This window comes from Lichenostomus cassidix, chromosome 5 (assembly GCF_008360975.1).
Source record: "Lichenostomus cassidix isolate B80296 chromosome 5, HeHo_3.0, whole genome shotgun sequence".
NCBI classification, from domain to species: domain Eukaryota; kingdom Metazoa; phylum Chordata; class Aves; order Passeriformes; family Meliphagidae; genus Lichenostomus; species Lichenostomus cassidix.
In genome coordinates this window covers 34,641,192-34,907,983 of record NC_139486.1, presented here as the reverse complement: position 1 = coordinate 34,907,983, position 266,792 = coordinate 34,641,192, and the positions used below count along the sequence as shown (strand labels likewise).

The following is a 266,792-nucleotide window of genomic DNA, read 5'->3' as shown; positions in this document are numbered from 1 at the left end:
AGAGCAATAGGCTTTACAGATTTTGTTAAAGCAAATTAAATAAGACCTTACCGGGTGGATTAATTCTTCTCTCCTATTTTGTTTCAGGCAGTAGTTATGTTACAGTTTCTTTGTAGTTTCAAAGAGGTTTTAGCACATCTTTTATGGCAGCCATTATATATATATATTTTTTTTAAATGTCAGCTCAAAGCCCTTTGCTTATTTCACGGTATCAGTATCAGACTGCAGAGGCACTCTTGAATTCTTCAGCCTTTTTACAGAAGGATCCTTTGTTTTGTAAACATTCATTTAACTGTATGAAATTGGTGGCTAGCTTGACTAGCAAATTTGGGCATTTACAGGCAGTATGGACTCATGCCAGCTTTCAGCAGGAGCAAGTTGTGGGGTGCTGTTAATTTTACTAACCTTACTTCACCTGCAAAAAGAAAAAGGTTACTCTGTATCTTGTCATTGTGACCAGCAAACAGCAGGTCAAGTGATGCTTGCTCTCTTTTTTACTAAGTGCTACACATGGTGCCCTCACATACTATTTCATGGTACCCCTCTGTGATTTCTAGCTTGTCTTTATGGAAGTATGCTTTAAAAACTCCTAAACCTCTATTGTGTGTGCTGTGTTCCATATGGATTCAGCAGAAAAAGTGAACAGTTAGAAAAATGGTATTTCAGCCATGCAGCACCAAAACACACTAGGTCTGCAGAAAGATGGCTCTTCCTTCCACCTCCATCTCAGGGATTCTCAGGAAATTTTATCCTTTGAGAGTCAAGTATGAGGAACCTTGCTGCGCTGAGTCCTTCCTGCATACCCTTTAAGGAAACAGACACAGCGTAGGAGATGATGCCACATCTGCCAGCTTTATACAAGTGTGAGTGCTTTCTCTACAGGGAGAATTTTCCTGTGGGGATCTCAGCCCACGGAGGTTTCCATTGATCCATATTAACGTGTTTCGCAAAAATTGAACACATCAGACTGGAAAAATGCAGGTAATGTAACCTGGCAATTTCTGAGCTGTGACTTAAACAGTGTCAAGGCCAATGTATATTTCTACACCTACAAGGATCATCCAAGCTAAAAGAACAAAGACAACTTAATAGGAGCCATTCAGAGCCAGTGTGTATTGGCCTTGTTGAGCTCCACTTAATTCCTCCCTTTGTGCAAAGGGATTTCAGCTGTCTTTGCAAACATGAAATTTGTGCCAGCTCTAATGCTTTGTAAATTTTGCTTGGCTTACAACAAACTTCTTGATGACTTGTTATCACTGGGGGAAAACAGCCGTGGTGGTGAATTTCAGCCATGGAAGAATTTGTGTCCTGCATTTAGGAAAATCACAAAACCAAAAGAATTGAGAATTATTTTTTTCTTAATAAGCCAAAGACATCAGAAGAGCATTAGTAGCACTTCCTCTGCTCATTTTTATCAATACAGAACACTGTGGGAAAGCAAAATTCACAGTCTTTGTAAATCCACCTGTGAAATACTGGAAGACCCTGTTTGCTACAAGTACTGAAAAGAGATTTGTGCAAGACGCTTTGCTTCATGTTGTCTTACCTGGAGTCCCAAAATGGACCAAGAGCAATACAACTAATCAGAAGAAAGGGAACTCCTTTCCCTCAGTATCCATGTTCTTTCTCAAGTATAGTGGATGCATTCTTTTCTCTTCTGCCTTGGCAATCTCACATCTGAAAAAGTCAGAGCATTGGCCGAGTGAGGAAATTAGCACAGTCTCATACTTTCCTGTGTTAAAGAGAGGACTGTAGAGGGGATTTTAGGTTGTTCTATAACATCTATAAATTGCTAAGATCTCTCCACATCTTCTTTTAGTTCATCAGATCAGGTTTTTTATATCTGTCAATGTTTATTCTTTTCTGTCCTTTAGTCAAGAACAGTCTTCTGCATGGACTCCATCCATCTGATCTGAACTTGTAAAGTTTTCCTGAACATGGTAGAACCTCAACTTCTGCCATGTCAGGTATGTAAATATTTGAAAATTCACAGCACTAAGTGGCAGAAATGTATGAATTCCCATAGAATTCAGGTTCTCTCCAGCTGGTCTTTACCTGCTGGTCTGGAAAAGCTGCAAAAATAGTACTTATTTTGAATAAATCATAACATTCTTGACTTTTTTCTACTATGATATTGCAAAAATTTCCTTTGGACTTCTTCTGTTTGCAATAGGTTTTATGATGACTAATTACATAAGCTGTGATGGGAACTGCTGCACAGTGGGAATGAGGAACCTGAACTGTGGAGGAAGGCATGAAATGTGTTCAAAAAAAACCTTAAATCCAACAAGATGCAGTATGTGCCTTTCATAGCCCTGATCATACTGTTTGTATGTTATATCCCTCTCTCATCACTATTTATCTGTGTCTTATTAAATTATACATTTTTCACAGCAGAAACTATATCATCTTGTGGTTTTGAAAAAGCATTTACCATATGGAAGAAAACTGCAAACATCACCATGAACCATTTTTCTTTTCTGTGCTTGGATGATTTATCATACCCACCAACACAGTTCAAGTATTGAAACGCATGTCTCTGTGTTTCTGTATCTATCTATATATGTTCACTTTATGTACACATACATTTTTATATATAAAATCTTTTCTCTAATAGTTACGAAAAATGTTCAGGGTATTGATGATTTATCTAAATCAGATGGTAGCACTTTTCCTTCTTTGGCTAATTTACGTAGCTAAACATGACAGTGCATGTTCTGTTTTTGGCAGGGAAGTTAACATTTGACATGCTTTTGGTGAATATTCGGTTATTTAATTTTGTTTCTTCTTTTTTTTCCTATTAACAGCAGTTAAGCCTGAGCAGTCAAATATTTCTCACATTTGCATAAGAAAAGTTCTTAAACTCACTTTCAAATTCATGTGACAATTAATGTATTACTTTTCAATTATTGCTCCAGCTTGTTTGCTGCTGAGAAAGTACTGCATGGGAAAGAGATCTGACTGAGTTGAGGTCAGTTGTACAGCATTCACTAAAAGGAATGGGAGGCAGAAGGACTCAAAAAACAGTTATTAGCCTAGGAAACCTGATTTTTTTAGGCTCACAGCAGGCACAGTGAGAAAAGACACTTGGAGATTCAAAGCTGGAGCATAACCTGAGATGATCATAGCTGTGACAAGAAGAAACTTTCTTTCTCTCTACTGAGCACAAGACCATAAGAGGGTTTGCCTCACTGGAGTGCTGTCATCCTTTCCTAGGTTTGTGAATCTCCCTTCCCTACAAAGCAAGGAATCCAGTTTCCAGTTTTGCAAATCTCAGCAGTGTGAAATATGAGATGGATCCCAGGGCTCAGTTCTGGTCTCATCTTCCACTTCTCCAGCCAGAACAACTCCACTGGCAGCTCTCTCCTTGAAACGCAGTCCTTACTTCAATGCTCAGCCTGTTAAGCTATGACAATAAAGAGACTGATACAGCCCAATTCAATTAAAACACATTTCAAACTGTTCTGCTCTGCTAAACTAGAATGTGAGAACAAAACATTGCATAATGCATAATTCAAAATCATGCATAGAGCTTGTTTTAAAAAAGCATGAGTTTAATTATTTTTTTCCTTAATTATCTAAGAAATTGCTTTAAATCTGCATTGCCAATAACAACTCCACAAAGCTTTAAAAGATGATGTCGTACACACCATATCAGGATCTCAAAGTGCCTTATAAATGCTAATGAAACACTGAGTCCTCAACCTACCTTCAAGTAAATAACTGTGGCAGGCATGGTTGAAAATCTTCCATCTTCAATTGCTTGGGCTGAAATGGTTCAGAAAAAAAGCTGGGTTCTTATTTTCTTTTTTCTTTCTTTAAATATTTCAGCAAAATCAGTTTAACTGGCTTCAAGATTTGAGGAAAAAAAGGCTTTTGCCCATGTTAAATATATTCTTATAACTGAATATGCCCATGTTTTGAGACTATTGTTAAAAATGTATCAGAGAGATGGGCCTTGGTGACAAGGATGTGCTATTCTGTGAAAATCTGCCCAAATTTTGACAAGTTACAAATTCTGAAATTTTCAACTTGTTCCTACTTACATTCTTAGAGACTGAAGGCTAAATTCCCCAGAAGCTGATTCCAGTGATGCACATTCAGAATAGTACAGTTAATTTTAACTACATGTGTAAATTATTCAGGAGAAGGTGGGGGTCTGCTTCTTGTTATCAATTTGTAGCCAAGGATCAGACTGAAAACCACTGAGTCTGTCTCACCACTCAACATAGGCTCAGCTATACCTAACTTTACAAGTCCTTACAGACATTCAGTGCTGGAGATGCCATAGACACTCCAGGAAATTTATTCTACTATTTAGTGAAATATTATCTGTACAAGGTTTCATCCACATATTGAAGATTAATCTTTTGTTAAATCTGGAGGCTATTATTTCTTGTTCTCCGTCATGGATGTAGAAAGCAGCTTTCCACTCCTCTCTTTGGAGCACTGTTTCACATTTTTAAAGACTTTTACCCATTTTTCTGTGTCAGATCAGACACCATCACTTTTCTTTCCTTATTGCTTGTTTTTTCAATGCCTCACCATCCTGACTGCTCTCCTCTGGACCACCTCCAGCTGCTTCACATTTTTGTTGTGTCCAAAAGTGTACACACCGCTTTTGCTGACACCTCATCAGTGCTGAGCAGAGAACTCTGCACCTGCACAGACAGCCCAGGGCAGCATTCTCCTGTTTTGCAGTAGTCCAGCATTATTTCATCCTATTCAATTTGTGTTCTCAGAAGTCTGCTAAATATTTTCCTTAGAACTGCTTTGAGAAGAGTTCCTCACTGTCCTGTGTTTCTGCAGTTTCTCATTCCTGTCTAAATGTAGCTCTTATTCATACTGAATGTTCCCCACACTCTTCAGATCATACCTGCAATTCACCAAGATCACTCTATTTTAATCATCTCCTCTAACATACTTGCAGTCTCTTGCTGCTTGAAATTATCTGCAAAGTTCATGGCAATATTTTAACAGCTTCCTTTATCAGTGAGTTTCCAATAGTTGGAAATGATCTGGTTTTAACATAGCATCTAGATGCATCTCCACACTGAAAGCATTTTTGATCTAAGCCAGATTAAGGTTTTAAACAGCCTTAGGCAGGGAAAAATACCATGGGGGGATATAGAGGCCATGGGAATGTTCCATAGTCTTAAATCACCCAATGTCTATCCCACAAATTTACACAGAGAACACTTCTACAGCAACTGCTGAAAAATATCTAGAGACAGTGAAAAAGAATGGAGAGTAAAATACTCTTTTGACAAGTGTCATGCCATCTGGTTGTTGCAATACATGTAAAGACCACCCCTTCAGAAAAACTCCCCTGAGTGTCACAGGCTTTACTCAGTCTCTTCTTCCTTCAGTGCTTCTGCCTTAGTTTTAACAGGTACTGCAGATTCTGGAAATATATATGTATGTAGGCAATTAGCATCTTGCATTTCACACGATTTCATTTTTAAGAAGAAAATTGCAATGTTTCCTTTGTAAGAAATTAACATCCCTGCTTGAACTTGTGCTTTCACAGATCTGGGACATTGCATGTAGGTTGCTGTTTACTGCAATTAAAAGTCTCCAGAAATAAAGAACACAACTAATTTTGTGTTCCATCAGGATTCCTATTTCTCATTCTCTCTTTATTTGGGAAGCAGATCCAATGCTGTTCACAATAATTACTCCCTGCCTTTTATTTTTCAAAAGCAGGTAGTTCTGTTCTTAATTGTCTTAACTGAAGCTCAGTCTGAAGGACATCATTCATTCATTCATTCACTCATTCATTCATTCATTCTATATTGCCATGATACACCTTCTCTCTTCAGATGTTAGCTTGTTCATGGGCCCCCCACCCCCATTTCCCATCACCAAGGGTTGGCTCTGACCCTCCATACCTGGATAAAAGCATGGACTCCTATTCCTGACACTCCTATACATGTCAGGACTTCAGAAAGACCACAGGAGGGTAGCACAGCACCACCCTTTGCTTTCTGTTCATCAGACACCATAATAAATTCAAAGTTCAGAAAGTTCAGATAAAAGGGATCCCCTGAACACTTCTGTTGTTTTCTGTCTGTGAGTAGTGCCCAGTTTTTCAACCGTCATATTCTCCTACTTTCCACAACTGTGGCACCCATGTCCTGTAAGTAATTTCTTTCATAAAGTTAGCATGGAAAGATGCATTTATCTGAAAAGAAATGGGAAGACATGCATCATGTTTGCAGGAAAACTGCTAACTCTGCTGTTGATGGGGCAAGAAAATAGTACGTGTCTGAAGTCTGGCACCAGAAATGCTTGCACATTGATTTTATCTACTGTCCAGAAATTGTAACAACATTCCTAAACAGAGATTTGGGTCTAGGTTTGCAGAATTCATATGCTAAATTCATAATACATAGTTCATATATGAACAATGGCTCCTAAATACAGAGTAAATAAATGCAATAAATACATCATACAGAAATACAGTTCATAAACACAGAATTCATAGTTCCTATTCCCCCCCACCAAATTACTGTGTTCTGTCTGCAATGCTCATTTGTCCAGAACAATCCTGAAGAGGCTGTGGCAAGGAGACTAGAACCAAAGATTCGCGTTACCACTTGGACACTGAATGCCCTCCCTATCTGAGAGAGTCTGTTTCCTCAGAGAGTTGCTTCTGCTCCCTCTGGGAGCTTTCCTCGGGACAAAGTTGCCAATAAATGTCGCACTTGAACAAACGCTGTGTCTGTGAGTGTTTGTGCACCACTTTGTTGGGGATTGCAGGCAGAGGGTGCTGCAGCAGAGCTGCATTTTGCAGCAGAACTGAGGCTCTGGTGTGCTCTGGTTTCTCTGATGCTGTAAATAAGGCTCTCCCACGTGTCCATGCCCCTGTGCTGGGCAATTGGAAAAAATTGTCACCCCTCAGAGCTGTGCACAACAGATGAATTGTCCTGTACAGCATATGGAGCAGACAACCCTGGAGGAGAGCTGCATGGCCTGGGGATCCATGCTCAGAAATGTCTTGCAGCAGTGGCACTGGTTCTATTCCATGCCCTGCTCTTTGGGCTCTGCTGGTGCCTCAAGAAATGGAGCTGTCAGGATGTCAGCAGCAGTTAGAAGAAGAGCACCAGCAGTGAGATTGTAATCTGGGATTGGAAAATTCAGAGGACCTGAGAAACAGACAGGACCCAGGAAAAGCCTAGCAAAGATGAGCCACGCCCACCCCATCGCCTGTTTTAGAACCAGGGCCACCAAGAAAGCACCTCAGGAGTTAGCAATTGGAGATTCTTTAAGGAGAGGTGCCACAGCACCTGTTTGCCATACAGACAATTTCTCCAAGTTAGTTTGCTGCCCAGAAGGAGCTCATACACATGATGTCACTGAGAGGATGTGAAGCTTGCCAAACCCTTGAGGTTATCATCCACTCCGACTCTGCAATGCAGGGGCTGATGATACTGTGATGATGCAACTTAGAACCATCAACAGAGATCTTAGGGCCCAGAAAGAGAAGGTAAGTACAGGCTGTGCTGTCCCCTAACCTCCCAGTCAAATTGAACAGAGAATGCCTGGCTGCTTAGCTAGTAGTCAAGGTTTTGGCTTCCATGACTGCAGATGTACCTTAGAGCAGACGTTGGAAGTGGATGGCATTCACCTGACCTCATACTACAGGCAAAAAGAGGGGTGAATGTGGGACTCAACAAGGACAGGGTAATTCTTGTGGAGCAGCATCCTCCTCTCCGTGGTCTCCCTGGTGCAGCAGCCACTGAAGACCATGGTGGCTACAAAGATGATTTTTGCCCTTTGTTCCCTTTGCACTCTCAGGCCATGCAGGCCATTTCACGTGGGCTCTGAAACTCCCTGGCAGCTCTTGGGCAGAGACCAAGCAAGAGGCACCACTGCTGTGCCTCCTTGTGATCACTGGGGAGACAATGAAGATCCTGCTCATCCCAGACACTCTCTGGCGTCTTGGCACCGCAGAAATGAACATGTTGGACATGCAGAAGGCTGTGCTCTGTCAGCAGTGGGAGTTGCCCACTGGAAATCACCCTCCACACCTGCTCACCACCCCTGGGAAATGCCTCTTTGGAATTAAGGTCCTCTTGCAGTGGCACAGCAGAAACAGAAATCCTGCCATAGGGAAGCCCCATGCCACCACCAGGATATTCACCACTACCCACCCAGGGGTGTCACAAAGGCCCCAAGAGCACCCCCACAAGCACAGAGGTCAGCACCAAGAGAACCAGTCCCACCTCACAGCTGGAGATTTCCAGGAACAAAGTATTCATGGGTCATGTCACCCAATTGCATATTTGAAAAGGGTTCAGGGAGCAAGGCAATATGTTCTCTCCTACCACCAACTCTTCTCCCCTTGCTTTTGACAGAAAAATACCTGGATTGTAATCTGAGATGACATGTTGTTACAAATGAGGATTATAAAAGAATTCATATATAACTTGTCCCCAAAACTGGAACTGTAGAGAAGAAGGTAGGTAAGCGTCACCTGACCAAAATCCCCTTAACCTGCTGCTAGAATTTTGTATGGAATGTGCTCAGCAACTGTTTAAATGTCCAATTTATGCAAGGTGAGCTTGGTGCCAAACAGCACAGCGTGGAGCACTGGGGTCACCAGTGGTTTTGACCATCTCTGTTAAAAGCAGAACTGATAATTTAAACTGTCCTGTATCTTCTTCTAACTTGGTTTTAATAGAGAAAGCCTTTCAGAACATAATTAATGTTTATATATCCACTCTTGAGAGCAAATTAATCAGTTCCTCAGAAAGACCATTAAGTTTTTTGCCTCTGTGCATTGTAACCAATTATGAATGCAAGATTCACAGCTATTAGCTTCACCTAGAAATTCAGAAGTTGCCAATATATGAATTGCAATTTAATAAAGAAAGAACAAAAGATGGACAAATTAATTCAGTTGGAATAAGAAATGAATTTTGATGAAGTATTAAAAACAGCACAATTAGAAGTAGGACTGTCTAAGTCTCTCTCTTCTTGGAGTAATTTTCACCCCATTCAGACTGGCTACATATATTCATTTTATGCCACAGCAAAATCCCCATGACCCCAAAGTACAGATGGAATGTGCTTTTAACTGTACATTGCACACTTTGTACATCACAGAGAGCATAAGATGTGTCAGTTCTTGCTCTCTCTTTGGGGATTCTGTTGTCTTAGGAGTCCAAGTTACTAATAGTAACAATTGAAGCATTGAATCACGGAAAACATGTAGGAAAAAAAATCAATAGAGGTTGGAGTATCTGTCTCAAATAAGAGGAGATGTGCAAAGAAGAGTGTGCAGAGATGTGCCTTTCATTTTTTTCTTAAACTGAAGTCACAATGCCCAATGAGTGATGTCATAAAAAGCTCTACTTCTAATATTTGTTTCTCTGTTGAGACTTCCTGGTAACATAGCACAATACCAACACTGCAGGGCAGATGCTCTGTTTCCATATTCCACCTTTGCAATGAATTGATCTATGACTACTTCCAGTTTAGAATCACACTTCATGTTTTCACTACCTTCAAATATAAGTAACATGCTCTAAGTTGTATTTTTATGGAGTGTAACTGACTGATTAGTGCTTATTGAAGAGGGTTGTGCTTGCTTTCCAAGGTATCACCTTCACTTTTCTCTATAACATAGCTTGACAGTTTGGTATTGTAGTTTCCAGTTGTTTTCACTGTGGCGAACATCAGGATGTCTGGGTGTTTTCAAGTTTTCTACTCTTGGTAATAATGAACAGAGGCTCTATAAGCCACAGGACATAGATGTGAGGGATTGGTACTGACTCAGTTTCCTTACACATTCCTCTCTAGGTTTCTTTCTGTGTTTCTTTTCCCCATGTCTTTTGAATGCAAACCATGTATAAGGTCAAATCTTGGCAATAGAATAAATGTAGCCATTACAAAAATCCATCTGTCTTACAATGCTGGAGATCCATAGGTCAGCTGGACTAGTGGTTACACAAAATGGGACCAGTATAGTGGTATATTTATTCTTTACACCGTAGTAAAAAGCCAAATTCTTTTTGCTCAAAAACTGGGCCAGAGAGTGAGAGATGGGGGCTTGGAGAGGGAGAGAAAGTGGGAGAGAGATTAAACAGCCTCTGGTATCCACTGCCTATGGATGACAGTTTCAAAAATATTTCTAGGCATATATTTGGCAGGCAGTAGCCTGCAATTTCCTTCTAGATACACATAAACAGCAAAAGCACACAAACAGCCTCTTTTTATAAGAGTCATAATTATCTTAATTTTCATGCATGTACAAAGACAATTTACAAACTAGCTAAGGCATGGCTCTAATCACTGGCCCCTTCCTCCTTGCTCCACCCCAGGGCAACTTCCTGGAAAGCAGCTGGTGCTCATCAAACAGAAAGGCAAGGCTTAAGACCAAGCCTTTTGGCATGGCAAACTGGAGTGGTTCATGTTCTCCATGTCCTTTCACAGCACCTGCCATCCCAAAGTTCCAGACAAGGTCCTGGAGTCTGGACAGATCTAGGGGATGAGTTCCCAATGCTTTTAAAAATATGTGAATCCCTCTGTGTTCCAAGATTGATCCTCTGAAAGCCCTACAGTGACAGACCCAAGGAGATAAAAACTGATTGACAATTCCCTATATAGTACAGAGTCAGTTTGTCTCTGGGTTTGAAATCTAATTCCCAGGAGAAAAATACTTTTTCTTTGCCTGAAAATTTTATAGACATCCAAGAAAAAAGGAATTGAGGGATTTGAGGCAGAGTAGATGCAACCAGCTTGTGATGGCTCTGTGGTCCTGTGCCAGCTGTGCAGGTGTACACAGCCCCCCCTTCTCTCTGATCTGTGCTGGACCCCAAGCTCAGGGAGCTGAGGGAAGCAAAGAGGGGCAGGGGGTAAGGGGAGAGAAGATAGAGTAGCAAAGGAAGGGAAGAGTGAGGTGCACAGTCCTTTGGGAGGACGTCCTGGCCTGCGGGAGGTAGTAAAGTGGATGAAAAGCAGAGAGGAAGAGGCTCATTGGCACGGCCATGAAGCAGTGGCTCCAGGCTGGCAGAGGAAGCTCTGCAGCAGTGTAGGGCAGATCTTCTCTGCTCTCTGAGCTGCTGTTGCTGATTCTGCTTGCAACTTTATCAGAGGATAAAGAACAAAGTCAGGAGGAGAGGAGAAGGAAGCATGCAAGGAGCTGCCTCCTGCCACCATCTAACATCAAATGGCTGCAAGACATCAGCCTGGGAGCCCTTTGAAGTGTGACTGATTGTCATAAGCTACTAAAGGGGGAAAGCAGTTTTCATTTAAAACAAAAGAAAAAATTATCAAACTAATCTCACCACTGTAAATGCAAATCCATGAGTAGAAGCCAAGTCTTGCTGAATCCAGCAGAAGAATATGCAGAAAATACCTGAGTTGTATGGAAGGGGCAGGAAGAGGAACAGCAATGCTCTTCATGGCTTTTCTTCCAGTCCCAAGGTATTGCCAGGTGTCATGATCCTAGCCAATCATTTGTAATATAGGCAGCTCTGGATCACCTCTAGAGCAGTGCACATAAAACAGGGAGGCTCATTAAGAGTCAATCCCACTGCCCTTCTTAAAGTCTTCATACCACTCATGTTTCAGCAGAGCATGGATTCCAGGTAGGACTGGTAAGTGTGCCTTACCAGTTTGGATATTGATTTAACTTTTTTAATTGACCTCACATATTACTGCCACACACACAAAAAAATACCATGTAGTTGTAAACAGGCTGAACTCAATCAGTTTAACTTCACACAAATGACTGTCCACACAGTGAAACCTCAGATGTATGTACAAAAAGTACAGTTGCAATTAAAATGTGAGATAGTAACTCAGAAAGCAGACTGATAAGTAATACGTTCAGTGAATTAACTAACCTCCTAGCTACATGAATGAAGAGTAATTATAGGTATCATGAAACAGAGTCACACAGCGTAACTGCACTGTAATTATATTTGCTGTATGAGAGGGTGACCTCGGTATTACACTGATAAATGAGATGAAAAGCAGAAGAAAAATCCCAGCTCAGGATCCAAGCAGGTGGAACAAAGCCACAATGATACCTATTCAGCAGCTTTTACTGCCTTACTGTCTCCCTGCCAGAGGAACGTTCCACACATCTCTGGAGTGACAGCGCTGGTGTGTGTATCAGTACTGGGATTACATGCATGCTGCTCTGGCTTAGTATCATCCCTGGAATTGCTACCTGAGCTATTACCAGTGACAGGCAAACTCCATAACAGGAATAAACTGTCGGATGCACAAATTCTGCCTTTTCCCTGCAGTATAGTTGGTTCTATCAGGCTTAATGTTAAATGCACATTTACTGGGCTAATGTCAAGGCACTCTTCCCCTCCTGGTCATTTCTGCCTAAAGATAAAGAACTGGAAGGAAGAGAAGACATTGTTTTTGTTAGTTTATGATTGTTGGGTTTTATATATTGCTTTTGCATTAGCAAAGCTTTGCTGTTTATCTCTGACCTTTCCAGTACCCAGTCAGCTCAGAAAATGCATGGGAAACACTCCAATACACACTAAGAAGAAGAGAGATGGGAGGAAAGAATGCATGGGAATGTAGAGAACAGAGACAGGACAGGAGAAGGAAATTAAGGGAATCTGGTCAAGCACATCACAATAGGACTTAGAGATGCCCCCTCCAAACCCCACACAGTTCCAGTCACAGGCATGGCATGCTTCATGCCTTTATTCCTAAATGTGAAAGAAGCTGGTTGAACTTGTGTAACACTGCCATCCAGTGCTGCTGGTGTGCCCCAAGCTGCAGCCCCACCTCCGCACCCTGAGCTAGCCCATCCCAGAGTATGGCCACCATCACAGCAGGGCCCAGTTATCACCATCCTTAGGGCAATCTTCCAAGCTGTATTCCCTTACCTGGGCAGTCCTAGCCTACTGGGTGTGGAGAGGATTGGAGGGCACAGCTATCCTCAGTCACTGGGACCTCTGGAACATTGTAGATCACATAATCTCAAAAGGCGAACCCATCCACATATTTTCTCCCCTTTCTTCAGTCTTTTAACAGCTCTAGAAGGATGGTATCTTACTTGCTAAATATAATGATAAGTAGTTGCTTGCTTTTGGGCTTGAGAACTGTTTTGTAACTGGTATCCTTCTTCCGGCAAGGGGGATGTGGTTGTTCAGCCCACAAGGGAGACAGAAGCACAGACCAGCCATGAGGATGCTGGTTACATTTTGCTCTAATGGTCACGATAGTTAAATCTGAGGAGAAGCAGATTTTCTTTTATTTTTCTTAAATAAAAATTTCATGTCCCTCAAGCAGCCTGAAGGGATATTCTTTCACATTTTTCAGTGTTGCCCTGATTCTTTTTCTTTGCACTTGGCTAAAAACCTAGGACTAATATTTTGAGACCCATTTCAAGACCTATCTCATAATAAATACAATAGATTGATTAATACAATACCAAATAACTTACATGCAAATGCTTCAGCATGTGCAAAATTCAGTCTTTGTCCTTCTGTTGCTTCAAAACAGAGCTTTTCCTTTTTGCAATGCTGGTTCCAAACACTGTGCAAGTGTCTCCCAGGCCAGCTCACTCCCTTTAGTAGAGGAACAGTTTTCTTCTGGATTCATTTATCAACCTTCATCACAGAGACATCTGGAACTTGTTCACTACAAACTAAATTGGTAAATTTGCTACAAAATACCAAAATTACAAAAATAGCTTCTTTCAACTGAACAGTAGCAGAATGGACTGCAATGAATCACAAAAATAGATCTGTTGGCTTTTAAAAATGCTTCAGCAAGAAAGGTGCAGCTGAATTTGATAAAATACAGCCACTTTGCTAACTTGCATAGTCAGGAGAAACTCTGCCTTTCAAACCAGGTGAATTTGAAAGGAAATCTTTGATGTAACACAGAATAATTTCTGTATAAAGAAACAAGTCCTTCTTCTCTATTTTACTGTAGCTATATTTAGTTAATATTGACGATTTGAAAATTTAATGTAAGAATTGATAGTGGGGATGGTATTTTTATTCTTGATCTGCAGAGATACATCATTGGTAATTAAAGCAGAAACTGTACCTTAAGTCAAGTAGATAGCACACAGTATTTTCCACTTATTTATGCTTCAGGTTTTTCAATAAAATTTCTTGAATATTCAGAGTAATAACATTGTTTATGAAAAAAAGATAACTACTGATTGATGTAGATGGAAAAATGTAATAATTATTATATTCACCTCAGAAAGCAACCCCCAAATTTTGGTTTTGGTTGTATGCTGCTTCTGGGCATTAATTTTGGCTTAATCCATGGAAGAGTGTTAAACTCCAGAAACGTCTCAGGTAAAAGGTTTCAATCAAAACCTTTCAGGACATTCAGTTTACCATCTTCCCTCAGCCTCCAGGCTTTTCGTGATCTGCTTATGTTGCTTCCACCTGTTCTGATAATCTTCAGCCTTTACTTTCCATTTATGGTAAATACAGGGCCCCTCCTTTGGTGCTTGATAGCAAAGGAGCACAGCACTGAGCATCACCAGTGATGTAATTCCCACACCAGCCTCATCTTGGGTACGTAGATTATGGTCTCTGTGCTTCAGCAAACCAACACAGCCACTTTCAGATAAGGATAATGTATGCCAGAGCAAAAATGCTGTTCTGAGAATTATGAGCAATCTATTAGAAAAAAAAAATCATTATTATCATTACTTTCACTATGCCAGAGGGCTAATGTCCTAGTTTTCTTAGTTTCCAGCTTGACCGAGCCACTTGGGCACAGTGACCTCTGACACTTTGTAACTACAAGAAAACCAACATGGAAGATCAGCAGATCCTGAATACAAATGTGTATGGTAGCAAGCACAGGAATGACAAGGTGAAAATCCTCACTCACAGAGAGCTCATCTTTAAGGACCGAAATGGAAACTGTGCACTCATTTGTGTTGAAGAGGGTTGCTGATCCCTGCTAGTATCAGTCTATTATTGCACTGCTGTCAGTGTGGGCAGTGAAACCTGCTGGCTTGGCTCCTACCATTGCTGGCTTCCTTATCCCTACTTGTCTTAAATGTGAAGGTGGGCCCTTCTGATTTTAGGTTCCAAACATCAATACCTAGGCAGGACTTGATTAACAGGAGCAGTGCCTCTCCAAAAATCTGGTGTGTGAAACAGCTTAGCTGGACAATAAATGGTAGGAAGTCCCAAAGACTGACCTTAGGAAAAGGTCAAGTCAGGTATCTTCCCAGGGCAACATACATCTACAAGGGGGAGATCCTCCACGCTCATAGCAGCTGGAGGGTGCTGCTCCAGTGGCTTCTCAGGCAGAGGGTCACCAGGACTAAACAAGTTACCCCTGGCCTCTGTGGCTGCTCCTCCTGCTCTGCCCATCGTTGCACCTTTGCCAGAAAAATCAGTAGAATAAGTTATTCCTCTAAGACAGCAAAGCCAAGCCTTGTATCTCTTATAGGACCTAAGAGGTATTTCATCTGCATAAGTCCTCATTTAATAAGAAATTTACTAAAACCTCAGTTTTTTACCTCAGCCAATTGCTGGTTCGCCAAATGCATCATAAAAATGAGTTTTTCACAGACACTTTTTTTGCCATCTTCCAAGGACCGCTGATTGCTTTTCCCACCACTCAGCGTTCCCAGCACAGCACCATATTCCACAGCTATCTCCTGCAGGAATCTAGAGTTTAATACTCTATCTTTATATTAGCTTTTAAAGTCTTTTGGTGCCAGAAATGCTCCCAGTTCAATAATGCAATTACACTGAAAGACACAGGAATAAAGGAAAGCAACTAAGTTTCTGTGAACTGGAATCAATTTGCAGCAGATTTATTTATTTAAACTACTTGTAGTGCTTATCTTGTATCTCAACCCAGACTCATGGAGGGTCATGATGGGAAGTCCTGCTCATTTCCATCAGTTAGTTCTCTGAGGTCCAGGGAAGGAATGCTGCCCACAGGGCATCTTGGAGGACTTTGTCACATGTATTTCTAGATTAAACAGGCTCCAACTTTCAAACAAGAAGCCTGACAGAAGAGCATTGAGGGGAATTAGAGTCTTTGCTTTGCTCGGAAAATTAATGTAATATAATGCTGCCCCCATCCTGCACAGTTATGTAATCTAAATCTATAGAGATTTTTCCTTCATTCAAAATGCAAATCCTCAGAGCCCCCTCTTCAGATTTTGCCTGACTTTGGTGATGCTGTATCCCCATGACACCTAAGATCCCATCAGTAAAGGTCTCTGGTTGCCTAAATTTCTGCTTCTGGGCCTGCCCAAATATACTCAAGTCCTGACAGCATTGATCAACTCAATATTTCAGTCCTATAGGGATTCACAGATAAGGCATTCCCTTTCTAGCAGCTGTATCTGCTAACTGGGATCCCATGGGAATTTCAATGGCCCAGAGCTAGCAGAGAGCTGCAGGAAGGGGGTGGTGGGATGGTATAAACTACCACTGCTACAATAAGGAGGATGGGGGAAGAAAGAGGGACAAAGCATTTCCCAAGAGCTGACAGCCTGTGGTCTGTTTCTGTCACTCCTCAATGTATCAGCAAATCCTGGTAGGGATTTTTTTGCAAGAGGATTTCACTTAACCAGCGAATATGATGGGTAAGAGCTGGGCCAGCTACCTAGGTAATCAGTGCTTGGCATGAGCAGCATGAATGAAGGGAAGTGCCCACATCATTCAAAATTATACATGTGGCTCCTGCTCCTTTCTTGGCAGTTGCTGCTGACCACCTCAGAGAGTCTCTAACTGTGTGGTAGCTCTAATTAGGCACCTAAATATCCACTTAGCCAGGCTTTTCATTTCACTGGGCATCAGGGCACCTAAGAGCTAATCACTGCAGCACTAAAATTGAGTTTTCTGCATCACTCAGCCTCTACTGTGCAAGTGAGCCTTGCCTGGGAGTCCCATTTTTCCCCTTGGGTAATAAAAAGCTTGCAAAGCAGCAAATTAGCTCTCTAGATTTAATTACGCATATACACCAGTAATGGGAGTAATTGCACTGTCTCAGTCACATTGCACAGTGTACTTACTTGAAATCAAGATGAAGAAATACCACTGGAAGCTGTGGGAAGACAGACTGGATAAGAGGACACCAGGTGCAACAAGGCTACAAGATTGTCATCTCAGTTGCTCTGGAAATTAACAGCCACAACTCTCACCCTACAGATCACAGTTCTCTCTGTCACTCCCTTCTCATGAAGGGATACTATCAGTAGTCATCCCTCTGCAAGACATCCTCTTGTATGAAAGGTGAAGAGTTGCAGGAGGGAGTGTATCTCCTTACTGTATACTCACTAAGAGCCTCAACTTACCTGGCTGCTACGTGGAGCTGCCTGTAGAACAGGGACATGCACTGGGTATTTGTGGTCTTAAACTGAAACATCCCTGGGTTCATGTCTGCTTTGCTAATCCTGTGCCGCTGTGCAAAAGGAAACTCAAACATGAAGAGAAATATTACTCCTCATCCACCAAGTTGTTGTGAGACACAGCCCTCTTTCTGCACCTCACCTGGCAACATAATACTCAGCAATACAGGGCTCCAGACATCTATTCACTCAACAAATTAAGTTGAACTGAATGAGAGAGGCAAACCAGAAGTGTTTCCCACGGGCACTGTGTGGTGCTAGGAAGTACTGGACATGGTCTGTGTGTGTGACTAGCACAGGCTCAGAAAGGGAAGCTTGGATTAGTCTGAATTTGTGGGGAAACATCTCTGTTTGCTTCTTGAGGCAGAACTCAGATCGCAGTTTTGCCCCGTTTGCTGTCAAACCCTGCTGGTCCTCTGTGGTCTCTCCCAGAACAGTCAGCACTGCCACCCTGTTCCAAAATAGTCACTCACCTCCCACATCCTTCTCCTTTTTGAAGGCCTGAAGATGTTTTCATCTTCTTTGACACCATGCCAGGTGCTAATTCCTTGATCCCAGCAGTAGCCTTGGAGGTCTCCAAATGCAGTCGGTGTCCTCCAAGCTCACCTTCCTCCTGCCTGTAATTTTATACTTAGTAACTCAGAAAATAGCAAGTAATGGAAATTTGGCAGTTATCCTGTCATTTGCCTTCATCAGATACAGTCAAGTTTAAAGATCCAAAACAAATTACTGAAGAAACATGTGCTCAGATGACACAAAAAGATACTCAGGGAGGGATGTGTAATTGCACTTGGGAATGAAAAAGTAGACCATACACTCATGAAAAAACAATGCTACTGTCAGCTTGAGGTTTTATTTAAAACGAAAAGTGAAATACCAACATTTTAAGAGTTGACCTTTTTGCAGTATTGACACAACAGAAGAGAAATTCTCGTGCAGGTCACAAACCTCGGGGCCAACATGATCAAAGTCAGCCATTTGCAGTTTTGGCGTGTGTACATACAAAAATCTGTATGGTGATTTGGAAGAAAGACCAATCCTTTTGGTAAAAATGGTGCATCTGTCACAAAGCACAGGTAGGTCTCACAAAGTGAGGTGCTGATGGTAAGGATTGACTGATTTAAGGATCTAAAACATGTAGGAGAAATACTACCAATTCTAAGGACAGCAAGAAGATCACACACTTCAGCTGTGGAGTGTGTTGTGTATGGATGACAGAGTAATAACGTGACTTGATAGAAGCTGTTGAGTGCAAAAATGCTTTGCTATCTGATTTGCCATCATCTTTAATGTTTGGCTGACATTTGTCTTGCCAAAGAGAGTTCAAAATGAGTACATAGCAAACCTTCATCTGCAGTAAAGGGGAAAACTCTGAATAGGTATGTATGTGCTCAAAACCTATTTTCTGTAAGTATAAGCAGATATAAAGATTACATGACAAAAAAGAGTCAAAGCATTTATATTTGGAGTTCCAGTGAGTGACATCAACCCAAGAACAAAAAAGATCAAAGTGCTACTATGCACACACACATGCTGACTGGGAAAAAGCATGCCATATTTATAGTCAACAAACCTTCTAGGGCTGTGTATTTCAAGTTAAATGGTACGCTAGTGGATAAAACATGCTCCTGTCACTTTTTCCTGATATCTATCCTGTAAAGCCAGGATAAATGAATTATCTGCCTCACTCTAACTTAAATACCTTTGGCCAAGACGCTGGAACAGAGAGGATTTATGAAGAGTACAAAATCTGTTCTTCATTTACCTAAAACACATCCTTGCTGTAATAACTGTAGAATGAGATAAAGACATTCAGCAAACTGATCATGCAGAGTCTGGCATTTCTCTTTGGGCATTAAAGCAGAGACAAAAAAATGCATAAACAACCCAAGATCTAAACAATGGAAGGGACTTTCAGCACAGTTAATTAAAGCATTGAAGTAGTTATCTGCCAGTGTCCCACCCATCACCAAAGGAAGTACTGTCCTTCTTTGAAGGCTCAAAATTTTACAGAGCACAAATGCATTCTTTCCTCGTTCTCCTTCCCTCTCCCCCCTTCTACCCATTGCTGCAAAGATTCATTTTTCTTCTGAAAAACATGACATTTCACCATTCACTTTTATATATTTATTGGTGAATTAAGTGTTCTTTAGTATTCCTTAGCATTCCAACTTCCCCCATCATTTCACCAGAGTACATTACTCCTGATTGGTGAAGATTAGAAAAATGTTGTGGGTGTTTGTTGTTTTTTTTTTTTACCCTTGCTCAAATCAGTATGTTATAAACATTATCCTCAGCCAGCGAATCCTGTGATTCTTCCTCAACACAAGGAGCAAACACAGCCAGAACTTACTGGCATGCAGGAAGCTCCAGCTGAAGCAGTGGCAAACTTCTGCTGCTAACCTCGTTGAGGGTATATACATATATTTGAGGAGAGCCAATATACATATATGCATATGTATACATATGTGCAGGTACTCTCATATATATATATGTTTATGTGTATACACACACACACACACACACACACACAAACAGTGTAAAAAGAAGAGAGGGGAGACAGGTGAATTTGGAAAGTAATGGCTCTCCCTTCAGAGAATTATCTGAATAGCAAAACCACCATGGAAGAGCTCCATAAAGCTGAAGTGCTGGCCAGAGGGTGAAGCTGGTGGGGTCCACTCTGAAGCAAGTTTGCTGCAGACATAAGAAGCCATTATTTGAGAGCAAAGCAACACAAAGGATGAAATAATAGGGCAGAGACACGCAAAGCAGCCACATACTGCCCTCAGACTGCTTCCCTGCATTCCCCTGCTGAACTTGTTCATGACATTTAAGAGCTGCCACTACTACTGCCAGTGTTGGAAAGAGGGCAGAGCCTGCTCCCAGATAGCTGGGAAAAGTTAACTGCCCTTTAGGATTGCAGGGCTAAGCAGTGTATGGAGGGAAAAAAAGTCCAGCCATCTTTTTCCAGTTCAGGGAATACCTGTGAGCTTTTCTAAGAGGTGACCTAAAGATAATTTATTCTGCATTACATTTTTTTTAAGCATTAGTGCCCTATTAAAATGATTCACAGGTTGTTTTTCTTTTTTTGTTTGTTTTGTTTCTGTGTTATCCCAGCTGGTGGTGGAAAACAGGATGAAGGAGGGATTATAGGGCCTCTTTATATGTCTGACAAGAGACAGTTTATCTGCTCTAGGCTTACCCAAGAGTCCTGTCCAGCTTTCAGTTCTGCTGCCACCACAGGCACATCAAATATCCTTGACTTTTAGGGCCAGATTTCTTTTCCAAGGTGGGAAAGATGGCAATGGACAAAGAGAAATTTTATCCTCTCAGCTACATGCTGGCAGGCAGCTCCAGCCCACTGGCACTGAGCTGCTGCATGGTCAGCCCCAGGGTTGGCATTGCTCCCTGAGGTGTTGTGAAAAAGGACTGTGGTGCCATCCTGCAGCGAGAGGATGGGCCCATGGTGATTCTGGGCACCAGCCAGTCCTGCCACCTGCACCTTCTGCCCTGGGAGCCAAGTAATATCCTTACGCGAAGAAAAGTGCAGCTGGTGCGATAGCCAAACACTGCAGGTAGGGAGCAAATACAAGATCATCCTCTTTAAACAACATCAGACCTTGGAAACTACCTGCCTGATGCTAATGTGACATCCTGGGATGGAGAATTTCAGGTTTTTCTCTAGGTGAAACCAAAATCCAAGACCCAGATGTTGACCCCCAAGGGAGCCCAGACCTTCTCATACAGAGAGAATGTTACTCCATTGTTATTCCAGTGACAAAACCCAAAGGCATCATAGGTGTTATTAGCTTAAAGCTCCATATTTTACCTCAGATTGCTGAAGTGCTTTTTCAACACTTTACTGAACTATTGAGTGGCTTATTTATAGTTTAACCTCAGAACCACTTCAGATTTCAAATGAGTTTCAAAAAAACTTGAGGCGGGTCAAACCCATAAAACTCTATGTCTTGGAAATGGCTGCTCACAATTCTCAGAACAAATCCTTGGGTTTTCCACAGCTTTTCTCTAAATGGTGAGCAAAGATTGCAATTGTTTGATGCAGAATCTCTGGTATTCACCCTCCACCACCACTTTAACACATACCCTTGGAACACAGTTTTCAGAATGGATCCAGAGGGGTTCTAAAAGATAGCAAATATACTAAGCTGAAGTATTAACTTTCAGATATTTCAGATCACAACAGAAACATTAACACTCATATAAAACAAACCAGATGACAAAGCCAAGAAATAATTATACAAAAGTGGTGAGAGTGAAACAGGAAGGATGGAAAGACAGGTGCTAGTGTGAAGTTTAAGTTCTCTGCAGAGCTCAGTTTGCATTGTGTCCCAGGTTCTATGTTCAGATAGAGCCACGTGCACATCTTGGTGTGTCTACAAAGAGAAACAAAATCTCTGCTGTCAACCCCCAGTCACCAGCTATATTTATTTTGGGGCTTGGTGCAAACAGATTTTGTGAAGGAGCACTGAGGAAGGGAGCAAGATAAAGGCTATCACCTCCAAAATCTACGTACATTCAAGTGGGAGTTACTGTGGTAACAACATGAGCAATACAAGTCCTGTCAGTTCTTTTTACAAGTGTCCCTTAGCCTGATTCTCTACTTCACCTCCTCCTTACCCAGGCAATATTTAGCAATAATATGGTAGTTGTGGATCACAGAAGATCCACGCAGAAAATTTTCCATACAGGAGGAATACTCACTGATACAGCATAGGTTCATGGGGGATCATCCCTTGTTCCTACAGGGAGCTCCACTCAAGCAACAAAGCCAATGGGATGACACCGTGGATGACCTAACTTACATTTAAGAAATCAGCTATGACCATCATTGCTAACATTGCTCAGGAAAATTCAGCATCTCTAGTAATAAATATATGTATTGAATGTATTCCATTCACTCTGGTGAATGGAATCTCTAACTGCCTTCTGGTATTTTTATTAAGAGGTTACATCAATGGATGATATTCAGGAAAGAGTTCTAAGATTTTGGTAACACAAATAAGCAACAGCAAGATGAGCTGTGGAATGGGTAATAACTTGAACTGTAGATCATAACAAATTTGGATTACAGCCACAGTAGAATGTTACCGATAGAACATAAAAACAAACTGATACCTAATCTTTTTTACGGCAAATTAGTTCTTTTGCTGCAGCGGTTAGTGCGAGTTACAATGAGCAGAGAGTACAAATTATAAAGACAGCCTATGCCACAGTCCCTGTATTTTCAGAAAGCATCATTTCCATAAACTTTCTTGGCCAAACACAAATCTCTTTCAGGTCACACATTAAATAAGGGAATGTGTTGCACTTCTCTGATAAGTATAAAGAAGCCTAGTAAACTAAGAGTGCATATCAGAGTTCAAATGCCTGTATAAAGGAATTTCATACCAACTCTGAAAAGAGGATTAAAACAACCTAAACAACTTAACAACCTATGTTGTAAACATTTTCTAGGTTTCCCAGGTGATGTCATATCAGTCAGGAACGAGCTGGTGCCATGCCCCTAGGAGTCCCTGTGATGGAGCTGTGGCAGCTGCTGGTCCTGCAGGTGTGTGCATTGGGACATCTGTGTGTGACAGTGCCCAGCTCTCCTGGCTGTGTCAGGGAGAGCCAGCAGGAAGTCTCCAAGTTGGTTTAATTCAGAGCAAATAACTTGTCTCCCAGAATGGGAATGTGTTTGAAACGGTGCTGTGTCTGTGCCTTAATCCATCCCTTTCTGTTCCTCAGGGGAACAGGAAAATGTGGAATGATTCCCTGGCTTAGCCAGCAGCAAGTAAAATGCTCTTAAGCTGCTCAGCCCTGCCAGGAACATACATTAGCCACTGGCTCTGGCAGACACTGTAGTTCCCCCACCTCATGGGGGGAAAACTCTGCCAGGGGCTTTGGAAATTTTTGTGCTTTCTACAGTTACTGGATTGTGTAATGAATAGGCCTGCATTTATTGTCTGCCTTGCGATACTTTCAGACCTCTCCTTGAACACACAGCTTTCTGTTGCCTTTCCAAAAAGTAGAGCTGCTAAGCAAGGAAATTGGTGGGAAAGCTTCCTTAAGTACATCTAGTCCCCAGCAAACCACAGCAATCAGTCTAATAGAGAAATTTAACAGAATCTAAGTAATTTTGTTACACTAACTGCACATTACCAGGGTTACTCACAGTAATTCAACCATGCTGTAAGTCACCTCACCATAACACCCTGGATTTTCTGCCACCTGCCTTGCTCCTCAGTCATTAGCTGACATGAGGTTCAGACATTCTGTCCTTATCCCACTTGCCATGCGGCTCCAGAGGTGAGGAGCGGACACAGCAGGGAGGGAATGACATTAACAATGCAAATGTCCTAGAGAAAGCAGATTGGGAGTTACATTTATTCATTTCTCTGCTACACTAATACATATAAGTATAAATCTGACCTACTGTCAGCAGGCAAATGCTGCTTGAACACGTCAAACACCCTGAAAAGGAGAGAGCAGGGAAGAGGTTCTGGAGCCACATGTGGGGAGAAAGGACTAGCTGCAAACTGGTGTTGGCCCTTCAAACAGGATGCTGCCAGTCCTGCAGCTCAAGATGAGCACAGGTGAAGCCAGGCTGATGAAGCAACACCATGTCTAGCCCACAGCACACAAGATAAGCAGGGAATGGAAATCCTACACATGTCTAATGTTAATGAAACACAGTTTGCTTTTGCACAAAAGAGAAAAAACTGAGAACTTGGAGAATTAATTCCCTTAAGATTAACTTAATATGTATGTCACAGCCAAGGCACTTACAATTAAGTACAAGCTATTTACTACGTTTTTCTTACACTGCTGCAATTTCGTCTTTTTAATGGTTTTGCTATTGGAAAATGTTCCTACTACAGTTGATTGTTGTAAGTTGTCCTCATGAAGGAAAAAGATAGCCAAGTGTGCAAGGCAACAGGACTACAATGCCCCTAAGTTAAATGCATGCTTAAAGGGCTTGGCTGGATGGCTGAAGTGTTACCCAGTTTACTGGGTCTGAGCCTTGAGCACAGGAAAATTTCCCATTCATCCTTAAGGGGAGCTCAGCCACAGGGTCCTGTGACAGCATCTACAGCACAGTTCAAACTTCCCAACAGCAAGCAGTGTCAGGGTTGGATTATAAAACTGATTCATGCTTAGACCCTCAGGAAATCAACAAGTCTTTAAGAAATCAGCAATCACAGTATCAGAAGATTTCAGTTAGCACTGATGATCAAAGGAAACTTTACCTTATTTTTCCTTTTTTCCTCAGCATGGAGCAATCCTATACGAATTCTTTTTTAAAACTGGCAGATGTACGTGGAACTGGTTTCATCGATAGATGCTGTGATGTTTTTGCGCCCTGTTAAGGCATATGGTACAGTAGTTACCCCACTGATGCTCCTGGATGAGAAGATGGTGATGCAAGAATCAAGCATTGTCTCATGGTTATACTGCTTTTCCAGCTGGCAAGCACTACATGCCACTCTGCTGTGTGTGCCACTTGCATCTCTGGATATGGGGAAAGACGGATAAAATCAGGAAGGAATCTCCTGGAAGAGTTATCACAGAGTGGAAGCAGTGCCCACCATGACCAACCTGGGGCCTGTCCATGGGGCAGCTGGACTGCGAACAAAAACTTGAAGGGACTTCAATATTTGTTAAACCTTCAGAACTTCATTGTTCAAGCAAGACAGTATAGCAGAACCTGATGGACTAGACTGATCTTGCAACAGGGTGATTTTTCTATACCACACTGTTAATGCTAAATTTTTTTGTAAAATCTGGGTTGGTCTCTGCTATATAGCAACTGTTTTGCACATACTTAAGGATGCAACTCACTAAAAATAGGTACAGAATTAAGTTAACCCTATCACAGTGTAGTCAACCCCATTATTTGGCACCATGTGGCACAGCTACCCTGCCAAATTTAGTAGCTGTGGCAGGGAGGTGAGGTGGACTATGTACTGCTGACCTCCATACATGGTTACAAGTCCCCTTCCAACCTGCCTAATGATGAGAACTTAATCTGGAGTATGCACAGAAGGAAAAAACCTAAATGTGATTGTGCCATTTCAATGCACATAATTAGCTAATAAAGGTCAGTCTCATTAGATGCTTTTCAGGGAAGGATCCACTGAAGGAAATTAAACACAACAAAAGAATTTTAACATGCTGTCCTCCCTTGCCTGCACCACACACTTCAAAGTGGATTCAATGAGAAACCAAATTTCTTGAATACGTGATGAAAGTGTTGATACACAGGCATTCTGTGACAATAGAAATGCATTTCTAAACTGTCAGAAGATCATTCAGTATCATGCAGAAGGCCTCTGCTTACTCCCTCACAGGACATAGTGGCTGTCCTGGGTCCATAAAGGAAGCTTGCCCCTGAACTACATGTCCTAATTTCCTCTCTACTGCCTAGTACCCAGAATCCCATCTCCCTCCCTGTCCCAGGCAGTCAAGCTCCTACACAGCACCTTGATATGCCTTTTCTTTTGATTTCTGCATATTCTGCCTCCTTCAACTACGTGTCAACAGAAGCTGCTTGTTTTTATACAATATATGCTACTACTATATGCTAGCCTTTTTTTTCTGGTAAAAATCAGATTTGCTCTAGCTGGCCAGAAGCAGTTCTTCATTCAGTGTTGCCTTGCACCTGCTCTGCCTCTGCTTTCTCTGTTATTTTTTGGAACCTACCCTTTCAGGACAGGGATGCGCAGGCAGCAGACATTAAGCAGGGAACTGCTCCACCCAGTGGGTGCAAGCAGCAGACAACACACACAATTCCTTAGACAAGCATAGGAAACCTAGCGTGGAGGTGTTTGAGCACAGGATGCATACCCCTGTCCCTCGGGGACATCACATCCCATCATGCCCCATCTTCAGCTGCTCCCACTCCAAGTGACACGATGCAGTTGGGAAATCAGGTCTGAACCCACAGAAGAGCTGCACCCAGTACTGTGTTACTCGTAATGCTGGATGCTGGCTTTGGGCCTGTCTACAAAGGCTGGACAGTTGCATGGTCCCTGTCCTGGACATCATAGAGTCCCCAGGCTGATACCAGTGGGTCTGAAACCCTGGTCAGCTGGTTAGCTGAGAGGACATGGTGCACATAATCCTGGCAAGGGAATGAATGGGCTGCTACAGGTGTGGGCAGGCAGGACCCGTTACACCAAAAGTAGCACAGTGCAAATATATTTTTGCTAGTCTGACCCCCTGAAACCAGGCTGTGAATCAAGAAGTCCTTACTTTGAGTAGTGCAGCATATCAAAGCTTGTGTGCTGAACACACATTCCTGTAAAGCATAACCACAATATACTGATAGATGAGGGCCAGGAAAATCTGTTTCTGCCCACGCCCTGGCCCTTCCCTCTCATGCACTTGGCACCGGGCACAGCCAGGCAGGCTTTTGTATCAGTCAATACCAAGGGCTCAGCAAACAGATGATGTGAAGCTGGGGCAGAAGCACTCCTGCTCTGCTGATTCACCCAGGCAGGCAGTCCAGGCCAGTCGCATTATCATCAGCTCTGAAATGTTAACTGCCAAATCCCCTGGGGGGAGGATAATAACTCAAAGGAGGGACAAGGTCAGAGGATACGCAGTTTACAGAAATACTTTAAGGTTGAAACTAAGTACAGCACTATTTTGGGAGGAGGTAAGCCTGGGCAATAAACCACTGAACAATAGAGGTTACTGAAAATTAGCTGCAGGGCTGGATTTCTGCCTACCCCTTTTGGCAAGGGGGTAAACCTAAGGGAGGCTTTAAAAAGTGTGTTGTGTCACAAGCAGCCTTAGATGTAAAGTGAAGACTTCTGTGTTCCTCACATGAAACAGCCAGTTAAGGCTTGACCCTCAAGTACTCTTTGCAGGAGACTAGAATGACTCCAGGCCACCCTGTGCCAAGACAGCTCTTAGTTAATGATCTAATCCTTGTATTTTTAGGCAAGAGTCAGCAATATTATTCCATTTCCTGTGTTAAAGCAGAGTACTGTTACTATTATTATTTGATAGCTTTGTCCTGCAATGGCTGTGAGAGCATCACGAAAGTTCATCTGAATTGTACAAGGTGCTGCATAGATTTATAATTGATGGTGCCTCCTTAAAGCATCCCCAATGCCTTACACCAGGTGGTTCAGTTCAGTGCATAGCAAAGCATGGCAATCATTGTTCTCTGACCAGAAACAGACTGGAGCTCTTTGAGGCCTTGCTCCCTCATAGTGCATCGATGGTCTGTCAGGCAACTTCTGATATCAGGTAACTTCTCTGCTCCCCCAAGCTTCTGGAAGGATGCTGAACATACCATGGCAGAGATCTGGGGAAGAACTGGAGCCTGAGATCACTTCAGTGTTAGGGTTTCACAGAGAACAGGCTTCTTACCCCTGAGAGGACCTGGGCTAGAGGAGAAGGCTAAGATGTCAGGGGGACCCTCCCCAACCAGGCTGTGACTACAGCACTAAAATAAGCTTTTAAGCAGGGGCAGCATCTCTCCACTCCTCCTCTCCAAATTCACATCAGGCTTTAACAGTGCTTCTGACTTGGGCTAGCTGGCCTGGAATGGACCACTCACTCAGCTTACTGTGTTTTTGCATAATTAATATTCTATTCACCTTGACAATGTGGATAAAAGAGAAGCGCATTTATTTCAAATCTATGTTGTTAAGTTTTATGAAGCTGCTCCCTGGATGAACAAATAGTTGTAGGAAGGTGTAAAGATTCCCAATTGCAACTATACATGTATTTGTTCTCTGCTCTGCAACTCCATGCATTGCCAGCTATGCAATGACTGCCAAGTACTTGTGGGACTGATGAGGCATTTCAACCTAGCGTCAAATGCTGAGAATTCTGTAGAGCAGAGGAACACGACCTGTCAGAGTTGGCCAAAGAGGTCATTTTGATTTGAAGGATGAGCCCAGCAGGAAAATGAGATGATGTATCATCTTGAATGTCAATGTGATTTCTGGACCAGCCTCACTGACTGCATCACCTTTGGCCTCATGGTTCAGCTGATGTCAGCCCTTTGGTTCCTCATGGTTCAGCTGATGTCTCCCTGAGAAAAACAGCTAGAGAATCTGAAATAACTTGCATTTGATGAGCAGAGAGGAAGACATCTGTGTGTTTTTTAAATATCCTCTATCCTCCTTGCTGGGCTGCAGCACTTGCAAACATTATGTAGGATAAGGACCAGACTCACATCATTGTGGCAGTAGTGATGATGCAAAGTGCTGCAGCTCCCAGGAGGACCGGCAAGTCTCTGCATGAGTCGCTACTGATATTATACAGTCTCTTTCCTACAAGAGCATCAGCAGGACATCAGGGAATTGCATTTGCTCACAGAGTCCAAGAATTAGATTCTCAACACATTTCTTACAAGCAGAAGTATAATAAGAATGAAAGAAGAAAATCCATCGGAGAAAAATAGTAGCTTGGCAAGTTACCTGTTGGCATTCTTTCACCTCCTTTTTGAGGTCAGGAATGGAGTCAGTTTTTGGAAGTACTTCCAGTTTGGCTGAGCCACATTTTCTTTTAGCAGAAATGAGATAGTTGCAGAAGGATGAGCTTCCAGCAGCAAGTGAATTAAGTTTTGTGTTCCATTCTTGCTGATTGTTGCCAGGAAGGCTAGAGCTCATTACACTCAACTTCGTTACTAAATTGTTTGTCTTGCCTTTACTCCTTTTGCCCTGGGGGGACCACAGAGATAGAATGCTCTTCAGCCAAATCTATAAGGACAAATTTTTCAACACTCATCAAACTGCTTGTTCTTTTTCAGCTTGGTCAACTGAATACTGCTTATTGCTTCAGCTCTGAGCCTACTGTAGAAAAAGGGCTGAAAGAAAGGGATGGTGATGGCAACAGACATAGAGGGAAGAACAGACTGACCTTCAGGACATTGTTGGGGCACAGGCCTGCAGAGGATATACTGCCTCCTGTTGCCCTTTCTTTTAATTGATATACTCGATGTGGATGCAAATTTGTGGTCCCAGGCACGAGTGGCAGCCCCAAACTGCACCCAGCTGCTCCTTGGATCCAGTGAGCTGCCAGCTGCCCCTAGGAAAGAACCTCCTAATGTGGCAAAAGCTCTGTTTCATAAAACCTGTGAGCGAACCAGATGTTCATTTACAGATGAAGCATTCCAGCATTGTTTTTGTCCTTACCTTACTTACATAACTGGAAGCATGAAAAAAGTCAGCAATTTTCTTTTAGCTGATGAACACTTGGAGCAGCAATTTTACAGATTATGCTTATTGGTTAAACTGATTCCACCTCCACTTTACACCCAGCTAAACAACTGAAAACTTCATCCTGAGAAACACTAAGGTGCAGCTGGGGTATTTTCTGCTTCTGCTTTAAGATTAGCAACCACATCCATTAGCTCACAACAGCGGATGTAAAAAGCAGAAACTGCACATTTCTTATCACTTGACAGCTGATTCTACCCACTGAGAAGAAACTCTGCTGTCTACAGCCTTGATTCAGCACAGCAGGAGGAAAATGGCCTATGACAATCACACTACACATCTAAAACTCCTTACAACCTTAAAAAAGGTAGGAGGAGAGACAGGGACTGAACAGAGCTGCCACTTATAAAAAGTTAAAGGAGCATTCTTGAGACATGTGAGTTTTGCTAGAAAACCAGGATCTGCAACTCTTTTAAGCTCCAGCCTGCATCTGTGGAAGATGAGGAACAAGAGGAAAATAGGCGAATCATGCAATAAAATCATTACATGCTTTCTCTTACCAGGGAACTGCCACCAAACTGCTGCCAAACTACCAGCATGTCGTCTTCTTTCTCACGACAGCTATGTCATATCAATAGCATTTACTTGCTGAGACACACACAGTTACCCCTCAGAAACACGGCTGAAAATCAAAGATAAATCAGCCCCAGTTTCTTAAAGAAAATGCAATATTTATTCTGGAAATAACACGTGAACAAACAGATTAAAAATTATAATTGTAGGTTTGGGATCTTTTTCCCAGCAGGTAGCATTTAAGTCTGCAAAGGAGAGCAATTTATTGCAGTAAGCTGGGCTTCAAGGCAGTCCCCAAGTGTGGCTACACCACCTCTTTTCACCATTCCACAGTAGCTCCTGCACAGCGGTTTTTATTAGCAGAGAGCACTGCTCCTACACGACACCTTTTACCAGCGGATTTCAAAACACGTAACAAAGCCGAGCTCTTGTGCCCATTGTCCTCACTGGGAATGTGAGAGAGAGACGTGAAATGACTTGTCCAAGATTATTTTGTCCCTGAAGAGACGGCACACGCCGGGCCGGGCGCCGGGGTCTCTCCCGGGCAGCGAGCGCAGACCCCGCTGCTGCCAGCAGAGGGCGCTCCGGCCCTTCCAGCCCTCACGGCCCTTCCAGCCCTCACGGCCCTTCCAGCCCTCACGGCCCTTCCAGCCCTCACGGCCCTTCCAGCCCTCACGGCTCTTCCCAGCCCTCACCGGCCCTTCCCAGCCCTCACCGGCCCTTCCCAGCCCTCACCGGCCCTTCCCGGCCCTCACTGGCCTTTCCCGGCCCTCACGGCCTTTCCCGGCCCTCACGGCTCTTCCCAACCCTCACCGGCCCTTTCCAGCCCTCACCGGCCCTTTCCAGCCCTCACGGCTCTCCGCAGTCCTCACGGCCCTCCCCAGCCCTCATGGCTCTCCTCAGAGCAGGGAAGGTGTAAGAACCGCGCTCCCTTTTCTGTCTTTTTACTTCGTGGGAAAGGAAAAAGGCCTCCAAGTGGCTTACCAGGGTCTCTGTGCCCCTCAGCCAAGCAGCTGTGCATATCTTCCGTGCCGGCCGTCTCTTGCCGCTCCCGGAGCCGCTCTGCGCCCCACAGCGAAAGGACCCCCGCAGGTGCCGCCCCGGGGCAGCGACGCAAGGACTGCTTACCTGATCCCACCGGGAGTCTGCTGCCCACTCGAGTACTGCCTGTCTCACAGAGAACTTTCCAGGTCTGCATCCACACGTGCTTTTAGCTACCTGCGGCAGGGAGGAGGAGAGAGTGCCCCGCAGGGTCAGCTAGAAAAGCCTTCGGGGGTGCCTGAAACCTTGATGGTGGCTGAATCAGCAGCAACTAAAAGTACCCTGTTACGGAGCACCAGTCCCACTAAAATACATCTGTGAGATACACTAGACACGTTCTGTGTCTAGTGACATGCACTTACACAGAATATGGCCTGATTTCTTCAGGTCAAGGTCAAAGACCTTGATATGTTCACTGGACCAGAGGACTCCAGCTAGAAGTTCTAACCAAGCTGCCACAGGAAAAATATTTGTTACACATCCTCGACCCTATATGCAAATATTGCTTGGAAAAGGTCGGGCATTTCTCAGGTGTTACATTCTCCATCTTTCAAGTCATCTGTTGGTTTTTTTTCCTTTTCAGACCATGGTCAGAAAAACACGTTAAAGATGAGGCTAGTACTTCGTGGCTCCTACTCACCTCCCATTCATCATTACACAAGTTGGTGTTCTCAGCCATGTGTGATCCCTCCTACTGCATCAGGCTACTTCCCAGCTGCCTGCCACGCCACAATCTGCTCTTCTCCCAGTTCCTGTCTGCCATTGAAGGCAATATAACATTGCAATCTGACAGCCATGCAAGCTGCCAAAATCCTACCCAACATGAGCCAGCACATCCTGAATTCACTGCAGATCTTCCTATTAGCTTCATCCGGCATGAATCAGAAATCCTGTTCACTGCTGAAAATCCTTTCCAAATCAAGGGGCTTTTGCCACCATCCGAGCAGCTCCCAGCCATCACAAGGCTGTTTCCAGAACTGGATGCTTGGTAAGACCAGTGACTCTAATGGGCAATAGAATCCACCCTGTGACACTCCAAAATCCACTTGCATCTAACAATGTCCAAGAGCTTTGAGTACATCTGAAGAAATCATAGTAATGATGGGAGAAGTGACTAGGTCCAAATTATTATGAGGCCAAAGAGAATAAAAGAGTCCTGAAGCCAAGTTACTGGCTCTGTCTTGGCAATAGCTTACTGCTTTCTTCTACCTTTTTAAAAAACATGGAGGAAAGCTGCCATGCACAAACATTTTTTTTATTGTCTCTCAATATACAAAGTACCTGACACAGCAAAAAGAAACCTCTCCATGGAGACCATGCAGTCCTGAAGCACATTGTGGAAATAGCTGTCAGGCCTCATGAACAAAAAGTGAATTACAAAGTGCATTAGAGTATCATTGTATCAGCTAATAACCTATGAAGGGTTTCTGGTTTTATCAGAGACAGTAGTTACAAAAAAAATTCTTATTATGCCTAGCTCATCCTCAGGGAACACAGCCGGATTAGTCTCTCTGGGATAAGTGCAAGTGCTTTGTCTTACCCAGGCAAGAGAGAGCTGTGATTTGCATCTGCAAGGTTCTAAGGACAGAAATGCCAAAGGGCTCAGCTGGGTAAATGGCCCCTGTCCAGAGCTTTACACCATTACTGTAAACCTAAAGGTATAACAGTTCCTTGCTGATCAGCTGTCATTTGACTTCACTGTAACCCTCGTATACCTACCTGGTTTCAGACACATCCTTTTCCCCCCCCCCCATCACCTGGTAGTGTTCATCCTTTCTTTCCCTTCCTCTGCCAAGGGATTGTGAATATATCCACAAGATGCTTGCTCAGAGCAGTGACATCCACAAGAAAGGGAAATTCTCTGAAGAGCTAACCCAGGCATTGGCCAAAAATTTGAGGTGAAACTGGCTTGCAGCTTGTCAGACCACTGGAGGGTCTCAGACATGGTGAGGGGTTAACAGGGGTTAACAGGACAGCACACCAGCTGGGAGCTCTTCATGACCCCCAGCACATCCCCACCTATTCTTCTGCCTGCTGTCCTGTTCTTGATTCCAGGGATTATTTGCACTCAAGACAACTGTGTGTGCCTCAAACCTGCCTTTTCCCCATCCTGTTTTCTTTTATTGGGTTTTCCAACTTCTCCAAGTGCAGCATAGGATTTTGTAATCCTCCCTGTTTCTCTGGTCTCTCCTTCTGACTTACCTGCTGGATGTTAGGTCCCCATCCATTTCCCCATTTTAGGAGTTTGGGGCATGCACATCCCTGCATTGTTCCACTTCCAGTGGTTCTGTCTCCAACCTTTTTTCCCATATGCATCAAAGTGTCTGAAGACACTGCAAGAATGTTCAATAGTTTAGGTGTTCTCTGGGAGGACAAGGAGCAGGTAGATGATGGAGACTGGACTTCAGTTCGAAGAAGGTAGTTCTTTGCTACTGCTTTTCAGTTTTACATCTCTCACTCTCAATCATCCTCATGTGTGGGCTGCATGCAATTCTGTCAGTCATGTTCATTGCCATTGGTTCCACTTTCAACTGGAGAAACCCAATACTCACTGAAACAGCAATGGATAAAATAGAACCTAAAGGACAGTCATCAGGCTATAAATTCCCATCCCTGAGGCAATGCATATTTTAAGCCAAATGAAGGAGATCTATCAAAAAAAGCTGAGAGAAAATAAAAACTAAGCTAACAGTCTGGTAATTGGGATGCTTCCCTGGAAGAAGCAATATCAAATCCCCTTGGAGAGAGGAAGCAATGAAGCAGAGTCTTCCAGTGTCCTGGATGAACTCTCTACCCCCACTGGGGTGTCTGTAGAAGGGATGTAATACTGGTATTTTCACTGTCTCTGTCACTTTCCCCCTACCACGTTGTCTTCTTGCTGGAAACTCTTAGAAGCCTTTGAAGCAGCCATGAAGTGCATGGAAAAAAGACTCAGTGCATACAAGCACCTACCTGCTTATCCCACTGAAGGGCCATGAAGCAAGCTGCTTCCTCAAAGGTTCCCTAGGCATATAAACTCACAGGATAATGAGTGGATGAATAATTAAAGGACAGGAAATAAAAGGTGGAAATAAGAAGCAAACCTTCATGACAGAGGGAGTTCACCAGGGTAGTATTAGAGGGATGAGTGTTGAAGGCTGTGATGTTTGGTGAACTTAGTAAATTACCTAGCAAAGGAGTAAGTAATAAATGTGGCAAACCTCCTGGTGGCATGAGGATATGCTGAGTAAAACAGAAGCGTTATCTGTGAAGAGCTGCAAAAGAACCATATGCTACCAAGTGACAAGGTGAGAAGACAGCAGAAAGACTTCTACCTAAAAATTCAAAATAAAGGACATGAGAAAACCAGTGCTGACCTCATTATATCAAGATGGACTCTTGGGCCTATTCTTAAAAATAATGTTAGCTTAGTTTATGTTCCATAGCAGTTAGAAAATTGTTAGGGATACTTTGGGAGGGGGTAGTGAACATGAGGGAGAATGAGAAGATAACACAGCAGTGCATCTGCATCCCAAAGACTGTGCACTTCTGGTCCTACCATCTGCAGAAGGACTTAGCAGAAAGTAGAGGGCTTAGAGAAGAGCAGTGGGAAAGATTTAAAAGTAAGATTAAGGCCAGACTAAGATTGGAAAAGAAGGCTTTTATATACAATCCTGACTCCTCTGGTCAATAAGTCCACAGATGCCGAATGCTGAACACTGAACTAGGCTGGCTTCCATCTCATCCAATACTACCAACCCTTGAGCTCAGATGTGCCCCAGATGGGGAGTACTGCTTCAGATCAACTAGAATATTAGATCAAATCAATAAAAACATATTTTATTGGGATTTATTCATGTCCAGGTAAGGATAACAAAGATTTTTTTTCAGGTAAATAATAACTAATATATTGATATATCTGGTCTCAGAAATTAAACAAGAACTATCTCACAGCATAGATATGGCAGCAGCAGAAACTTTCAGTTGCCATCAGACAAGGTATTAAATATACAGATGGCTACAGACAGGCCAGAAGCATAACATCCTATATCTCTGTATTTTGATTTAAAAAAAAAAATAATCAGAAGCAGCCTGGCTTTGTCTGTGATATTACATCATTCCCTGAAAATGTGAAAACAAATCCATTAGAACATTTTTCCATGGCAGGAATGCAAACACACTATTAGGATTTAAGAAGGAGTTGCATGACTAGCTGATAAATACCTTTAGAAGGCACTGAATAGTTTGATTACCAAGGCCTTGTATGGACAAATAGTGGATTGCTGTACATCCCACAATTTGCCTGTCAGGTAGCTTCAGGTATGTGTTATCAGGCTAACACTGTAGAGAACTTGGTGGAAATTGGATGGCACTAAGATTAAGGTATCCTCAAAGGCTACCACTAATTTTAAATGCTTTGATCTGTAAGGTCGTAGCAGGAAGGAATTTTTGGTCATGCCTTACATCCAAGGCTTAGACTTCTCTGAATACACAGTAGAAGTTCCATAGTGAACAATGGTGCCCTGAAGATTGGGTGTGCAGAACTACTGAACAGGCACAGTGCCGATGCAGTGGGATAAAGAGCAGGTCAGTCAGCCTTTTCTGAACTCAGTCTGTAACCTTGGCCCAGTATCACTGGAGCACAGAGCTGCCCTGTGCTCCTGGCAGGCCTTCCAGGTTTGCTGCCATCAGGGCACCCCACCTGCTCCAGGTCCTTGGGGAGATCCCTGTTGGACTCCATGAGCCAGCCCTGTGGTGCCTTTGAAAAATCTAGGCACATTTTCTCATTTTTCAACCTTTTCTCAGGTCCCAAAAGACTCATTCTTCTGTTTTCTTCCCCAACCCAAAGAGATGCACTTCAGAAAGCATGGCCCCTTGCTTCAAACCTCCTGTTTAGAGCTGATTGTGGCTACAAAGCCTGTAAGTACAAAGCTATGTAAGGGGAAACTTTGCTGGTTTTCCCCCCTCATGTGAGGACAGAGGTGAAGTTCAGAAGCCAGGAGATATTCAACATTTAACCCACTTCAGTACCTTGTGAAACTGATCCTGCCTTTATCTGTGTATTTAGACATTGCCACTTGATCTTTTCAAATCTGTCCTGTATAAAACCACTAAAAATGGTCTATTTTAAAACAGACTAGACTGAAAGTATCCCCTAACATCCCACCCTCTCCCCAAAAAAACCCAAACCTCATGAAGCTTAAGCAAAATTTTCTGTTTTCCCACAGGCATGCTCCATGACTACTCTGCCACTTCCTGAGAAACTTCAGTAAGAGACTGGTGTGCACTTACATGCAGAGTTTCGTTCTGTCTCTCCCTTTTCTCATCATGAAATGCTTGGCATCTCTCACCAAGCAGCCCTGGTTTTTCCTGTTCTGCTGGCCCCTAGGTTGCAGAGAAAACACCTCAAGGACTCTTGTGCAGGACTGCTGCAGCTCCTCCAGTGACTGTTGCATGAAGAACCTGTCTGCCTTTTCTAGACCTCAGTCAGACAAGGATGTCTTTCCTTGCCAGCACCTTTCTCTGAGGCACTTCCTATCATTTCTGCCCACTCCAGCCAAAAAGACATCAGGATGCAGGTAACATACCTGAGACTGCAGGACTTAGGGAGAATATCTTACAGCAGATCAGAGACCCATACTAGATGCTGTGATTCCAATGACTCTCCCCTAGGTAAGCTATAACCCATATTTTGACTGTTTAATAAAGATGGCTCACTTAAAAACCAAACATGGATAAAAACTAGAGGGTTTTTAGTAGGGAACTGAGATATAACTGCAAAATCAGACCAAACAAATCAGTGTTGTGGAACTAATGCTAGTTTAAGTGTTGCTTTTAGGCCAGGGAAGCACTGAAAGAAGAATCCCAAAGAGGGAGACTCACATTTCCATGCCATAGGTGTAACATCATCAAATGTTCAGCAAGGAGGCCATTTCTTGTTTGGTGCTCAAACAGTTAGCAGAACACAGTGAAGCTCTCAGATATTTGCCCCCCATGAGGGACTTTCTACCTGACTAGATCAGTTAGAAAACTTTACACATGCCAAATTCTCCAGCTTCAACAGCTTTAATTATAGCAGAACACAAGCAAGCACAAAGAGGCAAATACTCAGTAGGCAAGAAGCCAGTATGTACTCCTCTCTGCCCCTTCTTTTTCCCCAGGCTGTGTGTTGAGCCTGACCTGAGGAAGAATATAAAGCAAAGGAGATCACACAACAATCTGCTAGTCAATAATGCTATTAGGACCTGCAGGTTTTGGTGACTGACTAGTCTACTTATGTGAAGCATAACATGGAAGAATGGCATTTATCAAATGCTTGTGCACAGCTTGAAAGCACCTAGCCTTTTCTAAAAAAATAAAGGTGCTGCAAAGAATGTTAAAAGCAAGTAGATGTGTACTTATCCCCCTATTAGGATCAAACGTGATGGGTCAGGGAGGAAACCAGAGAGTCAAGTGTCCCCAGTCCCCCATCCATGTTACATCTGCAGCAGAAACTGGCACAGCAGAGCTCTGGGCTGCTGCTCTGGGCGGAGCTGGACTGAGCCAGAAGCCTTGAGGGAGGAAGGGCCAGGCAAGCACACAGTGGCTGTTTTTGCTGTGCGTGGGCAGACACATCCCAAGCGTTATCTCTAGCACACTGCAATTTGGGCATGACATAGCTTGTTCCTTCCATACAGCGGAAGTTATCATCTAGCCTCCCAGCTCCAGCTAAGCAAACTCCTTTTGGATGTGAGATATAAAGAGATGCAAATGTACCTCGGCTCCTTTCACAAAATAAGTGAGCAGTCAAGCTCTTCAATTCAGCAAAGTGCTTCAATTGCTCGACTCAGTCTCGCCTTTCAGCTCAGCCACAGGCAGACATAGCTTCACTGCCAGGACCATTGGAGCAGCCCCTCTTGCTATACCAGATCCCAGGAAAAGCAGTCAGCAGCCACCAGACAAAGGGAACAAACTGCTGGGAGAGTGCAGGAGAGGTGGGAGGAAGTAAGAGGAAAGAACAGAAATTAACTTTAAAATGGCACTAGAACAAGTCCCTGGTTTTTTTTGCCCATGGTGTGAAATCTCTTTTTAGTTACTGGTTGGTGGCATTTGCCATTATCACAACATGAGGTTAGGAAACTACATTTAGTCCTAGTTCTTCAATACATCCTAGTTTCAATCTCTGACTTCTTTGCATGTCAATAGCTGATGGGCTTCTTCAGCTGCCAGGAGCATCCTCTGCCCGCAGCTGTGGCTCCCCAGCACGTGTGTCCTTCCCGCAGGCAGCACAGAGTGAAGGACAACCCAGGGCTCAGTCTAGGCTCTGATTAAAGCATGAATAAGCAGTACTGAGTATACAGAAATGAGAAGTCCCCAGAAACAAATCTGGACTATAGGAAGTTGATTAGTGGAGTGGAGCAAACAGTGCTCAGCACCCACTAAGCTGCAGGGTTCTCCTTTCTGCCAGGCTCACCAAAGGGAAAATAGCAGATGTGGATGCTCTGCTGCGAGCCCCAGGCAGGGGACTGGTTGTGGACTTTCAAGGAGGGTACAGACTCCTGTGTCATGAGCTTTTGGAGGAACGTAGGCAAAACACAGCCCACAGCTGCTGCTGAGGTGACACCTTTCTACTAATAACCCTAACAGAAACCTTTTCCTGATGAAGAAAGTAATGCATTGCCCAGAGAGACCATGCATCTCCATGCTCAGAGGTTTTTCTTCAAGACCCAGCTTCATAAAGTCCAGAGCAACTGGCTGGACAAGAGACTTCTTGAAGATCCTTCCAACCTCAGTTATCTTGTGACAGATCATAAATTCTGCAGCGCCCAGCCTTGTAGTTTGGTAAGGATATGCAGATTGCTGCAGCACCCTGGTTTTACTTCCCATAGGAGTTCTCTAGTTGTCCACACTTAGCTGTGCCACAAACAGCCCAGCCTGCTTTAAATCATTCAGACAAAACATCTGGGAAAAACACAAGCGGTTGTGATTCACTGAAATTACCTTCTAAAGGGAGACAGGTTCATCCATGCAAGCCTAGGAAAAGCCAGAGAGAGGGTCCTTTACATCACACTGGTGAAGGCCAGAGTCACTGTTGAAGAAAAGCCGAAGCAAGGTCCCAAGACCTTGCTTACTGAGTGGGACAAAAGCCCACAAGGTCTCCAGCAGCTCTGCCTCCCCAAAGCTGACTGTGACTGCTTAGGCTGCTGCTGTACACAGTGGGAGAGGACCTGCCTTTCCCAGACAGTGGCTGCAGCTGGTTTTCCTTACAGAAAGGGGGTGAAAACGGCTGCCATCAGCCGCAGCCTGCCTTGGGGCTCCAGCAAGTCCAACTCACACAAATTCCCAGCCCCCCTCCCCTCATGCCCAGCCAAAGCTGCTGGGTGAAGGGGATCTTAGTGCAGAGCTCTGAATATTTCTATGAGCTTCTTTTCCCCTAGTGTTGCTTTAAGAAGCCCAGCAAGTACTTCCTCACCACAGCCATTATCAGGAAGAGGTGAAGGCATCTGTACAAGTCCCATCACCTCATCACTCAGCTCTCATCCATTAGTAAACACCTCAGCATAGGCCATGTCTTGGCTCCAACTGAGGCAGTGGAGGGGGGGACAGTATCATCTCTCCTCCAGGGAATACAGCTTTGGATGCCATACCAGCGGATAAACTGCAACCTACTCTGCTCCCCTGCTGTAATGCAGCAAAGCAAGTTACTCACGTAGTGGACTTAACACCATGCTGAACTGTATGCCAGGAGAGAGCCAACGGCTTTAAAAGAGGATTTGTTAGCTGTCAGCCCAATGGAAGGCACTAAGAGACGAGAGAAGAATTACATAAAGGTTTAAAAGCAGACAAGTCAATCCTCCGAGGTTGTACTGGCTTTATGGGGACCTTTCCCTCAATAGGAAAAGCTAGGAAAAAGGCTCTCACAATACTTGTTCACTGAGTTGGAACACAGCCTCCCACAGAAACAATGGGCTATCGTAAAGTAGCCATGCTTTCAGAGGAGTAATGCAACCTGAATGTGTTGCATTTCAACCCATCTCTTCCCCCTTAACTCCATAACAAGGTCCCCCTGTCCCTTCCCACCTCCCTCTCCCCTCACAATCCCTGCTCCCAGGTGCCTCACAGCTCACCCCTTACCACATCCAGTTACTACCCTCTGACGTGTTACCCATGCCCAGCACCACTTCTGATAAGAGTATTACCCATCATGCAAGCTGTAGCCCCTCTGTGGTGACACCCCCACACCCTGATTAGGGGATTTTGAGAGAAGGCAGACTTCTGCTACTCTACCAGCCACATCCAGCTACCCAAAAAACTGTCACAGGGAGACAGCACCTTTGCGCTGGAATGTAGACAAGGAATACAAAATTGTTTCCAGGGGCATAAAACATTACTCTGTGGGAGAAACAGGTGAAACAGGAAGGTGGCCCCTATTTTCCACGCTGCTCCCACAGCCACCCACCTTCTGCTGAGGCCAGTCACAGCTCTGGCTGCAAGGAAATGCCTGCAAGTTGAAGCCTGCCCTAGTCTAGGTTCACCTTGTGCTGTGTGTGGTGGAGCATGGGAACCTTTGGCATGAATTCATTATGAATATGGACAGGGCAACTCCTTGACCTGAAGGAAACTTTCTCCTTCAACTCAATTACCAGGATCCAATTACAAATGGTAAGACAGCTTCTAGCTTTCTTTCCAAGATTCAACCTCAATTTTTCATCAGATGCTTCTATTTGCTCTTACTGCTTCAGAGCTCTCTTGGTCTAGTAACTTCACTGCTAGAAAGAGATGTATTTTCTTTCCCCACATGCCTTGTAGGGATTTATTCACTGAACTGGAACATGCTTTCCTGCAGACTGACCTAGTTCCACATTTTTGAGCTGTGTGGAATGCTGATCCAGTGGGCCAAAAAAAACATCTGTTCAAAACACTTACAAAGTCATACCCTAAGTGAACGATGGAGATCTGGAAAACAAAACAAAAGGATTACCTGCCCCACCCTCCCAAACCTAAAACCTGATGTTGCCTGCTCACAGGTTTGGCTCTGAGACGCTGAAAGCTGTGTGTGTCCTTTGGCAGATGTGTCAGGACAGTTTGGTTTTCACCTAAATTAGCCTCAGTCCAAGTAAGTTCCAAAATCCTGATAAATTATAAAAAAAACACTGTCTCTCCTTTACATCACTCTGGTGATGCCCAGAGTCACTGCTAAAGGTAGCAAACCCTTGTAAATGGGGGAAGAAAATCCATTTCTACAATAATACAAGTAAAAAGTCGAGAGATTAAGTCATTTTTACATATGAGCAATGGGCTTCAAAGGCATAAAAATTAGGAATCCAATAGAAAATGGAACTTTTGTATCAATAGATACTGAGAAAAGTGGTACAAGAAGAAAGTAGGAAGAAATGGACACTCTGGAAAGTCTTAACAAATCCAACAAAATCAGAAAATGGTTTAGAAGAACCTTTAAAATGAGTTTTATTGTCAGAATTTTACAAGTAGCCTTCAGTGGCATCATACAAGAAGAACTCTGTTGCAAAACTCTAATAAATAGTCTGCCCCAAGTCCCAAAATATTTTTTGAAATAAAATAAAACCAAACTTAAAAATAAGAGAATAAAAGCAAGACTTCAGGATGCTCAGAGATGTTAGCAATATTTCCCATTTACAAATAATATCAGGCATTATATAAATCTCCTTCATACAAGTCATTAAAAAACCCAAGACATTCTAAACCTTTACAAAAGCACTCCAGAAATAGTTCCAAAGAGATCCATTTCCATGACAAAACATTAGAGAAGAACTCCATGGGGATTAGCATCACAAATGAAGTTTGAGGTTGAAGTGTAGTGTGTACTTGGGTGCAGCAAGATTAAAGAGCGTGAAAAAGGGATTTCAAGAGAGCATGGAAGTCTGTGACAAGACTATGCAGATGATTTTAATCTGTGTATTTGAGAATGTGTTAAAGGGGAGTGAGAGGATGCTCTCAAAATTAACCCCCAAATACACTGCACTTTATGGAAGGCAATATTTACTAAGGTAGTAACTATATCCTCAGACGGGCATAGAAAAGGTTTCTCAGCACACTGCACAGTTCAATGCCTGTGCAGACTGCAGTGCTTAGAAGTTGTATTTTGACACCTAAAAGGTAGAGGTAACACGTTGTGGCAAGTTAGCTGTTCCTTCAAAGAACAAGAAATTAACTTTGCTGGCATGAAGCAGTTTGGGAAATCTCATGCTAGACAGTTTTTCTGGGGACTGAGGATTTCAGAGGTCCAATCCTGTACCAGTGCTTTGAAAAATACACATCTCTAATTTCCCCTTTACATATTCCTCTATCTTCCATAGCAAAGGATTTATAAGATCTCTCATGCAATGAAACACAACTTGAATAAACCAGAGAAACAGAATGGGACGGTAGGTATACAGTGATGGTTTGTGTGTTTTTTCATGGAGACTTTTCGGGGGGAAAAAAAAAATCTTAATCTCTTTACAACTTCAGCTTAAGTCTCCTGCATGTATGCAAGCAACAGACTCCCCCGGAAGGGAAGGGGGCTGTACTTAACTGAGCACTGCTGCTGGATTGTTTATGTCTCAGCCTGCCTGACATGGTATGAACTGCAGCATGCCTAGTTTTGCTGTTTGTAAAGGTAATTGTAGCCATTGTTTCCACAGGAAACAAAGGCCACCAGAAATGCTAATGCAGTAGATGTGTGATAATAAGCCTCACCCATGGCTCACCTCTCTAGTCTCTCTCTAAGCTGTGATGCTGGTTGTACTGAACCATACACTATGGACACGCGCTCTCTGCAATGTATGGGAAGGTAGCACTAGTAACCAAGCGCAAATTGCTAAGGAGACACCTAAAACATTGCATTACATCCCCTTGTCTGTGGCATACTTCAGAAAACAATGTTAGAAGAGCAGTAAAGTAAACATTTCTTTCTAATTTTCTAGATGTCATAATATTTGCCAAAGCTGCAAGGAAAAGCAGATTACCTGAAACAGAGAGAAAGGAGTTAATGGAAATGGAGGCAGATGGAACAGCAAGCCTGATCCTGGCCTCCAAATAATTTTGTACATAACAGATAAAGAGACAATGTGCAAAAAATAGACATTCACATTTTAGCAGTTAAACTTTTATTTTACCTTTTTAAAATTATTTACTTTGTTTTTTCTACAAAAGGCAGACATTGATTGTTGATCTGCAATTGTTCTGAGTGCGCGCAGAGATGCAAAAAAGGGTTATTGGAGGATGAAGAACAGGGAATTGCTCTGACTATACTTTCACATGTCATAATTAAGGTGGCATTAAAGCTTAAGTCCCAGTAATAATATTCATAACAAATAGTTTCCTTCCCCGTACACCATTCTCAGTTCATATCAATTGTGTTGAAAACCCATTCGGTGAATTTCTTCAGCTTTTCAGTTGCATTCTGGGATTCCTCCTGTAACCTCAAGTTGTCTTCCCGCAAATGTTGCACTTCAGCCTGAAGGCTGGCCTTGTCCTCTTTTTCCTTGGGAATAAGGAAAAATACAGATCTTAGTGGAAATTTTAGGTCATGCTTACTATCTACCTAGAGCTGGAAGAATCTCATAAGAGAGCATAAGTCTCACTCTTTTTAAAGGCTTTTATATGCAGTAACATATGGGTTTATATCCAAGGGACATTAGTGACATTTCCTTCCTCACGTTTTGCTTGCATGAACAGGATTTTTCTGTATTAAATTCTAGTACAGATGCTGGCTCCCCAGGTGGTCCAGTAAAATTTGGCATGACCTGTTCTGTATGTAGACGTGCTGATTAACTAGGTAAAGGGTAGGGAATCTTCCTGCTAACACTTTTCCAGCTAAGAGACTTCGTCTCACTACAGCAGATCCTTCTTGGACCAAGTAGGCATTAAAACAATACAGGAAGTTTCCACAGCAGAAATTACATGTTAAGATAACACTGTCAACTTTTCAACATCAGCAGAATACATTTATCTGGACTAACTTCAAGCCCTTTACAGTGTCACCTGAATTAGGAATGGAGGTACTGTGAATCACCCTCCTAATTTACGCAGAGGAATCAAACGCCTACAAATTGAGACACCCCATCCCAGCCATGCATAATTAGAAGCCTGAGAAAAGTAGCAAAGAAATGTCGTTTTCTCATACAAGGATGAGACTATCACAGGCTCTGGCATAGCAAAGCAGGATTACACGGTTATTAGCACCACCGAGCACTAAATATATGCCTTACAAATCCTTCTGCAGATGAAATGCTTACCTTCCTTAAATCTTCTTGCAGCATCTTCAGCAAACCTTCCAGTTGGTCCACTTTAGAGGCGAGAGTTGGAGGAGATTCTTTACTGTTGAAGCAGGGAACCAGAATAGGTATTGATATGATTTACTGTCTTCACATGGGGTAGCTAACAGCTTTGTCTATACCAAGTGGCTTTATGAAGGTATGCACTTGGGTACAGCAAGAATTCACAAAATGAACATTAATAAAGAGCACATGGAACACATGCACCACACTAAACATAAAAAATTTAACTTATGATTCACTGGGGCCATCCCATCACTTGACTTCTTTCTACTTGAACTCATTGTATATGTCTTGAATTACCATTGATTTGGACAGGTTCATGAACATCTCAGACAAGAAAAAGCCTGCAAAAATGTTCAACGGGACTTATAATTCTTCTCTTTTCAACTCCATCTTCATGAGAACTTGCAAAGAGTTCTTACCTAAAGCCTGGAGATGGCTACCAAATAAAGATAACCCTACTCTTTTCCTTGGTTTGTAGCTGAGGAAGCCTCCACATCTGGTGCATTTACTTACCCTGTATAAGGCTTTATCTGTGCAGTAAGCTGGTCCTCAGCCTGATCACCACTGGAAGCAGCGCTCACAGGTCTGTGATTTTCATCAGCAGCAGCAAAGAATGAAGCTCGCTGAACTGAGAAGGCAAACATACAAACAATGGCAGCAGCAATGATTATTTGTTCATGCACAGCACAACAGCTATGCTGCAGGATCTCAGCAATTTCAGTCTGTTTCAAGCAAGGTGATGCTATGACACACCAATGTCCACTTGACAGAAGCAAACTGGCAATGCAAGCATTTGCACCAGGTTTTCCACTGTACTGGATTCAAGAAGCAAGTACTGGCTCTGGCACAAGCAGCACTGCGCAGATCTTCCTGGGTATAATTGCATGACACCACCCAATAACTAAGCAACTATATTTAGCTTCCTTAACGCCGTAAAGAATCCCTTTATCTCGAGGAAAGAAAAGCTCACTGTGCACAATCTGGCCAATGTCATTTTTCAGAACCGGCAATTTTTTCCTTATGCTTTAGAAAACATTTTCAGATTGAAACATGAAACCTCTTTCCTGCCATGTGTATATATTTCTTGTCCTGTAACTGTTCAAATGTTTTAACACATCTCTAAATCACTATCACATGTGGTGTGACTGTAAACTACTGACTGCTCCTACCTCTGGATTCTCCTAGCACAAACAGCAACATAAAGACTTCTAGCTTAATAAATTAACCTTAGCAGCTGTTGGGCTCTCACTGGAAACAGAAAGAGTATTGCCTTTTTCTGTTTGGCAAATTTTTGTACTAAAGGTTGGTGCAAGCTCAGGGATCCAGGCAGTTTTTCTTTCAGCTGGTACAGATACCACTATTTGTAGCTTCAGGGGCTTGTGCTGAGGTTACCAATCAATGGTGTAGAAGAGGTGTCCAGGATCACAAATCACTTGGTATGTGTCAATCCCTACTGGCACCTGGCAGAGACTAGAGACTGGGATTATACTGTGACAACCAATGACCGATGGGATTATACTGAGATCTTTCTCCAAGTCAAATTTGAATGTATTTTTATAGCAGTGGGACATAGCTGCCAGCTAACAGTACTCCAGCTTTTCTTCATCTGAGCTGTCAGTTTGTTATCTTGACCACAGTGACTGTGTTCATTCACACTTCTAAAGAGAAAGGCAAGTGAGTCTGGGGCCTACCAAGTGAGGCATTCAGGTTAATGAGGACAGTCAAATAAATCTCACCAAAAACCAGGGGATCCTTCAAAGAGAAATTGCCAACCACAGGGAAATGTGTTAAAACCTGAGTTTCACCCATATGTGGTGATGAAAAAAACATCACTACAAATTCATCTCCTCTTGAGGACCATGGCTTACTTTGAATACTCTTCCCTAAGACTGCACAGCAGAGGTATGAGCCAAGCTGTTCCTACAGCTCCTGAGGCAACAATGCAGAGGACACGAGTACATCTTGAACTCCCACAGAGACATGCACTGTCTTAATGATATGTAAGGCTACTACCAGAGAACAGCCGAGAAATTGAGCTACTTCACAGCTTTTTCCAACCATGCTGAATAAGGTCTAGAAGATTCAGGATCAGTGAAAACACTTCCATGAAGGTGAGACAGCATTTATGCAGATATTAGGAATGGGCACTTCGGTTTAACACACCTAGAAGACTTCTCCATTGGACTCCAGTAAGGTAAATTCTCTTTGGTCTAAACTGCATTTAATTTTAGAGTTCAAATGTATCTAGGCAGTTTACAGTTCTCTTCAGTTTACTAAGTGCCATGGAAATGGAAAATGCCATAGGATGAAACAAAACTTATGTACAAATCTATGTCTTTGGGGTATGCAAAGGCAAGACTGGCAAAGAAAAAGTATATACCAACAAGGCATATTTCCCAAATTATCTTGGTAGCAAACTTCAGCTGCACTATATATACTTCTTGCTAGTGCAGTAATCAAGCAATCATTAGTGTGCTTTTCCCCTACTATGACTTTTTGTTTGCACTTTTGTGCTGGATGTCTTTTCCACACCAGCTGTGATGTCTGCAACTGCTTTATATGAAACGAAAAGCAGCCAAATTCACAGAGATTTGGCCCAACCATAGCACAGAAGAATTCCAGTATGAAGAAATGGTATCTGAGTATTACACACAAAGTTTCAGGCTCTTAAGACTTGAGTTGGCATTTTAAATGAGCTTAAACTTCAGACTAAGTAGAAAACTGAGAACAAGAAAAACAAAAGTCAGGATTAAAATAAACCCAACCAACCACAAAGCCCACAGTCCTTAATCAAGCATGCACAAAGACCAGCTTCCTAACCTAAGTATTATATTCTGAAAACTTACCTTCAAAAGCTTTGGCAGCATCTACCAAGTTTGACCAGTCCAGATCAGAGGCAGAATCAGGCAATGGCATAAGACCAGGGTCTGGCATGGGCTGCCGTCTTTGCTCCTGGATATCTGTGAGGGAGCTATCTGAGGCAGAAAACTCTCCTAGAGTGATGCAGAATAGATTATAAATTCCATAAAAACACCCCAAAATTGCTTTCTTAACAAATTGGATGCCCTACTCTTAACTCTTCTGGCATAGCACTTTGGAACCAAAATTCAGAAGAATGTTTGATAACTCCAGTTGACTAGACACAGCCCTTTACAAAGCATTTTTCTAAAACCAGGGCATTCAGCTCCTTTCTAACCTGCCTGAATCTGTGCAGCTGAGTGCTTCAAAAGCCAATCTCCAACTCCCCAGCACTGGGACTGGAGGCAATACTCTTCTAACCCAACAATTCCTGCCCCTGCACAAACTGAAGATAGTTTTAGAGGGCTCTGCCACTTACTGGGGCTTCTATAATCCCTGACACCTATTTGCTTCTGTAAAAAAAAAATAAAATACAAAAAACGAGCAACTGTGGGATTTTTCTTTCCTCTGTACAATCCTGTAAACCAATGGCAGCTGACTTAAGCTTACCAAGATGAGTCACACAAGAAAACCCTTAGAATTACTTTCAGAGCATTGCACATCTCTCAACAGTTTAATGAAACCTTCAGATCTTTACTAAAAATAGCCACACCCACCTGTAAATTGATACATGGCTCACTATGGAAAAAAAACACTGGCAAGCCTGAAAGATGGATATAAAATCCCAGTAATTTTTGTGCAAATTAAAACAATGAAAGTGAAACACTTAGATTTTCATCACTAATTAGGGCAGCACCAAACTGTCAACCAAGAATGATCTACTTTATTTCAGTTTACTGGCTGGACAATCAAAAAATGTGCAACGCCTGGTCACATGTGTGAGCTCAGAAGCAGCAACAACTTCCTTTCTCATGCCCTCCTGTCAGGATGTAAAGAAAAGTTTGGAAAACCTTGTAGGTAGTTTTAGAAGAGAGAGATGTATGGGGTGAGAAGATGGACAGGACCCCTGGGAGGAAGCTGCAGAGAAGATTATAGTCTGCTTGGATCAGAGAGAACAGAAAGACAGTGTGACAGGCAGGATACAATCCCAAAATGCTTTGAGTTGTTATTTCCCCTCCCCCCCCTTTTTTGGTTTTTGATAGTCTAATAACTATATAACTTCAATAACTAAAAATAACTTTGTAAGAACTTCAGCTAAATCACACTGCTGCCTGAGGAACAGTGACCAGAAAAGCTACACTGCATTCACTTCTTTGTTTAGAAATCTCAACTTTTTTTCCCTGTTTGTATTTACTTTTTATATGTCTGGATGTATTTACTTTTTGTAAGTGTAATTTCAGCTCCATATGAACACTGAGGATTCTTGTCTTATCTCTCAAAAGAGTAATTTTGGAAGTTGTTAACATGAAAATATTGCCAATCAGCAAAAAGATACACAGAATTAGATGAAAACCTAACTATTTGAAAAACTATTTGTTTTAAAAGTGTAAGCTGGATTGTTAAAGCAGATGAGTAAATATGAGCATTTTTAGCTGTTTTCCCTCTTTAAAAAAAATGGATGTGCTCTGGAATCTTTGAATTCAAAGAATTTTTAGTAACTGGGAGTCAACAAATACTTGTGGTACTAAATATCTAGCTTACTTAATCCTTTTCTCAGCAAAGTGTGTGTGGGAAGACAATTTGTGTGCCACTCAAATAGCTGGTCCTTTTATCACACAGCCCCTACATTTTCTAGAAAATCGAAAATCATGTTTTGTTGACAAAGGTAGAAAGGTTATGTGCCAGGAGGAGTTACCAGTGTGGTGTGGAAGAGAACATGACAGCGAAAGAATGTTTTGTACTTTTCTTTTTGGAAAATACAGGCATTTAAATGAAAAGAGACAAAGTGCTGCTTTCCACTTGTACTCAGAAGGCATCATTAATCTTCTGACCCCAAGCCCTCGGAAGCCAAATCCACCATCCAGTTATAAGCATAACCAAGTCTGGAAAGTTATTTTAGTACATATAAAAAACAGAAAGGAAGAGAGCTCAGTTTCCTAACTCTTATGCAAGAAACACGTTATACAGACACAACAGCTCGTGAAAATATCAGGTTCAACACTGACAATTGATGCCTGGTGGTAACAGACAGATGAAAAGAATTTAAAATAGATTTCTTCATCAGCCTTCACTGTCAAATGTATCCTGTGTAGCTAAATACAGATTGTGCTTAAGGCCCACTATAGAGAGTTGAATCTATTGATAGTCTTGCATTTTTCTCTTGAAACATACTAAAACATGAATAAATCAGAGCAGATATGTACTTCTTAAGAAACATCTGAGATCTACCTCTATTTCTGGAAAACACACTCAGTTATGAAGTACAGTGGGAACCTGTGAAAACTCCCCTTCTCACTAGCTGAGACATTCACATGCAGCAACACACAGCCCATCAAATAATCATACTGAGACTTTTCAGTAAACTAATGGGGCAAAGCTGTGTGTCTTCTTGACAGCACTTTACAAATAACTTTTTTCTAGTTAGCTGTGTGACTAAAGCAATTCAAGTGTTGTAAAATAGGGTAAGGGAATGAATTTAAAAACAGTTGGCACAATAAAAGCCATATCTGGTGCAACTGTATATTCAAATGTCCACTAGTATTTATCCACTTTTGGATCTTTATTTTCCTAATTGTATTTTGTTCCCATAATCCCACACTAAAGGAAGTGACAGCTGAAGTTCTGTCTGGTGGATAACCAGGCATACATTATTTGTCCATTTGTCCAGCTGATCTAGGTGACTCTTGGAAGAAATGGCAGAAACTTGCAGCCAGTGAGGCAAATTTCAAGGCAAATGCCTGACTAGTCATGCCATTTTACACCCACTGAAGCGAAGAAAAAAATTCCTGTCCTATTTTATATTTTCAGTCATGTGACTGGACTCTCCTCATTTTAGCTAAATCAAGACAGAACTACCCATCGTTGTAACAAACATTTTCCCCCAAGATGATTCACGAAGAATTCCTTTGCAAGTTGAAAAACGGGAAATACACCTACCATGTAATGATTTCATTCCCAAAGTATAGGATGGTCTCCGTAATGGCAGCGACTTTGGGAGAGAAGGGTAGGTGCTGGTGAATAGTACATCATTTGGCATGGCTTGGTCCAAGAGCGAGGCCCGTGAGGTGAAGAAGTGGTCCCTTTGACCACTGTAAATACTCTCATCTGACAAAGTCCTTTGCAAGGCACGCCTTGTGGTAGGAGTGCTGGGAAAGGGAGACTGACAGGACAGAGTGTGTGACTATACATTCATAAACACAAATAAAAAGAAATGAGAAAAAAAAAATCAATAATGAAACTTCTGGAATCATTTTTAAAAAGCTTTTTTTAAATAAGAAATCAAGTGTTAACATAGCATTTTTTCAGAGTGGACAGGAAAAAGAACTAAAGGAACTGGCTTTTAAGGAGATTTTAACTAGGTAACATATAGATCTTTTTTTTGCCTATCTCACATTCTAACTTTTAAATACCCTTCAAACTTCTCCTGAAGTGGAAATTTCATGCAACCCTTGCTGACTCCAGAGCTGACATGCAGCTGAGAAATGCGTACAAAAAGAGCCTGAATGCTGCACAAACCAGAGTTCTACTATTGCCCAGGGGAGGCTGCCTTCCTGCAGGCAGAGCACCAGCAAATGCCAGCTAATTAGAAGTCTCCTATTACTGAACAACTAGAACACTCACCACTGCTGTGGGTTTTCAGAAGTATTTGAATCAAAAGTAAGGAAATAGTCCCATGAGTAAGAGAACTTCTGTCTTACCCTGACCATCATCCCAGCTTCCTCCATGCTCCACACAGGATAAAGCAATGCTGGGGTAGCCTGGAGTTACACGCTCTCAGGCCAAAGCCAGAGAGCTGCTATCCATGACCATTCCCAGCAGCAGAGACTCTGATTTTCATGAAACCTGTAGCAACATAACTATCTCTAAGGCGTAACATTTCTTTACCATTTGGTTTAAATTTGGTCCAAAGGCTTCAATGGAAGAATTTTTACAGAGCCTCATTTGGTCTGTAAACGAGTTTAAACAAACAAACAAAAAAAAAAGAAAATACATTTTCCAAAAAGAGCAATTAAAAACAGAGTTGCTCATTTGCACATAAAAATAGTCCTTTCTTTTTGGAGAGTGGAAAAAAATGTTTGAACAGACAGTATTCTATTCCTGAGATCAAAATCCCACTGCAAGGTGGGAGAAGAGCATGGAAGCGGGACTATTGGTGGTGTACACAGGAAGACAATCTGGCAATCCCTTCACCGCTTACAAATTTTAATGTGAGAAGATTGCTGGACATGTTTGTTTTATGATTAAGAATCAGAATTAAGACTACTTCCAAAACCCTGCTAACATGAAAAGACATGGAAATAAAGAAGTCAACTTTCTATTTCTCATGCCCATTTTCTATTATCAAATCCTTCCTTCTGTGTTGCGTCCTTCGGGACTTGCCCATCATAGTATGAACCTGCATATACCATTAACACTACAGAAATGACAACTTGTGGTACACCGCTGTCAGTATGTCATATGGAAGACTGAACTGCTGGGTTTTTTTTTTCCTGATAATGGAAAGTTCTGGTACCAGAGTAGGGGAAGGAGAAAAAACCCCCGAAACTATTTGTCCAAGAAGATACAATGCCAAATTGTATGTAAGAAGATAAGGAAGGCTGGGGAGATAATACAAAGATGCATAAGACACACAAAATCACAAACTAAAACAAATTCTACTGGCAAACAAAGCCTTTGTCAGCCAATAGACAGAAAGGAGGAGGATTTTTGGTACAGAGAACTAATGCAGGCCACTATCATTCTTTTTCTTCTTTCCTTTTTTTTCCCTTTTAAAGGGTCAAAAAATTTTATGCTGTATGACTTTTTCTTTAAGATGAAATCCAAATCACACAGTGGGCAGAATTAACAGTTACTTTGAAAATGGAAAAGATGCAATTTATTGATATGACAGAACTTTTTCAACTTGCTGAAATTTATCAAAAGTGCAACCAGGAAGTAAAGATCAGACTAAGAACTGATTCACTAACACCAAAGCAGAAAAATAACAAACTTGGGAAGATACACATTTTTCATGGGCGTCAGGTCACCTCTTTAAACAGAATGGAGTATCTTGGAATCAGAACAATTCTCTTGCTCAAAACAACCAACAGGAGGTGTTCACATCACCCATGCCCCAATCCCCCTCAGAACTACCACACACCCAAGGAAAAGGTATCTTGCCAATGACAAAGTTTTTTTATCTCTGGCCTCAAAAGCAACATCTCAAATAACCTGCATATGGAACCTGCGCTTTCAAGCTTTAATAAGCCGCTTCAGGTCTTTACTAGCAAAAAAAGAAGTAACAGCTCTCTCTTCTGCATGGTTGCTGTGGAAACAGTTTGGGCTCTGGATGACAAGCACTGGCTGTACATGGAGACTAGAAATCAAGATATTCTCTTCCAAATTATGGATTCTAAAAATTAACTTATGCACTTATATGTTATTCAACATAATTTGAAACACATCAGGAAATGTTTCTAACTATTGCGCAAAAATATATGCTTAAGTTTAGGGATTCTTTTCGATAACAGGATTAGTGAAGTATAAAAGCATGCTTTTTGCAAGGAGTTTCAATAATGTCAGCAAGTCATACCTAGCGATGCAATCAGAGAAGAACAGTTAAAATATGTAAGACAACACTACAGGATTTTCCATAACCCAGCAGTACTAAATGTTCTTTCCAATTTGGCATACTAGCTGCTTTAAATCTGCACACAAATTTGTAATAATACTGCAGAGAGTGTAATAATGATACTTTTCACCAAATGTATTTCTCCAGTAATTGCTTACAAACAGATTATTTTCTGTCCATTATGAGAATTCAGGGAATACCTTGCATTTTATTTTCCTGTTATGGGTGGGAATATAAAAGATCCTTCTCTCTCTCTTTAAAATACCTTAAAATTCTTCTGGGATTCCGGTGTTGGGCTATCAAGATCTATCAATTTCTTCAGCTCTTCTTCGACAGTGGACTTGGATGCTCGTTTTGGGGATGCTCGCAGGTCTCTTGCCGACGCCCGCAGACGAGGGTGGGCCATTTCATTGCCATCACTCTGGTGACGTCTTAAATGAAATGGAACAGACACATTCAGGTCTCAAAGCCCTGGGGCAGGAGGCATGAATGAAACAAGAATTATAGCACCCTCAAGGTTTTAAAAGAAGAAAACTAAGTAGAGGGCACAGAGGATGGAAGAAGTCTCACTACTACAGCAGAGACTCACCTTAGTGGATACCTGTGGAAGCACTAAGCCTGTTTAAAAACATCAATCAGCAATACAATAAAATAATTCAAGGGTTAATGTAACACATTTTCCCAATAAGGGACCGAATCCATTAAAATGACTGTGCATGCTGTTCAAAGCTAAAAAAATGTGTCTTCAGTAAGCCCAAAAGCAGCAAATCACCAAGTTTCTTTAATATTTCAACTGGCTTTTTACAATGTAGTTATCACAAAGTTTCACCATTTACTTTTGACAGCAAGTTATTGGTATCATCAAGGGATACTGTGCCTGACTCAGTAACAGTCAAGAAGGTTTTAATAAATTCCTTTGAAATGGGCTTTCTGAACCACTTGCTTTTTAAGTCATACTTAACAATATTTTCACTAGTAAGTTGTTTCTCAATTTCCTTTTCCAAAGAGATGCTTGCATATTGTAATGCTGAGATATCTTGGCTTGCTTTAAGCTTTGAGCCAGTTAGACTGGATACTGGCAGCAATCTTAACATGGCAACGTGGAATGCCAGAGTTCATGCACAGTTAATGCACTATTACATGGATGAGAGGTTTAAGTAAAACTCAGGCTCTCCAATAAGAGGATTTTTAATATTTGCTTAAATAGTGTTTTGAGTCACCTTTAAGAAGTCCCAAGAAAAGATAAGCTTTAATAGGACTGAAATCCACAGAGCTCTCTAGAAATCATAAACCCCCCAACTTTTACAAGTTAACAGGGAATGAGATTAGCCAACTATCAAATATTTAAACCCTACTCCAGAAGACTAGATTAGAGATTAAGTTCTACAGAAGATGAAGCATTGTATTAAATAGTCTTGAGCTCTTCTCTACAGAGAACTGTCACAGATCAAAATTATTCTTTTACACTTAGAGCAAATGATCAAACAAAAGAACAAAAAAACCAGTCTTACTTTCTTGAATCCATAAACCCCACTGAGTTTATTGTCCCTTCTGGCTTTTTCCATCCGATCAGATACTTGCTAGTCGCACCCTGGCGAGGGTAGAAAGTCCTAGGACCAGACGAGGAGGAAGAGGAGGAGGAGAAAGAAGGCGCGAGCTGGGGAGAAGTAGCAGAATGAAGCTCTTCTTTAGGTGAGCTTCTGGCACTGGTGAAAACAACAGGGCTGGCAGAGTGTCGTGAGCTCATGGTACTAGAAGAACAACAATAAAGACAAAAACTGTCTCAAATGTGTATATATGGGCCTTGTTTAACTGATTTTGAAGCAGGATTCTGGGCACAAGAGGTTACCCTTCAACAGCAGATAGAGTAGCAAAACCAGTTTGCTCTTCTTAAGGGCCTTCCACCACTGTTTCATTAAAACCATCTCACATAGTAATGGAAAAATTTTGCAAGCAACCTCTAGGGATACAATATAACCACCCTTCAAAAAATGGGAAATCTACAGTTCATTGTCATCAGGCAACTTAAAAGTTATAAATGAGATTTTAGTTTAATTAGCAAAAAAGAATCCAAGTCCAATTTCTTGCAGGAGTTCCTGGCAGTAAAAGAAAGCACATTTTGAAGGAACTTAGCAGGAAACATCTCTTTAAAGACCCCACAGCAAACTAAAGAAACCCATACAGCTTTCAAAACAGGGATTCCTAGATTTTACCTGAAAAACAGTTTTTTACCATTTACAAGAAAAAAAAAATAAGTTGAGAAATTAGAACAGATATCTAATATATACCATCGTTTGTCAAAACAGAAAATGGAGCTGGGGATGACCAACTGCAGCTTATTGTTGGGAGAAGGAGAGAAGCTGTAGATGGAAGATACTCTCTAGTTATGCAGATATTCGAATCTGATGGAACTTGTATCCTATCAGGAGTGCTAGGCCTTAAATAATATTTACTATAACAACCTTAAAAGGTCAGTCATTTATAAATACAGTAACAGGAAAGCTTTGTGTACAGCTTTAATACTGAAATAGCATTATGTATCTGAAGACCAGTTTTCTACCAGCTCTCTCTACAGCTTATCCACATTTTCATCCCTGTCTCCAACACTGCAGTGAAGGAACTTGAAACAGATGGCCCCATGGTAAAGAACAGTTTCTGACTGAGAAATAAAAATTAGCTGTAAGGCTAAATAAAGTCACAGAACAAGCTCTTCTTCCTTAGCTCAGCTGAAAGTTCTTCATCAATCTTTTCATAACTTAATAAAACAATGCATTTTCACATCTATCTCTCTTACTGAAACAGAAAAAAGAATTCAAGGTTAAGTTCATGTTGCCACCTGGGAAAATAATACCACCTACATTTAGTCTCGAGCAGTCAGTTATCTAATCTATACCACTTGTCTGGCTCCTGCTGCAGTCAATGAAGAAATATCCTAAGGAGGTGATCCTCCTTGTCTTAAATTAGGTATCTCAGATATGCAGGGAGAATTAAAGCTTTGGAGTTTCTTCTCTTCCTTCATTGACAGATGGGGTCTAAAGAATCACCCTGAAATATGTTTCATTTTCATGTGGCTCAAGTTAAGCACCACGATTGCCAGCAATGAAGTGCTGTGAGTTTGACGAAGAGCCTGGGTGGACTTCCCACCTCAAACAGCACTATCTGCTGCAGCCTGTGCTGTGCAGACCTTCACATCAGGGGCAAGATGCACCTCTCCCCATGCATGTAGATCGAGTTACAATAATACAGATCTTGTATTAAGGAATTATATTTCTGCCTTCCCTCCATCTGTACATTTCAGAGGCCTATACAAAAGACAGCAGATTGAGAAAACACAGGAAGATATTTTGCTGTCCATCAATCCCATGTATTTGGTGCTGCACACCACAACCTTCATATTTGGAACAGGTACAAGTAAGCATAATTTACAGCAAGAAAGTAGAAAAAATTAAGAGCTAGGAGAATAGGCAGCAAATTTTATTTCATTCCCCCTTTGTCTCTTTCAATACTGAAAAAAAATACCTTACACATGCTGAGTAAACCAGCCCATCTGTGAGGTATCGCTACCACAGCACAAACTGCCATTTTTAATCCCTTCTAAATACACTCAAGAAGTGGAAAAGTCTTTTTGCTTCACTGTAGGGAAAAAGGAGAAAGGAATCTCTGACCACGTTTCAGAATTTTTTAATCTATCAGGTACTTCAAGAAGTGCTAGTTGTGACAAACCATTTGTTAACAAAAAACAGTAACTAGCTCCTAGATAGGCTAATGCTGTTGATCCTTAATGTTACTAGGGAAAGAAAGTAAAAACTGATGTTAATTATGCTTTACATAAGATTTATATAAGATGCATATGTATCTATAATAAAATATTATATAACATACTATAAATACACATTGTGTATTTTAAGTATTATTACTTGAATATTTATTATAATGTGTATCATATAGTAAACGCCAAGAGTGGCCTGGCAAATGCTAGTAAAATTAGCATACAAATTTAAATACAGTTTTCTTTAAGGTGCATTGCATATTTTGAGCTGTGGTTTTTACAACACAGTATTTTTGAGAGGATATTCTGCTTCAGGAACAACAGAACTGTGAATATGACTGAAGCTATTCACCCTACCAGTAAACACAGGCAGGCCAATAGGATATTGACAGGAAAAGAGACACAGTTGTTAACTGTGAGCATATTTGGATAAACTCTACAAAAAGTAAATCAGAGCTGGAGCACTATGGTAGCGATGGGAAGTTATGAGAATATCTGACACCAGGAAGCATGCAGAGAATTCATCGTACTGTAACAGATGCCTAGACCAGCTTAGCTTTATCTGGAAGAGATTCAGTCCTCATTCTCAAGACACAGAGATAGTCACTATTGGTCCCCTATCTCCCACCTCAGTTACTGAGACACCAAGGATTGAATTATGAAAACATTCAAATACTACATGATTATCTGCAAGAATTGCAGATGAGCCATTCATAAAAGCACTCTACAACAATGAAATAATATTTTAAGTATATTAAAATTATCAGAAGTAATGAAAAATGTATTTGATTACAAATAGTCAAAATTATCCTTTTAATTTTGGTAAGATGACCATAAGAAACTGTATACCTTAGGTGGAAATGAAAGTATGATTTCATTTTTTGGTAAGGAATTCATGCCATCAGCACATACGGCTTCATTTAATGACATTCAGCTATAATGATTCTGTATAATTACTGGCCTACATAATGCAGTTCTCCTGGGATGCTATGAGAAATCTGCACAATCATCAGGAAGGACTTTGGGAATGGGGGTGGAAAAGAAAAATAAAACCCAGCCAGAAGCTCTGCTGTAAAAGTTAATCACTATAATTTACATTTTGCCACCAGTTCTCAGGTACAAGTTCTTTTATGCACCACCAAATGATCTGAGCAGTAATTATCACTCCTGTCTTCTACAGACACAAGCACTCTAATCTATAGTTATTTTCTTTTGTCACAGAGATCTTTTTAGGGCCATATTCCTTTTCTTCTTGCTCTGAAACCTGACTTTAAAGACATTACAGACACTATGGCATCCACAGGCAAAAGATAAAGAAGTGAGAAGCAACAAAGGATAGCAATTTAGAAACTGATAGAGAAACACACCAATTAAGCTGTTCATTTCTCACGAAAAGTAGCCTGTTCAGTGTCTTTGTTACATCTCCCCTCCTTCACCTCCTTGAAACAGGCATCTTCATAATAATCTCCATAATCTGTGCTTGTCTTTTGGAAGTGCCAGTTGAACCAGCCTCCAGCTCCAAGCTGTTGTGCCTCCACAGAGGAAGCTATGACAAAGTTGGGAGCAAACAGCTGGGTGACCTAGGGTTCCACTGCTGTTCAGTGTGCAACCAGCAACCGAGGATGCCACAAGAAACAAAATCAAAGCTTTTTATCCCAGACTGTGCCTTTGATTTATTGTGAGGCAAACACATGCTCTAGTCTTCAAAAATAAGAAATAATAAAGCAGGAACATGAGTCAATCTGTTTTTAATCCACCACAACAAACGATGGATATGCAAGTATTGCTACATTTCCCAAGTATCATGCCCCATGTGTGTTCTACAAACTGCTACTACTCCTTTTTGGGAAGAGTTGCATTATTATCATCTGAGTTTTAAATGAAACTTGACAAAAAGAAACCTCAACTCTTTTCTACACAATAAAGCCCAGAAACCTTTATCTGGAAATTTCACTGACAGCCCCAAAACTACATGGACAGAATAATTTTAATACCATCAGAGAAACATTGCATCAATTAATCCAAACCAACTAGAGAAAACACCATGTTTCAAGATACAATATTATAATAAATAATGAGAAAACAACCTAGACTTCAGTTTGCAGTCAAGTTGCAAAGTATACACACGGAAGATAACGAGGAGAGCTGTCAGGGTGTGCCTGCCCTGCTAAGTGTTACTTTCTATAGAATTTCTCAAGCTTTTCTAGTGAACTAACTCTATTTGGTGTTAAAGAAGAAACCAGAATCTCAGATGTACAAAGATGCCATTCCCATTAGGCTTCAAAATAAAGCTTCCAAGAATTATGTAAATTTTCCAAGATTCTTTAAGTAGTTTCAGAAAAAATCCTTCCAAATGAAAATGCTACCGACTTTATTGCAATCAGCATTTTGTACAAGAATCTCAACATTTCGATGTTGCTGTTGAGCCGCTAGCAGAGAAGAAACCCGGATTCTCAGCGTCGCATAGAAAAAGAGAGCTTTATTATTTTGAATCCAACTTATATAGACTTTTCAGAGGTCACCCAGATTGGTCAGCCAGAAACCTCCTCCTAGGCCTGATTGGCCAGGCCTGAACTGTCCAAATCTCGAGACACTGTTCTAACAACATCCAAACTTTATCTTTGTTTATAAAACACAGAAGAAAGTTCTCATGGGAAAGACCTGTGCTAGCCACATTTCATGTCACTGCCAATTACATTCAGACAAGTACCGCAGGACACGTGGTAAATTCTGCTGAATTAAAAATTGCACATAAACATGCTTATCTTAAAAGGTGTAACACTGTAGACAAGCACCGTATAGATTTTTATCTTCAAGAAAGGGACACACACTAACATGCCCAAAATTTAAGTAAATCCCTCTGCAGAGTATTTTCTACAGACTTGCTCAAGTCCTTAATGGATGCACAGCTATTGGAAACACACCAGTCTCAAAGACCTGGCTGGGATTTTGATCAACCAAGTAGGAGCTTTGGTGCCAAAAATGGCCAATGAAGAGAGGCAGTAAGGCAGAGTAGGACCACAGTTACTGGATTACTTAGTCAGAATTACCATGACAAAGTACATAGAGACCATTACAGTCTCTATGATAACCTCTTATTTGCAGCTAGTGTATGAGGAGTTAGTGAACTGTTCTCAAACATCTAGTCTTGCACAGTAGCTTTGTTCAAGGCAATTACCAGAAATTGCTTTGGACTTCCAGTCTGCAAGTACTTTAGCTACACACTAAAAACAGAGGTGCCTGAAGAAGAAAAATACAATGGTCAGGCTCTAAAAGGCCAACAAAAATTATAATGATCCCACATCTTCCCTGAAAAAGCTGTTTTTTTACTTGTTGCTAGTACAACAGAGCAGGAATATTTTTCAAAACCACACTGCATACTTCTTGGAAAATGGGCTAGGAAAATGGTCCAAAGTATTTTCTGCTTCTTGCAACACTAATTAATTTGTAAGGTGGGTATCTTCCATTTGAGGTGCTCAAGCACATTACACACATACTTGATATTGCCTATTTTACAAGTGGTAGAACTGAGGGAGATAGGTATGGTGACCATAACATGTCATATCCACAAGCTTGCAAGCAGAACAAGGTTAAGATCTACATGCTAGCACTCCCAAGCAACTTGCCCTCAGTATTGACTATACCAACTGCAAGTAGATTTCAAAACAAAAAGAGTGGGGGAAAATTGCAAAACATCTGAAATAGGTACTTGGAAGACTAAAGATGAACCCTATATTAAACTATTCGTTAATAACACGGATTGATCTCCTTTATGATCCACACGTGAACTACAGTTGGTGCAATATATTCCCCATGGACAGATCAGACATGTCTGTCTTACAGGTAGTTTAGTAGCAGCAGTTTAGTACAGAATATGCCGTTAAAGGCTTTTAGTATTATAAACACTATCAGATGTGAAGACTAAGGTGGTGTTAATTTTCAAGCATTCTGCAAAGTAAAATCTTTAAAAACACTGATTAACCTAAGTAGAACCCTCTCTCTTCAACATCCACTTTTCACTTTTGATATGTTAGAGAGTGAAAATGGGAAAATGAGTATGGAGGGGTCAATCACACAAGAGGTGAAAATTACCTTGTATGTGAGACAGCATCACTTAGACTGTAAGCACTGTTCTCCCTTGTGAGAGGATTGGAGGCTGGCTGACTCTTGCTGTGAATATCCAGGCTCAGGGAAGATTCAGCTTTCCGGTCCATGTGGCTGTCCTTTTCTAATGTCCTGTCTGCAATGGAGACCACTTCGCTGGAGCTGTGCCACAGCGGGGCCACCTTCTCCTTGGTCAGCCCTGTGCGGGGAGATGTGGCAGCTCCCAGGGAGGCGGTGCTGCCGTGGCTGGGGCCGTAGGAAGTGGTGTCTATGCCACTATCAGCTGAAGTCCCTTGAAGGTAGTTGTAGCTGTTCAGCTCTGATTCCGTGCGCTCTCCGCTGTCATACCATTTCTCATCGCTGTGAGCGCTGGAGGCATTGCTGGAGAGTGTATTGCTGCTGGAATGGCTGGAATAGTGGCTGTCAGACTACAGAAGAAATAACAATTAAAAAAAAACCACACTTGTAGGTTTACTTCAAAATTATGGCAATGGATAAGAGGAAATAAAGGGTTACAAAAGCCACCACAGCACAATGGGAGCTATTTTACCTGCAGGTACTGGATGGATCCATTGAAGAGACAAATAAACTCTAAAAATTTAATTCCAACACAATGCACATCCTCTGTTCTGAGTGCACATTAAAAAAAAAATCTTTTCATATAGATTTGGAAGCCAGGAAAAGCCAGAGTCGTTTGTATTTTGTCCCAAAATACCTTATGGCGGTCCCTTTCAAGCACAGTACTGCTCAGCCCAGACCAATAAAATTGGCTGAGCTATGTAGACTTTAACTTGATTTATAACTACAATAATTAAAAATATTCTCATTTTAAGATGGCAATGTTTTAGAACATGAAACATAATCAATCCAGAGAAAGTGCATGTTATTTTAATAATCCAATTGCCAATGAAAAAGCCAAAGCATAACTACTGCCCTTCCTCCTCTTGGCTGTAGCGTGTCTTTCCTCCTCAGCAGAAGTGTCCTTTGCAAATGACCAGTGAAACACCATTTAGCTAATGTGAAATTGTTTTCCAGAAAGCAGAATTGCATGGAAGGAAGCTTTAATGTAATGCTTTTAAATTATCCCATCAGGGGATGCCAGTGGCTGGCTGGTTTGTATGTCCTGTCCTTGGTCATGGCCCACTATTACAAATAAACTGAATGCTGCCAATTTTATAGTGGGCATTGGTGGAATATCCCATTTCAGGAAGAATTTCTTGTCATACACTTATAACTTAGTATCTCTCCTGCCTTTGGGGTATTTATATCCATTTGAATTCTACAGAATTTATCTAAGTTCTGATCATCTACGGAGTCAGAACTGAAGCAATAGGCAACAGACCTGCTGGATGACCAGATGGCCTGCAAATAAGAGAACTGATGGAAAGGAGACTTGAAAGTTTCCTATTTGTCTGCCCCTGGAGTTTTACTGCACAGACATAGACAGAGATCCCAGACAAATATAAAAGAAATAGATCCTGCTTCTGTTTTCAGAAGGAAATAGTGAACAGATGTGTACTGAGAATAAGAAATCATCAGCATTCATGTCTTTTAATGTACTAAAGCAAGAATTGACAGGAAAATAGGAGGAATATGAAGCTGATCTGGACTCCTAGTTATCTCCAGTTAAAGTTTTTTCTCTTCATTAAGAACTGCATCACTGCCCCATCCATCTGTCCACATAATAAAGCTTTACTTTAACAATGACTAAACCAGAATAATGCAAGCATTAATAATTTCAGTGCTGCACTTTGCACTCAAGCTAATGAGTTATGTATTACATCACTATGCAGTCTAATACATCTCATGAAAAGCAGGTCAATCTAAATTTAAAAACTAGTCTTTGCTTCTAAGAATATGAAGACAGGTGTGTTACTGTTCAGGATTCTTTGGTGTTTTCTTTTTTAAATAATATGTGTTGTTATGAATTAGTAATCTAAAAGCAACACTGCCAATTGTATTGAAAGAATAATGCTGGCAAGCAGGAGCAAATTAAAGACCTGGAACCAATTAAAGGCTTTCTCACATCTAAATAAATGCAAGTAATACTTTCAGTAACATGATGCAACACAACTCTGTCTTTTAGCTTGTTGTACAAATAAAAAAATACAAATGATATACCTTATTGAGTAAATTAAAGTATAAAGGGTGCTTCTTTTATTACAGTGATTTTCATAATTTTCAAGACATTTTAAGTTTAGGAACATTACTGTATTTATCTATCTCTATGTATGTAAATCGGGAAGTGACAGTCTCCACAAAGGCATGAATACCTAACTCTGCAGAGACAGAAAGACAGAATTTTCCATTTAGAACTTCAACACAAAAAGTTTTTTCAGCAGGATTCCAGGAGACCTTTCAGACAGACTTCCAACAGTGTTCAAGGTAGGTTATGAAAATGGAGAAAACACAAAACCAAAATCACTATTTTGTCTCAAAGCAGCAGCTTTCTGGCCATTGCATTAGAAGATACATTAGTTAAACTCTTAAGTCTTACATGTGAGGTCTAGGAATAGCTTTGCAAATTTCCACAAATCCTTTACTTCTCACAACATAACAGGCACGAGGTTGCTGCTCAACTGGCAGCAAAGATTTATTAGCTAATAAATATTTCAATATGTTGTGCTGTAGGATTTAGCAAACAACAGGCCTGTTCCACTGCTTCCTCCATGTTCTAGCAGGGAACAGGATTTTTTCTTTCCTTTTTTTAACTGACACTCTAAATATAACTTCGAACAACACTTGGTATCAAGAGCTTGTGGAGCAAAAGAAAACATTAAATAATTCCTTTTTTAGGATAACTTACATGACCCTGCTTATTTGGAGATAAGTGTACCACAGGATCCTGTCTCATCAGTCTTCCACTGGGGCTCTCTCTGAAGGACGGCAATACTTTTGAGACTGCTGGGAGATGGCATGTTGGCTCTGCAACACAGCACACAACCACATACTGAAGAGAGCATGCAGTGCTACAAGCTAAGAAAACACATAACCTAACTTTATACTGCAATTTTTCCAGCACTATCATTAGCCAAAAATGGATACATATTGCAACAAAACAGGTGAGGAAGTGGAGATCCATTCTTGTCTGGTGTAAATCATTAAGACTTCATGAAAAACCAGCTGCCACCATCCTGACTTTTGTTAAAACAACCTGAACAGTATCATGTCCCATTGTCAAACAGCACTACATCAGAGCATTAAACCAGCAGACTATTCATTTTCACAGGGTATTGACACTGGATCTCTAAATGCATGATAACTGCTGATGAGATTTAAAAGACTGAAGACCCATATTTCCTCAAATGGCATTCTACACAAGGCAGGACAATAGCAAAAGTCTACAGCAATCACTTAAATGAACTCATTTCCCCCAGTACAACTACTTCTTATCAAAGTTGAGTTAAATAAACATTTTCTAATTGAAGAGATAGCAAAAAGAAAATCTCTTGACCTAATAACCTTATCTTAAAACATTGCTGGCTGTAAATGTGGGAACTGCATAGATGTACAAAAGGAATACTTATTAAACTAAACCTGGCAGAAGTGAATGGAAGTCAAATCACTCATCTCTCATGGACACTCAGAGGAGTGCACTTTGCTAACAAAACTTATTATTTTCCCAGGAGATAACTATGGAGGTCTAGAGGGTGCTCAGACACAGCCTGTTAGGTAGGTAATTGCCTTCTCAGAGCCCAAGGTCAGTGTTTAAAAATAATCTCTCTCAGTTATGAGTTTTTACATATTCTTCTACATATATTCTGCACTTTTAAAAATGCTCATTTTAAGTAGAATATGTGTTTACAATCAACCAGTACTTAACAATAACCGTGGTAAACAGCAGTGTTTTCTCCAACACCGCTACAGTTTGTTCATCTTAATCTGCAGCATTACGAGCTTTTTAAAAAACAAGTAAAAGTTTTGAGGTTCTTAAAGAGTAACTATGATAATACCAGCAATATCATCATCAAACTTGATTTCCCCTGGCAAGTGGTAGCAAGCAGTGTTGGTGAGCAAAGAACAAAGGTGTTCTGTAGCGAACGATAGGCCAGAAAGGTGTCAGTGAGAAGATTTACTACACCTAAAGCCTTATTTACCTTGAGACAGATTATCCCAAGTGCAAATGTACTTATTTGTCATAAAACCAAACTTTCACGTAGATTCACCAGATTGGCAATAAAATCTCCAGTCAGAAATGCAGCTTCCAACTGTGACTCCATGAATGCAGGACAGTACACAAGAGATAAAATACAGGGATTTTATGTAGTATGCATTTCTCAGCCTTTGCCAAATGCCAGAGCCATCTCTCCTACCATGCAATTTTCCTGGTCTTTCTGGCCTTATTTACTTTGCTAATATGTTGACACTTGACACTGTAAACAGAACTTGTTGGCAGCTCCACTCAGTGCCAGCAGCAACACCCAACTGTTGGTCTGCAAAAGTAATGCTGCGCAAAAGTTCATTTTTACATGTGTCATTATGATCACACAGTTTCAAAACATATGTAATTACAATTGCTCTGTCAAAATGAGAACTGTAGATCAGTATAGTTGTGGCTAGCACAGGTCTTTCTCGTGAGAACATTCCATTGTGTTTTATAAACAAAGATAAAGTTTGGATGTTTTTTAAACAGTGTCTCGAGATTTGGACAGTTCAGGCCTGGCCAATCAGGCCTAGGGGGAGGTTTCTGGCTGACCAATCTGGGTGACCTCTGAAAAGTCTATATATATTGAAATCAAAATAATAAAACTCTCTCTTTCTTGCTACACAGAGAACTCGGGTCTTTTCTCTGCTAGCGGCTCAACAGCGACATATAGTCACAGTTCTTTATTGAGAAGTATAGGGGGAGCTGTGGGGGAGGGACTGACAGATGGCTTTGATAACAAGGCACAGCTTCCTGAGATTGTGAAGGTATGTGAACCAAGAACATCTTCAGAACCAGAGCATATGCCTTCAATTCCCAATCTCACTCAACTGTATTCGGTCTTGAACACTAGTCCATTTGTACAGTGATGCAGTAAAGTGATGATTTACATGTGCAGTAAAAAAATATGGAATTGTTTAATCTAGGGTAAAAGAAATTAGAAAAACACTATCTAGCAACCTTGGCCAGGGTCCTTGTGTTGCATAAATGCTGTTTGTAGACAGGACTTTTTCATTGGTGTCAATCTTACTGGTAATCCTTTCAAGTCAAGTCATAGCTGTAGCAAAAGGTCTATGTGCAAAAACTCCAAATGAAGGCCTAACAATATAAATTCTCAGTACCTAGCTGTTTTATGTAGTTAATATGTTCCCTCAGCTGACAGCTTAATTGCCACATGCAATGAAAATGTATACATTTGTGGAAGGTGATTACCTAGCTATAGATTTACTTCACTATTTAAAATTTAATTGCATTTTTTCCATTTTATACATGGTATTTTTATAGCTTCAATGATCAAACAATCAATTTGCATTTACACAGCACGATTTGAAAAGGAGCATCACAAGCACTTTAGAAAAACTAAGCAAAAATTAAACTAAGCCAAGGCACTCTGGAGAGTAGGTAAGGTCAAACAAGTCCTCAACAGCAAGACAAATTAATGTGTGTCTGCCCAACTGCTTCTAAAAGGACAGAGTGTTTCAAGGTAAAAGCATTAAGGTAGATTTAGTCCCACAATCAAATAAAGAAATGAAATCAGCTCTTCCTCAGGTGATACTCATAGGTCTCAAGGAAGCAGACTGCAGAAGCTTCAGTGCATGCTCCAGACCTAATTACTCCTCCTGATGAACAAAGTTAACTTTCAAAGACACTGAAAGCACCACGCTTAAGAGGGTTCTCTGCCTGCAAGGAAAGGTATTGCAAAAGTCACCTTGCGGCAAGAGCACTCGCTCAGCGTGCAGAACTCTGTACACACCCATCTGGTCAGCGATGCTGTCCTCGCTCCTCTGCCAGCTTGGCGTGGATTTGCCACTGCCACCTGTGTCCGACTGAGTGTTCTGCCTGTCAATCGAAGCAGGGGATCTACGGCTAATTCCAAACCTGTTCTCCCCAAAAACAAAGCAGATAATAATTTTAAATATACATGAAGCTCACATAAGTGAAAAAAAGGAAAAAAGAAGCACTTTAAAGAAGCTAGTGTCAAACAACAGGGCAGACCAAGGCATAGCACAAATGCATGAGGGATTTATAGTGTTTTACCATTTCATTTTTGTGGTAGCTCTCCAGATCCATTTATCAGCTTTAATGCATAAGATTACAACATACATTAATTTATTGAGCACCTTTGATCAAGAATAGCTGGTTACAATGATACAATGGAAAGAAACTGGATCAAAACATCAAGAAATAAAATCATGAGGTTTTCTTTACACAGATGTTTACATGAAAAGGTGATTAGACTGTTACATGGTTATGGAAAACTCACCACATTGAAGACAATGTAAAAGTTCAGATAAAAGCCACATAGGGAAATGAGGTGTATTTATCAGGGAAAGATTGGATCCTTTCAACTGCCTCAAAGCACTACCTCAAACTAGTGAAAGAAAGCATCAGAAAGTTTGTTGGGACAATCCCATGGATCTCAGCCACTTCCCTGGGCTCTAACCAGAGGAGTAGTAAGGTCTTGCCTCTGGGTGATGCAGACATATATGCCAACAACATGGATTTGTTTGGGACAATATTAACACTACCTACTTAGTATTTTAAATAAGCTTCTATGCAGTTGACTATTGGTTATGGATTTCCAAATCAAGGTGGTTATAAATTCTGTAAATTAAGGTATTTGATCATAAAATAATTTGAGTGGATTAGTGCAAAATAAATACAGCTGTAAGAATTAGTGAGACATACACCTATTTTAGTAAAAGAAAGCATACAGAGGAAAATGAAAACTCTGTTCAACGGACTTAGTAAATCCTGCCAGATTAGTCAGATGCATTTAAGAAAAATCAATAAAGACAGAGTAAACTCAAGGAGAACAAGCTAATGACAAAGGAGACACACTCTGTATCTCTGTGCCACACTGAAGTCTACTTGCCTTCTATGCCTAAAAGCCTGTAAGACTTTAAATCTACAGTTCTGTATTACATATAAATCACTTATAAGTCTGTAAGAATTATAGCTGGGTTCAGAAATAGCAGATCAATCATTAAGAATTCATCAAGAATAATGCATTTCTGAGTTGGTTTTTTTTTATCAGACATGCCCTGAAAGAAAAAGAAAATCCTCAAACTGTACAGTCACAGAGTAACACACAGAAGAACTACAAGCTGATATATCATCTATATATCAATGAGCTTCTCCAGCTGTAAAGCCTAACAAGATGACAGAAAACAAAATACCCCAACTGTGCTGCTACTCACTCTACCAGCTACAGACTGCCCCACACAACCTACAACGTAAGACACCTTCCCAGCTGTCAGAACAAGCTCAGTGTGGTTATCCCAGCTGAAGTTCACACCCTTGTTAACTCAAATGAACCCACCAAAGCAACATTATGTGATGCAGAATAATAAAATCCCAATCCCACCCTCAAAGACAAGCTGCTGGAACAAGCCTGTAACGTGCAGCATATATTGAAATTTGGACCTTCTAAAAATTCTCCCAAAATGTGACCATACTTCTCTTTCATTCACTGCTCACTGATATAGCCAGTGTACATTTTAATGAAAAAAAAGTGAGGAAAACATGTTTATATCTGCCTTCTGAATACAAACAATTTGCATTGAAATTATGCAAAGAGAGCTTTTCTATTCACACTAAGTAGGACTTCACTTAATCGAATACCCAAATTAAACATGATGAATTCCATACCAATTCAAGGTATGTATAAAAAGTCTAAACACAGCTTTTCAAAGGTGATTTATTTCTTAAACACCAACCTATGGTAATTTTCTAACTTTCAAGATTTGTAAACTCTTATGGGAAGCATATGTTTTCATGATAAAATAATTAGAAGCTAGCATTTAAAATAAAAAGCCAAATCCCAAGCAAATCTTGGTGCAATGAAGTTGAGCTGCATCAGTATTTTGCTTTCTCTTGTGATGCCCTCTTACCTAACTCCATTATGTTCATATATATGAAAGCTGTAAGTCTTGCATCTGACATATTTTATGATGCAGAATCTTTTTTTCAAGGTTAGAAAACACAAAACTACCATGTTTCTAATTTTATTTCATTGAAATCACTTCTCTACAAAGTGGGCTGCAAGAAATGTGTTTAGAATGCTTTGTTTTTCATTAAGTTATCTATTTAAAAGAAGAAATAATAAATGCAACTGGTGCTATATTCTATGCTGCTAAATATACAGCCCACTAGGATATGAAGGAATGAACACCCCAGAAAAAAAAAAAAGTAAGGAGAACTCAACTTGGATGAAATGAACAGTGAAATTGTTTAAATACACATTTTTATCTGTCATAAGAAGAAACTATTTTGGTGGTTTTGGATTAAATTTTACATTCTACAATCATTTACTGTGGATGCAACAGTGAACATGCAAACACAGCGTAAGTATATGGAACACACATCTACACATCACAATCAATCTGGATATTCTTGAAGGCAGTAAAGTTTTTGCCTACACACATCTTAGGATATGGATCAATAACCTACAGGCAGCAATCACTGCTTGTACCAATGTCTGACAGAGGCTGGACTCACCCATTCTTCTGGTCAGTTAAATTTCACAAGCTTTCCAAATCTGTCACACTATGTAACAAGAAAGAAATGTATACACAAATGGTGCAGTTAAAATTTCCAGCATTGGGAAATCTCAGGGAATGGCATACCTAGAGCACACTGGGATTTAGGATTACCTTCAGGACATGGCTTCCCCTTGGCCCTTAGTGCAGCAGCCCACGGTTCCCTCTAACATCTTAGTAACTGAATGTAACAATCTCTCTCCCTTATTTTAAGAACACATCCAGGGTAATGCTGACCAGCTCCATCTGGGACACTGATCATCACTCCAGAGCTGCCCTGAACCTGCTCTTTCAGACCAATCTCAAGAGAAGATGCATATGGAACTGTAATGATTTTTAGTTAAGTGACAGACATTAAATTTCTTATTGAGGCAAGGAAAACTTTCCTTCACAATCGGCTTTTTTAAGCTTTCCATTCAGCCTGGTAGATGATGTTTGGGAAGTCCTGAGTAAATATGATTCATATATAGAAGGACAGTATGAGAGGCAAACTGCTTTTCTTATAGGAATAGAACATAATAGCAAAATAATTGGAGTTAAACAAGTGGGGTTTTTTAAAAGCGTATCTAATAAGGAACATGAAAAGGTCATGTACTAATTATTTCTTTCATTATTTCATTTAAACAGTGTTTCCTTGCACTGAATTAAAACTTCAACCCCAAAATTACTATACTCAAGGTTTCTAGGACACATCTCTTTGCTGAAGTTGCAAAATGCTTGAAGAATGCTGTGGTGAACATATGTGTATAATAAACTTAAAAGATGGAGATGGGTGCTGGTGTGCTCTGAGGCCAGTTCAAAACAAACTCCCAAGTGCGTCTGAAAATCCCTTCTTACTCAAGCAGTTATGGTTGCGATGGTCTAAGGACATATGGCAGCAATACCTTTTTTGTAGTGCAAATGACGTAGCTGGAAAAGAGCAGACAAGATATTGGGAGCACAAGCTGCTCATCAGAATTCAAGGTAACACAGAAATGCTGCTGGTGTGATGTGAATGAGCCAGAAAGTCTACAGAGGATAAAGATGTTAAGTGCTTTCTTCCAGCTGCAGAGCCCTGTTCACACCTGTATCTCATTTCCTTACAGCAAAGTTTAATAGGTTTAAGAGCAAACCTCCTAATGCCGGTCAGAGTTAAGCACAAACTTAAACAATGACCAGGACAGGCCTGATACTGTCATGAATGAAAGCCTTCATGAAGCTGTGCAGCAGAAAAGAGATTGACTCTTCATGAAACCTCAAACTGAGCTGCAGGAAGGACAGGAAGGCCTAATCTTCAGTGCTATGGAGCAAGAAGCAGTACTTTTCCAAACACATATTCAGAACAGTGTTCTCTGGACTGACACAGGGCACCTAAAGGCAAAAGACAGTGCCTTGTACAAAGCAGTTCCTGACAATGGCATTTAATCCTACTAATAATATATTTATTTAAACAGAGAAAAAGGTATTTCTACTTTATAAAAGACCCAAACCAAAATGGATTATACACAATGACCTGCAAAGTATTCAAGAATACTTGAGAGGGAAGCTTTGCAGTGTGAACTATCAGCAGTTCTTCCCCTTTATCTTCTCTATAGGAAGTAATTTGGAATGTAATAGACAGCTCTTCTGCTGCCAATTATTTTTTTCTCTACTTGGAGATCTTTGATTTATTGCTCCTTTCAGTGCTCTCTGAAAATTATACAGATTTAAATTCTTCCTCTGCAAGTTGCCCCTTCATTGACACTTCAGAGAGTTTGAAGAGTTCTGGAAACTTGGAAGTCTTAAGACAGAATGACTGTGAATATGTGAAAAAAAAGCTAGCTGTGGATTAATTAGCATTTTTGTGCCTACACATCTACATCTTAGTTGCACTCAACACTACTTTGCTTCAACTATTAACTGACTGCAAAGTCCCAGATCTATTACATTTTTATTTTAGAATCTAAACCTGTGACAAAGCAATTTGCCACATGACACCAGCACCTTTAAAGAAGGTTTTTAAATATATAAAGGTCCCTTTGTATAGTAACCTGAGCAGCTGCAGACTAGGATAAAAGAGAGCAGTTAGGTTGCAAGGTAAAAGTGGAAGCAAGGGATTTTTAAAACTGGCTTTTTCAAGAAGTATGACAGTGATATTTGGAAACAGACATGGTTTAATGCATGTAAACAACAGCTGACAGGAGCCTGTGTAAGCACTCCTTGAGAACACATTACAACAAATGGAACACTGAACAAAAAAATCTGCCTAAACAGAGTACGTAAAAAGTCTGGTGCCTACCCTTCTGGCATAGATTTTTGTCTGTACGTGCCTCCAGTAGAGCCAGTCTCACTCGAGGAGGATAAGTTGCTTGGAGAGTTCCGGCACTGCTGCGATCTTGCTAAGGCAATGGATGAAACAGTGACGTAGACATCGGAGCCAGGAGACAGCCTGTGCAGAGCAAAGGAGCCTTCATATCAGCAGGATCACACTGCAAAGCACACTCAACACCCTGCAAACAGTCACATCTGCAAGGAATGGCATCAGGGAGATGGCAGAAATCCTATCAGCTGAAGGATCAGACATTTCCCCCTCATTAATCTACTGGAAAGCAGGAAAAATCAACTGTAAAATCCTGGATACATGGGAGGAAGTGAAGAAAGGCCAATGTGGGAAGAAAATACTGGCAACACACTAAGAAAACATTCTGGTTTCTGAAGTCTGTTGTTACAGATTGATTGTAGGGAATAATGAAACATGACATTCCTCATCAAAATACCAAATAGAAGAAAATACTCTTAATTCTCACAGCAAACTCTTGCCTGAAATTTAAACTAACTGTAGTGAGCTGCCTATGCAAACTCTTCCAAGAGTATCAAGCTTATCTCCATGCAACCAAACTTGTCCACATTAAAACACAAGGACTAAAAAAATGCAATGCTATCTATAATACCACCTTGAAATTCTTCCTAAAAACCTTAACCCTCTAATATAAAACTATCTCAACATATCAAGAACTCTGAAAACACAGACCTGAGTCATATGAAGCCTTCACCTATCAGAATAACCATACAGCAAATAAATAGTCTAGAACGGCAATATATGCACCTGGGCAGAATGGCTGGAAGCAGCAGGCTTATACTGCCCAACTCATATCCTGTTCTGCAGTTGAAGGCTTTTTAAAAGAACTGACAGCTTTGTGCATTTTGTTTCCCAAACCCCAACAGAATTCGCTGCTGTTAGCTAGTTCTTTGTTCTACTCAGTCATGACTGAAGCGATTCAAAACTTTTGCAGCAATTTAAGCAGAGTTTGAGTCATGCCATTCACAAACATTGAACTCCTGCCGTGAACAAAAACCTTTATTCATTTATCTAGGAAAAACACTATAATTTGCACAAATGGAAAAATTAAATATTTGAAAAATAGACAATGACTTCAGTGAAATATACTGATAAGCTGCCTCAGGACCCAACTCTGATCTGGGGATTTAGAAGATTTTAGCCTAATCATTTAATCTGTATCTATAAAGGAGTGGCAGATTTAAAATTAGCTCTCACCACAATACTGTAAAAACTTGAAAAGTTAAAAAAATATTTTGAAAATTAAAAAACACCATTGAACTGATCAATGCTACTTATGGATGCGTTTATTTTGAAACAGTGTGTGTATATATTTGTATTTACACTTACATCAGATGTGCACTTCTCCTCCTCAGTACTTTGCAAGAAAGCAGTAAACTAACAACAGCTTAAAATGGAAAAAGCAGTAGGACTGGATTAAACATCTTAATTATCTGGAATTTCATAAAGTGCATATGACTAATAGTAGCACTTTTTCTGAGACAAAAAAGGAGCTATTTAAGGCCTGGCCATGGCAAGTACCATAGCAAATCCAGTAATGCCTTTCTAAGCTACCAAATTTATTTTAACTTATCCCACATTTAAAAAGCAATGATTCTGAAATACACATAGTTCAAGACTCGAAAACTTGGGGATCCGTAAGCCAAGCAGTTTATTTTCCCAGAAGCACTGCTATAAAAAGAAAAAAAAATAGTTTTGCCACAAAAAAATGCACTTTCATTGGCATCCACTCACCTATAAAGGCACACACATTTAAACTCAGTTATGCTCGCAGAGCAATATACAGTTTAAAAGTGTGACCTTTTTTCCAATACTAAATTAGCATTGATGGCAAGGAAACCAATTACTTCTCGAATAATTTCTGCAAAATGATTTCCTGTTGAAAAATGCTAACATTTTCATTTCAGATTCAGCTATGCCTTTTCTTTACTTCCTATGCCTTACCAAAAAGTGACAGCACTGTTCAGAAGGAATATCAAGATTTCAGAACTATGTCATAGAGTTATAACTATTTTACAAAGATGAAAGACCTTGAGGGCAAACAAAATTGTGTTATAAACGTGGTCTGAACAATAGAAATAAGCAACCAGTCAGGTAGGACATTCTGTTATTTAAAGCAGAAATATATTTTTTAATGCAGTTCACAATTGCACTAAAACACACTAATAGTATAAGACATTTCATTTTGTGTGAAACATATAAATAACAGAAAAGAACTTTAGCGCAAATTAGTTCAAATTGACTTTCTGAGCTGCTTAGAAATCTTTTGATGAAAGGCACTTTCCAAGACAAAAGGTGTATTGTGTTGTGTTAGCAGTCTGTCCCTACAGCTAAGACAATCTGAGCTTGTCTTTTATTTATAATTAAAAACCATACTAAAGCAAGCTCTTATCTATTTCAAAAGAGAGTTTTAAGAAGAAATGCCAAAATGGTTAAGTGTATGAGTCCTACAATTGAATTTAAAAATAAACCAAGCGTCCACTACATTAAACAGATACAATTACATTGCAGTCAATTGAACTGGGATTATACCATGCATGATTTAGTTCTAACAGATCTAGTTCATCCTGAAAGAACTGGTTGAGTCTTGCCAAGTATGGGAAGAACATCATCTTTTGTTGAAGGCAGTGAGTGGAATGGGCATACATTAATTTTGTTTAGTATGACAACACAGACATTGAAAGCATCCATCTTCCTCTTAAGAAATTAATTTCCATGTCATTAGCTGTAATTTTCCCCACGTATTCAGCATGCATAAGTATGTAATACACACATAATAAGAAAAAGGTCTAGTTCACTTTGTGCCTATGGCAGTTTAATTACAAGAGCATACACAGGTGCCTTTTCCTGTAAAGCTGCACAGGCACAGGTCCTATACTGTGCTACACCTTCTCCTGCAAGAGCTGCAGAGCTCGGAAGTGAAGCAGACTCAGGCTGGCAGAAGAGGTAAAATGGCCTTACAGTCACTGCTGACTTGGCAAACAGAATTCTTACTGAATTCCTACTTTGCACTTGCTGGAGCACTCCAACATGACCACTGCCATATTTGTTATGACAATTTTTCATTTGATGTTGCTAAATCCAAGTTTTTCAAAGGCCTTATTTAATTCCAAGGCCCACTATACCTCTGAGCTGAAATCTTCCTAAAGCAGCTGAAGTCAACTGAGGCTGTAATTTGAATATATAAAATACCAACAATGCTGGGCACACTTCCAAATATGAGATGGCCAAAATAAGACACAACAAATGATTAGAACATGATTTATCTCTCTACCTTTGTTCTTAATCTGAAGAGGGCCAAAGACATCTCTTCTCATAAAAGAATTTTGAAAACTAGGTTTAATTAATACCCATGAAGCATTCAGAAACTACAGTAATGGGTGCCACTGTAAAGCTTAGAGGGGAATTAGTAATTGCATCTTTACAACAGGATTTGAATGTCATCCAGTAAATAAGGGACGGAGTAATGAAGAGGAAAATAAAATATTAAATAGCTCTTCTTTAATGAGCTGCATCCACTGTGTGAACTGAATGAGGCAGATGTCCTCTGTTAAAAGAATTCTTGTAATTTAATCAAAGGAAGCATCTGAATATATGGTTACACAAGAGCTCTGAAAAAAACAGCAGAGCAAATCTTAATTCTGGCATGCTTACCTTCCATGTGTTTGAGTTTTACAATTGTAATAATACTGCAAGCTGCGACAATTCCCTGCAAACACTGTCTCAAATGCTCTCATGTTTAAAGGAAACCGATCCATCCCATTCAAAAAGGAAAAAATACCCAGCAATTTTGAGGAAGGGGATAGCAAATGAAACAGCAAATGCAATTATGCTGTTATATACCTTCTGAATTTTTTTCTTTTCAATTTGATCATCACCCTTCAGAAAACACGTATTATAACAAGAAAACATATAGAGGCAGGCAATGGGACCAGAGGCACAGAACAGTTTGTGTATGAAGACACACACTGAACAGACTCTATGGCTCCACAGACTATAGAAAAACTTATCCTCTCTGCTTCCATCCATCCAAACACAGATTACAGTGCACCAAGCAAACAATGATTATTCACTATCCCTCGTGACAAAAGAACAAGTAGGAGCTCCAGAACTACCAAGAGACCAATTAGCAGGAACCTGGATGAAGAGATACAATCCGCAGCAGCACTCAGCTCCAGGCAATCTTACACAGCAGGCAACTGGGACTGTCAGACATGGTAGAGTCTTCCTTTCCACTTGGAAGCATTTTTTACACTTTTCCCTGGTCTCTGCTGATGGCCATTGTCAAACAAGAATAGACCAACTCTTGACATGACACAGCATGGCACTTCTCAGATGTTTTTAGATCACAAGAGTTTGGCCACACAGCCATGCATACCAGCAAACCTTTGATTTTTCCCCTGCTACATCCAGCTCTAGGCCCTGGAGCTGGTAGGAAGTGTGTAGCATATAATTCCATGTTAGTATGTATTTTAATTTGAAGAATGTTATAAGAACATTAAAATAATAAACCATCAAACCCTGTGAGGTAGGCAGTGCATATACTACAATGCTGACTTGACAGATGACAGGATGAGCACAGACACCTCTTTGGTTATATTAGGAAAAAGTATCACCAATCCAAGGTAAATTGCAGCAGATTAGGATTTGTAGGTAATATGGGAACATTTTAAACTAGAATCCATCTGCAGGAATTAACCTATAAACTAACTACTGACACAATTACTAACACTGACTATATGGCATCATTCAAGTAACTATGGAGTCTTAGGGCAAGACTGCTTCAAAGTCCTCAATATGACATAAAACCAGTCAATTATATTGTTCTAATACTTCCATACTCTGGAATTTTACTGCCAGGGTAATTCAATTATCCATCTGGTTTAAAATATTGACTGTGCACAGAAATTTTCTAGTGAGAGCCTGAAGCTTTCATCCAGCAGTACTCAATGGCACAATGAAGTGCTCGAGTCCAGCACCATGCTTTGATCACTGATTTTCAGAGTTTTTCAAATGTCTGTCAAATTAAATTTTAGTTAAAACTGGTTCCAGTTTATGATACATTATTGAACAACAGATTATTATCTACCTCTCCTTTCCCTGCACATTTCTTAATAGAGTGTGGAAACCAAGTGAACAAAATAAAAACTGAAAAGGAAGGGTGGGGGAAATAAATAAAAAAAAATCAAGCTCTATAATTACATGTTCTCCAGTAACATTAGCTCTGGTTTACTTCACACGTATGTGGTTTATTGTCTTTCCCTTAACATATCCTTCTGATATTCATTCTGGATTATAGGCTGTACAGTACCCCATGTAGACTAATTAATATTGTGAAATAAGACATAACTTAGGAATTATTGCATTTATATTATTAGATTTTTCAGTATTAATGTTGCAGTAATATCAGAGATTTATTTTAAGATTTATAAAGTTTTGGGTTATTTTTCCTACCTACATATACATACCCACATCAATAATGACTACATTCAAGGAGCCAGGAAACCATGAGGATCAGCAAAAATTTAAGTGTAAACTATAAAGTTGGATATATGAAGACAATCCAAATAAGGCAAATTTAAGTGCTTTGCTGGCTGCACACAGGACTGGGCATTGTCTGCCTTCTCAGAATCTGGGATTGTCAAGCAACCTTCTCTCCCACCTACAATAGCAGTTTCTATGGGAAGACAGGACATTTTTATGAATATGATGTGAAATCGTCCTGTTCCCAAGACTGCTAATGCAGATTTTATTTATTTCTATCATACTTAAATGGACTAAAGGGAGCAAAGCACAGCGGAGCAGCATCACTGCTGCCTGCACCAGAAACATGCACAGATTGCAGCCCCTCCTCCTTGGTGCTCTTTAGGCTAAGTATGAAAGCTAGTGGTGAAAAATTAAATGAGACAGTAGTTAAAAAGGCTATGAAAATCCCACCTTTTTTCATTTTAAGATTTTACACAATAAGAAGAGAAGTATCTGAGCTTCCTGAGAAGCAAATCTTTATCATGTAGACAAAAGAAAAATGAGTCTTGCAGTGAGCTTATTGTTGGGGTTTTTCCCCCTCTAGTATTTCTTTAAAATGACAAAAAAGTATTTCTTCACTTTAACTGGGAAGACATTAACCTTATGCAACTGATGATATATTTAAACTTGATTCACCAAAGACTAACGTGTTTAGCAGACCAGAAAGATGAGAAAAGATATTTTTCAGGCATCCAGAAAAATTCCCAGTGAAATTTAAAAGCTACTTTGATAATATACTTTTAAGGATGAAAGATCCAATAGAACCCTTTTTGAATAATAAAAAGAATACTTAAAAGAATGTCTAGATTAGAAATAAAACCAGCTACATTCCCTGAAAATGAAGGAAAGGGAAAGTCAAATTTTCACTTTTTGAAAACAAATACTGACTAAGAAAATGTAATTTTCACTTTGCAAACATTTATCAGGCCATAACCCCCCTCTAGAAGCCTCCAGTGACTGGATAAATGTTGAATGCCATAGGTGTGTGATGTTTCCCACACAGGCTTTTATGCACAAGAAACACACAGTTGTTATTAATACCCCCTCTCTCAATGCAGCCAAAGGCTCTCTCTCTGACATGAGTCGCAAAACAGCCAACTTGAGACTCCACCCAAGCTCTCTGGTTAATACCATGACAAGATAGGAGCCTCTGGAAAAACCAGCAGCTCAACTCAATCTGATAATCTGTCACAGTCTTAAGCTTTTCCCAGATATTACTATGCTTTCTGTAACTACATAAGGAGAACTGTACAGCACTGGAGAGAGAAAAAAACCCCACCACCTCAGCTCCTATTCCTTCCAGTTCAGTATGTGCCTGTCTTCAGCTGTAGCAGGCAGACATGGCCCATAGCCATGCAATTTTTATGTTGGTCCAAATATATCACCGGAGAGCCAAGCCCAGCATTGCACTGGCTTCTGCAACCTCTTTAACAGACAATCTAGTCAGGTTGTCTGTGAAATTATTAGTGCCTTCAGTGTGGCAATTTTTTTTGCAACTCCCACTAATGGGAGGTTTTTAAGTACACACTTAAAAAGAAAGTAAGAAAATCAAGTCCTTAGCAATCGTTGTACTTTCTTAACAAGGTATCCTACACCAAAGTTTCAATTTCGCCTTGGTAGTTTCTTGGTCTTGGCTGTACCATCTCTGAACATGGCTTTTGATCCCCAGTTCTTCAGGATGTGAAAAAGATTTTAAGTTATTTCATTAGAGCTCCCTTTTACAATTTTTACAATATGCATCTTATTAGTACTGCTTTATATTTTTTCATCCACATAAAGCATAATCAGAACCTATCTAAAGCTTTTTTTCCTAATTGTCCAAAATAAGAAATGCAAGCTATTAACTTGTTTCCCTCCACAGATCTCACTGTAAATGCAGAGACAGATTTGTATAGATAATCAAAACCATGACAGTCCATCTGAATGCTATCAAATGTATCTTTCTCCATGAACAAACAAAAATACTGTGACATGATAGACCTGGTATTTTTATCTTAATTGCTTTCTCGTTTAAAGAATTCAAAAGAACAAAAAATTCCAAATCACCCTGGAGATGTCCAAACATAGAACAATTTCTCCTCTAGCCTAAAATATCTGAACACTCCCCAATCAGATAAATTTGCTTCTGTACCAGTCAGAATTCTCCTGCTAAAGACCCTGTCAGACACTATTTCTGCCTTGGGTGCTTTAGGCAATTCCACCAAGCCTATGAACAAGATAAATTTTTCATTTACTTTTTCAAAATGCAGATGTTCATGAACACTTAGCTCTAAAACTTTGACTGTAACTCAGTTAAACTTAAATTAAACTTAAACATAAATTTAAACTAAAATTCAGAATACCATCCACCACAGGGAAATAATGTCCCAGAATACTTCATTTTGTGGTTAATTGTGCCAGGAAAGGTATTTACTTTTGGCTATTGTTTCAGTCATACTCATGCTGTGTTTTGACTAAGTAAAACCAAGATTAGAAGCAGTCTTCAGATACTTAGATACAACTCCCATGAATTTCTCCAAGCAAGATTCAGAGCAGCAATGAAAAGCCATTTGTGAAGACACATACCTGCGGCTCTCCAATGGGCGCCCATCACTAGAGATGCTTCGGGGAATGTTGGCTCGTTCTGGGGGTGGCATTTTTCCTTCTCCTTTTCCAGAGCTAATCCTAGACGGTACTGGACTTTGGATTTGAGATGGTACCTGAGCCACATGAGGTCCCTGTCCTTTGCCCGTATTTCGCTGCCATTTATTATTATTTCTGAAGGGAAATTTGAATTCATATGGCATTCCTTCATTCACTTTGTACTCCATCACTGGCATACGGTAGTTTTCTGAAGAACTCCTGGAAATGAAGAAATTTAGTATGTAGCTACAAAAAAGTAAAATAAATGTATCCTGTTCACAAGAAGATAAATCTGAAGACAGAAGCTGAATCAATTCTATGAAAGTAAAAATAAGATTTTGCCTTTTAGAAACATTTATTTAAAAAATTTTAGAAGGCCCACACAAGAAAAAGGCCTAGTGATGGCGAGAGTCTGCCTCTTCATCCTGGTGAGTGATCCATAACAGGATACCATGGAATCTGCCTTGTTGGCCTTCCCCCTGACATTAGCCATTGACAACCCTACTGTCACCATCATTAAGCCCTAGACAATCAAACACTTCCTAATATACACCCCAACGCCTCTCTTTGTCTATCCCTTCAGAAGAGTTTATAGCCATCCATTGCAACATTCCAGTTGGTCAAGCTGATACTCTTCATCTGATTACTGGGCTATAAAAGCTAAAAAGATAAGTTAAAAGGGTATCTTCCCTTCCTAATTTAAAAAAGTCATGGGCTTTAGAACTTACCTGCATCCAGACAAATAAGATGTGAAATGTTTGTTCTTTTTGAGACACACCTTTCTGATGCACAGACATGAAAAGACAATAGTCACATGAAATAAGGCACTATATATAACTTTCAGCCATCTTTGGCTTTGGAGTACCTCAGCTGATAAATCTGCACATTATGAAAAGACTTGCTAGAAACAGTAGATGCCAAACGCAAAAGATGCCCATTGCTTCCTGAGGAACAGCACAGCATAAAAATCAGACTAGAACAGGGCATAAGCTAATGCAACCTACATAAGAAGCAGGGCAAACTTCTGTATACACTTCAATCTTGGAAAAAACATGTGATCTTCAACTTCAGTAAAGATAATTTTGGTATTTCTCTTGACAAAAGTATATATCTCTGAGTGAATACTAAGGGAATATTTTTTATCATGATTACTTTATCTACATACACCACTCTCTAATGCAAAGAAAAAAAAAAAATCAGTGCAAAATTTTGAACCCAAAGCTCTTCCTCTAAGCAATTACACCATTAGGGGTGAGAAATAAGTATCTCTTCCCTGCAAAAACAAAAAACAAGACAGAACTTGTTATCTGGCCACGCTGACACAAGCAAGTTACGCAGTGTAATAGGAACAAAGTGAAACAGTCAGTCCTGAGGTCTTGCTGCCCACAATATACTCATTTTGTGGTTTTACTTTGGTCTACCCTCTAGTCTTGATGTCTAAATTAAATTACCAGTTGGAAGGCACAAGGTATCCTTCTGAAGCACAAGTAGTTCAGCTTCACCTGAAAGTGCTCCCAGGCCACTCTGATGGGATCCACTGCACAGCAGACAGGGATGATCAGGAGATAAGGCCACTCACAGCTGAACTGCAGTCCTGATATCCTTCATTTTTTCTCTTCATATTTTATATCTCTGCTATTCTTTCCCTAGTGCTTATGTACTTAGTTTGGGTTTCTCTTTTCTTTTTCCCCCCAATGTAATTACACTTCAAAAAGCAGGAATACACAATTTCCTCTTGATGCTGTGTCCTTAAGATCAAGGTCAGCAATCAGTCAACTAAATGAGTTCAGTGGCAATGTTTCAATAACCATGGTTTAGCAGAGATTTAACCATAACAAGGCCTGCCCTCTGCTTAGGGCATGAGAACATAAATTAGGGTATTTGGATATATTTCTGCATCTTCTACTGACCTTTCACATGTTGCCAAGTCAGCTTATCTAACGACACCCCTGCTCTTCCTCCAACTTCATGCCAATGAATTTATTAGGATAGGGATTGCTTCTCCTACAAATGTAGCATTCCAAGCAGAACAGATTTTCATTTTAGTTATGGTCTGAAGAAGTTACTGTGGTAGAAATACTCAGTGACCTCCAGAGGACACAACAAAAGGACTCCAGTTGCAGAAAACTGATTGTCAAAAGAGAAATTGCTTTGTACAAACATTTTACTGAAGTCTCTAGTAATATATGTAGGATAGCTACAAATTCAAGACACAGTTCTTGAGATTTTATGATTTTGCATAGAGCAAGCAGGAGGATCAAGAGTTGCTTTATGGAATTTTATAACTAGCAATAACCCACCATGAACATTTGCTCATTACAAGGCAACAACAAAACTCTCTGATAGTGAGTACAGTATTTCAAAAAGTGCAGTCCTTTCTCTGACTGCTATGGGTTTGGATACACTAGAAATAAGCCTGGTTTTGCCTGTACTCAATATAGTTCAGAAATAATAGGATCTGTGCCTTCCACACTGATTTTTCCGCTCTAATCCTTTCACGATGATTGGAGCTGAACTTTCCATTTGCTCAAGCTGCTAAATACTGTACAAAAGCTTTCCAAATATCTCATGAGTGACCTTATGCCACTGCTCATTTTAATTCCTGACATGTATTCAATTTTTCACTGACAACTAAAGGACAAGTAAAACTCCTTTTCTCTCTGCTCTTCTTTTGCTAGCATTTACAAAAGGAGTTAATGTTGCTAACAGTAAAAACAAATACAGATTTTTCTTTTATGCAAGGTCTTTTCTCAGAGACACTACTTCCTATCAATATAATAAATATGTGTTAAAGTTCAGCTCCAGTCTCAAGTGTACAAAGATTTAGCAATTACCCCTACAAAGGTATTGACAGCTTAGAAAATAGGAATGTAAAACGCTCTCAGTCTTTCACTCCAAGGAGCCCTTTGAACTTCGGTAACTGTACTTGCTTCTTGGGAAACCTAGCATAAACCTCCAGCTAGCCTGCAGGCAAATTTATTCTACTAAAGATCACTCCATTTTAATCATATAGCAGCGCTTCTAAGATACGAACACAGGATGTCAGGAATACAGGGATTAGACTTAGTGATGTGGCTGAATGCTACAGACAACACTGAGAGTTCAGTAATGATAATAAAAGCTTTAGTGTGAATTCAGGAAAAACAGAGGGAACTAACATCTAGTTTAAGAAAAAAGCACACGACTGCTTATTTCTGATCAAGCAACATTTTCAAACTATAAAAGCGGTAATACAGTTGACACAAGCTTCAGGTTTAATACAGATGGGAAGTGAAAGAGATGCAACAAGATTTATGGAGTAAAGAAGGATTACCATTTGCAGCCATTTCTCTGGCAAGATCCATACTTTTCATAAACCCTCATCATTTACAACCTTATTGTGAAAATAGAAGCATGTCAGTCAACTTGCAGCTTTCAAGAATTATATCCACAGGCATTACAAACTACCAACAAATGGGAAAGCAAGCAGGAAAGGGTACAGCTAATTTTGATGCATCCTAAACACACAATTGTCACTAAAAAGTTGCTTGATTTCCATGTTAAATTCCACAGTTACAGGAACATCTTCACATATTTCACAACATTTTGATATTCAATGAATATTCGGAGGGCATAGAGGCTGAATACAGGCAGTTTTTCCTGCTCTCCTCTTCCACCTTAAAATATTGGATGCTGTATCATAATTATACCATATTTTTTTGGAAGCTAACACTTGTTCTGTGGTATTTTTTTCCACAGAACAAGATACAATTTCAGAGCCAACAGAGCTACTGCACAATACCTGCGTGGTGTGCAGTCCTCGTAGGGCGGGACGATGACAACCTTCACTGTCACCGATGTCCTGAGCAGATCAATCATTTGCTCGTGGCTCAGGGTGGCCACAGCCACCTTGCAGATCTCCACCAGGCGGCTGCCCTGGCGCAGCCCCGCCTGCCACGCGTAGCCGTAGGGCTCCACGTCTGCCACGATGCCCTCGTAGTTCACGTGGAAACCCAGCTGGCCCAGGCCATTCCTGCGCAGAGTCATCTCCACTGTTTCACAGCCCTTGGTCACAAGCTGGGGATTGAAATGAAAATGGAATTTCATGCAATGAGAGCCCTCTGGGACTAACAGAGGTTTAAGGGCTCCGTTTTTGAACAATCAACCAACTCCCAAGGATAATGGTGGGACACAACCAAGGGATATATACTACAGTCCTAGGTATGTGATCAGCTGAAATGGGTCTTGTTGCTCAAATTAGTATTTTCAGTACATTATGGTTACCTAAGTTCTGCCTTGGAATTTTTACTGCAACTACAGGAAATTTAGAAGATACATGGCAGCACACAACAGAAAAACACAAGGAATTCCACAAGCATCTCTGCCTCATGCTTTAGTCACCAAACAACCATTCTCCATTTCTGGCTGTTTCAGGAAACTGCAGGATTACTTTTCAGTCAGCATGTGGTGGCATGCAACTACTAAGCACAGTAAACTGGGGGCTATGCCAACTCTTCCATGTACTGTGAGCATGAATACCATCAAGAGCAATTTAATAGGCTCTAGATTTCCTTTTTTTCTGGTTGTTATACAGCTACAGTTGTGAAATTACAGGAAAGACAGTGAAATGTAGCACATTCTTTCATAACTTAATTGGATATAAAATGAGCACAGACAGATGTTTTATAGGCAGATACCACGATTCACTGCATTTTTAGTTTATCACATGCATTCAGAGAATAGCTGAAGGTTGCAGTGGGGATTGGGATTGCACCCTGCTGGCAACATAATAAGTTAGTCTCAAAGATGCTGCAGTTTCATTTGAAACAAGATACAGCAAGCCTATAAAACACAGAAAGGGAAGGAAAACAAGAACAAATAATGTGACACTTCTGTAATTGTTGTGTGGGAGCAACTTACGCATCTGAACGACCTGGTCTTTTTAATACATTAATACATTTTCCACACACCACCAGCTGAGGCTGGTTGATATCTCAAAGTGAAAGCAATACTGGATTTTAAGAAACAAAAGCAGGAAAGTACTTATAAATACCATAATGAACAATTAAAACAGTTTTAGGAATCCCAGGCATTATTTAAATTGAAGCTTTCCTTGGCTGAGGGGTGAGAGGAGAAAGCAAAGAAGGGGAACCAAACAAGAGAACATTCTAACCTCCAGCCTTTTGACAATCTCTTTGATGTCATCAATGTTGCTGATGAAGCTCTCCAAAGAAACACATTCACCTCTCTCATAGAATATTTTGATATTTGTGTCCGTTGAAGTCCACCCTATGACATCTCGACAGGAGCAGTTGAACACCACGCTTTTTGTGTCCTGTTCAATGAGGACTACAAACTCATTAGAGATGCCTAGCAGACAGTCTATTTCCATACCCTTGCTGTAGTCTTTTGCATGGACACTCCAGACAATAGCACCAGAACTATAGATCTCTGCTCCTGGATAAGGTTTGGACTTTTCTTTCTTTTTCGAAGCAAGGGAGATGAAAGGGAACTTGCCAGAAGGGTCAATGGGTGTGTTTGTGACATTCTTCTCTGCCAAGTCTTTCAAGTACTCTTGACGGGTCCTGGTGGCCATGGCGCGAAACTTTTCTGATTTATGAGCAGCATTCTCTGCATTAATGACTTTGGCCAGTAAGAAGTCCCTGAACACATTTGATTTAGGAAACGTCACACCTTTTGGAATAGGTGGTCCAAAGGATGGTACATCTCTGGATCTTGTCACAGCAACACTAAATAAAATAAAAGAATAAGGAAGAAACAGTGTTTCACTTTATGCAAATTCAGTAGTTTTTGCTTACAGAAAATACATTCCCTCAATTTTTTTTTTTTCTCAGCAATATGCCTAAATTTACATATTAATGTTGCCAGTGTGGAGATTACGCCCCTATATAAACAGAAGGCCACTTTTTCGCATATAAGCATTTCTGAGTCATTCCCAGTACCACAGCTCTTAAAAAGAGCTTCAAGTACAAAACTGTAGGGTTAATTTTTTTTTTTAATAAATTAATTGCTAATGTATGGCAGCTCTGAATTTTGTTTGGTTTTGGTATAAAAGGAAAATTTCCAACTCACACTATTAAAAAGGCTAGCTTAAAATTTATCTACGTAATGCTGAAAGGCTCATCTAAAAGCAATGCCAAGTGTATGATCAACACTGGAGATATAAATTAAATGAACACATTAAAAAGATAAAGGCAATCAAATAATCTCACAAGGCCGGTTCCACTGTGAAAATCTCCTGGTGACTGAATGCATATATACATCACACTACTGTTCAAGTTTTCCATTTCTGGACTGAAAACCTTACTAGTTGATACTGCATGCCAGTGATGGAAGACAACTCCAAGAATACCAGAAATAAGACATTTCTCAGAAGTTCAGAGACACATAGTACAAACATACTTTCTTTTTCAACTCTTCCTTTTATTTTCTCTACCAAGTGATGGACTGACAATAAGATTGCCTCAGGCAATAGGAACCAGTTTAGCATTCTCAATTGTCAATCCTCGTTTGATATATATCAGATGAGAGTTGTTTGGCACCACTGAAGATCTGACATTCTAATCCAGTATCATTCAATTAGCAATCTGTTCTAAGAGACAGACAACTCTACTTCGATGGTTTGGTGACAAGAAATGTTCAAACAGTTCAAATAGGAGTTACCATGTATCAGTAACTAGATCTCAAAAAGCATTATCTAGCTTTGGACAAAATACCATGGTAACGGAAATAAAGAAGAATCAGATAAAACCTGATCACATTAGAAAAGTATGTGGTGTTTCACTTAGAACACTGGCTGGTATTATTTTCACATTTTGATTTTATCTGAATTCTTAAACATGATCAGAGAAATTCTCCCAAAAAAACCAGTAACTAAGATATTTCCGAGTAAACATTCTGAGGGGGCATATAGGAACACAAAAAGTAAAAAGTCACTCCATCTTCAACCATATCCTCTTGTTTTGAGTGGTAGGGTGTTGTGTTTGTTTTGCTTTTGCTGTTCTGAGTTGCTTGGGGATTTTTGTTGTTGTTGTTTTGTAGTTTGGTTTTTCTAAAAATTGTATTTTCTGGCAACTAATATTGAAATATATCAGTACTGTCATATTTCCTCGAAAAGTATGCCAGTATATCTCAAAGTATGCAACAGGGGGTGCTCATGAAGCAAGTATCTGACTCATCTTTAATGGTCCTGAAGGGTCTGCTATTACGAGATGGAAGCCTAAGCATTAGACACAGTTACTGGATGCAGTGAAAACCTACCAGAAACTACCAGTAAGATTTTGTTTGGTTCAGTTTCCAGTGTTATGAATCACAGGGATAAGACTTCAATCTTTAACACATGCTGAAGAAGTTTTAAAAAGTGAGCAATGCTGACAGAGATGCCAGACTTTTGAAATATTGTTTATCTTAGCTGGGAGGAAGAATCACTGGCCAAGACAGTGCTTGATTTTATTCCTTTCATGTAGTTTTTAAATATAAATTCCAGTACATTTTTATGCTATATGGTTTCCTGTTTTGTCTAGAATTATGAATCCATGAAACTGTTCCAAATAATTCATTGAAAAAGAGGTCAAACTTACTTTGAAAAGTTTCCTAGAAAAACTTTTCATAATAGAATTCTACAAGTTTAAATCAAGTGCTTGCACTGAAAGGACAGAAAAAGAAACTATTTCAATCTTAAAGACAGTACAGAGAACATACAATGTTCTGTGGTCTTGCCTATCAAAATGAACACCAACATTCTCCCAACTGCTTTTCCTGTTTCCCCTCCCCTTAAATTTAAGCTGTACCATCACTAAAGCCAAAAGTACTATTGAACAACCAATGAGACTCCAGCCCTTGTAGTTGTAAACACTTGAAAAACGAGTGACATTCAGGAGTCTGAAGGTCAAAAATAGAACCCTCAGATACTTAAATTTATTACAGCTTTGCAAGCATAAGTCTTTCCTATGCCTTTTAAAAGGAAGAAATATATGCAGTCATATTACTTAAAATAACAGACAAAAGCAGATCTTTGTCTATGTTGTAATATGCAATTCAAGTGGAAAATGCATCTGCAGCTCCTGTGGAAGCATTTCCTATCTTCCCTTTATTTCAAAATCATTTTCTGCAGGATAAGAGCTGGAACATATGTCTAAGAGTTTAAGAACAAGCTGTGCTCACATAAATTATGCAACAGTTGAATTTTTCAGTAAGTTGCCTGAAAATTAGTATCAACACGAACATTCCTAGTCCAGGAGAGTTAATACATGTACAAAGTTCAGCATCAATTCCAGAAATGCTCTGTGAACTTTACCAAACTTTTGAGGAGAGAAAAGCCTTTAAACCTTCTATATGTACATGAGAAATAATGAATACACCAACTCAGACACTGCAGTCTGAGATTTTCCTCAAAATAAGCACTTGCCTTAATAAAATACTTAAATGAATATTTGTGTTTCAGTAAAAACAAGTTAATTCTAAGACTACTTCACTTCAAGATACATGCTCTAAATCCACTGCTATGACATTTCAAATTTTAAATGAAAATGCTTTATAGAAGTTTTCTGAGATCAGTCAACATTTAAAAATGAAAATACTTTAAGAGTTCAGTATGTAACAAAAGTAAGAACTTTCACTGACAGTAAAGTGACATGTAAAAAGAAGTGCTTGCAATTTAGTTTAAAAAATACACTCATAGGAATCTCATCTTGCAATACTTTATTATGTATTATTATCAATTATCATTTTCTATTTAATCATATTGACTTTAAGGTCACATGAAGGCTTTACTTTTTGCTGCATAATGCTCTGTCATTTCTTTGCTGGACTGAAATGACATAGATGAAGATACTTCAGAGAGCTTAGCTTCTTTCTGAAAGGCTAAGTCACACTTTTTAACTGTCTTTATTTCAAAAATAGAGCATAAGCTCAGATGACCAAATTATCTGTGCAAAAAGTGGAGTGTTTTTGTTCTTTGTTCTATTTCTTTCAATGCTAACATATTCTTCTGACATACTCTTAATGAAGTGAATAAAAAGGAAGTGAGAAAGCAATTTTAAAATAATTTCCAAGGGCTTGATGTGAGCATATGAGCATGTATGTGCTTGTGTGTGTGTGTGTGTTTACACACATCTGACAGCAGCAGTTTCATTTACATATGCACATGTGCCTATTTACTTTTTAGAAGTGTTGTAAAGTCATAACTCAATCTCCTTGAGCGTCATCTTTCATTACATTTCCCTACTGAGAATTTTAGAGAAGAATGACAGCTCCCCTGGCACTCAAATTCCATGTTTTCCGTGAATCCAGCAATAGCTACCTGTAGCAGACGCTGTCAGTGCAGGGACCATGCACTCTGACAATGACAAAGACGTGCTGGAAGTGAGATCGAATGTTCTTTGGGCTGAACGGTTGTGCTCCAGGCTCCTGGAAAACTATTGTCACAATATCATTTCCAATATGTCGTTTTCTCAGAAGCTTTAATGAAAGAAAAAACCAAAAAGATGCATAGGTAAAAAATAGACTTTTCACAAACCCCCAATTATGTATTTCTCATTATTAAAAATTACTGCTGCTCAATTTCCTTCCCCAAGTGATACTTCAAGCTGAAAACTGACACAACTGAGGAACTACATAACATGTACCAGCATTAGTTATTCATCTAATAAATTTCAGGCATGATCATTTTCATAATGATTTTGTTTTTACATGTAGCATAGAGGGTAAACTAATACGGGAAATTTTTAAGCTAAACAAAGAGAAGAAACAATAAACCTTGCCAGTATCAAGAGTAATCAGTGATACATGGAAGCAGGAAAACGCTCCCCATTTCACACATTTTTACAAGCCAGTGGTAGGTTCTGTTTAAAGCTGAAAATAGTTGACATTGTCCCTAAGACACACTGTAAATGTTTTTCTGGTAGGCTTCTTTCCATAAATGCAAGACTACAGTATAAGAGAAGGTAAGCTACAAAGTAGTAGAACATTTAGTGTACAAAAGCAAACTAAAAAGAATTCTACTTTTAAATTTTTTTTAACTTTTGTTGTAAAATGAAAATTTCTATTTTATTTGCACAAGTAAAAAGCATCATTTCTGGAATAAAATGCATATACACCATAACAAACAATATGGCTTAGTATTTAACAAGATCAAGTACTTCAGCATAACAAAACAGTTCAGCCTATTCAGCTCTTCAGTATAACACACTCAGTGAAAAAAAAAGGCGGCAAAGAAAGGATCTTGACAAAAGCATCGACTCATGCATTCCTGTGTAGTGTGCTGGACCACCCACTTGTTATCTCCATGCATACTACAACTTGCTGAATGCAATCCTTAAAGGGAAATTGACTTAGCCGTAGAAGATTTAAAATAATTCAAAACCATCAGGTACACTGTGGTCCTTTTGACATGAGCTACTGACATTATTGCATACTATTTACATCAAAATAATGCATAATTAAACCAAAAACAGTCCAATGGAGAAAAATCTATGATCTACCTACAATCACCTGCTTTATGCTCCTGACAGAAATGGCCACTTTTACTTTTGATTCCCTAAGTGTTTTCTTTGCCAGTAACAAATGAAAGTTGTCCTAAATACTCAACAGTGCATCTACTTCTGAAGTGGAGGAAAAAATTCTAAATAGGCATAGCCCATCCTACCTGTTGCTTGTTGTTTGGAGTATATGGCAACATAGTAGAAACATGGAACATGATTTCATAGTCCTTGTATGTTGTGTACAGAGAGTGAGTACCTGTTGAATCAGCTGCAGTTAAAGAAGAGAAAATAAAAGGATTATTTAAAAAAAAAGTTCAAAACAAAGTTTCATTATTAAAAAAATCATCAGTCAAGACAAGAATTCTTACTCATCCTCAATCCCAGCTGAAATATCAGCAAATAAGAACTTAGTTTACTCGCCTGCCAAAGCAAATGTCACCTATAGATAGATTGCAATTTTGTACACTTTTCTGAAACAAAAACTTGTTAGGAATAGCGAATTTATACCAGAGGACCCTGAAGAAAGCTTATTTAAGCATGAAAAGTGACAACAAAGTCTGAGATAATTTTCAAGCACCACCCAATATTGTACAATGGAACCGTAAGGAATGTGAAAAAGACTACAGAAGGGAAGGTAGACAGATACTGAAAATGAATACTATGATCTCATGCATAATTAAACAGCAAATGACCTATAACCCACAATAAAAACAGAATGAGTTCTCTTAAGCATAAATATCAAGACTTGAAATTAACTGTAATGAAATCAGATATTCACTAGAACAGGTGCTTTATGGACAGGAACAGTCAAAACCCAAATAGGATGCCAGTATGCTTATAACTGATGATGGGAAAAGCCCACAAAAATGACATTATGATGCTGGTATATTAATCTAAGGTAACCTCACCTGCTTTGAATTCTGGCCACCCTATTTTAAAAGTTATAAAAGAGAGAGAAGGGATCCAGAAACAGGCCACAGAAATAATTACATGGGGATGGAGAGACTTCCATGTGGAGAGAAAATGATAAAAACTAGTTTAGAAAGAAAAAAATGAAGATTGGGATATTACTCAGTTTACAAAGTGTTGGGTGAAAACAACACTTGATTACAGACAAACTGTGAACTTGTTTTCAGTTTCTTTCACTCTAAAAAAAATTACCCTGGAAAATGTTCCATTAATTGATGCAATAGCACATTTAAAGATAAAATAGTCTTATCTTATATATTCTATATATATAGACTATTCTATTAAATACATAGATATTCTATTAAATACAACTTCTGTCCACAGTACAAAAGGCCTGCTTTCAAACACGGTTTGGAAAATGACTAGCTTTATATATGGAATAAAAGCATCCTGGCTATCTGAAGTTATATAAACATGCTACTAAATTATATAATCCCAGCTATTTATGACAATGTATTTTAAAAAGCTGTTAAACACTACACCTTGGCATTTTTACTAGCAGAGACATTATGTTACTAACAAGATAACAGATCTGAGATTTGTGAGGCATTTACAGTAACATAAATATACAGTTTATTTACTCAGATTTTGAATACAAACTTCAAGTAGTTTGTTTTGTCAGATTCAGAATAATTAAATAGAGGTAGCTTTACTGTAAATGAAACACAAAATTATCTGCAATATGAAATGGAAAAATTTCTACATTATCCACATAGAGATTTTGCACTTCCAAATCACCTGTCTAGAATAAAAAGGGAATTAGAAATACAACCTTAAAAAAAACTTGTAATTCTCAGTTAGTGTTTCAAGGAGATTGGGCTCTCTTTTCCAGGACTCAACACTGTCAGTAGAATAAACTAACTGCTAAATATTTTCTTTTTAATGCTAATTAGAACAGCAGGACAGCTGAAAGGGAATAATTTCATCTTGCACGGCATTCACATCAGCCTCTGTCCTCTGCTTGATCATTGCAGTGCACATTGAAGGAGGCAGATGTACCCAAAAGTCACCTGTACATGAATGTAACTTCGTAACAGTTTATCTGTTGAGCTGTAAATACACAGATTTGTACATCATCTTTTAGAAACAGAGCATACAAAAATATTAGAAATAATTGGAAAAGGGGAACAGCAGGTGCAAAAAGATTGGGAAGTAAGACAGAGGAAGGCAGTCCCCAAAAAAGAGGGTAAGGGGCTCAAAAGGTATTGGAGGAATAGAATACAGCAATTCTGACAAAAATATCCTAGAATACCTACTCATTTTAGTCAAACTTTCAACATTTCTGGACAGACTTCATTTAAGGCAAAAAAAGTTCTTTCTGAGAACAGCACTGATTCTGCTAACTAAATAATCAGGCTACAATCCAAAAGACACATTTAATAATTCAAATTATTTCTGAGTACTTTACAACTTAAATCTCTTATTCAAATCAAACTACAAACAGAAGTCCATATCCACTACAGACTGCGCAGCTCTCTCACCACTCAAATTTTTGAAGTCCAGAATGCTTTTCCTGAAGAACACCACCATAATTGCAGGTGTTTGCTTTAAATCAAATCACAGCTGCCGCAATAAAATCCAAGACTGTGCACTGGAATAATATCCATCATTTCAAGGTCAGAACTGCAAGCCAGCACTGCAATCTACTTCAATACCCTTCTATTTAACAAAGGCCTGAGGGATCTACAAATTCATTAGCACCTTTTTACACTGAAGACATCCCCTCCAGCCACATGGCACAGCTATTCATGATCCTTTCCCTGCCTTGCCCCATTACTGGATCTGGCTACTTAGCTGAGGTATTACCTAATCTTTTCCTTCCATCATTAATCTTTAAAAATCCACCTTAGTCTTCTATCCTTCCAATGATTCTCAGCTATATTCACAAGGATTAACAGACTCATTTGAAGTGATTTTTCATAACACCAATAGTGCTCAAAACTGTGGCTGACACCATGAGTATAGTGCTGACAAATTAACCTCACTGAACCCACAGGACTTTGTCAGCCTGCTTCTACAGCAGCTCAACCTCTGTGCTGGAAAACTGTATGTAAAAAAACCATTATGAGCAGAAAATCTGACTCCCTGTTTCAAAGGAAAACACTGCAAGGAATTGTAGAACAAAAAGTAAGTTACACTGATACAGCAGGACAACCATTACTACAAACTGCAGCTGGGCTCACAATAAAAAGCATGAGAACAAATATTTTCAGAGCTTAATGTTGCTCCCTCTACCTTTGCTTTGTCAGCATTTGTCAACACTGCTCTTTTCTTGCTGTCATATACAAGGATTACAGTAAGCACTCATGATCAGCTTCTGTAAAACCCAAGTTTTTTTCAGACAACCTTTTATTTTGTAACATACGAAAGAATACAGAGAAATGCAGATGGACTTCGTTCCATCCCTGTTTCTGCTTCTTAAACAACACAGAAACCTCTGACCTCCTCCACTCTGTTGGGGACACGTGCCATGTTACCAGACCTAGCATTATCAAGCTGATCCCATTTACCAATTTAAAAAACTAAGAAGTAAGACTAAGTGAGGGGGAGGGAAATAAAGCATTCATTACAACTGGAAAATAAAGTAAAATGACTGAAGTTATAATTTGAAAGATCACTGTGATGTTCATTACTTTAAAGTGATGCCCATAAACTTCCTAGTCACTGTGGGATAGGTGACATTTTCAAGCTCTATTTCCTATCCAAAGTCTGCAGGCTGCCAGGAGATAGACTGTTTCCCCTCTGGTAATTCTAGAAATAAACAAACAAAACTTGAAAAGTAGCATCTCTTTTTCACAGTGGTACTGGCAGAGATCCAAAGCCCTTGAAGGATCCAATACACTTAAATAGGCTTTCAGTTAATAGGATGCATGAGATTCCTCCTTTTAAGGAATTGGCTCTATTAAGGATACTTACCAATTAGGCCCCTAACTCTAAAATTTTCCAAGAACAACTAACTGTTCTGAAACTGCCTTTTGCTAGAGCAACTTTACTATACTAAATTTGCATAAATTAAAAATATTGTCAACATTTCCAGAGTACATATACAAATCAGCTCATCTCCATGCAGAGAAAAACCTTTGCACAGCTTACATCACACAATTGCTTTCCATAGCTTGCAAAGTATTGTCAAGGGTAAAGAAACCAGCAAAGTCTACATAGATCTAACCTTACTTACAAGTCAATCAGCAGACATTTGTTTTTAAGCACATCTTTGCAAACAACTGTGCTGACACAGAACAGAATTCTTGTGCAGGAAAATTTCCTGAGTAGTGAGACTGCAAGAACTATTTCAAGACAGTGCTCTCTAGCAACAGAAGAGCACAGAGCTGGAAGATGGAGGAGCTCACTTCCCAGCTGTAGACCTACCTGCTTCAACAAAACCTATAAACCTAAGTCACAGTAAAAACCTACAACCCCTCCTTTGCAGGTCTCTGTGTTAAGGCCAAGGCAAAAGGACTGACTCATTACTTAGGGTAGCTACCAAAAATGTGTTGCCTGCCTCTATCTGGCTGTTCACATATTCCCTATACCTGAGATGCAGCTCTTGTGACCATCTCTGGTCTTCAGCATTTCCCCTACTACGAAGTGGCTTTTTTACCCTTTCCTGTGTCAAATATGCTTTAAGTATTTCCAAACACAGCTATCCAAAGAGCTGAGTGTTGTGCTCCCAAACCACCTTTTCTTTCAGCATTTCCAGCCTGTGCTTTGCATACTGGCAGAAAGGAGAACACATCACCATCAAGATCAATTACAAAAGTTTGCTGCCATTGCTCACATTTGCTCCTGTCTAAACTTACCCATGCATGCTCACATGTAGCCATGTGTTTTCTCAGTAATCCTGCAGGCAATATAACCTGAAAGATTTCAGACAACTTAAGAATTCCTAAGCAGTTCTACGTTGATGAGGTTCTCATAGAAGTGTATGTGAGCTTGTAAACCTTGATTGAAACAAAACGTAGGAAACCCTTCATGAAAGCAGCAGTTTCCACTTAGAGGACAGGAAATCCTCTATGATCACATTCAAGTGTTCACATAAAGATTTTTGGTATTTTTAGATACAGGATGGAGCTGAGTAGGTCTACTAGGCAATGTGAAAAAGATATGCCAGCTGTCAACATGGAGGAGAAACCTTCATTACAAGAGGACAACTCTCAACACCACAGGAGAGAGTCAGTCTTCTTAAAGTTTCCAATCAACAGGTGCATTGTAGTAAGTAAATTCAAAGCCTGAAAAAATTCTTTCCTCAAGTCAGAAGCAACAACAAGGAATTTAAAACATTTCTGGAAAATTCTGCTGTTCGGAAGAAAATGCAAAATGAATACGTAAAAGACAGTTAAAGCTTTCACTGGTATATCTGAGCAGATGAATCAACTCAATCATCCAGCATTTACACATACTAGAAACCAGTATGTGTGGATTGACACACAAAATATGGATTATTTTCTTTTTTTTCCACATCTTAATTAACCCACAAGAAAGGGAAGAGAGGATTTTGTTTTAACTACTGAAAGTAACAAAGTCACAATATAAAACCAGAAGCTAAACAAATATTTTCTCTGTTTTCCATATACATATGACTTTTAACCTAGCTTATCTTTATAACCAATAACATAACAGTTCAGAGCTGTGCAAAAGGAAAAATTCATCCTGGGAATTACACATATTTCCAGTATAGGCAAGAAAACTTACAACAAGAAACTGCCTGGATATCATCTGGACTCATGTATGTAATCTTGTATAGATTAAAGAAACTGAAACCAAACTCAAATGAGAGCAGAAGAAGGTTATCAGGTAATAAATACTGCATGTGTGTGAACATAAGCAGAGAAACACACACCTCACATACCAATAAATAAAAGTCTTGGCTTATTAAGGGTAACATCACAAAAGCATTGAGGAGACACAACTGCAATACATCTGGACACCAAATGGAGTACTGAGTCTCCTCTTGGAGTACTGCATCCAGCTCTGGGATCCTCAGCACAGGAAGGACATGGACCCGGTAGATTGAGTCTGGAGGAGGCCACCCAGATGGGCAGAGGGCTGGAGCATGTCTCCTGTCAGGACAGGCTAAGAGAATGGGGATTATTCAGCCTAGAAAAGAGAAGGCTCTAGGGAGACCTTATAGCAGCCTTCCCTGAAGGGGCCTACAAGAGAGCTGGAGAGGGACTTTTCCCAAGGACATGTAGTGGTAAGACATGGGGGAATGATTTTAAACTGAAGGAGGGCAGGTTTATATAAGATATTGGGAAGAAATTCTTTACTGTGAGAGTGATGAGACAATGGAACAGGTTGCCCAAAGAAGCTGTGGATGCCCCATTCCTGGAGGTGTTCAAGGCCAGGCTGGATGACTCTATCAGCAACCTGGTCTAGTGGAAGGAGTCCCTGCCCATGGCAGGGGTGTTGGAATGAAATGATGTTTAAGGTCCCTTCCAACCCAAACCATTCTACGGTTATATGAAATGCACTCAAGGAAGGAATTACAAGAAAGGGAATAAAAGTATTGCAAGTAAAAAAAAAAAAAGCAGGCTTAAGGTTAAATATGTGCAAAATAGGTATTAATTTAGGTTTAAAATCAAAGGAAGTTTTATAAGCCTCTGAGGATTGATGATCAGTCTGGTCAAGAACAGCCTGAGGAGATGGCAATGCAATTGTGGTAGGAATTAAGGACAGAATACAGAATGATGGAGCACTACAGCACAGCAAGGTACTCTATTTGTGCCAGGAGACCCATGACAAGACCACAGCTTCTGCTGCACTAAAGCTGATGAATGCTTTTCAGCTTTCATGAATCAAACTCCTCATTTCATTTCCTTTGTTACAAGTGAGCAAAATAGCAAAAGATCTCCATAGGAACTGGTTAGCTCCAATACTTATAGAAAACGAATACATGACAAAACTTCCCCGAGTAATTTAAACAGACCTAACAAACTGAATGCAGCATGTGCTAGCTGATAAACAGGTATTTCACATGACTGATTCCAAATGCAGGGAGTTTCTTTTATAGTTACAGTCACCCAGGATCATCTCACCACTGCATTTCTGTTGCAATGTCTTACAGTTAAAGCTGATAATATAGCTGCCAAATCTAGTTTAATTTCCATAACTCAAAAAGGAAAAACCACAGAGGGAGGAATACATTTGACAGGATGACTAAGACAAAACTACCTAGAAGAAAAAACTGCATGCAACAGACAGAAAAGCAGCAGACCAACTCTTCAAGGTGGAGTGACATAGATGGGTTCTCAAAACATAGTGGAGACCGTCTATAAGCATATCATTAAAAAAAAATGACATATGAACTGTGTTGATTAGTCGTAAGACAACACACTGATGATGGATTTGCTATGCCAATAATGGTTCCAAAGTTACTGGTTTCTTCTTGTAGCTTTACAGATAATTTCATACCAAATCAGTACAAAAATCCAATTATTATCAGAGTCAAGAAACCACACGAGTACAGTTAAATTACACATGTGCTCTGCTTTCACTTATATTAAGCAGCTGCCTTCCTACAGCAAAGATGGTATTTTTGGGAACTCTTTTCAAAAAGGCAGTTAGCAATCTTATGATGCATTTTGTTCACTTAAGGAGAAAAAAAAAATAGAAAAAGTCTTACTCTTTGTATCCAACTGAGCACGGTACTTGTCAAATCCCTTGAGTCGAACTCGCTCTCCCAAGAGCTGAAGAAACTCCTCAAAGGCTGGACCTGCTGATTCATTATTATACATTTCCTCTTCTGTGCTTTGCCCAGCTTTGCAGTACATGATACCCACCTTAAGTTGGTAACTTAACTGCAAAGGGAAAAAGATTAAAATTTTATGTGTATACCAACTGATGAAGCAACTTATGCACTGAATTCACTTCCCACATTTCATTAAACCCATAATTCACAAATGAAATAATACCTAATTATCAGTCTAATTTGAAAAGTTAGTCTAGTTCCAAATACTCCCATTGTTTTCTACTGTAACTGCCTCAATGATGGCAGATTTAATCTAAAGATGTCAAAATGCTTTCTGAAATGATACAAACATGAATGTTGCTTATTTCCAGGAGGACAACACTGCAGTTTGCAAGTGAATGTCTAACACTGAGTCACACGGGAAGTGCTGGCTGAGTAATGCCAGGAGCTTGACTCTCACTTAGGCTGGTACCATGGCTACCATGTATGCTAAGCCTTCCACACAGAAGAGGAGGGCACATAGTGTGCTCATTTCTAAAACAAGGGATAAAATGAACATTCTCTCATTTCAAAGAGAAGATAGCAATTATTCACCCATTAACACATTCACCTGTTAGCAATGTTGGATGACTCCATGACATTCAGTTGGTCTTCCCTGACTTAAATATGATTATAGTAACAAAGAAAACAGCAAAATTGAAAAATGCTGGTAATACCTTGAAGATACTGTTTACTAGCATAGATGTTCAAATAGGTTTGTGCTTTTTATTTCCATTTTCCCTCTAATTTGGTAGTTGATGTTCCTAATACAGCAGAAGCTGAAGATGTGAATAAAGTAATTTTTTACCCAACCATAATTGTGATTCTTTAAAGCAAACTGTTTCCACCAATTTCAAAACTGATACACACACCAAAAAAAAGAAAAAGGAGCACAGTGGTATAATTTACATCTGGACTTCAGAAAGAGAAGTTACAGAAGGGAAGAAAGCAGCACCCACAGCCATTTACTGCTGCCACCAAAACCAATTTCACAGGCAGGAGCTCTGATTGAAGGAGCACAAGGGAGAGCCTTGGAGTTTATGGATGTAATTCATCCCGTAGAAATGCATCCTTATTGCCCAGTAAATAATCTTCCCTCCCACACATGAATTTTTGTAGAGGCTCTATTTCAAATAAACACCCACCTCATATGCCAGAGTAAAATAATAGGAAAATCTATCACAACTGGCATAAGATTTACAAGTTTGGGCTACAGGTTAGTGGGAAGTGCACACAGTTATTTGCAAGGGCACTGAAAGCAAAGTTACCTGAATATACTGTGATTTGTTCTCAGAAGATTCTATCCCAAGTCATGAGACAAAGTATTTTGAAAGTGCTAGGACAATGTGGATACATCATTAAACCTAAATTCATTAATTTTATCCTATTATATTAATGGTGGGATAATTTAAAAGCCCTCAGAAATGGTTCTACTCTGTCTCTAAATAAAGTAAATTTTAAAATTTAAAAACCTCTAAAAACTGCAACTTTACTGCATTATTCCTTTACTACCAAGGATGAATGGCAACATAGATAAAGTATTAGCAGTAGGAAAACAAGGAGGAAAAAGGAGGAGTAAAGATAACCTGGCTTGTTTACTCCTGCTGAAGAAGCTATATATATATATATAGATATAGATATAGATATAGATAGATACATATATATATATATATATATATATATAAAGTCACAATTCTAAGCTGCTTCTTTTTTTCCCACTACAGAATATCCCTTATTTTATCATCTGACACACTGACTACCTGACTTGCACCTTATAAACATGTTCAAGTTTCTTATGACAAAATTCAAGTGCAGCATGAAATCATAAAATGGTATGGGTTGGGAGGAATCTTAAGGATCATCTAGTTCCCAACCCCCTGACATGGGCAGCAGGGACACTTTCTACTAGACCAGGTTGCTCAAATCCACACCCAGCCTGCCTTTGAACACTTTCAGGGATGGGACATGCCCAGCTTCTCTGGGCAGTCTGTTCCAGTGCCTCCTGCTGACACTCAGTAAGGGAGGAGAGAGGAGGGGAGCAGTGAAGGACAGGGAGAGGTGGCACTGTTGCCATCCCAGCTGGAACAACTGCCATCACTTTCCATATCTGCAGTAGCAGGTCCTGCCTTGGACCATTCAGGCATCTGCTGCTCAGATGTGTTTTCTCCAGCCCCACAGAAACAGGATGGATGCAAGGGTTTCATGGAACCACAGTACCTTAGCTGTACTGCTATTAAAATAGCTTCTTGTAATTTCACTAAAACAAGTTAGGACAAAAAAAAATTATTCTCATGAAGCACACTTGCACTGTTTAAGCTTCAACTTTAGGTGAAGGAAGTATTTTCAAGGGCATAAACATAAATGGGATCTGCAGCAGCAACAAGCAAGCAAACAACTGTGCTTTATTGCTTTGAAAATGTCAGCCTAAGAAATTAAACAAAGACTGTGCAAAGAGCATGATATGCCTTCTAGCTGTGTTCTTAGATTTGCTAATTTTTGGGGGAAAAAAAAAAAGTTTCCTTAAGGACAAGTTGGCATTACTGTATCAAAAAGAACAGTTCTGGAGAAAGGCATGCAGTCCCCATTATTACAACTCCTGATAAATCTGTAGAAGTGCATTAACTACAAGAAAAAGCAAAAAATAAATTGAAGCATGACTTCTGTTGTGCTAAAACCACTAAAGTAGCATTTTCATTTTAATAATCTGAAAGTATTTACATATTCATATACGTGGGAAAAGTGCACTTTAAGTATTTATCTAGTACCCAGTGCAAGACAGCAGAAAGTATATCTTGGATTTAACCAGTCAGCAAGTTCATATTATGAACCAGGAATTATATTAAGAACCAAGTGACATTTTGCAGTATTTCTGTGAATGAGGAACTGCCATAAAGATTAGCTTCTACTGAAATAAATCAGTAATTGCCCTAATATTCAAATTTTTAAGTCATATTTGGAAGTAAACCTACAGTAACTTACCATGAGCTCTGCATTCAAGACAAAGGTTAGTAGGTGGTAATTAGCAAAGAAGCTAGTGCAGCCCTAGGAAATGATTGGATTGCTTTTCAACATAGAATCATTCAAATGAATGCATTTTAATAAATCCAATAAAAGAACAGCTAGGTGACAAGCAATGTGGACCATATGTACAGAACAGCAGATGTTAGCTCTCCAGCAATTTCAGAGGAAGTAAGGCACAAGCAAGTTTCACGTACACCACCAGGATAAAACTAGGGCAAGAAAAATATTCCCATTCCAACACTGAATGACATATGCAGATATTGAGACAGTAGAAGAGACAGAGCTCAGCCATAAGAGTGATATGAAATTCAGAGAAAATATGTTGCAGTGAAAGACTTGAAAAGTGCAATCTGTTTAGTTTATCATAAACAAGACCAACAGATGATTTAATCACTGCATACAAAAACCTTTGCTAGAAAAAAAAAATCTCACAACGAAATGACTTTTAAGATGTAGCAGAGAAAAATGTCAGAAGTCTTAAAGCTGAAAGCAGATTAATTTAAATAAAGAAGTGGAGATTCTTCAATATGAAAACAACCAACTGCTTTAAGACCTCACTCTAATATAAAAAACCCCATCTTATTCTAATGAAAACTGACGCATGCAAATTTGGCTCAGTGAAGGAATTTCTGGGTGAAATATAATGGCTAAGTCAGGCTAAGGTGACTTTATAATCTTAACTCTTAAATTTACAAAACATTTTATGTGCTATATCAATCAGGCACCTGTTCATGCTGTAATGAAACAGTGTGACACTCAGCAAGAAGAAGTGATCAACATTCTGTGCACCTAATTAGTAGAGCAGCTGTTACCCACCTTTTTGTTAGCTTAGAATTGAAAAAATGCAGCTTCTAATTAGTACAGAGCGTGCTCATCTTTTTCTGCTAGAAGTGTCAAACTGTTTCATTACCACAAAACCAGAAAATACTTTGATGCAGATAATAAAAACTTAACTATCACATGTCCCTAATGATTTACAAAAGTTTAAGCATTAGAAAACCATACTATGGGAGCTTAATAACATATAGGATACAAAATGAGGATAATTTAACCTCACAGTTTTGTTAGATACCATGGAATCAGACAGTGGTTTGGGTTGGAAAGGGACCTTAAAGATCCCTTTTAATCCCTTTTAAATTTGGGGGAAATAACTGCAACATAACTCTCCCTATAGATGACATGTTTTAGTTTAAATGAGGCACTTCAACAGACTGACTTTGATCATATAAAGATAAAAGGTAATTTTGCAACTCATGGCAATAATCCGAGCGATTAAGATAATTTAGTTCTGTAATTCTGCACTTACCCCTTGCTCATCAAGCTTCATAAGCTGTTCTGTGACTTTTGGAGTGTTGAAGGCCAGCCTTAGGCAATGGATATTCAGCTCTGGAACCACATACTCCAGCACTTCTTTTAAGGGAAGTCCCCTGGCTGTGCAATGCTTTGCAGTAGAAGGGATAGCATCTTCCAGCACAGAGCCTCTTAACGTCATGAGCTATGCATACAACAGAAAAATAACACATATATTGAATTATGCACTGAGATTGACTAGCAAAAGCAGTGGAACTAAAAATACTATGTTTCCAATTCTCAACAGAGATAAAGGACATTGAGGAATTTTTGTTGTCATGAAACCAACACTGATACACAAATTGTCAAGGTGACGTCACTCACTGATAGCTAACAGTAATCAGACTATTTCAAATGATTAATCAGAGTTAAGTTGTACAGGAAACTACTACCTGGAAAAATTAGTATTAGTATAGTATTTCTACCAGAGCATTTAGAAGTAAAAGTACATTTCTCAGGTCTACCCACTGCCACATTTAAAAGGAAACAATTACCCTCCTCTTTGCTTGCTTCTAGCTAATATAGCTCCTTAAGTTTCTCAAGTTTTAACCAAAACAATCTTCAGTTTCCTCTGTGTTGGACATTCCTCTGTTATGGAATAACTCACAAATATTCTGTTTATATGCAGTGTAATTCTGCCAGGAGGCTCTTAGACTGAACAGAAATCTATTATCAATGCTGAAAAGCACACAAACCCCAGGCATGCCACCTGGTTTTGCCTGCTCACTTCCAGTTTCTTATACTCTCATTCCTGACCTGCTTACCTCACTGGTTCTGAATATGATCCGGTAGTTGTACTGAGGTCCATTTTCTTTGATTTCCTCTGGCTTCTCTCTTCTTATACTCACAGCTACTGGACCCAGATTCTCATCTGCCCCAAAATAGTTCCAGTGTTCTTGTATATGAGGAAGAAAAAAAAATAGAGAAGTTTGTCTTCTTATACTTCAACTATATTTTCATGCCTGATTGTTATAGTGGCAATGAGCTACCAGCTCCATGGAGTCAGTAAGAACATGTCTTCACGTGGTACCAGGGTGTCATTCTTGTGCTTCGCTTCTCCCATGAGCTCCCTTTATACAAGAAGGCTGAATTTCAACATGGCATCTCTGCTTAAATAAGCCTGAAACAGGATACACCTCTTACATCTGCTTTTATATTGCCATCTGTTTTATTCACACTGAGCTAAATAAGTACAACCAATTTCCCCCTTAAAACTAAAAAGAAGGAAGCCAAATGCACCAAAGTGGGAAACTCAATAACCTATGTTAAAATAGAAATGTCAAACAACTGTACTTAGCAAAGGATGTAAATTACTTATTTTTTGACTGTTTCTTCGCTTTTTCCATACATGTTACTCAGTTCTAAAATGAAAAAAACTGATGAAGATGAAAAAGAAGTTAAACACTTATTCACAGTAAAAATATCAAATTATAGTACCAGAGAAGAATAAATCAGGAAGTAAAATGACCAGCATAAATGTTTAACAGTGAAGTATTGAACAACCCTAAAAGTAAATTTAAAGTGCTAAGAGTTGAGTTAAAAATCAGTCTAGTGGGGAAGGCAGCAGAGAAGCAAATACAGGACTGGTGAAATCACTCACTAGCTGAACAGCACATTCCTTGAAACATATTTTTATATTTGTCTAACCATAGACATGTAAAGCCAAGCTTTACATGAAAAAGGGCTAGAAAAGCACATTTACAAAAATTAAAGCTCAATAATTTTAGAGATTGGTGTTGAAGGCTCTTCTGTTGAGCCTTTTGAGCATTACAAACTATCTTGACTGATGACAGAGGTATATTGCCATTAATGCAGCAACATACAAACAAAGCTGCACTGCTTTGTTAAGTGACTGCTTAATTTAAACATACATTCCCTAAAAGAAATTTTAAGGGAAAAGTCAACAAATAGGAGTCAAGCACTGTACAAGAAAAAAATTAAGGAAAAGAAGCAGCAGAATAAAAGTGCTAAATGCTTAATATCCAATCTAAAGGGAGCTAATTAGGAGTCTTATTGGGAAAACAAGGCCTACATCACAATTTTAATTCAAGAACTTAATGTCAAACATTAACACCTCAGAAGACAGCTTTTTTCTCCATACCACAACAGAAGGTCATAGGAAGCAACACTTCTCAAGGTTGACATTTAATTTCAACTACTGCAGAAAAATCATTTAATTAACAGACAATCAGGACAACTAGTAACAGCCGTAAATTAATTTATAAATCCATACCCAAAAGAAATAACAAATTGATTGTACCTGGTCATTAAAACAAACTATACATACTTTTGAAAATAGTTAAATATTTATCACATAACTCAAAAGACACTTCCAGTGAAAGGACCGAAGTTAAAATATTTATTTTCCTGGCATATATTTATGCGTTTCCTTTGCAAAGGAAATCCAGATAAATGCACCTGATTTTGAGTGAAAAGGTTAATTTCATTTGTGCTTTTATCATATTTCTCTTTAGATACCATGTTCAACTGATATTTTGTATGATCAGACTAGAAATAAAAATCCCAAACATTTCTCTTGTGAATGAAACTGAGCATCAAGCAATTTCTTCTAATCCTAGCTCAGCATTTACAGTACTGGAAAATTCTGCCCAGTAGTTCTCTGGAGAAAAAAGGGTAGGCAGCATTTTGAGAGCTCTGCAAGTCTAGCAACACACTTGGAAAGCATCAATTTCTGGATAGAAAATGCAGCAATTTAAAACATTAGAGCAAAGGGTATTTTTACTGGCTGCAAACAGCTACAGGAAAGCTGACCAACAGCTCATTTGTTATAAAACCAGTTCAGGAAACTATTTACTTCTCAGTCAAGTCTTTCATTCTAAGCCAGTAACTAAAATTTGTCCTAAATGGTAACATTAGCAACTACTGCGTGAGGAGGATGGAAGCAAAACAAATGCTCTTGGTTCTTTCTATGAGGACTGTAACTCCCAGACAGAATCACTGGGACAGAGAAAACAGACTGCTCCTCTGGAGTGATATGCTCTCTTTTCTGAGCTGCACTTGGACAAGGTGATGGAAACAAATTTTTCGATCTCTGTGATTTTAATATTCATTATAAATAAGTCTTTAGTAAACATATCTGTGCAACTTTCACAAACTGGTCCTTGTGCTGGCTTCGTCCTCACCCTCTCTTTTTATGCACTAATTTATATTAACTTATAAATACCTAGACTTCAAACTTAGTTAAGTCTTTCTATCAAACACATGTTTTAAAACACATCTTTATTTAATCACCTTGTAAATACATCTTGAGCATCATAAGAGTAGCATTCATTTCCTATAAGAGTAAACACTTCCTGTAAGAATAAACTTTTCCATGTGAGTTAGTTGTGCATGAACTTCTGTTAGTGAAATGAGGGAAGAGACTGCAATTTGTATGATCCTGCAAGGTTCATTTCTCCCCAGTGAGCACAAAGGGAGTCTGCACAACTAGCTCAGATATAAATTGCAGAAGCTGAATCCAACCTTGGAAAGTACCATTATAAAGCTCTTTTCTCAGTATATTTTGTAAGTATTGTTTTCCTTACCTCCATGAAACTGTCTCCACTAGTATTTTCACATTTAGAAGTCTGGACACCAGGCCAGAACACTATTCATGAATGCCACTACTCTGCAGAAGATCAATTTCCTTTCCATACAAAAACTCATCCATTTGCATTCATTGAACTTATACAAGAGTCATCCATAAATGTCACATGCAAATATTTTACACTACCTAGATTAAAATATTGTAATTAATTTGGACCATGTTGGTAATACTGCTAGCTCACTTATATCTCCTCCATACACTGCTAAGACTTAAGATGGATCTATTATCTAAGTAACAGTACCAGTGAAAAATGTGCTATTGATTTCATATAATTAAAGACTTCAGTCAACTCACTACCAGCATTTCACCAAATTATCCAGAAGAAATTAAAAGGGATTATATGAATGCAATGACTTTCATCTTTTTTTTTAAGACACAAGATAAACTATTTTTTTTTCTTTTATGTGACGAGACCTACTTTTCATTAAATCATGCTGACTGGCATCATTGATTTTTAACTGGCAGTTCTTTATTGATACAGCCCCAAATTACCTGCTTTGTTATTTCCAGCTGGAATGAAAACCAACTCAGGCTTACAATTCTCTGGAACACTGCTTTTTATTCTTTGCAACCCTCTAGTATTACTGAGGGTTCTCCAAGTCCATGAAAGCTTCCTGGTTGGAGATCTTTAAAAGGTATTGTTGTCAAATCAGAATTCTTTGCTTTATACTTCTAAGACTATAAAATTATCCAAAGCCTACTGACTTGATGAGCTGAACCCACTGAAACTCTTTTAGCACTGTGTGTTCCATTCAGAACATCATAGAAATCCAACTTCCTCTTCCAGCAAAAAAATTTCTGCATCATCACTTGCTTTACGTTACATAAAAAAATCAGTTGTAACTGACTTCCTTGATTCTTTTTTCCCCATTATGCTGCTCTAAGTTTTATCACTATCCCAACTCATCAGTTTAGTCTAAAGTTTGCTCAGGGAACGATGACACTCTAGGTGGTCAACAGAATGTGTTTTGCACTTGTAGAAAATTGGGGTTTGGGCATATCTAATGAGGCTTCTGAAGCACAGCTCTAGATAAAAATCTCTGGTAGAAACAACACCCCTAGTTTGGACTCTGCTGGACTGAACACAAGAAAAGTGAATTTAAAACCCAGTTTTATTGCTTAAGAACAGCAACAACAAAAAAAATCACAACTTCTTCACCCCATCCAATCCTACTCCCTAACATACATTTCTGTATCTAGCTGCCCCTCACCTTAGGACTAGGTTATGTCAATTTTATCAATTCACCTTAATTACATCTACAAAAAAATGGAAACATAATGGTGACTGGAACTGTAGTAGCATGAGGATGTGGTTTCCCTTAAGGAGAAGGCAAACCAGCCAATAAATTGTTGTTGCCTGAGGGCTGCAATTCCACTCACACCTCCTTCCTCTTCTGCTGTATTCTCTCATCCCTGGCCTGGCAGTAGGGCTTTGGCACTTCTCTGACTGCAAGGAAAGATAATTTCCTTCACCATAACTGGAGAGAAACAACCAAGCAGTAAACTCCAAATTAATCGTGACGGCAAGATTTCTGCTTGCTTGTTTAGTAATCTCAACTGGTTTATCAAGTTTTCTGAAAACAAGAGAACTGGTACAAAGAAGAGGGAGGAATAAAGTCTTCCCATCTTAGTGCTGAAATGCTGTAAATCAGGTCACCTGTAACATGAAACTTCAGTTGCTGATTGCAAAACTCACTAGACTGGTAAGGATTCAGACTGTTCCAGGAGACAGATAGGAAGATAATCACAGACAAAGGTCCCTAACCTGAGGCTCTCCCCTCCAAATATACCTCATCCTGGATCACACATCTAGCTCACTTTTCCCAGGAAACCACTATTTTTCGTTACTCCTATGTCTCCAAAGGATATGGATCAGCACTCTCAAAAAACATGGAGCAAAGGCTACCTCTCAGCCCTAGAAAGCTTACAGAAAGAGGAGACTGGAAAGAGTAACAGGAGCCATCCAAACAATGGACAATGCAGGGAAGAGGTGAGAGATGGACATATTCTGAAGGCAAGGGAAAAATGGGAGATGAGATTATTAGCAATAACAAGCAGTTAAGAAGTTGAAGTTTTTTCTTTTAACAGACCATCCACTTAATTCTAACCAGGCATCCCTGGTGCTTTTAACTGTAGGAAACAAGCTCCTTTGACCTGCACTCACTAAAGAGAAGAAACTCAATCCTCATCACTGGAAGGTAAGGAACAAACACTTCCCAGGTCAGTCATCAGACCAGCTCTATCCATCAAGTGATAGGACACAACACAATCCTAAAGGACTTTGGCCGGCAGTCCTTTTTGATAATTTTCAGAATCATCAAGAACAGAGCAAAATCAGCATCTCACAGTGCCAGTATCATTGTGATGGGAGGGGAGGCAGAGATGGGGGCTATCTGGGAAATGCTTGGGGTTTGCTCTTTTCTATAGGTCAAAAGGCTTTGATCTGTTGTTTTGGGCTTTTTTCTCCCCCCCATACACATCCAGTGGAAATTATAATCCTTTTCTATTCAGGGCTGAACCATGTGATAAGAGAACTGCACTCTGGTTTTCAGATACAACACTGTCATTGCAACATGGGTATGTGTATATATAGTTATATGTATGTAGTGATAGCTTCTGTCTGCAAAACCTGGCAAATTTAAATTTTCTTTCTAGAGTGACAGCTATAATGAAAACAGTGAGTGAGGAAAAGAGGTTTTTATCTTCATTTATATATTATATACTCCTAAAATTTTTTAAATGGATTACTAATTATTAGAAGGCCCAAACATTACTGTAAATGCTGACTTTCCAAGATGCCCATTCCATTAAATCCTCAGTACATCAAGTCTTGGCATAGTGGGAATAAAGTTCTCATGTTTTAGGATTTTATTTTCTTGTTTTAATCTTTCAAGTGTCAAGACCTGCCCAGTCCCACTGATATGTTTCAAGACACATATTTTGTAGCCATTGCTGCCAGGTCTATCAGCAACAAAATCCTCAACATTCTTCTACTCCAACACTCTGAAAGACTGTTAGAAATAGCACATACCCATCAGTAAAACATACCATTAAAGAAATACATAATTCTTGCAAAATTCTTTCTATTAAATATCAACTGAATATTGCATGTTTGAAAAAAAAAAAAATCATTACTAAAACTCAAGGAGAAATAAAATTTACCTACCTTTCTGGTAGAAGAATTTTCGATAATAATATGCACCAAGGTCTACGTGTTCAACGATGTATCTTTTCACTCTGTCTAGATGTAAAATCAGATTCTCCTTGGGAACTTCCAGAACTGCAACTCCAGCATTTGTGCAATGAGAACTCAGAGTAGACTCAAATGAGGCACTTTCACACCCACTGAAGGAACCTGAATTAGATTTGGAAAGGCTGATCTTCCTTTCCCCTTCCCCACCAATCTCATTACGAAAATAAGGACAACTCATCACTAGTTCATTACTTTTATCATCTCCCTGGTCCATATTGAGACTTCCTTTTGAATTCAGGTCTTCAGTGCTGCCCATTGGAGAATTGAAACTTGCAGAATGGGACAAGGGTCCAGAGACAAGTGACGCTACAGCAGCAGCAGATGCACCTGTCGTTGTGTTCCTTCTTTTAATAACATTATGCCTGTTGATTGCTGCTTCATTTAAATCAAATAAAATACTCTGTACATCATAATGAGCAAAACACTTTGGACAAGTCCAAGGCTTAATGCTATCTTCTGACCTGTTATCTTCGAGATCTGAAGACTTCCCAAGTTCCCCTTCACCTTTGGCATTGCGCAGCTTACGAAAAATAGATGAATCTCCTGTCTCTGATTTGGAGCGTCTCTTGAGTGGCTTCTCTCTTTCCTTAAAGAGTCTCAGGTTTTCTCTTTGAGTAATAGGTCCATCTATCACATCTAGAGAGAATCCTGAGCCCTTGCTTCCACTGGCAATCAGGAGCTCACCAAGTTTAGTTGTGCCTGGGCCTCTCTGATCAGACTTCTCATCTTTATAGCCCTTCAATAAGTCAAAAAAACTTTCCCCTGAAGTTCCCTGCTTGTCTATAGAAGATGTGCTGCCATACTCTCTGTGCAGAGATGGTCCAGATTTAAATGTGGGTGAAATACATTCATCAAAACTATCCACATCAAGCTCACTTATGGTAATGTCGCTGTTGCTGCGCTGTCGTATTCTGCGAAGAGCTTTCCTTGGGGAACTGGGATAGCCATCAGGTGTAAGAAACCTGGAGTCTAGATTCTCAGATTGTCTGGTCTTATTTTTAAGTGTGCTCTGGATGCTCTTTAACATGACAGAATCACTAGCATTCAGGTTAACAGAGCTTCCCTGACTCCCAGGACTGCTTTTAGAAGACATGCTGTCAAGGCAACTTGATGTTTCAACAATATCTTGACTAGATCTGCTTGTTTCCTTGATGTTCTCCTTCCTTGGGGGCCAATCAGCAATCCTTGCCCTGACCCCCATTTTAGGGACTCCAGGGGTAGAGGTAACGTGATGGGAAGTCTCATTGCGAGGAGGTCCAACTGGTGCCATGACTGCAGATCCTAAGCTGCCATTCTGTGACCTAAAGCGCCTCATGTAGAAGTCATCCGAGTGGACTTTTGAGGTGCCATCTGTTCCGACTGATACCCCCGTGGCAACGGCCCTTTCGGTCTGGGACCGCTTCAGGCTGGTCATGGTCTTTCAGTATGTTCAACCTCAGTAGGTTCCAAGAAAAAACACAGTCATTTCTGCTTTTTAAATGCACAGTTCCCTTTTGGAGAATAGTCTCCAAAATATACAATGGTTGCATGAGATCTTAATCATGGACATTTAAGGACCCAGTTAAATGCAGGATGTCTAGAAAATTCAGATATTCAGTAGGTTTTGATAGGCAACAGTTTCCTTTAAGTTCTGCATTTTAAGAAGTAGCCATGCTCCAATACATTCAAATTGTTTTAACATCACTTCTGCTCCAAAATGTCAGAATTGTAATTGAATCACTTATGCTTCTTTTAAGCCTAAAACAGAAAAAAGAGAAATGAATTCATTAATTCTTTAACATCTTTAATGTATCCTTTTTAGTCACTGACACTATCAAGGTAACTATTACACATAATTAGTATTTTTAACAAACATGCTTTCAAATCCCATTGATCATCATCTCAAAAATGCAGAGCTGTGTTATATGGTGGTGAGGAGTCTTCCAGACATTGTTAGGTTGCATTCTGAAAAATTATTTCTAGATTTTTGATTCCACACAAATACAAACTTTTCCTTCTGAATTCATTAGTAGTACTTTTTAGTCAGGTTTGTGAACATTGTTACAAAGCACAAGTCAGTAGCTTCCCAGCTGAAGGACACATACAGCACACACTTCCCAGAGAAATTACGTAAGAGCCAGATCAGAATTCCAATTTCTACTTACAAACACTTCAAAGAATTTACCATTTACAAGTCATACATCCTTGGTTGCAGTCAGGTATTAGCAATACCTATTCAACTTTCCTATTAATGCAAGTATCTGATACAGTAACCAAAAAAAAAAAAGCTAATTAGCAAAGAGTACACAAAATTGTGAGAGGATGGCTGTCAATAACATTTATTTTGTGCTTTGCACAGTCTTATTTGCAGATTAGCTGCCTAGTCCAGAAAGCATTTAAGAGTTTACATCACATAAAAAAGTTAAAGTTAATTGAAACACATACTTTCAAAGTAACTTGGTATGAAAAGTTTCATTTATTTCCCTGGCTAATAAAATATTGCCTACCTCAGCTCCTGTATTATCCAGCTTCACAAAGTCACAAATTAAATGCTTTCCCATACCTCATCAGTACAGAAATGATTACAAAGCCTTTAGTACACTGACCTTTGAGAAGCTAAAAAACATAATCCACAAATACATCCTTGCTGGTAGAAGACAAAAGCATGGGATTGTCAAGATAAAATCTTGCATTACTGTGTACATCCTTTAACACAAAGAAGTTAATAATTTCCAAAGGCTAACCGATTACACAAAATGTGTCCTTTAAATATTTGCTAAATGTGTGCACAGCGATGTTGCTGAACCAGCACTGCACTGACAATACAGCATTGTCTAAAATCAAGGCCTTCTGATGCTTCCAGGGAAACTAGCACTTTCTGCAGTCTCAGAACTACAATACTTTGCACCACAGTAATTAAATACCAAGCAAGGGCACTTTGTGCCTCCAAAGGCAGCATGTTTAAACTTCACTTGCTATATACAGCACCTCTTTAAAATAGCTGCTCTTAATATAAAACTCAACACATAAGGAATACTTAAAATGCAAGCTAACTGCATCACACATCACAAGAACAGTGCGAGTCACCCAGGGTACTACTGTATTTGCACAGCCTTTTACATAAACACAGCTCTTTTCCTTGTAATGCTGCAACAGTTTTAGAACCATGGAATGGTTTGAGTTAGAAGGGGCCTCAAAGATCATCTAAGTTCCAATTCCTGTGCCACAGGCAGGGATGCCACCAACTAGATCAAATCTTGAACACCTCCAGGGATGGACCACCCACAGCTTCCCTGGGCAGCCTGTTCCAGTGCCTCATCACCCTCACAGTAAAGAGCTTCTTTCCACCATTTATTCTAAATCTTTAATTTTTTTTTTGTTTAAAACTGTTCCTCCCTGTGCTACCACTATTTGTCCATGTAAGTAGTCTCTCTATCTTTTTCAAAGCCCTCTTTAGGTACTGGAAAGCTGCAATGAGGTCTCTTCACAGCTTTTTCTTCTCCAGACTGAACAATCCCAGCTCTCTCAATCTGTCTTCATAAGAAGAGTTCCTCAAGCCCTCTTACCATCTCCATGGCCTTTGTCTGGACCTGCTCTAGCAGTTCCACATGTTTCTTGTACTGAGGAACCCAGACCTGGACACAGTGCTCCAGGTGGGGTCTCACAGGGACAGAATAAAGGGGAGACTAACCTCCCTGGCCCTGCTACATTTGATACAGCCCAGGATACACTTGGCTTTCTGGGCTGCACTTGCAGCACTGTTGATTTCTGTACAGCTTTTTATCCACCAACACACCCAAGTCCTTCTCTACAGGGCTGCTTTCCACAAGTTCATCTTCTAGTCTGTACTCATGTCTAGGATTGCCCTGACCAGGTGCAGCACATTGCACTTGGACCTGTTGAACTTCATCAGGTTCTCACAGATCCACTCCTTTAGCTTGGCAATGTCTTCCTAGATGGCATCCCTTCCTTCTGTTGTATCAACTGCAGCACTCAGCTTCGTGCTGCCAATAACACTGCTCAAGTAATAGAGTTTTTTCTAGTTAAATAATTAGAGTAACTTTCAAAAGGCAGTCTCTCCATTCTGATGTTGCAAAATCACTGAATATTGAGCTATTTTTACGAATTTCAAATACTCTCCCTCCTAAGAACTAATCAGGCTGGTGAAACAATTTCATGCACCGTCAGATAAAGGAAGGGAAAATGCAAATTCTGTGTGCTATGACATAACCTAATGTTCTGCTCATGCTTTTAAACAGTGTCATATCAAAGAGTGTTTAAACACTATTAACCTCCATGAAATGGCAACACTGCATAGCACTTCCTTAAGATTTACACAGGCTTGCTTTTACAGGCAGGACAGAAGGAAAATAGAATTCAAACTAGTAAAGATTCAGGGCAGGAGAACAACAGGCTAAAAGGGATTGTAAAGGAAAAGTCAAGCTGAGAGTCAAACATAAAACATGCGGCAGTACAGCACCCACTACTACAAGCTCCTCTTCACAGTCTGCAGTGAAAGCCAAGATTTGGCCCTCTCTGCTCCCCTCCCACCATCAGTATCTCCAAAAGTAAAGTCTTCATGTCCTTCCCCCAAATGCTGCTCTACAGAAACAGATAACCTAGTAGTAGAGGTTTCTCATTAACTTAAGGGCACAAGTTCACACAGCAACTCTAAAAATTCCCAAGCTTGGTGTTGACCATATAAGCATCCAAACACCACCAGTTTCCCCCCACCATTTGCATTTTTTTTCCTTTACAAATTTGCAGAACAATCATAAGTAAGGATAGAGATACACAAACATATGTACAATCATATATGAAAAAATACAGCTAAATGGTTTATGTAACTTATTCTTGGCCTGTTGTATATATGGTACTGTCATTAGTTACGTGACCACACAGTGTACTTCCCAAAGGAAATTCTCTGTTCCTGACTCAGCTTTACGGATGTCTCACTCTGGGGACCAGCTGTTTCACATTCTGCAGGTTTTTGCAGCTATCCTCCTTCATTTGCTGTAGCAGCTGGAATACAGGCCATGAATGATTATGGTAATAGTTAATATCATACTCTGATGAAATGAGCTCCCCCCTTGACTGTGTCTATACAAATTAAACCACTATTAAGTAAAATTTTTCAGAGACTGCAACCACCTGTCCACGTTTATTTCTTTAGATTTTCCCACCCTGGTGTCTAATTTGAGACCTAACAGTCTGGTGTAAAAGGTTTGATTAACTCCAATCAAAATAAAGTGAAAACATTACATTTGATAACATTAAAAACTCCTAAAGCACAGGTCCTGTGTACACTGGCTATCAGCTTTAATGAAACTGAACACTAACAGCAATCTGTACATTAACCTTTTCTCATATTCGTTATTTGCAAAACATGACAGCATCAATGACAGGGCAAACCATACTTGATTTAAATGACCATCAGTTACCAGTAAGAGGTGTTATTTTTAACTGAAAAACCTGTCAGAAGTTAAATATTAAGCAGAAGAATTGCTAACACAGAATATGTAATCTAGTAAAATTAGTTACAATTACAACATAGGCAGCATGGTACCCACTTCTAAAGCCAGGAGCAGAATTTGTGAAGAGTAACAACTCCTGCTTTGTTACTATTTCAATATAGAAAAAAATACAACTTAAGGTAGAGCTCTGAATATCCACGTGAACAGAATATGGTGAGAACTCACATGATCATGAAAATGTACACTTTTCCAATTCATCTGAACTTATTGAGGAGGCCAACAAAACAGTCAGATGAACAGCTACATATAAAAAGCTGTAAATGAGAACCACATGCAAAAACTACAGAAAGGGTACGTGAAAATGTAATACTGATTATATCAATTAAAAACCAGTTAAGAGAGTCATTGGAAAACCAATTATCTGCTTATCAGATTGCATTCAATAATTAGTCAAGCAGTCCAAGGACCAGTTCAAAATGGGTCTCAGATCCTTAGGACAAATTTTATTCTTAGGTTTTTACCAGTACCAAATGACTTTGTATCCAGTCTCAACTCAAAATGAGCACAAACCAATCTTCATTCTTTTGCTTTCTATTTACACCTTTTCAAATCATTTCGCCTTCTCCAAAACTGAAGTTTTAGGTGTAGGACAAAGAACCACTCCTATAAAACTTACAAGGTCCCTGTAGATGAACTGTGAGATAGTTTTGCAGACTACACCATTTTTGAAAGGCAGGGAAGTCAAAGGATCTAGATTTCTTATTTGTCATGTCTGAAGTCAGCCACCAGACAAGATTTCATCTAGAGACCTCTGAACACAAAGCAGCAAATACAACCAGTTGATCAAGAAGAAATATGTTGCTCAAATCAGTTCAGGATAGTAAAAAATCTCAACTACTGCACAGTAATCAGTTTCTATCTTGGATCAAGTTAGACAAAGAAGATAATTCTACAACTACTTGTTAAAGTGAATGGAGAAAAAGAGCTCATGCCTGACACATCAATTCAGATGTGTCTATTAAAGTTCTATTCTATTACAGAATACAACTGCCTATTACAGTTTTTCCTAGCTTTAGTTTATGTGGAATCATGCTCTTTTTCCTTGCAAAGTAGTGTCTTTATCCACAACTGATTCTTACTTGTAGAGATTTAGCAATTACTCTTATCTGCTGGGATCTGCACTGCTGGGCACATGATGAGACTCCAGATTCTGGAATCATGGGTGCTAAGGATCCCAATAGTCAGATGTTGACAGAGATAGATTTGGAGACACCAAATTATTTATGATTCGTAACATTCCAAACTTCACCATCATCCCTCATTAAATAGTGGCATTTTAAAATTAAATGAGTGAATGAGCTCCAACTTTTAGTAAAGTCTCACTTTTGCCAAGCTGCCATACCACACACCTGCTCCCCTCCAAACAGTAAAATATAGTAGAGGGTGGTAAACGCAACATATTGCCAAGGATACTTTAAAATCACCAAAACTGTCAGATAAGGAGATCAAAATAATATTTTACAGCAAGCAGGAGTTAAAAACTTAATGGAAATCTTCTCTGTTCCATGGGGGTTTACTAAAATGCAGTCAACTTAGGCAAGGCAGTGTAACAACACACATTAATGGCAGCAACCCTTGCTAACTTTTATTGGGAAAAGAACTGGCATCAGCATAAGCCCCTGTAAATTAGCATCCCCTCTGAAACAAGAAAAATAAATGAGAACAAGGAAAAATATTTTATATATGAAAGCTTATCTAGTTGTGTCACAAATCCTTACCTGAATTATAACAGATCAACCCCCAGGAGGGAATATTAATTTATCAGCCAATTAAGTTATTACATGTACAAAATAACGTCTAATTGTATAAAATTAATTCCTCAGAAGAGAAAAATTCAATTTAGCCTTTTGAAATACTTTATCTGGTTACCTATTATTAACTTTATCCTTTTCTTCCCAGGATTACTTTCATCATTATAATTGCATGAAAGCTAAAAGGTTCATCTTTCTGAGGAAGTTTTTACCAACTGAAATGTTATTTGAAGAATAGTGTTTGGTCTTTTACTAACTTACTGGGTTTTTTGTTTCTGGGGTTTTTTTTTAGCTTAGGGGAATTGCTGGTTTTGTGTTACCTGAGTTTGTGGTAACTGTCAGCTCCGCATAAAAAGACAGATTCCCTCAACCTCCCTTTCTTCTCCCTCCACTTCACCAATTTATGTGTCTACAAAATTTGCCGCTGATTCACACGTCAACAGGTCTGTGTTTCTGCCTTTTTCTCCGAGTGTTTCCTTGCACCATAACCATCAGAAGAAAACCTTTGCTCTGAGGACACTGAGTGCCATCTGTTGCCATACACACAGTGATCACCTTTACTGATCTGCTGAGATTTACCAGTGCTTTACTTTTAGCTTCATTCTCTGCTGAAGCAGCTGATACAAATACACATGAATTAGGCAAGGTTACATTGATTTTAGGATGTAATAGCAATTACTGTGAGTAACTACCATCAGCTTCTGCACTCTTGCAGTATGCCTCTCTACAGACAAACCCAAGGTCGCTCTGCTTTCATGGTGAAACAACCAGAAGATGGGCAGTCACTAGAAAAGGGTGCTGAGTTGAGCTCATCCACTGTGGCACTCGGCAGAATTTGCTCCCCCAGGTTTTGAGCCCTAACTGTGGCTGTAAACCATCAGCTGGCTCAGAGCACAGTGAACCAGCTGGCCTCCCTGTGCAGAAGACCATGAAGTCACACACCATAATTATAATCTCCTGCAGTCAGTGGTAAATGCTTGTGACATAACAGAATGGTAAATGAAGCATAATAAAAGCTATCAAATTGAGACGGATATAGCGACACAGGGGACACTAATCTCCCACCTGTGCACTTCAGCACATTTTGCTCCATTATGGTTTCCTACTCATTATTCACCATGCAAACACTACAATATCTCTAAGCCAGGACTTCATCTTCTATTTTCACATCCATTTTGTATGCATTAATCAAGACATGGGTATCACAGTTCTCAAGTGTAAAAGTAACTGGTGCTGAAGAAAATACTTTAAAACTCCTTTTAACTGAGACAGGAAGAGAAAAAGTACTGCACGTGGTCATTCCTGCTTCAACACTGATGTTCCATTTTGGTACCAATGTCACTCATCTAGTTAAGTGCAGAATCCCCTTCCTGGGAGCTAATTCACAGGATCTAAAAGAGAGATGATACATCTAACTGTATGCTATACTGTATTCTATTCTCGGAACAGGATTGTTAATAACAGCTCCCTTTTGAAAGGAGTGCTTGCTCTCTAGGATGTGAGTCTACACCAGTGCCAACACACAAGTGCAAATTATTATAGGTCAGAGGTACCATCTCTCCAGAGAGCAAATTTTTACCAACTACAAAACAGTTTGATTTATACCCCTCTCTTTTATTATTACAAAGAGACCTTTCTTCTGTGTTTCTCAGTTTCCAGCTGTTGCCATATTGCATCCCTGGATAATGGTTCCAGAAACAGACTGCTCTTCCTGGTGTGTGGACTCATGAAAGTTGCTTTACTGACAAGTGCCGAAATTTATCGAAGACTAATATCTGATACTGGGACAATCTGACCTATGAAGAGTAACAAACTAAAACCAGAAAAACCCAGACCAAGGAACAACCTCCCCAAAAATACTTCCTGGCCTAAGTACAGTTCAGTATAAGAGCTGCAACTGCCAGTAAGGACCAAGGTGCCCTTTCCTGAGGTTTCACCCTGGCTCATACTTGCCTAGCACAAAGGCCCATACATATCCCCTCTCCTCCAGTATGGCCACAATGTGCTTCCAGCACAACTTTGGTACCAATACAGAGACAGAACTTAGCCTGTGGTCTCTGAGCTGCTTCCACTGACTCCATTCATGCTGGCCACACTTGGCAAACTTGTACACAGACATCACCACATCTCATGACATGCCACAAACATCAGAGTTGAGTGAGAGACCTCAGTTTAAAAGAGGGGGAAAGGGTACTTAACCTACTATCTCTAAACTTCCAGTTGCTTCTAAGTAGTTTGGAGTGCAACTCAAAACTAATTTAATTTTTATTGTAACAGGTGTTAGACTGGGTCACTAACTTGATAAAGGGATTATTAAAAAATATATAAGCCCGTAATTTCACTAGCATTTAAGGTCTTTTTCTCAACACTATTAATATTCCTTTATCACTGCAGTTGCTTCTCCCCTAAATTAATGATTTGGTAAAAGAATTGCAAGGAGCTGTTCTGCTGCCTTCATGAAAGTCATCCAGCTCTCAAACCTACACAGAGTACAATTTCTGCATAGGTTGGCTGATCATGAAGTCATGTGTTTAAGGGAGAAACAAAAGCAGCTTTTCAGGAGAAAAGTTAAAATTTACCTAAAATGAATAGCCTTTGTTTCCACAACCCTGATATTAATCATCTAGAGAGCCTTTCACACTCACACACATTCCTGAAGATGCTCTTGCAAATTTTGCTCCTGCTTTACAGGTACTGCTGCAGTGCTGGACAGGAGAATTACGAGCAGAGGGATTATTACCAAATATCCACACCAGAGGTGTTCATCAATTCCTGCCTCACCAACACTCCTTTGCTTACATCCCAGGCCCCTTCAGCAGCCAGTCACACACTGTTTCCTGTCCCTCTAAGCCCAGTTGTTGGCACTGTCAGCAATGACCTTCCACAATCCTTCCTTCTCAGCCATGGGACCCTTCTGCCATGCAGCCTCTTCAGCCACATCCCCCAATGGGGTAGACCAAACTCCATCAGATTTCTATTTGCTTCCTCAACAAAAGCCACTTAAAAGACAGCTGAGCATCTCCTCCAACAAAATACCATTTCTTCAAGCTTCCAAATAACTAATTAATCTGTATTCAATGAACTTGCTTCCTTATCTGCTAATGTGAAAACTCCAAGTAGATCGTTACTTGAATCCATAACAGTTCCTGTATATTTCAAACAAACAAACAAACAAACAAAAAATTAAAAGCAACCAGAAGGTCCACAGATAAAATCAAACACCATGTTTGCAAAGTGAAAAATGAGTTTAAGCTACTACTGAAACATAACATTTAAAGGTATACACCCAAAAAAGTTTTCCTGCCTAAAATAATCTATTAAAGTTGTCAATTGAACTAAGTGGTATCCTTTTATGACAAAGACTTCATACAAAGTTCAAATACCTTCCCCCTAAAATAAGTTTTGCTTTTTTCTGTAGGTATATATACTGTTGTAACGTGTGTCCTTCCTGTCCCTGACCCCGCCCCCCTGACTCCCTCTGACTGGATGTGAGTCAGGACTGCCTTCCATCCCTAGAGATAAAATCCCCAGCAAGATCCGGAACAGCCTCTTTGGTTCTGGACTCATATGGAACCTGCACCCTCCCTTGCCTTCCCTTCCCCCTCCTCAGTCTCCCTATTCCTCCCCTGTTTTCCTCAATAAAAACACCATGCAGACCAGGAACCAAACAGCTGCCTTTCTAAACCTGCAACGCTTCTACAAGGACCGTGTCTGACCAGCCCCACAGCTCGTGGCCATGGAATGACCATCCTGCGTGTTCCGGTTCTAGGGCAGCCCTCCCCCGCAGCAGGGGAGAGCTGCTTTCAGGTTTTGCACTGCTGCAATATACCATGTATATTTTTGTATACATACATTTACATATATTTACACACAAGATGTTAACATTATCTTTACAAAAGTTCTCTAGACAGAGCTACTTAAATATAACATAAGCAAACATGGTAATTAATCCTCATGTTGCTTAAAAAAGACTTCCTACAATCACTAGTGTTTTACACTACTAAATGTGCTTTATGAATCTACATTCACTACTGCTATATGAAGAAAACAAAATTAAACCTAAATCTATGAAATGTTCATTGTATGTTTCTGCAGGAAGCTTTGACTCTAATAACCTGGGATAGGCTCTGTAGCAGGAATCTTTTGGGTATTCAGATTATTGAAATTTTAGCCAAGCAAAGACATCATTAAAATAATTATATTGAAAATTATAGTCCAGCCTATAAAGTCATACAAGGGCTACAGAGAACAAGAAAGAAATTCTTTCAACAGTTCACAAGTTTGAACAAGATAAGGAAACATGTAATTCTCAAACAATCCTTGCAAGAAATACAGCAGCTTCCCTTTCAAATGCATACATTCTGCACTGCCACATACATTCAAGTGTGCAACACCAAGAAAGGAAGTAAATTAAAAACCTTAAAGGAAGATACTAATTTGCAAAAACTTGAACTTTATGTTTTTAATCCCATGATTGCGAACAACAGCTACATTTAAATTGAAATGCACTCAGTTGAACCCTCCACAGCCTTCCACTAACAACCCTTTGGGAAAAAAAACCCTAAAAACTCAGTAATATTCTTCTCATTGATATGCCAATTTATCTTTTTTAAATTGCGACTTTTGTATTATTATACTGCTAAGCTCTTAAAAGTATACTAGTGGAAAGAACTTGATCTAAAACTTTAGAGAAACAAAAAGTAAAAATAAAGGACCCCTATGATAAAAGTAGGTTAAAGGAAAGGGTTTAAAGAGAAATGTGAACTGTTCATCTAGATACTGATCTTAAAAGACAAAACAAATAACTAGCAGGCAATAGATTTTATGTGAAAGCAAGAATAATTTTCAGCAACTTTTCACTTTTGCATGTTTTCCATTCTTTTCATTTTTCTCTTAGACCATCAGCTTCATACTTCACCTGCAATCATTTAACTCACAAACATGCAATTCCTTTTACGATCCAAACTCTGGTGTCCTTTCAGTGGAACACTGAAATGGGCTTCAAAATCAGTTATGTATTAATTTGAAAAGGATTATAAAATGACTGCCACGAGCAAACACCTAGACCACCATTTCAGTGGTGTTGACAGATTTCTGCATGCTGCACTTCTCCAGTATAGTCCACCCCAGAGTGGGGAACTGAACACTGTTGCAGTGCTCTTATTTGGACATTTTGTGTTTTCTGAAGTCTACTTCATTCATACAAGCAAACAAAAATGACAACCAGATGAAATAACATTTTTCTTCAGATAAACTGTTCACACAGAAGGCATGGCAACGGATTCAGTAAGTCACATATTCTTAGAGCAGTGCTTATGGCAACTCCTCCCAGTGCTCCAGTGAAACAGACACTGCTAAAGTCAAAAGGTTGTGGTCCAAGGAAGACGTTTATTTATGAGTTTGATTTCATTCAGAGTTAACGACAGGGTCATCCCACAGACTGAAAAAGGAAACCATCTTAAATTACCCCTTGACACACATGCTGTGTAAATCTAACCTTATGAGGAACCATAAATCCACCAGAATAAAAAAATAGCTTTTAGGCTTCTCTAACTCTTATACAACATAAGCAGGCATGACATCACAGATTCCTGGAGATAATTCACTTCCCTGTTTTTGACAAAACATATATAAAAAGCTTTTTGTCCTTGACAACCACATTTATTTTCCAAATATATATGCATAACACATTTCAAAATACCATATTCATGAATATAAAGGAATAAAGAGTTCAACCTCCACATAGGATTTTTCTTTTTATTAATTTTCCTTTAAAATGTCATTTAAAATTAAGACTAAAAGAAACATGGTTTTAAGTAAGACTTCATCAATTTTTGGGGTATGAAAATATATCAGCAAAAGATGGAAGGGACCTGTAAACAACTGACAGGAATTTATGAGCACTAGATGTTTTATCACCAGGTGACCAAGATGAGTATGTTACATTCATTAATGACATCACCTCAAAAACTGAAAAGGATGTCTGAAACGTTCAATATAAAACGCAAAAGAATGACATATAAACTTGCAAACAGCTCCAAAACCCTAGCAGGAAAGAGAGTATAACTACACAGGCCTTGTACTCTGCTAAATGAACAACTATTCCAATGCACTCTCCTTTTGCTTATGGAAATGTATACAAAAACATGAGGCAAAACACCGACTGGTTGTACATAAACTATTATTCTACATCTAAAATGCCTCAACTACTAATAATGGTGAATAAAACAATGTAGAAAGGGACAAAATGCTACATACCAAAACATGCAGATACTCAGCAGAAATCTACACGCTGCATGATTGCAACATTCATGGTTCAGAAATTATTAAAGCTAGATATAAATATTTTAGTTGAATCATTGCTTGTGAGTGCTGTGCTATGAGTAGGTGTTCAGGCTGTATTTCACAAGACTTAAACAGAAGAACTCTTCATATGCAGAAACCCAAGAAAGGTTACTTAGAAGTTGTCCCTTATCTCAGTAGTGACCAACAGGTAGATGACACTCTTAGGTTTGATATGTAGGTTTGTTATGTTCCATAGGTCTAACACAGACTATATAGTCAAAGCAACTGAAAGTAGACAGTACTTAAATTGTAAAGATAGCAAAGCAAGTCAGCTACTGAGGGCAGAGAATTATCTCCAGTAACTACAAAGGGAAAATAATACCTACCTGTCCACATTTATCAATTCTTCAGGAGTGATTGTGAAAGTCTGCACACAACTCATTGTGTAAAGCAACCTACACCAAACTGCAATACCAGGAAAAAGCAAATAAGCAATGCAAGTCATGAATCCAGACAGTCTAGCTGGCAAATCAGGATACAAACTGAGAAGAGCAAGCAAGGTGGCAGCGACATCTAAAAACACACTTTGCAATTTAAATAAGAATCAGTCTATTACAAGAACACATATGCCAGCAGTACTGGCACTTCATCCAGATATCTGTAAACCTAAGAAGCAAATTTAGGTGGATGGTTGGATACTAGTAGCTGTCTCAGAGTTTAAGTAAACTTGTGTGTGTTTGACCTGCCTGCCTGTCCATGCAGGTCTTTTATCAACTGCCTTTTCCAGCCCAAGATGCAAGTTACTCTTTACTCAAATTACTCTTTCACTTTTTTGTAAGTTGGGCTACAATAACTCACAGATACCACAAAAATAAACCTCCATCCCAACATCCTAAACATAGTCCAGAATGCCTATTTGAGGGTTTTTTTATTAAAAACTGAGGAAGTATGATGGAAAAATATTTTTGCCTTATGCAATTTACCCCCCAGTCATGGTCAGTAAAAGGAAATACCTACATCTGTTCGTGGTTCACATGCATGCAAAACATTTTATAAAATGAAAACAGATTTGAAATCATTTAAATTCTAATACTAAACCTTCAAAAGTAAATTACCTACAGAAAGTACATGTGTGGGTGTATTCCTGTTTCACTGCATCAACAGCCTTAATCAGGCTTGCATACTATTTCTGATTATGGTTCATTATATAAAATCACGTTGATAACAGTTCAGCAAGAATGTTTCTTAACTCTTTCTGAAAAACGGAAATACCATTCTTGCACCAGTTTTCACCCTTGATGTCTGTATGTGGGGGGTGACTGTCTCCAGCCATGCCTGACTTTGCAGAAGCCATCACAGCCAAGTGTAAACCACAGGAACCAGCCTGAATTCTCCATCAGTGTAAAGGCTGTGCCTCCTCCCTGTGATGACTATGGTGACTCCTGCAGACTCCTCCTCAGCTCCACTTGCCCCTGCAACCCTCAGGTCCTTGCAGATCCTCCTCAAAAAGCAGTTTGAAGGCTAATGCACCTCCCTACTCACAGAGAGTCAAAATGATTCCCAGTGCATCCATCAGCTGGAGCCACCTATCTCCTGCTCGCAAGCTGAAGGCCCTGCTCAGAGTTCTGAGGAGTCCTTAGGAATACAAACAGTACTTTGAAGCCAAATGGGCCTTCTTTGATTTGCTGAGCTGCATTTTCTTAAGCATGCGCCATTTCATTTTGTTTTTTATCTACTCCTCTATTACTCCAAAATGGCGATTTTATCAATATCCTGTACTATCTGTTAGCCAGATCAATACCTGAAAACTACTTGAAAACGTCAGCAATTGTGAAGTACAGCAAACAATTTTTCAGTAGGATTTCTGATCAGAAAGGGATTATAGCTGTGCTCAACAATCTGCTCGTTACATTTCTAGATAAATTAGGTCTTGATTTCACCCTGTAAAGACTAGATCATTTCATACCTCCCTCCATTATGAAACTTTGCTCAATGACACCATCACTGTTAAAAGCAACTCATTTTTCTATACTGAAACATGGAGTTTTCTCTAAAGAAAAGTTATCAGAAAAAATGTTTATTACAATTTCATTTGCTGATTCAGTGAACAGTCAGATGCTAGCACTACTCAGTCTTCCTCATAATGCAAAATTTGCCCTTGGTCACAACAGCAGCAGTGTAGGGTTAATTTTTTAAAACATCCTTCAAAAAAGCCATCCCCAAAATGGGGTGTTTGAACACAAGCAAAGGTACAAATGTCACACCTGAAGAGTGCAACACCAGCAGATTGCTAAAGTTCACATACTACATACTAGTGAAATACTGGTAACTCCAGAATTCCTAAAAGTAAGTCAAGCCACCGCTTCTGAACCTAAGCAGATACATGAGAGGTGTCTTTCACAAGCTGAGACAGAATAAAAGCCTTTCTCTGCCAGCAGGTGCAATTGCTGAATTTCTGCAGACCTGTCAAGAAGGGATATTTCAAACAAATGATAAACTCAAGCAGATGGGGAAACCAGAGCTTCCAAAACATAATTTATCTTCCCCACTAAAGAAATCCTCTTCAAAAGTTACGTAAGTTTAAGTCTCTTGGATTTTACAGAAAAAAGCCAATATAATTAAGCTGTCTTATGTGCACATAAGTGTTTGGAGAAGGGCTGTGGGGAAAGTAAAAAAAAATAAAAGAAAAAAAATCAGACCCCATCAGCTCAATTTGCATTGTAACCGTCAGGAAACCAACTCTATTCTTCAAGCCTACCATGAACACAGCAATGAGATTAGAGCAGACAAATCTATTTGGAATAGGCCACACACACAAAAAAGATGTTACATCTAAAAACACTGTATGGCTAAATCTACAGATCCTTTTTTTTTCCCACTACTTTGTACTTCATGCTAACTATACAGTTGTCATTTACCAAATTCAGTGAGTCAGTTTTTAAAGTAGTGAGAGATGGCTCAAAATAAGATCACAGTTTGAACACTGCCTGACGAGCACAGATTCCTAAGATCACAGAAGTGTTTCAAAATGCTTTTATAATGAAAATATTTGGTTTTCTTCCAAGTAAAGTACTTACATCAATTTCTGCTCACCTGTACATTAATAGACTTGCCAGAATTTCCACTGAGAATGAGCAATCATTATAGTTGTAAATCTCTCTGAAACGAAACACAAAATTTCTGATACTCTTGAGTGGCTCACTTCAGAACACGGAATAAATTTTTGGTAAATCTTCTCTCTCTTATTAGCAAAACAAATACAATTACTGGAAGAAATTCTACAGTGAAACAAACCAGATTTTTCAATCTATTTTTGAAGCTCTGAAGAGGGTGGGTGGGGAGAAGTCAGGTGCTAGAAAGTCATGGTGTGTCCAGTGAAATATTACAAACAGTTCTCTTATCACAGAAGCAGAAAATTTCTATAAAGCAACCAACAAATATCTGTAATTAGTTATAAATCGTAACTGTGATTTATGGATGCCAAAACCTAGCTAAAAAAGTGGCCAGGTAAGCTAATTTATAAAAAAATGTCTCGAGTGGTTTCAAGTGCAAATAGTTCAACATGAAGTTGGGGAAGTTCTTCAGTCAGACTCCTAGAAACTGGAAGAACATAGCATGAGATATGCAACTATTTGTTTGCTCTTACCTTTCTCTTCCATACAAACAGATAGAGCACTTGCCTGATTCAGAGCTGCTCTTACTATGTTCTCACGTAAGATGAAAGTATCAAGTTTTATTAGTAAAAGAAATTAGCTTAAAGGAATAGACATTTTTGTATTGCTATCTCAGATGAAAAGTTGGAGCAAAGCCCTTGAAGACTGAACACTTGCACTGGCCACAGATTTCAGTACTGCAAATCTGTCCACCAAAATCCACATGCTACTCTACTGGAACGGCTTTTAAAAAAGGGTCATTAGGTCAGAACAGCCAATAAACTAAAAAAAGGCAATAACAACAACTACAACAAACCCACAAACAAGCAAACCACAAAACCCACAAACAAACAACAGGTAAGGAACAACAGAAAATGTCTGGGGAGTGTTACTGTAGCCTAATGCAGCTTCTGGAAACTAAATTACTTTCAGAACTAGGTTGACTTCAAAACACTCATTTAAGACCTACTGCTCAGATATCAGCTATTCACAAGGCTGTCTGTCAAACCACAAAAAATAAGCATTTTCATGTTTTGGCAATTTGCAAGTATATGCAATCAGAGCATGAGAATTACACCTAGCAGGTTATTTTAAAAGCTATCTTGAGGACTTCTATCACTGCAACTGCACTAAGAAAAGACTCCTTCCTAGAAAGCCCTGTCTATCCTATCGAACCTAAACCACAAACATTTAAGTCAAGTCTTCTCTGAACTGCCCCCTAAAGGAAACTTTGGGTCTGCCCTCGCTGATTATAGATCAAGTCTACAAAACCACACTCTCTAAACTACCACTAATTAACTGCAGTGGGTCTCTTCACAGCTCACAATCAGAAAACCTTTTGACAAAGCCATGGGAGATAATAAGACGATGTAAAACAAACACAGAAGAGTGGAAATGCACAAGATTATTTTAAGTCAGAGGATCTGAATAATAAGAAAATAAACAGTGAAGGAAAAAGGATGTGCCTGGAGAGACAAGAAACCTAACACTTGCTTCTCCTTAATGTTATTTATCCATTCATTCATCACATCTAATAGTGAAACTACTTCAAAGCCTGCTTTACAAAACAGAGCAGAAAGCTTCAATTTCAAGGTGAAAAGTACATTATATACCATCAACAGTACCTACCTTAAACTGAAAAATCTGCATACACTAGGAGATGTTACACAGCTATGAACTGCTACTATGCAACAGTACTGTATAACTGATAATTTTATTTTTTTTTAACAGCTTGATCCTGACTTTTTCTAAATGAACTGTGCAAAGAGGGCACTGGGAACAGACTGGTATTGCCATTTCTTTAACCACGTTGTTTTAGAATCAGTATCATAACTTCCCACTCACACAAAGTCATTGCATCAACTCCCACTAATTCTATTTTACTTAACTTCAAGGAGAAAAAGTCATCAGTTCAAAATATACCATCAAAAATATTTTAGTTGCAAATATATGTAGAATGTGAACAAAATAGGAAAGTGCACTGAGAGAAAAAAAGCAGAATGTAAGACTGCATCAAAGTCACGTGCAAAGAAGCTGGGATGATGCTGCATTAGTGCTAATACATATGAAAATCAAGTAAATGAATCTCCTTCCACTGCTCCTGCAAATGATCACTTAGATATTAAAGCATGTGAGAATCATGGAACAACATCCCTTTGAATACATGTAAAAATCTCAGTTACATGATGCTAAAATTTTCCAGTTCATTACACTCCATGGACTGAATATGATGATTATTGCTGCTGTGAGAATTAAGTTTTAGCGATCCTGGTTACATCTAAAGTCTTTGTGAAAACTATTCACATTCCAAGTACAGATTAAGAAAACAGTTTTTTTGAGGAAGAGTGTTTTAATTCTTCAGTTCTTACTTAGCACTGTGTTTTCATCTAAATTACATACCCAAAGTAAAGTAATGCAGTCCTGTCTTAGTAAAGCATTTGGAAAAACTAATGAATTAGATTATAAAAAGAATGTTTATTTAAAGTACAATGCCCAGGTTTTGTTTGGGTTAATTTCCATCATAGAGGCTGGTATGGGAATTTGTTTTGGGTTTGTGCTGAGCACAGGGTTGATAATACAGAGATGTTTTTGTTATTGCTGAGCAGTGCTTACACAGAGCCAAGGCCTTTTCTGCTTTTTGTATGGCTACACTGGTGAGAAAGCCTGGGGTACACCTCCTGAGGTTGGGAGGTGACACAGCCAGGACAGGTGACCCCACCTGACCAAAGGGACATTCCAGACCACATGACATCATGCTCAGTATATGAAGTGCGGAGAAGGAGGAAGGGGGACATTTGGAGTGATGGAGCTTGTCTTCCCAAGTCACCATTACGTGTGATGGGGCCCTGCTCTCCCAGAGGTGCTGAATAACTGCCTGCCATGGGAAGCACTGAGTTAATTCCCTGTTCTTCTCTGATTGTGTGAACAGCTTCTGCTTTCCCTATTAAACTGTCTTTATCTCAACCCACGAGTTTTCTACACCTTTTACCCTTCTGATTCTCTCCCTGATCCACTGGTGGGAAAGTGAGCAAGCAGCTGTGTGGGGCTTGGCTGCTGGCTGGGGTTAAACCACAACAACAGTAATTGAAATGTTTCATTTATTTCCATTGCATGAACATTTTTTGATGCAGCATGAACTTTCTGCTGCAGTACATTAACTCACAACACTAGTGATATACCAGCAGAACCCAACTCACATCAAGAGTAACACATTCCTCCCTACCTCACATCTCCTCAAACAAGTGGTCAGAGCTCCCTTTAAGTGTGTCCACAGAAAGAACACAGACCTCAAATTGAACTTCATAAAGACAGAAGGCAACACTCAGTGCAGAGATTACACAGAAGTGGAGAAACACAAACGATGATGAGAACTACTTGTGAAGGTAGTGCAACTACACTCAGAAAGATGGGCTTCCAGTTTCAAAAAAGAGAATGAAAAGTTCATAAATAGAAAACTATTTAAAATGCTACTAAAAATTATTTCTTAACTGAGTTATGTATCAGTGCAGCAGCTACTAGTATGAACTTAAAATTCTGTAAAAAGACACCTTTATCATCACTGATATATAGGATCTCCTATAGAGATAGGCCAAAAAAAATAAGACTTGCATTTCTGGGAATGACTCAGTAGGTAAATTACTGTACTGTTTCTGACTTGCTGGTAATATGTAGTGATGTAACAATCTGGTGAGCAGTCTGAACAGATGCCGACTGATAATGAGAACAAGTGGCTGCAGCAAAGCGCTGTATTTCCAGGGTATTTATCCTTACAAATATTATTTTAAATCAACAACCTAACTGCCAGTAGAGAGGCTGGATTAGCTCATAATTCCTGCAGCTAATGATCAATAGTTAATCAGCAGAGGAGAAAATGAGCAGAGAGAAGCCATTGGTGCATAAAGAGAATTACCCAACACCTTAAAATACTTGCACAAAATTAAACATATTGGTAACAAGAATGGGAACAAAACAACCCTTTAGTAAGAAACAGCCCTTTTATGCATGAACTGGCAATATACGTAATTTATTTTCCGAGTCACTATTCAAAGTAGAACCTAAGTAAGCAGATAGTATTGTACTACTATATCTAGCAGTAAAAATATTTCACAAATATTGGAAACTTAAAAATTATTCTTCTGCATTCTTAGATACTTCAAGAATTTTAAGTCTTTTTCAAACACTTCCATGCTGTCAGGTAAAAGGTTTATGACTGCCAAGGCGAGGGACTCAAAAAAAATTAAGAGTTCCCACAAGCAGCTTGAAAAGCCTTGATTTGTGTAAGAAAAGAAAAACAAAGATTCTCTTTGTTCCTTCTAGGTATACTCTGACTTTCATAATGACTTGATGATCCTTTTAATCAAACTTATTTGTCACACACTGACAACAACTCAATGTCTTTTTTTGGGAGCAGATCATCATGTCAAGCATCTAAAAACTAACAGGTTAAGAATTACAAACCAAACTTCAGGCTCATAGGCACCTGGCTTAAAAATATTATTTGTTTTCAACCAATACTCACTCTACTATTCTGCATTAAAAAAACCCTTATTGGTAGAACTTGAATTAATATAATTAATCCTCTTGTTAAACTTATAAAATAAATGTGGGATAGGATGAAGATCACATTTTAAGTGGGGTTTTTTTGGCTAATATAACAAAGTTGACTTTTAAGTCAAATAATTATTTGAAATAATCACTTTGTACACAACCAAACCCAGCAGTACACTGGGCTGTGCCATAGAAAATGCACAATAGCGAGGTATTAAACTCTTTAAGCAAATGGGAAAAAAAAGTTCATCATGAAGGAGCTGCCATTATCAACAAGCCACAGTTTTGGCCAGAGAACATGTTCACTGACATGGTATGCAGTGTACTATGCACTGCTTCACTATGACTGAAGTCACTAGCCAAAACAAAAATAGACACCAGTATGGATCTTTCTTCAAGACAGAGGTCTCTTCTGTACCTTTTTACTCTATAGATATAAGAAGAAAGTAAGGTGCTGTCAGCCAGTAATGAAAAACTGAGAAGAATCGATGTGAAACAATCCCCAAGTTCATCTTCCATTTAAGAAGCAAACATGCAGGTATATTCAATGTATTTATATATATTTATTTCCAGTCATTTTCCCATTACCTAAACATCTCAGTGTTATTTCCTTTTTCTCCAAAATCAAGGGCTAAAGATGATTTCTATATCCTTGATGTATATAAGTGTGAATATATTAATGAATCAAGAATACTAGTGGGTTTCCTGTGAAGTAGAGACAGAAACTTCAGTCAGATAGAATAGTTAGTTAGAAACTTTGGCTCTCTCAACCTGCACAGCAATTGGTTTCCTTTCCATGCTCCTTCCTAAGGATGCCTGCTGGAATGTATCAAAGATTTTCACAATAGACAACAGAATGACTCTGACTCACCTACCAGGCAAAAACTGAAAATAAAACCACGAAAACCATGTATTTAAAAGATAGAGTAATGAGTTGCAAATGTAGCCTCCTCCCCTACTACTTCCAAATTATGAGATTAATTTTTTTATTCTACTAAATAAGGTGCTAGAATGCACCAGAACTGGGGCATTAATTATCCTGCACATCATGGCACATTCATTTCTAGGTTCAATTTTTAGTATTCCTGTACTACATTTTCACCAGTAGTTCTATCTACTATGTCAGTGGCAGGAGACAAGAGAGTCATCAAAAGAAAGGGGTATTTCAAGTAGTTAGGCTGTGTCAATGAAGAATTTGCAGCAAGAAGGAAACACCTAACTGAAACTGGAGAACAGCATAAAACATTTTTCTGCCTCTTGCAAAAGGTTATTATTTGGCCTGGTGTAAGTAAGGGAGTGGAGAATTTGCTACAGAGACTCCCGAGACTGAAGCACAAGTTCTGGGCACCATTAAAATCCTACTGAGCACATTCATGTGTGAAATCCCAGTAATGCAGAGAACTTGTGCTGGCCATGCAATAATGTCGAAGCTTACAACACAGCAACAGCTTTTATCTGATACCCCATTGCTCCAACAACCCCAGAGAAAGAAATAAATAGAATTTACTAACATTACCTACACTTCCAAATTTTTCTGAACAAAATGCAGTTTCTGTGATTCCTTACAAACTGAAAACTTAAGACAGTTTCATAATATGCATCGTCCTGGAGCTGGTTCCTCAGACCAATTATTTAACCAATGTCAATGTGATTTAACAATTGCTTTTTATTTACACAAGTTAAGGCAGTTATAAACTGGGAGACAGCATTAATCCTAACTAGCTTCGATCCCACTACCAAAAAGAGCTGGATCATCACTCTGCTAAAGATTTCTCAGCTTAGTGCTTAAGAGCTCCCCTGTTGGGAACTCTATTTGAGTTCCTGTTTTGTGCTGCCATGAGCTTCCTGAATATCCACATCTGTGCAACATGCTTCTCAGAGAAGGCCGGAATAAAGGAATAGTAAAATTGCAGAAGTCTCCTGTCAAATAATTGGTCCTGATCATAGTACTCACAAAAGGAGGAACAGTTTGGGTAAGCTGCAGGATTAGGAGTATGCCAAAAAAGGAGCCTGTGTTCTGTACATCCCTTCTCTACATGCTAGAACCAAGCCTGCAGATGCACACTGCCTGGCAAAGCAGAGGGCAGCAGCATGTGTAGCCACCCAAGATTGCTAAGGTCTAGATTTGACCCAGCTGTTTCTCACTGAATGTCTAGACTACTCTACTAAAGCACCAGTTTCACAATTTACTCCATACCAAGAGCTTTACACCTCTCATCGACGGAAATCAGCAGCCAGTTAATATCCAAAATGTTGGTGGGTGGGGTTTTTTCACCTTTTGGAGTGAGTGAGAAGGAGTAAAAAAGGAAATTATGGATGGGCAAATCTACTCACAAAAGCCTCAATTCCTTAGCAAATGTACTAAATGCAGTACCCCTACAAGAGATCCCCTTGAAAAATAAACTGACAGACTAGAGAAAGGATTTACATAGTGAAAATTCTTGTATGTTGACAAAGAACAGAAACTTCAAAAGGAGTACTTGTCAAAAGACCCAAGCTAACAGTGCACAAGGAAGGCTAGGAAATCTTCGCATGACAGGGCTGCTTTTCACATGTCTTTAAACGTGAAGCCTGTAGCTGCTAATTGGTAAGAATGGAGGAGATCCCACCCAACACCTGCTACAGCAATTCAGTTTAATAGCAGTCCTTCAGTAGCTTTGACAATTCCTCCCACACTCCCCTGTGAGAGACTAATGGTTTGCTAAAAATAAAACAGAGATTAGCGTCTACAGCAAGCCGCCCGAGATAGCCGCTATTTGACAGAAGGCAATATTCATCAGCCTTGTGGTGAGCTGATGTCCAGACTTCAAAGGATTTCATCCTGTAGCTACAGATTTGGGTGCCTGGCTAAAATGGCAGGATGCAATATTGCTTTTTGTTAATTTTAGTATTTTCTACAGCCTGCATCTTAGCACACAGTAATAATATTCATACTTATGCAGTGGGGAATAATCAGGACCAATCTCAGTTTGTGTACAGCAGCTGCTAAAAGCTGAAGTTGCCAAGAAACCCAAGATGAAAAAGCAAAACACAACCCCCCGCCAGTTGTACCAGCAATTAGTGACATTTTCACTAGTATGCGAATCTTCAGCAAGCAGACCAAGACTTACCAAGTCACAATGGCAGGGAAGGATGGGAAAAAGAGCAGAAAATAACTTTTAAAACCTTTCTGAATATGATTTATAATATGGTTGTCAAAACCATCAATCAATAGCATGTATGTAGGATGCAAGTAATGAAGACCATATCAGTCTTCCAAAAGACTTACTCTTATCTGTTTTAAAATAAAGGAACTAACAGACCACAAAGCCAACCAATCTAAAAGACAAAACATTTTTAAAAACCGCACAGCTATTTAGTTCTGTAAGGAAGTATCTAACTCTATGACAGAAAAATTATACAGACTAAGTTTTGCCTTATGTTAAGTACTAAGAAAATAATCTAAATTTATAGTGGGAAAAATATAATCTTTTGTCAAATAGAGAAGAAAAAAAAAGGGCTCCATGTGATGAATAAGATCCTGTATTAAAATAAAAGCTCCACAAACAACCTTGACCTTGTTTTATGGAAGCAAGCCAAATTAATTCCATCCTTCTACAAGATACTTGTGTCACACAGAAGAAACACTTTAGATTAATTATAGTTGCTCTCAAAAGAGAGTAACCATCATATGAAATTATTACTGTCTTATCTGCTCAAGTGGGTTAGATTAAGAAAAGACATCAAGAACTACAGGTGTGGATTTCTTCCTCAAAAACAACAAGGAAATTTCTTTCTGCCTAGGAGGATAAAACCAGCCAAAACTCCATTTGTTTTTCAGTTGTATGAAAAACTTATATTTTAAAAAGAAAAGGAGACATCATGGATGAGACCACTGGCAACAGGCACAACTTCCTTTACAAGTAGGATACCACCAGATCTCAGGCTGTGATAAAGTGAGATGAGATAGAACACCTGAAGAATATACATGCAACTCCAGAAGAAGAGAAAGGGCAGTGGCTAAGAGGCAAGAGAACTGCAGCCCAAAAGCTGCTTTTTAATTCAGGCTCACTTCTGCCACACACTGACCTCCAACAAGTGAAGTGCCCATTAAATGAGTGGTACTGCAGCATTTTACAGTTCCTTCCCTTCAGCCTTGAGATGTAATGACCAACATCTAGATTTAACAAGCATTACTTGGGAACAATATTCATCACTTTCAAGTCACATTTTCTCTAGTGCTTCTTATTAATCTCATAGCTACCAAATATTTTCAACTCTCTCCAATATAAATATTTATTAAATAGAAAACTGTTCAAAAATCACCAGAAGCATGATAATTAAAATTTTATCTTAATGCATATGAAGAGGGGATCTTTCATTATGTGCAAGCTTCAGTTGAAAGATGAAGGTATTATGTGATATGGATGTAAAGTTTTCAAATAAGGATGTAAAGATTTCAATCCCACAGAAACTGTAAGGTTATTTGTTTATGCCTCAGCATTTACACTTAGGCAAGAACCACCAAATAAACTGCAGAAGTACAATCCTAATGCTTCTTGGCAGTGAGCCTTTCATTGGTCTATTCAGCTTCCATTACGACATCACAAAGGAAAGTGAAGTTGAAACTTGTAAAGCACAAATTACACACAATTCTTGTGTCAATCAGGCGGTAAACTGAAGCAGTAAAATAATCAAGTTTTAAGGCTAGCTTTTACATTTCACGATTTTCCTCTTGAAATACATTCCTCTGAAAGAACAGAGAAAAAAATAAGGAAACCACCAGAACATCAGAAAACCATCAGTCAGATGGTCTGCAAAGTTAACATGCATCACTCTGTAAAAAGAACCTGTACAGAATAACTCCTATTAGGGCAAATTACATTTTACCAGAGAAAAATAACTAAGACCAAATTGGCAAATGTCATTGTTACCACAGGAATTTCTTTTCAGAATTGTGTGAAGAAAAATATCACCAGCTTGTTCACAATGAAGGCCTCCCACACGATTATGTGGCACGTGTGAAAAATAATTTACTGATTTTAAAGCTTGTATTGATGCAGGTAATCCGCCTCTGTCTCATAAAATAGTGATGACATGCGCAAAGAAGTTCCCTTTATTATATTCTACTACCATCCAAAAAGATGTTCCCAATTTCTGTTTTACACAGAAAAGCAAAAAGCTACTGAATACACCAGTTTACATTCAATTTTGTATACAGTATCACATTTTCTTTTAATCAACTGGGAATCACTTTAAGTCCAATTTAACACAGTGGAAAACATGTTTTTATTTCCAACTTGATTGCAATATTGCAGAGTGACACAGAGAAGCTTGTGACACAGGTACTGAGTGGGCCGATGGAGGCAGATGCACAGCTGGGTCTCTCTTCCCAGACCAGGTAGCCTGGCTGGGGATGGCCTTGGCAGCCTTGGCTACAGTGACCAGAAAGAGAGGTGCTTAAGAACCTGAGGGAAATGACAAAGAAGAGTAGAGACATTTGGCTAAATAGTAAAGTCTGGATTGAGTCCAGGGCAAAATAAAACTCTATATACAGGAGGCAGAAGCAGGCAGACACTCACAAGGAAGAATTTGAAATCATCATCCAGGCACAAAGGCAGTATCAAGAAATTCATATACCACCACTATATCAAACCATCAGTAATTTAAGACATCTAAATAACTTGAGATGAAAACAGAATCACTTTAGTAAGTGGAATTAAAAAAAAAAAAAAAAAGCAGACATATCCCAAAAGAATTTAAGTGTAACCTTGCATATTACTGATCCTTATTGCTAGAAAGTCCTCCAGATTTCTTTGTTCCATAATTTCTTTTGTTCATAAAAACAAAGAAGTATTTTAGGATGGAAAAACAACAAGCAACTTCCTACACTGGAGATTCTGAATCGCAAACCACTGGATTATCTTCCTTTATTTCCCTCTACCACCCAAATTTCAAGGATATTCCACATCATGCCCTAAGGGTTCCTCTAACAGACCCTGATACTGGTACAGTGACACTACATAATCCACTTCAGAAACAGCAGATCAACAGGTATTACACCTCATAGAATACAGCTCAGAGAAACAGATTTCCCCCTTCCCAAAGTGATTATCCAGTCATTTAAAGACATGAGTGTACCTTATTTCAGGCAAAGATCAAACACCCTAAAACTTTATATTACTGCCTACATTTGCTTAAAACACTAAAAATTAAAATCCCAGAATGAAAAGAAAAAGAAAAAACCACATTGCTATTTAACCTCTAAGTGACTAACTGACCTACAAAGAGAAAAATCTACATTTGGACTTTGACAATCAGTCAAATTTGCTATGAGGCAATGCCTCAAGTTCATAAAGGACTAGCATAGTAATGCAGAGAGAAGATGGCATTGTGGCTGTTTAGATGCAAGCTGTTGACAAGTTGCTGGAAATCCTACATCTATTTCTCTCTTTTAAAAAAAGAAAAATAAAACCCAAACAAAACCAGAAAAGACAGACAAAATGGTCACAACTACACTGGCAAATATAGCATAACTAAGTTTTCAGAGAGAGCTGGCAGCAATGAAAAACTTTATGTACAGCAGATTAATTTTAATTTTTGAAGCTGAAAATTACATGACTCAGCCTGTACTCATCATCTCTATGAAGACATCGTTCTGCTGCTGAAATGTCAGCTCCTCAGCTTCAGCACATAACACAAATTGAAACACAACATTTGCTTTCTTTTATAACTTAGCATTTTGGCTTGGATTCTCAACAACTATGTCCTTTCTGCAAGTTTGAAGTAAAGCCAATGCAGCACTCTACCCACCAGAAAGTCACACAACGAAGAACAGATGTATTGCCCACCATCACACCCTGCTCCGTTCAGCTACATGGTGGATTGCTCTGACTACTGTTAAGTGCCAAACCCACTTGTGCTGCCCTCACCTTCCCAAGCCAGTGCCACAGACAGGGTTCAACATATTAACACCAGTGCTTCTCAGCAGCAAAAACATGCTTGCTGGCCTTAAACGCAATTATTTGCAGTTTCTACCCTAACACACTAAAAAGCACAGATAGCATGTACTGGAAACCAGAGTAATTTAGAGTCCATTTCATCACTCTTTTTTGTGTAGATTCAGACCAGCAATTTTAAGTACTGGCTGGAAGGCAGTCAGGTAAGCATTCAAGTTGCAATTGAGCTAAGTATTCAGTTATCACAATGCTACATTTCTCTAAGCCCTAGTAACATCTTATATGGTTTAAGACTTGAATTTTTTTAAAGACTGACAACAGATGTGGCATTTTTTATGTCCTCCTTTAGCCTCAATCCAGATTTACACATTAACAAACACTACATCACAAGTTAGCTTCCAAGTACTAAAAATAAGATGCCATTCCCAAATATTACACCATGTTTAACAGTTTAATATTTTAGTTTCAGAACAGAAGCCATTAACAGAATTACCATGTTGCTCCTGCAGTTTTATCCTACATATATTACTTTCAAACATAAGCAGAAAAGAAAAAAAAACAAAACAAACCCAGCCCACAGCATGCATTCAACAATTACCTTGTGTTGTTATGGAAACTAAGAAGAAGCAAGAACAAGAGGGGGAGGGAAATTCCACTGCAAATCCTCCTCTGAGTTCTGCAGATATTTATTTTTTCTCCATTGCAGATTCAAATGAATGGGGTGTAGTATTGCTCTAAGCATCACATCCTTCCGTCTCCCTCCCCTTCTCCCCTAAAATGTAGGTAAACATTTCAAAATGTTACTGGAGATACTGAAGCAGGATGCTGAAGCAAACAAAATAAGGAGAATGGTTGCCCAAACCAACAGTTCCATGAGACCATTCAACTCCCAAATATGTCTTTTAAGAGGACAGATTTGCTTGCTGTCCCAAGCAATCTCCTTGTGCAATTCCTCTGGAATCCACAGCTGGAAAAATGTCAGAAAACACTAAAATAGCTAAAAGAGGAAAAAATTGTTCTCTTGCAGGATTCTACAGAAGAGAAAAAGGGCCAAACCAAGTCTTCTCTTCCCAGCTTCTGTGCCCCTGCTCTCAAAAGTTTTAGTAAAGATACTGCAATTTAACTGATATCCAGGAAAACTAAAAACCTAATTAATGAAATACAAATCAAGAGTCTGTTTTGCAAAATTAGTGATAAAGGTTCAAGGAGACTTTTTTGACTATATTGATAATCATCAATTTACGGATGGCGACAGGAATTTACGGTTATAAGTGACAACCACAGACTTTTAGCCAATAAATAATATTTTTGGGGATGGGGGTGGTAGACCTCTGAAGTAGGTATCTTCTGGTTTAACTTCAATATCTCTAAAGCAAGTATCAGAAAAATTTTCACTAGAGAATTATTAGTAAATATATATGCATGGTTATATGTGAAGAAAGTTACTCAATTTTCCTGCATAAGAGAAATCAGGTTAATAATATGGACAATAGTAGGAAACAGAATGCAGAGATTGTACCTGCTGATATACTGTTTCAACCTTTGAGAGACCCTTTGGATAAATGCAAGCTATTTTTTGAGGCTTACAAAGATCACTTTCCTGGAAAAATCTGCCTAAGCAAAAAAAGGTCCCATCTCTAACAGCATCATCCAAATGTTAAGTTCCTACAGGAGATTTTTAGCACTTACAGTCTAGGTTCAAAGAACAATATATAGTTTTTGGTTGTTTTTTTTTTTCAAATTTACACATTGAAAAAGAAAAGGAAAATATTCAATTGGTAAATCATTTGTGCTATCTAAGTTTTAACTGCTTAACTTAGTGCCTGCATGTGCTTTACAAACTGGTAATATAATTCATCAGTGAAGGGGAAAAAAAGGCATTTTCAGCAGATATCATCTTTGAACCTACCCAGGATTTTAAAAAGGTTACAGCATGTCTGCAGCCTAGGCAATTCACACTGCCCCATCACTTGGGATATTGCTTCAGCCAACTTCTTCCAAAACACATTAGCACAATGTTGCACACTTCAGATAAAGTACAACACATTAAAGTAATTGAAAAGGTGAGACAGCATCCATAATTGTGACCCTTAAAGATACTTTAGCAAGCGCAGTTCAGACAGAAAAATGCTAGTAAGAACTACAACCTTGAAAAATGACAGTAAGAGATAACTATTAATAGAAGCCTGATCTACAGTCTTGCTTTACATAATACAGAAAATTGCAATAAAAATCAAAGTTCACTAACATGAACAATGTACTTGAGAGCTCCATCTCAGCTGATGATGACAAGCATGAAAAATTCTCAGAATTTTTAAAGCATTTTGTCTCAAGTTTATTCTTCAGGACTTTGAAAGTAGCACTTAACGACAATGTGACATCACCAAAGAGAATTTCCTCCTGCTCCCGATGAAATTACTGTAGTATTTTTCCTTTTCTTCCTGTCTTCTTGGAGACCACAGTGAAAACAAACCCAGTGTCATTGTGACAAAACAACACCCAACCCTAATCCTAAACGAAATGTACAAATTCTGGGAGCAAAACACTCTGAGATCACAAATATGCTCACAATTTACATTCACTATGATGCTAATTATCTTTCAAGGACTTGCTTATGAAAAGGCTAAGGGTGTGACTAAGAGCAGAGGTGCTGAGGGCAAGGTTTATTAATATATTTCTAAATATTTTTCAATTTCTCAATCTTTTGGCCAAGATGTTGTGTTATTGGACCCAGAACTGAAGAATAGAAAGCATCAGATATTCTGCATCTCTGGGGCTTACAAGATTACAACACTGTCTCAGCTACCAAGCCAATGTTTAACCATTGACATATACCTATTTATAACATTTATCTCAAATTTTGTTAAAAACTGTTAATTTGACAGAGTTCTGTATACCCTTCTAGATCTTCCAGATAGTACCTTCCACACTTTTTAAAAGCTAGCATTGCAAGGATTTTTGGTAGTACAGCTAGATTACAAGTAAGTGAAGGATGGAGGGAAGCTAGCGTTTAACTTGACACCAGTTTGGTGGCCAGGCAATCACCGAAGGTAAATGAAGCAAAGCCCACCAATTATTAAGGATGTCACTTAGTCTATTAAACTGCTACTTAGTAACTTTAACATTCTTTCAAATTACTACTAGTGACCCAATATCCCCAAAGGCACAACCTTAGAACACAGCTATTTTCAAAGAACTAAGGTGGTTCTCCAAGCTCTCAGAAATCAGTGTAACAAGAAATTATGCCAAGCAATAAAAAGGTTTCTGCCCATCACTGAATCATGGCAGATACCATCCTGTCTGTCCACTTAAACACAACCTGCTCCAGATTATACATATATATGTTACTACCTCCCCTATCACTTGGACAGAGATTGAATTTTTCATTTAATTGCATGTCAAATATGAGCTGTTTACTCTGACCATTTAACTTTTTTTTCTTTAGGGAAATATTTACAGTAAACACCAAAAGTGATGGGAACAGGTTCATCACTGTTATCTACTTCTTAATACAAACAACCATTGGCAAAAAAAAGTTAAGCCATTTAAGTTCTGAACTGGCCCATATAGCTTCTCCCAAACCACTGGAGCTGGATAATCCAACTCCAGTGCTATCCTCAGAGAATCTGACTTTATCCTATTACGTGATCAAGAAACCAAGACAATTCCAAAAAGATCATTACACGAATAACGGAGTATATACCACTCAAGGGTAAAACCAGATTTTTGTCTAGGAAAAATACTATTTAGTAAAAGTCCTAAGGATTCCTGTATCAGATTAAGAAAGTAATTTCAGCCACAATTCCCAGGTGACCCCTGAATTTTCTTAGTTTGCGAGAATACCTTCATACAAATGTGAAGAGAACTGTCCACAGCCTAATGCAACAAAAGGTGAGAAAAGTCATTAAGTTCAGCCACACTTTTTAGTCAAATATTGGCATTGAATTTGCTGAATAAATAGCAGCAAAAATTGTTTTGTTCTTCTCTTAAAAGTGCAAAAGCTGGAACAACTCATCAATTTTTATTGACTCTCAGATGTTTCCCTAGTGATCAGAAAAAAAAGCCAAAAAACCAAAAAAACCCCAGTATGTCATTTTAATGCACACATATTAAACAGCCTAGCTGATTTACTTTGCTGGCAGAATAGATAAGGAGGGTCTTCTCCAAGACAAGCCAAATCCTAGAAATGGAGACTGAAGTGTCTGCTGAATGACAAAACAGATTTCCTGGGGCAGACACATCTTATTTAGGCATGTCATGTAATTTCTATTCATGAAATATTGGAAGGGTTATTACCTATGATGATCATATAAAGATATGCTTCCAAGAACCTTAATGTCTCACAAGCTTTAAGGAGATTAAACGACAGATTTTTCTAAAGCTGTATTAATAAAGCAATAGTTGCATAACTGACTTGTCTACACCAGGGCAGAAATGCAGGATTCAAGTATGCTTAGAGCATATCAAAGAGAGGGGAGAAATCCTTGGGAGATAGAAAGAAGATTGAAATTGTTGTGATTCATTTGAAGAAAATTTCTTCAAACCACAAAAGAATCAAGGAGCCCCCATAAACTTGAAGTCAACCTTCTGAATTAAAATCAGTTTCATTAATCCAGCAGTACTAATGCAAAACCTTCAGATCGGCTCAAAAGGAAACAGTTAGTTGGATGTCTCAGCCAGCATTATGCAACAACACTGTCATCTTGTGAGGTATCAAAGAAGTTATGACAGCTTCTCCTATACAAAAATACAGTCCTGAGGAAAGGAGCCAACAGGGCAAACACCTCCCATCAGCCTGGAAACAGATGGGAGCTGCAGGGGTTCCTATGAAATTTCTGAGGCTCTTAATAACAGATAAAAATAATAATAACAGATCAAAACCAGAAATTTCAACAAACCACCAACTCAAAGGACACTGAAGTATCAGACGGGCAAAAAAGGGCTGATTTGAGGCATATAAAAATACTGATAACGGATCTCTTCCTAAAACATCCAGAGTAGTAACAGCCCCGTTTAGAAAACTCAAGTTGTGACTCTGCTCTACACCCTTTTGCTCATTGCAAAGACTTATCAATCCAGATCACACTAAATTCCTGCATCACATGGATAGATTTGGGAATATTTTCATCTGATACAGTCTTGGACAGGAATAACTGGATTCACTGACAGTGGAAGAAAAATCGCAACAGACACCAGCCAAGTGAACTGTTAAGAAACCCATTGAAAAAAATCCACAAATTCCCACCAAGAAAAGGCCTGAGTAATAAAGTTAGAGCATGTGAAATGTTGTCTGAGCTTTCTCCTCTTGAGCCCCCTGACATTTGGTAAAGCCATTTCTACTCATTCTAGTGGTCTTTTTTCCCCAGATGTTAAATGATATGCTAGGACACCCAGGAAAGAAAAATGGTGTATACCAAAGACGCATTTTCAAGCTTTGGGCAGTTCACTAGATGTACTACTGTCCTCATGAGCACCCTACCACTGTAGACTGGGTGTGTGTTTACAGTTCTGCTAATCACAGCAGCAGCACAGAGTGACCATGGCTGAGGGTAACTGCATACTCTAGGAGAAGAATCACAGGTGGCTGGAGTCTCCCTTCCCCTCCTCTGTCTTAACAGTGCACTCTTACATGCCTTAGGTATCTAAGGTCCAAGTGCAGGTCCATCTACCTGTGTTAGGCCACCTCTTTCTAGATGGATACAGAACTCCAGGTTCCAGACAGGACCACAAAAGACCATTTTCAGGCAGAAAGTACAAAACACAAATTGAAGGTCAAATTACAGGGCTGAGCAAGGATTCTGAAACGAACATCCTCACTATCAGTAAAGTTATGCAGGCACAACTACAGTATTGTTAATATTACAAAAAAAAAGGACAATCCACATTTTCAGAACAATTAAGTTTAGCATAGCAAGGCAGGAATAGAAATTGCTTTTAAATCCATCAGCACAAATGTTTCTTTGATCTGATGCCGAATACATCAACAGTTTACATCAATGGAAGAATTTACTTAATTACAAAACAGAGTCTGAGCACAAAAAGAAATTATTGGACAAACACTTGAAATATAACACAGCATACCATTTACTACCTTACTGATTTTTCAAGACATGCACAGACGCAAGCACAGCACACTACAATCCTTTTTAGAAAAGCCACCACAGATCAGCTCAAACAGCTGATGTTCCAAGGGGGCAGCTGAATCAATTCAAACAGTGAGCAGATACCAGGGTAGGTAACTCTACACCCTGCAGAAGTATTGAGTAACAGCAGTAAGAAATAAAGCACAAAAAGCAGAGAAACAAGCGCAGTGTTTCAAAGAGAAAAGCAGAAAGCCATGGTAAAGGGCAGACACAAAATTGACAGGGTAACACAGAACAGGGCAGAAGTGTATCCAAAGCAGCAGACTGAACTGGGAATACTTCCTCTGTTCTCATTGACACAGCTATCAAACAGCAGAAAATGATAAATGAGCTGGGTGGCTATTCATTTAGCAGATACAGCATTACTTCCATGCCAACGTGACATACTTCACCCGCTCTGTAGCTGCCTTCCAAGACTTTTCCATGCAACATGAGCTACACTAAAACAATCCATATGCATCAGAAAAGGACTGTCCATAGGAAACTGAGACACATTCAGTTTAACTGTGAAGTTCCACAAGTGACTGGTACAGCTGAAGAAAAATAGAGGTAAATGCATTAATTATTTTCAGCATCTGCATCTCAAAATCATAAAATCAAGTAATTGAACTGTGAAGCAACCAGAATTTCAAACATATTCTACTGTTTAAAACCAAGATTCCTCCAGCTGGAAGTCCAAGCTGTGAAATGTTGGCATGCCCATCTAGCTTAGTGACCTGCCAAACACAAACATTTTAGGGCAGATTTTATGAATAGCTCATCATGAAGAGCATCCAAAAGAATACATCATCTGCAGTAAAAGCTGGAATACCAACACCACCTATCATTATGACCATCACAAACTTCTACTACAGAATCTCACTTCAGTTGACTACAACTTTCAGTCTGAGCAGACAAGCTTGTATATTCTTGTTCATTAAAGGAACACATCACAGTAATAGCAGTTTAAAAAATATTCTCTATACATTATTCTTCCAGTCACATCCAATCTTCCTGCACACCACACACTGACGTTCATTACAACTCCTGGGAAAAGTCTAGGCAGGTGACAAATCTAATAAGTGAAGATGTCAATTCGAGAACCTTCAGAAGAAAAATAAGCTATTGATAATTATCAAAGACATAATATCTACAATTATATTTCTGCACAGGTGTATCTATGCAGATATATCCTTGTAGCTGTTAGATTATTATCTACATGCAGAAAGATCTCCTGTGTAACTCACTGGACACCTAGAAGAACATTTCCACCAGGAAGAAGGACTTAAACATCATCATACAGCACCTATTCTACAACAATTTCAGTACAGTACACTACTGGCAAAGACTTCACAGGAAGTAATGAATAATATATTACCAAAAAAGAAAAAGGTGGCAGATTTCACCATCTATAAAATCATATGCACAAAGCCAATTTAAGAACCTCAGTAATAAATACATACATAAAAGTACTCTAAAATTACTCTAAGTATTTAAATTTTAAAAAAATCCCCCAAATCTGATAAGCATCTTTAAATTCAGCCTTCTACAGAAGTGTTGTTTCAAGGAGAACAGTCTGAGAAATAAATCCATGCAATTAGCTACAAAACTTAGTAATTTCATTCATATGCACCTTCATTTTGGCAGTATGTCAGGATAATACTTGCCCATAAAAAGATCAATTAAAAGTTCTTGCATGGATCATATTTTTTTATTATGCCATTTAAATTAGAACAAGCAACTGTCACTTTTCATTCTTCCACAGTGAATTTTACTGTGTGTAATAACTGCATGAAAAGACCAAGTTATAACAGCAGTACTACTGCACTGAATCTCCTTGCAAAAAAATTGCCTATGCAGTATTATCATTAAAGCCATCATTTAATTTACTACTAAAGCACATATCTTCAGGAATTAAAGTATTTACTACACCTCTCCTCACAATCACCAATGACAGTAACAATGAATCAGGACACTAGTTTTGTTTTTTTCTTTTAGACATCTCTTTATTAAACTAATAGCCCATTGGATATTAAAAGAAAGTCAAATGTCATTTCACAACAGAATTTCAATGTCAATAAGAAGCTTTAATTGTTTTAAATAAAAAAAAATTATTTTGCAGGAAACTTTTTTGAATGCTCTAAGCTCCACAGGGAAAAGTCCAGACAATGACAATTTTTGTACGGTTTTTACAGAATACAGGGGAACCATATTAATAAAAGGATTATCCTGTGTGTCAGAGAAATTCATTATTAGATTAAAAAATATTTATGATTGTTACTACTGGTTGTATTCTAATGTTACTGTCCAATTTAAAAATGGACTCAGACCAAACAATTTCTAAAGCAACACAATCCACAAAATATCAAATTGTTTTTTTAGTCCAAGATGCCTAAAATACACCCAAATCCACCTTCCCTGGTACCACAAATACTTTCCAAGCAATCTGTGTGTGAAGCATAAGAGAAGCAGCAGCTGGAGGCTGGGAGACAGCTGCGCATCTGGTGGAATTGATTTCCTCCACACCTCGACATAACACGTGCCTTCCATTAGAGAGATTATTCACTTTACGGAAGTAATGCAATTTGTCTGCTAGAATCTACTGTTTCAAATGCTGAAAACTCTCACTCATGAGGCATGTGGTATCTTCGGGGGGGGGGGGGGGGCAACCAAAAACCCCCAAACCTGAACCGTGCTCTCCAGCAGCTTCTTTAAGATGCACTACAAAGTTCTGCAAACACACTTTAACCAATGCAACCTGCAGGGCTAACAGTGAGGACTCATAATAGCAGCATACCACTGAGCTAAAAGCAGAAAATGAAAATGCCATTTCTCTACAGAGAAACAACAGTCTCTTTTATTTTAATTTCATTAAACACAGAGCTAGATCTTAACTTCTCTACAGGTAAAGAAAGGGATAGATGCAGATCAAGGAATATATTTTCTCCACTGTCTATTCATATTAGCAGCTGAGAGACACCACATCAAACGAAGCACTGATGGCAAACAAGATATGGGTGAATGCTAAATAGCCAAGGGATAGCTTTTAGGGCTTTTTATTCAACATTTTAGTGAAATATTTATTTTGAAGATTTAAGGAAGAAACTAGTAGTTCCCTAACTTTGTTGCAAAGATGAGAACCAGCAAAAGCAAGATATGACAAGCCTCTTGAACATCACAAAATAGCTAAAATAGCTCTTTGCAGGTTAAACAGTTCTAAGAAGTGGTAAGCATCTGATTAACTTAATGGAAAACAGACTCCTGGAACCAGTGCACAAATACTACAAGGTTTTGAGATCCATCAATATGCCTCAGTCTTGACCTGCATATAGTCACCTTCTGGATTTGGCATCACTGATGAACTTCCCAAACTGCTGAAGGTTTGTACTACAATACCCTTGTTTTCTTTCTAGATCCATTCCATTAAGAAATTGTTAAACAACTTTGAGCTTCAGACATTTTTCCCCCTTTGGATAAGTGACAACAATACTAAGAAAATTTTCTTAGCAAGACCTCTTAAACACATTAAAGACTAGTTTTAAAGTTTCATAAAATGTTTACAAAGATTCTTGATAAAAGCTTAAAATGCATTTTCATTTAGCCATTAAAAAAAGCAAATAGTATTTATTATACATTAAGTACTACTATGCCCTGAGGTTTCTGCTTAGAGCTCTCACATATAAATGCAACTAATAAAATGAATATGACTTGCTAGCCAAGGCAGAAGCACCAGATAGGGAAATGTTTCATCCTCCCTTGGATGCAACACAGCGTCGTGCTTCTGCTGTTTCTACTTATGGATAATTGGTTCCTGGGAGGATGATGTTTAATTAGCACCAGAGACATCCACTCGTTTTACCAACTGAATAATGCAAGCAGCACAGGTAACCTTATACATTGAGCGCCATAAAGGTGGTTTCTTCACTGCACAGTAACAGAAAGTCTCAAGGAAAAAAGCAGATGTAGATACTGTGCCCCCACAGTCAGGGCCAGAGTGAGGACCATGAGGAGATTGTGTCCTATGACTTAACAACACTGTTTCACCAGCATTTTTTACAGCATTGACTCACACCACTGCGTTTCCTCGAATACCTAAAACTACCTCAAAGGAGGTTGTGGCTAAGTGGGGGTGGTCTCTTTTCCACAGTAACAAGTCACAGGACAAGAGGAAGTGGCTTCAAATTGTACCAGTTGCTTAGACTGGATATCAGGAACAATTTCTTCCTCAAAAAAGCTGGCAAGCATAGGAAGAGGCTGCCCAGGGAAGTGGTGTAGTCACTGTCCACAGAAGTATTTAAAAGACGTTTAGATGAGGCATCTGGGGACATGGCTTACTGATGAACTTGGCAGTATTAAGAGTTGAACTTGATTATCTCAGCAGTCTTTTTTGACTTAAACAATTCTGTGAATTTATATCCACTGACAGCATCTCACTTCTCTGGCATCTCAGAGAAGACAGACCTAGAGAAGTGCATCAGCCACAGTGTGGCTCTGAAATGCTCTTAGATGTGAAACAAAAGTCCCCATGTAAAGTATACATAAAGTATACATGATTAGGTGGAAAGCATGCTGCCTTCCCTCTTCTCTCAGATGAAAACAGAAGATAAAAGCTTGTGCAAAAGTACACAGTTTCTTTTACAAAAGACAGGAGGGAAAAAGCATTAAAGCAAATACTGTCACAGCTACTGTGCATGTTAAACACACCACTTACAGTACAGACAGACTTGCTTTCTGCCCTGTTTCATGGGGGCATGCATAACCACCTTCCCACCTTCAGAGATTAAATTCCCTGATTTTCTTCAGAGAAACAAGACTTACTTGGGAATGCTGCTGCATTCCCTGCAGGCAGCTCTGACACCAGAGGGCAGGTGAGTCTGTGCCTGCAAACGCACCAGGACAGGAGAGCACCTCAGCAGGAACAGACCCATTTTGGGGCTGCTGGTGTGTTACCACACAAGTAGCAATCATTATTCAGAGTACCAAATGTCGTTCACTTGTGTGACATTTACATGCAGGCAAGAGCAGAGATGTCTCTCACATCAGAAAAGAAAGAAGATTTCATTGACATACATGCTTCGAGGGGACCACAGCATTTTGCTGCAGCCAGAACTCTATTGACTATTTTGATTACTAACTCTACCACAGACACAAGTTCTTCTGACTTTACAACAAAACACACACAATTAAGACCTTTCCTAAGGCAAGATGTGGGCAATTGTAGATTCCCTATGCAGTATCCTCAAGGATAAATTAAAGAACTTCATTTAGGAAGCACTGTCTGCACAAGCTTTAACAAGTTAAAAGTTCACAGCAGCAGACCATACCTTTAATGAAACTTGATGTCAGTTTTATGAGAGAGATAACTGAGGAGACAGAACTCATCTATGTAAAAAATCGTGTTTATCATTCCTTAAGAAAAACCTAATTCTCAGAAAAGCATAGTTTTCTTTCAGAGAATTTTTAAATACAAGTGGACATTAACCAACTGCAATCATGCCTAAATAAAAATTATTTAGACATGCTTTGTTATGCATGCAAGGAAAAAATTTTAAAAATGTAGCATATTCATATTCATTTTGCTGGCCACAAGCATTTTGTTCAGTTTTCAGTACTGAATAGCAGTTAATGAATCTCTCCTGACAGATGATTATTTTATTTTCATTTTGAAATTCCTCTCAGCCCTGAGGTTTCACTGTAACAAAAAAAAAAAAAAAAAAAAAATCTTCACTTTGCTCTTTATAGCAAAGCTGGGAAAGCATGTCTGCCTAACCTGAAGCGCTCACTGAAGCTCTCTCTGCACTCAGATGGCAACAAAAAAACCTCTATATTCTTCTCATCAGTTGACCCCTACATAATTCATCCCTCATACTTTAGCCTTCTCTACACATATAAAGCCAAATTCACTGAATGGTTTGGTTTGGAAGGGAACTGAAAGATGGTCTAGTCCAACTCCACTGTCAATGGTAGAGACACCTTCTGCAAGACCAGTTTGCTGAAAGCCCCATCCAGCCTGGCCTTGAACACTTCCCAGAATGAAACACCCACAACTTCTCTGGGCAACCTGTTCCAGTGCCTCACTACGCTCATAGTACAGAATTTCCTCCTAAAAATAAAAAATCTAAACCTAGCTTCTAAGTCTGAAGCCATTACATTCATGAGAATCAACCTGATTGCTCCTATTCACCAGGCAATGTAACCTTCAGTAATGTTTGTTATTAGAACCCAAACCTTTTGTATTTTCAGTCAATTTTTAAACTTACTCAAGCTTTTTTCTATTATCTTGATCTCAAGCAAGGACAGAACTCAAACCACCAGAGCAGTTCAGAGGCCTGATACTTTAAGAAATCTGTGCGTTTAACTGGAAACGAAAACTGGTGTCAGCTCGTAAAGACATCTGGTTTTCTGCATTAACAAAAATCTATTAACAGTTTGTTTTTCATACTCTTTCTTTCTTTCTTTCATACTCTTCAAAACTTCTGTAATTCACTGTGTTCTGTGATTTCCCAAAAAGAACAGTATTTTCAAATTTATTACAAATATTTTCATTAACATAAGGTTTTCCGTTCACTTGCTTGTTTACATCAATGTTCACATATCTGCATTGGTGACAGGATGAAATTAAGGTTTGACATGTTACTAAGTAAATGGGACTCCCCCTTCCTAGAACATTCAGTAAAAAAACCCCTAGTCTTAAAAGTAAAAATCAGCATGAAACCATCATAAAGAGATATCACAACTCAGAGTATTTTAGAAGAGAGATTGTAAACATATAAAAAGGGATGACTCTTCTAACAAAAAGTTTAAGACAGTACTTTGCACTTGGTTTGGGTTTTTTTTTTGTTTTGTTTTTTCTAGTGAAATTGTAAAAAATTCATACTTTGTCAGGCTTTTTAACTAAATCAGGTGTTCCATATATCTTTAAAAGGCCTATTATTGCCAACTTGTAAAGAAAATCCTCAATGACCTATGGAATAAAGAACAAGAACTAACACAGCTGGGAATCCAGCAATGCTACAGATCGCTGGCTTCCTCAAACAAGTAGTACTTAGGAAGACTGATTTCCAATAGATATACAGTTCATTGTTGAATGACTTACAATATTAGTTATACTGAAATTGGAGCCAATGTTTTTTACCTGTGTTCATTAAATCCACTCCTTCCCCAGGATTACCTGGAGGCTGAACTACAGTTCCTCCAAGGCTTCTACCTCAGATTCTAATCCACATGGTAGTATTTTTAGTTTCTGGTTACCCTTCTACTGAATTTTCAGAGTCATAGTGAAACTCCCCATAATTTCAAGTTACATGCCCTACCTGCCCCATTCAACCTGCTAACCATACAAAAGGGGCACAAATAGTACTGTAACCACAGCAATGGAGATCAGTACATTTAGTGACAGCATGGGCATAAAAGTGAAATCACAAGAGGGTTAAAATAAACAGAAGAAACACAAAATCAGGCAGAACCACAACAAATATACAGCAGTGTATGACTAGAATAAATCGTAAGTTCAAACAGGCCATACAGCAGCAAGTAGGTAATTTGCAGCATGTAAGTACAGATAATAATCAGTCTCTCCTTTGGTTGTCAAATGTGCTGCAATCCCATTTATCTAAATTTAACAAATTTAACTCTCTGCAACAACCAAGAACTCCTAGGCATAAGTCTGCATCTGAATGCCTTTTACAAGCTAAACAATCATATTGAACACACGTGCTGTTGCCAACTAAAAATCCGTCATTTCCTCACAAAGTTGACTTGAGCACTTCATACAATCTTACGTGGCTCTCAGCATTCTAGGCGCAGGACATTACTGAGTTGCTCAACGTGAATCTGTTAATTGAACATTCTCAACCCAAATACCAAGCTCAAGAATTAGACACGCAGATGCTTTAAACAAACAAATTCTCAGTAACATTTTAGGGTTTCTGATCCTGAGTAAAGATTTCTTGCAGACTTTGGAATAAACAGTGTCTATTATGAGGCACTTGGTCTCCCCTCCAAGCAGTTAAAAATGAAAGGAATGTTGTTTATCATCTTAAAATAGCTCTCAGTTAAACACTAAAGTCATCACCACTGGTGAAAAGGGCAACTTCAGTCATATGGCGTTTCAGTTTTATCCTTAAAATATTGCACCTTACCCAGGTCCTTCCTGCCACTTTATTTTCAGGTTTGACATGCATTTAAAATTCCTCTTTCCATGATTGCTCAATTTCTCAGTTTCATAAAAATATCTCACATCTCCTTGGAAACCTGAACACAGCACAACAAAGACGGCTGGCTCTAATGCTTAGAAGCAGGTTAGAAAAACAACTGCATTCCTTTGCTAGTTAAGATAGGGTTCAACACTTGATTGCTCTTCACTAATGTATCTCACAAGAAGCTGTCTCTCTCCCCACCATTAAATTTCCTACTTGTTTTCTCAGCCACTCGCTCAAATCCTATCCACTTCTTCACTAACTCATGCTCACATTGAGGTTTAATGAGTTTTCTAAGTATTTATGCAGAAAACCACAAGCAATTTAAAGAGGCTGGCAACACCCAAGAAGTAAGCCTCCCCCTGCAAAACTGTTAAGAATGAAGACAAGCAAAACCCCTTTCGCAGAGGTATTTATAATCTTGATCTACTTGAGCTGTTTCTTCTACCAAGTGCTCTTCATCAGCACAAGATACCACAAAACAATAATGAATTTCTATTGTGTTCCATGCCCAGCTGTAGCTGCCATAACCACTGGTTTGGGAATTGCTGTTTAGATAATAAGGCTGCTGCTACTTCCAAAACCCAACATTTGACCCCCTTCCTTCAAGAATCTTTTAAGTACTACTCTAGTTACTGTAAGAAAAAAGAAAAATGTTGCTTCTCATTTTGGATGTAGGACTGGCCAGGGAAGCACAGACATCCTCCTAGCCCCCCCAAAAGGGGCTCTGCCCCAGCCACATAGTTCTGTGTGTCCAAAGCAGCATTTTTCAGCAGTAATGTCGCAGGTTTAGCCAGCATTCCCCTTGCAAAGCCATCCTTACCATTATAACTCAATTAAAAACTGAAATTCTGAAGGTATTCCTTAAGAATTATACATTTTCAAAGACATAAAAGTTCTTTCTCCCAGGAACCAACAGTGTTTTCTCAATTGAAAGATGGTGAGAAGTTGGAATCATCCAGTTACTGTCATTTAGTTAAAAGCCTTACAGAGATACATCCCAAGAATAACAAGCAGCATGGAGGTACCAATATGAAGGGGAAAAAAAAAAATCAAGAACACTAAGATTTCCCCTGCCCCACCAAGACAGAAGATGGCACACAAAAGGCAGAGAAGAATTTCCTCCCCAGAATATCATAAGAACAAGAGATTATGTTCAGCCAAATGAAAGCTGACAAGTTCATCATCAACAAAAAGGGCTACTTCTTCATACCTTTACCCAGGGAATGTACTGCTAAGGGATAGGGGACTGCAAGCCAAAAGCTTAGCACCATTAAAAGGAAGAACAGAAGATAAAATTACATTGTAACAAAAAATATTTTAATAACAAAGAGCTAGAATAGATAGCAAAGTCTTTGAGTCTTTTGACACCAGTCAAACTAACAGGATCCCAGAGACACACCCCAGAGAATATTACTGTCATAACTGCCTACTGCAGATTTTTTTTTTTTTTGCATCATCATCCCATGCATCTGTTACCAGTCCTAATTAAAGAGCAGATGGTCTGACCCAATACAGCAATTCCTATGACCCTATATTTATCAGCAGGTGGGCAAATTAAGTTTTGAGGTCTGAAGCAGCAAAGCAAGATTAACAAAAACAGATAGCTAAATAGGTCTCAAAGCCATCTGGTATATGACACTTACTTAAAAAAATATTCTGGAAGATTTCATACAATGCATTTTCCATGGGCTCTGTACTGAGAGAAACTGGCTTCCACAAACTCCACCAGATGCAAATATGACCTAACTCCAGAAACACAGAGATTATCAAGATAATAAATGAGTCCTTTCTCATGTTAAACTAGTGAAGCACAGCTACTCCAGCTGTACAGTGAAATTTATAGAAGTGAAAGAAGTCAGCATGTTCACAAAAAAGTTAGAGGTCACTTTCAGTACAAATTTCTGGTAAGATCATTGCACACACCAGTAAAAGAAACAAAGAAAGCAACACAGACAAAGGAAACAATAAGTCTAAGAAGGTATACTTTTGCCTGTATGTTTTAAGCGTCGGTTAAAAACACGCAGGTGAACTGCAGAAAGCTGCATTCCTGAATCTGGTAACAGATGGAGAAGACAGCTTGAAATAATTAATCCACAGAAGAAGAGGATGTGAGTGAGACTGATACTGACTAATAAGGCAGGAGTAACATATGAAAGAAAGTACACTTTGTTAAGTGAGCAACATCCCTGCTTCTACAAGAAATCTTTCAAGCTTAACTGGTTAAAAAAGGGAACTTCCAGTAGTATATGCCAGTATGGGTATTTTTTTAATATTCTGTTGGAAAAAAAATTAACTGGATGGAAAGTTCTATGTTCATGAGTCACAGGAACTTCTGATGAGCCTACATTATGAAGATGTGCATGATCAAGCTCATTATGTTGCCAAGAAATACTATTATTGAACCAACATAAAAGAAAACTTCCCTTTTCATTTAGAAACAGCGACAGGGAACGAGCTAATACACATTCTTAAACTGAGTCACCTGTTGGAGACCAAAGGAACAAGAAAGCTGGCTATTAGGGCTTTCTACATGAAGACAAGAAAGACGTTCCTCAGCTGAACTTGAAAGCAGGATCAATCTGGTAACAGCAACCAGTCAAAATGAGAGGCCTCCTTGCAGTCCATGCCAGCAAAGCACCTCCTCTATGGCCAATCCAGTTCTAGACCATGACCAAGGAAAGTAAAGTACTTCAAGCATTCTATATGAGCCTTAACTTTCTCTAAATAAGCAAGACAGAGGTGCTAGTCTCTTGCATGTGGAGAATTTAATGAAAAAACCTACAGAAAATTCCTAAAAATGAAAGTTTAAGTTTCAAATACATTCTTATATTGCAGATTTCCAAGATGGAGAAAGGAAGGCTCCTCTCATACCCATCACCGCTTCCCTCTGGAAACATGACCATCAATAATGTGCATCACAGAAAAACTGCTCACAACTTTCTGCATTTGTTAATTCATAAAAATTTCAGTACTTGAGAGGGGAAGGTGAGCTCAAGCCATTCATAGTGTTTAATCCCATTTATCTGGCTTTTTTTTAAAAAAGTAATTTTCACCACAATCTTGGAAATTATTTATACATATATGGTTTTTACACTGTATATGAATAGAGCCTGAAAATAAAATACTGAAAGTTATTTTCCTCCCCCACTGCCCTTTTCCTTTTCAGTCCAATGTACCAGTCATTCACTCTGTCAACCATTATTCTCCTAATATTTTAAAACTTACTTCTAACACAACTAGTAAGCTGCGAAATGCTTTTGTGTGGCTGTCACTCTGAAGTGTACTCTCAACTCACGAAAAACCATTAGACGTGACTGATTTAAGTCACCCTCCCCATCACTTGGTTACCTGACACACTTAGGAGAGCTACAGATTCTGTGTTGAGGATGGAAACCCATCAGGGTGCCAGTTAAAAAGCACTATTCACAGAATCATTTAACACCAAAGAGTAACTTTATTACTAAATATTTAAGTTAAAACACCCCAAATGTAACAAAAACCCATTCTACTGTATGAAGCTAAAACTCTCCCTTGTGCACATGTGATGGGGGCACATGCAGGAGGAGGAACAAGCAAAGATAATAACATTTGGTTTGAATCCATTATTTAATTTCATTAATTGAAAAATATTCAAAGACACTCTTAAACATGGAAAAATTGACGTAGAGAAACAAATCGAAATATTAGCTCAAAGTACCTTGGGGGGAAGTGAGTTCAATACACCCAATACAAGACAGCAATTGAACATATGAAATCATGCTGTACTGACTTAGTTAAACCAATGTCATCCCTGTGCATGAATACTCTGACATCGCATTAAGCTACCTTTCAATTGGTCTTGTTATTTACCAGGAATATTTTTACTTCAGGACTGATCTCACTTTCTAAATTGTTGGAAAAAAGACACTAGACATTCCTAAGTATTTCGTACAGAGGATTTATGATTTGACATTTCACAGCATGGACACACAACTCTGCACCTAAGCAAGCTGAGGAAAGTATTTTGTTCAAGCCAGCTGGCTGCCTACAGATTTCTGCATTAATCTAAGTGTATCAGTACAAAAGCATTGAATCATTGGGTAATATTAGAAAAACAGGCCTGATAACATCACTTTTCTGAAAATATGCAGAGAATTCCAAGTGAGCTTAAAAACGAAGTAAACTTAATGTATCCAAAACTGAAAATTTTACTGTAATTCATAAAAAGGAAACTATTGTGAAAAAGTAAAAGCTGTGATTGCAGATTTCAAGAGTTTGGTGCAGTTATTAGAAAATAAAACGACCTGCAGTCATCACATACTCCCTTTTGAACCCAAGCACCTTTCTGATAGCAGACTACATTCTCCCCCCAAAAAAGAGTTTTCAAATGACACTGTATATCACAGTTTTTAAGTTACCCATGACACAAGGAAGCCCTCTACATTTAATCAAGGAAAATAAACATCTGCAAAAGCGAGAAAACCAAGAAGCATGCAGCATGTTCTTTCATGCAAGAGTCCTAAAAATAAAATTAAAACAAAAAAACCACAAGGCAATAAACTAACAAAAAGCAACACCACCCTCATTTATAAATTTTCTACTTAGCATATAAAACACTGTATGTTAAAGGGATTGTGTCCTGTCCCTTCTGTTGGCTTTTTTTCAAGGCTTTCTGAGGTTCTCCTCTTCGCACAGCCCAAATGCATTCTCAGTTAAAACACACTGCTATGCTGACACAAATTGTGTCAAAATACATTTTAAAATTCTTGTTGTGTCTCAAATCTGCCCTAGCCTCAGAGGGTAAATTCTATATATATTTTATATCACAGTAAAATATAAATATTGCTCAGGTGAATTAAGTCCACATTTCTGATTTAGCCTACATCTTATTGCATTTGCAGTTTTATAAGATGGAGCCTTTTATGGCTACATTTTTACTCATAAAAAATTAAAAGGAAGTTCTCCAATTAAAATATTTTCCCTATGTGTATGGTAATTTTTAATGTGTACACATGAAAAGAGCTATGGTGATATGTTGACAGGCACCTGAAAGACACCGACAGCCAGTAGTCCTCCATAAAGAAGAAATTATTTTACAGTGATAATATATGAAAATATCCATACAACAGGAATATTTGGTTAAACCTACTCATAATCACTGCAAACCTGACTGTCACAATGAAGTGAAGAAGTTGTTTTAATTTTCTGGAACAATTTGAAATGCTGCTGCTAAGCATCAAGGAGGAACGTGAGGGGCAAATATTCTTACTGAACCCTGCTTTAGGTGTTTGATATAATCCTATCATATTCAACCTCTGCAACTATTAACACAGCTATAAGTACTGACAGTTTAATGACAGGCAAAGCAGATCCACTTTCAGTTTCTGAAAAGTTTCAAAACTTAATAGGAGGCTGATTGGGAAAAAAATCTTACCAAAATAGACTTTACAGTAGCAATTTTTGATGGGTATATATATATATATATATTACTTGTTACAGAAAAATCTTCAAATTCCTATGTCAATTTCTTTAAAAAACCAACTGTAACACTGGATGATTAGATGAAACTGCAGATAAGAATTATAATTGTGAAAACAAAATTGTTTTGGTATAAGTACGGACTGTTTACATAAAGCAGGTGGAAGAAACAAACTCTGCAGTTTTTGTTGAATGTACTTTAAAAAAAAATCTTTTGTAAAATCATCTCCTAGTTCAAAATCCTTCACATATTTATTATTACCTATAGTTTTACATCTGAAAACCAGATCACTGTGAAGTCCCTTTACATAAAATATGAGCAATTAAGCTGAAAATTAAGGCTTCAACTTTTTTGTCACTCATGGCATGGGTGGGTTGGTTTTTTTTCAGCTGGGACAAAAAGGCAATGGATTAGTGTTGGGGGCTTCTATAATTTAGAGGTTTCACCACTGGAGGTTTATGCAATCTATATTTGTCCTTCAACAGATACACCAAAAAATCCTGATGAGAATTCCAAAATTTGAATTATATAGAAAGCAATAAAGGTTGTAACCCAGCATTTTTATGGTACCACAGCTGTGAATAGTAAACTCTTCCACCTGCTTTAATAACCACAGGGCAGTTCCCTCTCAAAGGATTGTTAGTACTTATAATCAATTTTTTCCTGTTTTGAGTAGTCTGCAAAATTATTCTGATTTTTACAGAGGCAAGTCCTATTCCCTAAGTATCTCGGCCACCTAGTTTTAACTATAGGTGCTGCACAAACTGTTCAATCTCTTTTTTTTTTTTTTTTAATAGGTACAGTATAATAATAGATGGAAATCCTTCCTATTATCAGACTAGGCCCTGTTTTAAGTACAGGACAAACGTTTCTTCATTCTTTTTCCACATGAAACTTAGCAGAAAGAAAACCCACTATTCATTAAAGGAAAAATTCACACAACTCTTTCCAAAGATGAGCACATGTACAAAAACACAAATGTGGACAAGTCATTACTGAAAGGTAGGAAAAAAAAAGTACACAACCACAGATACTTCAATCCAAGTAAGAAGCAGCATAACATCAATCCATTACCACTGCAGTTCCCAATTTGCACATTCAGACCTGTCTTCCCTGTCTCAGCACAGTGGGTGTAGGGCTGCTACTGGCTTGTGACCCCCAGCCCCTCACTCCCTCCCAGTTTAACAGGCCAACAGCCTTCTGCACCTCTTTTTTGTCCCCTGTAATGCCCCTGTAATGCCCTTGTAATGCCAGCTGAAGCAGCTGATTCTGTCTAACCCAACTCCCTCCTTCCCAACGTAGTCCCTTCTTGTCTCCTGCTCCCTTCATTTCAGCATCACTTTCTTTGTTTTCAGAAAGAAGAAAAGCTATGAGCTGAAAAGGGAAAAACCCTTCTCCAGCAACATGCTGCATGTCCTCATCAGGCTCATCCCCCCACAAAGGAATTGCTGTTTTTTCAGATAAACATTATTATTTTCAAACGACCACAGAGAGGTCCTAGCCAGAAGACTCCTCCTGAGCATATAGCAGTTGGGGAAACAGGAGAAACGTACATCACAACACATGCATGCAAAAGGAAATAATTATGGTTCTAGACAGAGCTTTCACTTTTAATAGCCCCAAATGCAGAGAATTCAATACTTCATCTGAATAGTCTCCTAAAATATGTTGCACCACAGGATTTCTGAGCATTATTTTACAGTGGGAGAATAAACAGCTGTGCTCTCCTAGACTTCCAGATGTTTCTGCACCACAAAGCAACACTGTATGTGTCTCTACTCTCAAGCTGTCTAAATGCCTCCCCATCGATCTCTGAAATCTGTGTTAGGGACAAAACAGATATTGACATATCTGAGGCCACAGAACTTGTGCTGGGGGCCCACAGTAAGCCCAGAGCTGCAGTTTAACATTATAGCTTCAGCCCAGTTGGCAGCTGGCCACAGCCAGGAACAGGCAGACTGAAGCCTCCCATCTCCATTCCCATCTTCTTTATTTCTGGCCTGCAGTCATCTCACATTACAGACACACTCAGCTTCCAAACCAGTAGAACAAACTTAAGATTTTAAGAATGCATGTATGCCTTCCAAGTAGGAGGAGAAAAAGCAAATATAACACAAGCATATAGAAAACTCATGGGTCAACTAAACTGAAATTAGCCTGCATTAGAACCTTCAAAGGAATGTCCCCTTCTGAGGGCAAAATATATAAGGGTCAACTAACCCCACAAATTCCTATTGCATAGCTATTTGTGAAGTTGTTTATTTCCCTGAAAATGTATGTTTCTAAACTGGAGAGAAACTCTCACAAGTTCTCTTACTCCAGCTGAAGCAAGCCTTGTTACAAACACACACAGTCCTTTATCCATACTGTACCATCTGACATGACACTATGAGTTTCAGAATAAAGGCAAAACAATGTTCCAGGAACTGATTAATGTCTAGAATGCATCCAGAATGTCAAACTCAGCATTCCTAGAAGAGAAGCTGACAACGAGCTTTCACAGTATTCATGTCTGAAGAAGCAAATCTACAGTTCTTCAGCAATATCAGTAAACCCCTACTTACACAATTCAATGTTAATAATGGATTTATTTGAAAATAAAGGCCTCACTGGATGCCTATCTTCATAATATAGATATTTGCACAGAAATGGATGGCCATACTCCTGTGATGATCTAACTAGTTCAAGACTGCTGGCAAACATAGTTAATAGGCAGCTGAAGTCCCTCCTTTTTCCTCCTCCTCGAAACTTCTAAACCAGAAAATTAAATCAATCCCTTAGCTCTTTTCCAGTATGCTTCCTAAAATCCAGAGTGGAGCTTTTGGCTTTCATTCCAATACTTATTCCCAAAACACAGCTGTAAAGTATAAAAATCAATTAATAATGTTTTGATATAAGACAGCTCATCCAGACACTACACAGGACAGATTTACTACTCTCATCATTAAATAAAACATTCAGAAATCTCCAGAGACTTGCTTTTCACAAATGTTGACAGAGACAAGTACTGCTTTTATCACCACTGTCTAAGCTTATAATAGAAGTATACTATTCATTTCAAATGACCAAAGCCAAAGAAAGTAGCTTCCCCTGAGCATTGATCATTATTCTCAATTATGAATCATGAAAACCACACTACGCACAAAAAACATCCAGTTTTTAAACGTTTCAGACTTCTCTGCACACCCACATTCCCATTAATGCATTCCACTAATTCACGTTTGGAATTTTATGTTCATAGAAAAGATCTCCACTTACAGAAAGATGGTTCCTCTTGAAAATACCACAGGCATTTGAAGAAGGACACAGGTAATCTCTCTTCAAAGAAGCAGCAGCTAGTAAAACAGAAGCAAAATTAAACAAAATATACAGATAAAATACTATTGTTCAGAGTTAACTAATTCAAGACCTAAATAGCCAATGAGTTGGAGGATGATAATCCTGACCAAAAAAACCCTTCCATTAAGACACCTGCCACAAAATCTCAGTCATATCAAACTGCAGTACTTTTCTGGAAGAATACTCCAAGCCATCCAGAACTTTTTTAACCTGAACAAGTATTTCCTATCCTCAGAACCTCCTTTTGTTACCTATTGCTGCTTGCAAATCAACTCCTCTCACCTCTCCTTGTCCTGCTCTCTGCATAGCCCCTTTTTTTCACACAGTCTCTGGCATTTTCAGTCTTTCTTCCTCCCCTCTGACAGTCTGCCCTCTGTCTCCCAGCCTAGCATCTCCTTCCTTTCTGTTCTTCAGCCTGCTATTTGAATCACAACTGCTTCCTCCCTCTGCTCTGCACTGGATGCCAACACAGGCAGCACTATTAGTACTGAACAGATTGTCCCTGCACTCCTATTTTGGAGAACCACAGCTCACGGAGGCTGATACTGCAGAGGGAAGCAATGCAGGAATACATGCTCAGGTGCCTCATCAGACCCTGCAAAGTCTTACCAGTGTTATAAACTGAGTGAGGCAAAATGAAGGTCCTTCAGCAAATTTAGCCACAAGAACAACAAACCTAAAATGAGTGTGTAAAATCTGTCCAAGCTAAAAGTCTTTGACAAGAAACGTTTGAACTGGGACAGCTCCTTCACCATACAACAGCCCCTCTGTAAGTTCCAGCTGATGGTACTGCTGGAGCTATTAATCTAAACTGCAGAGTAAGCTAAATAAAATACTGGGTATTTTTCCTGCACTGCAAATCCCAAAGCTGGCTGATGAGTCAAGATTTTGAGACTAACATTTACAGAAAGGCAATTAAGACAAACCATCACCCTATGCAGACTTGACTTGCAACACTAAGCTACAAACCTCAGAAAATTAAGGACTGATTGATAAACAACTCTGCCTTTGTTTTGGCAGGGCTCATGGCTGTAGGCAGCCAGCTCAAAATATGTTACACTTATTCATGAGGTGAAGTCACTTAGAAAAGGATAAATTTTAGGTAGTAAAACACCTTAACCAAATCCCAACGTAACAGCTTCAAAAGCTAAACTGTATGGTTGTGTAGGACAGTTTCTTCCAAATGCATCAGAATCTGTACTGCAACACAAATCACCATGATATATTTCATTATCTGAACTAAGCAAGACATTTAAGAGATGCCCCCAGTCTTTACCAAGGCAATACAAGTGCATACAAGTGCTGTTGCACTGCAGTTCATACTTCATGCACCCATTCTCTCCCACTATTCCTGAGTGAGAGATCCTGAAACAGCCATCAAATCAGCAGATGAGGAAAGCCAGGACCAACCCTTCCAAAAGGACATCAGTTTAAAGGATTCAGTGAATTAATCTGTAAGTCAAACTCAAGATTTTTTTTTTTTTTACACCCCATTTGCAACTTCTGTTGTGTAAGCTGCCTACTTGATCCTCCAGTGGCTTTGGTTTTTAAATTTAAATCTGTTTGGGACTTTCAAGGAAACAGAATAACTACAATTTGAGTAGCACAATTTATTATTTCAAAAACTATTCACAAGTGAGATTAATTCCACTAACAGTGGAGAAAAAAATAGAAAAGAAACATCAACCTTCACTGAAAAGTGCTGATTCTAAGATCAGTAACAATTCTGTTGGTTTAGGTCTCACAATTATTTTTAGCAAATATCCTTAAATTTGCTTCCCAATTAAAACAGGCAAACTAGTGTAAAAATCTGATGCAGAACTACATTTTTAGTCCTCCATCTACTTGTTTTGCTTTTAAAATGCCTCCCCAGACACAACAGATTAAACAGAAGCCCGTGTCAACCAGATTGAATTTGAATCTTTCGTCTTCCATTCCTCTTTAATGTCTTGAATTTATCAGGATAGTCTATTCCATAGAACTAAATAAAGGCACCTTGGAGCTGGGGTTTTCAGCACTTGGTTAGAGCTGTGTAATTGGCAGCACTGGTAAAGGATGTTCAATGCTACTTCAGTAATTCACCAAGAAATGTATCAAATAGCAACCATTTAGAGTCATTAGAGATTTCTGCATCACCTCTGGTCTCCACAGCTGCAGCACTCAGCACATGTAGCTGCATTATGGTTATTGGAACAGATGTTTTTAAGCACAGTCCTTCACTAAGTGGTTCCAGTCAGGAACAGGGGGAGACCTATCAGCAAGGCAGCCCCAAGGCCTGTGTTACAAAACACATTTATAAGATACCTAGCAGCACTCTCTGTTCCTGAAGCTACAAGAAGTCTGCTCAAATGATAGATACAGTACAACAAAAATAGTCATATGGGCCACTCATTTGTACAGCATTTTATATCTTTGCAAGCCAAGAACCTCCTTTTCTGTGCTCTTTTATACTGTTCTGACTAAGGCAAGAAGACCTTTAAGTCAGTCGCAGTCTTGCCCAGATAGGAGCTACAGAAAAACACCATGCACACAAGTAGGTGGTTAGCAACACCAACAGGGAATTAGTTATTCCCTCCAAGTCTTCCTGAGTGAAATACCAGTCCAGCAGAGCTCTGCAAGGTACCACTGGGGGCGTTGGGCTACCAAGCACACTCACATACAACAACAAATGATGAGCATTATCCCTTTAATGCTGAGAAATACCAACACTGCTCTCCAGCTCATTAAGAATGAGTTACTTAATGGCAACTTTTCAATAGCATGCTGGCTTGGACAGCCCACGCTGATTGATTCTGGATCTTACCCAGGCTGTCAAAGCCTCCAGAGATGACTAAAATTGTGGTGGCACATACCATTACCAGCCAATTTTAGAATCCAGTCTAGATAATGAGGGACCCCAATACTCTAAGGCTCCACAAGGAAAAGGCCAGAAAGTTAGCAAAGTAACACTCAAAATAAATTCTCCTAAAAAAACCACAAACAAACAAACAAACTGATGTTTGAATTAGAATAATGAATGCCTAGTTTAATCCAGCTACTCACAATAATGCATACCAGGATATATAAAAGAACTAGTATAAATGATTTCTAAGCCATTACTGATTTGCTTTGAGGACCAGTGAAAGACAGGGATCCCAGAGCAATATGAAACAGCATATATATGTCCTTTAACAATAGTAGGGAAGTAATTCTGATGCTTGGAAAGATGTGGATATATTGCTGGGGGAAGAGAGATTTAAGTTAGGAGAAAAATATAAGTGATAGTCAGGAAGCCACAAAACAATATAATGTTCTCTCTTTGGTAAATGTCTTAGTGAAGCAGCAGGTGCAGCTTATGTAAACTATGCTTCTGACACTGTTCAACATAACCTGGAGACTATAAATTCAACATAATTACTGTAGATAAGGGTAGCTACTGGAAAGTTCGCTTTCAGAGAACCAAAGCGATGGCTTGGTATTAAAAATAAAACAAACCAAAACCGGAAAGTATTTTGGGTTGGTCCAGCTAGAACCTGACCTGCAGCAAATTTTGCTCCTTGGAGAATCTGCAAGTGACACCAAACTGGGGGGGTGCAGAAGGAGATGATCCTGATTCTAGGTGAGCTTAAGAAATCAGGGATTCTAAAACACACTTGATAAAATCCATGCAGGTGAGAGAAAAACAAAATATCGTAACCCAAAAAAGGTAACTGAAAACACATACACACGCACAAACAGCCATATTAAAAACAGTAAGGCAGAAAAGAAAAGCTGTAAAGGATCACAGACTAAAGAGTCATAAACCTGATATTCATCCTGAAAGCCAAATATAATTTGGGAAGGTGTTAAGACTACTGAGCACATGAGGTTAAGCTGTTTCAAATCTAGTCAACACCACTGTCCTAGCTTTGAAATACCACATACATAATTGTTGTGTATTCTAAAGGAACAGATCCTAAAATTCTAGTTCTAAGATTACTAAAAAGAGATTGATACCAACCGGAAGAAAAATCCTCGCCTTCTTGATACAGTTATTTTACTTTCCAAGGGGTGTCTTGTCTACAGTAAAGAAAAAAGTCTTTATGTATGAACTCATTTTTATGATTTATTTTAGGTGACAGTGCACATGAACAGATTTCTCTTCCCCTTCACCTTCCCTTCACAAATAGAAAAATTCTTTCCAATTTCAGTCTCCTCTTTTCTTGATCTTCTTTTAAAATTAACATGAAATTCTTTAAATAGAATTAGTAAGTGCAGTTACCAGAAAAATTTCACACTCAATAGTACTACTGATATTCATTTGGCAATTTGAATTTGGCAATTCACACTTCACAATTCATTTTAATACAGCTACAATTTTAAGGTTCAATGTGAGGATTTTTTCCTTCTATACAGCAGTTACATTACCCGCTGGTATCATACATTGTGTTTACACCATTAATATAAAACAATTTAGACTTTACCTGTAGTTGTGTATGCACACATTTATTTTGGCTCTGTCACATGTGTATTTTAGCTTTGATTTTATTTTTCAGTTGTCCTGTGAAACAGCAGTAATACTTTACTCATACTTGACCAAAATCCAGAACATATTTACATCAGACAGACTCTGAGCAATAATCAGAGCTGGAGTGTCAACACCACATACCACAATATAACACCATCTTTCAGCCTTTTCAAAAATTCTGACTTTCAGAAACTCTTGTTTAGACTTTAGACCACCACCATGCCAATGCCTTCAGTAACATTCTTTTCTGCCAGAAATTTAAGAATAGTACATTATTCACATATACATGTTAGTTTCTGTGAATCCACATACTGAAACTGAGTGGCAAACACACATACAGAAGCCAGAAAGCTACAAATAGACAGCATACCCCTTTTCCTTTAAAAATATGTATGCATATTTACTAGTTCAGAGATCTAAAAGCCAGCATAACATAAAAAAGCTGTCTGAAAACACAAGACTCTTTACATATCATGTGAAAATATTTACTGAAGGACAGAACAAGACTTTGATTACACCTCCAGGGCTATTCCAAATCATCTGGGAAACCAGACCATGAGGTCTGGGTCCAACAGTTACACGTGATAAGGAATGCAAAACTCCTCCACTTACAGAAAGAGTACCTGCAGTACTGCAAGAGGAAAGTAACCACGGGGCCTATGTACAAAAAAAGGGCTATTTCTCTGATACTGTGGACAGAACATAGTGTTTTCAGATGGACTAGCTCCCATTTTCAGAAACAGAACTCAAAACTTTATATGGTTTAATTTGAAAAAGGGAAGAGAAAGGTGTCAGTTCTTGATGGCTTACCGAAGGACAAGACAATTTCTCATATTTTTGCCGTAATGGAATTCTGGATGAATGAAAGTCCGTCAGGAAAAAACAAAAGCAGTAACTATTGTCCTTTGGTTACAAGCAGCATCTGTAGCACACTCAGATTTTGTGTAATGGTCATGTTTGTTGACCCCTCCCATACTAAAATTTCAAAGTATGTTTTAATAAACTCCTGCCATTTCCCACATGCACAGTAAAGCTCTAAGGGTCTCACATGATTTTCTGCATTGATTTGCTTCAGAATCTACTCATTCAAGGGAAAGGCTAAATCTCTGTTTTTGTTTAACAGGCAAAATTAGGAAACAGCTTAAATCCTGATTATATAAAAACGTTAGAAGAAGGTCAGCCACAATCCTCTTTGCTCTGTAAATGAGCAATTCCAGAAGTGTCCTCAGACCACTGAGCCCATTTAGTTTATTCTCTGGGGGCCCTATGGACTCAAGGTATGGAACTGCACATGTATCCTAGAAAAATGAAGAGCCATATTAATTGGTGAACATGGAGAAACAGTAGCAATAGGTAAAAAAAAATGCAGTAGGCACATCTCAGGACATGTCAGTAGAGATAGTATTGATCTTGGGGAGGCATAACAAAGTTTAAGCCCTAACCATGAAAACAGGAGCCCAAACTCTGGAAAATTTTACATGCTGCAAAGGCTTACAGCTGTGAAGCACCCAGTGTTAGGTGACTGTACCAAATAGGTAACCAAATATGAAAAGCAAACCCATTAAAACATAACCGGCATTTCTCAATTCCTTGTAGAATTCTTTATATTGAAGACTATGAAGATATTTGTATCCACCAAATTATATTCTAACACTCACAAAAAAACCCCAACAACAAAAAAGCAACACCCACACATTGACAGCATTAGGAATTATTCTGAAAAGAACAAAAATTCTCTATAATATGGTGATGTAAGATTTCTACCATCAGTACCAAACACAATTCTGCTCTTCCCAATTGTAAAAAAGCTACTGCAGAATTAGGAAGCATAAGAGAAAGGCAACAAAGAGTAAAAGGTACTGGATTTTCTGATTCACAAAGTCCTGAGATGGAAGACATTAAGTCTACAGCTACAAATCCATCCTATCTTTGTCCATTCACACCTGCTGCTGCGCTCTGCCAGAGACAACACCACTATGGAGAGGGAACTTCGATTTGACCAAATACAGTAAACTAACTGTCACACTGGAATTCTGGATGAAAAACAACAGTTAAATTTTAATGTACAAGAAAATGTATCCAATTTGTACAAGTATTTAACCAGCTCTTCTGAATACCTTTGTAGTGTTTCTGAAGAGAGTTGGGAGCCTCAACATTACCTTCTATATCCAAGCCATTTAAATAAAAGCAAAGATAAAAAACCCAGATTAACCTTTACTAATGAAAAAATGACATGTGCTTTGCAGAATAATCCAAGAAAGTGCACTTGACTCACAATTCAATTCCACAGCAAAAATATTCAACAGCCACTGCATTTACCTGCTCTTCTCTTGAGATTTCAGTCCAACCAAATCTACTTCAGCTTCCCTTTTATAGGCAAGAACAGATACAAGGAGAAAAGATCTCCACGGTACACATCTGTCCCCTTATACTCCCTCACAGCTAAGCATGTAAATGTTTAAAGAATGCTATAAGCTTCTGATTCTAAAGTAATCCCAGCCAGGAAAGTGCTCAGGCCACAGTAATCTTGCAGTTCATCTTCTTTCCACACAACCTCCTCCTACCAGCAACTTATTTCCACAGCAGGGAGGCTAAAGCAGTTCTCCCTTCTCAGAGGAGGGAAGGGTGCTCAGGCTGAAGTTGAGAACCATTCTCCACAGCAAACTTCTGCAAAGAGCTCTAACGTGAGTGCCAGAAGGGAGAAAAAGTGGAATGAAAAAAAAGAAGATATGCTGAAGAAAGTAAATGCCAAAAAACAGTAGAGAAAATAAAGGCAAAAAAAACAGAGTAGGAAAATAAAAGAAGAAATAGCACAAAGAAAAAGATGGTATTAAACAGTGATTGTTCAATGCTTCCTCATAACCTGCAAAATCATACCTGTACTACCACACATACCTACATACTTACTGTGCCTCTGGTCTACAGGCTTTACAAGCACATTACCAAGAACAAACCAAAAGCAGGAAGCAAAAATAGCTGTGGCTGCTCCCCTAAGGTATCACTATCACACAAAGAAATCAAGGTCTTTAAGAGCTGTGCTACACCAATAATGACAAGGCTAATTAAACAAAAAAAAGGCAAAACAAGAAAGAAAAATACGTTGTCTTCTCCAGCACTTCTTGTGTCACAGCTACATAACCAGAAGCATCCAAATAGTTCCAAGTGTGGAGGACAAAATAAACAGGTTGGTCCAACAACCAGATGAGGAAGTGGCTTTCCTGCCTTTATTTTGTGTGCAGATGGAATGCAGGAACTAAAGGCTGGCCAGGCCAGCATGCTCTAGGTGCAACCTTGACCACGTGACACATCCCAGCACTGAGCCTCAAAAACAACAGGACACTGATGTGGTTAAAGGAGAGGCCCATTCTCACACGATCTCAGAACAACTGCACACACACACACACACACACAAAACGCCAACAGCAATAAACCCAAAAAATCCACCATATCACATTCCAATTGAATTCTATCCAGGCAATTCCTCAGCTTTAAAAGACTTTGCCACCCTGGACTTGCCACTATAGAGAAAATTCTCCTCGTGTATTTTCCAATATATATACAGATGCAAAAATGTAACTTGATGAGATTTAATGACAAACCACTCTTCTTCCCCTTTCACTTTCTACTGGAGATGAACAGGCATCAGAGACTGCAGCTCAAACACATTAAGCTTCTGTAAATATGCCTTACATAAAGCTAAAGCTGATTTTTCAACTCCTCTGATGAATTAGAAAATTGAAAGCTTCCTTTGTTTAAAATGTTTTTCTATAAGCTGAAAAAGACTCAGTGAAATGACATATCAGTGGTATTAAAGGTCAATATAATAGCATAGCTTTGAGGTACTGAAGCGCTGTATATTAGTGCCACGTCTTAATGTAAGGAATTGACAGAATGAACTAGTGATTAAAGACAAATTCATCTACATATACAGGGTATAAGACTAAAGAAATCAATATGCTATAAAATCTACACACAGTAAGATTATTAGGAAGCACTACTTATTAATTGCATTACTATTAATGCTACAAAGACAACTGAGATTCCCTTCTTAAAAGGAGTCACATGGAAAAGATGAAGGGTAATAGGCTCAAGTTGCTCCTGGGGAGATTCCAATTGGACATGAGAGGAAATATTTCACAATGAGAACAATCAATCACTGGAATAATCTCCCAGAAAAGTAGTGGATTTCCTCACATCAGACACTTTTAAGATTTGGATGGACATAGTGCTGGGTCATCTTGTCTAGAATTGTGCTTTTGCCAAGAACAATTGGCCCACATAATCCTTGAGGTTCCTTCCAACCTGGTACTCTATGCTAATGCAAAAACTATACATTCACATTATGATGTGTACAGACATGCCTGCTATGTTTTATACATAAAAAACCATGACTAATGCCTGATGCTGATGTGATCTGTAAAGCTAGCATCACACTGTCTAGTAGGCACTGATCTTTATCTTTCATCAAATGGAGCGGAGTTAAGTTGTGTGTTTGCATTATGCATAAGTAGTGAATACAATTAGGCTGAAAAGCATGCTGATCTTCTCTGATCTCAAGTGGAAAGTGTGAATTCTGATCTTCACAGGTGACAGCTCTGAGCATCACTCCAATTTACTAGTCAGCTTCTTTGAATCTGTGTACCCAATAGAAAACTCAAAACATGTAGCTGTGGCTAATCTTATGCAAGCCACTAATATTTAAACAAGTGAGAGCATCAATTAAGAGAGGGAGCAGTTATTTTACCTTGTCTGCAACAGAAAAACTTGGTTTTATATTTCAATAATACTGAAAAACTGGAGGAAAAAAAATTAAAGTGCATATAAGAAGGGAGAGACCAAGTGAAGGAACTCAATCAAGGAGAGTTATAAAAGGACCACCGGTGACTGGACATCTTTTGCTTTTAGGTAGATGGAATCATTTAAGAATTGTTCATCCCTGAATTCCCAGAAATATTTTCTTTGAAGCTTTCTACAGAAATCCTGTATTTCACATTGGTGTGAATGTATTTCACATTTTTTCTGAATAGAGAATTTAGGAAATCTCATGGTCAATGCAGTTGTTCCATGTGGTCTCAAAACATTTTACAAAGGAACAAAGTATTTTGCTCTCTACGTGTAAAAAAAAAAAAAAGCAGGGAAATAACACTAGCAGCCCAAATTTTGCTACTCTATTGTCTTTTCTGTCAGGGGTTTGGAGTTTGCTGGTTTTTGTTTGTTGCTTCTTTGCTTGTGGGTGGTTTTTTCCCTGAACAAGTTGTTCGGGGAGAGGGACTATTTATTTTTGTCGGTTTGTTTTAGTTTGGTCTTTTGCTTGTTGGGTTTTGTTTTTTTATTCAGTCCACAAACTTACTGGGGTTTTCTTATGCTTCATAGATTCCACTTCTATTCAATGCTTCAGATTTAATTGCTGATTCTTATTACTCACCTGCAACAATGAAAATATTTAACTGCAAAACTGTACTGCTATTCAAGTTTAAGAAGCACAGCACAATGTACTTTCGCAATGTGCAAGCTGAACAATGCATAAAAATCAAAACATGAGGGTTACTCATTCTTCACCAGCCACTCCCACAAAATGCTAATATAGCAGAACCAACTGCTTTTCTGTTTAATAAACAGAAAACATCTTGTTTATTAATCAGTGTACACTTGTAATCATACCTAGTACTAAGTACATAGTTACTACTTCTAAGTTACACCACTACCACTTTAAGGGTAGAGCTAGGAAAAATTCACAGAGAATAATGTATGTATTTAATCTACCAACCAATCTCCATTTATACAAGCTAAAGAACTGTTTTACAAAACCCACACAACTTCCAGGGCACAGGATTGCAGTGATTAAGCACCCAGACTTCCTGTCAGCTTCAAACAGGCTACACTAAAATCCATGCTGTTAAATCCTTGCAATCATTTTTAATCCAGGCTTGGTAGATTAATGCTAACTTGGGCGTGCCTAACCATTCCCAAATGAGGAAATTTGCAAACACAGCATGCCTCATTCTTGGCCTGCTAGTCAACAGGTGTCTGTAACAGAAAAATGTGGATCATTACAATCCATACCATTAATCAGTCATTTTGGACTAAGAAAACGTGTCAAAGCACAAAACCTTCACCAACTCACAGACAGACAAAAATTAATGGGATCCAGGCTTCCCTCTTTTCATTGACTAATATACACTTAGCCTCTGAATATCCAGTTGTTTCAGTCTCATCCACAACGAAATGAAGGTGAGACTTTTATCATGAACACCAATTTCCTATTACAAGACATCTTTAGCTATTAAAAATATTATCCAGTTTTGCTGAACCATCCTATTGCAATTCTCCAGTTCTCTAATACACTAACTAATCTATCAACTATCACATAGCAACTTCTACTAATTCAGCACACTGCTTTTAAACATAGAAGAACATAAAAATAGACTAAGCACTTTCTACTTCCTTTACATTTAAAGATTATTACTGCAGCTATCATTTCAATACCACAGTACAAAAACATCACAGACGGCAATCACTAACTTGGGAACAAAACATGCATCACCTTGGCAACATACATGCATCCAATACGCCCATTTCCTTTAACTCACAGGTGCATATGTGCACAGGTACCTGAATTTGAAATACATGCGTGAGCTCTTCAGGGAACACCATTCCTTTCTTTGTAAAGAGGCCAAGACTGAAGAAAGTTAGGAAAAACCCATACAATTAGCGTTTACAGACTCCTCAGGGAAGCAACTTGAACTACAAACCTACACAGTCCTAATAACAGAAATCCTTGGTATAATCACCAACTAAACCTTGGGGAAATCTCTGGGAAAAAAAAAATTAAAACCTGCAAAATGTACAGAGTTGTGTTCCTTCCTTACATCTCTCCTCTTGGCCATTCAGAGAAATAGTACCCAAATAGCTCCTGCCTTCCTCTGCAGGATACACAGCGCTATGTGCTCTTAAACACATCCCTGTGAAAAAGCAAGAATCACTGAGGCCAAACCTTTTCTTCCTCAAGCCCACCCTCACCCAACAAGGCTTTATCACTAGTGAACAAATGAAACCACAGGACTTCAACCTTTCTACAGGGAAAGAATAGTACAGATTAAACCAACAATATATAACTCAAGGTCAACATCAGCCACTTGCACACAGTGGCCATCTCTCCCCTCCCCACAGTATTCTTCATTTTAAGTTCAGTTCAAGGAGTCTGATAAGCAGTCTGATGTAAAGGTTCATGAAGAATTTTACAAGTTTTATTCTGTCAGAAGAATGTGGGGAATTAACAAAACTAAGTTTATGCTGCTGAATGTCCTGCACCTAAATAGCTTTACAAATCTAATTAAGATTCTGTATTTGAAACAAACAAATATCAGCTCTTTTGGAGTGTGATACCATTCCTAAAAAAAGCTGTCTGTTAATCTGGTTATACTCAGCTCACAACTTTAAAACCTGTTCATAAATTTCAGTAAACAAGACTCTGTAGGACCATGAGCCTACACATTCACAAACAATCAGCAACCAAAACTGTTACTGGTGAAATAAATTAGGTTTTAAATACAACATTTTATTATTAGATTTGCTGCAGGGTGGAACTTAATTTTAAAAATGCCACTACAAAATTTCCACTCATGAACAAAAATTGCATGTGTATGAGAAAAAGGAACTTACTGCCTTCAGTGCTTCAGTGGTGTAACATGGTGACACCATGACTGGAAAAATGAAGTTTAATTACCTGGTCATTCTTTATGGAAAGCCTGTGATGAAGAACCTAGACTGTGGAATTCAACATAGCAGGGGAAAAACTCCTCATTTACTTTCCACCAGTAAGTTAAATTAAGAGCTAAGACTACTCTTACTTCATCACTCAAGACAGCCCTTTTTCACTGTCCATGCCCCACTACAGCACTTACTAATACTGTGATTCTAAATAGCCTCTTAGGACCATAAACTTCAATTAAAAAAACAAAACAAACTTTTGTATGGTATGGTGGGACAAAGATGGACACTATTTTCTCCTCTCTCAGTAACTTCAAGCGCTACAAATCAAAGAAAACCCCAATACTGATTGTGTGTAAAAATCAACACTAAAGAGGTCAAATGAAAAGGTAAAATGATTCAAGGGGAAAGACAAAATAATTAAAATAGTATTTCCCAAGGGTTCTGCTAAATCTGTGAACTAACATATTTGTTTCTAGTATGTATGTCCTCTGAAAGAAAGGTTTTGTCACTACCATAAGTCAAACCTCAGAAGCTAAATCTCTGCCAACACTGTGCAGCTTTGCTGACAGTGTTCCAGAAGAAAAGTTTTAAACTGACACTTTTGATACAACAACATCCTCCAAAGCAACTGCAAAAACTATAGGGCAGATTCTCTCACAGAAGAAATCTATTTGTTTCTTCTGACATCCAACAGACTGATGGACCAATGTTACAATGGAGGGTGTTTTTCCTTGGCAGCAAAGTTTTTTACACTGTTACTTCCAAGACTGGATTTCCTTTGCATATCCTGTATCGACAAACACATGATTAAAACCTGTTCAGTGGAGAGGGTTATGTTTTTACTGCCTGGCTGCAAATCTGCTTCAACTGATCGTAATTGAGATCTCCAATTTTGTTCTCCCTGCAGTCTGTAGTAAGTATTCTGGTCACCTCCCTTCAGGCAGCACTACTGTTTGTACAACCTGTTGAATTCATTCAGGAAGCCAATACATCCAAAAACAAATCCAACCCTGCCCATCTTTGCAAAGCAAACACCACTGCACCCCACCTCTCCTTCTTCCATCCCCCCCTCAAATCCCCACATAGCAATTTTCTAATGTTCTTCATATACCATCTTGAACCAGATCATTATACACCTGCAAAGGACTTGCATCTGGTACAAGGCAGAGGGCAAGGCTGCATGGCCAAAACTGCAGCATTTCACACTTGCCATATCCATTTTATCTTTTAACATACTACATTACTCTGTGAAAGGACAGTTCACATACTTAAAAAGCCAGTCTTTTCCAAGGATCAGGCACATCCAGCAGAATCATCCCTTTCTTCCTTACAACATGAGTTTAGTTTCACAAGTAGATTAAGAAAAAAAAAAAAAAAACCCACCTACAGGAACTGCTGTGTTCCAGAAAATGTGACAAAAGCAGGCATTCTGTCACAGCTGAACAGAGTCCAACCTGCTTTTAAGAACACTTCCACACATACCTAGTAGAAAAGGAGGAGGAGGGAATAGCCATCTAAGTCCCCTTGCATCTCCCTCCTGGAAAAACACTCATGCATAGGGGAAGCATTCAGCAACAGACTGGGATACAGTCTGGCACTCTGTGGCAGCCAGCCTACCCGGGTAAACCATCCTGCTGGAGACCACCCCTTACACGTTGCATGAAACACACACGCTTATCAGCAGTCAAACACAACACTCATTTTGTGACAACTAGCAGTACTCCAAAAGGTCAGACAGTACAGAAAGCAGAACATGAACTCTTACCTATCCAAATTCCTGAGAAAGCAGAAACATGCAGCTTTAGCAAAAACTCCCAGTGGATGTCACAATCAATTTCTGATGAATCATAGCACAGTGAAACCTAGAAGCAAAAAGATCATAGATATGAATAAAATTTGAATGGGAAACAACCAAATGAAATACTTTTCAAAAGGCAAAGGGTATTCTGCAAATTATGCTTGTAAGAAGCCAGAAGCAACAATGAAGGCTTATGAAACTGTGAATCTATTGATTTTTTGCACATAACTCACATCTGAGAAAGTTGGTAAGTTTCTCACTACAATAATCCCAACTTTTCTTTTATCACCCATTCCCTGAATAGAGTCATTTTCTTCCAGAACACATTCTGCCACGCATTTAGAGATTAAACACACATTTGGCAACGTCTGAAAGAAAGAGGACATATAGCAGTGCTGTGGCCCACTTTTTTTCCTCACTGCTCAACATTAAGTCTGTAACACATGTCAAACAAGGGAGAGAATGAATTTTTATCTAAGTCACCAGCTGCAGTACGCTAAGAAGTCTCCAAGTGTAGCAGGAAAAAAAAGGTTGCAAAACTGGTCCTTCCTATTTACCAGGTCCTGTAACATAATCTGTATTGTTTCAGAATTACCCTTAACATCTGACCTCTGTCTATTGCTACAAAAGGCTTGCATCTCTAGATGATAGGAGTCCTCTAAAATTAGACCAGGCAAACAGATGTAACCATGGAGATTTATGCTGCAGTCCCAAGAACTCCGCAGAGGCACAAGCTGGAGGCAGAGCGCATACTGCCAATGAATTTCTGTCCTACTCTACTCCCACCAAGCTCACGTGTTAGAGGAGATGTACAGTGAATCATATCAAAGAGAGATTAAAATCCAACTCTAAGTAAGGAGACTAAAGAAGAAGCCCTAGATGATTTTTCAGCCTGGTTTTCCCCAATCCAGTTCACTGCACAGTTACACAAGTACTTGTGCTGACATGAGGCAGAAAAGGTACCAGACAGGATGAACAGACCAGGATGGTTCCTTTCAGCCGCAACAGCAGCATGAAGTGCACATAAAACCATGTTACAAGTGCTATTTGTAATAATTGCTGCTAAAATTTGATAATTGATAAGCAAATTTTAAGTCACCCATTGCTACTCTCCCAACAGTATTTCTTTAGAGAGTTGAATAAAGTTGGAACACCTATCTGGTAGCAAGAACACTACATCAACAAAAGTTCTTTAAGAAATGCCAAACAGTGTTATCAACAGAGCTCAAAGAAATAATTATTGCTATCTTCTTCAGAGCAATTAAAAATACAGCTCAGGTTTCTTTTATAATTGTGTGTTAAGTTTAGACTTATTTAAAAAATATTGTGTGAAATTACGACCTTGGAAAAATGAGAAGCATCAGCAAAAGCGCTGCAGTACACAAAAAATAATCATGCAGTGCAGCAAAAGCAGTTTATAAAAGGCAGAGAGAACGAAAACCATGTTTAAAAATAAGGCAACAGTCCCAAAAGAACTGCATTTTAACTTTCACACTGTCAACAAACTGAATTTGTCTTTTTCATTAGAGTCACGTTCTAATTCTAGGATAGAAAGGCTCAATTATAACTTAGCCTAATGAAGCAAGTATAAGATTTAAAGTCTATTTGTTTGTGATTGCTACTGACATTTTGGCAAATCATTTGGGTAGAAGGTAGAAAAAATAAATACTTTCCACAGGTGATGGCCTTCTGGTCAAGAAAAACATTTTCTTTTTTTTAGGGTGAAATTCTTTGCCAATTCAAGCATTACTAAGATGCATCACAATTCTAACCCAGAACTGTCCATTTCCTTTGGTGTTAAATTATAGACCTGCTGTGTAAAGATGATTTTTTTTTTTTTTGGTAGAAGATTGCCTGTGAAGCTCAATTGTGATTGGGAAGGCCCGCCTACACAGAAGAGAGAGTGAGAAAACACACACCTGTGGAGCTGAAAAAACATCAGTGTAGGCGTATGTAAGGAGGGAGGGAAGAAAGAGCTTGGTTCTACTGAAAAAGGCTATTTTCTGACATCACCCTTAAAAGAACCAAGACGTGTTACTTGAAGACAATTCAAGGGTTTTTTGCTGTGTTCCAGCTATCAATATGCAGTACTATAAGAAAGATGAGGAATCCTTACAGATTCATCCCTCTGATTTCAGAATCTGCCACTTACCCAAGGAATGCTTGATCCCCCCACTTCTCTGCCACAACCTGCAAAAGCTGCTCTCACAAAACAGCAAGTCACCTGCAGAACAGCAGTTCAAACCTTTAAAAGCCTTATATAATTAATAACACCAGGAAGTATTGAAATTGTAGACAAATCTTGTTAAAAAAATGAGTGCTGTCTGGAAACACTAAGAATAACTAGCATTTAATCTCAGCAGAATCTAACAGTATTTGAAACTGCTGAAAAAATAACCACAAGAAGTTCAGATACATCTTTCTTATAGAGACTTCAAAAAAATATTTTTCTCCCTACCCTACATAGCTTTCAGTTCTTTCATCTCGTAAGAGAAGTAAGCAGGCCTTTCAGGATGTCCTACCAATGAACTCAGATTTTCAAAAGAAAGGAGCAACAAGCATCAGTGGAAAATATCCTTCTCAGTTTACCTTAGGAAGGAATCATCTATACGCATTATTTCTAAATAAAGAAGCCTACATGAAGTGTTCTTGTGCCATCATAAAATATGAAAATATTTTTAATAGCTCCATCTTGCCCTTCAGAATAAAAACAAAAGGCTTTTGACGTATGTGCTTTAGCTGATTATTACTGCAATTACAACCAGGGGAATTAAGACAGCCAGGACAAGTTTCACCAGTGAACTTCAATAAACATGAGATGATTCACTGCAGGGAAAAGATGCTGCTTCTCCCATGGTGTTGGACACCAGCCTACAACCTATTTGGCAAACACCAGTCACAAGGAGACAGGACTTCAGCACCTAATTCCCCTGAGTGTTTGGCCTCGTAACTTCAAAGACCTTTGCCTGGCAGATGGACTGAATTCCTGCACCCACAGAACACTGCCACAACACAGAGCAGTACTCCTGAGAAGCCATCTGCAACCAAAGCTTTCACAAGGTCCTAAGTTTCATCTCCAACCAAACAAGCTGTCACTGAAGATGCTGAATGACAAATTAATAAGTAACATTTCTACAATGTAAACTTACTTAATTCTTCTACAACTTTCCAACTATATAATTGTTAAGGACTAATGGCTATTACTCACACACATCAGAAACACAGGCAAGACAGGATTTTGAAAAACACCAAGCCTGGCCTGCCCTAAACTATATGGCAAGCAAAAGCAGCACATTGAGAAGAGTCACAGTGAAGTTCTTAAAATTACTCATAAAATGCTCCTGAAGCTCACTGAGGTACAAACTATTCTGGGTCAGAAAGACAGATAAGGATGATGTATCAATGGGAGCTACAAAACTCACCAGCAGGAGTACCTCCTGAAAAAGGAGGATCTGAATGAATATGAAATAGTGAAAAGCATAGAAACAAGTACAAAAAATAACAGTCCAACAAAAGTTCTAATAATTGAAATCCCTTATTCTAGAAGTGGTGGAGTTGTTTATAATAAAATAAAGTATATAAATTACTATTAACCTTTGAAATCATAGCCATCATGACTTTCACCTTGGTGAACGGTGATATACTATTTCTGACATTAATAAAACCTCTCTCAATACTAATCAACATGTAATTCTAATAAACCAAAAATACATTAAAATATTACACAATAAATAGATCACACATAGAATTTACATCCTAAGAAACCATATCCCTTCATGCTTGGCTTGTCAAGCTAAAAAAAAAAAGTTTTATTTCTTCTTAGTGAGAACAGAGCAGCTCAAGGTAGATTGGAACACTGCCTTTTACCTTCAGGCTTTAAAACCTCCAGTCAGACTAAAGCTATCAGGAAAGAAAAAAAGCTAGAAGAGCACAGAGGACCGTCAGAGGATATCCTGCTGCTGCTGACGTCAAAATTCAGAGATAAAATTTACTTCTTGCTTTTCAGACACTAAGACCTTCAGGACTTTCTCACAGATATGCTACTGACAAGGAAATAGGCTGAACTACTGAAACCTTTTTACTTTCTCCTACTCTTTTGTAATATAGCTCAGGCTGGGGGAGTGTCTGGGTTTTCCCATGTCATGCATTTTTTCTCTCAACGGCAGACTAGAAGTCTGATGCAGATTTTCAGCCTGATACAAAGTTAAAAACCTTTGACATCATAATTACACAGTATCAATCAAAATTAGCACCATTACATTGTATTCATTAACTACTCTGCTGCCATGTCAACAGGAGTCAATTACTGGAATTCATAACTTTTTCCTCAAAAGTGGTAATGGAACAAAATTTCATTTAAATTAATTTAACAGGAAAAGGCTTCTGATGTTCACAACATCATTGTAGTGCATTAAGTTGTAACTTGTCCTGATTATTCACAACCACCATGGCTTACACACTTCCATGCTGAGGCCAGTTTTTCTAGCCTCTAGTTTTTCTACAGCGTGACTGTAAAAACATACAAATGGCTTTACTAACTGCACATTCTACAAGTAAAATACCTACACAAAGAGGATGCTGCTGAGTCAAAAGAGCTCCTTGTCTATGAACTAATGCTTTTGTCCAGACTTGGACCAACCAAAGCAAAACATCAGGGCATTTACAGAGCACAACCATGAAAATGTGAACTTTCAAGTCATTCCTGATAACAGTAAATGCTTTAATACAGGGAATGCAAATACATCAGTTTGTAATGAAGAAAACCATAAACAAATGCAAAGAGTCCATTTTTCCCCCATTACATCAGTTAATCACGCAGCCTTCATATTAGTATTTCCTCTTTAAAAGTTACATTTTCTCTTCATAAAAGTTGTTCTATTGCTTTTCAGCCTAGCTGTCACAGCTAAGCTACAAAAGGACAGGATTTGACACTGTAGAATGAGTTACTCTGCCAAAGAAAGAACTAATAATCTGTCTATGGCAGAAAATACTGGAGAAACAATTAGAAAGGGCAAATTCAGCACAGAATTTGCACATTGACAATTTGAAAACTCACTGCTTTTCCATTCTGGTTTCCCATCCCTTCCCCCATGTAATTTTAATCCATTTGACTGCTGTTAAAAGAAAGACTGAGCTGGTGTCTCAACTGACTTTGGAATTTTAAAGCTGTTTGTCAGTAAAAACAGAGAAAGCACCACAGAGAATATGCTGCTGCTAGGATGCCTTCACAGGCTGGTAAGTGCTCAAAGGGCCCAGCAGATCATTAAACAAAATGTAAAGAAAGGGAAATCAAGGCAAGAGAATGAAAATGAGTTGCCAGAGTCATCCAACAGCCAAGTGTTCATCAAAAATATGAATCTTCCAGCTTCTAGCATCCATGGCAAAGGCCCATAATGACTTTTCTTTTTATGAAGACTTTCCAGAAACACTAATAAACTGATAATACACAGAATTCAAGCAACAATGCATTAGCTACACAAATTAGGTGTCCAAAACAAGGAGGCAAAGAACTGCTGAACAGTGAACAAAGTAAAAGCCATGAAGTGCTGTCACTGAACACATGAAAACATATTTGCCCCATCTTTCACATCATATTGGAATACTGCAGAAGTTCCACTACTTGACCCTTTACCACAAAAAGGCATTTAAGCCAGGAATACCCAAATGTAGATTCTGGTTAAATGCATTTGCACTGTGAGCATCACTTCTGTAAGCTTCCAGTCCCCTTCACAGCACACGAGAAACATACACCTGCTACAGAAGGAGGCTTCACAATAAAAAGTTGTATAGATACTTAATGCCTATAAAATGCACTAAAACAGGTATTAACTACATACTAGAGTCTCAAAATATCCAAGATAATATGAAAAATTCCACTGCTAAGGAGAACTTATTGTCTTCAAAAGCTTTGAAACTGTGTCAAACTGAAAATCCTAGTAATCTCTAAGTCTCACACTCCATAAATCATATCTTCTGTCCCTAATTGAAAATTATAATATAATACACGACAATTCTTTAGCTATAAAGTTTTTTGCCTATGCAACCAAACTTCTGCTCTACATTAGAAGCCTCCCTTCAAGGAAAAAAAAAAATTAATCTACAGAGCCTTTGAGATAAAGCAGAACTCATTATTTCCATCCTGCTATAAAAGCCAAAAGTAATTCAAGATATTCTCTCCTGCATTTCATAGAAACTGATAATCTGTTATTCCATAAGACAAGTACCTTACATCTCCATCCCCATTTGATTCACTTGGTAGACCTGGTCATTTCCATTAGAGTGGAGGTTTCTCTGACCATTCAAGGACCTTCATGCTCTTTGCCAGGTTAAGCTAAAATTTAAAAGGATTCTTTGTCTGTTCCCCCAGGAAAATTGCAAACTATTTTGTACTCTTCTCAGTAGGCAGCTCATTTATCCACATTTCAAGATATACTGTTCTATAAACAGTATTTTGCACTTGTCCTCATGGTCACACAGCATTTCAGGAAACAAAAAAAAGTATTTTTCCATCTGCTTAGACAGTATCAATATTATTACAGCTTACGTTAAAAAGAGTTTTGTGAAAAATTTATTGAAAACAGGCAGTCTAGCAATTTGACCACATGTCTAGAGCTCTGGATAATTCAAACAAGCAATTTTACTTGTCTGCTTTGCAATTTTCCTATTAATGAAAATAATATTTACCTCACAGGGGGTCAGAACGATTAATTTCCATGAAGAGCTTGAATCTAAAACAGAGGATAATTCGATAGATCTCCAAGGAGAAAGGGTGAAGGAGAAACAAATTAGATTTTATACTCAGTTTCAAATGAGAAAATATTTGAGTTGCAGCAGAACCAGCTACAGAATATTCGTAAAACTGCACATAAAAAAAAGAAAACTCAGTGCTAATATAATTTCTCTTGAACTGCATGCCAGCCATGAATAGCAGCAGACTCTTCAATGCCAGATTTTTATCTGAATAGACAAATTTTGGAACCTGCCTTGATTCTTGTCCATTTCAAAGTTGCTGCCATTTCATTAATAAAAGGAGATGTTACATTCTGAGAACTCAGTGCTCATTTATCCGTGGGAAGAAACAGAGGAGAACTGCAGAACACTCTGAGCTTAATACTTTTAATAAACCCAAACCAAAAGAGAAATATAAGAAAGTACCTTGTGAATCCAGAGACTATTATTACAGCTAACTATCAAGGATCCATGAAAGTTCTTTCCCAGCTTCAACTGTTCAGCTCAAGGCCAGAAAAATTATCCAGTCAGTGTCAGTGACTACACTGACACTAGATCCATAACCTTTAAAAGTGCCATGGTCTGAAGCCAAATGAATAATTACAAGACACAACACTGAACCCAAGTTAGGAGATGGAGATACAAGGAAGTTGGGGGTCTTTTGCTGTGTTTTTTAGACTGGAAGGGGCCTAAAATAGCATATTTGTTTATCTACAAATGCTGCAGTCAAAACCCTTTGTAACTAAAACCCTTGGATAGTGAGAAACATACACTGCTGAACAACTCATGATTTTATCATGAGGAATACTAGACATCCTTGTTTCTAACGTAACTGCAGTTCTAAGAAACAAACTGAAATAAAATAATTACTAATATGAGAAATTAGAGTATGAAGAAACAGCAAAGCTATCCATTCCTAATGAAGTACATGAAATACTTCCATGTGACTACAACCTGAGATTCTACACTTCAGTAATTGCTCATGAGTGCTGAGGAAAAACATAACCAAGAAGTACAAGAGCAGAAGAGTGAGTTAATATAATGACAATGTAAGTTTTGTTTATCTAGATGTAGAAAAACAATTTACTTTACTTTGCAAAAGAGTACTCTATAAGGAAAGGTTCTCCAATGTTACAAACTGCAGATCTCCAGGACCAGACCAAGGTAATCATCCAAATATTACAGAAGTTGCAGAAGCTACTGGTGTTAAAGAATGGAAAACTAAAAAGGGTGTATGAAGAACAACACTGGCAGTAAGGGAGTCTGTGTTTTTTTTCCAAGCCACAGAACCACAGAGGAGGAGGTGTGAACACCTGCACCAGCAGCAGCACTCCTCCAGAAGATAGTTGTGTTGTTTTCAGCAGCTCAGCTCAGCCACAGAAGAACCCGACTCACCCACCCAGAAGCACTCACTATCCACATCCAGTTCTTTATCCAATACACTCTCTGTGCCAGAGATTTCCATTAAAGAGAAAACTCTAATCTTATGCCAGGCTAAAAATCTCAAATGTAAATGGAGAATAAGTAAGAGAAGTGTAAATACATACTGCAAAAGAACATTCATTTTCCAAATAGCATCTTCTGCTTTAGTCCATTTGAGTCATAATCCACAGTCAAGAATACACAGGAACATATCAATTCTTCATCTGCTTCCCTACATGCTTTAGGGAAGAACATAAACACTCTTCTAAATAATGGTTTTGAGAAGAGCCTTTCTCAGTGATTCATCAAATTAAGCATGCCAGCAAAGGTTTATAAACCACCACCAGTTGAATGTGGAAAAAAAATAGTGCTATAAATCTTGAGCAGAAAAAATTAACATGTTTTTCTTTAATTTTTCATAGAAGTATTTGTCCGTTCATATCCAACAACTGGAAAGTTGCACAACTCAGTGAGCTACAGTAACAAGAGTTAGATATCAATGCTATTTGGTAGAAGTTATGGACACCATATGACACATCATTCCTTCAAATGTGTAGATAAAGGAATGTCTCTAGCAAAAGTTATTCTCTTACATTGAAAAATAACAAACCTGAAGTCATGCAATCATTCTTAAATACTGTTCACATCATTCTTATCTAAAAAAAGCTTTCTGCATGCCAGAAGCTTTACCTAAATTTTTTCCATTGCAGGAGAACACAGAGACAAAGCTTCAAACTGTCTTATGAACAGGAAAATGTAGAAAAGACCATCTCAGATGCATTGTGGCCATTTCAATTATCTGGCAGCATTTTGTTTTCCCTATACATTTAGAGACCTGCTATGAAAATCCCATATGGTTATATGATGCCGCTGACAGTACCTACAAAGAGCCTATGGCAGGTCTTAAATTATTTTTATCCAGTCTTAACAATATCACAGCATCATTACTAGAAATGCACAAGGATTAACTTCTCACAGGTTTAGGAATAGCATGGGAAAGAAAACATTAGCAATACATTACATGGAATTAAAACAATCTAGAGCAAGAACATTGAGCAAAGCACAACTTGAACAACTTCTGGTTATAAAACAACCCAGACATACCAAAAGTGTCAGCTGATTTCAGAAGCATCTTATTAAGGCCATACAGGGTTGGTCGAACCCATTATAAAGCATGTACATGCTGCTGGCAGGGGAGGGGCAGAGCTCTCTACCCCCTTCTTTGGGAGTGTTGGCTCTCAGCAGGATTGACCACTGGACTCAGCCCACCCTGCAGCTGCACACATCTGTAAATAAAGGAGGCAGGAAGGAACAGGGAGACTGGGGGAGGAGAGAAGCACAGTGTGCCCTTCCAGGAGCTACAGGGGCTTGTTCCAGTCTGGTGTAGCTGCACCTTCACACCCTGAACTCCCCAGGAAAAAATTTCTGTATTTTGCTAGGAAAATACAGTTCCCATCCAATACTGCTAAAACAGCAATTGCCAGGAGAGGGCCGAGCTCCAAGACAGACTAATAAATAATCTCATCCTATTGGCTTTACTAGTTACCTCAGACTACTGTTCATTGCTTTGGGGAAAAAAACACCTGAACTTTAGCTGAAATACCAATTTTATCAGGTACAAGCAAGCTTAAAATCTGTTAATATACTCCAAAATGAAGCTGGGATGCGCTTTTGACCCTTATTCCAAGAGATTCAGAAGAAACATTTGAAAAAAATGTAGCAAGTGACTGATCTAAAGGGAATTGAAGATGCACTTCTGCAGCCCTAAAGTCCCAGAGATTGGAGACACATCAAGCCCAGACTGGAGCACTCTGCTAATACACCTTCTCCTGACCTGCAGCAAGCAAATCCCACCATCCATGTGTATTACAGAGTCACGGAGTATCCCAGTTTGGAAAGAACACACAAGGATCACTGAAGTTCAACTCCTGGCCCAGCACAGGACACTCCAAGAGTCACATCACGTGCCTGAGAGCATTGTCCAAATGCTTCTTGAACTCTGTCAGGCTTGGTCCTGTGACCACTTCCCTGTTCCAGCTGCACCTATTCCAGTTCTCAGCCACCCTCTGAGTGAAGAGCCTTTTCCTAATATCCAACCTAAATCTCCCCTAACATACCTTCATGCCATTCCCCTGGATCCTGTTACTGGCCATCAGAGAGAAGAGCTCAGTAACCCTCCTGAGGAAGTCGTAGCCTGCAATGAGGTCTCCCCTCAGTCTTCTCCAGGCCTAGCAAGCCAACTGACTCCAGCTGCTTTTTATATGGCCTTCCCTCCAGACCCTTCACCATCTTTGTAGCTCTCCTCTGGACACTCTCAAACATGTCTGTATCTTTTCTATGTTGTGGTGCCCAAAACTGCACACAGGACTCAAGGTGAGGCTGCCCCAGTGCAGAGCAGAGCAGGACAATCCCCTTCCTTGCCCAGCTGGCAATGCCGTGCCTGATGCCCCTCAGGACATGGTTGGCCCTCCTGGCTGCCAGGGCACACTGTTGGTTTATATTCAACTTGACACCAACCAGGACACCCAGATCCTTTCCTCAGTGCTGCTCTCCAGCCTCTCATTCCCTAGTCTGTCCATACATCCAGGTTTGCGCCATCCCAGGTGCAGAATTTGGCACTTGTCAAAGCTTCATCCATTGGATGATTGCACAAGCCTGTGATTTGTCCTGGTCTCTCTGCAGGACCTCTCTGTCTTCAAGGGAGTTGACAGCTCCTCCCAGTTTGGTATCTTTAGAGCATCAGCAAACTTACTCAGTATGCCCTTGAGTCCTGCATCCACGTAATTTTTGAAGACGTTGATAAGAGCTAGGCCTACATCGAAGCCCAGTGGAACCCCACTAGTGACAAGTCATCAGTCTGATGTCACCCCATATACTATAAGCCTTCTCTTCTTGACACCCACAGAACTGCCGAGCTTCAACTCCAACTGAGCTTTGGCTACACAACTTTTCTCCCTACAGTAGCAAGCAGCCCCTCTGTATTCCTCCCATGACATCTGACTTTGCTTCCATTGGGCATAGACATTAGAGCTCGTTTTTTGCCGGAGCTCTAATAGAAGATCCCTGCTAAGCCAAGCCAGCCTTCTGGTGCTGTCTGCTTGATTTCCAACACTAAAAAAATGAAGTAATTTTTAAGATCAGAAATTATAATTTAGCAATTGCATACAAGAACAATTTCCAGCTCAGTTTCAAATACTTGGAGAGCATAGCATTACTGACATGTTAAACCAAAAGATGTTTGGAATCCAGAATAAAGAGATCCACCATCCTGTATCTCACTTCAGTGTCTGGCTACAGAATAATTAGCAGTTCTAATTTTGGCTCGGTAAACAGAAAGGCTGTACTTGAGAAGGAAATGTTTGCAAAACTAAAGAAATGTACTTTGATGCTGTTTCAGAGGGCACCACACACTTGGTTAACATGATGGCCTAAAAGGACTTTGCCATCACCAGGGTCTCAAGCACCACAGCCATGTAAAGCCAAAGTGCTAAGGAAACAGAAACAGGTCCCCTGTGCTAACAGGGGAGACACCACACAACAAATCCATATGCATCATAGGATTGCAATCACCATGTTCATACAGCACTCTCAGATGCATACACTTTTAACACATTTTTAAGAATTTTACAAACATTCTCAGCAGACAGATTGGTTGCACACTGAACACCCAAAATAGCTGGTAAGATACTCGAGAACAGCTGTCAGCAATAACACAAAGTTTATTATACAGGAGAAGGGATCCTAGCATGCTGCTCACTGGTTTCCTTACAGTGCAACAGCATCTCAATTTACAGACTCAGGGTGCTTTCAACACCAACATACCTTGATTGTAAGTATTCCTCACACCTCCCAGGCTTTTGGAAATATTTGAGTTTTAACAAAGCCCAAGTAAAGGCCTTTCCTCATATCTAGACTCAACACATGAAAAGCTCCCCATCACCAACCTCAAAAGAAAACCTAACTGCTACCTGAGTGCACTTCAGATGTAATGTTTGCTTTTAGTCAAAAGAATGCTCCTTGTAACCCTTGCACCAGGCAGCAGACTGCAAACAGTTTCACTGAGGAGACAACAGAAATATCAGCACTGCACAAGGCCCAAAGGAAAACTACCTTCACCAGTGAATGCTCACAGACTCACTCTTCTCTCTCAAGCTTGTCACATTTTGAGTTATACAAGCGACAAAAATAAATCCCAATATGTTGCAAATCTGAACTAACTGTGTGTGGGAATTAGAAGAAAACTATTAGAGCACACACAAAAGGACCATTTTGGAAAAAAACAGCTAGAATTTAGGAACAGACATAAATAATGCCAATGTGAGCAAAAGAAAATATCCCTTGAAAATCAAGGTAGCTTACAACAACAAAAAAACCCTTCAGATTTGTGATTTCACCACTCATCATAAGTCCTGAAACCCCTCCTCCATGTAGGAGAGGAGGGGGGAAAAAAAAAAACCCCAGAGACAACTGTGAGGCCCTTGGGAGGACGCTACCCTCTGAGCAAAACCCAAGTTAACTCTATTCAAAGTCAACTCACACCAAGAAAAAACATGCTTAGCATAATGGAAGACTAATTTGGCTGTATGGCAATGAACAGAAAGTAAGTCTGGCTATTGAGAAAATATTTTAAAAACTCTCCTCTTAGAAATTATCTACCAGCATGTGTGTGTCGTGTTTACATTTCATCTTCCATTAAGCCAAATTCTTGTTCACATTCACTAATTTGCCAAAAATTGTGCATAGATCTGAAAGGAAAGGGGCCAAAATGAGAGAATAGCAAGATGCCAGACCCATTACTTAATGGAATTACTGGCTAAAGCTTCTCACTTTTTTCAGATTTTTTTGTGGACTTCAAGAAGTTTCTAAGTATGTCCTTATATCTGAGAAATACAACCTAAGGATTTCCAACAATTTACCTTTAACTACAGTTGTTAGTATTTTGTTAAGCATACTTGTATTCAAAACACAAATACCACATTGCAAGACTCAGAAAGGGATTTTTTTTTTGCAGCTGTATTTTTGTTAGGCTTATTTCACAAACCATTTGTTTCTCAGTACAATCCATACATAATGGGATATCTGCCCTTAAACGTGCTCAAGTAAAAAGTTCTACCTTCCTCCACTTTCCGGCCTTAGTTGGCAGATGGCCAAGAGGATGTTTATACTAAGAGGGGATGTTTATTAACCAACTTTCATAGGTTAGAGAAGCTGGTGCCTTAACAAGAATATTTGACAATGCCTTTTAGCAACCAAAGTACTCAACATGAAATGCATTCAAATAATTCTATTTTAAAAATACTTGGGAAATACTGATCCTGAACTCACATCTGCAAAGCTGCTTTCTTATACTATACCTCTGTGGGTCTAAATCCCCAAAATACAACCTTCTTTCAACTTCTGTCATATTTAAACATTCCTTTAATTCACAGCAAGTTTTAACAACTCCTATGGAGTACACAGTTTCCAGCAACTCACAGGTTTGAGAATTAAATACTTAAGACTTCCTGGTTGTCTCCAGACTACAATTTTGATTAAACATCCTCTTCTTTTAACCAAACTTTCACTTTGTCATCAACTTATTAACCAGGTCACAAGTGAGACTTGTGTAAAATTTACTAGGCTAACCACAAACACAAAAGCTATGTTAGCATACTGGATTTGCATGGATTAAAGAAGACATTGTTCAACTTTACAAGCCAGGACTAATCCATATTCAACGTGCAACTTCCTCACTGGAGTCTTCAAATATTCCTCCTCATCACACTTTTGTGAAACAAAAATTATCCACTTCAGAGACACAAACAAGGTAGACAAACTGAAGGTCAGAGGCACCCACTGGGCATCCACAGGATCCTCAGGGCCTCCCCAAGGCAGCCAACCCACAGCCCAGTACCATACTGCTCCTGGAAGAAGCAGGAGCTGCAGAGGGCAGGAGTTCTGGCTTTTCCCACTCTCCCAGCCCTTTCATGTTGTGTCATCAATTGCCAGCTGATGACATGGTGAACCAGATCATGAGAGCCAGCTCAACTGGAACCCAACACGTCTTCTCTGGCAGGTTAGCTCGGACACAATAAAGCAATTTTCATTCAAGTCTGCTGAATACCGCTCAGAATTCCAAGACTAGCAAGAGGCTACATGGAAAACTGCAGAGGATTACAATACCTCAGTTTTCTGAATAAATTCAGACTGAATTAAAATTAGCCAGGGAGCTACAATATTAAACATCTCCATATGTCTGCATGTCTTTTTCCAAAGCTTTAGTTCCTCCTCTTGAGCATCTTTACTGTATCATGTCCAATGTCACCTAAACCAGCAAACTGATTCTAGTTTTCAAACAAGATCCTCTTCTATCACACCACCACGGCCTAATCAAGCACATCCAACCGTGAAACCAATGCCTAATAATAATGCATCTCACACAGAACAACAGGACTGTGATCCACATCACTCAACACAGACACTGGTAGCTGACAACTCAGGAAGGGGAAGGTAGTACTGGTTATAAAGGGTAAATAAGCATTACTTAGATTTGAGACAGTGCAGTTGATTCCCTCCAACCCCCATACTTTTGATTTTAATCAGTAGATCCAGGAACTGTAATACACGAACTAAGACTTAGTATGCAGTTGACCATTCACAAAATGACTGCTCACAAAACAGTCTACTGAAGACTTTCACCTTTAAAAGACATTAAACTGTATTTTAGCTCCTAAAACCCCACAAATATTAATAAAATATTTTTGTACTTTTTTTGTAATAACTATATTAATATGTACCTAAAAGGAAACTTCTGAACTTCTAAGCTTAATATGAATTCCAAAAGAAAAATAACATCTGTAGAAAGCTATCAAATAATAAGAGGTGACATATTTAGCAAATTTCAAATTGGACTGTAAGTATAGTTGTCACACATATACGGCACACTAATTGCAAATATATAATATATTTTGCTCTAGGGAACAAATTCATGTTTTTAAAACACGGGGAATCAAAAGCTTATTAAGTATTTTTAATTGTCTGTGACCTAGACAAGATAACTAGTATACTTCTCACTGGGTATCATTCTTACTGATTGAAATACCAGTAATTTCCCTGTGGACCAAAGCAGATCTTATCAAATGACTACCATACCCTAAAGAGGTCATAAATTAGTAATGGTATGAAGCGACTTGACACTATACAGGGAGAAGGAAGGTGGAAAAAGAATTCACATTATGTCAATGAATTGCAACTTCCCCTGAACAGGATGCTATCCACCAATTTCACCAGCAAAGGGCAGATGAAACAGGCAAATGACTTGCAGTCTCCCCCATGAAGATACAGCTCTCAAAAGGAAGTTTCCACGCAAGTCACATCATGTCAACCCCCTAGTACATAGAAGACATCATTAGTTCAGAAGTTAGTGACAGCAAGCTACATCTTTTAAAGAGTGACTTGGTTTTATAAAGGAAACCAAATTATCTGTACATTTTAAGCCTTGTAAAATTGAGAGTATAGCTACAACAGCAATGCAGACACAGAAGGCCACCTTAGCAGCAGATGTACTGTATCAGAGACATAGAAATTTGAAATATGTTCCATGGATCAAAATACATACTCGTGCATTACCTTACTCCAATTTTAGGTGTTCACAGCATCTTATTACAGCACAGCTGGCCTCTTTACATTTTTCCTGTTTTATTCCTTATATTTCTAACTTTTTCCAAATGTTTCATATCCAGTGCTTGCTGATAAAACAGCATTTGCTTTATTCTGATTTCAGGGCAAGAAATGTTGGGAGTTAGTGTTAAGGGCCTGTACCAAACATGAAGACAGCAGACAATATAAACAGGAGATCCATGCACGCTGTTCATTGCTTGCTGTTGGCAAGAAGAATGCTCACCCGTCATGCCGAGCCAAAGGCTGCAGCTCAGCTGTGGCCTCACTTCTTGCTGCAGGTGAAGCACTCAGTACAACTTGCAGGAAGAATGCTATCTAATTTCACTGCTCTGGTACAATGATGTTTCTTTCAAGGTATCTTTTGTTTACATTTGTAAACCCACATATAAAAACAGTTATACACAAGATGCTGACAAGTCAGTCCAGAAATAATGGATTATTTCCAGTTCACATTCTGTTAACATTTCATTCACAGCTCTCATTGGTACCCATGGCCACTCCACGTGGTCATTGTTGCACAAATCCATTTATACCAACTGAGCTATTCTCACCACATTTCAAACTACAGGTTGATCAATTACCTGTTCACCACTGAAAAAGCCAAGTTTCCTCCTACATTATTTAATTTCTCAGATCCAAATAAATTGTTCCAAAATAAAGGGGATTTTCCCCCCTCCATTTTTTTCATAAAACCCAATTTTCATTACATTGACTGAAGTCCATGCTCAAATCTAGTTTTATCAGATTTCCTCAAATGTAAATAAAACATATAACACATCTTCCTTTTTACCTACAGAATAAAATAGAAACATTCAGAAAGTGACAGATTTCTGAAGGGCATTGGAGGACTCAGCTGTGGCTCATTTATAGTTTCCTTTTGGGAAGGTGAAAGAAGGGAAATAATTATTTGAATTATCACATTATCCAATGAGTTTTACTCAAATATGTGCATTAATACAGGCATTAGTGTCAAAGTAGGAAGAAAGGCTAAATATCAGCAGAAAGTTAAATCACACAATTATTTTGGTATCAGGATGATTTGGTCATTCTAATCTTTAATCAGAAATGCAGAAATCCTATTAATTCAAAATGCATCCTTCTGCCACGGAGATAAAACAGATAGTATTATTAACACCAAACTCCAAACAAAAAGGCATTCGAGGAGCTGGTGGATCTTTGCCTTTCCTCCCACAAGCTAAGCAGAAAAATCCTAGAACTACAACAAAATGCTAAATCATAGCAGTAAACACTGAATTTAGGGGACCTTGCAAGCAACCATGGCTTGATGTCAGATCTCAAGAGCCTACAGGAAATGAACATAAAACATATGAATATATTAATCTCCATAGGAGTTGAACTAAGGAAGAAACAAAAGTATTATTTCTAATTAAGCAGAGATAATTAGGGACTCTGGCAAACAGTGGTAGTCGAAAAGTAAACTTAAACTTAACATAGAATTCTAGTTACATTGAATAATACAAGTAAACTCGGCATGTCACCCTCCCTGGTTTTAAACATCTGCAGGAAGGCAAGGGGTGTGTTTACCAAAATTATTTCTAGTTGTGTAAGACTGATATCCACACCTCTGGAGCTTTCCACCTACCACACACTGATCTTGCCACTACCCACCAAGCCTCTGATGTGAATATTGCAATGTAAGCCAAGTAGGAATATCTTAAACATAAGAAAGAGACAAGAAGTGCAAAGAAACAATTCCGCAAACCAAGCTTAAGGAAGAAAATCTTTACCCAGTCTCAAGAGGGCTGCTGGAGTTTAAAGATCAAATATTTTTGTACACTGGAATGTTTCCATAAACACCTTTCTTTGAAAGAAGTGTCTGACCTTTCTTTCCCTCCAACTCATAACCTGCTACATGCTGTCACCTGAAGAGGTACTCTGAGCGCAGAGAGAAGAGGACAAGCCTGAAGAAAGCAGGTTCAGTTGGAGCAAGCTGAGAAGCAGTACACAGAGACAGCTACTTGCCACATACAGCTAAAGACAGCAAAATCATAGGTAAGTTCTCCTGCTTTTAAGAAAGTGCTCATAAAAGCTACACTCCAAGAAACAATTACTTTATAAAGACCTTTGTAAATGGTAATGTTTCCATGAGTTGTGAGAAAAGGATATGCAATACAAAAACCTTTGTACTGAACTTCTGAAAGAGGCAAACAACAACAAGAATTGCACAGCAGTCATGTCTGAACATAAATTAAAGGTTCTTGTAGTGCTTTTGTGGCTGGAAGAACTGGTCACTCAGCTTATGCAAGATTAAAATGACATAAGAGCTTCAGGTACAGACAATCTCATAACCTCCCCGCTTGGCAACAAGGGAAGCCAGTGGCAAGTTGTTCTTCACAGTTTCAATAATGTCTCAAAACCAGAACAGAACACAAGCTGCTAACAGTTCTCAAGCTGGGTTCCCAAAACAGAACATATTCAGGTAATTTTTCATTGCCAAAACTTTAGGTAACAATGCTACTACTACTCTAAAACATAATATAACCCAAATTTTAAAAAAGAGCAGTCCCCCAAAATGCTTGAGTAATTTTACTTACAGGAATACTCTTGCTGAAGTTAACTGGACTGAATGCCCTCACATTTCTACAATTGGGAACCAACTTTATCCTCACAGCAGGTAACTCTCAGGGGGGGGGAAAAAAGGTACTTTCAAAAACCTCTTCATAATTTCAAAACAAGTCAGTAGGGGGCACAGACAAAAAACAACCCCAAAAGGGATATCCCATTGGATCTGCTCATCCATTAGTCTTGCCCAAGTTGTCATAGTCATTACAAGCAAATATTAAAGGTGACCAGAAAAGTGTCATATTGGACACTGAACGTGTAACTATGTACTGTGTAAAACACATCCCAACCTGCTCACCAAAAATACCTGCAAATCAACATACAATAAGCAACAATATGTACATGCAACTTGAGAAAACCCTCATCAAGTTTTATTTTGCAAACCTGGTCACAGATGTCGTCTGGAGCACAGCTGTAACAAATTCACCTGTTTCTAGTACATTGTGCTAGTTATTCCTGGCTTGTAACTCTAGTTAAGCTTTGCCACTGACTCTTAAGACAAAATTAAAACTTCTGCTAAACTACAAATCAGAACATATTTTTAAAACAGACTAATTCTTCTTCCTGTTTGGCCAAATGAAAGCAACTTTGCTTTTGGTCAGCCCTAAAAAAATTGTAATATTGTCAAACATTAGGAATTTGGAACGACTTCCAGGTACTCTACACTCGGGAAACACTACCTAAGGAAAAAGGCTACTATTTTATAGCTAGAAATCAATTAGGTAATTTAGCTACATGAGCTCTTCCTCTTTTCTCCACCTTTGCTCACCTTGCACTAACACAATGGAATTTAGTCACACGTGACAAGAAGTGGTATCACAGGTGTAGCCAGAAGTGTATTTGCAAGACAAAGAAAGCCACATTCACAAAATTAACTATTTCATGTAAACAGCAATGCATCAACAGGTGTGCAAGTAATAAATGAAAGGCATTTATCTGCAACTGCACTGCAATGTTTTTTCTGTATTACCAACATGATGGAATACATCATCCCTCAGTACTAATGAGCTCTATATAATAAATAAAATTCCCAGGATGTCCCAGTTCTGTAAGCAGGCAGAGATTGCACAAGTTGTCAATAGAAATCTGAATGTTCTGTAGTAGGATTCAAAACTGTGGCTCTACTGAAAAACATTATCTGTAAGAAGACACTTTGAGCATAAGAGCTACCTTTTCAATTTCTTATGCTGTTTTGTTAAACCTAGAGTAAGAATGCAACGTCTCTTTTGACTTCAAGGTGTATTTTCAATATAATCTGCTTTCAACTTTTTCAGTGAAAAATGCAATGCACTGATTTCAGCAACTTCATTGGTGGTGTCCCAATCCTAATTCAAAAAACCCACATCTCAGGCATATTGTTTTCCCTTTATAAGCATAAGATTTTGGCCAAAAAAAAAAATCCATAAGTAAACAAATTGTAAATGAAAAATTTACAGTGCAGTCCAAGGAAAATATCGCCTCACTCTCTAAAAAGCAGCTTATGATGGGTTTTTCACAAGGGCCTAAAACCTTCTAACTTGTTTTGCCAATAGAACAGTTTTTATAACTGTTAACCAACAAACAAAGGAACATGCCTTTGCCATCCAAATCTCTCCTGGCTGACCGTAGAAATCCACTAGTCAGACCAGTCCAAATGAGCACTGCTCTTTCTTGTGTGAAAACAACTTTTGCATGCTTCTCAAATAAGATGAAATTTATCGAGACAAGTACTGGTTGGCTACTGTGGCTAACACAGTGGCTCTGGGATCACCAGGGCAGCTATTTGCTCTGGCTCACGTATGCACAGCTGCACCTCTCCCTCTTCCCTCCTAGGTGGCAGCTACACCCAGCCCTGTATAAACAAGATTCAGCTACATGCCACTGCAGTTAATATTCTGAAGTTGGGATTTGCTTTTTTGTTTTGAGATATTTTATCCTGGTAATTGATTCCAGACTTTCCATTTGTTGGACATAACAGTTTCCCTTCCAGTCCTGTGATCAAGGCAGCTAAGGGTATAAACAGATGAGCTAGGAGATAGTTCTTCTATACTAAGATAAACTAACGAAACACCATGAGTAGGAGTTATAAACCCTAGATACTCCCTCAGCATACACCCTGGGTGTGTCCATCACATCAATCAGGCCTGGCACTCCCTATGGTTGCAGCTCAAATTCATGAGGAAAATAGTTGTGGTTGGACAGAAATGAAGAAATAGAGACTGCCATATCAATTTTTCTCATGTGGCCCTTAAAAATTTTGTAGCAAGACAGAGCTGTAGGATATGGAGCGTGAGGGCTCTTAATAATTGCATCAGAAGAAGTTCCCTTTGGTGCACTCCAGGAGAGGAATATGCAAGACACAGATCTAATATTAGTTTTGTATTTTCAGAATTTGATTTTCAAATAACCAGCATTTCATTGAAGTTATACCCCATCACTTAGCATGGAACCTATTTAGTATGTTTTAGAGTAAACAGATGAGTCACTGAAATCATCACATTCCTTGAGATACTGTGCATTCCAAACTCCCTTCCTGTCCATGAGAAAAAAAAAAGCAAACAAGTCAAAGAGATAAATAAATATAACTTTGAACAAAAATAAACCTATGCCTAGATACTAAGTGCCTGTATTTAACTCTGCTTTTAAAAATTATCTCTCTCAGAATGGATATTTAAATACATATTAAAAGATGACTGCGGTGGTCTTTCTAACATCCTTTACATAAAAATACTGGAATCAGTATATACATGAGAATTCTAGTGATCAAACTACAAAAACACAGGTAATGGAAATAAGCCAATAGATTTGGATTGTGATAACCCAAAAACCAGGCAAGTTAATGCTAACTACTTTGAAGCCTCCTATTTCACATTATTTCTATACCATCATACCACAGATGATTTTAGTTCCAGTATCACTTGCATTTTTGCCCCCAGTTTTCAGAAATCATGCTCTTCTTCATTTAGGAGTAACCTAAGTGTGACCTTATTTTGCTCACAGTCACAACCCTATGATCATTCTGCTGTACTAGCGTATATTTCCTTCTCCTGCAGGCATTTCTGCATCCCTCTGAAGAGGCCTTACACAGCAGTCTCTACTCCTACCTGTGCTATTGCATTGTTTTATCCCTTGTAACAATTAGTAAGAAAGAACAAACACCTGCAGAAAAAATGCCCACGTAGACTGCAGAGGAAACAACAGCATTCATTGAAAAGAATAACAAAATGCTTAGAAAATACAGAACTCTTTTAGAAAAAGAGATACAATCAGCTACTCTAAGGTATAGAGACAAACTGGGTTTGGAGGTACTAAAGAGAAGGGAAGAAGTTTCTGTGGTTTCACCTTGAATACCTTTAACACCATACAGCTTTGTTGTGTGAATTGGATACTTCCCAAAATTGACAGTAATCCACCAGGTCAGTCTAGCCCCCAACCCCAGCACAGACATAAATGTTTGAGCCTTCAGTCCACAAATAATTAGTCTGCAGACCAAGCATATCCACATATGCCCATCCACAACAAAAACCATCAAAAAACTTCTGAAAAGCAGGTGTATGAAGCTAAGTTTCCATGAGACACAGAGAAATTCTGTAACAAGCGTACTAAAGGGCAACCCTTCACAAGAGACCTAACATTTTTATATGCAACTGCTTTTATTTGCACTTCAGAAGAAGATTTCTGAATATTTCCCACAAAGAAATTTTGCCAAGATGAGAAACCCAACACGACAGCTTTAAGGTGCATCTTCACTGAAAAACTGACTAGAACACTCTAGAACTAGCACACATTTTCTCAAGAAGAAACAAAATAAAACTGCACATTTCTTTTTCAATGGTGTATCCACTAACACGAAGGACAGCAAGAAGTCTTAACAGTAAGAAACTCCCTGAAAAGAGGGAGGAATTGACAGTTTTGAGAAATGCTACATTTGGAAAATAACAAAACCTCTCTTACAAAGGCGGGTCATGGGGATAAAAATCAAACTGAGGAATATTTTAAATACCAGACCTCCTATGAAAAAATGTATCATAGCAAACATAATAATGTTTGCTATGATACATAAAAAATATATGATACATAATAAATATGATCATTTTACCTAGTACATGATCAATTAAAGGTTACAGATTTAATTGCAAGCAAAACCTCTTTAAATTTACTATCTGTATCTCTGGCTTCCAAAGATACACGAATAGATGGAAATGCAGTACCCAGTATTACTATATTACCACGTATCCACAAATCTATACAGTATGGACCATGGAAACTTTTGCAATACCAAATTAAAGACAACGCTTTAGAGCTTTGCCACAGCCAAGTGTAAAAGACAAGCTCTAGAAATGAGGTAAAGGTATGATTAAACCTTCCTGGTTATAGACAGACAGGTTCTTTCACCTCATAATCCAGGCGTAGACACCCACATCTGGTCACACAAGAGATCTGCTCTCTGTCATTACCTAAGTTTCAAAGTTTCGGAGCCCCACATGTTTCCTGGACTACAATTTTTTCCCCACAATATTAGCTAATAGCTCCCCAGAACTACTAACATTAAATTTACTGCCAAATTAAATATTGTTCCTCAGCTCAACAACTTCCTTTCTCTTGGAATATCTCTTGGCTGTTACCACTGACATGATCACACACAGCTCCGCGACCTAGACAGCCTTCATTATTCTCCTCTGCTGCAAAGGGTACAGAGGGCAAGGGCCCAGTTTACACACAAGAACAGCAACAAACGTGAAGAATCAGACGCAACTTTTAGCATTAGGCTAAGGTTAAGAATGCCATTCTGTTGAGGCAATCTTCAACCCAGCATTATAAAAAACAAAGAACTGGATGCATGTCAAATAGCAGAATGATTCTACAATTTATTGCAAGTTCTTTTCTTCTAACCAACCGACAACTCCTGCTGGGCAGCAACATCCACCAGTCTAGTCATTCCACAACAAAGAACAACCCAAAGAAAGAAGCATGGCCTAACAAAATTGGTCTCAACAGAGCACTTTGCTGGGACACAAGGATGAAGCCAATTACCAGGAGTTCACAGCTTCAGTACCACAGTTTTCCACGTTCATAATCCCCATCAGCGCTAAAGTATCCCCTGTCTACCAACCCAGAACACAAACTTAGCAACTTAATATTGCTCAAGGGCCCCTTTTGTTTTGTAAAGAGAAGCACAGTACTACTAAAACAAGACAAATACATTTTCTTTTTATTACTTTAAATTGTAGGCATTCCTGCCCTCCTGCAACCACTACACTACCAAATACTGGGAGCAATCATCCAAGGAGCAGCACAATATTAGGACAATGACTCTTTGCAGGTAAGTATGCTTAGATCAAAGTTGAGGAAACATTTAGTGAATAATTAGGCATATGCTTTTCAACCTAAGCAGCCTTACTTTGACTGGCTACTCCATCTCTTTTCATTAGAACACAGACAAGCATCCAGGGAAGTTTCTAGATGTAGTCATATGCTAAGCATCGAAGTAAAAGGGGAAAAAGGTCTAGTAAATTGGGCAACTATGAATAAAGCAAAATATATAAAAATGGAGGTTATGTATCATAATAAGTAATAAATATTTTCATAATAAATATCACATCTTGCCATACCAAAAGTAAGAAGAATATGAGGCATCAAAGAATGAGTGTTTCAGGTGAAGTGGAAAGAGTGCTAGAGCACAAGGAATCCTTAACCCTGACAAGTCATTCCACAGGTAACCAAAAGTCAATTACTTATTTCAGTTCTCTCCATCATGTCTTTCCACCTGTGCATTGTTTTGCACATAAAAGAATCTGGGTTGACTTTCATTCCCAGCACTGAGCAAACCAAGGATCTTCAAAGTTCAGTCCCAGCTACCTTCTCCACAACTACAATGGATTCAAAAGTCTTCCAAACCTACATCCCAACAAGCAATACCACAAGAGGTCCAGAGCTAGTCAGTTCTCATAGACCCCAAGAATCCAGGAGTCTTTATTACTCATACAGAAACAAAATGCCAAAATGAATACAGAGCAACTTGTTTACTGGACTGGACAGGCATGTGGAACACACAGCTAAAAACTGCCCAGGCCATCCGTAGAAACTCCACCCCTGGAAACAGCCAATACTTCTCTGGAAAAAGTCTAGAACAAACCATATTAACTTCATCCTAGCACTCAACTTCAAATGTCCACATGATAGAAATATATTTTCAACAATCCAGGTCTTTCTTTATACTAGCCAGACTGAGTAAACTCATATGTAATTACACTTAATAACCTTAATACATAATTATATTAATATTAATAACTTAGTACACTGTCTTCTATCAGCACATGGAAAAATGTAAATTAGACTTTATCAACCAAAACTGTTTAAAGTTTATTGCTTTAGTCATTAGTTATAAATTTTACCACATCAACGGGTCTTCCTAGCTTAAAATTCCTGCATTTACTAACAGATACTTTCTTCATTTACTAACAGATACTTTCTTCATTAGACAGCACCAGCATACGTCCAAAAAGCAAGACCAACACTGGAATATAATTTAATTAATATAAAGTGTTGATCAAGATATGAACAGACAAAAAGAAAATCTATACATCTTACATTTAGGCTCAAGTCAACTGATTTCTATCATAACTAATTAGAAAAGCAACCGCTCCTAATTAATTTTCTCCACATTTACTGTATTATAATTCTTCATTACCAATGAAGCATACATTCTATAACATGCAAAACAGAACAAGACCAAAACAATTCTGGAAATATGGCTTTTGCAGTAGAGCTTTATGTCAAATGGGTACCTTACTCCAGTGGCAAATCATAATACTATTTCAGGACGCAACTATGAATAAAACTCTCTCTCTGCCTTGATGTGTCACATTTACTATGACCATACACATCAGCTCTAAGCCATACAAATTTACATTCGAACTGCAAATTCATAGAAGAATTCATCCCAGAAGAAAAAGATGCTTTGACAGTATTTGCACTTCCTCTGAGATCAGATCAGTTTGGTTGCTCTCAAGCCTGAAATAAATCTTGCGGAAAGACAGAGCTGACTAGTTGCTTTCCCCCTATAGCACCAGGAAGAAACAGTGTCTATTCCAGCTTGTGTAAGTTTTCTCTGAACAATTAAAAATCTCAATAAAACTTTATTACTACTAAGAAGGACCATGCACTCTTACACAAAGTCTGTATCATTATCCTGAGTTTTGAACTTAAAAATCAAGCACAAGGGGGGGTTGGATCTTGAATGTGCCTTCCGAATCAAACCATTCTATGATTCTATGACAGCTGTTTTTAAACCAAGAAAGACTTTGCTGTTTAAACAATCACTGCATTAATACAACCTGTCCTAGCAGAACTCATCTCCAGGTAGGCAGTAGCATACTTTATGGAAAGATACCTAATTTATGTTGCTTTTTATTTTACTTCTGAGGTAGATATAGATATATGTGTATGCATCATAATAAAGTGTGTCTATGTGTATATACATACATACATATATATATAAAACAGAAGAAAAAGCCAAATATCCTTTTATCCTTAGAATCAAAGCTTTACTCACTAGAACAGGAAACATATCCAGAGAGGGGTTCTGCAAGGCTGTGCTACTAGGCAGAAACGTTTTGCCTTCTAAAAAAAACCAGAAAGCAAAGCCATGTGAGATTCTGAAGAGTATCCATTCTGAGGATCCTAAGAGCACAACTACAGTATTCTTTCTCTAAGATGAAATAGAAAACCAGCAGAGAGACAGGATGGACATCATGAAGATTTAGAAGTAATTACAATTTCACAAGCAGAAGAGTACACGGGAAATTTTGAAAACAGTCTGGAAAAAAAAGTATTCCCCCATCTGTGATTCCCAGCACATTAGTTTACCTTTGTAAGTCTACCTGCTGTGATGAGATCCTAGAAAGAAGAAATGCTGTACACTAGGGGTCCTCCTACATATATAGCCAGAGAATGGCACAGCCATCCTAAACAAAACTCAGAGCAAAACTGATGCTTTCAGCCATCAGGAGCAGCACAGAATTTCCCCTTCCATTTCATACATCAATTCTTACCTCTCTCCCTTTCCATGGCATAGCCATTTATGGCCTGAACACAGGGCATGTATATATTTAAAAGGCACTTGTGCTGAAGGCTCATAAGAAAAATGTTTTATATTATGTCCTAAAGTTTCAAATCACTTTTTCAAGCACCAAATTAACACCACTGGTTCCCCTTTTAAAAATATATGCTGTTATTTTCCAATCTCAAACGTATTACTAAAACCAAAGAATCCTATTTGACAAACTTAATTTTACTATATAAACCTGTAGTTCCCCTGAGTATGAGAGCAAAATACATTAAATGGTCATTTCAGTCAGCATTTCTACCTTCACCCTGACCATTAAAGCACCAAATAGAAAGAGGAAGGATGACATGTTAGTTGAGAGGACTTTTTATGAGACTTGTGGTTCAATGAAGGATTTCCTTCATGCATTCTACTTCTAAAAATTCACAAAACAGGGCTGAAGAACCAGTTAATCTTATTTCATTCAGGTGTCAGCTGAAACCAGGGAAAACATTTGCTTTCAATTTTGAGAAGCTTAGCTTGCAGGTCCCTCCCTGAGAAAGGCTTGGCTATTACTCAAATCCACCCATCAGCAATGATGTGCCCAACTACCTCTCAATGTGTCAATGAAATGCAAGAAATGCATTATGAAGCTGCACTGGCAAACACCAGGAGAAGGATGTGTGTATGAATAAATGCAGCACATCACGATTCTCTTCTGGCGAGCTACAAAATCTCATGTAACAAGTTACGCTGCCTGACTCTCAAAATGCAGTCTTGTCTTCAGCCAGTCAGCTGGTAAATTAATGCTTTGACATCCCATACCATACAGATTTTCACCAAAAAAACCTCACCACCCTCCAGATTATTTAGACAGCAAAGCATACAAGGGTTATGTATGAAGAGTCACGGAGCAATGAAGTAATGTGAACACCATGCTCAGGAACAATAGCTACATGAAACACAGATTGTAGCATAAAAGCGTTCAGTTTTTTTGTCAAACACAGCACTTAGATTTCTGGAGTAAGAGTATCAAAATGCTCCTCAAAGGACATGAAAATGCCCTGTGATTGTGATTTTAAAGCACACACAGTAAGAATTAAACACTATTAAATACTCCTATTACCACAGTACATAGCAAATTAAATAAAAATCGGACCTACTTTGTAGTAGGTGCAGCAAAAACAAAGCCAATTCCTGAGATAATTACCTAAACTACTTGCCATACTGCAAGCATTAGGCAATTAATACTGAAACTGTGCCATCTCTGCCAGAGGGAAAGATGCCACATAGTTACGGATGTACAAGTTCATCTTCTATTGTGCAATCCTTGTTTGAATTGCTTGTTTCTATCTGATCTGCACAAATTCCATAAAGTTATTTAATTATGCAGTACGCAAATCTCCATGTTTCGGTTGGTTTAAACTCTTGCAGTCAGAACCCAAGAATTCGCTGTCTCCTTAGTAACATACACCTGATCCAGAAAACACTCAAGCACAGCAACACAGGAAGGCAAAAGCAATTTCTGGAAGCAACTTTAAAAATACCTCACCTTCCAGCAGAGGAAATCTGCTCCAAATGACTAAATTCACAGCCTCATTCTTTTAAGACCCCTCCAATCCAATCACGTTCAGAAGCACTTTTCACCAGTCTTAAGTCAAATACTGCAGGTATCCTTGCCTGGCAATGGTCAAAAATCAGACTAAACTGACTCTGTAATGACACCAGGAGCAGTGTTAGCAAGAAAGCTACCCATGGGTAACTCAAAGCATCCCTGAGAGCTACCTCAGCACACTGTGGCCTGGTGGTGCTCAAGCAGCACTGCCCAAATGGACCATGTTGCAGGACAGTGCCATCCTCTGCCCTGGCTGTTAAGCACCATTGCAGCTCCAACTCACAGCCCAATTTCCATACTAGAAGCAGTCATTTACCTAATTTCCCATTTGAGGATGACCCCTGGATAAAGGCCAGTAAATACTGGCTGCTAACATTCAGACAGAACATTCAAGTCCTTAATGTCTCCAGACTTCATCTAAAGTTAACTGAGAATGAGGAGGAAGACAGGCAAATCAGTCCAGGGCCACCATAAGATCAAATGCCATGCAACTCATTATGCCACCTGAAGATGAATTCCTTCAAAGCCAACTCCTCCCCAGAAAAGATGCAGCAGGACTGCAACACATTCAACACATCCAACAGCCCTCAGAAGTGACAGCACCTATTTCTAGCTATGAAGTTTTAAAAAGAACAGGAACATGAAATACAGAAAAAATTCAGATGATTTCTGCTTTGTTGTTGGGAAGCCTCACACTGGAGTGGCACAGGCTCCTTGTAAACTCACTAGCAAAACAGATGTTGCTAAGAGGTTTTTTTAATATGCAAATACCTCACCTTTTATCAGTTACAACACATCTTCTAATCAAACTCTGTCCTAATACTCTAAAACTAAGCTTTTTTTTTTTCCAAGAAACAAGAGAGATTCTTTAATCATCCAGCCAATTAACAGAATTGTATTTTTTCTTAGAAAGAAAAACAAAGAAAAAAAATGTCCTTCCCAACAACTGGTATATAGTTTTTCAGCAAGATTGTCTTAATTCTACTCTATTATTCCAACTGAGGTGTAGGGGAGTTTCCCCAAATAGGGTGCAGCAGAGCACCTGTGAAAAGCAAAATATTGATTATGACCACCATTTACAATGTGAAAAATTAGCTGTCAGAAAACCATTTAATGAATTAGTTCTGCAAACACATGAAACATGCTCTTTCAAATTCCAATACTCTGAGTATTTACAACCTCCTAAAATTATCCCAAGGGGCAAATTATTTTATAAGATTAATTAGTGAAAAATCCCAGTGAACCAATTTTTAAATGTATGCAAGAATTATAAAGCACATTTTCTTCCTTCTACTGTAAGTAGCAGCTGTCCTATTTATCTTTCAGGTTTTTTACTACACACTGGGACTGTTTACACACAAACTTTGAAAAATGGGAGAAGGCATTTTTAAGAGATTTAAATTTTAAAAAAATTTAAAAGACTATGTGCTTTAATAGTTTAAGATAAACATCAGGAAATAACATTTAAAAAGAGCTATATAAAACTTTCATGTTTTGAGCTTATCCACATAAACACTGATGGCTAATTCCATTTAACTAGAGAAAGAGAGGTTACAGTTTGGGAAAGTAACAGATTAGCCAGCACTTTAAAACAGTGATCCTTTGAACTTCCAAATATTTATATTTCATCTCTACAAAGACTTCCCCGTACCTGTTGCCATCTCACACCCAGTCCCCTCTCTAAGGCACTACCGCCTGCAAATAAGATAGAAAAAGCACACCCATCTGGCAGTCATTTGGCCAAGTGATAAGGACTGCAAATCCTGGTGAAACAGTTTAATGGTTGTACTGCTGCAGCATGCTCCACCTCAGAGTTAAGAAAAACACTCTGCTGGCCCCAGTGCCATGTAGATAGGTGGTATCTCCTTGAAGTTACTGCATATTATACACATACACTAGCAAGATGTAGCAATATTTAGACAGTTGTTAACCCTAACAGCTGAAAAAAAAGACAGACCCAAGTTTTCAAGCACCTGTTGCAAGAGCTGTAATTGCCTCCTCTCAATATTTCAGTACTCCCTTTCAACCACCCTTTCTCGAAGAAGACATTAAAAAAACAATCTGAATGGAATATCATCAGTTGAATACACACACCTGCCCCCAAACAGATGAATCATAGTCACATTACCTAACAGTTTGCTATCACCACAAGCCATAACTTGACAGACAAGTTATTTGCCCTTCACTCCATCTTTTTGGTTTACCTGTGTACCAGCCCCAGCTGACCTGCACAGAGTCAAGTCTGACACAGACTAACATCATGGGAAAGATGAGATACATACAGGAGTGGCAGTTGTGGCAGGGTTTTCTAATTCCCTCATAATGGAATTTGATACACATAGGAAATAGATACATACTGGCTTCTCAGACGCCAGCTAATAAATAAACCCAGCAGACTCCAAAAAGCACTTAATACATACAGGCAAAGGGGACAAACATATACAATGCTTACACATGCAGCGGCTCAAAAAAGAATCTACCAAAAAGCAAGCAGCAATGGTTTGCAAGGCAGAAAGCTGTACAAGCCCAACTTTCACAGCTATTTTATTTTTTAAAAGTCATCTTTAAAATTAAAAAGTTTGAGTTATTTTCATGGGTCACAAACAAAATGTTTTCCAGACTCCGAGTCTCAGGCTTTTGGTCTGATAGTAGCTTCAAGTGACTAGTTTGGAGTTTAATAAAAAGAGACTTGCATTTTAAAAGATGATAAAATTAATAGTACCTTTTCATTTCAAAACATGGCAAAAGACTACCAAATCAAATAAAAAGTAGTAACAAATTTTCCAAAGAGGCCCCAAAAAGTTTCTTAGACTGAAGAGGAAAACTGACACATTGAAATTATATCAATACTAACCATGTTGCTCATGAGGATGATTTAATCTTTCCCTGTTAACATGTAAGAAATGTTTCATTTTTCTAAAAGCCCATCTGGCAGATTTTCATAGACGTTCATTTTGGCCTAAGAAACATCTCAAGTTTACAAGGAAGCACATCTCTCAGTATAAACAATTCCATTAAAAATCTGAAGATTTTTCATCATTATACAAGAAGTGTTAAACCATCTGTTGCATCTCATTTCTTTTGTTCCCTGGTCATATAGCATTGACCACTACTGCACAAACTGAAGTTTATGGTCTTTTACAAAGCAGCTAAAATACAGTTCATTTTCTGTTACCATGTTATCATATATGTTCCTTATACTGAACTTCATGAAGGGGGGAAAGGGCAAATATTCCAAAACAGATTTTACTGTAGGGTTGCTAAGACTGAATAATTTTCATACGATATAATATTTTCTGACCTTTGTCTTACTTCTGCCTAACCTGGACTTGCCCATCCAAAAATAACTGCAACTCATTTGTTTTCAGTGTGATACATCATCACTTTGGTATGCTAACATCAGTTAGACTTAAGCAATCTTGAATATGTTAATTGACAAAACTCAACACTGAAATTACAGCACTATCTCTGTTGGCTAACTAAACAAAGCTTACGTGAATTTTTGCTTTGTTTCCCAGAAAAGGAAAAAAAACATGGAGCAAGAAGGGTAGAACTACAATGTAAATGAACAGGCTGCTACAGTATTTTAATTTCACGTAATTTACTCCTGCTACAGTTTAAAAACCAGCAAGAGTCAGGAAGAAGGCAGAAAGCTAATCCAATGAAACTAAGTGATAAACTTCCAATTGTCTCTTGGCCACCAGTCTGAACTTTGACACTGACAACTGCACAGCAACTTGAAATGTAAGCTGGTAATAATGTTGGTCCCTGTATTGAACAATCCTAACACAATCAACCAGATCTTTCATCAAGAATTAATATACCTTTTGTTTTCTGTAATTATTGTACACATTGTCCCGCCACTGAACAAGATTTCCTTACTATAGCAGGCCTACATATTTTCACAGCAAAGCAATCTCTGCATTTCAATTCCACCAGGAATAGACTGTGTCCATCACAGATGAATGTAGTGATCATTTCAAGAAAAATTAGTCCTGCGTCCTACTGCAACACAGAATAAATTTTAAATGGATTAAAATGTGATTCTGCCCTTGAATTTCACCTCCACCTGAAAGTAATATAGCCTTTTAACCCTTGAACGACACAGGCAGTAAGAATGATAACATAGCAGAAAAAGCAGGTCTTGGCATTGCATTACTAATATAATGGACAAGCTTTAAGGAAGGCTTGGAGTTCATTAAACAGAAAAGTAACCCTGTTGTTGCTGTTGCCCTTTTGTCAGAACCTGAAAGACAGGCATTCCAAACAAATGTTGCTTTACAACAGTTCAAGCCATCCCTTTACAGTCTAGTTTACCACTACTTTCCTCATACTCTCCTTTTTGTTGCATTTTCCATTTTACTTTTCACTATTACTTGAAAATTCTTGTTTCAGCCTCTTTTTCCATGGTAAGAGAAATGGTCATTGCACATTCTCTGTATTGCGATTTATACACTCCAAACAAGCAGAAAGGTGTCTTTCATACTATAAAGGCCTGTAAAAGTATTTCCAGATACATAAAACACCAAGTCTTATCTTTGGAGAAAAAAAGCATAATAGTATCTCTTCTGGCTAAATGGTGTGTCTTTCATGCTATTTATTTTTAACAATTTTAAGTGCTCTGAAGAAAGCATGCAGAAAAACAAAACCAAGCGCCAATGAAACATTTTGATACACATAAGTCTAACCTTCTAAATGTAGATTTTTCTTAACTAAATCACATTGCCAAAATACAATCTATAACCACCTACTGGCCTTTACTTCACCTGCAATTCATGTTTAGATTACAGGATTTCAACCTTTACCCAAACACCCTTTGAGTAAGTCTATGAACCTGTGCCACTGTAATGGAGGTCAATGTTTTACAACCAAACCAAATTGTGTTTCACTCAGACAATTCTTCTGAGCTAAGGAAAAAGGTGAAGGGTTCGGTTTTGGAAGGTTTTCTTTTGTCCAACAGATTCATACACTTGTTGCTTCAGTTCTTCAGCCATTACAAAGACACTGTTGAAATATGGTATAAAAAAATGTAGTATTGCTGTGTGTTTCTGAAAAACATGAAGGCAAGTTTCTTGGATAAAGCAAGAATTTACTGTTCATTGGTACAAACTTAGGGTTTAAAAAGATTAGAGACAAATACCTTTTGGAAAAAAGTTAGTATTTCTACCAAAGCAATTGTTCTTTCAAATAAATATATATGTATATATATATATATATATACACAGTATGTACAAATATATATATTAGTATATACTAATAACACTTTTGAAGAGAGAAGTCTCATTTTTCTGACAAGCTTTTGACACAAGCTCCCACAAAAGCGATGGTTCCCTGTTATTACTATTTTTCAAGATATTCCAGCATTAATACTAACAAAAACTGCCAGCATTAGACTAAATGGTTGCTAGCCACCTACACTCAGCTGACAAACCACATGTTTCTCTGACTGAACTCTTGCCAAGGTAAGGACTCCATGGTCAGAACTTTGGTAGAGAAGTTTCTAAGTTCCTCCACAGGCTTATACCTCCAGCATGTTATTTGCACCTACTGGATTCCCTCTTTTTCTTATACAAAAAGCTAGAAAAAAGAGTTCTGGAAGAATCTCACCCACTGCTCCTATGTGCGATGGCCCATTTCAATCAACTGCACCACCCTGTGGGATGCAACGGATGGCAGAGCAGCCATCTGCTGCATTTCTGCTGGCCAGCTTCTGGAATGCAGTGTTCTTCATCCTCCTAAGTCTTTCCACCGCACTGCCAACAAGTTTCCAACCAAATTCCAAATCTGCCATCCACAGCTGCCAGAAACACCTATTCAGATTAACTTGCTCAGAAACTACTTCTCTGTTGCAAAAACATCTGGGTGCATGTTAAATGCAAAAGCAACTAAAAAAAAATTTGCAGCCAGAGGTTACTGGGATAATATGAAGGTCAGAAAAAAAATGGCAGAAGGGGGGTATGTAAGTGCCTGAGGTTCAAAACCCCCTCAGTTTTAGATTTTGAAGGGCAGAGTACTGCTCTACAGTTGTATGAAGTTAAGTAACCAGTATTGAAAAGCCTGCAAACAATTTCACCAGTTGTGGGTAGCTTGATAAAAAGGATGGCAGAGGGAGTAGTAAAAACGCAGTAATTTTTCATGGATTGGGATGACACCAGAAACAGGTCTCTTCTTAAAAAAGGAGGAAGAAAAAGTATTTATTTTGTTTACCTCTGGAAGAGGTAAAGATTAAGGGGAAGTAGCAGAAGAAATTATAATTAAATGTAAAGACAGCATATGAAAAAGAACAAAGCCTTAAATTTTCACAATGCTTTAAGAATTACACTGCCAACCTTTCTCCTCCTACCCTCTATTCTGTGTGATATAATCACATTACATACAGTCATTAATCAAAAGCTTGTCAAAGCTTTTCACAAACGTCCAGTTAGGCCTTATAAAAGAAATAGTTTCCATCTTTCCAAACGAGACTTACAGACAGGGGACCTGACCCAAGACAATGCCATGTCTCAACCAGAGCCTGTGCATCTACTCTTCATTGCCATCACTGCCATACTGCCCAGCATGCACCTAGGTGTCCTTTTGGGTCTCCCTCTGAGAGCTCAAAAAACATTTACTATATACATTTAAACATACACATCAAAACTATTTACCAGACCAATCTAACTGCAGAAAAACTGTTCAAATGAGCTGAAAGTTTTTCTTTGTGTTATGACCAAAGCACATTACACAAAGCTTAACTACATTTTAACTACATCTAACAACAGTGCTGCTAAAACAAGCTCTTCACCCCAGGAACACACATTTAAGCTGTGCAGAAACCAAACATGTCCCAAAGGACATAAGCTTTACTTGAAGAGAAAGTTAAGATCTTAGCCCCTTCCGTTCCTTAGAACCACATACAATGAAAACATACCTGTACAACAAATGTAAACCCAAGCTCCACTTCAGCAATATTCTAATATTTGAGACCTTTAAATGTCACTTCTGAACATTATATGAGCCATTCTAATATTAATCAATTAACACTACAAAAAATTAGTAACTGGGAACATCAAATCCATTTCCTGCATGTGAAAACAGTAGGAGACAAAGGTTGTATTTTGAAAACAATGCACTTTGCTTTCTTCCTCAGACATGCTGTTGTCACCTGTGCATATAACAAAGCGACACTGGTTGCCACGTTGTGTCCTAAAGAGCAGGCATTTGAAAAAGAACTTATGGCTGAAAGGAGAGGGGGAAAAAATACTAACCAAACATCACAGTGTAAATCCAGGTCCCAGACAAATTTCCTTAAACACAGTCAGTGTAGCTGGAGATTTTTAATACCACTAACCACTTACTTTCAGCCAAGGATTTGCCCTTAGTCAGCTTGGTCTCACTTCTAGGGCAGACTGGGACAGGAGCCAAGCCTCAGACAGACAGCACTCACACAATCCCTGCAGCTGAAACAGGGAAGATGGGCAGGGGAGCTACTGGGTGATGGGATAAGCATGGGCCCTTTTTCAAAGACAGCCTCAGTAAGATATTTTTCTGAGAATTTGGGAAGTCATACTGCCATGGAATGGACCAACAGGTGCAGACATCTCTCCCACCTGCACAAGGGTATAAAATGAAGAATTGTAAGGTAATGCTAATGAAAGTATCCAACACTTTGAACCACCTATCCTTCCACCTTCATACAGCTTTCCAAAGACAGGAAGAAAGTAGACTCTAATAAAGCTTTTCATAGACAAACTCTCCTTTTCACTGTTTTATCATATTTTATACTTTAAAGAAACCACATGCCCAAAAGTAATTTACCAGATATTAAACTTAACAGGCAACACCCTTTTCTTTATGGTGACCTGACAAAGAAGGTAAACAAATAAAAGTTTTAAAAAACACATAATAAAATTTACAACATTCATTACATCGTATTCCAAGCTATTACCAAATAGCAGCTGAAGACCCAATATACCAACTGAGAGGTAAAGAATACCTTTGATAATAAATCAAAATGCAGTTAAAACAGAAAACATGAGAAACCAAAGGAAATGTTTATGAATATGGGATCTCAGAACAAGCCTAAGTATCCAATCTTTACATCACTCCCCACTGGTCCTTATCTATTCACAGGCAGAGTCTCACAACACCTGTAGAAAATGCAAACAGTCAATTACAGGTTAGGCACAACGCAAAAGCAAACCTCCTGCCTCTGGTTCCAGAACAGGCAGTGGCTTTAAGAGCAAACTGTCTGTTATCAATAATTTCCAAGGGAAGAAAAACAAATAAAGCTACTGGCATCTTTCCACACCAATGTAAGAGGCCAGAGAACTCTGGATATAGCTCCTATCTGTCCCAAACTATCTAAAAGTCACTTCAGTCTCTTTATCCACATGACAAAAGAAAGCCCTGGATCCTCCTGAACTAAAAGACAAAACTGAATTCCTAATGCCACAGCGCATTCAACACCAACAACTGAGCACATTTCATTGACATTTTTTTTAAGCTGGAGAGGAATACATCATATTCAATAATCCAGTGCTGAGCATCTGCACCATTTCCACAGTAACACGTCATACTCTGGAAAATTGTTGGCTTTTTTTAAGATATTCACTTAGAAATCACACTATTTCTATTTCACTATTCAGTATCAACCACAAGATTTGATTATCTAAGGAGCTGGACAAACAAACTTCTGCAGTTTACTTTAGAAAAAGTAATTTTATGTTTTTTTAATAAATATGAGCACTAAGGGAGACTAAGACAAGTTCCACTTCATAATTACTCATTTCTATGAACATGTGTTGACATTTTTCGGCATATGGCCATTTTTTTCTAAAGCAGAATCTGAAGCTGAATTTCACATAAGTGACTTAAACTGTTTCCCAGCACTCATGCTTTTTATTCTTATCTCTACCAGACACAGGATTACAAGATTTCCTGATAACCACCCACTTGGAATGAGGGGATAGAGAAACCAACACAAATTCAGAGACATTCTACTCTTCTTGCTTTCCAAATGAGCATACTTAGTCCCTAAAACGGTTCTACTGAATAGGCAAATAACTTTTTTTTTTTTAAGAACAAACAGGAGAGGAAAAAGATACACATTAAATGTTACACCACAACACTGTTACACGTCCTAGTCCCAGTCACACAGGGCCCCTACAAAGGGACTCCTTCCCTTAAGAATACACACAAGCTGACACTTTTATCTTCTTCACACCTTACTTCCCGCAGCTGATGCACACCCCTTCTGAACAACCCCCCACCCTAACATGCATGTCAGAAATATTGCTAACAGCACTTTCTTCCAGTTTCAGTCTAGCTCTCATTTCAAACCACCTATAATAAGGAACAGTCCAGTAACTCACTATCATCAAATCTCTTTCTCATAAGATAAAGCATGAGAATATTAAATGCAACACTATTCACAAAACTGGCGAGTATGGCAATCCACAAGTGTAAACAACTACAGGACATCCTCTCCATAAGGAAGCCAAGGGACAAACAAGTTACACAACACAGTTCACAGAAAGCAACATTTAGAGAAGGCACAATACAATAAATCTTTTATGGACCATAGGAAGCAAAACAAAATAACAAACAGGAACATAAAGAAAAAAATTCAAAAAGAAGAGAGTGTTTTGCAAGCAATGACAAATTTTGATAAAATTTCCCTACATTACTTTTACTTGAATACATCCCCTCAAAAATACACTGTAATCAGTATAAAATAGGAGAGCTTTCATGCAGATATACTCTGTCTATCACTATTTTAAAATTAAGAACAAAACTTTTTTTTACCTCAATTGCATAAGGCTTATCAGCCAATACAGAATTTTCTTGTCTTACACATTTTTCAGTATCAAAAAATACACCAACTTATCCAAGTTCTCTGCTTTTTGGAAATAGTGAGCAGATACAGAAAAGAAGTTGATAGAACAAAACTACAGAAAATTGTTTGGATTGTTTTTATAAAGGAGAAAAAGGAAGAAAGGCAGGCAAAGATACTCAGAATTGGGAAGCTTTTTAAAAAAGATTTCATAACACAGAAACAAATAAGGCTAAAATTTTATACAGCTACTTTATTATATTAAGATGATATGCAAAAGCAAGTTTCAATGACATCATTAACAGTAAAAACAGTGACATTTCACTACCCCATTGGGACCATCCAACACTGCACTGACTGACAGAAGGTGCAGTGTCTCAGCCACACAACCTCAATCCTCCCTTGTGTTCACACCAAGCTGAGTAACTTTGCTGCTCTGGCTAAGAAACAAAAATTATCCTAAAAGTCAAAAGCTGAGAATCTGTGTAGAATCATGAGCCTTTATGATTTACTGTCTATGCCCATCTATGAGTACTATTACAAGAAAGGTAAGTAGAAGGCTTCAGCAGAAAGAAATTACGTAGCAGCAGTGCAATTTTAGCCCAGGTTTACCTTTGGCTGAAAACAAAACTACACAGGACATTCTCCAACTGCGTGCACTGTAGGAGTTGACTTTTGAACAAGTTGCACATTTAAAGAACATCTGGAATCAGGCAGTTCCATAACCTACCACAAAGATTAATTCTCATTTTCAATAAAGGTTTTAAACTTAATTTTAGGACTCTTCACCAAATTTTAGCTGAATTACATCTTGCTCATGGTTTCAGAGAAACGCATTTCCATGAGAGAAATCACAGAATATAAGCTGAGTTGGAAGGAACTCACAAGGGTCATCAAGTCCAACTCCTGGCCCCGCACAGGACACCCCAAGAGTCACACCCTGTGCCTGAGAGCATTGACCAAATGCTTCTTGAGCTCTGTCAGGCTTGGTGCTGTGACCACGTCCCTGGGTTCCAGTGCCCAGCCACCCTCTGGGCGAAGAATCTTTTCCTAATATCCAACCTAAAGCTCCCCTGACACAGCTTCAGGCCATTCCCTCGGGTCCTGTCATTGGTAGTCACCACAGAGAAGAGATCAGTGTGTGTCCCTCCTCTTCCCCTCACAAGGGGAATCTGTATTAGACAACTCTGCAGTAGGAAACAGCATTTAATGAAAACATTATATTCTCAGACATTTCAAATCACACTGCATTCCTGAAAAAAAATTATTTGCCCTTCACGCTCTCTTTTTAGCTCACAAAATGTAACTACCTTATACACTTATCACAAAACTTCGGGACTAAGAACACACTGACTTTAATATTATTCCTTCTTGAGATAGCAAGCTAAACTCTGAATTGCAAAGCATATAATAGCTCTAAAATTCCTCTTAAATATAGTAGCCAAACTTTCAAAGTTTCCTGCTTACTCAGAACACTACCAAAATAGGTAATCTTGTTTTCTTTTAGAAAGAAATCACCCACAAACTTCAAAACATCACAGAAAAGGTATTAACCATCCCAATGTGAAGAAACATCACACAACTGTTGGTTTTTATTCTTCGGCATTTCTATACTGAAAGACTAAATTTTTTTTTTTTTTTAAGATTACAGACTCAATATTGTTGTTTTTTCCTTCTACTTTTTGTGGCTTAATCCTGGCATCAAAAATTTCATCCAAAGGATGGCATTCATGCTGCCAACACACATACAGCTTTTGGCAGGCTACAGAGAAATCAGTGCTTCTCACAGAGCAGCTCTGTGCTACATGGAGGCTGATGCCAGTAAAATATTAACCCAAACTGAAGCCTATTATATAAAATATATGCAAGCATCAGAATCCATACTCTGAAAATTAATTTCTCTTGATCAGTAACAAAGTCTTTAGAGGCCTCATAACTAAAAATAAGCAAATGAAGTATGGAGTTTGTCTCTACATTTCACTTCAAACTGGAAAAAAACCCCACTAAATAGGAGAGAAAATACAAAAACCACACATGGAGAGCACGAGCAAAGATAGCCTAAAGACTCTAATGCAAGATCTTACTCTCACATGCCTTTAAGTAATTACTGCTTTCAAAGCTCTTTGTCTGTCCTTTGACATTGGAAACAGATGAGGAGTTGTATATCAAAGCAGAAAAATTGGTTCACATGAAGGATAAAAAGAACAGCACCAAAGCTCTGTACATTAATTGTTTTCACTTATAAATGCAGAGTAAGTGATAGAAGTTTTTCAGTTCAGCTCATCTTTTGCAGAGTGACCCACTCAGCAGCAGGAAACATTAAATGAAACACAGTGAGATGCACTGTCTTCTATTTCCCAGTTCCTCAAAAGCTGATTCCCTGAAATCCAGTCCTTTGACACAGCTGCAAGCTTAACTCATAGCTCAAGCTATTATACTTTGCTGCTCAGACTTCTATGGTAGATATTATTTTCAGGAACTAATGGACTTGTTTGATCAATTGGACTCATTAACCAGACAAGAGTAAATAACCTCCACAAGTACTGTATGTAGCAGCTCTTCCGGACTATGAGGACCACAAGACTATGAGGTCCTGAAATATGCATACACATACATAAAACACATAGTTATGTACACTTATCATATACTTGGTAATAATGTAGAAGCTGGTCTTAGTGGAATGCTTAACACATGAACCAAGTTCTCATGTTGTTTTGCATTACTTGCTATCATTTTTCCTAGAAACTGGCAAAAAAAAAACCCCAAAAAAACCACAGCACATTCTCTTTGTTAAATGAACTTTGATATTTTAAATTCATACCAGATCTTAATGCACCTGTAAGCTAACTGAATCAGGATCAAACTATTTGGCTCCAAGAGACCTGCCCCTACTCTACACTGCAAAGCAAAATACAAAAAATTACCATGCAAAACACAGGACTGTGCTCCCCACAAAGAGAAGGCAAACAGCTATAAACTAGAGCGATAAATAAAAGGTCAAAGCATATGTTCATGGTCACCACAATTGTATGGCACACAAAAACAGTCTTCTGCTCATTATCCACACAGAAATCTCATCAAGTCAAAACTTTCTTGTGTAAATATCGATATACTTGCATACAATATCTGCATACAGTTATTCTGTGGCATCAAGTGGACTTGAAAGCTCTTAACACCTTATGAGATCATGTTTACGGTTATGGGTTATCTCTTAAAAAGTAGTGAAAAGCCATTTTTTTTAACAGAAGGCAACAGTAACAGAAATCATTTAGTTCATATAATATTTCACAAGTACTGTATTTGGCATTTTGCAACCCCAGAGCACAGCCAGATATTTACTCTTTTATGTATTATCTAGGACCCTCAGAGAAATAATTCTAAAGGCAAACAGACTAGAATAATTCTGAGCACCTTCCTCTTACTATCTGAAATGTAACATGGAACCTTTCAAATAACCTCAAAATCTACTGCAAATGATTAGTTCACATTACTACACTGGCTCTTAAATCCCACCTGCTAGATATCTCTCCACATAGTACATCTCTGTTAGACAGCCACAGGAATACTGACAGGTCTAAAATACACCTGTGTATCTGCAGCATAGTGATTTACCAAGCCAGCGAGGGGGCAAGGAAGAAAGTTCAGGGAAGGCAGCACCCTGGGAGACCTCCCCACCACCTGAGTGCAGGGAACAGGCACAGAGAGCTGCCCCAGCTCTATCTCAGTACTACATACATGGAAAAACTTTAACTGAAGTCACACATTTTATTCATCAGTTTGAAGTGCTCAAACAAAAGAACCCGTTAAGAAAAAGCTGAGATTTACAGTTCTTGTTCCTTTCAAAAATATCATTAAATCAGCTTCTTATTACACAGCAACAATAAGGAACTGTTTACAAATCAAAAATGTACCTTCGTAAGCATAGCAAACAAGTCAGGGTGTGGTTGCCTCGAAATTGGCAGGGAACATGTGTCTTACAAATATTTCCAGTTCTACCATGCAGCAGCTTGGATTTAAGGCAGAATAATGCAACAGGTTAAAACACATTCAGAGTTATCTCATGCCATTGCCACAACCACAAGGTGTGCCTTTTGGCTCTTCTAGAGGTACTCTTCACTATTCATCTTACTTTGCTTGCCTGTTCAAAGAAAACCATCCATCATTTCTTTACAATATGGTATGTAGTAAAGCACCCTGACTTCAAAAAGAGAAGTCCAAGCCTTTAGGATTTGCTAAAGGAGATAATAAGCATGCAAAAACTATTTGATGTAATACATCTGGAAAGCTCAGGAACATATATGGAGGTTTAGGAGAATACTAAGATCTCTCATCAAAGGCGTTAAAGAAACCAAACCCTCACAGGATGAGAGCAACAAATTACCTGCAAATTACAACTGATCAACAAACATGAAGTGGGAGATAAGCAGAAGCAGTAAGCTTTTTTAAATGGTGACCCAGTAATTAGAAAAGAAGGGAAAAGCATGATGTACTGATAACCCTCCTCAAGGATATATGCTTTAACCTATACTTACATATATGGAATAAACTGACAGCTATAGAAACTGTAAAAAACTTTGTAAGCTAAAAATTTTAATATCCAGTCAGAATAATCTTGTCTGAAAGTCACTGTGGATAGCCACAGAAGGTTCAGACAGCAACTCTCTGATTGCAAAATGAAATGTCAGATTAAAACCATTGTCAAATGCAATAGAAGGGAAAAATACCATCAAGTGATAACAACTGAGATATTTTAGAAGGGAAAATAAAATAGAAATCATTGCCTCATACAACCTACCACAGTTGCTTTCTTGATTACTGTTTGTCACTCACGTTGTTCAAAAAGACAGAGGGACTAGAGAAAAAGTGACAAACAGATATAGAATGACTTGCATAAAAAAATTATGCATAATTATGGCCTTGGAGGCATTAAAAAGAGCTAAAATCATCAACATAAGCAGGAAATACTATGCCATTATATACAAGAACTGGCGATATCTCAATAAGATAACCAGACTTTAACAAGGAATTCAAGAGTCATTTTCTCCCCCACAATTTATAATTGTTGCCACAGGACAACGTCAAAATCAGAACTATAGTTTGAATCAAGAAGTGAATACATTGAAGATCAGGCACTTTTAATATAACACCCTAAATCTGTCATCCCCAATGCTGGCAGCTCTTGAGTTAGTAGAACACTGTAAAAACTGCTTGTAGTATTTTGTATATGGCTTGTAATAACTTAATACAATTTTCCTCTTATATTATTAAAAGAAAGGGGGAGGCATGTCACATACACTGTCAGCAGTGTTCAGGGCCTAGACTTAAGTCCTCAAAACTGATACATGTAAAATGGTATTGATTAATATGTATTCAAGTTACTGTCCAAAGATGAAAAGAATTTTTATGCACTGAAAAAGGTGAGAACATTATTTGAAGCATTTCCTGAATGTCATATCAAGCCAAAGTTCTCTAGACAACATTTGGAGCAGACGAGAGGGTACAATGTCACAAGGGTCACAAATGAGTCACCTGAAACTATCGACTAGCATAACTGAACAAACTGCTTCATTAACCGCTTCATTATAAAACCTGAAACAAATCCCACACACTCCTGTATCATCAGAAGATTCATATTAGGTGGAAATATGCACATAATGGAAAAAAAGAAGTTTTTAAAATAAAGCCTGTGATAATTACAAAAAGTTAAGATGTTTTTCATGTACCAAATTTTCAACTCAAGACTTCTATTCAATCCTTAAGAACATCTCTTATTCATAAGCACATAATTTAAGATTATGCAATTGCACTACGGCAGTCCCAAAACATTATGTGCTGAAAGCACCGAAACATTTACAGAGGATGCTTGCCAAACATCATTCCATCAAAACCACTACTTGAGCTAAACTTGTTTGAGCCAGACTGAAATACAGAGGTAAAGTATGTTCATATTAAATTGCAAAACAAATGCCAGGAAAACAAAAATAACACACCTGTTGGAATACATTCACAGAAACAATCTGCCAAGCAGAGAGCTGCCAGTGACATCCTGTAATATAGATTTGAAAGCGGAGAGAAAAAAAGCCAAGTTTATGAAGAGAAAGTTCCATAATAGGAACACCCAGATAATTCATAAATAACTCAGATCACTGACATTGTATATGTGAGAAATGAAAGGAGTGACCCATTCCCAGCAGGAGGAGGGGAAAAAAAAAAAAGAAAAAAGGAAACCAAGGGATCCGTCACCTATAGATTTCAAGCACAGCTTAACACATAACTAGATTATTCTCATCCAACAGCTGCACATTGTGTTAAGAAAGAGACTTTGTATCATCCCAGTTTCCAGTGTCCAAAACAACCCACAACAGTCTCAATTAACATCCTCATTGCAGAAGGATAGAAAATCAAAAGAAATACATAAGAATTGTTGTGGCTGTGAATTCTCTCAGAATGTGACAGCAGCTGCACTATACTTGCAAAGTTGCATTTGTTAACAACTTGTGCTCTTCATTTACAGATAAAGTTATCCCAGCTCTTTAAAAATATATTTCCAAGCTTTGCTGGCCTTCAGAGAAGGCAACATATAAGCACTCAAACACCTAAAGTTACCACACTACTTTTAGGATGTAACTTCACGAGCAAGTTTTTTTTTTGTTGCAGCTTATTGCCTCTCCAATGTCTTCTCAATTGTATGTATAAGGTGGAGGAGGACTGAGACAGCAACATGACTCCATGACCTGTGCAGCAGAGACATATGTGGGAGGGGGGGGACAGAAGCAAAATCTAGCAGTAAGAGAGGCCAGTCATAATGCAGTTCCAGGTGTAAGTCTGACACATAAGGCACCTTAGTTCATCATTCACTATATTAGGTTATATTCCAAGTCCCTTTCCTAGGCTGTCAAACAAAATTTTTAAGAGACATCTCTCAATATCAGAACTTCAAAGGAGAGTGAAAGAAATCCTGGCCCTCCAAAACCTGCACTTAAGCACATTTCTGTTTTAGATGCTTTTCATACACTTAGACCTTTCAAATTAAAAATTAAAAAACACCAAACCCAGAGAAACAAAACCTCCCCACTACACTCCGTCTTAACCATACACGTCTCCTTTGGTCACCTAACAATAGCTCACTAACATTCAGAAAATAGGGCCACAGCACACAATAGGTTAACAAGTGCTACCTCTGTATGACCTAGCTCAGGTAGAAATTATGCAAGAAATTTTGAAAATTCACAAAATACCCTTCTATCAAAAACAGTCCAAATGGCACTTAAAGACAAAGTCTGAACCATTCTCAGGATGCACAGCTGAACTCATTACACTCAAGAGCCTTCCTAAGTATTCCTCAAAAGATGACACTAAGAAAAAGAAAGTTATTAACATTTTCTGTAATTTTCTAACCTGCAAGGAACAAAGAGGACCTCAACTATTGTTACCTTATCTCAGTAACACCTCAGTATATTTAAACCATTTTTACTCTTCTTCAGCTGCCGTTAAGAAACATTTTAAAAAAAAAAAAAAATTCTACCTGTACATAGGCAAATTCCCTTTATTCCACTTGTCTCAGGGACAAAAACTCCTCACAATTAAAAAGAAAAATTGAGCTCAATCCATGTTAGCATTGCATATCAGAAATTACATCTTCTGTGGCAGAAATACAAGAGCTTCAAAGTATAAAGCCACTGTACTAAGTCAATTTTGCCACAGGATGATTCTTTCTGTCCATCAAAAGCCCTCTAAATTCCTTCAACATTTTTTAAAAAGCCGTTCTACTTCCATTAGCAATTAGAACAAAAGGACAGAAACTGTTACAATGAATAGTCCATAGCTATGCAGCTAAAGAAGTCAAGAGAAATTAACACAGAAAAATCCAGATACAGTTTAATGCACACTGTGGAACAGACCTTCAAAAGAAACAGAAGGTTTCTTTCTCAGCCCATTTCTGTTCAATCTTCTTCACAATGCGAGCTTTCTACTGCATGCCAAAAAAATTATCAGGCAAAACTTTAATATCTGATGAGAAAAGAAATTTTTTAAATTAAAAATAAATACATGTTAGAATACTTCAAACCTAAAGCAACTCCATGAAGTTATGCCTGAGTAATAGTCATGACCTCAATATATTAGACCTCATTTTAAATCTGCTTCCTCCAAGCTCCACTGTCAACATGGCACTTCAGTTCTTTTCTTACATTTAAAAACAAACAGGTGCCAGAAAATTCACCTCCTTTCCCTCAACAGTTTTCTGCCACCATTTATGTGTATTGTGGAAAGGACTTCCTGTCTGCCATTTTCCAGGTTTGACTATTCCAAATGATGGCATTTTGCCTTATGTTGAAAGAAAGAAAGACTGAATGTGATTGCTGTCTTTATCCTTCATAACTTCCTCTGTTTTTTCCACTTATGTAGCAGGAAGTGGCATGTTCTGCATTACAGCATCCAGATAGCCACAAAAGATTTATGCAAGATAAGGGAATTCTTACTCAGCTCATCAATTCCTTTAGATAGCTGTGGGTTCACAAAAATCTCAAGCTTTTAATTCCAGTCAGAATCAACATCTGTTCAAGTCCAAAGAAGACTTTTCATCTAAAATATATCTGAAGTAGATTTGATTTAATAGCAACAGCATCATGACAGACATACACACTAAAAAATCCCTTTTCCCCCCAAAATAAGTATTCTGAACTCATCCTCTTCTTTTGTAAAAACTTTACCAAGCAAAATTGTAGTTATAGTTGCAACTGTATAAGCCATTCACAGACCAAACTGATAAACTGAGTAAGACTACATGGCAAGTTCAATTATGGATGCACTATATGCCTCAACCATCCTTTAGGTACACAAAAAGAATCAATTTGTGCAATTTGTTCAAAACACAGACAGCCCTTTAGGCAAGATCACCCTTCAGCTGAACCAACAGTTTGAACACTTGCCTGCTGAAAACATCAGCCGTTCACTTCACACAGTAGTAGTAAGAGTACCTTGCACAAGCACAGGAGTAGCATGGCTCTGCTGCAGGAACAGACACATTAAGATCTGTATGTTTGAGAAGAAATAACCAGTGGGGTTTTTGTTTGAAAGTAATTTTTTCCCTAATTAACCTTCCACTGATGCTTAAGGTGACCTTTACCAAAGTCTCCCAGCAGAGTACAGCAGCAGTCTAGCATGTACAGAGCTACTTCATGTTTTGTAACAGTTTTCATTTACGTCTTACTTTACATGCAGCCAGAACTGCAAATCAGTAAATTCTAAAAATGAAACGCTTATGCCCCAGCAAACGTACACATCAAGAAGATTGGTACACACACCTTCACTGAAAGCTATTATCATCGCAGTAAGGTAGAAAAATGAAAACATCAGTAACATTTTTTATTAGCCTCAATATAAAAATACAGAAATCTGCTTATACCTTGAACACATATTCTAGTAGCAGTTTTTACCTCTTTTTGCAGGCTGGAGTTAAGGGTTACCTTTCAGGAGACATAGTGATCCACAGAGTCACACTAAGAAGCAGCATGCCAAATCAGCACCATTTTTCCCTAGCAAATACTCTCAACCAGAATACAACCTGGTACAGCTTCAACAGCAGCACACCCCTCCTACCCATCTTCTCTCCTCTTCCAGTGGTCATTAGCCAGTCGTTCAGCTAATTGCTATTTGATCTACTACTTAGTGTTGCTGCAATTATGGAAAGTGGAGTTTAGCTTTTAAGAACAGTCTCCATTTTAACTACTATAACATACGAAAACAAAGACTAATCAGGCGAGAACTCTACCATTTATTATCCCACCAGTGAAAAGGAAAGGCTTCTCAAAAAGATGAAGCTCATTAATTGAAGCAATTCTTAGACAGCTTTTCAAAAGCATTAGCTGGGGGGGAAATGATTAAATTGAAAAAAAAAAATTTAAAAAAAAAAAAAAATCAGCAATGCTGACTACCTGCCCACTAAGCATTAAGTTGCCTTTGCAGATAAGTATTGATGCCCCACCAGTGCCTCCCACTCCTCAATGCTACACAAGTTCTTCTACTTGCTCACGTAAATTTCAGTCTGACGAAGTTACAAGCAACCAAGAATACAAATTGTTGAACAAGTGTAGGAAACACAAAATACAGGCATCCCTTGCAGTTTCATGCATGATGCAAAGGGAAGGCATTCAGTTCTACCCAAGCAAGTGCAGTTCCTTTTGTGAAGGCATATCATCACCTGGGATGATATCATCACCTCTCTTCTCCAGGCACTCCCAGACAGAGCACTGCACATGATGTCAGCGCAAGACACACTGAGTCTTCCACGAGCATATGGCCACGGGAAGAGCAGCACTAGCACTCTGCATGATTGCTAAGATAGAAAAGGCATTTTATCATACATTTATCTTTTTTTTCTCTCAGCTTTTTGGGAAAGAGGGTAGTGTTTTGTGAGGCTTTTTTTAAAAGCATGGAAATCAAAAACGAGAACATATTTACAGGTACTAATTATTTTTTTTATTTTACCAGTTGGTAAGACAGGGACTAAAGAACAACAGGAGTGCATTCACCTTGGTCCCAGATGCTTTAAAGCAGGTTCAGTTTCCATAATTAAACTCACATTTGATATACACTGAAAGCCAAGAACAACCAGCAAGGTCTTCAGAGTCAACCTTCTTAGCAAAAGCAAAACTGAGCCATTGACTCACATATTCCAGTCAAGATATATTCTAAATGTTTATCTGGTGTAGACCACCATCTTAGAAGAAAACAATGACAGAAAGCAGTTTTAAGGTAATTCCCACACATAGGCAAACCTCCCCCTCCAGGTAAAGACTGGCTTAAGCTACAAATCAAAATATTTCCAGCCGTATTTTTGCCACTGCAAACATACACTTTCTAATGAAAAAAAAGCTTAATTCACTTTACGGAAAAGAAAGAAAAATTAATTCAAGTTTACTATATCCCAACTTTCTTCAGCTTATCCATCCTACAGTAATTCAACATACAGAACATAAGGCACATAAAGGCAACTCAAGTCTGAAGTAACAATAGTTTTATTTTCCTTCCTCTTATTTTCATTCCCAATTCCTCAGCATTTCTGTTTTAAGATTTGTATTTCCAGGACACCAGACAGACTTTCACTCAGAAACAATAATGTCTTTATAGCTTCCTTACAATAATCCCCCTACAAGCCACCTCTATTTCACCAAAGTTAAGGGAGAAGACTCCCCACCCTAAAATACAGCCTTGCTTTCTCCCGAAGCTTTCATGAATTCTATGTACAGACCAAGAGGTAAGTTCCTACAAGTCTAGTAAGGTTTAGCTGACCTACATCTACTACAAATAATATTTCAACAGTAAGGTTGAAAAGTTGATAAACATGAACATTGTGGGGTTTTTTTCAATTGTTCTACAAAGAACAAGCTGCAGTTTAGAAAGTCCACGCCTGTGACTACAGAAAGCGAGTTGCGGGTGCATTATGAAATAAGTTCATCCTGTACAACTGATTAAAAACATTAAACCTTCCTCATGGAAATAAAATAAACTGTAAGAGGTAGAAAACTCAAATTAGTTGTATCTCCATGTGACAACCCACGTAATTTCATGGCAGATTAAATGAATCATTTAAATAATCCAAGAAGCACAAAGCCATTCAAATAGGCACTGTTTACAGTTTTATCTCATCTGTGTCCACTGATCAAATTAACAGAAAAAGTAACATCGGCAAGATAACAAGAGTGTCTCAATTAGATATAATTATGCCTGATAAATCTTTTCCCATGAGGTATAAGGCAAGACAGCTGTGACAAGCACAGGCTGCAGACTGATTTGTCCCTACGTCCTGAAACACTATGTGCTATCTTACAAATGAAGCAAGTGATCCAACCTGCTGAGAGCCCATGGCACAAGAGCTGCAATTGTCAGAAAATAATGTTGTGCAGGACCCAGCAAGTTTTAGCTAGTCTTTGACAAAAATTAAAGCTTTATAACTAAAAATATTACCAGAGGAGAGGTCTGAAGCTAATCCAAGAATCCAATTTCTGGATGACCCAGACTCTGCATCAAGAGAGCTCTATGGCAGTTTTCTTCTGGTCTGGCATCACCATGCAGCCTGTTAGGTATCACAAGCAATATGATAAAATATACAAGTAGCAAGGGCAAAGCATCTTTTTTCACCAGTCCATGTGAAAGACTGATTTGCATTGGACAAAAATATCTTTACTGTCTTTTCTCTGTTCCCTGCCACTACTTCATTTCCCTACTCTCTGAGAATGCCCACTTTCATATTTCTCCCATAAGCATTTATTCTGGCATGACTTTTACTGACTTTGACACATTAAAATATGGTGCAAAGCACATCCCTGCATGCAGATCAAACAAACAGTAATTTATAAATTGGAAGCTGACACCAAGAAAAAAGAGGGCAGAAAACTACTTTTTTATTCAAAGTCAGACAACCACCACAGTTTGCTTGATGCCTAGCTTGAAGAAATGTAATATAATGTGCCACACAAGGCAAAATGTGTCAGTAGCATAACTAAAATGATGTGCAACTACTACCAGCTCAATTTAGACAGAAAAAAGCTTTAAAGAGCAGAGAAATATATTGATTAAATATGCAGCTGCCTGAAACAAGTTGGCTATGTATTAGAAAGTCTACTTCATGCTAAACAATGTAAATAACCCTTTCTGGAAACAGTAATATAGTAAAAAACTACTCAAAGTTTCTTCATGCATCTAGGAATAAAAATAGACTTTTCTGAAAATGCACAATCTCAAGCTCTAGATAAGAGCAAGTTAAAAATATCTGCCTTAAAATGCTTGTTGGTGCTCTGTCTAAACCTAGTAAGTGACATGGACTTTTATTCAGCACTAGTGATATCTCAGCTAAATGAGAATGTCTAGTTTTAGCCTAAAAGATGGACTAATGAAAGTTCAGCAGAGACACCACCAAGCAGCTTGGGGGCTGAAGCACATGAGGAACACGGACAGGCTAAGATACCTCCACTTGTACTCTGGAGAAGACTTGGGGGATCATCTTGCTTTCTACACCTACATAAAGGGAAATTACAGCAAAGACCAAGCTAAAGTCACTATCATCGTACACCAAAATTTTTGCTGTTCAGACTTTTTGTGGGGCAGGTTGCAGTAGATGACCTCCAAAAGTCCCCTTCAGCCTAAATAAGTCTACAAATCTGAGACTACCCATGGAAGTTTTCATCCCAATTTTGGAGGCTGCTTCCCAATTACTCAAAGTAATGACTTACTACAGCACAACAGGGAGAAATATGTACAAAATAAGTATGTGTGGAAGTGAGGTTTCCAAAACCACCTGCACAGCATCATATGGGATACAAAACAACCATCACCTAAAAGTAAGTAGTAAATTTTGCTGTAATTCTAACCTGTGCTTTTAGCAACCACTTTAAGTGTGGCAAATAAAGGATGAACAAGACATGAAAAATAGCAGTTTCCCTCAAGTGTAGTTCAGACTATGGTACCAAGCTTTTCTGGAGGTACAGAAATGAAGTACTAAACTGTCTTCTATATATTTTTCCCCATTCTCATAAAAAAAAAAAAAAGACGCTGCATTCCCAGAAAACAGAAAAACAGACCTCTATCAGACTGCCCCACAGGTATGCATCCAAACTAACTCCTGAAATGACAGTTTCACCTCTAAAGCATGTGTCAACCTTCCACAGAAAGACTGGATATTTCTGAGCATACCTGCAGAACTGCTTCTACAAGCCAGCAAAACAGCAATTACACAGATCATGCTCTTTGAAAGCTTTTCAGAAAGCCTAACATATCAGGTAAGAGTGATATCTGACCAGTGGAACAAAAACTGAATTTGTCATGCTGTTCTTCATCCAACAGGGAGAAGTAGCTCTAGCTTACAATGAGTAGCTCTAGCTTAGTTTCCATGTAGCTCACAAACACAAAACAGAAGTTAAACAATGAAACAATTTCTGAATAGTATCCAGGAAAACCTTTTCCCTTGTCTCATGACAGACACTGCAACATGTTGATCAGAAACATCCTGTAAACATCAAAAAAATTTACATTAAGGGCGACTGAACACTAAAACAGATCACACAGGGACTACTGAATTTTTATCCTCAGACACATGCAAAATTTAACAGGACAATGTCCCCAGCAACAGCTTTAGCTAACCCTGTTTTGAGCAGCTAGAGGAGCTCCAAAGATCCCTGCCCACTAGGAACACAGAGCCACTTACCTGAATCTGCAGAGACAGTGGAAGTTAACCTCCATAAAAACAAGAGGGTCTTTACACAAACACCCAAATCCACAATCTGTGCTATCCTTGCATAGTATTTTACTTATTTTGTGTGGTGCCTCTAGACATGATGATACTGTGAATTGCTGAAATCCAATCATCAGGGCAAGGAATGTCTCTTCAGTTGCAGAAGGTGTAAACAGAAGACACTTTTGTTTTGTGGCACATGAAACACTAGAAGAAAGAGAAAGATCCCTTCCTCTTTCTAAACATTGTTGATAAATGTCACTATTGGGTGAAGGGGGTTAAAAAAATTTAAATGGAATCTCTACTAAAATAATTAGAATTTTTTAAAATCTGCCATAGTTCAAAACAAAAATACATCACCTTATGCCATGCCCTTAACACATATTTTGTCAAAAACCCTCCTAGCACCATCAGCATTGAATTTCTTCACCCTACATTTCTGAACATCACAGATTCACACATGTTCTACAGCACCCAAGACACTACTTATGAACCTCAGCATCTCCTGTCCTGCAGAAAACTGACCCCAGATCCCATGTAATTTTTTTTTTATTTTAAACAAATACACTTAGTCACAATACAATAAGAGTATGCTTTCCCCTTTTGCAAAAGAAAGGTCAAAAGACTTTAAAAGTGTCCAGTTCATGTATTGAAACATAAATGGCAGCTCATAATAGAATCAGGTCAAATACTGAGAACTTGGTACATGTAAATGTCTTCAGAAGGAGATTCAATTTCCAAGCAATGTCTAATAAGACAGATCCAAATAGATCCTATTAAAATCTTTTCCTCTAATGGTCCCTTCTTCTCTTTAGCATTCCCCAGATAAAAAGATTTGTGGTTTCATGTCTATCAAAAAGATTAAAGAGAATTCAAGAAAGAATCTGCTTCACTGAGACTGAATTTTTTTTTTCCCTTTCACAAAATTAGAAATAGGCTTTGGGTTTGGCATAACACTAAGAATGGATGATGAACAAAAGGATAAATACAATGAAGATCAGTTTACCATGTCTGAAAGCATCTGTTCATCACTTTAGACAACAGTGGCTGCACAATACAAGCGAAGACCAACCCTTCTTTAACCATTCAAACACTGTATAAAACCAGCTATTTGTTAGGTACAAAAAAAGTTGAAAAGTACACTTTCTCAAACATTTGTAGAGATAAAGTTGTCAGGAAGTTACAGGAGATGAAATATTGGTTTCACAGCAAATTTCTGCTCTGTCACATCAAACATGATAAATTTGATCCAAATGAGATTCAGGTACATGCTCAAATTTCATCAAGTGTGGCAGAACATGGTACCAAATTGGTATCAGTGGTAGGAAAAGTATAAAAAGTATAATATCAAATACACTGTAAAATCATAGTGGTCTAAATTAATGCATAACGCAAATAAGCCATGCTGCTACCTGGTATTTTGATTTAATTGAAGCCAACAGAATTATTTATGAAATTGATACTTCACATATGACCACTGAACTTTTGACCCAGTACTGGGAGTCCTGAAGTCCTCCTTGTAGCATCACTGAACCAATATTCTAGCTCCATAACCTTAAGATAAGTTTGTATATATATTATGACATACTCTTCAAACCAACTTACATGGCTTTCTGTGCCATTGCTCTCTCCTCCTTTTACTAAGAAGAAATTTGACAGTACTGTGTGTTGCAGCTCTTCTTCAACCCAGTACTGATTGATGCTGAATGGCTGAAAAAGGGTCAGGCTGACAGATACTGTCACCTAAATTGCAAAACTGCAGTTATGGCAGCCTCAAAAAGAAGTTATCCCAGAAGATTTGTGAATCATTATATCCAGCATTAAGCCATGCAAATAGTCGGTGCAGGTGAAGAAACAAGTATTCTCCCCAACTCTTGAAGGAAAAAGGGACCAAAGATCTCTAATCTCAGAAGCAACAGAATGGAAGGGAAGCAGGAACTCATTGAACCCAGGCAACTGGGAGCTGCTGAGATACAAGAGGCACAAAGAGTAGCCTGGCCCTTTTGCTGCTCCACATGGTGCCACTGTCCCAGACAACTAAGTCAGTACGCAGCTTATTCAAAGATGTCTCCTGCCAAGATAGATGTAAACATTTCGTTTTGCATCTCTACAACAGGAAAAATCTCACATTGCAACATATCTTCTAGACAATCTCGAGATGAAAAACAAGTTATTACAAATTCTGCTTTATGTGCAGCCTTATTGTCCAACAATCAAAAGCATTACAAGTGCAGAAGATTCAATCATCTCTCAAAGTCAGGATGTCCTTTTTGGATGTTGTCTCATACCACTTGTCCAGTGTGACCCAAAACAATTAGCCTCTTCATCCCCTGTCTACGTACAAAATGATCCTGCTTAAGTTCTCAAACAGAAGAGAAAAGAAAATTGAAGAAAAAAATGCTTAAGTTTTGGTCAGACAAGCAAAAGCAAGAACAAAACCATCTTTCACACTCACCATACCACCTCTTTTCAACCTAGCCTTACAAAGCATTTGCCAGTAAGCACAGGCAGCTGGAAGCTACAAGTGTCTGATGAGAGTGAATTGGGAGGACAGTGGAAAAGCAGGATCCCTTTTGTGTTTGTCCTCCTCTGATCACTGACTTTTGCAGGGTGAGCCTTTAAACACACATACGTCTTGGTTGCACAGTGGAAAGATTCTTCTTGAGGAAAGGTAGTATGAAAAAGCTCCAGGTAACCAATATTTCAATATTCAACAGTAACACTGGGGAAGTGATATTTCAAAATATTCTTGGAGGAAGAAGGCATTTCCCTGATACAGTGATTTCTTCTACCAAAAAAACCCACAAAAGCTGCTCACACAGCAGTAGCACTAACCATACCGGGGGGCAGGAAAGAAAATATCTCGTAAAACAGAAACTATTGAGCAACCTTAATACAGATACCACTACAGGCTTCCAATTCATTTTATCTTCTGCACATTTCCCAGAAAGAAGACTTGACAGAAATCCATACCAAACAAGCAATTACATGAATTAACAAGGCCTTAGTACCTTCAAATCTCGCTCAGATTTCACATATAAAAATACATACACTCCAGCTGAAGTTCCTCCCATGAAACTGCATTCATCACACAGCTTCTCTGGCAGCTTACAACATCCTTGTGGTGTGTGCTACAGCTCTCACCACTGCTGGGACTCAACCTCACCTACTCATTAGTCTGCTTTTACAAGACCTGTTGGACACTTTTAGACACAGAAGGGACTAAACCAAAACCCAGCAAATTCAAAATATTTAGGAAGCTGGGGAGAAGAAAGAAGTGTTAAGGAAAAAAGCAAACTGGAAGGAACATGCAGAGCATAACCACACCGGCTGGTTTCCATAGCAAACCAAAAATTTTGAGGGCAACCTTGCCTCAAAGAAGAATTGTTATGAGAAATGTAGGATACCGCAACTGCAATCTCAGCAGTGACTGCCATGCAGCGTGGATACCAGAGCTAGCACTGAGCTGAAGAACACTATCCATGCATTTGCTAGAACTAGACAAAAACTAAAATGGAAAAACTGCAAGTGACAATGCAAGGTGTGTTGGCTGACTCTCACAGGGTGCAGTGTCAGCAAAGACATTCTCTGTAGTACAGCCAAGCAGTACTTCACATGCAACTTTTGAACTCAATTCCTCCTAAAGATGACTTGAGAGCCTACACCAGATATCAATACTTTAAAACACATTTTAATGGCCTTAGATTTGACAATTTCTATGCATTGACAAATTATGACAATTTGCATACGTTCTGTTTGATTCCTTTAGCAGTTTAATAGACCTTCTCATTCTCTGTTGCTGCAGGTCAAGATGCACTAAAACACAGACATCTACCTGGCAATTAGAATCTGAGGCAATCTATTCCAGTATTACTCTAATTGGAGCATGCCAGGTACTCTGCTGGTACCATTGATCTTCTGACCTCTCAGCTAAAGGACTAACACCAGAACCAGAAAGGTGACAGCCACATTAGCCCAACACCCAATACAATTCCCTAAGCTTGAAGAGGAAGGCTGGTCAGCTCACATGAGATGCTATGCTACTGCTATTAAATGCTGCACACATGCAACTACAAACTCAGCAGTGTTATGATTGTGTCACGTAGGCACTGACAGCTAAAGCTGCAAATAAAATAAGTCCAGGACACAGGTTGGAGCACTAATCTGTAAATGTCATGGTTTTGTTTAAGCTTACTAAGGGGCCATTGATGTATATACATGAGATCCCATGAGGCAAGGGACTGTTCCCAGTAAACAGCAGGAGTTTGAGCTGAACAGAGTCACTCTTGGGAGCAAAAAGCAGACTGCAGACAAGTGTAGTTATAGTCACTGCCTTCCTCTGAGCTGGCTCAAGAGTCTCCAGTACAGCTTTACAGCTAGTTATAAACAAATTTGTCCACAGTAGGATGAAATCTAAAGCCTAAGGCAGCTTCTGCTATGAACACTACTACAGATTTCTCACGTGTGTGTTAAAACAACTTGCTCAAGGGCACCTGCATTTCCTTACTTCACAAAGTCAAGGAGGTAAACTAATGAATACAAAGCACTGACAATGTCACATCAAAATACAATCTCATTAGTACCCATAAATAAATAGAGTGCACGCAATGCAGAGCAGCACAACTATCATGCAACTATACTGCACCACGTTAGTTATCTAGATGATTCTCTATTTTGCCTAAGATGTCCAATTACACCTTTGGTTTTCATGGTTTTCAGTCCGTGAAAGTACGGACACAATTACAAAATACTTACCTATTGTCAACAATTACACTGCTTGATTCATCTCCCTTTTTTTTTTTAATCAAGACAGGCAGAATAGTCTAAAACTAAGTGGGGAGGAGGAAAAATGACATATAAGGAAATCAGACTTCATCCCAAAAGTAGTTGTTTCTGCCACTAGTAGAGATCATTTACAGAACCTTCCTCACACAAATCCCTTTCTTCCAAGATGCAAAAAAGGAGAAGATCAGATGATATTAACCTTACCAGAAGCAACAGCCTGGTCCTCACATGTAATCATGGGACTGGACAGCTCATTTGTGTTCACAAGATAAGCAAAGGCCCTGAGAAGAGAGTATGGTCAAAGCTGTACATGGCAATTTAAATAGTCCTTCCCCCTGCAGCCAAGTCTCTGAACATTCAGTGTCTTAGAAGAGGTGACTGAGACCAGATGATCCATTCCCAAGGGATAGCTACACGCTGTAAGCCCTTCTCAATTACCTTTCTTGCGGGGAAGAGCCAAGCAACTTTTCAGTACAACCATGCAGTGAGATAATGACAATAGCTCCATTTCACAAGTAGTTTCATTAACACTGCATATGTTCATCTTAATGACATTCAGCACTAATTAACATCGTTATAAACCAAACAACAGTGGCACTTCAACATCATCCTAAGACTTTGGTTCAAAATTTTGAGCACAAGGATAGCAAAACACACTGACTTGCTACCCAGGCTGCCACTATTCAAGCACCTAGCCTGCTTGAAGCTGCAGTGTATTTCAAGAGCTTTTGGCATCTCAGCTAAGTGCCAAGGTGATAACAAAGGGGTTACAGAATAAAAGATAGCTACTGCTATTAACATTTTTAAGCCAACAGAACAGTAACTCAGCACTAACACTAGATTCAAAAAAACCACCAAAAAAAAACCACCACCTTCAGAAAGAATTTTTCTACCTGGCAAAATAGCTTCGAACATCTTACACAATAAGGTTTTTGTACCTCCTTCATCAGCAACAGGAAAATACTGAAATGCAGAAACCAACCAGTATTTAGGGGCATTTTGCATTATACTACACATACCATTACTTCATTTTCAAAAGCACTATTAAATACTAACATTAAATTACTTTACTTGCAAGCACATAACACCCACATACTGCTGCAAAGCCAAGTTTTTACTGCAACCTGTAAAATGCCACTGAAATAGAGAGCACTGTTTCACAAGTCCCCTTCTTTACCCATGTAAAAACTTGAACACGAAAAACCACACAAGCAGGTACAACGTTTATACAATCCTCATATAACTTCTGTTACAAGGAATAAAGTTCTAATTTGTAGCAAAGTTTCAAGCAAGCATTAATCTAGTTCTGTTTTCTGACAAAACCTGGGAAAAAAAGCTAATCATTCTGGAGGAAAGCAGGATTCAAACTTACCAAACTAGGCAGAATTTTAAGCATTTAGCTTAATTTTTAACAAGTTGTGCTGATTCTTCTCCCACCTCCCTGCAAACAGAGCTTCAATTTTTCTCTCACTTTCAAAGCTAGAAAATGAGACATCTCTGGACCCTTCTTTTATAACACTTAGGAAAAAGAGGGAGAGAAGAAGGGAGACACAGAAACAGACTACATGATTGACTTGTTCATACAGTTTTAGCTACAATATTTAAACAAGTCAAAAGATTGCTTTTTCAGTACTGTTCTCTACCAAAATGCATTAGCCATGATAACTATGGATGTTTCTGGATTGCTTTTATCCTCTCCAGCTTCCCTCACTACCTTCCAACATGTTCCAAATAAGTAAGTGATCAAACCATTACTTTATTTTAAATCTGTCCACTAGCTGTCTGTTTCACCAATGACTTCAAGTTTGACCCTTGTTAATTCTAATTACTTCTTCCTATTACTCATAACTGAAAGCTTAAATGAGGATTTCATCTAATAATCCCTTCAACTTCTCCTTAATTTTTGTACTTAGATCAGTTTCTGAGGTCTGTCCATTTAGTCCTAAGTCACTTAAAGCTCTGCTTCAAGAACATGAGGACACCTATCACCTAAAGTTAGGCTGTACCACACTTGGGAATATTTGATGACACTTGGGAATAACCACAATTGCTTTGTGGGTTTTTTTAAGCAAAATGCAGGTATACAAAAAAAAAAGGAACAATTGAGCTCTCTTCCCTCACCCAACATTTCAGGCATTTTCTATCTCTAGGCACTCTGTGTTTCTACAAGAGGCAATGTTCACCTTGCAGATAGTCGATGCTCTACACGACTGCAAAGTTGTTCTGAACTAAAATGACTGCTTCCCCCTGCCCCTATTTTCATAACCAATGCATTCTATGTCTCGGTTCAAAAGCACATTCACAACGTGTGCCCTCTTGCCCTTGGCACGCATAAAGTTGTTGGCAGTCTGAGGCAAGTCATTACACTTAAGATGCATGAACAAAAAGACACTTCTATAATGCAAGAATGGAAACCCTTAATTCAGGTGCTCAGGTATGTAAAGCACCAACTCACTTACTAAAAAATTATATTTAATGATGTCAACAATCAGTAGATAATGACTAACTTCTGTAAAAATAACAATGGTGAGCACCCTTCGCAACACTTAATTACTGCTTATTATCACACCTTTGTTTTACAGGAGATGTTCTTTAAATTACCAACAAATTTGAAAGTCTTTACTGCATCAACACTACATATACAAGTGATTAAATCTAGAATACGCAGTATACTGATGCATGTTCACACCCAATGCCAATACTGTTGTTTGGAGACAGAATAATTTCTCCCTGCTCTCAAATGTTATCTAGCATATTAATTGACCTTAAATTTTTTTCCAGCTGAAACTAAAAGTACAATAGTGCAGGATTAAAATAAAATCTTGATGATTTCAGCACATGATAAAAAAACCTGTCAAGTTCTGCAGATCTTCTGGCTTTACCTAGGTAGGGTAGCAATTGTAAAATAAGTCAAGAATTAACTTTAGGCTCTCAAATTATTCCATGGTGCATATCCCACAGCTCAAATAGCCAAGTGGAGGTGTCTGTGGCAGACAGTACTCCGGACTACCATAACCACTCACGTCACTGTACAGGCAAGCCCTAAAAATCCACAGAACTTAATTTTTAAAAAAAGCCTTTTCAATTTGAAATGGATAGCATGTTTTAAGATGATACTAGCATCTTCATTTATATTGACAGATGCATCCTAGCAAAGATTCTCCTACCCTCTCTGTATGGCAATGCAATAAGCAGTATTAGATTTGGGAATTTCCAGAGCTATGTCAAGTACGAGTCAATGACTACCCTGCAAGATGATGCAGAAGTCAGGGCAGGAGAGGGGGATTCAACAAAACAAAAAAACTGACTTTCTGTCAATACTTCCTACTTCAAGGACTGCAAAAGAAGGGCCAAAGGGAAAGAGTCAAGGAAAAAAAATCCAAAGAAAGGATAAACTATGTTAACAGCTTTTAGGTAAGTATCTCCTTTTTTCCTCACTTCTAAATGCTTTCTTTAGCAAAAGCTTTGGAAAAGCATCATGTTTCACTCTTTCTTCCAGCTGCTGTATAATCAATACAGTGCAGTCTATTGAACTATTTTATTCTGATTCATACAACAAGCTGTTAAATACATTTGGAAAGTAGATGATAAGTGCCAGTATCACATCATTCATGAAGATATGTTTATTTTCAAAGCATGAGAATGCTAAACCAAAACTTTCTTTTGCACAATTATGCAGTTCTTCTGCACGGACTGAAAGCATAAAATCCTATTTCAGGTCTTCCCATTTGAAAAGAAAAATACTACTAGAAATCTCAACTGCATTCAGCAGAAGGAGGGAAGGCCCTCTAGGATTTATTTGTTGAGGTCTAGCATTGTCTTTTACTCATGCAAAAATATTCCAAAAAGAGTATCAAACATTTTAGTTTTCAAAAATTCAAAAAAAAAAAAAATCAGATTGGTAATTCAGAAAGTGAGAAGCCTTGTCCATAAAAACAAAAAGAAGAAATCTTTAAACAGTTCAGAGATAAGAACTGTAATGACTTTTATGTAGCCCTAACGTGTTTAAGCCTGCGGTCTGAGTTTCATCACCCATTGTCTCCTTTAATTTTTAAACATGCAGACAAAGTTATGTTACACTTCAGAAATTAAGAAAAGAAAAAAAAGTCTGATCTTTGTCACAGTTTCTTCAGCAAGAGCAAATTTGTGCTGTGGCCCTGCCAAAAGGCAAATGTTCAAGATGTGTATGTTTCTGCTTACATCAAGCTCTTGAGGGAAGATAAATAAATAAGTACACACACAACCCATTCCCCCTCCTTGTGTGCCCAGAGACAAAGGAAATAGAGTTTCCTGTTGCAGGTTTGCAACCTGAGAGCCACCAATAGTGGTGCTACTGCCCCTGCAAGAGACATGAAGTGTGCTGGACACCAAAGGAAGTGTTTGACATTAGTTAAAAAAAACCCAAAAAAAAAAACCCTTGCTATAAGCATGGTTTACATTTTTTAAAGTTGTTTAAACTGTACCTACAACAGCATTTCCAACAGCAGTGTCCTTTGAGGAGCCTTCCAGCTATCACCAGCTAGCAGCCTGCAGAGCCCACAAAGGTTTAACCCAGGAGTCCAACCTCCTGCTGGAGCAGGGCTGGCTGCCACATTGCTCCCAGTGGCTCATGGCTTTGTCCTGTCAAGCTTTAGAAGTCTCCAATGATGGACATTCACCAGTCACTCTGGGGTGATCTGTTAAATGCTTTGTCACCCTCAGAATTATTTATTTTAATTTCTATAGGTTTTCTGGTGCACATAATTTCCTCTAGGAGAATTCCAGTTTAAGTTAAAAATCTCTCCCCAGAAGTTCACCAGATGTGGCCAGCCCTTAATGGTCACAGAGGTCCAAGCCAACAAACTACATCTGTGTTGGGAACCTCCAATTCAGGAAACCAGACTGAAATCTGTCTGAAGTAAAATTATTCTAATACAAAGAGTTGGGAGACTTGATGCCCACACTTTCAGCCAGAGATCCATGTCTACTCTCCCAAATTATTTGCTAGAGTAACACCAAGTGACAAAGCCATGCATATAAACAGCAATTTTGAAATCAAATGAAAGTACTCTTTGAAAAAAAAAAAAAAAGAAATGAAAAAGAGTTAAAAACCAAGAAATAACCTCTCCCATAAACACCAATAATCATGGATCTGCACCAAATACTTCCAATGACAGTGTGAATTCATTTTGAGTGAGCAAGACCAGTAGCTTATAATAAAAACAATACAAGAATAAAAATGCAATCATTTGAAAAAGTTCCAAGAACAATGTAAAAATGTTCTTGGGGCTAAGCTGTGGTGCTTAGTCGCTGGCTGGGGATAAACCACAATAGCAACCTTTGGTCAAATATACAAATGCATGTCTTAAAAGTGTAACTCTTTGGAGAGAGCTGTCTGTCTGACGGCCAACAAGAAAACCCAAGATATCTATCAAAGCTGCTGACATGAACAACTGGCATGCGCAAAGTTCTGCTACCACAGCAATCGTTTTACAGATATTATCTGCCACTCTTAAAAAAAGTTCTGTATTAATCCTATTTCACGTCACATCAGCATACAATGAGCCTGTCATTATTTATTCAAAAGTCAAAAGACAATTGATTTAGCTGATGGTGCTGTAAAATGCATCATGACTCGAGAAACTCGAGAGAACAGAGCCATGCTACAAAAGCAGCCCTTGCCACCTCCTGGAAGCTCACCATCTCCTACACAGAGACAGGCAGCAAGGCAGCTCCAGAGCAAAGGAAGATGCTTGGCAATTTCCCCCACCGACAAAAGTCAACCTTAAAATCTACTAAATAATCCAGCTACGTACTTTAAACATAACTAAGTCTCACAGGCAGCCTCAACTGGCAACTTTTCTCCAAGTTATGTTCAACTTCTGACCCACACCTCCTAACAGCCTGGAAGAAGAACTTGTTTCCAGCTGATTTTGGCCAGTTGAGGTTTTTTTAATCCACTACACATCACCAATTAGGAAAAAAATAGGATATATTTTAGGGTGAACTTAAGAAGCTTTCACTAAATTAAAAGTCCATGTTGCAGCACAAGTTCAAAGTCAACACGTATCTCATAGCTGCAGTAATAACATAACAACCAGTCTCTCCAAGGTCTATGTGAATATTTTGAGGTTGTAATCCTGTTACCTCAAAATGTAAATAAACACAAAATTTAAACACCCCCAAAAGCTATTTGAACACTGAAGGTAAACCACATGGACTAATGAACAATCCAACTTTAAATCAACTATATATATATGATACATGCCAACTTTTGAAAACTTATCAAATAAAACTTGGTCTTCAAAAATCACACCACTAATCTCTACAACCCATCTGAAGAAAGCATTCTTCCTGTTCTACAGACCCTAAGACCAATAGTAAAAGAGTATTAAAACATCAACAAAAAATTCAAGGTGCCTCTCAGGCCTAGGCATGCACCACTCGTCCCAGTAAAAAACTCTTCCTTCTCTATTATACACATTTAGAAAAGTTGTTCTGCCTAGCCACGCATTTTTCAGGAACTTGATCTCTCTTGAAAAGAGACATCTATCCACTGTGCAGGGACAAGAGCTACAGCTACTGCACTGCAGCATCCTGCACGAGCTCCAGAAGTACGAAGGCACAGCTTTGCAGGACTCCACTCCACTTACAGACTCAGACCCTTGAAAGAGCCATGATGAATACTTAGTTAGCAATCATACAATTCAACACCTATCAAGAGTATGAAAAGTGCTCTGTCTCTGCATTCAAAAGAAGTGCTCTTTAAAACATGCCTCCATAAAGAAAACAAAGATTTGTAAATGCTTAGCCTCACTTAACACTTAACATAAAAGACATGTGGCAGAAGCTAAATCAAATAACTCACCCAGTAAGCTGGTGCCACAGAATTCAATATTAAAGAGACTGAGACAATGACATAATTGAGATGACTGACATGTCACAAACGACTAATACTTTGCATATGCAAAAACAGACACCTAAAATCATTTTATCTGCTGATTCATATGCAAAAACACAGCTAAAAAAACCAAACGGTTCTAGTCTCTGCAACTCCTAACGGGTTTCCCGAAGTTCAGAGTGCAAAACTACTTTTAAAGCTAACACCAAAACTGCTACAGACTGAGTTAGTCTTGTGTTGCCAGCTGCACAAGAATTAAAAATCGAAATCAGTCAAAGCCACAAAATTATTGTCATTCAGCCTCACCAATGGCCATAATCTGCATGTTTACAATAATGTCTTCAGTTTATCATTGTTGGTAAGGCTGCACCCCCAAAAACCATTGAGTGCCTTTCATTGGAGAATATCCTAAGTCTCACAGAGCCATCAAATCCCACTTCATAAACCTCTAGCTCGAGAGTCCTCCTTAAAACATTAAACCGAACTCTGTGAAATATAAAGCTTAGACTATTTAAAAGCTGCAGTTTAGAGAGATATACCTCAAATCAAGTCACCGAAGTCAAATCTCCCTGGAAACGTAAAATACTGAACAATAATTTTTTTTCCCTCACAGAAAGATACTGAACATATGATTAATTTCACATGCCAAATCAACAAAACCCTCATCTAGCAGTTCTTAAAATTATGTATTTACACTGATAACATAACTGCATTTACTATTGCTGTATTCCTGTCGGAACTTACTAACAAGTTAAACAAATGGCTTTCAGAATAAATGAATAAAATAAAAATCTAAGATACAGATAAAAGTAAACAGAGCAAAGATATAAAAAATTAAAATAATTAAATCCTGCCTTATTGACTTTTTAAATATTTGAAGCTGGTAAGAAGTAAAAGGAATCTGCCTGAAGCCAAGAACGCCAAGGAAATAACAGATCAAAACTGTTTGCCAAATAGCCAACACTTAGGGTCAATGAGAATAAATTTCAACCTCTGAAAATGTCAGCATTAGGGAAACCAAGCTCTGCTCCTTTACCCCAGTAGGGCATCCAGGATTTCTAACCAGTAGCAGTAAAAACTCAATAGCTTGCACCAACCCCCTTGCTGAAGGGATTAAACTCCTGATATGGAGAAAACAGCTCCTTTTTCTCCTCTACAATAGACATGGTATAGGACAAAACAGAGGCATAGAAAAGACATTCAACTGGGCCTCAACCCTTTCTCTTACTAGCCTACCACACATTTTCCCAATGTATTTCTAAAATTATCCTCATGACTTTGCTGAAATTCAAAATCACCTAGTATATTTTATGTTCTTAAGCTTTATTCTCCTACCTTAGAAACAAAAAATGCCTCCATAGTAGCAAAACTACTAATCCTGAAATAGACATTTTAAAGGATGTACTTGAGACAGATGTACAAAACTGAGATGACAGTAAGAGCTACAGAAGAACAAAATATTCCCAAAGTGCCAGTAGAATGCTTATAAGCACGATGAAGAAAAAAAACCTCCTTGAAAACCTGCAGAAGGAGGAAGAGGCCACATTTGGACGCTGTTTTTAAAACAACAGCTATCCAAAAGTCAATCCCAAACCTTAAACTAACATTTCAGATAAACGTAAGAGGAAAAAAGCTCTTCAAGCCTAGAACCAATGATGCATGAGTGAAATGACAGTAATATGCTTCATAAGAGAAAAAACAGATTATGAATTACTTGTCCCCATATTAAGTCTTCACTCCTGGCTGCAGCTCCACCCTTTCACAGTTCTGTGTCAGTGCCTGCCTCTACACCTGCTAGCCTTTTTCATCAAGCAAATTTTTGCAGCCCTACAATAGTCATAGCTGACATCCCATTTTGCTTCTGACTTCATTATCTAAGAGGTTTTATAAACCACAACTGAGAGCTAAGTGTGCCTATCCCAAATAGCAATGATGAAACTAAGCATTTTATTAGCATCAGTAATACCTTCTTAATACAATGTTGAGCAACTAAGTGCACATCCTTTAATCAACTGGCCATAAATAAACACTTAAAATGCAGAAAAAATCTCCTATCCCCAACTACGAATCACCAAAATGAGGCACAGTATATACACAAAACATTCAATCATGAAAATTCTCCTTTTAGCTTTAGCGAAATAGAACCCATGGGGTTGATTTTTTGAAACCAAGAAAAAATTATACTGAAGTTCCCACACTGTTTCTACATTAATAACTGGTATGGCATCTGATGGCCTAAGGCATAAAAGCCTTGACATTGAAACACAACTTACAGATCTCTCTCTACGATTACAATTGCCACAAACTCCTACCTTAATACTTTCACGGCTCTCCCACCACTTCGGCTGAAGGGGAATGGAGTCTAACACAGCAATACATTCCAAATAAATAACATCCAAACTTTCCACCTGAGAGAGCACACACACACTGACTACCCAGTTAGTACTTGCAGCAAAAACTCTTTTCCCTTTTACAAAACTGGTTGATGTCTTAATTTAAAAGAAACAAGTGCTTAATTCCCACAGTTAAAAAAAGAAAAAAAAAACATCAATCAAAATTCCATCATGGAAAGGCTGCTTTCTAACGAAAACACCAACCTTGGTTCATCCATACAGATCTGGAACCTAATGAAATCCGACACCTTTACTCTGAAGACAAATTTGCATTGTATTACCAACTAGGGCTCTGTGCTCACAGATGCACTTCATTCAGCATGCAGTAACGGGTTCATTAAAGCATCATCACTAAAATTTTTTAAAGCAATTTTGCAGGCAAAATTTTTAAACATGATTTGGTAAGCAGTATTATCCCCAAAAAAAAGCCTCTGTATTATTCTACGGGTTAAAACGTGCCTCCTCAATCTAAAACATACAGATGTTGTGGCCAAGGTTATACAAGGAGATCTTCATTAAGTTGAGCAATTCCCATTTTGTATCACTGCTTTACCAGACATGAATGAATGCATTCCTCATTAAACGAGCCGAAGCTGCATCACAGCTATCCAGTGCAAATAATACAGTTATTTTTAAATGTGGCATAGGCCTTCATGCAATATAAAACGGGGGAAGAGCAACCAAACTCGGTTTAGGAAGGTAATCGTCTTCTCATCTACCTTTCCTTGCTTCTCCGCCTCATTCTTCCTCCCCATAGGATTCAGATAAGGCATTCCCCATTTTCCCACTTTTCCAGGCTCATAGGGAAGGAATCAACCATCCGCAAACATTTCGTTCCTCCACTCGCCCCTCGTGAGCAGAGCATTCCGAACATCCCCACCGGCGCTGCCTCCAAATCACCTAATTGTTATCATTATTGCGGTCTCAGCACCGGCTCGGAACAAAACCAGTCCGACTACACCCTCGCTGGCTATAAAAAGTAAAGAAGAAGAAAGGGGAAGGAGGAAAAAAAAAAAAAAGCCTCAGTGCAACTTACAGCGGCGAACAAGAGGCAAGTTATTTAGCGAGCCGCGGAGGCGAGCGGCGTGTGCGGCTCCGGGCAGCGCGTCCCCCGCCGCAGGGCGCCCTGGCGCGGCCGCCTCCGCCTCCGCACGGCCGGGCAGCGCGGGAGCCGCCGCGGAGCGGAGCGCAGCGCAGCGGGCCGGGCCGCCTCGCTCACCGCCGCCTCCGGCCGCGCCGCTCCCGCTCGGGGCTGCCTTTCCTGCGGAGAAAAAAGATACAAATCCGGAACCTGGCACCGGGCACGGCTCGCTGCGGGGGGACCCGCGCCCGACCCGCCCCGGGGCTGCCGGCACGGCGGGCTCCCGCCGCCCCGGGGGCGCCTAGGGCGGGCGCCCTCCGGCCCGGCTCCGGGGGCTGCGGCGGGACGGAGCTCAGAAGGCCACTTTCGCCCGGACCCCACTGCCCTCGCCCCCGTTCACCCCGGGGGGGGCGGCTGTCGGGCTGGGGGCCGCTTCCCTTCCCCCGCACTCGCACCCACCCACCCGCTCGCACACCCCCTCGGCCAGCGGCACGGCGGCTCCCCACGGCCGGCTCCGCGGCGGGAAGCAGGGGGCACAGCGCGCAGCCCGCCCCGGCTCGTCGCTCGCAACTCACCCAACAAAGTTGCTGCGGCGGCTGCCGGCGGCTCGGCTCCGCTCCGCTCCGCTCGCTGGGCTGGGCTGGGCTAAGCGCGGAGCTCCCCGCCCGCGCAGCCCGGGATGAGCTCACCCCGCGCCCGCCCCGCCGCCGCTCTCGCGAGAGGGGCCGCCCGCAGCCCGCCCGCGCTCCGCCGCCGTTCCCATGGCAACAGCCAAGCGCCGGGCCCAGCGGGCGGCCCGGGCCGCGCAGAGCTGCCTGCCTTCCCATTGACTTCTTACCGTTTCGGTATTTACATCGCTTCCCAGCCTCCCGGAGACCTGTAGGGAGAACGTCACCGTAGTTGCTAACACGAAGTGAAAACCTTCCAGTACCATACGGATAGTATATCCCAAGGTCTTTTGCTGCCAGTCAAATTAAAATGGATTCTCCCTCTAGATATCCATCACAGATAACTAATTAAGGATGTGGGAAGGCACATCTAAAAAAATGGCATGCGTCAACATCACCCCTTGTTCTGCAGGAACACTGCTCTGTTTTCAAATGGCCAGAATTTTGAACGAAACAAGCTGTGGGTAACCCATTCTGGAAGCCCTGCTGGTGGCTGTTACTGTCCTTAGCTCGGCAGAACGTTAACAATCTCAGTTAAATCACTTTAAGTGAAGCTTTCCCTGAAATTAGGACACTGTGATTTGGACTGGCGCCGTTCCAGCAGTGTGCAGCATGGTGATAGCGAGAGTGCCCGAGCTGTGGGGAGCAGCTGCTCTGCCGCAGAGATGCTCGCTTTACACTCCGTTCACTCTCCAGGAATGGCTGAACAGCAAACACCAACAAAACTGACATACGGATCCATGTGGCTCGACATCTTCTGAAGACATTCCTAATGGATCTTCAGTGCTTTAAATGTTTATGTTTAAATATCACGGTGTTTGGTACTGTAAAAATACCCAGATTTCCAGAGAGCAGTCACTCTTACATACTCCCAATTTGAAGTCATGACACCTGCAGGTGTTACGGGGTCAGAAAAAACTATCCTGCTCTCATTTTCCTGAGAAGTGTGGCTAGCACAGGTCTTTCTCGTGACAACATTCCGTTGTGTTTTATAAACAAAGATAAAGTTTGGATGTTTTTTAAACAGTGTCTCGAGATTTGGACAGTTCAGGCCTGGCCAATCAAGCCTAGGGAGAGGTTTCTGGCTGACCAATCTGGGCGACCTCTGAAAAGTCTAAAATCAAAATCAAAATCAAAATAATAAATCTCCTCTTTCTTGCCACACTGAGAACTTGGGTCTTTTTCTCTGCTAGCGGCTCAACAGCGACAGAGAAGAAGAAACATTATGGATGGACAAAGAACTGATCCCAGTGCTGCTCTGGCATGGAACAAAAAGTAGAATTGACAAGCTAGGGAAAAAAACCAGGAACATTGTCAGTATTTAAATATGTTTATCTTGTATCACCCACCTGAAAAGATCAGTGGTTTTTACTTAAATGAAAACTTTCTCATTGGCAGCTGGAGCCCTAGTCCTATAAAGGGAAATCCAAAGAGGTGTCCAGGCCTCAGGTTCATGCACACAACAGCATTGGATGTGACTGCAGCATCAGGAACTGTGGTGTGCAATTACTGGATTTGCCTTCATCAGAGGAATTTAGATAGTGAGGCTGTGGCTTGCAAGTTCTTTAATGAGGTTAATGAGGTTAGCACATTCTCAAAGTGTTTGTATGATCTTCCTTCACACACTGCTGACGTGTCAGATCTTCAGATGAGGAAGACACTCAGAAGGGTCGCACAGAGAGGGAGAGGCTCTGACACCAAGCATGCTGTCTGCAATGAGGCCACCATGGAGACACACACCCTTGCCTGCAGTCCAGCCTGGAGCTGGCTCCTGCTCCTGGGGCCCTGCCGTTTCTCCCTGAATCCCAGGTGTGAGAGGTTGACATCTGGTAGTGCAGGGGTCCCAGTGTGAGGGCTGCTGGTGTGAAATGCTGTTCTCACCACATGCTCCCCGTGTATGGTGTCTAGAGCTGTGGTTAGGGAGCAGCAGCACTGGAGAACAATACGTTTTCTCACAGGTGTCAGGATATCCAGAACTCATTTATTTTCTTTTTGTGGAAGTACAAACTTTTCTGTGTCTTTATAATGAGCAATTCTTAATTAGGCTTGAGGCAGGGAGAGAAGAAGAATTTAGAGTTTACTCCCAGGCCTATGTAAGAAAATCATCAGAATAGCTGATCTAAAATAAAAGGGATAACAGGGGTTTTATTCCAGAATAATTGTCTTACCTCAATAATGCACAACTAATTCCAGAGCAAAAGGACTCTCGTCTCTTTGATAGAGCACTCACACCAGTCTCTGCTTGACTAGCTGTTAGAAAATGGAGGATGCATAGTTGGTTTCCCTGTGTAGAGACAAGCCTTGAAAACTCCAATGATTTTTGAATGCCAACCCTTCTTCTGCCACTAATTTGCTGAGTTACCATAGGCAAGTCACTTAATTTCTGTTTTCGAATTGTCCTTTAAACAAAAAGGGAAAATGATACAGTCATTTTCTTCAGAAGAGTGAGGTGAGTGTAAATTAATTAACACTTATGTTGCTCTCTGAAGATTTGGCTTTATGAAAGGGTAAATAGTAGGACTGTTTCTGAGTAGAGCTGGCTGGAGCTATTGGAAGCACAGGGAAAATTTGACTAAGAACCTGAACCACCCTGAAACTGAGTGCGTAATTTATTCATTGATGAACAATGAACATCTGAAAGTTTGTATCCAGCACACCCTTCCAAGAAGCATTACAATTTGGGCATGCAACTCACCAGAAAAATAGATGAAGCAATTCACATAGCAATGATCTGATAGAGCCCAAGATCAGTGCGTTCCAGGACATTCATATTCTCTGGAAGTCTGTATATGTGTGGAAGGCTTTAGGCTCTTAGAGTATTTTCTAGCATTACTGCCCCAGGGATTAGACGACCATCTTTCATATGGATCATTTCAGTGATCCAGTTTGTAGCACATAAACAGTTATACAGCCATGGGAAAAGGCCAGTTTTGCTTTGGGGCACTGGGGACACGGACAAGAGACGACTTCTTTAGTGAGCTTTGGCAGGAAAGGCAGCATCTTGTGAGTTAAAGCGTCTGTGTTCTTTTTTTTTTTTTTCCACTCATCAACAGGTCTTTTCTGACATCAAGTAGATATAAACACTCCCTGACTTCACCAGTTATAATTCCATGCAACTCATACAGTCATTTGAACTCTCTAAGGGACTTCAGAGGCATTTTAAAGCAATGCTCTCTACAGCTTATAAGAATTCATCCTGAAGTAAAACTGTTCCATTTAATTGGCATGGGTAATTACTAATAGGGCATAAAAGTATCTGAAGTCATTAAAACTCAGTGTGAGAAACACACATTAGCTAGAAGTGGGAAAAATGTATTTTTTTATAAATGCAAGGAAATGTTTCAGACTTTGGTATATTTAACATAGTAGAAATATTGAAGGATTTCTCTCAAAAGGGATTTGAAAAGAAAGCATGCAGGAGCATTTGCAACAAAGCAGCACATGGAGCAAAGTGTGCGGGTGAGCCTGAAGGCTCGTGCAAAGGGATTGTCAAGTAGGAAGTACAAAATGAAATGATCAGTGTCAAGTCTGACAGGCCAGAATTGTGACCTCTCAGCTGTACAGGGGCTCACAGAGGCACCCAACCACATTGCAGCTTCCTCCTGCCAAGCCTGTCTGTCCTGCTTTGCAGTCAGCAGCCTCCTTCTCACAATTTGCAAGGATCTGCGTTATTCTTATGCATTTCAATGGTTTGCCAAACCACTGGAATAGAGAAAAGAGGCCCAGAAACTGTACTTTTGGTAGCCGCTTAGTACCTAGACAGCTATATATTCCTCAGAAAATAATTGCAAAACACACATTCAGAAAATGTCTCAAGTCTGCATTTATAGAGGCATGTACACAGCCATTAACTATATGAATCCAGAAGGCTTTTCAATAGCAAAGGCACAGTTAATAACCTTGGTCTTTTTTGTAAAAAGACTCCACATTTTATTTGGAAGCACATCAAAATACTTAAAAATATTATTTTGGTGTTACCTTTTGGTTTAAATTTAGTAACCAAAGCAAGAACATGGCTTCTTGGACCAACGTACACTAATTCAGCATAATGTGTCAAGTAGTCATAGTACTACAGGCTTAGGAGAAAGAGCAAGAAAAGAAAAGGAAAATTAGAAATTTTACTTGCCTGACAAGAAGGTAAAGCAAAAGGGATGTTTCTAGAGAGAGGGTTCTTCTGTTTCAAATTTGCAAGTGATGTCATACAATGTCAGCCATTAAATCATACTATTCAACATAAGCAGAATTTCACTGCTTTATTTAATAAAAAATTCCCTTCCCATGTATTAAAAGATTAGGGATGAAAATTCAAATACCCAAAAGCAATAAATCCCAAATAGCATCTGCTTATACCATTATTTCAGATTTCTTGGGCATAAACACTCCATAATATAAATTGCAATTACATGATTGTGTAACTTTCTTCCTGGTTTCTCTGAAGCCTGGAAAATCAGAGCACAGCTCCACACCTTCCTTTCTGCAAACTGTTGTTCTCAAGCTCTGAACACAGGCAGACATGTTGCCAACTGGGTTGATCTGGAGTGTTCATCAGAACAGAATGTTTCACAAACAGCAACAAATGCATTTTTACCCCTTTCCTGTAAGATGATATCGTCATCCCCCTTTCACAGGTGAAATAGCTAGCACCTGGGTTTCCAATGTGGTTAGGGAGGGATAGCTCTTCTTTTCCAGGAAGCACATCTCCCCAGGAATTCACTTGTAATTGTGAATACTTCTGCAAATCTAAATCCAGGCTCCCTGGAGTAAGGCTTAAGCAACACTACAAGATGGCATACACAGGCACAGGCAATGGAAGAAGTAGATCTGTTTACTCCGCACTCTGCTCCTTCTTCCTCTTGGCTGTCTGTTCCTGCCCCTGTGCTGCCCCAACCTTTGTGCTGCTCAGATGTTCACGTGACTCTACGGCCAACTGAGACCTGCTCCAGCTAGAAACTAACCCAGTAAGAAAAATAACCACTAGCTTTCAGCCAGATCAGTTTCCTGATCCAGTTTAGACTGTGGCCTCATAAATGTTTGATACAAGATAGGACAAAATGCAGGAACAAACAGACAGCCAAGAGGGCAGGTAGGTTGGATTCCTTCGCTCAATGGCAGCATCAGCTTGCTCTGCATAGAAGTGTTTGTTGAACTTCAGAATGAGTGACACAAATACATCATCTTTTTTCAAGGACTGGACTTAAAAGGAAAAGACACAACTGCAAGAGAGTGTGGTAGGGGTGGAAAGGACACAATTTCAGTTCAGCTGCCTTTTTACCTTGACCCTACTGAACTATTTCTTTTTTGACTGCCTGTTTTCCTTCAGTCTTCCTTCTCTGTGGGACTGTGAGACTGTTCTTCACCAATGGGCTCACACACTGAGTTCAAATGTAATATTTAAATTGGCATCCCTTCATAGCTTTTCTAAGCACTTTGTAGAGAAGGATGTCAATTTTACTCTGAAAATGAATGTAATATTTAAGACAGGTGAAGGAGAGGAAGGAGGAAATGTGGTTTGTTTCTTGCCCCAGGGGTTATTTCTGTGTTTTTTGAAGAACACATTCTGGATGATATTCATGTAAAGTCCAAAGTGTCTCAGGACTGACTTTTCTGGCACCAGAAATCCTTCCTTTCCTTTCTGGGAAATGGCAAAATTTAATCAGAAGCCATGGAGAGCATTCCCACCAAGAAGAGATCACAACAGCATGATTAGAGCATGGGCCTGGGAAGTAGGACATGTAGCTGGAGATTGATATGGTCCAGAGAGAAGCATAAACCAAGTGCTCTGTATTCAAGGAAAGTTTATTCCAGGCAGAAAAGAGCAACACCCCTTCTGCTGGCAACGTCTCAAAATGAAAGAGTGCCCTCTCGTTTCTACTTGTAATAATGTCATTTCTCTTCAGCGAAGGGTTCTAGGCTGTTAATGCTAAGGAATGGAGGTATCTCCTAGTCTTACCTTGGATGCTAACAGTAAGCTCATTTAAAAGAGGAGGAAAACAAAACCCAGTATCCTTAGAAATTTCTAGAATTTTGAGCAGCATTCTTAAACAAGCTTGAATCATTCATTCTGAAGAAAATATGAAATAAAAAGCCTTCAGATGCATTTCATTTTTGTGTTTCCATAATTCAAGGTGACTATTTTCTAAAGTATTTTATACACAATTAGTCTGAAATATGGTTTTATAACTCTCAGTTTTCTGAGCAAAATATAGAATGACATAGCTATTAACCTTTGGGAAACCTCTCCTACACACAACAGAATTAAATTCTATAGAAAACTGAATAGCATTGGGAGACATTCCAAATGACTTACCACTCATTTGTTTGATGGATAGTTGGGCTAGCTCTGGCTTTCTACAGAGCTGCCAATCACTGAGAGTGCTGGGATATATTCCGAGAACTCTCTTAGAATCACAAATTGCAGTCACAGACTTCCGGGGCTTAAATTATTATGGTAGAAACAGTTACTTTGCATGAAAAGAGATGATACTGTTACCACGAGATGATAATACTGTCATATCAGCAGCTCTCTCTTTCAAGCAGAGTAAGTTGCCTCTTCTAATATGACATTCAAAGAGATATTATTTGTTTGGAAAACTGTTCTGTCTGAGCATTTCAGTACTGATGTTGAAACTCAAACTGAGATCACCATATTAGATAGAGATGGCAAATTGTTGTATCAGTTTGTTTATTCTGCATTTGGCAACTCTCTGAACACTTAGTTTCATTCTTTCCATAGCAAAGGGTGTTAGTCACTCTGTTGTTTGTCTGAGGATTTCATATAGCAGGAAGAAGAGGGGAAAAAAACTTTATGATTTTTGAAATCTGAAACTGACAAAAATATTCTGGAGCATGGCTAAAACTTGAAATTATTTTCCATGCTATTTTGAAAGAGCTAAGCCACCTATAGTTACTACGCCTATTATGAAAGTAAAGGCTCTCAATGAAGCAAGTTATGCTGAGTAGCTATACTTCTGTTTTGGTTATTCAGTTCTTCATGGCCCATCCTAGATCTCAACGGGCCAACAGATCTTTTTGTTAAATCTCAGGCTTGAATTCTACCATTTCTGCTGCGAATAGTCCTTCTTATCTTGTGTCCACACTGTTCCAAATAAAGGTTTGGGTGGGAGGGAGAGTTGTGGAAATCAGAATTTCCTCTCCTTTGGCATCCATTCCATAGGGTTTCCATAGAGAATGTGACTGCTCTAGCCACACCTTTCATGTTTAGGTTCTGATTGGCCTTTCTGCTTCCACAGGTTCTGAGAATCTTGTTGCAGGATTCAGAAGGTTACTTGGAAACTACTAATAAATTAAGATCCCATAAGACTATGTTGTGCCATCCAAAGCTCAGTATTTACTTTCCTCTTCTGTTGCTGTGTGTATATCAGGTATCAGCTACTTTGAAGTTGTCTTCCAGATATTCTGCCAAAGAAGCTTGCACTGAAACAGGAGGATGTTAGAACTGCAACTGCCATTCAACTTACAACTGCAGCTGGAATTCAGCTTAAGAGCAAGTAGGAAACTGAAATAGTCTTTAAAGGACAAGTACAGGGATCTGAAAAGGAAAAGTGTCAGGTATATACACAGTTATTTTTTCCTTTTATTTTTGCAGTTTATATCTCATATTAAATACATGAAAGTGGGAGAATTACAGCTTTGTCTTGTGCCATAGAACTTCTTTACCATAAGAGTCTTCAACATGTCATAAAATTACAAATACCTGTTGCAAGCTTTTTATTAACTAGTTATGTTGTAATAGTACCTATATCAACATATACGTATAGCCAGTATAATTGCAGAAACTATGGAATTATTTTAAATAAATCAATGAGGATGTGAGCATGATGCATTACTTTTAAGTAATGTGAGGGCACCAACACAGATTTATTTTGCTGCTAAGGTGGAAGATGGAAGGGTCTGGCCTAGCCCAGAGTTACTGTGCTATATCATGAAAGCTTTGAAATTATCCTGTGGCCTGAAAACAATATTCTGTGGGAAGATTCTCTTGCTATTTGATAAACATTTTCTTCTCAAGGGTCAAATATGCAGTCTTGCATATATGTTCTTCTTCAAGTTTCACAGCAGTTTCACAAGCAGAATCAATAAGATAATTTTTTTTAATTGTAAATCGTGGTTTCAGAGCACAGAAGTCTGGTTTGTTGACACAAATGTTCATTCAGTGCTTAATGGTTTTTAAATTAGCTTATATAATCATACAAAAATTATTTACAGGAACAAGCCCAAGTGTATTTGCATAAACTTTAGACAGATGTGGCTACAGACACTGTTGAACATGAATTCCAGGCTAGGGCTTTGAGAGCCTGAGGTACTGTCAATGTTTTAAAATTATCAAATCCCAGTGGTATTATAATCTCTAGGAAAAAAAGATACACAGCGGCTTGTAAAATGGGACCTTGAGCAATTATTCAGGGGATGGAGCTAAGAAGAAAAAGTGATCTGGAGATCACTGTTTTGAGAAAAAAAAATCTTTTCAAGTTTTCAAGGGACTAATAAACTGTATCTCAGAATACCAGCCAAAGCCAAAATGTGCATTTCATTTTGGTGAAAGCAGGGAAGAAATGTGTTTCAGTCTTATCCATTATCAAAACTGATACCAATGGATTTTAAGAGTCAAAAGTTTTTTTAAACTGAATAAAAAGTTATTTTTAATTTTCACTGAAGAAAAGATAAAAGCTCTACATAGTGCTGAATAAAACCGATTTGGAAATTAATGGGACTATATTATATGTATGTATATATTTCCCTCAATTAAAACTTGGACGAAGAGTTCATGACATTCTTACCCATTCTGATCTAGAGCAGCTGCTATGCTTGTGCTTCAGGCTGTTCTCATAACTGTAGAATTCCCTGTCCCACTTTTTGGTGAATAAATCCTCATGTTTCTTTCTCAGTTTTCTAAAAGCCTTCCTGAGATCAAAATCTAAGTCAGTCTGTCTGTCTTAATGAGGCATCCTGGTGACATGATTGCACATCACACCCACCATCCCCCCAGTCTCCAAACTTACTTTACATTTCCCCTCATTTTGGATGGCCTAAAAACCAAATATTTTCAGAACTGAAAGGTATTTTGAATTTCAACAGATTTCTTTTTTTACAAATGTCAGGATTCTGTAGGGGAAAAAACCCCTAGGAGTTCACATGCCATTTAGCAAAATAATATATGTTCTTTCAGTTCAGTGTCCCTTAAGTCACCTAATGACAGAGATGAGTCTCCTGATCTATTTATGAGGCACATGAATTGCAGGACTTCCTGTCTTGACAGAGTCTTTGCAAGTTTTACGATTTCTGCCTTTTTTTCCCCACAGTTTCAATTTTGTGTGTTTTATTTGCTTACTAAGAATACACACAGAGCTTCTTTTCTTGCCCTGCTAGGCAGATATTGCTGTTAAATTTGCAGTGATTGTTCTCTATGATATCGTCTGGTGGAGTTAATTTCTTTTCTCTGGAAAAAAACTCCAAAACACAACCCAGCTGAATTACAGTACCTATGACTCATTAATCTGAGACATCTGTTGATAACCCATGAAGTCACTTTAGTTGAACACTGAAACATTTAATAACACTCTCACAAAACAAATGTGGAACATTAATTGATTAATAACTTTTATGTTCTGGCCGCCTGTCATCTCTAGGCTCAAAAGAAATGTAAGCATGCTGTAAAAATAGGAAAGCATTAGTTGTCTGGACATCTCAGATGTGGCCATCCTCTCTGGTAGTTGCTCTGGGGCAGTCATTAGAAAATCTATATCCAAGCAGAATAAAGTTCCTTGTAAGTGGTGTTGTTGGCAATACTCTCCAAATTGATGGCAATAGGTGTAAATGCAGCAGTGTATTTTTCCTAGCTGGTATTTCTTGCTTAAATACTTAAATGGCCTTTGCTGAGACTGGACTTTCAGAATTACAAGAGATGAGTTTTGTATGCAAATACTTTTTGTCACTTTTTTCTAATTTGCTTTCCACTCTTTAGTTCATATAGAACTAAGTAGAACTTTAGTTCATATAAAATGTCTATATCACTTCATTATAATTTATTGACAAATAGCATAAAAATTGATTATTTTTCTACTGTGTCACTGCTTGAAAATTTGCTTATACGAGTAATTTTAAGCCTTGATGAAACAAGTACAACAATTATGTAAGGAAAAAATAACATTACACATTTTTGCAAGCAGCCAGAGTTTACAGTTGTACAGGATCATTGTAACTGAAAATGAACAGGCAATAATTTTGCAGGTTTTTCCTGCTGTAAATCCTCCAGCACTTTTTAATCTATCTTTATTGTTTCTAAGAAATGGGGAGACAAAAGCTGTTCAGTGAAAACCATCACCAACATAAAATTAGAGTGATGGGGGGTTTTGAGGTTTATGCTGGTTTAACAGAAATCAGATTCCTGCTTTAACATCAGAGAAACACATTTGGTTAGAAGTAAGACATGATGGAAAATTCTTTTCTGTCTGCTTTTCGATAGGTTCCTGGTGCCCTCATAGGACTGTAAACATGCAATTAATGCAAGCACATAGAGCAAAATATTCCTGATATTATCCTTCAGATGAGAGCTTAAGCAGTGTACTGCTGTGTTCTGTGTGGATATTAAACTTCTCATAATACTTCTGACTGTCTTCAGTATTTTCACTAATGTCTTTGGCTCAAATTTCCTCTCCTACATTGCCTAATATTAGTTCCATATCGATGTATCCCCTTCATTTTGCAAGTGGCTATATTGATCTAGGCTCTTTTTGTGTCAATATGCACATACTGTCACAGCTTAATGCACATCACAGCTCAGATCAGCGAGAGTCACTACTCATCTGAGCCCTGGCAGGAAAAACATCAGGTTTGTACAGTGCTTTATGGCTCTTGGCACACCTTTACTATCTATAGAGTAATTTCTAATTGGCAGTAGAATAATTTCTAGGTGACATGGTAAAGCTATATGACACAAGTAACCTTGCTGATGAACCTACCCAGAAATCAATCTTGACACCTTCAGAGTATTTCATGTAAGCTGCATACAACCCTTAATGGTTTAGTGTTTGCCAGTCACTCTGACATCAAAGCCTGGGACCAGGTGAGAACAAGCAACTCTCCACCTGTTATTCTTTATGACTATCATTATCTTTCATGGTTGGTGGTTTGAAAAATCATATTTAAAAAAATCATGTATTGTCATTAACTATATTTTTATGGACTGGCTTAAAAGTCTTCAGATAGTGTTCTGTGCAGCTACCTCAAAATTCAGGTTTGGTTATTTGATTTTAGGAATGCTACCTGAAGAGCAGCTACTCTGTAGCTATCTCTGTTGGCTGATCAAATATGGGTTCTCAGGACAGGATATCCCCTCCCATCTCTTTCCTCAGAGAACAGACACAGGCTTAACTTTACACATGACTAGTCCCACAAAATTTAGTATTTGTCCTATGATTCACATGCTTAGGGTTCAAGTCCCTGTGTGCACCTGAAATAGAAAGGCTTAAGGATTGCTGATAGAGAAAAGTGAAGGAGCAACAATTCATATAATCGTCTAAAAGCAGACAAACAGAAAGCAAACTAAAAAAGTTTACAAACAAGGTAAACCAACCAATGCATACTAAACCAAGCAATGCTTACTCTAGGTGATCTTCAGAGGTCTAAGTGAACTACTGGCAGGAATCAGCCTCCTTTCCAATGGAAACTTCTGCAACTATTGCCATCACAGCATCCTTTTTACTAGCTGGCCTGGTTGATTGTGTAATCTCCTCTACAGATCCTCTCAATGCTGCTTTAGCAATCAGCTAGCTGCAGGCACTTATTGTGAAGGGCCATGTTAAATCACTTGTCTTCCCTGATGAGCCTAGCTTCCCACCACTCTGAAACTCTGTCTCCCCAACATCCTGCCTTTTTTTTTTTGGCATGGCAACACAAAGTACTGCTGGTGTGCCACTACATGAGCCAATATTTGCTCATTTTGTTCGGTGTTATTTCTGTTATCATACTCCTAAAAACACAGCTATAGTCAAGAGGATCTTACACTTGGGGATTCATGAGGCCTAATTGTCACTTACAGAAAAATGCCTTTGTGTCTCTGGCAGCCTGAAAAGTGGGAATAAGTGACATTTTGAGAGTGCCATAAAATGGGCAGTTCAGTGTTTACAAGGAGTCATGAGCATAACGTGCATCTGACACCACAGTTTAAAACAATATGAGAAAGCAGGAGAGGGAGCAGTGAGTTTTGAAAATTGTGTAAAACCAAATAGGACATAAAACACCTTTAAAGGAAAAGCAAGACTAGCGGGTGATTGGTTATCACAATAAAAGGTGTCAACAAGTGAATATCAAAACAGTAAACCTGAAAAGACATAAAATTGAAACTGCATATTGCAACCTAGTGAAAGTAAAATTTACTCAGTGATTATTCATTTGGCATCTTTGGCATCCACTATGCCACAAGCAAATTATATTTTTGTGTTGGATTAAGAGAAATCCTGTTCATCCTAAAGAAAGCATCTTGTGGGGATCACAATCCTGAAGAGTGGTGCTACTGGTCACAGGGGATTGTTATAAACTATTGGAAAAGTTTCCTGTGTAATGTATTAGCAGAGGCTTTAAATATATCACAGCATGTTCTCTAAAGCAGATAGCATTTCCTTCTCTCTACTGTTTAAATTGTCATAGCTATTGCAACTGAAAATCCCTCTTTAGATGTTCATGTGGGACATCTTTAAAATTTTCTGCTGTGTCATGTACTTCACCCACAAATGAAGTACATAAGTACCTCTTTGCAATGTGCAATGTATTACAAATTTCAGACACAAGTACGAAGAGATGTGGCTGTCAGCTAGCTGGGAGCCCACCATCACATGAAGATAAAAAAGTAGCATCTGAGCTCCACATTCTTCTGCAAAGATCTGCTTACCTCTGTTTTCCACCATCCCCACACCGGGTCTTGCTGTAGGCTACTTTACAGGGTACTGCACTTCATCATATTACAGGAACAACAATAGAAATAGGGAACTGAAGCTCCTTGTCCAAAACCAGTCTTGCTCGCATTGCAGCATACAGGAAGGAGGCAGCAATGGATATTGCCAGTCATTCAGTTTATTCTACAACACATCTGAAATGCACTCCTGCATCAGTACCATCAAGGGAATTATTGTTGCAAAGTCAGCTTGTGCCAATTCTTTCTGAATACCTGCTCAATTCCCTTGAAACCTCTGCAGCTCAGTTCTACCTATCTTGCCACTGAGTATTTCTTTTATAGCAGACAGGCAGCCCCATTGATTTTGGTAGGACATCTCCTGGGATAAAACCCTCCCCCGTTTAAATAGAAACAGCAGACGCTGTCTTTAAACATCTGCTGGCTGCTGGAATGCTTCTCTGATTACAAGCAATGCCAATGAATGTAAAATTACTTATCAGACGGAAAGAAAAAAAAAAGAAAAAAGGCAAATATTTGAAGAGAGTTACACTAGGGTTGGGGGAAGGCATTTTGGAGAGACCACAAAGACAACATTGTCAAAAATTGATTTGCCTTATTCAAAGCACTAAGATATGTGATTGTGAGAAATTGTAAGATTTCAATTCCCCTATTCAGCTTAGAGTTTCTTTAGATTCTAATTACCACAGCTTAGAAGAAAAGAAAGCAATTGACAGAGAAAAAGTGACCTTTTATGGAATCTTGGCACTTAAATCCAGTAAGGTTTGAGAGTGTTATTATAAGAGTTTATTACATAAAATAATATTATTAGCATTTTATATTGAATAATTAGAACAAAATTCCCTTAACTGTGTCAATGGATGTCACCACTTAATTACCTCTGACCTACGGGGCCACTTGTGATCTTGGAAAATTGTGTGCTTCCAACTGGAGAGAAGAAATATTACATTATTATTACAAAAGAAATATTACATTATTATTACAAGCAGGCAACATGTCCTCAGACTTTGTGCTGAAGGTTTTGAAATGCATGATTCAACTAATCTTGTCACTTCATCGACATGCTGGAGATGTGGAACCCCTCACAAAGCTCCACCACTACCAGCTTATCTGGAGCAGCTTGGACGTAACTCAACATTGCTGCAGGCTGCAGCTACGTGTTCTGTGCTGTAGCTGGTTCCTGTGCCCCTGTGGGCTGCTCTGTGTGTCTCCAGGGGAGTGGAAATGGCAATGATGGATCACTCAGCTGGTTGCTTCCTATATAATGTAAGGTCTTACAAAAAGCAGCATGGAAACCCAACCGATTAGGCTAACAGCAGGGCAAATGCTTTTCCCACAGAACAACCAAGAAAAGGAGCAAAGGAATACTGGAGTAATTTAGGTTTGAAAAGACATTACAGATTATTAAGCCCAATAATTACCCTAACACTGCCAAGTCATCATGTCCCTAAATGCCACATCTACATGTCTTTTAAATACTTCTAGGCAAAGAGAAGCTGATTCCCCACTGAACACCTGTCTCCATGTGGCTGGCAGTGTTCTTCAGCATCTGCTTGGGAGGGGCAGGAAAAAGAGGTCAAAAGATTTGGCTGTATGAATTCTCCTGTGCATCCTGAGAATGCTATCAGTGGTCTTGCAGATGGTTTCTCCTACCTATGTCCCTAAAAGACAGGAATGGGAGGAGGAATCTGACCCGTGGGGTAGGCCTTGCAGCCTTTTCTTCAGCCCAGCATTTTATAGCCACATTGAGATGGTTTTCACCAGTAACTCACAGCCAGTTTAAAGGCTCCTTCAGCTTGGCAAAGTGTCGGTGCCCAACAGACAGCTGTTGGGACCCAGGCCTGTGGCTGTCATACAACAAAGAGCTCCTTGGCCCTCTCATGGCAGGACAGAGATTCCAAAAAGTGTCGAAGCACGGCTTGCTCCCTCACATACAGAGGAACTCACTTGTCAACAAGGATTTGCAGAGATATGTTAACCTCTAGACAGAAGGCAGTTTTACTGCCATTTGAGAGGAGACTTTTCCTGCATTGTGTGTTACGTGGCTGGATTACTGCCTCTGTTGCTGCATCAGCAAAGTTTGGTATCTTGTCCAATGAAGAAGGGCAGACTGTTCTGGAGAATTCACCCCTGAACACTTAGAACACCAGCCATATACCCATACCAGCACAGTGACATGGCTTTTGTAGATTCATTTAAAATTCATATCCATATTCTATGGCTTAAACTCATCCTAAGTCATAATGTATAACTTAATAGACTAACATGCACTGCTCTGTCTTTCCTTGGATAAAACAATTAAAGAAAAAGTTAAACAATGCCTGATTGAATCAGGCATGAGCTTCCCACGGCACAAAATTATCAGCATTCTGTTAGCACTGTGAAGGAAAATGCACCAGTTACCATTGCAACGATTTAATCATGCAACATTGGAAAAAGGATCAGCAGCATGTATGCCACAGCAATATTAATAGAAAACCCAAAGCTTAGAAATACAAGACTTTTGGTTAAATAAAGAGGAATTTACCTTTTCCTTTCTGTATGATCTTGGTGATTTCTTTTTGACAAGAGAGAGGTTTGTCTTTTTTGGATAATAGGAGTAGATGAGGTGTAAGAAGGTAAAAGGAAAATCTTACTATTTCAATTCATTCAGCAAAATCCTACATTAGCTGAGAAATCAGCCTGTTACCTCTGCTTCTCTATCATTCATTTGCAGAAGTTCGTTACTTAATTCCCATTCGCATGGCTTCTGTGAAGAATAACAGGCTGATGACATTTCAGTTAATCATAATCTTCCCTTTCTGTGACAACTTGCCAATAGCCTTTTTGAAAATAGACTTGCAGAATAATTTTTTTATTTAAAGAAGGACTCTTCTTGCCTTCATGGAGAAGGGAAAACTGATAAAATAAATACGTGAGAATATTTCACAAAGGAAAAAAAGTTCTTCTGGATTTATTACCATTTGTCTCTCAACACTTTCTATGCTATTTCATTGCCTGGCAAACTGTTATTGACATAATTCTACATGTTGGCCTTTATCTCCTTTAGGGATATATAGGACTTCTACTATATAGACCTAGGTCTATATAGGACCCCTATTGCCTCTTTAACATACTCACTAGCAAGAAGGACAACTTTAGTTTCCATTGGGCTGATTTGAGTATCAGGCAGCGATAAAAGTGGAAAAAAATTCATGCCCACGTGGGTTTGCATGCATAGAGAGAATTCTGTGTAGGGTAAGAAAGCAGGAAACATTAAGTTTTCAAGCCATTGCTGCTAGCCCTCTTATGTATAACACATCCTAATAAATATGGCCATTTTAACCCAGTTAACATACCAGTAAAGGAGTGGGAAATGGAAGACTGAATTGGAAGAACATGAGAGGGCTTGGAGGGTTTGCTGTCAGCAATGAGCTCAGAGAAGCCAGCACCAGCAATTGAACTTAGGTCATGGCAGGTGTAAATCTTGGGTGGAGGCCACTGAAGCCCATAGAAATACTATAAGCTGGAGACAAAACCACAAGCAGACATCACTGACAAACAAAGAAAAAGTCAAAGGCAGTCTCATCCACAGTGACAGCTTTTGTGAAAACTCAATCAAAGCTGCACAAGTGTCAGCACCATTTGTTCATGGCAACAAAGGGCAGGATGTTGAACTACGTTGAAATAGCCTATCTTGTAAACAGCTGCAATGTCATCAAGAAGAAGAAATTCAAGTTTCTGTCAGCTATGGCATACTGCCAGCTTAAAGTCAGGAAGAATATCCCTGGGTAGGCAAAATGAACAGCTCTTTCATTATCATGGTGATTTAAACTATGATGTCTGAGCAAAAAAAGCTTGGCTCCTTCTGAAGACCAATCTGCAGTTGATTCTCTTTCCCTTAGAAGTAATATAAAAGTCAAAGACAGTTGCTTTACAAACACTTAGGCAGCCAGTATTAGCATTGAAATGTATTTTTTTCAGAGAACTTTGATTCCAGATCCTTCCACAGTGGGTACAAAACTCACACCCACCTCACACCCCCAAAGTCTATCCGACATCTTCACACAATGTACAGTATAATCACTCTGTACTTCCACTACAGAAGGTGGCCAACCGCGTGACTGGTAACCATAGCAGCTGCAAGAGCCCAGAAAAAAATTCCAGTGCTGAATGTATGCACAAGTCTGTTGCTTTAGCATCATTTTATTTGCCATGAACAGCATCAATGGGTATGCCTCAAAATGTCCTGGTGTTTGATAAGGAAAGAGATGCTGTTCATCACCACATGGAAAACAGCATATCTCACACAGAAGAATGTTTTCTGTCAGTTTCTTGACAGAGATATTTGAGAAATTTGACTGAAGCTGTAATCTCAGGCATTCAAGCTAGGATTTCTACTTGTATGGGAAAGATTGGTCCTGGAGAGATTCCATGCTGGAATCACTGGTCTTTTTCCTGTCATGTGCTGAGTGTTGCCTGCCAGGGACAGAGAAGTAATGACAGGCAATAACGTCTTTCCCAGTAACAATCACAAATTACAGTATCAAAATACCACTAGCTGTCTCAATGCTATTAACTCTTTCAGATGGCATAAGTGAACTTTTCACAGGTGGACCATGTGGGCAGGGAATTTCTCCCTTCCCTCTCCATAATGGTAACTTTCCATCTGATCTGAAGCTTGGAAGAGTGTAACTCCTTGGAGAAGGCTGCAGCAGGATGGGGCTCTCCTCCTAGACTATCCCGCCTCCCAGCCCTCCTCAAGGCCTACAGACCCTTGGTGACCTGCTACATGCAGGAGCCAGGAATTCGTCTGCCTGCATCTCTCTCCATTACTGGAGGAGGACATTATGGATGTAGCAGCACAATAGTGCTGTAGGGACAGAATGGAGGGAGGAAGTGGAGTAAAAGCAAGAGCAAAATGCAGCCAAGCAGTGAGGAGCTAAGGCAGATGCTATAGATATTTTGACAGAATATCCTCTTAGTTTTGGTTAAAATTTACTACTGTGGGCATTTAGCCTGTTAGTATTGCAGTGCTGGTATACACATTGACTATCAAAAGCATTCAGCTGCCGACAGTATGTCACACTTGGACATAATCCAAAGCCAGTGACAGTCTAAGACCTGTGAGTTATAAGGCCAATCCCTGCATGCTTATTTAAACTAAAAAGCTCACATTTCAACCCAAAGCGCAAAAGCAAGATATACCTCAACATGTAACACATTACAGATTACTCATGAAGTCTGAGTTCATGAAGTCTGAGTTTGGACCTCAGCACAAAAAACTACCACCTAAGCAGCTACTTGGCTGAAGATTTCCTTTATCCTACGTTTCTTTATAAAGTAGTGCCCCTAAGAATATCAGGAGCCTCAGAAAATACAGTTCTATTATTTTCAATATATTTTGTTTGCACTGAGGAAATAGAGCAAGTACAGATTAGTTACCAAGAAATATAACACAAAATTTAATGCTGCAAATATGTCTTGGAAGAAATCTAGAGTGGTCAGGTAACATCTTCACGGGACAATCTTGTTTTGCTTTCTTATGAAACAGTGGAGACACATGAGGACATTTGGCCAACACAGAGAACAGCTGATCTGCAGAACTCCAGAAATAAATGCACAAGTTGCTGCAGTTTTGGTCAAAGTGCTGTAGCTATTAGTTGCAATAAATATTAATCTTTGCAGATAAGCACAGGAAAAGCTTACCAGTTGCAACCTCTCCTTTTGTTTGCAGCCTCCTCCACCAACATGAACCATAATTTGCTCTCAGGAGACCCAGACAGAACTGTTCAGGAGAATGTAAGGAGGATATAAACTGCCTCCGTTCATAAAAACAAAGGAAGGACAGGCTCCCCACAAACCTCCTTCCTTGTTAAGCAGGGCAGTGCAGGCAAAAATGAACCAGGAATATCATGCTGGCAGGGGCTGCTTGAAGAACCCAACACACAGGTTTCACAGACACCTCATTATTTAATCCTCTTCCTGGAGTAATCAGCTGACACTGCTCACACTGGAGTTCCCTCAAGAGCCTCACCTGAGCAATTCAGTTATACCCTTTGAAAGATCTCTCTTTCAGATAGAGCACTCACCATGCCAGAGCCTACCTAGTTTGCTAAAGCTTGGGGTGATGACAACCCACGCTGTTACAGATTAATTTTTCATTGTGCTGTTACCAAATATTTTTCATTATTTCTGTAGCATAATAATTGAACTGTAAATACCACCTTTTTTATATGACTATGACTAACTATATCATGAAGTTGAGTTGGGAGAGGTTTAGTTTGGATATTAGGAAAAGGTTCTTGACCCAGAGGGTGGCTGGGCACTGGAACAGGATTCCCCAGTGAAGTGGTCACAGAACCAAGCCTGACAGAGTTCAAGAATTGTTTGGTCAATGCTCTCAGACACTCTTGGGGTGTCCTGTGCAGGGCCAGGAGGTGGACCCTTGTGGGTTCCCTCCAACTCAGCATGTTGTATGATTCTATGAAAAGTTTGCTTACCTTAACTTAACACATGTTTCTATGTCTCCCTTGTGTAAACAGAGCTTTTATTTCCACAGACCAACAGTCTCTCAGTTTGTTTTTAATTTTGGAGAAAAAAATAATTTAGCATACCATCTTCCTAAGAAATTTAGCCAAACCCAAGTCCCTTATTAAAATTAGATTTCCAGTCAAGAGAATTATAAATATGTCTCTTCTAGCCAGACATTTTCTATTAAGGCATGACTGCCTTTATTCTTCTGTCTTCCACACAGAGCAATAATTATTGGAACAATAAAAATTATGTAGTTTAAAGTTTTTCCTTTTGTTGAAAAAGTTTATTACTGTGCTGACACCTCTTCAAAACCAAACTTATCTTGTAAAATTGCAGATATTTTAAATATTTGTTGGTATAAGTGGTATCATTATGTAGTTTGCATGTAGTAAGACAAAGCTGATAATAGATATGCTTACATGAGCTTTGATAACATTCCTAAATTCATTTAAAAGAGATTTCGTTATGCCTATAAAATTATAATCAAAAGTAATTACTTCCCTTGCAGCATTCAGTCTACCTTGCTATTCAATATGATCTTCACATATTAGTATATTACACATTTGGAGAGGAATTGGCGAAGTAATTGCTAGTACAGTGAGAAGTGATCATCATCATCTTACACTACAGCCATGCTTTAAATGTAATTTACATGTTTAAAATTGTGTGAGAGATTCATATATTTTATAATTTGGGTGGTTATGAAAAATGAGTGGGCTTTTTATTTGTAACAGATTAAAACAGCTATGGGAAATTATGGCACCATGCCTTCCTTCAATTTGATGTTGCTGGGAAAGTGTGTGTAAGTTGGCCTAGCACTGACTTTTAGCACTCCAAAGATTCAATAGATACAGATGCACTTTTCAGAAAAGCCATAGGAAATGCCTGAGTCTTCATGTGCTTGTTGCCATTGCAAGAGGAAGCCTCAGCAGTACAAAGTGAAGCACAGCATCTGATAACAGGTTTGGAAGGTCTGACCCACCCTTAGTTGCTGTAATCATTAGGCTGCTCTTTTTGTGCAACTCTTTTTCCCATGCATGCTATGCAATAAAATGTAGCAGGAAATGAATGAAGCAAGGATGAAGAGCAATGGAAGCAATTCTTGCTCTTTCATTTGAAATTTGGATAAACCATTTGTGACTGTAACTCACTTGGTGATGCAGTGACTCACACAGATCACACTGCTAAGTTTGACTCAAGCACCACCTCTGAGTAAAACAAGTGGGCTTGAGCCCCTCTTGTCAGAGGAGAGAGCCAGAAACCAAACTGGTATCCTGTGAGCACACAGAAACTGCCTGAATCTGCCATGATTCCTCTTCCGTACAGCTCATCATGAGCAGGGTGTGGAGGTTTCCATTTTCTTGGCAGGATTTCAGAGATTGCTCATTCCTTTAAATACAGTACCACCTGGGAATTAAAACAAGAGAAAGCTTTACAATGGCTGTAAGAGCCTCCCAGTATTTACAAAACATTTAATACGATTTCAGAGGGTTTGGGTTTTTTTTAAATCTGTGAACCCTTAGGAAAAAATTCAGAAATTGCTTTACCTCTGGCTCCAGTTACCATACATGAAGGTTAGGAAGTTGAACTCTGCTCAGCCTTCCCTTCACTTGAAGGATTAAGCTTCAATTACATGCTGCAAATGAGTTAATCATTACTCTCTTTCTCTTTGATCTTGATTATTAGCTATTGATTGCATTGCTTTTACAGTCCATCCTCTTCAATTCTCTGAGGCATGTTTTCTTCCTTCTGTGGGTGTGTTCCCCTTCCCCCTCCCTTTCTTCTTATATTGCAGGAAGATTTGCACATTGTTAATATTGTTTTTATCCCATTTCTCCTTGTTCCCATTTTAAAAATAATTTTTGCTGTGCAAATATTATTTTCAAGCTGACCAGACTAAGCTCCAGTTCTTGCTCCCAAACCATTGGTCCCATTACCCAAATCCCATTCACATCACCTACAGCAATGAGGAGGGTAGAGCTGTGGTGGTGAAGCAAAGGTTTCTAGAGACTTTCCTAATCTCTCAGTCATGCAGAGTGGTTTAGAGGCCCTGAGGGCAACACATGCAACCTCCTTCCTTGGGTTTGGTCCAGGAAGGATTGGTACACAGGATTCCCAGTCGCTGCTGCTTCATTCCAAGAGGAAAGCATGATGAGCAGGAAGCTAAATAACCCCTCCAGAGCCACGGAAAAGGCTCAGGTACCACCACTCCAACAGCAGGGTGTTCAATCACAGTCCCATCTGGCCTTGATGTGAGTGGGCTATAGAGTGGAAAAATTCAGGCGTCTTCTTCCTGACCTCCCCGCACACATTAAGAAAGGCAGGATGGAGCCCACAGAAGGACCAAGCTCTGTTTTCACTGTACAAGGACATAATACTGGCCTGGGCTTCTCAGCAGTCAAATATTTGCCTGCTGGGGTGCCTTCAAGACTGTTTTCAGCAGCTGGGCTAGCCTGCTTCCTGCAGCCATAGAGCTCTGCTCCTCCCCTCACCCATCCCTCCTCTCACACATGCCAGAGAGTATTTAAACATCCACACGGAACCTCATGTTTGAGATTTCATCCAAAATACACCCTTCTACCACCCACTCAGAGGAAACTCATTTTATTTGTCTAACAAGAACAAAGGGCCAAGCAGGTTAACCCTGCCAAGCTTACTGCCGGGAATCCAGACTTTCACATCCCATTTATAAAACCCAAACCCACCCATTCAGCTAATCCTTACACAATGCTGATAAATCATCCCATGTCAGAGGCATCACAGGAGCAATTACTTTACTTTTACCAACTTTAAAAAAAAAAAAAGAAGAAAAAAGAAAAAAGAAAAAAGAAAAAAAAGGAAATAAGGAAAAACAGCCACTGAAGAGAGGAAGAGGAGGCAGAGACCCTTTTTCTTTACACTCTGGGAAGGTTTATTCCAGAAGAAGCCAGAGATATATAAAGCAAGATGTGTCAGGTTAGTATACTGATGCCCTCTCCATATTATTAATTATATAGCAAACACATTCCAATTTAAGGAATAAAAAATAATAAAGAGATTACTTTTGTACTGTTAAATCAGAAAAAAACAACTTGCAGAGAAGAAAATGAAAGAAAATTCCATGCAAGTTAGTTTAAGTTGGACATACTGTTACATGTGCACTGTAATGCCATGGAAATAATTTTTCCACAGTTGGCAAACCAATATACCCTGAGATTTAAAGCTAGGTGTCAGAAGCACTGCAGCGGAGGAAGAACTGTGGCGAGCAGGACATGGGGGGTGGCAGACCTGCCATCAGAACACTGCCTCCTGCTCCAGGGGTGCCAGCCAATGCTCAACTCACTAAATCTCCACCTAGAAAGACTGAGTAAAGATACTGCCACTTCACCTATCTTTTTAGACAATGTGCCTACAGGTATCCTCAAACTCTATAAATAATCTCCTGAACTTTTAATAATCTGTGACACTCAAATATACATCAGCTTATATAGCTCAGTGCTAAAAGTAGAGTTCTCTAGAGTAATAGTTTCCAAATGCAAAGGGAAAAATACGTGCTTTCAGAATGGATGAATTATTGCAGGTTAACAAAAAATGAAAGAATGGAGAAAGAAATAAAAACACAAATCTGGACCCAGAATAAACAATGCCTCCATCTTGAATCACCACGCAGCCCCATTGCTTGGCAGACAGGCTCTTCATTTCAAGGCTGCTACACAGAGAGCATACACCATTCCCACGCAAAGATGACTAAGACCCTGACTGTTCAATTTGCCAAGCCCCTCAAATAATCCTAAATAAATACACTGCTTTCCAGAAACCCTACAAGGTCAAAAATTTCACAAAGCCTCGCTCGTTGTCCCACCACTAGCTGATTTCCTTCCAGGAGAAAGCTCATAGCCACTTCAATAATTTTTTATCCAGCTAAACTTCAAAGGAGTTATTGATATTTATGTGTCCTTGGGACCAGTTCCCCAACTAGTACATTTTAGCTATGATTTTTCCATGTGTGCTGTATTTTAAAAGTTAATAATGCACAGAAATTTTTTACAGAAGTAAAGTTGGTCGATAAGAGAAGAATTTGCAAATATGCTGCCATTGACAGTCTTTTTCAGCATTTTGGCTTGTTTGGATTAATGGATGGGTGACAAATATTAAGGAAAAATAAAAAACTTGCAGGTTTATGTCAGCAGAATGAAGGTCATGCTGTTACAGCTGCTCTGCTACCAGCACTTGCTGCATCTGCCTGTGCTGTGCCTGCACTTCTAATGGCACTCTAGGTATATACCCTTCCTTTATTTGCTCTGCTCTTTGGAGCAAAGTGGCTTTGAATCCACATTATTCAATTGCACACACAAAAAAAGTAAGAATAATTCTCACTTCTGCACTGCTGATTGCTTCCAGCTCCCTGCCCATCTGCTTGGCTTTCAGCCTGGGTAGGTTAGAGCACAAACTGTGCCTGTGGGTCCATTGTCAAACCGTGGTGCACCACAGATATAAGATTCTGGTGTAGTAATGAGCCCATTTTTGTTACCAGACATTTGCAAGCATGTAGGGTCATAGAGGAGCCCAGGTTCAAAGCTGAGACAGTGATGCAGTGAGACAGTGAGATCCTCATGAAGAAAGCATTACAGCATCACATTTCCTCCATGGAATGGATGCTAGCATGGGAGCCTAAATTTAAATCTGACTGAAACTTTCCTGGGGGTTAGGGATGTTACAGATGGGATTTT

The 266,792-nt window shown here is 39.0% G+C and overlaps 1 protein-coding gene across 7 annotated transcripts; it reads right to left on the bottom strand.

Moving 5' to 3' along the window:
* Nucleotides 1-43,197: 43,197 nt before the first annotated feature.
* SIPA1L1 (signal induced proliferation associated 1 like 1) lies at nt 43,198-242,675 on the bottom strand. Of its 7 annotated transcripts, none has more exons than XM_085062218.1 (24): nt 242,547-242,675; nt 241,927-242,151; nt 174,722-174,818; nt 160,677-160,753; nt 109,364-111,187; nt 103,355-103,485; nt 102,547-102,735; nt 98,115-98,289; nt 90,688-90,791; nt 89,344-89,501; nt 85,195-85,771; nt 83,824-84,098; nt 79,986-80,261; nt 71,835-71,984; nt 66,745-66,914; nt 63,699-63,868; nt 60,881-61,320; nt 54,531-54,770; nt 53,285-53,450; nt 50,346-50,568; nt 47,237-47,383; nt 44,904-45,018; nt 44,346-44,427; nt 43,198-43,591 (listed from the first exon to the last, which is right to left on the bottom strand). In XM_085062218.1, exons 5-24 carry the CDS (start codon nt 110,862-110,864, stop codon nt 43,448-43,450), a joined length of 5,433 nt encoding a protein of 1,810 aa, XP_084918344.1. In that variant the 5' UTR covers nt 110,865-111,187; nt 160,677-160,753; nt 174,722-174,818; nt 241,927-242,151; nt 242,547-242,675; the 3' UTR covers nt 43,198-43,447. The 7 variants fall into 7 exon arrangements, with proteins under 7 accessions (XP_084918344.1, XP_084918341.1, XP_084918346.1 ...); XM_085062215.1 differs by having other exon boundaries at nt 50,346-50,589; nt 242,547-242,674; XM_085062220.1 differs by having other exon boundaries at nt 50,346-50,589; nt 63,699-63,817; nt 242,547-242,674.
* Between the last annotated feature and the right edge of the window lie 24,117 nt (nt 242,676-266,792).

Bases quoted from the DNA above. Each gene is read 5' to 3' on its own strand.
- SIPA1L1 (XM_085062215.1), bottom strand. From the start codon at position 110,864: ATGACCAGCCTGAAGCGGTCCCAGACCGAAAGGGCCGTTGCCACGGGG. The intron at 90,792-98,114 runs GTAAGACTTTTT...CTTTAACTGCAG, and splicing joins TGCTCAGTTGGATACAAAGA to CTGATTCAACAGGTACTCAC. The intron at 45,019-47,236 runs GTAAGTTTTCAG...TTGCCTTCTCAG, and splicing joins TGCTGCCAAAGCTTTTGAAG to TTCAGCGAGCTTCATTCTTT.